Source organism: Oncorhynchus keta, chromosome 10 (genome assembly GCF_023373465.1).
Source record: "Oncorhynchus keta strain PuntledgeMale-10-30-2019 chromosome 10, Oket_V2, whole genome shotgun sequence".
Classification (NCBI taxonomy): domain Eukaryota; kingdom Metazoa; phylum Chordata; class Actinopteri; order Salmoniformes; family Salmonidae; genus Oncorhynchus; species Oncorhynchus keta.
This window is the reverse complement of record NC_068430.1, coordinates 42,523,165-42,811,522: the sequence shown is the minus strand read 5'-3', so window position 1 is coordinate 42,811,522 and position 288,358 is coordinate 42,523,165. Positions and strand designations below refer to the sequence as shown.

General features: G+C 42.9%; 5 protein-coding genes, 1 long non-coding RNA gene and 1 pseudogene across 6 annotated transcripts; 3 read left to right on the top strand and 4 right to left on the bottom strand.

Moving 5' to 3' along the window:
* Positions 1–7,665: 7,665 nt before the first annotated feature.
* Positions 7,666–14,483, top strand: LOC118389525 (isotocin receptor-like). Its single transcript, XM_035779426.2, has 2 exons — positions 7,666–8,674; positions 12,856–14,483. The coding sequence occupies exons 1-2, from the start codon at positions 7,747–7,749 to the stop codon at positions 13,113–13,115; spliced, it is 1,188 nt and encodes a 395-aa protein (XP_035635319.1). The 5' UTR covers positions 7,666–7,746; the 3' UTR covers positions 13,116–14,483.
* Positions 14,484–18,759: 4,276 nt separating this feature from the next.
* On the bottom strand, positions 18,760–21,789 carry LOC118388792 (caveolin-3-like). The gene is made up of 2 exons (XM_035778265.1): positions 21,510–21,789; positions 18,760–19,632 (listed from the first exon to the last, which is right to left on the bottom strand). Exons 1-2 carry the CDS (start codon positions 21,630–21,632, stop codon positions 19,291–19,293), a joined length of 465 nt encoding a protein of 154 aa, XP_035634158.1. The 5' UTR covers positions 21,633–21,789; the 3' UTR covers positions 18,760–19,290.
* Positions 21,790–33,443: 11,654 nt separating this feature from the next.
* On the bottom strand, positions 33,444–35,338 carry LOC118389524 (caveolin-2-like). The gene is made up of 3 exons (XM_035779425.2): positions 34,948–35,338; positions 34,339–34,526; positions 33,444–34,204 (listed from the first exon to the last, which is right to left on the bottom strand). Exons 1-3 carry the CDS (start codon positions 35,185–35,187, stop codon positions 34,054–34,056), a joined length of 579 nt encoding a protein of 192 aa, XP_035635318.1. The 5' UTR covers positions 35,188–35,338; the 3' UTR covers positions 33,444–34,053.
* Positions 35,339–71,415: 36,077 nt separating this feature from the next.
* Positions 71,416–93,479, top strand: LOC118389523 (synaptoporin-like). The gene is made up of 5 exons (XM_035779424.2): positions 71,416–71,605; positions 73,602–73,726; positions 85,017–85,215; positions 89,907–90,098; positions 92,365–93,479. Exons 1-5 carry the CDS (start codon positions 71,582–71,584, stop codon positions 92,743–92,745), a joined length of 921 nt encoding a protein of 306 aa, XP_035635317.1. The 5' UTR covers positions 71,416–71,581; the 3' UTR covers positions 92,746–93,479.
* A 24,328-nt stretch (positions 93,480–117,807) lies between these two features.
* LOC118388789 (sodium- and chloride-dependent GABA transporter 2-like) lies at positions 117,808–241,160 on the top strand (annotated as a pseudogene).
* Positions 148,019–210,331, bottom strand: LOC118388791 (uncharacterized). The gene is made up of 4 exons (XR_004826620.2): positions 210,273–210,331; positions 150,953–151,186; positions 150,247–150,355; positions 148,019–148,271 (listed from the first exon to the last, which is right to left on the bottom strand). It is a non-coding gene; the product is annotated as an uncharacterized LOC118388791 (long non-coding RNA).
* A 5,433-nt stretch (positions 241,161–246,593) lies between the features above and the next one.
* Positions 246,594–269,897, bottom strand: LOC118388787 (peptidyl-prolyl cis-trans isomerase FKBP5-like). Its single transcript, XM_052527064.1, has 11 exons — positions 269,686–269,897; positions 257,737–257,869; positions 256,560–256,704; positions 256,161–256,303; positions 255,762–255,876; positions 254,443–254,599; positions 250,332–250,422; positions 249,995–250,078; positions 249,341–249,526; positions 248,756–248,995; positions 246,594–248,024 (listed from the first exon to the last, which is right to left on the bottom strand). Exons 2-11 carry the CDS (start codon positions 257,839–257,841, stop codon positions 247,911–247,913), a joined length of 1,380 nt encoding a protein of 459 aa, XP_052383024.1. The 5' UTR covers positions 257,842–257,869; positions 269,686–269,897; the 3' UTR covers positions 246,594–247,910.
* Between the last annotated feature and the right edge of the window lie 18,461 nt (positions 269,898–288,358).

The window sequence follows — 288,358 nt, the reverse complement described above, 5'->3', positions numbered from 1 at the left end:
CACCGCATAGGGATGTCACCATGAGGCCAATGGTGATTTTAAAACAATTACAGAGTCTAATGGCAGTGATAGGAGAAAACTGAGAATGGTTCGACAACATTGTAGTTACGCCACAATGCTAACTTAATTGACAGATGAAAAGAAGGAAACCTGTAGAGAATTTTAAAAATCCAAAACCTGCATTCTGTTTGCAACAAGGCACTAAAGTAATACTGCGAAGAACGTGGAAAAGCAATTATTTTTTGGTCCTGAATACAAAGTGTTATGTTTGGGGCAATACAACACATCACTGAGTACCACTCTTCATATTTTCAAGCGTGGTGGTGGCTGCATCATGTTATGTATATACTTATGATTGTTAAGGACTGGGGAGTTTTCAGCATAAAACTGAATGGAGCTAAACACAGGCAAAATCCTAGAGGAAAACCTGTTTGAGTGTGCTTTCCACCAGAGATTGAAAGATGAATTCACCTTTCAGCAAGACGATAACCTAAAACACAAGGCCACATTTATGCCGGAGTTGCTTGCCAAGTAGACAGTGAATGTGGCCAAGTGGCCTAGTTACAGTCTTCACTTAAATCTACTTGAAAATATATGGCAAGACCTGAAAATGGTTGTCTAGCAATGATCAACAACCAATTTGACAGTGTTGGAAGAATTTTGAAAATAATATTGGGCAAATGTTGCACAATCCAGATGTGGAAAGCTCTCACACACACACACACACACACACACTCGCACGCACGCACGCACGCGCACACACACACACACACACACACACACACACACACACACACACACACACACACTCACACTCACACTCACACTCACACTCACACTCACACTCACACTCACTCACACTCACACTCACACTCACTCACACTCACACTCACTCACACTCACACTCACTCACACACACACACACACACACACACACACACACACACACACACACACACACACACACACACACACACACACACACTCACACTCACACACACACACACACACACACACACACACACACACACACACACACACACACACACACACACACACACACACACACACACACACACACACACACACACACACACACACACACTCACACTCACACTCACACACTCACACTCACACTCACACTCACACTCACACTCACTCACACTCACACTCACACTCACTCACACTCACACTCACACTCACACTCACTCACACTCACACTCACACTCACACTCACACTCACACTCACTCACACTCACACACACACACACACACACACACACACACACACACACACACACACACACACACACACACACACACACACACACACAATCCCCTATCATGGTACTACTGTACTGTCATCAGGAACTATAATTCCATATTTCTAGAGGTACTATTTAGCAATAGGATTTTGCCAATGACAACACTCTGTACCAAAATCATCACAGCAAAGACCAACAGATGTTTTTTCCGCAGCACGCTGTACCAAAATCATCAGAACAAAGACCAAATAACCTTTCTCTACATCACTCTGTACCAAAGTAATCACAGCAAAGACCATCAGATCATAAGAGAGGATGACTGACCACAGAAAAGTACATCAAAACATTGGCTCTAATGGATGTTCAGAGCATCGTTAGAGGAGACAGAACAAATAAACCAAAGAGAGGAAAAGAGAGATGAAAATAGAAGATACAAGATAAGAGCATAGATTAATTTGAAAGGTCATACTGATTATGAGGGTTGGTGCTTTGTGGTTGTATGTAAATATTGGTGCTTTGTGGTTGTATATGTATGATGGAACATTGAAGGTGGTGTAAACAAAGTAGGAGCTATAATTGACACAGAATGTTATCTAAAAGTTATCTATAATCTGTCTTGTTTTTTTTTTTTTTACCTCAGAGAGAAGCCTTGAATTTCAGCGAGATGTGAGGAGCAAGGAAAGGAGACACTGTGTGATATCTCCACACACTCCTAAGAGCAGACATGACAGGGCTTTTAGTACCAGACACACCATTTTGCAAAATTTCACACACTAAAACGATTATCATTGTTTCACTATCTAATCGTGGCATATTATATTTGTTTGAAATCTATCATTTGATGGTTTCATTGCAGAGAGACTATATGCTATATATCCACCTCCCTCTCAGATAAATAATTAGTACAGCTAGGTTTTACACAGGCAAATGCAACAAGTAACTACATTTTTTAATAAAGAACTGTACATATGATACAAGTGAAAATATTTTTTAATTAAGAGAATCAATACAGTAATATTAGATTGGAATGTAAAACATCTACATTTGACACTTCAGCCATTAAGCAGATGCTCTTATCCAGAGCGACTTACAGTTTGTGCATTCATCTTAAGATAGCCCAGGTGCGACAACCACAGTCAACGATACATTATACAAACATCCCATTCCAGCTTAACAATGGAGATATATCCATGAATAAAAATCTATTTTTCACACACATGAATGTACCCATAAGCAATCATTTCTGATGGAAAGACACAAATGTGGAAAAACTGGTTTATATAGCGTTTCGGAAATAAACTCTTCGTATATTGCTCATCGAAATGTTTATTCCTGGAATTTGTAACAGCCAAATATAATGTTTGATAGTGCTTTGATATACATATTCTCCAGGGTGGAGGTTTACTGTGATAATGTTTTACAGTTCTACAACCTTAAAACCTTGGCACACGTCCAGTGAGAATGTGATTGTGATCCAAGCCCAGATGTTAAACCTTGTCACGTCCTCACTCCCCCTTACTCTCCATCCACCTGTGGGACTAAATCTGAAAATCTCTTTCCTACCTTGACCCTCAAATAGACATCAAACTCTCTCTAAAATGCTCACATCCCTCTCTCCCTCTCTTTTACACACACACACACACACACACACACACACACACACACACACACACACACACACACACACACACACACACATGCACGCACGCACGCGCACGCACGCACACGCACGCGCACGCACGCACACACACACACACACACACACACACACACACACACACACACACACACACACACACACACACACACACACACACACACACACACACACACACACACACACACGCCTAAAATGGTTTCACACGCACCCTGCCGAAAGCACAGGCCTTTTCGTCGTGAGGACATCACAGTGCTTTTTTCAGTGCTTTTTTTTTCTCAGTTTCCTGCGTTCAAGAAATGTATTTTTGAGGTTTATTTTTGAGGGGAAAGATTGGCAGCATTTTCTATGACGTTCTCTGCATCCTTATTATGCTTAAGAGCCAAATGTGAGAGAGCGTGCGGGATAGGAAACAAAATGTTTAAATCAGACACAAAGCAGACTTGTTGTGGTCAATTGAAGGAGGAAAACTAGAGAGGACTGTGAGTCACCTGGAGTTCTTCTCACAACAGCACAAAGTAAATATCTATTTTCAGACACTGGCTGACTGACACATTCAGTAGTCCCAGTTATCCTGTATGGTAGCTGTGCTTTGTTTTAATGGAATAAACACATCCATTTCACACAATTTGCCATTAAATTGCACTATTTTCTTTTCCTGTAAGTATAAGGCTTTTAGGCATGTTGTACCTCCACCACTAAAATAAATTGCACTTTCTCAGCTCTGGGAGTGGAGTGCACTCTGTGTGTAGTGCAGTTCTACATTGTGTGCCAGTTTTCAAAGAGTACCTTACAAACTTTTCAACAGTAACACAGGACATTGACTCTTAGAGACTTGGAACATTGAGCCAATAATGATTTAGAATACATTGGTATGAAAATACACAAGTAATAATAGGGTAAAAGGTCATCATAGGGTGCTATGCAACCCTCTCAAATGAAAATTAAATGGTCGGAGTGTTTCCATGAAGTTGAAGTTGAGAAAGCATCCCAAATAGCACCATTTTCCCTATAGGGCACTCCTTTTCCCTTTATGGGGCCCATAGGGCACTGGTCAAAAGTAGTGCACTATGTAGGGAATTGGTTGCTATTTGGAACAAAATATTACTGTTTGGAATTGGCACAATATACAGTAATCACATTAAGTTAATCAGTTCATGGATAGCATATCACATCCTAGAACATCATAGGGGGTAGTTTTCTTAGGAAATGTTCTTATGTGTTTGACTAGGAAAAAAAACCTGCTGTTTTTATTTATTTAAGTGACATTGCCAGAGAAGCCGGTGTTTAGCGAATATATTGTCACGGGAGTTGTTCGTAAGGCTTATACAAATCTCCACTGTTGAAAACAAAATGTTAGTCTAAAAGAAATGTAAGATAATGTCTCGATGCTTTTTATGGTGGAGATGAAGTTCACATAGTGCCTGGCTGGGCTGATGAGACAGTGGATTGCGCAGTCAGATGGAACAGAATAAATTTTAACGTAATACAATTTAGCTGGTGGTAACTTGTGGAATAGACACAGGCTGGAATGAGGTTTTAACCAATCAGCATTCAGGATTAGACCCACCCATTGTATAAATAAAGTATATTGACGCAGGTATGGTGCTGGAGTTAATATTTGTTTGATAACCACAAAAGCCGATGGAGATGTGAGAGTACTTTTCCTGTTCTGAGGTTGTGAATTGAATTGTCCCTCATTAACAATTACCAGGGATAATTGAGTTTCACACCCTCTGGACTTTCATGGCAGTACATTAAAAACAGTTAGAATCAGACAAAGCAAGAGGTCAATGGGTGTGGCCTTTTATTTGTTAAAATAAGGACAATGGAGGCAGGGGAAGAGGAGTTATGTAAAATGATTGGATTATCATATTCATATTCTGTTAACCCCCAACATGGTTTGTCTTTTAAATCTGCTCAGTTTAGGTTTCAGGTTGAAGTTACATTTGAGGTTATTAGCCATGTGTTGGTATACTGTATGCATGCACTGGAATGATTGTATTAAGGGCTTTCATAAAGTACATAGGCCTAGTAATAGAGTACATAGGCATAGTAATAGAGTACATAGGCCTAGTAATAGAGTACAAAGCAAGCTTCCAGAAAATTGGAACGGAAATGGCGCCACACCAAAACTGGAAGTCTTCCGACTAGCTTGGAAAGACAGTACCGTGCAGTACCGAAGAGCCTTTACTGCTGCTCGATCATCCTATTTTTCTAGCTTAATTGAGGAAAATAAGAACAATCCGAAATTCCTTTTTGATACTGTCGCAAAGCTAACTAAAAAGCAGCATTCCCCAAGAGAGGATGACTTTCACTTTAGCAGTGATAAATTCATGAACTTTGAGGAAAAGATCATGATTATTAGAAAGCAAATTACAGACTCCTCTTTAAATCTGCCTATATCGAATCTTCCATTCCTCTCAAAACTGTTAGAAAAGGCTGTTGCTCAGCAACTCACTGCCTTCCTGAAGACAAACAATGTATACGAAATGCTTCAGTCTGGTTTTAGACCCCATCATAGCACTGAGACGGCACTTGTGAAGGTGGTAAATGACATTTTAATGGCATCGGACCGAGGCTCTGCATCTGTCATCGTGCTCCTAGACCTTAGTGCTGCTTTTGATACCATCGATCACCACATTCTTTTGGAGAGATTGGAAACCCAAATTGGTCTACATGGACAAGTTCTTGCCTGTTTTAGATCTTATCTGTCGGAAAGATATCAGTTTGTCTCTGTGAATGGTTTGTCATCTGACAAATCAACTGTAAATTTCTGTGTTACTCAAGATTACGTTTTAGGACCACTATTGTTTTCACTATATATTTTACCTCTTGGGGATGTTATTCGAAAACATAATGTTAACTTTCACTGCTATGCGGATGACACACAGCTGTACATTTCAATGAAACATGGTGAAGCCCCAAAATTGCCCTTGCTAGAAGCATGTGTTTCAGACATAAGGAAGTGGATGGCTGCAAACTTTCTACTTTTAAACTCGGACAAAACAGAGATGCTTGTTCTCGGTCCCAAGAAACAAAGAGATCTTCTGTTGAATCTGACAATTAATCTTAATGGTTGTACAGTCGTCTCAAATAAAACTGTGAAGGACCTCGGCGTAACTCTGGACCCTGATCTCTCTTTTGAAGAACATATCAAGACCATTTCAAGGACAGGTTTTTTCCATCTACGTAACATTGCAAAAATCAGAAACTTTCTGTCCAAAAATGATGCAGAAAAATTAATCCATGCTTTTTTTTTACTTCTAGGTTAGACTACTGCAATGCTCTACTTTCCGGCTACCCGGATAAAGCACTAAATAAACTTCAGTTAGTGCTAAATACGGCTGCTAGAATCCTGACTAGAACCAAAAAAAATGATCATATTACTCCAGTGCTAGCCTCCCTACACTGGCTTCCTGTCAAAGCAAGGGCTGATTTCAATGTTTTACTGCTAACCTACAAAGCATTTACATGGGCTTGCTCCTACCTATCTCTCTGATTTGGTCCTGCCGTACATACCTACACGTACGCTACGGTCACAAGACGCAGGCCTCCTAATTGTCCCTAGAATTTCTAAGCAAACAGCTAGAGGCAGGACTTTCTCCTATAGAGCTCTCTCATGCCGTCCCTGGAAGGGGTGCGTCACCTGAGTGGGTTGATTCACTGATGTGGTCATCCTGTCTGGGTTGGCGCCCCCCCTTGGGTTGTGCCATGGCGGAGATCTTTTGTGGGCTTTTGTGGGCTCAGCCCTGTCTCAGGATGGTAAGTTGGTGGTTGAAGATATCCCTCTAGTGGTGTGGGTGGCTCTGCTCTGGCAAAGTGGGTGGGGTTATATCCTTCCTGTTTGGCCCTGTCTGGGGGTGTACTCGGATGGGGCCACAGTGTCTCCTGACCCCTCCTGTCTCAGCCTCCAGTATTTATGCTGCAGTAGTTTATGTGTCGGGGGGCTAGGGTCAGTTTGTTATATATGGAGTACCACTCCTGTCCTATTCGGTGTCCTGTGTGAATCTAAGTGTGCGTTCTCTAATTCTCTCCTTCTCTCTTTCTTTCTCTCTCTCTGAGGACCTGAGCCCTAGGACCATGCCCCAGGACTACCTGACATGACGACTCCTTGCTGTCCCCAGCCCACCTGACCGTGCTGCTGCTCCAGTTTCAACTGTTCTGCCTTATTATTATTCGACCATGCTGGTCATTTATGAACATTTGAACATCTTGGCCATGTTCTGTTATAATCTCCACCCGGCACAGCCAGAAGAGGACTGGCTGATAAACTGGCTGGTTTCTCACTGATAAACCCCTAACGCACATCTAGCAAACACTGTTGAAAATAAAATTGTGGCGTCTGGAGATTGATTGTAGCATAGAGATGTCGAGGTAACCTTCTCTGTATGAATTGATACGAAATAGAACGAATATGTTTCATGCGTAAAACAGTGTGCCAGTTAAACATCTATTGGTGAATCCACTGATAACGCATTTTGTTTTTGTTTTAATTACTGTCAAAACAAAAAATGTATGTCCTGCGTTAATTACAGATTGGAAGATCATGCTTACGGTGGCTTGCATAGCCATCTAGCGATGGCAGTTATTATCTCAGCCGCTCCTCCGCTGAGACGATAGTGCTACCAATAAGGATGCGGGACACATTGCGCGCGGGCAGAGGGCGGGTCGAAGCATCTTCAATTTGGTATACTGTGCTTGAAGCATTTCATTAGACCTCATGCACGCTGCACAGACACATAGGGATGCGGTAAGCAAAAGCCTATCTTGAAAAAATCTCTGCACACGAGTTGTGAAAAGTTGGAAGGTCTGGAGGACCTGATGGAGGACCAGCGAGACCAAGAACTGTGGGCGATGATGAACGATTCATGGACCAACTCGAGTCGCGTTGGAAACGATACGGGTACCAGGAACCAGACCGGCGTGAACCCCCTGAAGCGGAACGAGGAGGTGGCCAAAGTGGAGGTGACCGTTCTTGTCCTCGTCCTGCTGCTCGCGTTGGCCGGTAACCTTTGCGTCCTCTTGGCTATACATACGAGCAAGCACAGCCACTCTCGAATGTACTACTTCATGAAACATCTCAGTATTGCGGACCTGGTGGTGGCAATCTTCCAGGTCCTCCCGCAGCTCATATGGGACATTACATTTCGCTTCTACGGGTCTGATTTACTGTGCAGGCTGGTGAAGTACCTACAGGTTGTCGGGATGTTCGCGTCCACCTACATGCTTGTTCTAATGTCCATAGACAGATGCTTGGCGATATGTCAGCCCCTCCGCTCTCTGCACAAGAGGAAGGACTGTTTTTATGTGATTGCTTCTTGGATGCTTAGTCTGGTTTTCAGTACCCCTCAAGTGTACATATTTTCCTTGAGGGAGGTGGGCAACGGAGTTTATGACTGTTGGGGAGACTTCGTAGAACCCTGGGGCGCCAAGGCGTACATTACATGGATTAGTCTTACAATCTACATCATTCCAGTGGCTATTTTAAGTATTTGCTATGGCCTGATAAGTTTTAAAATATGGCAAAACTTTAAAATGAAAACCAGACGGGATCAGTGTATGTCTCTGACACCGGGGACGTCCAAAGGTGCAGCGCTCTCTCGCGTGAGCAGCGTGAGGCTCATATCAAAAGCGAAGATCCGAACTGTCAAAATGACTTTTGTCATTGTCGTAGCTTATATTGTTTGTTGGACTCCTTTTTTCTTCGTACAAATGTGGTCGGCATGGGACCCTGCTGCACCCAGAGAAGGTAAACTATAAACGGCTTTATGCATGCATTACACACTGCTTTATATATGGATGGGGTTATAAGGAGGGAGGCACAGAGAGTGACATGTCATTAGTTGGAGAATGTCTTGTTCTCCTGTCTCTCTCCTGGTGCTATTTGTCACTATCTGAACAAGTCAAATGTTGTTTTAGTAAGAGAGTTATGGATTTTCTCATAAGAGGGAAGAGGGCATTTTCAATGGCTTTTTGATCTGGCTCAAATGACTCAATTCTGTCTTATGTAGCAAAATTTGATTTATTTTTTATTTTTTACATTGGATAAAAATAGAGACTCAGTGCTAGAAAATTGTATATTATACACTACAGTTGAGGAACAATGGAAAAGTAATTCTGCTTTGAAAGTTGATAAACTTGTAACCCCACTTTTGAGAAAATGGCAATTGAATGTTTTAGAGAGCTCTTCTTTCTCTGTCATGCCTTGGTCTTAGTATTTTGTGTTTTCTTTAATTATTTGTTCAGGCCAGGTTCCTGTCTCTTTGTGTAGTTTCACCAGATAGGCTGTAATTAGGTTTCACGTTCCGTTTTGTATTTGTATCAGTTATTTCATGTAGCTAGCGCGATTCATTCATTAAAGACATGAGTAACCACCACGCTGCATTTCAGGTCCGACTCTCTTTCTACAAACGAAGAACGCCGTTACATACACAGAACGTACACATAACGTTAGCTAGAGCCAGCCAGCGTGCAGCCAGTTCTTCACAAAACCGTCTCTGGTAGCTACACACACGTTATCTAGCTAGCTAACAGTATGCTTTAACTTGCAATGAAAATTACTTTCTGACAAATTTAGAAACGTATAGTATCTGAAAATCTAGCTAGCTAGACTATCTTATCCGAATAAATGGCCAGGGTGTGACAAAAAAACTTCTCCCTCTCTGTCACAGATGCCATGGTTGCCCTTAGTTTGAAGATGTAATCCGGAGACAGGTGTTCTTTACAACAGCCTTTTGTGCATTCTTTTTTTCTTACCATATTTTGCAATCAAACACTTTTGCAGTTCTTCGTGGTATCTTTCCAAAAGCGGACCGAGTGGCGTGTTATGAGGGATTACCTACACATACTGAGCAGCTCAAATTATAGACAGGAGCGTGCTTCATGTCAGACCTATCCAAACTCATTATCGGCATGTCCAGCCCATCCATTATCTAAGCCAATCATGGCAAGAGGGAAGAGTCCTGTCTTTTTCAGTGACTAGATACCAACTATGATCGTAATTTAACCATTTTATTTGTATATTAACAAATGGCATATAATTGTGTTATTAAGGCACATGAAAGTTCACATGTTCCAGGCATTTCTGCCAGAGCCACCTCCACAAAAACGCATTTGGATAAAACATTTACGTCTTTTGTTCAAATGCCTCTCCTGTAAAGTAGTCTGACGATCGACATATGCCTAGTTTTCTTAAATGAGTCACAAATGCCAACATGTATAATATAATCACAACTGGCTCACTATTGGCCCAGCGTGCCGTCCAGGTTTAGTCTGCGGTGTAGGCTGTCATTGTAAATAATAATCTGTTCCTGACTTGCCTAGTTAAATAAAGGTAATACATAAATAATAATAGTAAAGTATATGGACACCCCTTCAAATTAGAGGATTCAGCTATTTCAGCCACATCCGTTGCTGAGAGGTGTATAAAATCGAGCACACAGCCATGCAATCTCCATAAACAAACATTGGCAGTAGAATGGCGTTACTGAAGAACTCAGTGACTTTCAACGTGGCACAGTCATGGGATGCCACCTTTCCAAGTAGTCAGTTTGTGTAATTTCTGCCCTGCTAGAGCTGCCCCGATCAACTGTAAGTGCTGTTTTTGGGAAGCGGAAAGTCTAGCAGCAACAACGTCTGAGCCGCAAAGTGGTATGACACAAGCCCAAAGACCCGGACCACCAAGTGCTGAAGCCCGTAGCACGTAAAAATCATCTGTCCTTGATTGCATCACTCACTAATGAGTTCCAAACAGACTCTGGAAGCAAAGTCAGCAAAATAACTGTTTGTCGGGAGCTTGATGAAATGGGTTTCAATGGCCGAGCAGCCGCACAAATGCTTTAAATACAATCCATAAATACACCTCAAAATGGAAACAACCAAATTAGGGGATGAGGAGGACATGGCATGGCCTATCAGTGTAAAAATGTCTCCTTCAGCCCCGTCTTTTGTTTACCCATTCATCAGTAAAATGGGATTTTCCACCGGTCTGGGTTCAAATACTATTTGTAATACTTTCACATACTTCGACTGTGATATGTGATTGTATCACCTAGCTGTCTTAAGATGAATGCACTTACTGTAAGTTGATCTGGATAAGATCCTTTGATAAATGTAAAAGTATGCTTGATTTAATGTAGCTTGCATGTTGTAATGAACCAATAGCAAAATGCGAACCCCGCCCACCTGGTACTCCAGGCATGCTAAAGCAAAACATCTATGTACTAGAAAGATTTAAGATTTTGAACTTAGGTCTGATGTCTTGTGGTCATGGACATGCCTTAGGCCTTCCGTCCATAAGTGATATAGATGGTGTCTGTGGCAATGATTTGCACCGGTGTCTGCCTGAGTTGTCACCGTGAGCCTATTTGTCAGCTTAGCTCTGAACGCCTGTCAAGTCCATTAATGTTGAGGAAATAGAACAGTGGATATCGGACTATGTCGTTTGGCGTGTGATTCATTCTCTGGATGGTGAGAATCATGAGCTGGTCCATGCTTCATAATGACCATGGCCTCCTGCGCCAGGCTAATCTAAAATTCAAGTCCTTATTTGGGCAAAAGTCCATTCTCCGTGCTCTCTCCTCTGTCCTCTCTCCTTCATGACCCGGAAACCGAGTCCTTCCCAGAAGAGTTTTAAATCTGCCAAAACCCACGTTGAATCAGCTATTGTTTTCATGAAGGAGAAAAGCATGCAAACATTTAAAAACAATATACTACTTATCCCTTTATCTATACGATGTCTGCACAACAAACTGTATTTGTTTTTATCACTTTATACATTTATTTTGGGATTCCACCCTGTAAACGTAATTTTCCTGAGGGAGCACGACAAAGAGTCTCATTTCATACAAGCGCATTTTCGTCCACTTTCCCTCTCCTGGCCCGCCTCTCCGAGATTACCTTTGACCTTTTTCAAAATGAAGCCAGAGAGGACAGAGGAGGAGGATGCAGAGTTGAGATAATCTAATTGAGAAAAGGCCTGTGTCTTTGCACAAATTAAGATCCAAGACCAGAGAAGGATTTACAGTCTTAATGACAACATCCAGCGAGATGGCCTCTCTCTCTCTCTCTCTCTCTCTCTCTCTCTCTCTCTCTCTCTCTCTCTCTCTCTCTCTCTCTCTCTCTCTCTCTCTCTCTCTCTCTCTCTCTCTCTCTCTCTCTCTCTCTCTCTCTCTCTCTCTCTCTCTCAAGTCTAGTGGAGGTAGCACAACACAATATTAATTGGATGAATAATGAGTGCACCTGACAAGAGTCTCTCTCTGTGCATGATTAATACATGAGTAGGAGAAAACTGTTAATACATGGGTACGCCCATGGTGACTTATAATTGACACCTGTTCAGCTGTTCAGCTCTCAACTCTCCTAATTGATTTGTATTATTATTTTAGCACCTAGCAACTCAGACGCCCATTGGTGCGCACGAGCAGTGTGGGCGCAATGATTGAATAACATGTATGTGTAAATTGATTTTGCAGAGTTCACGCATGCGACGCGACTGGTGTGGTCAGCATGTAGGGTCATGTATAAAGATGCTGGGCAGGCCATTATTTTGGCTACCGTGGCTTCAGGGCACGAGTGGTCACTGAATGGTTTGCATGAAAACAATGTAAACCACATGCAATGGCCGTCTCAATCACAAAATCCCAATCCTATTGAACACTCATGGGAAATTCTGGAGCGAATAAAACACGACATGATGGAATTTCTTGTGGAAGAATGGTGTCGCATCCGTCGAGTAGAGCTCCAGACACTTGTACAATCTATACCAAAGTGCATTGAAGCTGTTCTGGTTTGTGGTGGCCCAACGCCCTATTAAGACACTTTATGTCGGTGTTTCCTTTATTTTGGCAGTGACCTGTGTATTGAAAGCTGTCGACAGGTGAAAATTACAGTATTTATAAAGCCTTCCTTCTCTCTCTCTCTTTATCCTAGACATGGCGTTCATCATTGCCATGCTGCTGGCCAGTCTGAACAGCTGCTGTAACCCGTGGATCTATATGTTCTTCGCTGGCCACCTGTTCCATGACCTGATGAGGTGCTTCATCTGCTGCTCCTCACAGTACCTGAAGGCCTCACAGTGCGGAGGGTGTGACCGCCAGCAGAGCCGCAGGAGCGTCTCCACCTCCACCTCCACCTTCGTCATCAAGAACCATAGTAGTCAGAGGAGCATCACGCAGACCACCAGCACATGAGGAGTGAGGACCATGGAGGAGATGAGTTGGAGTGGGACAGGAACTCACTACTACCGAAAGCCCTTCTTCATATCGGTCAAAGAGGGGGTTGCATGGTGAAGACTTAGATCTTCACCATGCAATGCTTATCGATGGGGTGGGCCAGATACCAGCAAGAGGTGCAGCACACAGATCTCCAGCACATAAGACCATGAAGAGAGGTTAAGTTGCGTACTCTAAACCTGAAAGACCTTCATCCGAGGCTTGGTGTGGGCCAGGTACCCCTGTAAGACCAGGGCCTCATTTCCCAGAGCCTTTGTAGCGTTAAGATCATCGTTAGAATGATCTTACGATGTATCTTTAGTAGCCAAGCTGTTTCCCAAAACCATCATTACTAAAATTGCACTTGAAAACCCTCATTCGTTTCCGAATGCCTCAGACCACTCGTAGAACAGCTAAGTGCATCGTTAGTGTGCGTTGCCCTTTTATTCACAGAATATCTTAGCCTAAACATCTTGATTCTATGTTCGGCTCTCTGTCTGACTGTGACCGCCGATAACTTACTTCTGAACGAAGTTCAATACAGATATAAAGTTGCCCAAGTATTTGCCAGTGTTATAAGTGGAGGATAAAACAATGCTTCAAATTAAAACTGAGATGACTTCATTGAAAGATACATGGGCCTATTCAGTGCCTTCAGAAAATGTTCGCACCCCTTGACTTTTTCCACATTTTGTTGTGCTCCAGCCAGATTTGAAATATCCCATAATATCAAAGTGGAATTGTGCTTTTGAAAATGCATAAAAAATGAAGAGCTAAAATGTTTTGAGTCAATAAGTATTCAACCACTTTGTTATGGCAAGTCTAAATAAGTTCAGGAGTAAAAATGTGCTTAATAAGTCACATAATAATTTGCATCGAGCCACTTTGTGTGCAATTATCTGTAAAGTCCCTGAGTCGAGCAGTGAATTTCAAACACAGATTCAACCACAGAGATCATGCGGTTTTCCAATTCCTCGCAAAGAAGGGCACCTATTGGTAGATGGGTAAAACAAAAAAGCAGACATTGAATATCCCTTTGAGTATGATGAAGTTATTAATTACACTTTGGATGGTGTATCAATACAACAAGTCACTACAAAGATACAGGCGTCCTTCATAACTCAGTTGCAGAAGAGGAAGGAAACCACATAGGAATTTCACCATGAGGCCAATGGTGATTTTAAAACAGTTACAGAGTTTAATGGCTGTGATACGAGAAAACTGAGGATGGAACAACCACATTGTAGTTACTCCACAATACTAACTTAAATGACAGTGAAAAGAAGGAAGCATGTACAGAATAAAAATATTCCAAAATGTGTCCTTATTGCTAAATGGCACTAAAAGTAAAACTGCTAAAATTTTGGCCAAGAAATTAACTCTATGTCCTGAATACGAAGTGTTATGTTTGGTGCAAATCCAACACCTCACTTAGTGCCACTTTTCACATTTCAAACATGGTGGTTCTGCATCATGTTATGGGTAGTGTATGCTTGTTATCGTCGGTTATAACATTTACTCTGTGTTTTAGTCTCACAAACCTCTCCAGCACGTTACTGAAATCCCTCTAAAATTAACATTTTCTGAGGAAGAAATGTATTTTGCCCATAAGTTGTTGCCCATAGGCCAAGTTATGGTATGTCTTTGTAGCACACATATTCATTCCTGTTTCATTTTAGTTTTCCATATACTGTACAGCTGATGATCAGACTGTCAGTCAATGTGTACCATAAATCAAATTATTTCATCTCCACCTGTATGGCTTTTTAAGGAAAATATTAAAAGAGACTGTGGTTCCGCGCAAACCTTTCCCCTCTTACTCTTCTTCAGCAAAAAGGTTATATTGAATTCTTATTATATTCACTTGACGTAAGATTTGTTTCTACACACAGCTCTATTACTCTCTGTATTTCTCAGGTCTAGGTAGAGAAACTCAGCAGAGCTTATTCACACACCAAGCTGACCTTTCAGTCACCACAATAACCAAATGGGAAATAGAATGAAGTTTCACAATGAAACCTGTTCTCTTGGTGACCTTACTGCTCAGCCAGGGATATTGCATTGTTATTGATCTCTACACAGAGAGATGTTAGATTAGATTGCCTATATCTTCAAACCATGGAGGGGATATTAAAGACACTTTATTGTTATTTATCTAAGGCTGTGTGTCCCAATTTGCACATTTTTCCCTATACACTGCACTACTTTTGACCTGGGCATATAGGGTTCTGGTAAAAATGTAGTGTAGAGGAATAGGGCTCAATTTCTGACGCAATGTAAGTTACACTGTAGCTTTGTAAAATAATAAACGTGCATATGCTTTGAAATGTGCTCCAACACATGTATATATTTTCTTTATTGTTGTGTGAGTGATTACAGTAGATCAACGCAGGTGTTATTTAGTGTATATATGTATCTGCTCATTCACCTTTCCAGTAGGTTTCGCCAACTTTTTCTAGCGTGAGAGCTACTTTATTAAATTTTTTAATGAAACGTTGCGAGCTACAATTGAATTTCATAGCTTTTAAATAGGCTATTCGTTTTACTCCTCGGTGTACAAGACGTGTTTTTTTTGTCAATATACCTTCGAAAATAATGGTTAATAAACAACTATAATGGGGCCCGATAAAATTTTGGAAAAGATGTGTAAGACTGCCTGAAATTTCAGACTATTTTGACCTTCCATGGTGACATAACCATGCAGGCAATTAGTTAATAGACCAATAAGAAAGATATTTCCAAACCTTTCTGTCAATAACAGCTAATTTTCAGTTTTCCCCTCCCCACTCAGACCACTCCTAGACAGTCCTAGTTAAATGATTGCTCGAGAAATTGGTCTTTGTTAAGAAGCTATTTTATTTGCTTCTTTTTGAATATTTAATTCGGAAACAATCACAGCAAGGTACTTAATTGTTGCTCAGAAATGATTTGATTTTGAGATAAAGGTCCAATGTATCTGTTTTTAAGTCGGAGAGGAATGTGTTGGTCTAGCGATCTTCTCCTGTTTTAAGTGTAGTGCTGCAGCACATGTCATGGCAGAGTTTTCAAAATGGCCACCCAATTGATGCAAATTGTCATAATATCTTTATATCAGGTAAGCCAGCCTGGTCTCATAGACTAGAGGTAACATAGTAAATGTAAATCCGGGACACTCAAATTAGTATGATACTGTATGTTACGTTTGGTATGGTTACGTAAGACAGATGGTTACTTAAGGCAACAACGAAAGTGGGTTAGGCGTATAAAGCGAACGTCTAGCAACCCAAAGGTTGTGAGTTTGAATCAACTACTTAATACTTTTTAGCTACTTTGCAATTACTTAGCATGCTAGCCAACCCTTCCCACGAGCCCTAACCCTAACCTTAACCCTTTTAGCCAACCCTTCCCCTAACCTTAACCCTTTAACCTAACTCATAACTCATAAACTTAACCCTAACCCCTAACCCATAGCCTAGCTAATGTTAGCAAGCTAGCTGACGATAGCCACCTCACCACCTAGCTAGAATTCATAACATATCATATGTTTTGCAAATTAGTAACATATAATACAAATTGTAATTTGTAACATACAATACGAAATTGGTGATATAGATCCACAAATTAATAAATACCATTCGAAACATAACATATCATACTAAATGGGGTGTCCCGGATTTAAGTACAGAATAAAACAAAATGCTCTGAGACCAGGTTGCAGCGGTAAGCCTACTTTGCAGTTAACTACCCACTAGATGGTTATCATTAGCATCGATAACTGGCTACATACAGGATGATAGCCAAATGCACGCACCAAATGGACAGACGGGAAATATTGCTGGAAATGAAGTGGTAGATATTGTGTTACCATTGGCTTTACAAGCAAAAGAGGCTAACCAGTAGTGGGATAATGTAAATTTGGCTTTGATTGGATAGTAGCTTTGTGTTGATGGAAGTTTGTGATGGAACACATTAAAAAATTGCATGTACTTTCAGAATTGCTTGGCGAGGTACTCTGGGCTGAGAGCTAATTGGTAGCTAGCGATCTACCTGTTGGAGACCTCTGCCGCACAGTGTTCACAATATATTCAGGAAGTAAAGATTCCCTTTATATCAATTATTTATTTCAATGTAAATAGAATAAATGTATCACTAATGTATGAGAAAAAAATAAAGGATTTGTGTGTGCTTAATCTTCTGTTCTTCTTAATGCATAGATAGAGGAGCGTGGTCCATCCACACTAAATAAGTTAATAAGTAGTCAGGTTGTTGTCAGTATGAATTAATTAATGAATAAGGTGTCATGTTTGTAAAGGTCTTGTTTTACTCAAGTCCTCTCAATGTCTATGATTCAGATCAAGTCACTCCCTGCCAGATAGCATTGAACAACATGCAGAGGCTGGAAAACGTACCATGTAGTTTTACCTAGTGGCCAAAAAGGTTTATGTCTTTAAAAAAGTGTGGATTTACTCTGAAGCTGGGTAGTGTTCTTTAGGGCACGCAATGCAAAATGTTTTGCAATGAAAAACTAAAATGACTGTTTCATATTGGACAAGTCCAGGTAGTCACTCCGTGTTTCAAATCCTTTTTCCCCATTTGATGCCTAATGAACATGACCCGGGGGTCGGTTATAACCTTTAATCTGTGCTTACAGGTCCATGTTTGGAGCGTACCATGGTGTGATGACACGTTGTCTCCACTTGGTGATTTTGTAAATATGTATATATTAGATTTTCTGTTTTTACTACATGTGCCCATCTCATTCATATAAAATTATTAGAGGTACACAAGTTGTTTTTGAAATAGGTCACTCTAATTATATCTACTGCCACCACTTGTCATGCGCATATATTGGTCATATGGGCGGGTATTCCAACAGTTTCCAATGTAATCTCATTTTTTTACTGTTGTGTAGGAACTTGAACAGATTTGTACGTATATAACCCGTTGTATATAACCCGTTGTATATAACCCGTTGTATATAACCCGTTGTATATAACCCGTTATGACCATATGCACCTCTGTGATTATGCGCAAATGTGAATTGAATTGTTTCCCCACCCACCATGTGTCATGTGCGTAATGGTCATGTGAGGTGAAATGTTTAGATTTTAGGATGTGAGCACTCAGTCATTGTCAATAAAGCAGTGAATTGGGAGCATAAATAGTGTGTGGGCCTTCCTGTTTTTTAAAAAATAAAATAAAAAAATCTTTAACTAAAATTGGATTTCATGGTGTATCTTTGGATCAGATAACATACTATTCCTCATCCTTTGTTGATGGTTACCTGGGTTGAATAAGACCAAACGTGGCATCTTTATACATTTCATCTCTGGGTCATAAGATTATTTTCTGTTATGGCTAAACATGCTGTCAGTTCCTATAGATTACATTTCCATAGCATTCAACAAATAGATACATTAGATATAATGTTCCCCATTGGCACTAAGACATGAGTGTGTAGATCCATCTGGCCTCACCCTTGCCTGAACATACTGGGAATTCTTTCACTAAATATTTTCTATATCAATTACGTACTGTAGGCAAGTCACAGCTAGCACTAAAGACTGACATAACAGCTAACTGTAACAATAAACAATTCATTTGTTGTAGAATCAATGTGTGACAAATGACTAAAAAGAAAACACAATATATATATATTTTTTTATTATAAAGTTTGTAAAATAAAGAATATGGAATACCATTAAATCAATCATGGATGAGTGTTTTTTGTAGTGTACCATGTTGTATAGACCATAATTGACCCCCCATCTACATGTACAAATGTACAGTAGGACCTTATTTTAAGGCAGTTTGCCACAGCAGGAAAATAATCCTGCAACAACAGGAACTTGAAACATTTTTAAAGTAAATTCTGACATTTTAAAGTGGAAATTAAAATTTTTAGAAGGCATTTTAAACCTTGAATACACTAAACATTTGCAATTCTCAGCAACAAAAGAGAGGTCAAATTAAGAGCACTATTATTTTTGTCTTCCGATTGAACACACTAATCTCTATCAATCACAAGCTCTTTTTGGAAAATGAGTCAGACTCAGATCCAGCATCAGCAACCAGACATGTGGCCAGGGAAGTGGCCTACTTTAGAGTGGAGAGTAGACGGTGCAGCACCATCACTACCCTATCCAATTATTAACCTGACCCATGCCTCTGAACCTTACACATCCTTCTGTAGCACCACCCGAACACTTGAGAATATCTTTCCCAGGGCTTCAAATAGCGGGTCGCAGAAGATGTGTATGGCCAGGGAGTAGATACGGCTGAAACACTGGGATTCTATCATGCAGCTCTTAATGCACGGCACCACAGCCCAGATGTGGCAGAAGGAGAGGCAGGCAAATAGGAAGCCCCACAGTAGAGCCATGGGGATCCCCAAAATGGCAGACAGGATACGGTAGCACCAGTATTTGGACACAGTGAAGGTGGTGTAACTGGCCTTCCACACCCCGTCCAGACTGTGAGTCCCGTCAGGCTCAGCGATCACGTCCTCAAAGTCTACCTGCAGTTGGAGACAGAGAGGCCATTGTAATTGATATCAGGATTCCACTTCTGACACAAATGCCAATTAGACAAGACACCATTATGCTAGCTTCAGGCACATCTGTACTAAAATAAAACCTAATGTCTTACGCAAAGCATTATGGGTATTGTAGTACATCATGCTACAGCCATAGACCTTTTAGATAAATCATTTTTTGCGCAAAACTGTTGCTTAACCATTATTATATTGTGTGAAACCTCTCACTGTCCAATGCAAATACTTATATCATGAGCAAATATCTTAAAGTAACTGTCCAGTGAAAATATCAAACAGAAATTGTTTTTACTCATCCTATACTCATATTTGTGGCCAAAGTATACATTTTAGAGGACAAAAAAACTTTAAAAGCCCCACCTGAAACTTGTATTTCTGTCTGGCCTGAGTCCGCACCTTGGGGGGGGGTACTGTCACACCCTGACCATAGTTTGCTTTGTATGCTTCTATGTTTTGGTTGGTCAGGGTGTGAGCTGAGTGGGCATTCTTTGTTTGGCCTGATATGGTTCTCAATCAGAGGCAGGTGTTCGTCATTGTCTCTGATTGGGAACCATATTTAGGTAGCCTGTTGGGTTTTGTGGGTGAGCGTCCTTGTTCTGTCTCTGTGTTACTTTGCACCAGTATTAGGCTGTTTCGGTTTTCGAGTTACGTTTATTGTTTTTGTATTTGATTCGTGTTTACTTTGTTTTTATTAAACATGGATCGCAATATCCACGCCGCATTTTGGTCTGACTCTCTTTCACCTAAAGAAAACCGTGACAATTTCAAACAGACCATTTCAAAATGTCTGCTATTTCCTCAGAGGATGATGTTATCCTCGTGAGGAGGATGAGCTGCTCAATCAGCGGTCTACTCGTATTAATATTTTAATGACCAGTATATGCCCACACCATTCTGTTGTTGAAGTACTCCCAGACTAATCCAACACAGGAGAAGCTTTTTAACATACATATTTGCCAATTTTTGTAAGGAAAATTATTTCACTTATATGGTAATTCATTCTAGGTCATATTTCATAGAAATCACGTAAGACAGGCCAATTGGATACATTCTCACCGCATGAACACATAGATGTTCTCTTTCTAACATCCTGCCTATTTTAAAGTCACAGATCGAATTAATGGAACAGTATCTGATATCACTAACGGTACTTATGAATACACTTATATCTATACAGAGGCCCATGTGTGCTTTAAAAACCACAAAGGCTGAATTTTTTATTTTATTTCACCTTTATTTAACCAGGTAGGCTAGTTGAGAACAAGTTCTCATTTGCAACTGCGACATGGCCAATGCTTAATGAGCAAATCAAAGAATACCACAGAAAACCATCAAAGACATTATGTTAAAATAACGAGATTAGGACAAATTCAATGATGGCAGTATTGGCAGATAAACATGTTTAACTGCATCTCACGCCCTTACATTGGCCTTCCCAGAAATAGAGCTACTATCTGTATTTGGCCTGGTAAAACGCTATAGGAATACAGGCTATTTCAGGGAACATTTTGATGAGGCACAATCATAACCCAAAGGAAACACTGCCAGCTCAAGATATCCTCCTGGCTACTCCATAGCACGAGCAATAAATAATAGCTGAATAAATCATTAACATAGACCAATGTGCGCATATAACAGAGTGATTCCAGTCCTTCTCCTTCCAACCTGACTCGGAACCCTCTATTCAATGAGACAACAAATTGCAAAACCAGAAGCTCTGTCACTGACACAAAAAAAGACATTTCCAAGTCCAGTCCGGGGCGACAATACTTCAATAGGCCCATACTTAGCTATCTGGTGCACACACGCACACACACGCGCACACACGTAATGTAGCCTACCTTCACTACATCCTCGTTGACTTGCTTGGGGTCTCTGTTGATCAGGTCAATCTCTTTATGATGTCTGTCCGTCTGGAACTTCTGTTCATAACCGTTGTTGATGTCAGCCATGGTCACGGTCATAAGATAGTCAGAGGAGGGGGGCAGAGAGGTACAAGGCAGGGCCCAGGTCCTGGAAGAGTACAGGGGTCTGAGAAGAGTGGTCTGAGCACGGCTGTTACCTATCCTGGAGCTGGGCAGTAGTAGATGTAGTGGTCAAAGGGGCAGAGTGGGGAGTGGGACAGGGAGTGGCTGTGCCCAGGCACCAATCACGTGATGTCACTCCTGGAATTCCAGCAGCACCCAGCAGGCAGCTGCAACCACTGACAGCCCCTAGATGTCCTGTTTGTAGCCACTGTAGCCATAGAATAGCATAAACACACAAACACACATAGACTACAGGGGCAGCAGGTAGCCTAGCAGTTAAGAGTGTTGGGCCAGTAACTGAAAGGTCGCTGGTTCGAAACCCTGAAATCTGCCATTCTGCCCTTGAGCAAGGCAGTTAATCCCCAACAATTGCTCCGTGAACATTGACTAAGTCAGCCCCACTTCTCTGATTCAGAGGGGTTGGGTTAAATGTGGAAGACACATTTTGGTGGAATGCATTCCCTGTCCCCTTTCCTACATATGCTGTGTGGACAATATATAGTAAACACACACACACACACACACACACACACACCGGTGTGACATTCAATGTATGATAGTCATGCTAAAATGTTTATTCAATTCTACTGTGCCATTTACTTCATGTTCATATTCTTGTCTTTTCATATTTCTTATTGTTGTTGCGTTGATGCGAAAGAACCTGCAAGTAATCATTTCAGTGGACGGTGTATCCCATACAACTATGAAAACTTGAAACTTGACACTTTCTATGAGGCATCTATTTATAGTGCCTTGTGATACATTACCAAGATATGTTCTGGTTATTCCCTCTATGGAGAGACTTGTAGTATATGTCTGAGCGGGTGGATCTGCTGCTGGGACAGAGAACTGTGCAACGATCTGAGACTGACATGTAGGCCTATGCAGTATGATACATTGACTCCTACACCTTCAGTTGGGAGCAGAGTGTGGTGATAAACAACATAACAATTAAAACACAACTTGGCAGGAGATGTAGCATGCTGCTGATGATGGAATATACCATGAATATCTGCCTGTTTTTTTTTTGTCACTCACACCTGTGTTTCCACAGCAACCATATCATTAATTAAGTGACACTCTTTTCATCGCCATTGCAGTATACAGTTATAAAATGGTAGGATGACTTTACAACAACAACAAACATATATCTGCTTTATTTCAATCACAGTTTCCCCTTTCGCTTGATTATAATATCCATGGGGTTGGGTAACATGATATTTTGCTTTGTTTTTCAAAAGTGGTACCGTATAAACAAAATGTTTGATTTATTCCTTCATACCCATGCTTATCTGATTATGTAAAATCAAGCCTTTTTATGCTAACATCAGTACAGTACAACCTCCTCTCCTCATAGAGGAGGTCTGGAGTATTGCAGCTAATTTGGGTATTTTTTTAATTGAACCTTTATTTAACTAGGCAAGCCAGTTAAGAACAAATGCTTATTTTACAATGACGGCCTACCAGGAACAGTATTGTCAAGCAAATCACATTCAAACCAACCACATTCAAACTTGTTTTTGCTTGTTATAGAACCCCTTCATCCCCAGCTGTGCCCTGGACACCATATGTGAATTGATTGCCCCCCATCTATCTTCAGAGTTTGTTAGGTGACCTAAAATGGCAGATGCTTAACACTCCGGCCGTCCTACAATCTAAGCTAGATGCCCTCAATCTCACACAAATGATCAAGGAACCTACCAGGTACCACCCTAAATCCATAACCATGGGCACCCTCTTAGATATCATACTGACCAACTTGCCCTCTAAATACACCTCTGCTGTCTTCAACCAGGATCTCAGCAATCACTGCCTCATTGCCTGTGTGCGTAATGGGTCCGCGGTCAAACGACCCCTAAAACACTTCAGCGAGCAGGCCTTTCTAATTGACCTGGCCCGGGTATCCTGGAAGGATATTGACCTCATTCCGTCAGTAGAGGATTCCTGGTTGCTCTTTAAAAGTGCTTTCCTCACCATCTTAAATAAGCATGTAGAACTAAGAACAGGTATAGCCCTGGGTTCACCCCAGACTTGACTGCCCTTGACATCCTGGGGCGTTCTGCATTAGCAATGAATAGCCCTCGTGATATGCAACTTTTCAGGTAAGTCAGGAACCAATATACTCAGTTAGTTAGGAAAGCTAAGAAAAGCTTTTTCAAACAGAAATTTGCATCCCGTAGCACTAATTCCAAAATGTTTTGAGACACTGTAAAGTCCATGGAGAAAAAGAGCACCCCCTCCCAGCTGCCCATTTTACTGAGGCTAGGAAACACTGTCACTACCGATAAATCTACGATAATCGATAACTTCAATAAGCATTTTCCTAAGGCTGGCCATGCTTTCCACTTGGCTATCCCTACCCCGGCCAACATCTCAGCACCCCCTGCTGCAACTTGCCCAGGGCCCCCCCCCCTCGCTTCTTCTTCAGCCAAATCCAGACAGCTGATATTCTGAAAGAGCTGCAAAATATGGATTATAATATAAGCCATTTAGCTGACGCTTTTATCCAAAGCGACTTACAGTCATGTGTGCATACATTCTACGTATGGGTGGTCCCGGGAATCGAACCCACTACCCTGGCGTTACAAGTGCCATGCTCTACCAACTGAGCCACAGAAGGACCTACAAATCAGCTGGGCTAGACAATCTTGACCCTATGTTTCTAAAATTATCTGCAGAAATTGTTGCAACCCCTATTACTAGTCTGTTCAACCTTCGAAATGGTCTGAGATCCCCAAAGATTGGAAAGCTGCCGCGGTCATCCCCCTCTTCAAATGGGGAGACATTCTAGACCCAAACTGTTATAGAACTATATCCATCCTGCCCTGCCTTTCTAAAATCTTCGAAAGCCAAGTTAACAAACAAATCACAGACAATTTCAAATCCCACCGTACCTTCTCCACTATGCAATCTGGTTTCCGAGCTGGTAATGAGTGCATCTCAGCCACGCTCGAGATCAGCCACGCTCGAGGTCCTAAACGATATGATAATCGCCATCGATAAAAGACAGTACTCTGCAGTCGTCTTCATCGACCTGGCCAAGGCTTTCTACTCTGTCAATCACTACATTCCTATCAGCAGACTCAACAGCCTTGGCTTCTCGAATGACTGCCTCGCCTGGTTCACCAACTACTTCACAGATAGAGTTCAGTGTGTCAAATCGGAGGGCTTTTTGTCCGGCCCTTGCTGCTGTTGATTCTCTGATCCACATCTACGTAGACGACACCATTCTGTATATATATACCTTCTTTGGACACTGTGCTAACAAACCTCCAAACGAATTTCAATGCCATCCTTCCGTTGCCTCCAACTGCTTTTAAATGCTAGTAAAACTAAGTGCATGCTCTCCAACCGATTGCTGCCCGCACCTTCCCGCAAACCTAGCATCACTACTCTGGATGGTTCTGACTTAGAATATGTGGACAACTACAAATACCTAGGTGTCTGATTAGACTGTAGACTCTCCTTCCAGACATCTCACAACAAAGCCTCCTCCACTCATGCTGCCAAACATACCCTCGTAAAACTGACTATCCTACCAATCCTTGACTTCGGCGATGTTGTTTACAAAATAGCCTCCAACACTCTACTCAGGAAACTGGATGTAGTCTAACACAGTGCCATCCGTTTTGTCACCAAAGCCCCATATACTACCCACCACTGCGACCTGTATGCTCTCATTGGCTGGCCCTCACTACATATTCGTTGCCAAACCCGCTGGCCCCAGGTCACCTATAAGTCTTTGCTAGGTAAAGCCACACCTTATCTCAGCTCACTGGTCACCATAGCAGCACCTCCCGTAGCACGTGCTCCAGCTGGTATATTTCACTGGTCATCCCCAAAGCCAACACTACCTTTTGCCGCCTTTCCTTCCAGTTCTCTGCTGCCAATGACTGGAGCGAATTGCAAAAATCACTGAAGCTGGAGTCTTATATCTCCCTCTCTAACTTTAAGCATCAGCTGTCAGAGCAGCTTACAGATTACTGTACCTGTACACAGCCCATCTGTAAATAGCATGCCCAACTACCTCATCCCCATATTGGTACTTACCCTCTTGATCTTTTGCACCCCAGTATCTCTACTTGCACATAATCATCTGCACATCTATCACTCCATTGTTAATGCTAAATTGTAATTATTTTGCCTTTATGGCCTATTTATTGCCTTACCTCCCTACTCTTCTACATTTGCACACAGTGTACATAGATTTTTCTATTGAGTTATTGACTCTACATTTGTTTATGTGTACCTCTGTATTTGTCATGTTCTGACCATAGTTCTTATGTGTTTTCCTTGCTTTAGGGTTGGTCAGGACGTGAGCTGGGTGGGCATTCTATGTTGTGTGTCTGGTTTGTCTATTTCTATGTTTGGCCTGGTATGGATCTCAATCAGAGGCAGGTGTTAGTCATTGTCTCTGATTGGGAACCATATTTAGGTAGCCTGTTTTGTGTTGAGTTTTGTGGGTGGTTGTTTCCTGTCTTTGTGTTTTCTGCACCAGTTAGAAGTGTTTAGGTTTTCACGGTTATTGTTTTGTAGTTAGTTCATGTCAAGTGTCTCCTATTAAAGAACCATGAACTATAACCACGCTGCATTTTGGTCGGCCTCTCCTTCCCAGGAAGAAAGCCGTTACAGTGTTGTTGTTTTTGTTGCATTGGTTTGCTTTATCTTGGCCAGGTCGCACTTGTAAATGAGAACTTGTTCTCACCTGGCCTACCTGGTTAAATAACGGTGAAATAAAAATAATAAAAAGGACTGCTATTGCTTGTCCGGGAATCCCGCTTAGTTAAGTTAAAGTCTGCTTGAAAGAGCCACTAACCTTGGCAAGCTGCTAACATTAGCCATCATGCTCACGAAGTTAGTCCCATATGAGTCATCCAATGGAAAAGTAAATGAACGGGTCCAGCGCTGTAGGAGCTGTATATACTATGCTTTGTTTTCGGGAACAAACTGGATCACTCAGAGTTCCAATGCGGCAATTGATTGCTTGCCGAGGATTATAGGCTTGAGGTAGCTTCCTTGATTACGCAGGTAGACAGCCTACGTAAGAAATAGTTGAAAAAGCAGAGTGGAATGTTTACATTTTCTACACCAGCCGGTCGATGCCTTTCACGCATGTTGGACTCATCGCTGTCTTGTCGTTTGTCGTTATCTGACTGGTCGGTGTTTCCTGGAGTTGGTTCGCCAGGGGAGCCATCTCCTTCCTCTCCTCCCCCATCTGATAGCGGAGTCGAAGGAGCACAGCAAGAGGAGCCTGGCGATCAACGATGGTCGCATGTCAAGAGCTGTGGAAGCCGAAGACAGCGGCCTCACGCAAAGCAGTCTAGACTCCAAACGAGAGTCCTGGAGCGGATACAAACAACGAATAGTTTTGCCGCCCTGGAGCTTGCACCTTCGTTGCTGTGGGGTACCTGTGTCTGTGGCAGTTGTGCCTACTCCTACTCCTTCTCCACCAATTTCGAATTCGAACCTTCCGTCCCTGCTCTGGATCGAGCGGGGTTTCTCCATCTGTCTGAGGCCTGCGCCATCCTGTGAAACATGGAAGTGGATTTCATTGTCCTTCTCTCCAGCTCTGATTTTGGGCAGATCTATAGGTGAATGCACCAATTTGTAAGTCGCTCTGGATAAGAGCGTCTGCTAAATGACTTAAATGTAAATGTAATGTAAATGTAAATGTGACTGTTCCTGGTGCAAAAACAATATCCTCTCCCAGAGCTCAAGTAAATGACATTACTATGCTGCTTCCAAATGTACTACACCAAGACATGGACATCGATTCTATCGTAGTGAGTTTTAATGACATTATGAAGGGCAACTTTCAACAGCTGAAACTAAATTTCAAAGAGCTGATTGACTCTCTGCTAGACACTAATAAAATACTAATAAACACTAATAAAATACCCATCATATCTGGCCCTGTGCCCTCTCTGAATCGTGGCTTTGTATGTTTTAGCAGGAATCTCTCTCTTCACTGCCTTACGTGATTATTGCAGCTCAATGGCTGTAACTTTTGTTGACAATTTCGATACCTTTTGGAAACAAAACAAATTTTATGAGGATGGGATCCACCCAAATCATTTGGGTCCCTGGATCCTTTTCACAGCCTTATAAGGCTGCGTTGAGACAATGACTTATCAATGACCCAAGCCCAGATCAGTTAATCACTACCATTATGCTGTAATCATATGTAGCTTAAGAAAAAGGTTGATGAAATGTAATAACTTGCTAGTAACAGATGAGATTCATATTCTAACTATCTGTGAGACCCCCTTAGACAATACCTTTGATGAAAGTAGTAGCAATACAACGTTATAACATTTACAGAAAATACAGAAATGCCAGTGGTGGAGGTGTTGCTGTTTATATTCAGAACCACATTCCTGTGAAAATTAAAGAGGATCACGTGTTCAGTACTGCTGAAGTAATATGGCTACAGGTGCATCTGCCTCAACTAAAGCCCATTCTTGTGGTAGGCTGCTATAGACCACCAAGTGCTATCTGGATAACATGTATGAAATGCTTGATAATGTATGTGATATCGACAGAGAGGTATATTTTCTGGGTGATTTATATATTAACTGGCTTTCATTAAGCTGCCCACTCAAGAAAATACTTCAAACTGTAACCAGTGCCATGTTATCAGTCAACCTACCAGGGTAGTTACAAACAGCACAGGAATGGAATCAACATGTATTGATCAGATCTTTACTAATGCTGCAGAAATGTTCTTGAAAGCAATGATCACAATATAGTAGTTATATTTAGGAAAACCAAAGTTTCAAAGGCTGTGCCTAATTTAGTGTATAAAAGGTCATACAATACATTTTGTAGTGATTCCTATGTTGTTGATGTAAAGAATATTTGTTGGTCCATGGTGTGTAATGAGGAGCAAACAGACATTGCACTTGACACATATGAAATTGCTTTTCCCCGGTTACTAATAAGCATGCACCTAATTAGAAAATGACTGTACAAACTGTTAAATCCCAGTGGATTGATGAAGAATTGAAAAATGGTATGGTTGAGAGGGATGTGCCGTGGAGGCGCACTGGAGGTCTGGAGCTTAAAACTGGCACAACGTGTCCTGGACAGATGACAACCTTCGCACGGCAAGAGCGGGGAGCTGGCACAGGACATACCGGGCTGTGGAGGCGCACTGGAGACATGCTGCTTAGAACCGGCGCAGGACGTACTGGACCGTGGAGGTGCCCTGGAGGTCTGGAGCGTAGAGCTGGCACAACGTGTCCTGGACAGATGACGACCATCGCACGGCAAGTGCAGGGAGATGGCACAGGATGTATCGGGCTATGGAGGCGCACTGGAGACACGGTGCGGAGAACCGGCACACATTATACCGTAACGATGACACTCTCCTCAAAGCGAGTGCGAAGAGTTGGCACAGGAGGCGTCGGACGGCTAACACGCTCCTCCTGTCTTGCCTCTCCAGCCAAACCAACAGCTCTTCCGCTTCACTCTCTTCACATTTCGCCAACCACTCCTCGAAGGTGTCCATCTCACCCCTCTGTTCACCCTCTCTCAATCTATCCAACGCTTCCTCCATGGTCTCTGACTCAGCGTCGCCGACCTCCTCTTGTGCCCCGACCACCCCGTGTGCCGCCCCCAAATTGTTTTGAGACTGCTTCTTGGCCGCGAACCCTGGTGTCATCGCTGTCCCTCCTTTGCTGCTTCCGCCTGCTTCCATGGCAGGCTTTTGTCTCCTGCCAATATTTCATCCCAAGTCCAGGATGTCCTCCTGGGCACGCTGCTTGGTCCGTGGGTGGTGGGATCTTCTGACACAATCGTTGTTGTAAGAATCGGACCAAAATGCAGTGTGGTTTGGGTTCATCATCTTTATTTAACCTCTCTAGGGTACGTGGTACGCTAACGTCCCACCTGACCAACATCCAGTGAAAGTGCAGAGCGCCAAATTCAAACAACAGAAATCTCATAACTAAAATTCCTCAAACATACATATATTATACACCATTGTAAAGATACACTTCTTGTTAACCACACCACAGTGTCCGAGGCTTTACGAAAAAAGCACACCATACGATTATGTTAGGTCAGTACCTAGTCGCAAAAACAAAGACATTTTTCCAGCCAAAGAGAGGAGTCACAAGAAGCAGAAATATAGATAAAATGAATCACTAACCTTTGAAGATCTTCATCAGATGGCACTCATAGGACTTCATGTTACACAGTACATGTATGTTTTGTTTGATAAGGTTCATATTTATATCCAACAATCTCTGTTTACATTGGCACGTTGTTATGTTTTGCCTCCAAAACATCCGGTGAAAGTGCAGAGAGCTACGTCAATTTACAGAAATATTCATCATAACTGTTGATGAAAATACAACTGTTATGCATGGGATTGAAGATATACTTCTTCTTAATGCAACCTTCTGTGTAAGATTTCAAAAAAGCTTTACGGAAAAAGCACACCATGAAGTAATCTGAGTACAGCGCTCAGAGACCAAAACAAGCAAAACAGATACCTGCCATGTTATGGAGTCAACAAAAGTCAAAAATAGCATTATAAATATTTACTTACCTTTGATGATCTTCATCAGAATGCACTCCCAGGAATCCCAGTTCTACAATAAATGTTAGTTTTGTTCGATAAAGTCCATTGTTTATGTCCAAAGACCTTCTTTTTGTTTGCGCATTTAGTACAGTAATCCAAATGCGCAGGCACTAGGTCCAGACAAAGTCAAAAAAGTTATATTACAGTTCATAGAAACATGTCAAACGATGTATATAATAAATCTTTAGGATGTTTTTATCATAAACTTCAATAATGTTTCAACTGGAGAATTCCTTTGTCTGTAGAAATGAAAATTAACGGAGCTAACTCTCACTGGCGCACGCCTGACTGAGCACATGGCCACATGGTTTTTGCATGTCATATGAGTTCTGTTATACTCTCATACATCATTCAAACAGTTGTAGAAACTTCAGAGTGTTTTCTATCCAAATCTACTAATAATATGCATATCCTAGAATCTGGGTAGCAGGCACTTTACTCTGGGCATGCTTTTCATCCGGACGTGAAAATACTGCCCCATCCCCCAAAGAAGTTAACGTGAACCGGCAAAAAATTGTATGAAGAAGAAAGAAACGAATGTGCAGTGCAGTGCTCAAGGCAACTATACACAAACAAGATCCCACAACAAACAGGTGGGAAAAAGCTGCCTAAATATGATCCCCAATCAGAGACAACGATAGACAGCTGCCTCTGCTGGGAACCATACCAAGCCGGTCCTAGAAATAAAGCAACTAGAATGCCCACACCTGAGTCACACCCGACCTAACCAAAATAGAGAATAAAGGATCTTTAAGGTCAGGGCGTGATACATTCATTGAATCAGATGGCTCATTAATCATAAAACTGACTGCTTTTGCCAACTACTTTAATCATTTTTCAACTGGCAAGATTAGCAAACGTAGGCATGACATGCCAGCAAAAAACACTGACACTACACATCCAAGTATATCTGACCAAATTATGAAAGACAAGTATTGTATTGTTGAATTCTGTAAAGTGAGTGTGGAAGAGTTGAAAAAACGATTGTTGTCTATCCATAATGACAAGCCACTGGGGTCTGACAACTTGGATGGAAAATTACTGAGGATAATAGCAGACAATATTGCCACTCCTATTTGAAATATCTTAAATTGAGGTCTGCTAGAAATGGTGTGCCCTAAGGCCTGGAGGGAAGCAAAAGTCATTCCACTACCTAAGAATAGCACGACAAATCAGCCTGTTACCAACCCTTAGTAAAGTATGGGGGAAAAAATTGTTTGACCAGTTACATATCTATTTTACAAGTAAACACATTGACAACAGACTTTCAGTACACTTATAGGGATGGATATTCAACATACACAGCATTTATACCAATGGCAGATGATTAGCTGAGAGAAATGTATTCTAAAAAGATTGTGGGGGCTGTTTTTTTTAGACTTCAGTGCAGCCTTTGACATTATTGATCATAGTCTGCTGCTGGAAAAATGTATGTGTTACGGCTTTACACCACCTGCTATATTGTGGATAAAGAGTTACCTGTCTAACAGAACACAGAGGGTGTTCTTTAATGAAAGGCTCTCCAACATAATAGAAACAGGAATTCCCCAGTGCAGCTGTCTTACTTTTTTCTAAGGTTACTAATGACATGCCACACGCTTTGAGTAAAGCCAGTGTGTCTATGTATGCGGATGACTCAACACTATACACGTCAGCTACTACAGCGACTGAAATGACTGCAACACTTAACAAAGAGCTGCAGTTAGTTTCAGATTGGGTGGCAAGGAATAAGTTGGTCCTAAATATTTAAAAAACTAAAAGCATTGTATTTGGGACAAATCATTCACTAAACCCTAAACCTCAACTAAATATTGTAATAAATAATGTGGAAATTGAGCAAGTTCAGGTTACTAAACTACTTGGAGTTACCTTGGATTGTAAACTGTGATGGTCAAAACATATTGATACAACAGTAGCTAAGTTGGGGAGAAGTCTGTCCATAATAAAGCGCTGCTCTACCTTCTTAACAGCACTACAACAAGGCAGGTCCTACAGGCTCTAGTTTTGTCGCACCTGGACTACTGTTCAGTCGTGTGGTCAGGTGCCACAAAGAGGGACTTAGGAAAATTGCAATTGGCTCAGAACAGGGCAGCACGGCTGGCCCTTGGATGTACACAGAGAGCAAACATTAATAATATGCATGTCAATCTCTCCTGGCTCAAAGTGCAGGAGAGATTGACTTCATCACTACTTGTATTTGTGAGAGGTATTTACATGTTGAAAGCACTGAGCTGTCTGTTTAAAAAAACTAGCACACAGCTCAGACACCCATGCATACCCCACAAGACATGCCACCAGAGGTCTCTTCCAAGTCCAGAACAGACCATGGTAGGCGCAGAGTACTACATAGAGTGATGACTACATGGAACTCTATTCCACATCAGGTAACTGATGCAGGCAGTAGAATCAGATTTGAAAAAAACTGATTAAAATACACCTTGTGGAACAGAGGGGATTGCGGAACCAAAACAAACATAGGCACAGACACATGCATTGACACACATGATAACATACCAACCCATACCCACATGGATTTTGTGTTGTAGATATGTAGTAGTGGAGCAGGGGCCTGAGGGTACACACTTAGTGTGTTGTGAAATCTGTTATGAATGTATTGTAATGTTTTTAAAATGGCATAACTGCCTTAATTTTGCCAGACGCCAGGAAGAGTAGCTACCTTGGTAGCAGCTAACGGAGATCCGTAATAAGTACAAATACAACAAAAGTATGAATTTGTGAAACACGGTTCACTTCAAATACAGTGAGTTTGCCTGTGCTATTGTTGAATTCATTGAACTGCCCATGTACTCTTTTGGTGAAGACAGATGTCTTTCCAGGATGTAGAGAGATGCGTCCAGACCCTGAGCTGTGAAGTGAAGATAAAGGGAGGGCCAAGGAGTTCATCCTACTGGATGTTAGCATGAGAAAGGCGAATCATACATAATGAGGTCACCTGATTGCAGATTGGGTGTGAATGAATAAATCCAAGATTTAGATTGAACCACCATTCATGAACAAGAGCCTCTTTTACTACCCATCTATTTGAATCTAGTTTCTGTACTCAGCACAACATTGATATTCAGAAAAGGGTGTGTCTCTTTGAAGAAGAGAGATATTTCAATGGATTGATTTTGTGTAAGAAAACAGGTCTGATATTGATATATTGATCATAATCTATAACACTTTATTTAAGATATATTTCGTTTTTATCAGAATGGATGAAGACAAACTTGACATTTTCTGCAATACAACAAAAATAGCGGAGGCACATTTTGAACTGCATGGTCAGATTTGATAAAGACAACACATTATTCCTGTGCCGTATCTGAATTATATTAAATGTGTTTATCAAACAAGTGAATCATCTAACGCTATCACATAATGCGGAAAAAGTACACTTCAAAGCACACTTCCAGTTCATACTAGATACAAATTTGACCCGAAATGATTGTGCATCCTTTACACATTCTCCTTTTCACCTTCACTTGTGACAACTTCTCAAATAGGTAACCAATCTTCTTGTTGGAGCTTGATAAACACTTTTCTTCAGTCTTGATCAATCACACTGATCTCAGTTCAGCTGTAAGGTCCCATGATCCACCAAAAGGCCTGTATTTGTGCCCCTGGTCGGATCCTAGAGCATCCTACAAAGCTTAGTCCAGCACTGACAGTCTCCCCAGAGGGCATTCCATAGTAGGGTAATGCTATAAACAATCCCATATTCCCAATCCTGTTTTTCTCATTATCCCTGTGTGAAGTTCTATCATTCCTTCATTCCTGTGTCAGGCGAAGTCTGATTCCACTGTGGCACCTTGCAGCACTAGTGAGGAATGGGCGGACACCAACGTCCAGTACGATGCTCCATAGGCTCTGCAGCCAGTATGTGATAATAAGGATGTAATGGACGCATGGGCTGAAGAACCTATCACGGTTAGATAGAGAATACATGGAGGAACAGAAGAAAAGAGAAGACAAGAGAGGAGAGAATTTCAACATGTTTCAACATTTATGGTTCATATACTATCAGTGGGCCTTGAACTGATATTATATACCTACCATATGTGTAGGAAGCTGAGGATGGCGAAGAGCAGTGCAGTGATGATGGATATAGGGACGGCCAGCAAGACAGTTACTATCCGGTAGATCCAGACCCTGGTGACCTCGAACAGGGCATTACTCCAGATCCACACTCTGTCTCCACTACGCACTGACACCGGCTCCGCTATCACATCCTCAAAGGTCACCTAAAGGCAGAGTCATAGTCTCAGGGTGGACGTTTCCACATTATCCTTTCAAACTACTGCACATTTCCGCCACTCAAAGAAATATGGATAAATGCAGTCAATAACATGCCCACAAGAGGGCAGTACAAGCATAGAAAACCAACTGTGAGAAACCACAGACTATTATTGTAGAACTATAAAATGTTTCAGATCTGTTTGCTAGTTTTAGTAATTAGGTTTGACTAATTGGGTTAAGACAGATTATATGCTTGACCCCACATCACCTAATATTACTATTGTGACAAGCATTACTCCTTTCAGATGACAATCCAGAAATCACAAAGAACTCATTCATGAAGTCATGCAAATTAACACAACAAATGCGGTCTTGTTAGCAGTTAGCGCCTGCGTTTATGCATTGATGCATGGTTGTGTGAAATACCTTCAGACAGTCGTTGACTCCTCTAGGGTCTCTTTCTTTCAGCAGGGGCTTGGTGTCACTAACGTCAACTAACGGGGACACAGCCTCCTCTTCATCCATTCCATCCCCCAGTTCAGCCTTCCATAGCAGCTGAGGCTCCTCACGGTCATCATCCAGGTCTTCGGCAAGGTCTTCATCATCAGAGTCTCCTAGGTCAATCTCTGTCCCCACTGGATCTGCTTCCCTCATCATGGTGCCCATTCAAAAGAACAAACAAAACGTTTTTCGAATTGATTTGAACTGAAGAAAAAAAGTATTCAAACACGAGAGAGCAACAGGACTCACAAGCCCAGGGCCAGAAATAGACTCGCTCCACCCACAAAAATACCTACACACTCACACACACTGTCAAACTGTGACACTCTAAGGCAGAGCCTGACCAACCAGGCTGTTTACACGGGCGTGGTCAGCAGCAAGTGGGTTATATTGGGAAAGTGAGACTGGCCTGGATGGAATTTTCAAAGGGGCTCTGGTGTGTGGATCACTTCCCCATACCCAGGCTCAGGCCCAGGGAGAGGGGAGAGACCCTCCCTGCTGCAGGATATAAATACCTAGAGAGGAAACTATGTTCTGCCTGCTTCTATGATTATAGACGGATATACTCATCTGATCCAATAGAGACTTTACATTACAGAGGACAATGACAACTCAATAGGGTCCTGGTTTTGACTTGCAAAAAATGTATGAACAGACGTAAAAAAAAGTCACTTTCCACTTGATATGGAAAGGAGAAAGAAGAAACCATTTGCACACAAAGCTTTGTAGAGTGAGCCAAAATTGTTATATGAATGTCATAGTGATATGGCAACAGGATCTCACAAACACACTTAGATAGCCAACGATATCACAAGAACGTGTAACCTAAGTGGTGATTAGCCCGCCCTGCACTCTGTGACTTATTAGAAGTATTGTAAACCAGTTCAGGGTCGTACTCAATATTGCACACGTAGCGTAACGCTTTGCAACGGAAAATGAAAACTAGCATTCTTAATTGACAAGTTCATGTAGTCTCTCCCTGTTTTCTCCCGTTTGCTCCCGGTTTTGGTCCAAATGAATATCGCCCATACTCCAAGAAGAAAAGGGTCAACTAAAGTGTGTAAAGGCTGCAGCCCAACAATGACTTTCTGGATTCTCAGGGTTGGGGTCACAATTTTCTTCCTCTTCCTGTTGGGGAATAAGAGATTTGAAAGTCTAGGTTGGAAATAAAATGTCCCCAAATATGTCCCCTGTACCAAGAGGAATCAGATCTTTTACCTGATGGTGGTGCTCTACACATCATAAAATTCCCATTGGAACACAGCCATTTTAAAGTGCAGGGCTTGTACAACGTGCCATGCCTTCATTTTATGTCTTTTTGGAATGATATAATGTACAAATGAAGAGAATGTTGAAGTCTCTACCTATCTATTGATGTAAATGTATACATGATTCTTATTTTTTCTCACCAAAATATTTCTTACTAGCTATGAGTCTGAAATGGGGAATTGAATTTGAATGCTTTGAATATTAACATTTGTTAAATCTATTTAAGAAAATTCAAACAGAAAAATGTCAATAGTTAGATTTTTCGGGGATGTGCTCAGCAATTGTTTTATTTACTACATCTGGAAAATGCTTTATAAATGGGAAAATATAAATGACATTAAATTGACTGCATAGAATTCAAACATAGACATTTAATGTGGTGTTATAGATCATTGTCAAACTACACAGTTAATTACCATAAAGTGTTTAGCTATAAATGTTTTATGAATTAATAGATTTGACTTTACTTTGACCGTGTGTTATAAGTTGGTATCGACCAACTTAATTGTGATGTGGAGGGAGGTTGTTAATGAGAGAGAAATAGTTATGATATGACCCTCAACTACACAATTTGATCTGTAAAAGTTACCCTGAAGATTCAACCATGTGGGGATTATCAAGCACCATTGACCTCAGTGAGAAGAAGAAGGTAAGTCATGGGCCTTTACTGGCCAGTGGGGGAAATGTGGATGGTTCAGGCTATATAGCAGCATCATTTTCAAAGGTGGTTTGGCCTTTTGGCATATTCACTAACAGAAGCACTTTTGAGAACAGCCATATTGATAACCCTGTGCTGTCATTGTAATAATGCATCTATTAAGAAACCTAAGTAGGATCTGTTGCATGACATGAAGGCTCTAGAGTTTTGGTATGGCTATATTTACTTAACCTTTAATAATGTGGTTGGGACCGGCTATAACACATTCATGAAATGCTTATAGATGTGTATTAAATGCGTTATGGATAGCCAAAAGTAAATTGTCACCCAACCGATAACCAAATGTGTGTTCATTGTGGAGACATATTCTCAAAGTTTCAAAGTATATTTGTCACGTGCACAGGATACAACAGGTTTAAAACAGTGCAGTGAAATTCTTACCATGAGAGCTCTTTCCTAACAATACCCTGATAATAATAATAATATAGATAATAATAGAAAATATGATTTAAAACCTCTTGGATCTACCCATCCCGGATCCGGGAGAATTGTCATCAACTGACACTAAGTAGCATGACACAACGGACAAAAAATTCTTACTAGAAATTATTCATATTCATGAAATCACAAGTGAAATATATTGAAACCAGCTTAGCCTTTTGTTAATCACACTGTCATCTCAGATTTTGAAAATATGCTTTACAGCCAAAGCAAAACAAGCATTTGTGTAAGTTTATCAAAAAATTATTTTTGTAGTTCTTCACGTTTGGCTGAGAAAACGACCGGGCCGAAAAAATATTCCAAATTAGCTCCATAATATCAACAAAAACATGGCAAACATTGTTTATAATCAATCCTCAAGGTGTTTTTCAAATATCTATTGATAATATATAAACCGGGACAAAGCTTTTTTCAGTAAGACTGGGTGGAAAAATGGCTACCTCTGTCTTTTGCGCGAGAAATACACAAAGAGCCATCAGGTGGACACTGACGCAATGTTGTTGTACACTGTAATTTTTCAAAATAAAAGCCTGAAACTATGTCTTGTGATACTAGACACATTAACGAAGCCATAGAAAAAGGAATCTCATTGATATCCCAAGGGACTCTTATTTAGAAACCACTAGGTTCCTGATTGGATTTTTCTCATTCTTTTGCCTGCAATATCAGTTCGGTTATAGTCACAGACAATATCTTTACAGTTTTGGAAACTTTAGAGTGTTTTCTATCATAAGCTGTCAATTATATGCATATTCTATTTTCTGGTCCTGAAAAATAGCCAGCGTTGACGTTAGGAACGTTATTTTTCCAAAAATAAAAAAATGACACCTAGATTCAACAAGTTAAAAAAATAAGTATGAATAGAAACCACACAAGAACTACGATGAGAGTCAAATAATAGGAGAATGCAAGTATATACAGGTCAGTGCCAGTACCTCATTCAATGTGCATGGATACTGGAGTGGTTGAGATGGGTTTATACATAAAAAGTGACTGGTAGTAGGACATACATGTAAACAGAGTTGAAAAGTGACTGGTAGCAGGAATAAATAACTACTTATGGTAATGGAAATAAATGCACGTAAACAGGCATAATAGTGACTATTAGTAGGATAAATAGGTAAATACTAATGATAATGGCACTCAATAACCAATGGACAGCAACGTAATGGAGTAATAAATGTCATCAATAATAATTTTAGCAGCAGCGTAGATTGTGTCTGAGTGGGCAGAGACCTGTGGATGGGCATAGAGTCAGTGTGCATAATCTGTGGGAGAAAGAGAGCAGTAGTTGTTAGCCAGGGTAAAGAAGCTATTTAGTATTCTGTTTGTCTAAGTCTTATGACGTATGGGAGCATGGAGAACAGCCCATGTCTCGGTTGGCTGGAGTCAGACACCATCTGGCTCACCCCCAGTGAATCGCTGGGCCGTCTGCACCACGCTGTGTAGGGCCTTCCGGACGTAGGCGGTGCAGTTGCCTTGCCAGATGGTGATACAACATGTTAGAATGCTCTCTATGGTACAGCTGTAAATGTTCCTGAGCATCTGAGGGACCATTCCACATGGAGGGGTGTTCAGTCCCAGGGTCTTGAACTTGGAGGGTACTAAGATGTTGAACGCTGAGCTGTAGTCGATGAACAGCATTCTCACAAAGGTATTCCTCTTGTCCAGGTGGGAGAGGACAGTGTGGAGTGCAATTGAGATTGCATTGTCTGTAGATCTGTTGGGACGGTATGCAAATTGGAGTGGGTCTAGGGTGTCTGGGATGATAAAGGTGATGTGTGCACTGACCAGCCTTTCAAAGTACTTCATAATTATAGATGTTAGTGCTACAGGGCGGTAGTAATTATGGCAGGTAGCCTTAGAGTTCTTGGGAACAAAAATGATGGTGGTCAGCTTGAGATATGTGGGGATTACAGACTGGGAGAGGTTGAAAGTTAGAGTGAAGACGCCTGTCAGCTGGTCTGCCCATGCTCTGTGAACGTTCCCTGCAATACTGTCTGGCCCATGGCCGTACAAGTGTTGACCTAATTAAACTTTCCTCACATCACCCTGTCCTCTGGGACAACAGGGGGGCCCATGCACAGATCTGTGTTGTTTTTGTCGAAGCATGAATAGAATTCATTGAGTTTGTCAGGTAGAGAGGCATTATTGGATAGATTGAAGCTATGTCTTCCTATGTAATCCATAATGGATTGTTGCCCGTGCGACATGTGACGAGCGTCGGAGCCAGTTTAATAGGATTCAACCTTGTTCCTATATTGTCCTTTTGCCTGTTTGATGAACGTAGTGTAACTTCTTGTATGTGTTTGTGTCCTCAGCCATAGCCTCCGGGTTGGGCATCACGTCTTAGTGACGCATAATTACATTCACCAGCAACAAGAAAAGCAGCCTCCAGGTGCATTGTTTCCTGATTATTTTTATAGCCTCATACAGAGTGCCAGCTTGGTGTTCTTGTTGTCCTCAGGTGGAATACACACCGAGTATTCAAAACATTAAGGACACCTGCTCTTTCCATGACATTGACAGACCAGGTGAATCCAGGTGAAAGCTATAATCCCTTATTGATGTCACTTATTAAATCCACTTCAAGCAATCTTATACTGTTTTAAAGGTAATCTTTAAAGGTAATCTAATCCCACCACAGTGTCTGATTTCAAATTGGCTTTAGGGCGAAAGCACCACAAATTATTATGTTAGGTCACCACCAAGCCACAGAAAAACACAGCCATTTTTCCAGCCAAAGCAAGGAGTCACAAAAAGCACAAATAGAGATAAAATGAATCACTAACCTTTGAAGATCTTCATCAGATGACATTCATAGGACTTCATGTTACACAATACATGTATGTTTTGTTTGATAAAGTTCATATAAAATAATCTGAGTTTACATTGACGCGTTACATTCACTAGTTCCAAAAACATCCAGTGATTTTGCATAGCCACATCATTCAACAGAAATACTCATCATAAATGTAGTTGATAATACAAGTTATGAACATGGAATTATAGATATACCTCTCCTTAATGCAACCACTGTGTCAGATTTTGTTTTTTTAACGGAAAAAGCAACCATGCAATAATCTGAGACGGCGCTCAGAAAGGTAATCAAATTAGCCGCCATGTTGGAGTCAACAGAAACCAGAAATTACATGATAAATATTCCCTTACCTTTGATGATCTTCATCAGAATGCACTCTCAGGAATCCAAGGCCCACAATAAATGCTTGATTTGTTCGATAATGTCCGTTATTTATGTCCAACTTTTGTTAGCGCGTTTGGTATACAGTGGGGCAAAAAAGTATTTAGTTCAGCCACCAATTGTGCAAGTTCTCCCACTTAAAAAGATGAGAGAGGCCTGTAATTTTCATCATAGGTACACTTCAACTATGACAGACAAAATGAGAAACAAAAATCCAGAAAATCACATTGTAGGATTTATAATGAAATTATTTGCAAATTATGGTGGAAAATAAGTATTTGGTCATCTACAAACAAGCAAGATTTCTGACTCTCACAGACCTGTAACTTCTTCTTTAAGAGGCTCCTCTGTCCTCCACTCGTTTCCTGTATTAATGACACCTGTTTGAACTTGTTATCAGTATAAAATACACCTGTCCACAACCTCAAACAGTCACATTCCAAACTCCAGTATGGCCAAGACCAAAGAGCTGTCAAAGGACACCAGAAACAAAATTGTAGACCTGCACCAGGCTGGGAAGACTGAATCTGCAATAGGTAAACAGCTTGGCTTGAAGAAATCAACTGTGGGAGCAATTATTAGGAAATGGAAGACATTCAAGACCACTGATAATCTCCCTCGATCTGGGGCTCCACGCAAGATCTCACCCTGTGGGGTCAAAATGATCACAAGAACGGTGAGCAAAAATCCCAGAACCACACGGGGGGGACCTAGTGAATGACCTGCAGAGAGCTGGGACCAAAGTAACAAAGCCTACCATCAGTAACACACTACGCCGCCAGGGACTCAAATCCTACAGTGCCAGACGTGTCCCCCTGCTTAAGCCAGTACATGCCCAGGCCCGTCTGAAGTTTGCTAGAGAGCATTTGGATGATCCAGAAGATTGGGAGAATGTCATATGGTCAGGTGAAACCAAAATATAACTTTTTGGTAAAAACTCAACTCGTCGTGTTTGGAGGACAAAGAATGCTGAGTTGCATCCAAAGAACACCATACCTACTGTGAAGCATGCGGGTGGAAACATCATGCTTTGGGGCTGTTTTTTTGCAAAGGGACCAGGATGACTGATCCGTGTAAAGGAAAGAATGAATGGGGCCATGTATCGTGAGATTCTGAGTGAAAAGCTCCTTCCATCAGCAAGGGCTGTAACGGCGTTCGTCTGTTGAAAGAGGAGCGGACCAAAATGTGGCGTGGTGGTTACTCATGTTCTTTAATGGAAATATACGATACATGAAATAACAATAATATATACAAAACAACAAACGAAACGCAAAAACCTATACAGCCTATCTTGTGACTACTAACACAGAGACAGGAACAATCACCCACAAAACACACAGTGAAACCTAGGCTACCTAAATATGGTTCCCAATCAGAGACAACGAGAATCACCTGACTCTGATTGAGAACCGCCTCAGGCAGCCAAGCCTATGCTAGACACCCCTACTCAGCCGCAATCCCAATGCCTACTAAAACCCCAATACGAAACACAACGAAATAAACCCATGTCACACCCTGGCCTGACCAAATAAATAACGAAAACACAAAATACTAAGACCAAGGCGTGACAAGGGCATTGAAGATGAAACGTGGCTGGGTCTTTCAGCATGACAATGATCCCAAACACACCGCCTGGGCAACGAAGGAGTGACTTCGTAAGAAGCATTTCAAGGTCCTGGAGTGGCCTAGCCAGTCTCCAGATCTCAACCCCATAGAACATCTTTGGAGGGAGTTGAAAGTCCATGTTGCCCAGCAACAGCCCCAAAACATCACTGCTCTAGAGGAGATCTGCATGGAGGAATGGGCCAAAATACCAGCAACAGTGTGTGAAAACCTTGTGAAGACTTACAGAAAACGTTTGACCTCTGTCATTGCCAACAAAGGGTATATAACAAAGTATTGAGATAAACTTTTGTTATTGACCAAATACTTATTTTCCGCCATAATTTGCAAATAAGTTCATAAAAAATTCTACAATGTGATTTTCTGGATTTCTTTTCTAATTTTGTCTTTCATAGTTGAAGTGTACCTATGATGAAAATTACAGGCCTCTCTCATATTTTTAAGTGGGAGAACTTGCACAATTGGTGGCTGACTAAATACTTTTTTGCTCCACTATACATATCCAAACGCTCGTGCATTACTTCAGACAAAAACATCAAAAAGTTACATTACAGGTCGAAGAAACATTTCAAACTAAGTATAGAATCAATCATTAGGATGTTTTTTTCATATATCTTCCAAAAGTTCCAACCGGAGAATTCCTTTGTGTCTATAGAAGCAAGTCGATATCATGTGGAATGGGCGTGACCAGAAAATGTCTCTCTGCCAGTAAGCTGACTCATTCAGCTCTTATTCAGTCCCACAACACAGCAGAAGCCTCATTCAAGTTTCTAAAGACGGTTGACATAATGGAAGCCCTAGGAAGTGCCACGTCATTCATATCCCAATATAAATTCAATAGGGCCTGGGTTGAAAATATACCAACCTCAGATTTCTCACTTCCTGTTTGGATTTCTTCTCAGGTTTTCGCCTGCCATATGAGTTATTTTATACTCACAGACATCATTAAAACAGTTTTAGAAACTTCAGAGTGTTTTCTATCCAATACTAATAATACTATGCATATATTAGCAACTGAAACTGAGGAGCAGGCCGTTTACTCTGGGCACCTTTATTCCAAGCTACTCAATACTGCCCCTGCAGCCATAAGAAGTTAAAGAAGGACTTTTAAGCCTTGAGACAACTGAGACATGGATTGTGTATATGTACCATTCAGAGGGTGAATTGTCAAGACAAAAAAATGTAAGTGCTTTTGAACAGGGTATTGTAGTAGGTGCCAGCCACACCGGTTTGCATCAATAACTGCAACTCTCCTGGGGTTTTCACACTCAACAGTTTCTCATGTGTATCAAGAATGGTCCACCACCGAAAGGACATCCAGCCAACTTGACACAACAGTGGGAAGCATTGGAGTCAACATGGGCCAGCATCCCTGTGGAACGCTTTTAACACCTTGTTGAGTCCATGTTCCGACGAATTGAGGCTGTTCTTTATGGTTATCAAAAAGCATTCATGATAACAGATGGAGGGTGGAAGGGTCAGCATTTGACCATCAAGTTTTGCAAGACAGGTGAACAATACGTCAAGACTTTCTCTGCACTAGAGTCTCCACACCATCTGTTGTTGATGAAGAGACATACCCCTCCCCATCTGGATTTCCATGAACCCAATGTCCTGTCCACACAGTGATAGGATAATCCTTTGAGTTGTATCTCACGTACACTTCACAATTATTATACTGAATCATACGGTAATGTGGCTAATGTAATACGTTATAGGTGACGCACCAATGTCCTCTCACCGATACTCAGCTAGTGTTGATTCTCTATCGCCCCCCTATGGAAGTAGGAGACCATGACATTTCACACAGGGGATTTTAAACTCAATAGTCTTTACTTGTGTCCTCATGTCCTCTTGTTTCTTCTTCTCCTCATGTTCTCTCATCCTGTCCTCTCTTCCCTTCCTCTCCCCAACTCTTTGAAAAAATATCACATCAGTAGGACATCTTTTCACCAAAATAAGTCAGTCATACATGAAGGTTTTATTTGGAAAACTGCACTGAAGCACTATAGAATTTCTGACTAAAATACCGTCTGGTTAATACAGTCATTAGTGGTGGAATGTAATTTACAGTGCCTTCAGAAAGTATACACAGACCTTGACTTTTTCCACTTTTGTTGTATTACAGCCTGAATTTAAAATCCCCCGCTGGCTTACATACAATACCCCATAATGTCAAAGTGGAATGACATTTTTCAATTTCATTCAATAACATTTTTAAATTTAAAGCAGAAATGGCTTGAGTCAAGACATATTCAACTTCTTTGTTATGGCAGGCTAAAAAAGTTCAGGAGTAAATATTTGTTAACAAGTCATATAATTAGTTGCGTCAACTCACTCTGTGTGCAATAATAGTGTTTAACAGTATTTTTGAATAACTACCTCATCTCTGTACCCCACACATACAATTATCTGTACGGTCTCTCAGTCGAGCAGTGATTTTCAAACACAGATTAAATCACAAAGACCAGGGAGGGTTTCTAAATGCAATTATCGCAAACAAGGTCACCTATTGGTAGATGGTTAAAAATGTCAAAAGCAGACATTGAATATCCCTTTGTATATTTGTATGTATTATGGATTTCCTTTGAAGGATGGTGAAGTTGTTAATTACACTTTGGATGGTGTATGAATACACACAGTCGCTAAAAAGATACAGGTGTCCTTCCTACTATAACTCAGTTACTGGAGAGGAAGGAAAATGCTCATGCTCAGAGGCCAACAGGGACTTTAAAAAGCAGTTACATAATTTAATGGCTGTGATAGGAGAAAACTGACATTTTAGTTACTCCAAAATTCGAACCTAATTGACAGAGTGTTTGCAAGAAGTTACTAAAAGAATACTGCAAACAAATGTGGCTAAGCAATTAACTTTCTGTCCTGAACATAAAGTGCTATGTTTGGGGCAAATCCAATAGAACGCATTACTGAGTACCACTCTTCATATCTGTAAGCATAATGGTGGCTGCATCATCTTATGGTTATGCCTGTAATCGTTAAGGACTGGGGAGCTTTTCAGGACAGAAAATAATCCGAATGGAGCTAAGCACGGGCAGAATCCTATAGGAAAACCTGGTCCAGTCTGCTTTCCGCCAGACAATAACCTAAAACACAAGAAGAGTTGCTAACCAAGAGTTGCCAACCAAGAAGTTGCTAACCAAGAAGACAGTGAATGATCCTGAGTCACCAAATTACAGTGTTGACTTACATTTCCTTGAATATCTATGGAAAGACCTGAAAATGGTTTGCAATAATCGACAACAAATTGACAGATTTTGAAGAATTTTGAAAATAATATTGGGCAATTGTTGTAGAATCCAGGTGTGGAAAGCTCTTAGAGATTTACACAGAAAGCTGAATCCCAAAAGAACATTTCCACTGCATTTCAGCCCTGCCACAAAAGGACCAGCTGACATCATGTCAGTGATTCTCTCGTTAACACAGGTGTGAGTGTTGACGAGGAGAAGGCTGGAGATCACTCTGTCATGCTGAGTGAGTTCGAATAACAGACCGGAAGCTTCAAAAGGAGGGTGGTGCTTGGAATCAATGTTCTTCCTCTGTCAAACATGGTTATCTGCAAGGAAACACGTGCCGTTATCATTGCTTTGCACAAAAGGGGCTTCACAGGCAAGGATATTGCTGCCAGTAAGATTGCACCTAAATCAACCATTCATCGGATCATCAAGAACTTCAAGGAGAGCGGTTCAATTGTTGTGAAAAAGGCTTCAGGGCGCCCAAGAAAGTCCAGCAAGCGCCAGGACCGTCTCCTAAAGTTGATTCAGCTGCGGGATCGGGACACCACTAGTACAGAGCTTGCTCAGGAATGGCAGCAGGCAGGTGTGAGTGCATCTGCACGCACAGTGAGGCGAAGACTTTTGGAGGATGGCCTTGTGTGAAGAAGGGCAGCAAAGAAGTCACTTCTTTCCAGGAAAAACATCAGGAACAGACTGATATTCTGTGAAAGGTACAGGGATTGGACTGCTGAGGACTGGGGTAAAGTCATTTTCTCTGATGAATCCCCTTTCCGATTGTTTGGGGCATCCGGAAAAAAGTTTGTCCGGAGAAGACAAGGTGAGCGCTACCATCAGTACTGTGTCATGCCAACAGTAAAGCATCCTGCGACCATTCATGTGTGGGGTTGCTTCTCAGCCAAGGGAGTGGGCTCACTCACAATTTTGCCTAAGATCACAACCATGAATAAAGAATGGTACCAACACATCCTCTGAGAGCAACTTGTCCCAACCATCCAGGAATAGTTTGGTGACAAACAATGCCTTTTCCAGCATGATGGAGCACCTTGCCATAAGGCAAAAGTTATAACTAAGGGGCACAAAACATCAATATTTTTGGTCCATGGCCAGGAAACTCCCCAGACCTTAATCCCATTGAGAACTTGTGGTCAATCCTCAAAAGGCGGGTGGACAAAAAAAAACATAAATTGTGACAAACTCTAAGCATTGATTATGCAAGACTGGGCTGCCGTCAATCAGGATGTGGCCCAGAAGTTAATTGACAGCATGCCAGGGCAGATTGCAGAGGTCTTGAAAAAGAAGGGTCAACACTGCAAATATCTTTGCATCAACTTCATGTAATTGTCAATAAAATCCTTTGACACTTATTAAATGCTTGTAATTATACATCAGTATTCCATAGTAACATCTGACAAAAATATCTAAAGACACTGAAGCAGCAAACTTTGTGGAAATTAATATTTGTGTCATTCTCAAAACTTTTGGCCACAACTGTACATACTGTATTAATGCTGAAATAAAAATACACCATTTACCATTAAACTACATATTTAGTTACGGATATAGAACACAAAATAAACCTGTATGAATTTTGTGGATTGTAGCATACAGTGACTGCACACACACAAACATTGTAACATCAGATCATATTTCATTACATACTGTAGTTGAACTCAGACTAAACTAATTGATTTTACAAATCTGATCACTGCAGTAATCATAAACCAGTTAGCCATAACTAGTGGTGACCAGGGCTGCAGGTTCACTGATGATGACAATAACTAGCACAAGCTGTGATGAACAAATAGTTCCCATGTTAAGAACTGTACTAGAAAATGTTTGCATCTAAGAGGCACTAGGTTGATTTAGAAACTGCATTACTCTGTCTGAAGGAATGTGATTTTGAGATTGATGTTTTATAACTGTAGCATATCAAATATGGTGATTGAAGTATGTAATACTGCCTGACCTGTGCTTCATGTGACGTCAAACTGTCATTCAAACTCAATTTACCAAAACAATATCAGATCTCGTTTCTACAATTGCATCACTGGAGAGGAGGATAGGGCTGTAGTTCCATTGAAAGTTATGATTCTTTAAAGCGTGTCTTTGAACGAACATTTTGGACTGCTCAAAATTCCTGGTTACTATGGCAACTTGAGAGATTTATTTTGAGGAACGGGATCGTCTCTGACTCTGTGCTCAAGTAGGCCTATGTCATTTTCTTCCCATATCAAATGAATATACCACCTGGTAAAAAGAGTGCCATATGTTAAGACAATTTGGGAAATGAGAGTTTTTATTCATTCTTTCATATGTAATCCTCTGAAATTTCAAATAAAATCTGTCATCTTGTGATTTATGCTTTATTTGCAAACCCCAAATAAAATAAAATAAAATTCAGCTTATTGATGTTTCATTTAGTGGGTAAGTTAGATCTTGACCAAAGTAATGGAATAATGCAACAATGGGCTTACTACCAAGTACCAACAATCTTTTCTCCCAGCATGATCGCTACCCAGCTGGTCTTTAGAGGAAGGGGAGACCAGTGCTCATTTGTTGTCTGCTAATTACTGTAATCATTATGTTGGACCGCCCATCTGCCCAACAGAAATACAGAACCGTTAATAAAAGTACTTTGTTTCACAGGGGTGACGGTAAAAAGGCTAGTGGGTGTTTAATATAGTCCACCACCAAGGTTATAAAGGAATACTAGAACTAGAGACGCAGTATAAAGAGATGCAGTATGTATGTACATTACCAGTCAAAAGTTTGGACAAACCTACTCATTCAAGGGTTTTTCTTTATTTTTACTATTTTCTACATTGCAGAATAATAGTGAAGACATCAAAACTATGAAATAAACACATACAGAATCAAATGTTAAACAAATCAAAATATATTCTATATTTGATATTTTTCTTTGCCTTGATGACAGCTTTGCACGCTCTTGGCATTCTCTCAACCAACTGCATGAGGTAGTTACCTGAAATGCATTTCAATTAACAGGTGTGCATTGTTGAAAGTTAATTTGTGGAAATTCTTTCCTTCTTAATGTGTTTGAGCCAATCAGTCGTGTTGTGACAAGGTAGGGGTGTTATACACAAGATAACCCTATTTGATAAAAGACCAAGTCCATATTATGGCAAGAACAGCTCAAATAAGAAAAGAGAAATGACAGTCCATTATTACTTTAAGACTTGAAGGTCAGTCAAACCGGGAAAATGTCAAGAACTTTGAAAGTTTCTTCAAGTGCAATTGCAAAAACCATCAAGCGCTATGATGAAACTGGCTCTCATGAGGACTGCCACATGAAAGGAAGTCCCAGAGTTATCTCTGCTGCAGAGGATAAGTTCATTAGAGTTACCAGCCTCAGAAATTGCAGCCCAAATAAATACTTCACAGAGTTTAATTAACAGACACATCTCAACATCAACTATTCAGAGGAGACTGCGTGAATAAGGCCTTCATGCTGCAGAGAAACCACTACTAACACCACGCCCAAACCGGACCTGCGCGTGCGTCTGTGTGGTTCATCGTGCACAAATTGATTTTGTCCCCCCACACCAAACGCGATCACGACATGTAGGTTGAAATACCCTAGACAGGTCAAAAAACACATATACCCACCCTTGTCACCCTGACCAAAATAATACAGCAAAAAGAGATAACTAGGGTCAGGTCTTGACAGTATAACCCCCCCAAAGGTGCGGACTAAACCGCAAACCTAAACATATATGGGAGGTTCTGGATGGGCATCTAACTTTGGTGGCGGTTCTGGCTCTGGACGCCGCCTCCCCTTCTTTACACCGAGTCCACTCTTGTAGCACCGACCCATGGATCATCATCAGCTCTGGACTGCAGATCCTCGCCGTAGGCCCCGGGCTGGGGCCCCTCGCTGCGTGGATCGTCGCCGGATGTTCTGGACTGGAGACGTCGCTGGAGACCCCGGACTGGGGACCATCGCTGGAGACCCCGGACTGGGGACCGTCGCTGGAGACCCCGGATTGGGCCTGTCGCTGGAGACCCCGGACTGGGGCCCGTCGTTGGGGGTTCCGGACTGTGGCCCGTCGTTGGCGGTTCCGGACTGGGTACTGTCGCCGGACGCTCTGGACTGGGTACTGTTGCCGGACGCTCTGGACTGGGTACTGTCGCCGGACGCTCTGGACTGCCGAGGCGCACTGTAGGCCTGGTGCGTGGTGCCGGCACTGGTGGTACCGGGCTGGTGACACGCACCTCAGGGCGAGTGCAAGGAGCAGGAACAGGGCATACTGGACCCTGGAGGCGCACAGGAAGCCTGGTGCGTGGTGTTGGCACTGGTGGTACTGGGCTGGTGACACAGGGTGAGTGCGGGAAGAGGCACAGGATACACTGGACCGTGGAGACGCATTGGAGATCCAGAACATAGAGGTGGCTCAATACGTCCTGGCTGGATGACCATTCTAGACTGGCAAATGCGAGGAGCTGGAATAGAGTGGACCGGGCTAGAATAGCGCACTGGAGACACCGTGCGTATCTATAAATAACAAGGTGCCTGACCAGTTACACGCTCCCCACGGTAAGCACGAGGAGTTGGCTCAGGTCTCCTAGCCAATCTCCTCGTGTGCCCCCCTCAAAAAAAATCTTGGGGCTGCATCTCGGGCTTCCGTGCTAGCCGTGTACCCTCATATCGTCGCCGTTCCTCCTGTGCTTTCTCCACCTGCTTCCATGGCAGGGTCTTGTCCCCTGCCATTATCTCCTCCCAGGTCCAGGATGTCCTCCGCTCCTCTTTCTCCCGGGTCCACTCCTTTTTAGCATGCTGCTTGGTCCTTTTTTGGTGGTTATTCTGTTACGTTCGTCGCAAGGAGGAGAACAAGGCGCAGCGTGATATGAATACATAATCTTTAATTAAATATGTGCTTCAATATGTTTTGAACATGACAGTTTACACTTTACTGTTACTCTAAGCAGTTTAGTCATCTCAACTTGCTCAATTTACACATAATTTATTACAATATTTAGTTAAGGTTTAGAGTTTAGTGAGTGTTTTGTTCCAAATACAATGCTTTTAGTTCTAGAAATATTTAGGGCTAACTTATTCCTTGTCAACCACTCTGAAACTAACTGCAGCTGTAGCAGTAATTTCAGTCGCTGTAGTAGCTGACGTGTATAGTCTTGAGTAATCCACCTACATAGAAACTCTTGGCTTTACTCAAAGTCAGTGGCATGTTGTTGGTAAAAATTGAAAAAAGCAAGTGGCCGGAACAGCTACCCTGGGGAATTCCTGATTCTAACTGGATTATTTTTTATATGCTTCCATTAAAGAACACCCTCTGTGTTCTGTTATACAAGTAAATCTTTATCCACATTATAGCAGGAGGTGTAAAGCCATAACACATACGTTTTTCCAGCAGCAGATTATGATCAATAATGTCAAAGCTGCACTGAAGTCAAACAAGAATGAGTGAATGAATGACAGTCATATAATATACTGTAATAGAAATAAGGCCCATAAAAAAAATATCCTCCCTCATCTTAAATGGCAACGACCGCCACTGGGGTCGTCCCTAACAAGATGTGTTAAAAATTCCAACACTGTGATTGTTTGAATAGTAACACAACATTTGCCGTCCCTAACTAGACACAGGGATGTGTCAAAATATGTTTAGTTTTTTTAAACACATTGTGTTGTTTTCCACTTAAATCCATTTTAAAACTGGAAGGATGTGTATAAAAATATATATTTATTCAACTGATTCATACAATTTATAGAGGGCAATGAAGTTATACAATTTGTAAATGGGATTTAGGTCAAGTTAGTCTCCATGAAAACATGACAGCATATCCAATGGTCTGAAATTATTTATCCTAAACATTTCATACTCTTTTCTACCAAATAAGCGGGTGTCGAAATACATCACAAAAAAACATCACAGTGGCAATTATAAGAAACACCTCTTCCTTTTAACATTCTGGAATGATGTGAACTATTTCTCCAAAAACACATTCACCTCTGTTGTCACAGTTCAGAGCGAGGAAACTTTGTTCTGTAAGTCTGACTTCAAGCAGATCACCATAGTCCCTGTGCCCAAGGAAGCGAAGGTAACCTGCCTAAATGATTACCGCCCTGTGGAACTCATGTCTGTAGCCATGAAGTGCTTTGAAAGGCTGGTCATGGCTCACATCAACACCATCCTCCCCGATACCCTAGACCCACTCCAATTCCCATTCCGCCCCAACAGATCCACAGATGATGCAATCTCAATCGCACTCCACACTGCCCTTTCACACCTGGGCAAAAGGAACACCTATGTGAGAATGCTGTTCATTGACTACAGCTCAGCGCTCAACACCATAGTGCCCACGAAGCTCATCAATAAGCTAAGGACCCTAAGACTAAACACCTCCCTCTGCAACTGGATTCTGGACTTCCTGACGGACCACCCCCAGGTGGTAAGGGTAGGCAACAACATGTCTGCCACGTTGATCCTCAACACTGGGGCCCATCAGGGCTCTGTACTTAGTCCCCACCTGTACTCCCTGTTCACCCACGACTATGTGGCCAAAACGACTTCAATACCATCATTACATATTCTGAAGACACAACAATGGTAGGCCTGATCACCAACAACGATGATCCAGCCTATTGGGAGGAGGTCAGAAAACTGTGTGGTGCCAGGACAACAACCTCTCCTTCAATGTGAGCAAGTCAAAGGTGCTGATCATGAACTACAAGAAAAGGCTGGCCGAACCGGCCCCCATTAAAATCGATTGGTTGCATCACTGCCTGGTATGGCAACTGCTCGGCATCTGACCATAAGGCGCTATAGAGGGTAGTGCGTATTGCCCAGTACATCACTGGGGCCAAGCTTCCTGCCATCCAGGACCTATATAATAGGCAGTGTCAGAGGAAAGCCCATCAAACTGTCAGCGACTCCAGTCACCCAAGTCATAGACTGTTTTCTCTGCTACCGCACGGCAAGCTGTACCGGAGCGCCAAGTCTAGGACCAAAAATCTCCTGAACAGCTTCTACCCCCAAGCCATAAGACTGCTGAACAATTAATCAAATGGCCACCGGACTATTTACATTTTCACCCCCCTCCTCCATTTGTTTTGTGCACTGCTGCTACTCGCTGTTTATTATCTAGGCATAGTTACTTCACCCCTAACTACATGTACAAATTACCTCAAATAACCTATTACCCCACACACTGACTCTCGGTACCAGTAACCTCTGTATATGGCCTCGTTATTGTTATTTTATTGTGTTACTTTTAGTATTTTTTACTTTAGTTTATTTGGTAAATATTTTGTTTTACTCTTCTTGAACTGCACTGTTGGTTAAGGGCTTGTAAGTAAGCATTTCACGGTACTTGTTGTATTCGGCGCATTTGACAAAATAAAGTTAGATTTGATATAAGTGGTCGTCAAAATACTTCACAGTGCCAATCCTAACAAACATCAACCAACACGTCTTGTTTTTCACATTCTGGAATGATGTGGACTGTTTCTCCAAAAAGACATTCACCTCTGGTGTCACAGTTCAGAGGGAGGAAACTCCCTCTTCTATAGGTCTGACCCAATACACTAACTGAGTGTGCAACATGGATAGTGCTACAAATTCCAAAATCATTGTCAATAGTTTGCTGGTTTTGAAAGAGCAGATTGCTTTTTTTTGCAAATATCCTACCACGAAAGGGGAGGCATTTGGGATACAAACCTTGTTCGTCAGCAGCTCGCTCAATTTACAGCTGAACATACTCTCCACTTGGTTCTTGTAAGCTAATGTTAATGCTAGCCGTTTCATTGGGCAGTTACCCTCTAATCTCATGCACCATAACTTTACAAGTGGTGCAAACATTGCAATCATACACCCATAATGAATCAAGAAATGACGCTTAGAGATGAGTGGCGTATCTGGATAGAGGGATTTAAATAGGTTGTGATGGTCTTTAATCAACTGCTTTGAAATCACAGCGAGTCCATTTGTGATTTCAGTGGAACATATTATGATGCATATTTCCCTCAGAAGAACAACTGCCAATTCGGACCTTGCAAACTGACGTGGTCCAGTAAGAAAGGCAAGAAAATGATGACACCGAGGTTCTCAAGTTCAGATCTACGCTTGGTTTATTCTTCTCATTCCCAAAATAAAAACTTGATATTCTGTCGTTGCTGTTACAAAGTGAAACGTTTTTCGTCATAGATAAAATACTGTAACATTAGTTTTACTTCCAAAGAGGCCAAATATTCTAATACATAATGCATTCTCAGTCAGTTACATTAAAGTATAGAAGTGTGTTGAAATTGGTGTCGCCTGTTGAGCTGGAATCATTAAGCCTCATTATTATTATTATTATTTTTACCTTTATTTGACAAGGCAAGTCAGTTTAAGAGCAAATTCTTATTTACAATGATTGCCTAACCCGTCCAAACCCGGACGACGCTGGGCCAATTGTGCGCCAACCAATGGGACTCCCAATCACGGCCGGATGTGATACAGCATACGGATGTGATTCAGCCTTTGCTGTTGATAACTATTTTTATTACGTTTCTCAAGCTTATCTTCATTAAACACATGTTGAACAGTTAGTTTGTCAGTCAAACAAAAATTGCTAAATGTGTTAGCAGTCTGCTGTTCCCACATGCTTCAAGAGGGCCACCATTGTTCCTGTTCCCAAGAAAGCTAAGGTAACTGAGCTAAACGACTACCACCCCGTAGCACTCACTTCCATCATCATGAAGTGCTTTGAGAGACTTGTCAAGGACCATATCACCTCCACCCTACCTGACACCCTAGACCCACTCCAACTTGCTTACCACCCCAATAGGTCCACAGACGACGCAATCGCAACCACACTGCACACTGCCCTAACCCATCTGAACAAGAGGAATTCCTACGTGAGAATGCTGTTCAACGACAACAGCTCAGCATTTAACATCATAGTACCCTCCAAACTCGTCATCAAGCTCGAAACCCTGGTTCTCGACCACGCCCTGTGCAACTGGGTACTGGACTTCCTGACGGGCCGCCCCCAGGTGGTGAGGGTAGGTAACAACTTCTCCACCCTGCTGATCCTCAACACTGGGGCCCCACAAGGGTGCGTTCTGAGTCCTCTCCTGTACTCCCTGTTCACCCACGACTACGTGGCCATGCACGCCTCCAACTCAATCATCAAGTTTGTAGACGACACTACAGTGGTAGGCTTGATTACCAACAACGACGAGATGGCCTACAGGGAGGAGGTGAGGGCCCTGAGTGTGGTGTCAGGAAAATAACCTCACACCCAAAGTCAACAAAACAAAGGAGATGATCGTGGACTTCAGGAAACAGTAGAGGCAGCACCCCCCTATCCACATCGACGGGACAGTAGTGGAGAGGGTAGTAAGTTTTAAGTTCCTCGGCATACACATCACGGACAAACTGAATTGGTCCACCCACACAGACAGCGTGGTAAAGAAGGCGTAGCAGCGCAACCTCAGGAGCCTGAAGAAATTCAGCTTGTCACCAAAAGCACTCACAAACTTTTATAGATGCACAATCGAGAGCATCCTGTCAGGCTGTATCAACGCCTGGTATGGCAACTGCTCCGCCCACAACCGTAAGGCTCTCCAGAGGGTAGTGAGGTCTGCACAACGCATCACTGGGGGCAAACTACCTGCCCTCCAGGACACCTACACCACCCGATGTCACAGGAGGGCCTTAAAGATCATCAAGGACAACAACCACCCGAGCCACTGCCTGTTCACCCCGCTATCATCCAGAAGGCGAGGTCAGCACAGGCGCATCAAAGCAGGGACCGAAAGACTGAAAAACAGCTTCTATCTCAAGGCCATCAGACTGTTAAACAGCCACCACTAACATTGAGTGGCTGCTGCCAACATACTGACTCAACTCCAGCCACTTTAATAATGGAAAAATTGATGTAAAAAATATATCACTAGCCACTTTAAACAATGCCACTTAATATAATGTTTACATACCCTACATTACTCATCTCATATGTATATACTGTACTCTATACCATCTACTGCATCTTGCCATCTTTATGTAATGCAGTACATGTATCACTAGCCACTTTAAACAATGCCACTTTTATATGTTTACATACCTTACATTACTCATCTCATATGTACTGTGTATACTGTACTTGAAACCATCTACTGCATATTGCCTATGTCGTTCTGTACCATCACTCATTCATATATTTTTATGTACATATTCTTCATCCCTTTACACTTGTGTGTATAAGGTAGTTGTTGTGAAATTGTTAGGTTAGATTACTCGTTGGTTATTACTGCATTGTCGGAACTAGAAGCAGAAGCATTTCGCTCCACTCGCATTAACATCTGTTAACCATGTGTATGTGACAAATAACATTTGATTTGATTTGAAAAACAGTGAATGACAAGCAAGTTTGTCAGCTGTCAAGAGGCAAATGGTTCCATAGAGCAAATGGCTCTGACCTCTGATTTCGATCTCAATACCATCACTTTCAAGACGTCTAATGTCTGATAGTGGCACCAATATTTTGCCAAACCCATAAACTTCTCTATCCTTAGAATTACAATTGAATGTTAATAAAGTTATAGTTCTACTCATGAAGCAAGTTCATCAAATAGAAATATACAGCCCACATTTTGTTTTTAGAACCCTAAGGATTGGTTGTTGACAAATCATCATAGTACAATTGTATCCGCAAGGCATCTGGACAGCTACTGTACAATGGATGTGTTTCAAACTGTGCACTTGTCACGGAAACTTCCTCTAGGTCATCAGGCTGCTGATTATCCCGCACACCTGTCACCATCATCAAGCGCACCAGCGCCTCATGATACTCACCTGGACTCCATCACCTCCTTTATTATTTTACCTATATCTGTCACTCCCCTTGGTTCTTTCCTCAGGTGTTATTGACTCTGTTTTCATGTTGCTGCATTGTTTGTGTTTTGTGTTTATTATTTTATTTATTTATTAAAACACTCACTCCCTGTACTTGCTTCCCGACTCTCAGCGCACATCGTTACAGCACCATCAATAGTCACCATTTTACCATCATCTACACTTATTATAGACTGCATATAGACCTCTGCATTCTCTCATAGCTGAAGAGGAACTTGATGATAGAAATATACTGATGTGTCAGATGCTAGTACTTATGTCACATTCTGGCTCTATCATCTCTGTGCCCAAGGAATATTTCTATGGGCTTCACAAGAGAGAGTTTTTCAGATAATTATTTACACATTCTGCATCAAAGCCTGAACAGCGACATGAACAGTGTCTTGGCCGGTAGTTTCCACAATGTTAGTGGATGTTGTTGCCCTGTCTTGGTCAAAAGGTTCCTCCAAGATACCTTGGACATTGTACTTTAATTCAAGTTCATTCAAATCTTAGAATGATCTCTATTGTGAATTGAAATTGTGATAAGTTCTTCGGCAACCATTTTGACAAAAAACAAGTGTAAAGTTCTGTCCATCGGACATAGCATGGATACCTCTGAGATATCTGATTAGTTTCCTGACATTTCCAGAGATTGCTTACATTTCGGACACTCGTACTGTACATGGTAAGTTTAAGTTAAATGAAGACATATTGTCCAGCCTGGAACTAGCATACCTTAGGACATTGCATGGAGCTTGGCAATGATCTCCATGACTCCATGACCAGATATATTTCCACCAGAGATGGGCATGAAATAAACATACTCGAACAAAGAGACAAAAGACTTGAGTTGTAAAGTGTATGCCAAGTTGCAAAACCAGTAAAGGCACACCAGCTAGGGTTGTTGGGTTATCTCTGATGTCTCACAATTCTCATAGAGTGAAGGGATGCTAGTTCCAGGCTGGAAAACATTGACAAAATGTATTTAAAAATATATATATTTCACCTTTATTTAACCAGTTAGACCAGTTGAGAACAAGTTCTCATTTACAACTGCGATCTGGCAAAGCAGTGTGAGCACCTTAAGTGCATTGAAGCAAAGCATTTCTAAACCGAGTGAACACAATAGGAATGAGAAATGTCACAAAATGTCATTTCACCCCCTTCGCCGGTGGTCCGGGGGCGTCACTTGGCTTACGCTTCTGCATGTATCGTCTTTGGTCATCCTGAAGAGTCCTCCGGAGGTTCCTAGGTTTGAGGTTTATTAATCCATTGTTGGATGATGGATTGTAGAAGTGTTCCTGGACAAGGGTTGAACAAAGTGGCATAAATAATGTGCTTTCGTTGAACATTAGCACTTCACTATTAAAGCTGCAAAACTGCTATCAATGCGAACGATATATCTATACTAGCATTTCTATCTGAAATCTGTCTGGTTGTTTCAAAACTTACATGGGGCATGTTTGAATAAATCAATAAAGATGAAAACATGTTCTTAAATCTATATCAGTGTAAATCAGTAATTAGGGCTTCACATACAAATCCTTCCTTCTGCCTCAGGGGGGATATGAACCCTCAGCAATAGGAAGACAGTGATCGTGTTCTTGGCCAGAGAGCTTGTCAGCACTAGATGCTGGGAAGAGTGAGAACACTGCAATGACCAAACCACTTCAGATGACCAATAATTAACATTTTACTGCAGTGGACTAAATCATGTTTACACAGCGTGTTTCTTGGGAGTCTTCAACCAATCTACTTTGAACCAAAAGTAGAGACCTCACACACAAGGTTATGGGCTTAAACAAAGAAGACACCTGTACCAATAATGTCCAATATAGAGTTGAAATGTATTCAATTTTGAGTTTGCATCCCAATATTACTCTTTGAAGACTGAAATATAACAAAACCGTTTGACATAGAAGAACAGGATTCTGGGCTTTTAAAAATGTGTATAATGTTGATTAATTATGAAATTATGAGAAGTATTAATAACATTTCATCTATGAGGCCACTACTGCAGGAAAGGGGTGTCACGCCCTGACCTTAGAGATCCTTTTTATGTCTCTATTTTGGTTTGGTCAGGGCGTGAGTTGGGGTGGGCATTCTATGTTTTGTGTTCTATGTTTTCTATTTCTTTGTTTGGCCGGGTATGGTTCTCAATCAGGGACAGCATTCTATCGTTGTCTCTGATTGGGAACCATACTTTGGCACCCTTTTTCCCACCTGTGGGTGTGGGAAGTTGTCTTTGTTTGTAGCACTGTAGCCCTTAGGCTTCACGGTCGGTTTTGTATAGTTATTGTTTTTGTCAGCGTTATTCCGAAATAAAGGAATATGTACGCCCACCACGCTGCGCTTTGGTCCTCCTGATTCAACGATCGTGACAGAAATTCTCACCACCAAAGGACCAAGCAGCGTGGAAGAGAGGACTGGACATGGGAGGACATCCTGGATGGCAAGGGATCCTACACATGGGAGGAAATCCTGGCTGGAAGGGATCGCCTCCCATGGGAACAGGTGGAGGCAGCCAGGAGTGTGGAGGCAGCAGGAGAAGGGAGCCAACGGTATGAGGGAACATGGCTGGCAAGGAAGCCCGAGAGGCAGCCCCAAAACATTTTTGGGGGGGGGGAAGCACACGGGGAGTGTGGTGGAGTCAGGTTGGAGACCTGAGCCCACTCCCCGTGCTTAACGTGGCGAGCATGTGATTGGTCAGGACCCGTGCTATGGGGTGATGCGCACGGTGTCGAGGCAGAGCATTCACAGGCCGGTGTGCTCGGTGCCAGTGTCCCGCATTTGACTGGTGGAAGCTGGCATCCAGCCAGTACGGGTGGGGCCAGCTCTGCACTCGAGACCGCCAGTGCGCCTCCACGGCCCAGTGTATCCGGTGTCTCGGCTAAGGAAGAGGCCTTCTATATGTCTTCCCAAACTGGTGAGTCCTGTGCCTGTTCCCAGAACCAGGTCACCTGTGTGTCTCCCCAGCCTGGTGAGTCCTGTGCCTGCCTCCAGCCCGGAGCTGCCAGAGTCGCCCTCCAGCCCGGAGCTGCCAGAGTCACCCTCCATCCCGGGGCCCCGCTGCGAGGGTCCCCTGTCTGGGGTCGGCGGTGAGGGTCCCTGCTCTAGAGGCGCCACCTAAGTGGGCCAAGCCTGAGGTGGAGCGGGGTCCACGTCCCGCACCCTCCCCTATAGGTTTAGGTTTTGCGTCCGGAGTCCGCACCTTTGGGGGGGGGGGGTACTGTCATGCCCTGACCTTAGTCATCCTTTTTATGTCTCTACTTTGGTTTGGTTGATGTGGGGTGGGCATTCTATGTTTTGTGTTCTATGTTTTCTATTTATTTGTGTTTGGCCGGGTACGGTTCTCAATCAGGGTCAGCTGTCATTTGCTGTCTCTGATTGGGAACCATATTTAGGCACCCTTTTTCTCACCTGTGGGTGTGGGAAGTTGTCTTTGTTTGTAGCATTATAGCCCTTAGGCTTCACGGACGTTTTTGTATGGTTATTGTTTTTGTCAGCGTCATCTGAAATAAAGGAATATGTACGCTCACCACACTGCACTTTGGTCCTCCTCATTCGACGATCATGACAAAGGGTCTATCCTCCAGACCAGGGGAATGCCCAAGCTTTTGGACTTGGTGGGAAGAAATGTAATCAGTTGAGGCCTACACTTTGGCCAGACCTTAAGTCTGAAAATCTGCCAATATCCTTGGGGCCTTCCTTTAAATCAGTGCTTTATGTACAGCATCATCCAGCCCTCCACCAACCTTGACAGGCAGAAGCGAAATGTAAAACTATGAATCATTCACACAATCTCGACATACAGCCAAATGTGCATGACCGTAGCTAGAATTCCAGCACCATTTACGTCAGACTGATGATCAACTGGAGAAACCACTTGAGTCTGTGTAGCTATGTGCTTGACTTAGTTCCAGGCTGAAAAATATAATCAAACAAAATATCAAAACTACTACATGAGAATAAAAATGGGAGAATTATTAGTACAATAACTACAACTACAAACAAAAATGATCAGAAGGATCCACAACCACAGAGACAGTCAGAGATGGAGACACACACAGAGAAAGAGACAAAGACATAAGAGAGGGGCATCAGACAACTGGACAAACCATTTGAGTCTGTGTGGTTGACATTAAGAAGATTATAAATGTATCAACATCTTTGTCTGTATTGGAGTCTGTGTCAATAAAGTGATTAAATGAAAGTCTACATTGCAGTTAAAAAAACTCTGTCCAACTATGTTGCAAGCCACTTGAGATTTGCTTGCATCTTTTATTTCCGCAGCATTGCAGAGTTGAAATATCTTCTTATAGATATCTCTGCCATCCTGGAAAATTTTCACAAGGGACTTGACTGCAGCCTTTTCCATTTGCTACAGAGGTAAAAAAATAAATAATAATTGTGTAACTTGTTTTGTTGTTATGGAATGAAAAATGACCAAATATTGCAAAATCCACTGAAAGGTGAATTTCTGGGACATTTTTATCAATATCCCAATTAGCCGATGCCAATGGCGACAGTGAGTCTTACTGGAGTCCCCCCAAAAAAGACATTACAGACAAAGTACTTTACAATTTACATATATTTAAGAACATGAACATGTAGTGTGTGCATCTATCCATTACACATACATGTCAGTACATACACACAACAAGTAGGTCACATGGGGAGAGGAAGTGTTGCTTTATTTGTTTTTTTGGAACAAGGTTTGCTGTTCACTTGCGCTACATTGTTACGGTTTTCTTCTGGTGAAAGAGAGGAGGACCAAAATGCAGCGTGGTTATCTTTATACATCTTTAATGAAAGATGAAAAATACGAACAATTTACAAAACAAGAAACGTGAAAAACCAGCCCTATTTTTTTTATTTTTATAAAAAATAATTTATTATCTTCAATACCATTCATTCTTTTACAACTCATAATTTACATACATACTCAAATAATGGTATTTTAATTAAACTAATTAAACTAAACATAAACCCCAAACAAAACCTCAGTGGAGCATCTTCCCTCCCAGTCACCCTACAAAATACCTTTCCCTATCTCCCCGTCCCTAATCTATCCTCTTACAAATCTAAATGACACCCAGCCCTAAACCCCCCTTCCACCTCTCCCGAGCAGCATGCTGCCCCCACTTCCTCTCCTCCCTCTTCATCCTCCCCCTCAAATCTCCTTCCACCCTCCTCACTATCCCTTCCACCCCCCAATCTCTCCCTGTCTTCACCATGTTCTGCCTTGCTTCCCACAGCCCCCGTTTAAAGAGACTCATGAGAAGCCAGAGCAGAAACCTGTCCCTATCCGTCCCTCTCGCTCTCCCTACACCCCTCTCTAACCTGGCCCACGTCAATACAAAATCCCCCTTACCAAACCTAACAACACCCGTGCCCTAGCCCATACTACTCCGGCAAAGGCACAGTCCCAAAAGACATGGCGCACAGTCTCCTCCCTGCCACAAGAGGATCTTGGACAGGTGGGGGATTGCACCAAACTATACCGGTACAAGATGGAACGTACCGGCAAACACTTATGAAGGCTCAACCAATTCAGGTCCTTGAGCCTGTTGTCCAGACCCCGCACCTGCACTCCCTCCCAGACCACTTCCGAGATGCCCACTACAGGCGCCGGACTCCCTGCCTTTCTGACCTCCTCGTACAGGTGCCTATGATCTAAACCTACTCGGGCAACTTCAACCTCAGGGTGCGGACGCAGCCACTTGGCTGCATGACCAAAGTGCCACGGCAGCTGTTCCGCCCGAGGACCCGTGTTAGACCACACCATTATGCTTCTCGCCTGATACGAGAAAAACACCCGCAGGAGGTAACCGGACGGGTGTATCACTGGCTGAGCAAGCTCCGTTAACAAGAAAGAAACAAAAATTGTGTCCAGCTTGAGGGAGAAATGTGGTACCCCCCTACCTCCCTCCCCGATGGGACAGATCATGCGTGCCCTGGCGACCCACTCGCACCTGCCACTCCACATAAACTGAAACACAAGCCTCACTAGAGGCCTCCTCAGACAAGCCGGCAATGGGTAGATGTATGCAAAATACAAAAGAGACGGCAACACATCCACCTTTAGGACCAGGACTTTGCCCATAAAAGACAAATACCTAGCTTTCCACATTGCTAGCTTCCTCTGTACCACTGCGATACGCATGTTCCAGTTTAGCGTCGCTGAGCCGGAGGTCTCAAAATGGACCCCGAGAATCCTCAGGGCCCCCTCACAGAGAGATAACCCCCCAGGCACATCCGTTCTACCGCGCCATCTTCCGAAAAACTTGACGGAAGACTTTGCATGGTTCAGAACTGCTCCCGACGCTCGGGTGAAATCCCCAAAGATGGCAAGGGACCTTGTAAGGCACGAGTCCTTGCACAACAGCAAGGAAGTGTCGTCGGCGTACTGCGTCATCTTAACACGCAGCCCACCACTTCCAGGGATCAGCAAACCTTCCACCCCTGTGTCTGCCCTAATGGCAGCCCCCAGAGGCTCCATGTACAGAACGAAGAGGAGAGCCGAGAGTGGGCACCCCTGCCTGACCCCAGACGAGAGGTCAAAAACGTCACCCAAGTGACTATTTACACTAACTCGGCACCCCGCTCCGACATATAATGTACGAATCCATCCTATAAACTTCTCCCCAAATCCTAATCGACCTAACACTCTGAATAAAAAGGATCTATTCACGCGATCGAAGGCTTTCGCCTGATCTAGCGCTGCTACCATTAAAGGCAGTCCTCTATCTTCAACCCAAGCGATGGAGTCCCTGATTAACTGTAGGTTCCATCTAATAGAGCGGCCCTCTACCCCGCACGTCTGATCCTCATGAACGGCGTAGGGAAGGGCTGTGCGCAACCGGTCTGCTAAAACCTTTGCAAGTAGCTTGTAATCTACACACAGCATGGTCAACGACCGCCAGTTGCCAAGGTCTCTTACTTCCCCCTTCTTATATAAAAGTGACAGCACACCAACAGCCATTGATCCCCCTGGGACCCCCGTCTCAAGGATGGCCTTCAAGACTTCGAGGACCACTGGTCCAAGTATACCCCAAAACTTGAGATAAAACTCAGCCGGCACTCCATCCATCCCAGGCACCTTCCCTTTTTCCATCCTCCTAAGAGCGCTCTCAACCTCTTCTAGTGAGATCTGGGCCTCCACCACTTCCCTAATGTCCTCCGGCAACTGCCTGGACAAGTGTTCTAAAAACACATTTCCCTGCTCTACATCTATTTCCCTTTCCTTAAATAAACCTTGGAAATGATCAGTTGTCACCCTGACCATATCCTCTGGTTCTCTAACTATACTATAATTTTCTTCCCTAACACCATGCATTACCTTCCTACTCTGTCTTGCCCTAACCAACTTAAAGAACATAGCAGAACAAGTCTCATTATGTTCTAGAAAGCCACTATGCGCACGCTCCAGGAAAGCTCGAGCCTTCCGCTCCTGCAACTCCCTGAGCTGCGCCTTTAGGGTTGCGGATCTCTCCCAGTCAAACGACCCGCCAAAGTTGCCTGCCTCATATTCGAGTTCAATTAACCTTTGGATACGATCCACCTCCCTCCTCTCCTCCCTTTTTTTCCTCTTGCAATACCCTATTATAAAAGCCCTAATCTTCACCTTAACTAATTCCCACCACTCTAACACCCCCTTGCACATGGACCGGAGGCCCTCAAGCCTCCAAAAGAAACCATAAAACCCGTCAACAAAAGCCTGCTCCTCCAGCACATCCCGATCTAGCTTCCAGTACCCCCTACCAAAGAGGCAGACTGGCGACCCCACCTGCAGGAGCACCCCGTCATGATCCGAAAAGAAAACAGGCAACAGCCGCCCAGACAACTTACCCAAAGACCTGGGTACAAAAATATAGTCGAGCCTCCGCTCAACCCCCCTGGAGTTGTGCCATGTAGGACCGTCCATTTTCGGAGTAGTGTGCAGACCACCATCTACCAGACCATGGCAAGCCATTAGCCTGGCAATGGCGCCCGCACTGCTATCCCCCCCTCTTCCTAAATCTGTATTAAAATCCCCCACTATCACTAATTTCCTATTTGTGACACACAGGGGCGTCAGACAGTCCACCATCTCCCTCCTGTCTGCCACCACCTGTGGCCCATACACCACCACTAATCTAAATTTACAATCCCTTGTCGTGACATCCACCCCTATAACCCTCCCCTGCATTACCACAAAAGAATCCTCCACTTTTACCTCCCTGTGCCCACACAAAATCCCTACCCCTGATGAGTGCACCCCCCCAACACCCCAAACCGACTCCCCCTTGTCCCACTCCCTCTTAAACCTACTAACATCCCCTCCATCCCTCAGGTGAACCTCCTGTAAAAAACAAAAATCAAACCCCACACCCTCCAAATAACTAAAAACCGCCCTCCTCTTAACAAAATCCCTTAAACCCCTTACATTTAAACTAACAAAACTAAAATTAGACTCCATGAAAAAATTAAAACATGTAATACACTCAAATTCTAAACCCAGAGAGAAAAAAAAAAAAAAAACAGGAGACTCACCCGATGCTCCCCTGCTCCATATCTACCGGTGAGAACACCATCCGTAATCCCGACATCCCCCCCTCTTCCTCCATCACACCATCCCAGGATGCAGGAATAGTGTTTGGCTCCGGGGTGCCCTGCACCCTGGGTCTACCCCCACAATCCTCCCCCTCCCCAGTGTTGCAGCTGGTTTGGAAAAAAATTGGGGAGGCTGAGTCCCCAAACAAAAAACTCCCCACCTCCTCTTGTACCCAGTCCTGAGTCTTGTTAGGTGTGTCCCCACCCAACAGAAGTTGAAGGCCTGGGGAAACCAGCAGCAACCCAGAGGTTTCTCCCACCCCCATCACTCTCTTGGCCATCCCCTCCCCCTCACTGTCGGCCAATCGCACCCTCCTCTTCATTCTCTTCTTTGGTGATGGCGGCAGTGGAGAGATACCACCCCCCTCCCCCCCCGCCAGCTCCTCCACCATACCCCTCATCTTCCACCAGGGCACTTTCCCCCCAGTCCACTTGCTCTTCCACCGTCTCCTTCTCCACCACTCCTCCCTCGCTTTCTTCTCTCTCATGCTCCTCCACTCGGTTGCCTTCTTCCGCCGCTTTTCCTTGTTCTCCTACTCCCGTGCCTTCCGTTTCCTTCTCTCTTCCATCCGCCGCTTCTTGCTCCTCCTCCTTCCTTGTGGCCTTCCCCTCTGGACCTGTACTCTGGTCATGAGGCGTGCTTCCTTCCCCTCCTCTTCTTCCCCCATCCCCCGCTCCTGCTCCCCCCCCAGCCGCAGACGCATATGACCTCTGACGGGCCGGGCACCCCCGCCACAGGTGTGCTGACGAGCCACACCCATGGCACGTCTTAGGCTTGTCACAATCCCTCACCTCGTGATCCTCAGATGCACAAAATCTGCATTTTCTTGTACTGCAACGAGGCGAATATGTGACCGTAGGCCATACAGCGCCTGCAAAATGGGGGCTGACGTGCATAAAACAACGTCCCCCTGTCAGCCCTTAGGGAGAACATAGCAAGAGGATGGAGGTAGCCATGTCCCTTTGGGTCCTCTCTGAGGAGGGCCTGGAAGCCTCTCCTCCCGTTCCAAAACCCAAGGGAGTCTTTGAGGTGCCTTGCTGAGGAGACGTTATCCATGTATCTCCCCAGAAAAGCCCTCACCTCTTCGTCCTTAACGTAAGTGTTGTAAATGTTGACAGTTACAACCCTAAAGTTATTCTTCGCCAGGCTTGTTATTTCGTAGTGGCACATCGGCCTCTCACCTCCCACTGCTCTTGCCCTTCTCAGGATATCATCGTGTTTTTCCTCTGTATATAGTGCCACGTCGTATGCTCCCTCCAACGAGTTGCCTTGGAAACAAAACACGTCCTTCACCGTCAGCTTTAGAATCCCCATCAATATTATCCTTCCAAAAGATTCCCGTCCTAAAGGCTCCAACTCTTTTTCCTTCCAAGCAAAACGAATCGTGTTGGCCAGCCCAATCCCAGGGACCGACCGTGTTGATGTATTTAGCACCATCTCCGCAAGGAGAATGGCGCTCGTTCTCTTCTCTTCCAAAACAAGTAAAAAGAAAAACCAAAGTGACTGAGCGTATCTGGTGGAAACAAACAGAGACAGGAACAATCACCCACGAAATACTCAAAGAATATGGCTGCCTAAATATGGTTCCCAATCAGAGACAACGATAAACACCTGCCTCTGATTGAGAACCACTCTAGGCAACCATAGACTTTCCTAGACTACTTAACTAAACACAATCCTATAAACTACAAAACCCCTAGACAAAACAAACCACATAAATCACCCCTGTCACACCCTGGCCTAACCACAATAATAAAGAAAACACAAAATACTAAGGCCAGGGCGTGACATACATAAGATGGAAGGGAGTTCCATGCACTCATGGCTCTGTATAATGCTGTACATTCCTTAGAATTCATTCTGGGCTTATGGACTGTGAAAAGACCCCTGGCGGCATGTCTGGTGGGGTAGGTGTGTGTGTCAGTGCTGTGTGTAAGTTGACTACAGTATGCAAACAATTTGGAATTTCCAAAACATTAATGTTTCTTATAAAAACAAGAAGTGACGCAGTCAGTCTCTCCTCAACTCTTAGCCAAGAGAGACTGGCCTGCATAGTATTATTATTAGCCCTTCGATTACAATGAAGAGTAAGACATCCCACTCTGTTCTGGGCCAGCCGCAGATTAACTAGGTCTTTCTTTTCAGCACTTGACCATATGACTGGACAATAATTAAGATAAGATCAAACTAGAGCCTGCAGGACTTGATTTGTGGAGTGTGGTGTCAAAAAAGCAGAGCACGTCTTTATTACGGACTGACCTCTCCCCATCTTTACAACCATTGAATCGATATGTTTTGACCATGACAGTTTAAAATCTAAGATAACACCAAGTCATTTAATTTCCTCAAATTGTTCAACAGCCACACCAATCATTACAATGACTTAAATGACTTAAATGATTACCAGATTCAGCTGAGGTCTAGAATTACGGAATGATTTGTACCAAATGCAATGCTCTTAGTTTTAGAAATGTTCAGGACCAGTTTATTACTGGAAACCCATTCCAAAAAAAGACTGCAACTCTTTGTTTATGGTCTCGGTGACTTCATTAGCTCTGGTTGCTGATGCGTATATGGTTGAATCATCAGCATACATGGACACACATGCTTTGTTTAAAACATCTACGGGATTGATGTCCCTATACCGGGACGGTTGAGCTAACGTGTGCTAATGTGATTAGCATGATGTTGCAAGAAACATCAAACTTTCCAGGACATAGACATGTTTTATATGGGCAGAAAGCTTACATTCTTGTTAATCTAACTGCACTGTCCAATTTACAGTTGCTAATACCATGTTATTGTTTGAGGAGAGTGCACAGCAACAACAAAAATAATTTATCACAGCAACTGGTTTGATACATCCACCTCTGAAGGTAAATATGTACTTGCATTCAGTAATCTTGCTCTGATTTGTCATCCTGAGGGTCCCAGAGATAAGATGTAGCATAGTTTCGTTTGATAAAATCAATTTTTATATTCAAATGTAGGAACTGGGTTCTACAGTTTGAACCCCTGATGTCTCTGGCTCCACACCCACCCCGCCCAGCCATCTAGATGTGTAAAAGTTGGTGTATAAGCCAATGATCCATCATGTATGACATTCCGGGGAGTGTGTAAACTTAAATTGTGTATTACCATATCATTTTTGGATGTTCTCTATAGTTATGTACTTGAAAATGTATCAAATGACCAATTTGGCACATTTGGGCAGACTTCACTGGATCAATCTGATGCTTTGCACACACACTGCTGCCATCTGTGGCCAAAATGTAAATTGTGCCTAAAACTGCAACATAATATTATGGCCTTTCTTTTGCATTGCAAAGATGATAGAACAAAAAAAATGTAAATCAAGTTTTTCTTTGTATTATCTTTTACCATATCTAATGTGTTATATTCTCCGACAGTAATTGCACATTTCCACAAACTTTTAAAATGGTATCAAGCATATGCATATCCTTGCTTCAGGTCCTGAGCTACAGGCAGAGTTTGGGTATGTCATCACAGAAACGATCCCCAAGAATGTAGACCTCTCTGTTTACATCACATACATTATCAAGCTTTTCACACATATTATTTAGTACTGACTGTTAGCACTTGGTGGCCTATAGCAACAACCCAATAGAAAAGGCTTCGGGGTGTGCCAGGTAAACCTGCAACCACAACACTTTAATAACACTTGACATAAGATCTTCTCTAAGTGTTACAGGGATATTGCTCTGAATATATACAGTACAGCAACACCTCCCCCATAAGCATTCCTGTCTCTTCTATAGATGTCATATCTTTGCATTGCTACTGCTGTATCATCAAATTAGTTATCTAAGTGATTCTCAGAAATGGGTAATATATGAATGTTATCTGATCCTTTTTTTCTCGCCTAAAATGACATCTAACTGCCTGTAGCTCAGCCATTGAAGCAAGGAATTGCATATTCGTGATACCATTTGAAAGGAAACACTTTGAAGTTTGTGGAAATGTGAAATGAATGGAGGATAATATAACACATTAGATGTGGTAAAAGAAAATACAAAGAAAAAACAAACACTTTTTTGGTATTTTTTATGTTCCATCATCTTGGAAATGCAAGAGAAATGCAAGAGAAAATTTGATTTTGGGTAGATGGTAAATCAAATCAAATCAAAGTGTATTTGTCACGTGCGCCGAATACAACAGGTGTCGGTAAGACCTTACAGTGAAATGCTTACTTACAGACTCTAACCAATAGTGCAGTGGCCGAGCAGGGAAGGGTGCAATGGGTTTATTCCACCCACACAACTTGCTGGCTCCAGGTGGTGGGGTTGGCGGAGACGAGGTCACGAAGAGCCGTCTCCAGGTCCTGATTGGCCCGCTCCGACTGGCCGTCAGATTGGAGACCATGTCGACCGGAAGCCCATGGATCCAGAAGACGTGCTGCACCATGAGCTGAGCCGTCTCCTTGACTGAAGGTATCTTGGGAATCAGGATCACCATCAGGATCGTGGTGTTGCCATCTGACGGAGGAAGACCAGTAACAAAGTCCAGAGAATGGGACCAGGGGCGGTGAGGAACAGGGAGTGGTTGAAGAAGGCCAGCCAGAGCTTGCTGCAGAGTCTTATTTAGTGCACACACAGTGCAGACATCAGGAACCATGGAAAGCCACCAAAAGCATTGTCAGATGAAAGCCAGGATCCGACGGGACCGGGGAATGGGCAGAGTCCAGAACAAACATTCGGTGAGGTGGACCCCCTCAACCCTGGGAACGCTGTGCCTTTTGAACCAGGTTCTCTATACTCTAGACGAGTGCAGCTGCTAGACAGGAGGTAGGGAGGATGGTCGCGGGGTCGGCCAGAGTAGCAGCGGGGCTATACAAACGTGAGTGTGCGTCAGGGTGCTGTAACCCTGAATGAAGCGGCGGTAGAAGTTAGCAAATACCAGTTAACGTTGCAGCTGCACTCTGGATGTGTGTTGAGGCTAGGGTTGCAAAGGGTCGGGAACTTTCCTGTAAATTTCCAGAATTATTCCTGAATTTTTCCATGGGAAGTTAAGCCTGGGAATTTTGCCTAAATTCATCAAAAATGCTTATAGCAGTGAACCTTTTTTTGTGGGATACACATAAGGCAATTCTAGGTATTTAGGTTAAACTATCCCCAATTCAATGGAATTGGGTGGTCAAATGTTCATGGGCAAGGAATAATTAACTACATAATTTCAACCCCTCAACCAATATTCCAGAGCACAGACACAAACGACAACAGACACACCAGTCTCTATATTGCAGATGAGCTGAAGGCAGTCATCAATGACCTTGGACCACAGAAGGTATTTGCACTGGTGACAGACAATGCTGCGAACATGAAGGCTGCTTGGTCTAAAGTGGAGGAGTCCTACCCTCACATCACACCCATTGGCTGTACTGCTCATGCATTGAATCTGCTCCTCAAGGACATCATGCCACTGAAAACAATAGATACACTCTACAAGAGAGCCAAGGAAATGGTTAGGTATGTGAAGGGTCATCACGTTATAGCAGCAATCTACCTCACCATGCAAAGTGAGAAGAATAAGAGCACCACTGAAGCTGCCCAGCAACAGCCATTGGGGTGGTCTTCATGTTTGACAGTCTCCTGGAGGGGAAGGAGTCTCTCCAAGAAATGGCCATATCACAGTCTGCCAATACGGACAGCCCCATCAAGAGGATCCTCCTGGATGATGTATTTTTGGAGACAGTGGTAAGCAGCCGGAAACTCCTGAAACCTATAGCAGTAGCCATTGCACAGATCGAGGGGGACAATGCCATCCTGTCTGATGTTCAGACTCTGCTTGCAGATGTAAGATAAGAAATTCGTACTGCCCTACCCACTTCACTGTTGCTCCAAGCTGAGGAAACATGTTAATCACTAGTATTGCACGCAGAGTGAGTCCATGCAACTTATGTGCTTTGTTAAGCATATTTCTACTCCTGAACTTATTTAGGCTTGCCATAACAAAGGGGTTGAATACTTATTGACTCAACATATTTCAGTTTTTCATTTTAAATTCATGTATATTTATTTTTTAAGATAATTCCACTTTGACATTATGGGGTATTGTGTGTAGTAGATCAGTGACAGAAAATCTCAATGTAATCCATTTTAAATCCAGGCTGTAACACAACAGGGGTTGGAAAAAGTAAAGGGGTGTGAATACTTCCTGAAGGCACTGTGTCCCTGTCTCTTCTGAATCTATGGGTGGAAATCTCCTCGGTGAATCCTCATACTTTTACAGATCTGTCTATCTGTTATCTACCAGTGTCTGGTAGGTAGGTCTGTCCTCGAAGAGAGGAGCAGAAACACCAAGTTACACTACAGACCCCCCACCCCCCACAACACCTACCCCAACCCCAGATAGCTCGCTTTGCTCTCTCTTCTCCTCACTTCAGATATCTGGTCTCTGCTCTCCCCACCCTCCGGGCAACCTCTGCACTCTGCTATCTCTCTCTGCTATCTCTCTCTCTCTCTCTTTCTCTGCTTTCTGTCTTTGTGCCATCTACATCAGTGACAGTACAACAGTATGAGGAGAAAGCTGCTAACACCATCTTGTGGAGTAGAACTTGTTCACCTTGCTTTTTAAATGTGTATGGTCATATTTGCTCCGGTAAGTTGTTGTTTCTTTCATATTTGGACTGTGGCTAAATGATTTTCATTAGTAAGTACATTCCTGGTTAAACAATAGATCCAGTTATGAAGTAATGGATGTGCTCTATGGTAGGCTAGTGATAAATCTGTTTTTTAAATCGTTTTTTTCATATCCTATTTAGTTTGTAAGGAATAATATTTATGTTTAGTGGGAATGTTATCAAATGTTGTTTCCAGTGGAGTCTTTTGGTGTGTGTGTGTGTGTGTGTGTGTGTGTGTGTGTGTGTGTGTGTGTGTGTGTGTGTGTGTGTGTGTGTGTGTGTGTGTGTGTGTGTGTGTGTGTGTGTGTGTGTGTGTGTGTGTGTGTGTGTGTGTGTGGCATGTACAGTATTCCAACAGGTTGAGTCACTCTGCCCACCCTCTAACCCACAGTAGGCGATCCTCTGTTTGCAGTCAGCCCATTTCTAAATTATTCAGTTGTTTTCATAATGCTGTTTTCAAGGAAATCAATCCCAAACCTTGATCATCAGTCTGCTTAATAGATATGGTGCCAAGATTAGGGGCTCGGATTAAATACGCAGTGCTGAAGTTCAGTGTTATGGCACAATTAAAATTGAAAGGTAATTTTCGATTGAGCCAACATATCCAGTGTTTTCCGTAAATGCAGTTTCTGCTAACATTGCCTTTAAATGTCTATCACTCTACAATGCATATCTTCATGGCTACGGATTAAATTGATGCTAGCTTTCATCTATCACCTCTCTCTCTAATGTCATTAATGATCAGAATCATTTAGAAAGCATCCTTATCCATTTGAATATTAATGAGTGAATGACCAAGGGGTTTGCAGACAACAGACAGATCAATCCTTCCATAGATCCATAGATCCATCCAAACACTGAATTATAGCCACACATACTTAATTAGATGGGGTCTCCTGGTTGTATGTTATCCCTTTAAGGAACTCTCTCTGTCTATGTCTATGTCTCTGTCTCTGTCCCGCTCGCTCGCTCTCTCTCTGTCTCTGTTTCTGTCTTGCTCTCTCTCTCTCTGTCTGTCTCTATCCCTGTCACCGTCAATCTCTCTATTTCTAAAAGATAAACAAACCCACACAAAGAAACACAACAAACAAACATAACATTTCATCAGAGAGATGAGTTGTGTCGTCTTTCTAAATGATGGTAAAGGCTAAAGATTATGGATAATTACTTGTTGTGTGTGTCCATGCACGGGCGTGGGAGTGCTAGGTCTTGATTAGAATTGACCAATGCTTCAGTCCTTTCACAGGAATCAAAGGTGGATAACTGAAAGAGATTAGTGCCAGTAGCCTACAGTATCTGACTGCCTGCCATGCCTTCAGACGGTTCCTGATGAAATATGTATAACATGCTGACATCAGTCTCCCGGCCACTGACAGAAATGATAGACACATGATCCCTTTGAAAGATGTGCATGCATCATAGACTCCCAATATATGTATGCGGAGATACAACATGCATTCACCTGTTGAAGCTCTGACAAACGCAGAGTGACTGTTGCTTAATTAATAAACCTAAGTGATACTGGAAAGAGCAGGTTTTCTTTTCTTTAAGGATCGATCAACAGCTCCTAGTTGGCAAAAGCTGAAGACAACCAACTGTATAAGTCCATCCACCATATACTGTATCCATACCATATACCATGTTACACATGAAAAATTCCCTAATTACTTTCACAGAGTCAGCCTTTGTCAGGATTTTGATGGTCCTCTGTGGCCCATTAATTCCAGCTGCTAGTCTAGCAGCTCTGTAGAGGGCCAGACAGGAGAGGTGTGACTAGGAGCAACTATGGTGTGCATTCCAAGTGGTACCCTATTCCCTATGTAGTGCACTACTTTTTTTTTTTTACCAGGCCCAGGGCTCTGGTCAAAAGCTGTTTACTATGTAGGGAATAGGGTGCCATTTTGGGACACAGCCTATGTCTAGAATGCTCAATGGGTAGGAGTCTAATGAAGTATTTCATTTTTGTTTTCCCAGATTTTTGCCATCTGTGCATTTGCAACATGTGGAGGGTACTCTGGTCACCTGCGGGTTAGAGTGGAATGTCTAGACAAGAGCCAGAGCAACCTCAGCATCACCGTAAACTTTGCCTATCCCTTCAGGTAACATATGCTGACATTTTTCCATAGTCTGACTACTATACATTTACCCATTTTATTGTGGTTCATGGTCAACTTTCTCCAAAACAGGAATTCAGCAGAATTGACATTGAAGTACTCTACAGTCATGTGCAACCTGGAACAGAAGGCTCATGCCATTATCACATGTACTTTCAGACTCATGGGTATGTCACATTGAGAGGCAAGTCACATTTACCTAGATTAACACGGTGGCCACACTGCTCGTGTCACGTGCGCGAGCATTGCAAAATAAGATACGTTATTCAATCCGTGCACCCACACTGCTCAAGCTCGTCAACGAGCATCTGCGTACCCAGAACTTGGTTCTATTTGCGACGCTTGTGTCATGCTGGTATAAAGGATTTTGGAGACAGGCGCAGGAATAGACAATAGGGGTTTTTAATACACCCAAAACAAACACGTATACAAAAACACTGGGCTGTACCCAAACAAAAGCGCGAGGGTAAACCTCATTGAATGACACGGGACGATACCCGTAATACACTATATACACTGCTCAAAAAAATAAAGGGAACACTTAAACAACACAATGTAACTCCAAGTCAATCACACTTCTGTGAAATCAAACTGCCAACTTAGGAAGCAACACTGATTGACAATACATTTCACATGCTGTTGTGCAAATGGAATAGACAACAGGTGGAAATTATAGGCAATTAGCAAGACACCCCCAATGAAGGAGTGGTTCTGCAGGTGGGGACCACAGACCACTTCTCAGTTCCTATGCTTCCCGGCTGATGTTTTGGTCACTTTTAAATACTGGCGGTGCTTTCACTCTAGTGGTAGCATGAGACGGAGTCTACAACCCACTCAAGTGGCTCAGGTAGTGCAGCTCATCCAGGATGGCACATCAATGTGATCTGTGGCGAGAAGGTTTGCTGTGTCTGTCAGCGTAGTGTCCAGAGCTTGGAGGCGCTACCAGGAGACAGGCCAGTACATCAGGAGATGTGGAGGAGGCCGTAGGAGGGCAACAACCCAGCAGCAGGACCGCTACCTCTGCCTTTGTGCAAGGAGGAGCAGGAGGAGCACTGCCAGAGCTCTGCAAAATGACCTCCAGCAGGCCACAAATGTGCATGTGTCTGCTCAAATGGTCAGAAACAGACTCCATGAGGGTGGTATGAGGGCCCGACGTCCACAGGTGGGGGTAGAGCTTACAGCCCAACACCGTGCAGGATGTTTTTCATTTGCCAGAGAACACCAAGATTGGCAAATTCGCCACTGGAGCCCTGTGTTCTTCACAGATGAAAGCAGGTTCACACTGAGCACATGTGACAGACGTGACAGTCTGGAGACGCCGTGGAGAACGTTCTGCTGCCTGCAACATCCTCCAGCATGACCGGTTTGGCGGTGGGTCAGTCATGGTGTGGGGTGGCATTTATTTGGGGGGCCGCACAACCCTCCATGTGCTCGCCAGCGGTAGCCTGACTGCCATTAGGTACCGAGATCAGATCCTCAGACCCCTTGTGAGACCATATGCTGGTGCGGTTGGCCCTGGGTTTCTCCTAATGCAAGACAATGCTAGACCTCATGTGGCTGGAGTGTGTCAGCAGTTCCTGCAAGAGGAAGGCATTGATGCTATGGACTGGCCCGCCTATTCCCCAGACCTGAATCCAATTGAGCACATCTGGGACATCATGTCTCACTCCATCCACCAACGCCACGTTGCACCACAGACTGTCCAGGAGTTGGCGGATGCTTTAGTCCAGGTCTGGGAGGAGATCCCTCAGGAGACCATCCGCCATCTCATCAGGAGCATGCCCAGGCTTTGTAGGGAGGTCATACAGGCACGTGGAGGCCACACACACTACTGAGCCTCATTTTGACTTGTTTTAAGGACATTACATCAAAGTTGGATCAGCCTGTAGTGTGGTTTTCCACTTTAATTGTCAGGATTTGGCCAGGGTTGTTCCGGTTTTTGGTCACTAGATGCCCCCATTGTGCCTTTTGACCTTTTGTTTTCCCTTGATCCCCATTATTATTTGCACCTGTGCCTCGTTTCCCCTGATTGTATTTAAACCCTTTGTTTTCCTCTGTTCTTTGCTCTGTGTTTGTATGTTAGCACCCAGCCCTAGTACTCTGAGAACTCTTGTTGATCCCGGTGGACTCTCTTGTGGAATTCTGTTTTTTGTTCTTGTTTGTTTTTTTTTAGTATCTTTTGAGGCTTTTTGTGCTTTACCTTCCACCTTGTGGAATGACCTTTTTTGTCTTGGAGGATTACCTTTGTTCTTGTAGGATTCCTTTTGAGGTTGTGGAGTTACATGTTTTCCTGAAGAACTTCACTTTTTACTTCATTAAATACACCGTCTCAAGTACTGCTGTGTCTGCCTCATCTTCTGGGTTCTGCCGACTATTCGTGGCTCAGTTGGATAAGTGACTGTTTCTCACTCCGGAGACCCGGGTTCGTAACCGGGTCCTGACATTAATTTTGAGTGTGACTCCAAATCCAGACCTCCATGGGTTGATAAATTTGATTTCCATTGATAGTTTTTGTGTGATTTTGTTGTCAGCACATTCAACTATGTAAAGAAAAAAGTATTTAATAAGAATATTTAATTCATTCAGATCTAGAATGTGTTATTTTAGTGTTGCCTTTATTTTTTTGAACAGTGTATATATATATATACAGTGCCTTGCGAAAGTATTCGGCCCCCTTGAACTTTGCGACCCTTTGCCACATTTCAGGCTTCAAACATAAAGATATAAAACTGTATTTTTTTTTGTGAAGAATCAACAACAAGTGGGACACAATCATGATATTTCAAACTTTTTTACAAATCAAAAACTGAAAAATTGGGCGTGCAAAATTATTCAGCCCCTTTACTTTCAGAACAGCAAAACTCTCTCCAGAAGTTCAGTTCATACTTCCGGCGCCGACTGAGATGGCCGCCTCGCTTCGCGTTCCTAGGAAACTATGCAGTTTTTTGTTTTTTTACGTGTTATTTCTTACATTAGTACCCCAGGTCATCTTAGGTTTCATTACATACAGTCGAGAAGAACTACTGAATATAAGATCAGCGTCAACTCACCATCAGTACGACCAAGAATATGTTTTCCGCGACGCGGATTCTGTGTTCTGCCTTACAAACAGGACAACGGAATGGATCGCTTGCAGTGACCCAAGGAAACGACTACGAAAAAGAGGGAAACGCGGCGGTGTTCTGGTCAGACTCCGAAAAAGGGCACATCGCGCACCACTTCCCAGTATTCTTCTTGCCAATGTCCAGTCTCTCGACAACAAGGTTGATGAAATCCGAGCAAGGGTGGCATTCCAGAGGGACATCAGAGACTGTAACGTTCTTTGCTTTACGGAAACATGGCTTACTGGGAAGACGCTATCCAGGGCGGTGCAGCCAACGGGTTTCTCCACGCATCGCGCGGACAGAAACAAACATCTCTCTGGTAAGAAGAGTGGCGGGGGCGTATGCCTCATGACTAACGGGACATGGTGTGATGAAGGAAACATACAGGAACTCAAATCCTTCTGTTCACCTGATTTAGAATTCCTCACAATCAAATGTAGACCGCATTATCTTCCAAGAGAATTCTCTTCGATTATAATCACAGCCGTATATATCCCCCCAAGCAGACACATCGATGGCTCTGAACGAACTTTATTTAACTCTTTGCAAACTGGAAAACATTTATCCGGAGGCTGCATTCATTGTAGCTGGGGATTTTAACAAAGCCAATCTGAAAACAAGACTCCCTAAATTTTATCAGCATATCGATTGCGCAACCAGGGGTGGTAAAACCTTGGATCATTGTTACTCTAACTTCCGCGACGCATATAAGGCCCTGCCCCGCCCCCTTTCGGAAAAGCTGACCACGACTCCATTTTGCTGATCCCTGCCTACAGGCAGAAATTAAAACAAGAGGCTCCCACGCTGAGGTCTGTCCAACGCTGGTCAGACCAAGCTGACTCTACACTCCAAGACTGCTTCCATCACGTGGACTGGGACATGTTTCGTATTGCGTCAGATGGGAATATTGACGAATACGCTGATTCGGTGTGCGAGTTCATTAGAACGTGCGTCGAAGATGTCGTTCCCATAGCAACGATAAAAACATTCCCTAACCAGAAACCATGGATTGATGGCAGCATTCGCGTGAAACTGAAAGCGCGAACCACTGCTTTTAATCAGGGCAAGGTGTCTGGCAACATGACTGAATACAAACAGTGCAGCTATTCCCTCCGCAAGGCTATTAAACAAGCTAAGCGTCAGTACAGAGACAAAGTGGAATCTCAATTCAACGGCTCAGACACAAGAGGCATGTGGCAGGGTCTACAGTCAATCACGGACTACAAGATGAAATCCAGCCCAGTCACGGACCAGGATGTCTTGCTCCCAGGCAGACTAAATAACTTTTTGCCCGCTTTGAGGACAATACAGTGCCACTGACACGGCCTGCAACGGAAACATGCGGTCTCTCCTTCACTGCAGCCGAGGTGAGTAAGACATTTAAACGTGTTAACCCTCGCAAGGCTGCAGGCCCAGATGGCATCCCCAGCCGCGCCCTCAGAGCATGCGCAGACCAGCTGGCCGGTGTGTTTACGGACATATTCAATCAATCCCTATACCAGTCTGCTGTTCCCACATGCTTCAAGAGGGCCACCATTGTTCCTGTTCCCAAGAAAGCTAAGGTAACTGAGCTAAACGACTACCGCCCCGTAGCACTCACTTCCGTCATCATGAAGTGCTTTGAGAGACTAGTCAAGGACCATATCACCTCCACCCTACCTGACACCCTAGACCCACTCCAATTTGCTTACCGCCCAAATAGGTCCACAGACGATGCAATCTCAACCACACTGCACACTGCCCTAACCCACCTGGACAAGAGGAATACCTATGTGAGAATGCTGTTCATCGACTACAGCTCGGCATTCAACACCATAGTACCCTCCAAGCTCGTCATCAAGCTCGAGACCCTGGGTCTCGACCCCGCCCTGTGCAACTGGGTACTGGACTTCCTGACGGGCCGCCCCCAGGTGGTGAGGGTAGGCAACAACATCTCCTCCCCGCTGATCCTCAACACGGGGGCCCCACAAGGGTGCGTTCTGAGCCCTCTCCTGTACTCCCTGTTCACCCACGACTGTTTGGCCACGCACGCCTCCAACTCAATCATCAAGTTTGCGGACGACACAACAGTGGTAGGCTTGATTACCAACAACGACGAGACGGCCTACAGGGAGGAGGTGAGGGCCCTCGGAGTGTGGTGTCAGGAAAATAACCTCACACTCAACGTCAACAAAACTAAGGAGATGATTGTGGACTTCAGGAAACAGCAGAGGGAACACCCCCCTATCCACATCGATGGAACAGTAGTGGAGAGGGTAGCTAGTTTTAAGTTCCTCGGCATACACATCACAGACAAACTGAATTGGTCCACTCACACTGACAGCGTCGTGAAGAAGGCGCAGCAGCGCCTATTCAACCTCAGGAGGCTGAAGAAATTTGGCTTGTCACCAAAAGCACTCACAAACTTCTACAGATGCACAATCGAGAGCATCCTGGCGGGCTGTATCACCGCCTGGTACGGCAACTGCTCCGCCCTCAACCGTAAGGCTCTCCAGAGGGTAGTGAGGACTGCACAACGCATCACCGGGGGCAAACTACCTGCCCTCCAGGACACCTACACCACCCGTTGTTACAGGAAGGCCATAAAGATCATCAAGGACATCAACCACCCGAACCACTGCCTGTTCACCCCGCTATCATCCAGAAGGCGAGGTCAGTACAGGTGCATCAAAGCTGGGACCGAGAGACTGAAAAACAGCTTCTATCTCAAGGCCATCAGACTGTTAAACAGCCACCACTAACAGTGAGTGGCTGCTGCCAACACACTGTCATTGACACTGACACCAACTCCAGCCATTTTAATAATGGGAATTGATGGGAATTATGTAAATATATCACTAGCCACTTTAAACAATGCTACCTTATATAATGTTACTTACCCTACATTATTCATCTCATATGCATATGTATATACTGTACTCTACATCATCGACTGCATCCTTATGTAACACATGTATCACTAGCCACTTTAACTATGCCACTTTGTTTACTTTGTCTACACACTCATCTCATATGTATATACTGTACTCGATACCATCTACTGTATGCTGCTCTGTACCATCACTCATTCATATATCCTTATGTACATATTCCTTATCCCCTTACACTGTGTATAAGACAGTAGTTTTGGAATTGTTAGTTAGATTACTTGTTGGTTATCACTGCATTGTCGGAACTAGAAGCACAAGCATTTCGCTACACTCGCATTTAACATCTGCTAACCATGTGTATGTGACAAATAAAATTTGATTTGATTTGATTTGATTTGAGGATCTCTGATTGATGCCAATGTTGACCTAAATGACTAATGATGATAAATACAATCCACCTGTGTGTAATCAAGTCTCCGTATAAATGCACCTGCACTGTGATAGTCTCAGAGGTCCGTTAAAAGCGCAGAGAGCATCATGAAGAACAAGGAACACACCAGACAGGTCCGAGATACTGTTGTGAAGAAGTTTAAAGCCGGATTTGGATACAAAAAGATTTCCCAAGCTTTAAACATCCCAAGGAGCACTGTGCAAGCGATAATATTGAAATGGAAGGAGTATCAGACCACTGCAAATCTACCAAGACCTGGCCGTCCCTCTAAACTTTCAGCTCATACAAGGAGAAGACTGATCAGAGATGCAGCCAAGAGGCCCATGATCACTCTGGATGAACTGCAGAGATCTACAGCTGAGGTGGGAGACTCTGTCCATAGGACAACAATCAGTCGTATATTGCACAAATCTGGCCTTTATGGAAGAGTGGCAAGAAGAAAGCCATTTCTTAAAGATATCCATAAAAAGTGTTGTTTAAAGTTTGCCACAAGCCACCTGGGAGACACACCAAACATGTGGAAGAAGGTGCTCTGGTCAGATGAAACCAAAATTGAACTTTTTGGCAACAATGCAAAACGTTATGTTTGGCGTAAAAGCAACACAGCTCATCACCCTGAACACACCATCCCCACTGTCAAACATGGTGGTGGCAGCATCATGGTTTGGGCCTGCTTTTCTTCAGCAGGGACAGGGAAGATGGTTAAAATTGATGGGAAGATGGATGGAGCCAAATACAGGACCATTCTGGAAGAAAACCTGATGGAGTCTGCAAAAGACCTGAGACTGGGACAGAGATTTGTCTTCCAACAAGACAATGATCCAAAACATAAAGCAAAATCTACAATGGAATGGTTCAAAAATAAACATATCCAGGTGTTAGAATGGCCAAGTCAAAGTCCAGACCTGAATCCAATTGAGAATCTGTGGAAAGAACTGAAAACTGCTCTTCACAAAAGCTCTCCATCCAACCTCACTGAGCTCGAGCTGTTTTGCAAGGAGGAATGGGAAAAATTTCAGGCTCTCGATGTGCAAAACTGATAGATACATACCCCAAGCGACTTACAGCTGTAATCACAACAAAAGGTGGCGCTACAAAGTATTAACTTAAGGGGGCTGAATAATTTTGCACGCCCAATTTTTCAGTTTTTGATTTGTTAAAAAAGTTTGAAATATCCAATAAATGTCGTTCCACTTCATGATTGTGTCCCACTTGTTGTTGATTCTTCACAAAAAAATACAGTTTTATATCTTTATGTTTGAAGCCTGAAATGTGGCAAAAGGTTGCAAAGTTCAAGGGGGCCGAATACTTTCGCAAGGCACTGTAGCATTCAGCATAACAGCTGCACCAACGCATAGGTACTCGCACCAACGCATAGGTACTCGCACCAACGCATAGGTACTCACATCACCAACGGACATGGGAACAATAACCGACAAAGACAGAGGGAATAAAGGACACATATATAATATACTAATCAGGGGAAATGGGAACCAGGTGTGTGTAATCGGACAAAACTGTCCGGGGTTGATGATAATGAATCCCGTTCAGTGAAGCCTAGAAAGCAGGTGATGTAGACCTCCGAAACTGGTGAACAGAATGAGCATCATAACCGGGGATCCGTGACAGCTTGACATGCTGCAAGTCCCGCCTCTCCCATCTCCTCATTGTTTTTTTTGGAGCATATACCTACGTGGGTGTTTGAAAGATGAACTGAGGTCAACACACCAGTCCAGTTGGTAGTGGTAATCCACCTTAAAATTGGTTGCCAACCAAGTCCCAAGAAGAAGAAGACGCCTGAAGGAGGAGAGATTACTAGATGCAAACTTTTACCCTTTTATGTGTGGATTAATTGTTCCAGGATATACTGTAGGCGTACTGTAGCCTACCCATACTGTGCATTCCAGGAAAAATAACGACCCAATGTTTATATCCCAAAGCAAATTAGCGTGCAACAGCAAGCTATCTAGCTAAATTGCCATTAATGTTTAATGTGTTTTGATCTGTCCCCAAATGAATATAGTTGGTTCAGAGTTTGCTTTGATATTTCAAAGCAAGGGCGCTTCCGGTCTAGGTATCATTGAATCTACGGTGCTTTGATGAGACAATGACAGTGTTGTCTGCCTGTGAATGTGTTTTGAAAAATAGTGCGGTGGCTGAGTTTTATTTTCCATCTTTAAAAGATGGAAGAAAGAGAACAGCATTGAGTTGATGAAATATGGAGCTGTCAGACAGACTGTGGTGTCAGAGTCTTTGTCTGATCCCCAGAAATGATTCATGTTTCCACATTCAGTATCTCATGTGCATCTATCTACAGTACCTGCTCCCTTGAAAACCCTTAAACTTTTTAACTCCTGGGGCCGTGCATACATTTCTTAATAAATGATGGCGTATGTGGAGATTCTAGGATTTCTGTAACAACATTATATGCATGTTTTCATTGATAAAATCAGAGCCATGGTATATTTGTGTGCTCATGAACAAGCGCTAAAACCCCACCTTTTATGGTAACAAAACTTCCTCATTTGCTGTATGATGTGGGAAATGTTAGAATTGGGCCATGTCAGATTTAGGTCGATATAATAAAAGTGTACATAGGCTATACATGCTGTTATGCAACCTCCTTACCAATGGCAAATGCATCGATTTTATCATTAGGCATACTCTTTAATGTTCATATTATCCAACTATTATCATAATTCCCGTGTGTCAAACACCTCCATTTTACCCAAAATAGCAATATAAGCATGTAATACAATTCTTCAACCACTTGAAGTTGTGCGTACGCATGGTACAGTACATGGAGATACGCACACTTCCCCGTAAAAACTGCCACATGCAAGGTTTAGTCTTGTTTGTGTGTGCAAGCACCTTTGATAAATTAGTCCCTTAGAGATCGGTGGAGAGATTTGTAATTGAGACTCCTGAGCATCATGCTGTGTTTCTGAAGAGTACATACAGCTGAAGTCGGAAGTTTACATACACCTTAGCCAAATACATTAAAACTCTTTTTTTTTTTTTTTTTTTTTTTACAATTCCTGACATTTAATCCTAGTAGGTATTCCCTGTCTTAGGTCAGTTAGGACAACCACTTAATTTGAATAATGTGAAATGTCAGAATAATAGTAGAGAGAATTATTTCTTTCAGCTTTTATTTCTTTCATCACATTCCCAGTGGGTCAGAAGTTTACATACACTCATCTGGTAGCATTGCCTTTAAATTGTGTAACTTGGGTCAAATGTTTCAGGTACCCTTCCACAAGCTTCCCAAAATAAGTTGGGTGAATTTTGGCCCATTCCTTCTGACAGAGCTTGTGTATCTGAGTCATGTTTGTAGTCCTCCTTGCCCGCACACACTTTTTCAGTTCTTCCCACATATTTTTTATAGGATTGAGGTCAGGGCTTTGTGAAGGCCACTCCAATACCTTTACTTTGTTGTCCTTAAGCCATTTTGCCACAACTTTGGAAGTATGCTTGGGGTCATTGTCCATTTGAAAGACCCATTTGCGACCAAGCTTTAACTTCCTGACTGATGTCTAGAGATGTCGCTTCAATATATCCACATAATAGATAGATGCCATCGGTTTTGTGAAGTGCACCAGTCCCTCGTGCAGCAAAGAACCCCCACAACATGATGCTGCCACCCCTGTGCTTTTCATTTGAGATGGTGTTCTTCAGCTTGCAAGCCTCCCACTTTTTCCTAAAAAACATAATGATGTGGCCAAACAGTTCTGTTTTTGTTTAATCAGACCAAGGGACATTTCTCCAAAAAGTACGATCTTTGTCCCCATGTGCAGTTGCAAACCGTAGTCTGGCTTTTTTATGGCGGTTTTGGAGCAGTGGCTTCTTCCTTGCTGAGCGGCCTTTCAGGTTATGTTGATATAGGACTCGTTTTACTGTGGCTATAGATACTTTTGTATCTGTTTCCTCCAGCATCTTCACGAGTTCCTTTGCTGTTGTTCTGGGATTGATTTGAACTTTTCGCACCAAAGTACGTTCATCTCTAGGGGACAAAACGCGTATCCTTCCTGAGCGGTATGACGGCTGCGTGGTCCCATGGTGTTCATACTTGTGTACTATTGTTTGTACAGATTAACGTGGTACCTTGAGGTGTTTGGAAATTCCGCCCAAGGATGAACCAGACTTGCGGAGGTCTACAATTTAAATTCTGAGGCCTTGGCTGATTTCTTTTAATTTTCCCATGATGTCAAGGAAAGAGGCACTGAGTTTGAAGGTAGGCCTTGAAATACATCCACAGATACACCTCCAATTGACTCAAATGATGTCAATTAGCCTATCAGAAGCTTCTAAAGCCATGACATCATTTTCTGGAATGTTCCAAGCTGTTTAAACGCACAATCAACTTAGTGTATGTAAACTTCTGACCAACTGGAATTGGGATACAGTGAATTCTAAGTGAAATAATATCTCTCTAAGCAATTGTTGGAAAAATTACTTGTGTCATGCACAAAGTAGATGTCCTAACCAACTTGTCCCAACCGACTTTGTTAACAAGAAATGTCTGGGGTGGTTGAAAAATGAGTCCAACCTAAGTGTATGTAACCTTCAGACTTCAACTGTATAACCCAAGTATTCTTTCTCCCCCTCTTCCCCTTTCTCTTCTCCCTCCCTCCCCCCTCCCAAAGCCTGTCAGATCAGGTCAGATGCCATTGCTAATGGAAGGATTTCCCCCAATGTAATAAAATCCATGTTGTTGTTGTAATATCACAAACGGATGTGGCAGTTTCACTGCTATGGATTCATGCTTGAAAGGTTTAACCTGTGATCAGAGCCTTGCGTTACTCAATAAAATTCTCTGTGACCATGTCCTTGTTCCTGTCATCTGATAGGTTACAGCAGGTCCATTTCAAGCCCACGTTGTGTGAGGGGAACAGACAGGAGACCATCTTCATGGTAGGCGACTACTCCTCCTCAGCTCAGTTCTTCGTGACCGTGGCAGTTATTGCCTTCCTCTACTCCCTGCTGGCCACCGTGGTGTACATCTACTACCAGAACAAGTACCGCGAGGGTAACAGAGGACCACTGGTGGTGAGTTGATTTACTTACCAAGAGCAGCCTTTGATTCATTCATGCCATGGGATTTGTATAATTTGCATGTGTATTAATTGAGATACAATAAATTGAATAATTTACAGGACTGTAGCTTAGCATATAAAGAAATGTGATTCAAGATTATTACCTATAAAAGGCGTGGTATATTATTGCATTCTTTAAATAGCAGTTACAGGACAGGAGAAAAAAGGCTGTGAGACATAGGTTTAACCACAGACACATAAAAAGTGGAATGTATACGGAGGGTATGGGGCAACAGAAGATGAACAGCAGAGGGGCTAATGATCTTGGAGATGGGGGAAAGGGCCGATAAAGCGGGGGGAAAGTTTGAGGGACTCCATGAGTGGACAGCCATACCCTCTGTCCGAGACTATACCGGGGAGCCGGGGTCCGGTATAGCCTGTCGTCAATACCTGGACATGGTCTTGAGAAGAGTCGACCGGGCTCTCTTCCAGATACTGCAGCAGTGGAGGACAAACATCTGGACCGAGGGTATGCCGACCTCTTCCTCTTGTTCCGGAAAGAGCAGGGGCTGATACCCCAGGGAACACTGGAAAGGCGAGAGCCCAGTGGGAGAGCAGGGAAGGATGCTGCGGGCGTATTCACCCCACACGAGGTGCTGGCTCCAGGAGACAAGGCAGCGAAGAGTCACCTCCAGGTCTTGATTGGTTCGCTTCGACTGAGCCCGAAGGATAGACTGGCTAATGACCTGAACCGGGACGAGAACTGAGGACCCCGGTCGGAGACCATGTGCACTGGGAGTCCATGGATCTGGAAGACATGTTGCACCATGAGCTAGGCCATCTTTTTGGCAGAGGGTAGCTTGGGAGAGGAATGAAGTGGGTGGCTTTGGACAACCGACCCACTACTGTCAGGATGGCGGTGTTGCCATCAAACGGGGGAAGACCTGCGACGAAGTCCAGTGATATGTGAGACCAGGGACTGTGAGGGACATGCAGTGGTTGAAGGAGACCAGCCAGAGCTTGCAGAGGAGTGCAGGCAGCGACGAATGCGGAGACATCCAGGACTATGGTAGGCCACCAAAGCGTTGTCGCACAAAGGCCAGGGTTCGACAGGAGCAGACAGCGTAAGGTACAAACATTCAGTTATCTGTGCCTCCCCCCCAGGATTCGGCTGGGAACGCTGTGCCTCACGGATCTGCTTCCCTATTATTTCCCAGCTAAGTGCCATCGTCAGACAGGAGGTAGGAAGGATGGTCTTGGGGTCCGAGAGTGTAGCCACAGGGCTATAGCATTTAACATTTGACATTTAAGTCATTTAGCAGACGCTCTTATCCAGAGCGACTTACAAATTGGTGCATTCACCTTATGACATCCAGTGGAACAGCCACTTTACAATAGTGCATCTAAATCTTTTAAGGGGGGGGGGGGTGAAAAGGATTACTTTATCCTATCCTAGGTATTCCTTAAAGAGGTGGGGTTTCAGGTGTCTCCGGAAGGTGGTGATTGACTCCGCTGTCCTGGCGTCGTGAGGGAGTTTGTTCCACCATTGGGGGGCCAGAGCAGCGAACAGTTTTGACTGGGCTGAGCGGGAACTGTACTTCCTCAGTGGTAGGGAGGCGAGCAGGCCAGAGGTGGATGAACGCAGTGCCCTTGTTTGAGTGTAGGGCCTGATCAGAGCCTGGAGGTACTGAGGTGCCGTTCTCCTCACAGCTCCGTAGGCAAGCACCATGGTCTTGTAGTGGATGCGAGCTTCAACTGGAAGCCAGTGGAGAGAGCGGAGGAGTGGGGTGACGTGAGAGAACTTGGGAAGGTTGAACACCAGACGGGCTGCGGCGTTCTGGATGAGTTGTAGGGGTTTAATGGCACAGGCAGGGAGCCCAGCCAACAGCGAGTTGCAGTAATCCAGACGGGAGATGACAAGTGCCTGGATTAGGACCTGCGCCGCTTCCTGTGTGAGGCAGGGTCGTACTCTGCGGATGTTGTAGAGCATGAACCTACAGGAACGGGCCACCGCCTTGATGTTATTTGAGAACGACAGGGTGTTGTCCAGGATCACGCCAAGGTTCTTAGCGCTCTGGGAGGAGGACACAATGGAGTTGTCAACCGTGATGGCGAGATCATGGAACGGGCAGTCCTTCCCCGGGAGGAAGAGCAGCTCCGTCTTGCCTCCGTATAGCGGTGTGACAGCACATCCGGCTTGATATTCTTGGATCCTGGTCGGTGTTAAACCGGGTGAAAAGCAGGGCCCAACTAGCTTGCCTGGAATTGAGACGCTTGGCGGTGCGGAGATATTCCGGGTTTTTGTGGTCCGTCCACACAATGAATGGATGTTCCACCCCATCCAACCAGCATCTCCACTTCTCCAATGCCATCTTCACCGCGAGAAGCTCATGATTCCACATATTGTAGTTCCTCTCCGTGGAATTGAGGTGATGGGAGAAGAAGGCGCAGGGATGAAACTTGAGGTCCAAGGCAGAACGCTGGGACAAGACAGCTCAAACTCCGACATCCGAAGCATGAGACTACACCACGAACTGATGGGACGGGTCAGGATGAAACAATATGGGAGCAGTGGTGAAGTGGTGCTTGAGGTCCCGGAAATCCCGGTCAGAAGCTGGGTACCATATACCCTGACCTTATACCCTGATGAAGGCAGCTTGTCTGTTAAAACGTTGGATATCAGGTTATTAAATTATTGCATCTGAGCTCGTAGAGTGTGAGCTCCTAGAGTGCTCTCCTTTTCTTTTTCAAGTGTTCTACTCTGCTAGCCAGCACCCCGCCTAAACAGGTGTGCATTTCTTTCGCCTCCAGATTACCATGTGAACTGAACCTTGGGAGAAGTAAGTGCAGACAGGGAGAAGCCAGGGTCTCCGGACCCGAAGGAGAGTACAGTCGTCCCCAGGGCGGTGTAGTGCCTGGAAGAAGGTCGATCCCGCAGTCATAGGGTCAGTGAGGAGGAAGTGAAGTGACCCAGAACTTACTGAAAACCTCCTGGAAGACCTGGTACTTCGCGAGAATGGCGGAGAGGTCTGGGGCAACTTCCAAGCCCACAGGAAGACGTCCTGGGGCAGGCTGTGCTGACTTCAGACAATGGCCGTGGCTCCAGTCCATAATGGCTCCAGCAGTCCAGTCTATGAGGGGATTGTGTCGCTGGAGCCAAGTTAGTCCCAATACCATGGGAACCTGAGGAGACTTAATCAGCATAAAGTGAATTGCCTCACTGTGTTTTCTTGACAATTTTAATTAAATATTTTTAATTTTACCTTTATTTAACCAGGCAAGTCAGTTAAGAACATATTCTTATTTTCAATGACGGCCTGGGAACAGTGGGTTAACTGCCTGTTCAGGGGCAGAACGACAGATTTGTACCTTGTCAGCTCAGGGGTTTGAACTCGCAACCTTCCGGTTACTAGTCCAACACTCTAACCACTAGGCTACGCTGCCGCCCCAAACAATGGTAGGTTGATGGGAGTGGTATTATGAGTGACCCGGCATATAGAGTGCCCGTCCAGGGCTGAGTGGGGATGCCCAGCTCGGATGCCAGGGTAGCATCCAAAAAACTCTCATCTGCCCCAGAGTCGATGAGTACACGGAGAGATTTGGACTGGTTCCCCAACAGCAGGATGGCATGTAAAGGGTTGCGAGTAAGGGGAGAGGAAAAGTTCTTCTTATGGCCCACCAGAGTACTCGTCCCTTCTTGATGAGCCTGGGTTTTTAATGGGCAGGTAGCTACGAAATGTCCCGTAGCTCCGCAATTTAGACAGCTCTGTGTGTGGAGTCAGAGTAAGCACTCAGCCGGAGTCAAGCTATTCCTGCCCAGGTGCATGGACTCCGAAGTAGACGAGTCGGCAGCCCTTGGTGATTCCCAAGAGAACTCGGATGACGTCGGGTTCACTCAGACACGTAGACTTTGGGGGTCTCCAGGATTCCTCAGAGGCGAGGTGGGAATCGAGGGTGAACGAGCGTGACAGGGCAGACTCCCTCTCCCTCCCACATTCTCAAAGCCGCCCATCAATCCGGATGGTCAATGCTATGAGGGAATCAAGGAACATGGGCAGCTCCAGGTCTGTGAGCACATCTTTGATCACCTCCGAATGTTTCCGGGTTCCAGGCACTCTCAGCCGCCAACGTGCAAAAATCCACTGCGTAGTCTGCCGCACTGTGGGAATCTTGACCTAGCTGGAGCAGTGTATGAGCAGCCTCTCTCCCGGACAATGGAGAATCAAACACCTTCCAAACTTCTGCCACGAACTCCTCCAGACTGAGGCAGATGGCGGACTGTTGCTACCACACCGCCATAGCCCAAGCAAGTGCCTTCCCGGACATCAGCGTTATGAGGTACACTATCCTCGAGCGGTCCGAGGGGAACGAAGAAGGCTGCAGCTCGAAAATGAGGGAGCACTGGGAGAGAAAAGTCTGGCAGTTTCCAGAATCTCCTGCATAGTGCTCCAAATGAGGTATGCAGGGTTCTCGGGACACTAGTGTAGGCTGGGAGATTACTGGTGTGACCCGATGCCCAGTAGGGAATCCACGGAATTGCTCCAGCAATTGAACACCAGGGTATGGAGTCGACATTGCAGTAACCCCTCGTTTCTTCCAATGTCCCCTTAAATCTAATTTATAACTTCACCCTATCCTCTTCCTCAACTCTCACAATCTCATTACATCTGATAATAACCTCCTCTATGTCTCCCTCCTAAACAGGACTTTGTAGTGACTGTGCTCTTCGCCTTCATGTGGTTAGTGAGCTCCTGTGCCTGGGCCAAAGCTCTGTCTGATGTGAAGTCAGCCACAGATCCCACCCAGGTTCTCTTGCTCATCTCCGCCTGCAGACGCCCAGCCAACCGGTGTTCAGCTTCCCACCACCCAGTCTGGTCTGAGCTCAACACGTCTGTGGTGAGTCATTGGATGCATCCCTAATGGCAACCTATTCTCTATGTAGTGCCCTACTTTAGACCAGAGCTCTATGGGCCCTCGTCATAAGTAGTGCACCTTATATGGTAGGGGTATTCAACTCTTACCATATGAGGTCCAGAGCCTCCTGGTTTAACTGTTCTATCTGTTAATTAATTGCACTCACCTGGTGTCCCAGATCTAAATCAGTCCCTGATTTGAAGGGAACTATGATACAATGCACTAGAACTGGCTTCGAGGTCTAGAGTTGAGTTTGAGGGATATATGTAGTAGGGTCCATTTGGGACAAAGCCCTTATACTCTATGTGAAACATGAATGCTGATCAACGTTAGCTCCATTGCCTTTTTTTAGAACTAGGTAGGCCAGTTGAGATCAAGTTCTCATTTACAACTGCGACCTGGCCAAGATAAAGCAAAGCAGTGCGACAAAAACAACAACATAGAGTTACACATTGGATTAACAAACGCACAGTCAATAACACAATAGAAAATCTGTATACAGTGTGTGCAAATTAAGTAAGGAGGTAAGGCAATAAATAGGCCATAGTGGCGAAGCAATTACAATTTAGCTATTAACACTGGAGTGATAGATGTGCAGATGAGCATGTGCATTTATAAATACTGATATAAATACTGGTGTGCAAAAGAGCAGAAAAAAAAACAAAAAACAAATTTGGGGATGAGGTAGGTAGTTGGTTGGATGGGCTATTTACAGATGGACTGTGTACAGCTGCAGCGATCTGTAAGCCGATGCTTGTAGTTAGTTAGGGAGATATAAGTCTCCAACTTCAGCGATTTTTTTCGATTCGTTCCACTCATTGGCAGCAGAGAACTGGAAGGAAAGGCGGCCGAAGTAGGTGTTGGCTTTGGGGATGAGCAGTGAAATATACTTGCTGCAGCGCATGCTACGGGTGGGTGTTGCTATGGTGACCAGTGAGCTGAGATAAGGTGGAGCTTTACCTAGCAAAGACTTATAGATGACCTGGAGCCAGTGGGTTTGGCAACAAATACGTAGCGAGTACCAGTCAACAAGAGCATACAGGTCGCAATGGTGGGTAGTATATGGGGCTTTGGTGACAAAAAGGATGGCACAGTGATAGACTGCATCCAATTTGCTGAGTAGAGTGTTGGGGGCTATTTTGTAAATGCCATCGCCGAAGTCAAGGATTGGCAGGATAGTCAGTTTTGCGAGGGTATGTTTGACAGCATGAGTGACGGAGGCCTTGTTGCGATATAGGAAGCCGATTCTAGATGGAGATGCTTAATGTGAGTCTGGAATGAGAGTTTACAGTCTAGTCAGACACCTAGGTATTTATAGTTGAACATGATGCTAGGCGGGCAGGCAGTTGCGGGCAGCGATCGGTTGCAGAGCATGCATTTAGTTTGACTAGCGTTTAAGAGCAGTAGGAGGCCACGGAAGGAGTGTTGTATGGCATTGAAGCTCGTTTGGAGGTTTGTTAACACAGTCTCCAAAGAAGGGCCAGTATATACAGAGAAAAGAGTCGGCCTGATAATTGAAACCTGTGGCACCCCATACGGACTGCCAGAGGTCCGGACAACAGGTCCTTCGATTTGACACACTGAACGCTATCTGAGAAGTAGTTAGTGAACAAGGTGGGCAGTCATTAGAGAAGGCTGTTGAGTCTGCCGATAAGAATGTGGTGATTGGGAATGTGGTGAGTTGAAAGCCTTGGCCAGGTCGTTGAAGATGGCTGCACAGTACTGTTTTTTATCGATAGTAGTTATTATATCGTTAAGGACCTTGAGGGTGGCTGAGGTGCACCCGTGACCAGCTCGGAAACCAAATTGCATAGCAGAGAAGGTACGGCGGGATTCGAGATGGTCGATGATCTGTGTGTTCACTTGGCTTTCGAAGACTTTAGAAAGGCAGGACAGGATATAGGTCTGTAACAGTTTGGGTCTAGAGTGTCTCCCCCCTTTGAAGAGGGGGATACCTCAGCCGCTTTCCAATGTTTACGAATCTCAGAAAGAGGTGGATCATTTTAGGAAGAGATGGTCCAGATTGTCTATCCCAGCTGATTTGTAGGGATCCAGTTCTGCAGCTCTTTCAGGACTTCAGGTCTTCAGTTCCGACAGGTGGTGTTTAACGGTTGTTGATTACGTTTAACATCATGTGTGCACACCAACCAAAATTCTTAGCAACCATTTGTTACATTTTCTGATTCTAAATCTGTCATTTTTACGTTTAGACTCAAACTAAACACCCTCTATCTATACCTCTATGCAGGCCTTTGGTTTTGTAAACTTTATCCTCTGGGCCGGCAACATCTGGTTTGTATTCAAAGAGACTGGCTGGTACAAGACTGGCCAGCGGTACCCGATGAGAAGCGCCTCTGAAAGACGGGCCAATGGGATGAGCCAACGACTCTGCAGCCAGAACAGTTTCGACCAATCAGGGGACAGCTTTTATCAACATCCATACAGGCAGGCTAGTTTTGACCTATCACAGGAGAGCTTTGGCCAACAGCACTACAGCCAAGGCAGCTTCAACCAATCAATGGGCAGCTTACGCTTGCCGCAGACTAGTCTAGGACAGCCAATCATCATCAGTCAGGGGGATGTCACCCCTAAAGGGCCTAATCCTATCATATTTGTCAATGATATTTAGATCACATTTCGTATACATTTTGCCCTCATCTACTTACCCTCACAAACTTGACTAGATCTGAAAATACTATTGTATTTTGATACCTGACCATAAGGTATAGGTAGGTATAAGTCATGTAGATTTTCCGATGTGAAGTTTGCGAGGGCCAGGAGGTTGTAATTGTCTAAGGGGGTGGAATATAAGAGGGAATAAGATGGTATAGTAAAAGGGAGGTAAGGGATATTTAGCAAGTGAGTTATTAAGAGGAGATCGGAGTGAATTGGGGAATATATCAGAAATCGAAATGGAGTGAGAGAAGATTGTCTGTGTGAGTAGTGACTTTGCATTATATGTGGTGGCTGTCTTATGGAAGTGGTTTTCTTGGTGTGTTTAGTCTAGAACTTGGTGTGTTTCACTTGAGGTTCAATGATTCATGTTTTTACTTACAAATTGTTTTATGCTTCAGTAGGTTTGTGTTATTGAATTTAAAATTGCGGTGGGTACATTTGTTTGTGAACTGTATATTATATATACTCTAATTATACAATCTGATACTTCAATTGATGCAGTGTGCTTGATTGGTGGTGGGTGGCTGTGCTGTGTGTTGATAGTGTTATGCGGTGATGCTCCACAGTCGTTCCACACATTTTGTATACTTGTTGTCATTTCTCAATGGTTTTAAAGTGATGTTGATATTTCACAGGGATCTTAATAATACTGACATTGAAGATGCACAAATAAAAATTACATTGGCATTATCCAAATGGTTTGTTTCTGTGTGAATACTGTACAAAACATTATGAAACTAAAGTCAAACCAGTCTGTCTGTCTCTATACAACAACCAACTATACAAGGGCAGTTTATGAACACACCTATGCAGAATGTCCTATTTTAGGTGGAAACTTAGATCTGACATTCTAATGATATGGACACTTACTGCTGAACTCTAACTCTGAGCCCTGACAAACATGTGGTTTCCATATGTTTGATACCATTCCATGTATTCCATTCCAGCTATTACAATGATCCTGTCCTCCTATAGCTCCTCCGACCAGCCTCCACTGCTCTGAGCCCTGACTTTCCAAATATATGAACACTTACAGCTCGACTGTTACTCTGTGCTCTGAATACACGGTCTATCGCACAGGTGAAAGGTGCTCTGATATTCTGCTGTCCTATCACAGTGATCAGATCAGATCTACCTGAGAGCTGTTACCATGGCAATGCAGGTATGGTACAATAGGTGAGAGCTGTCATCCTTTTCTGCCATAATGGGAGTCTGTAACAAGACACATAAGATTCAGCACTGCCTCGTTTCCATGGCAATGTGGGCTATTTGATACAGAACAGGGAAAAGAAAGAGAAAATGAGGATATTAAATACAGAAGTAACAGAAGAAGGAGAAGGAGAAAAGATCAGAAAGCACATTGATAAGAGAGAAAAATAAAGTGTGTGAGTAGGTGTGAATGTCTAGTTTGTGTTGAGGGGAGTGCTAACTGCACCTGCCCGGTCCCCTAGATATTGTCATGCTCACAGTACCTTGTTTAGCTCTGTGGCTAGACTAGACAAGTGTGTAGAAAGGCTGTCAGATTAAAGGCTCATACAGGCACAGACACAAGGGCCCATGGGGCCCCTCTCTCTGGCTCAGGGACTCTATTCTATTCCTTTGAACGCAGGTATTTTAATGAGATCCAAGCCTGCTCACATCACAAAACATGGATTCTCTTTCTCTTTCTTCAATTCTGTCTCTTACTGAGCGTCATGCCAAGAAATTATAGTACTGTATCTTGGCTGAGTATTCTAAATGCATGCCTTTCATATACCGCAACTAATGCATTGCATCCAGTGCTGCATAATTAGATCTCTGCAATATCAGCAATCAGATGTTCTTCGAAGAGCCCTAAAGATGTTGACATAATAAAAACACATGTTTCAATCCAGATAAAATCCTAATGGTGAAATCTAACACCTTATGCAACAGCCTTCCATCATTTCAGTCCCTGTAATTGAGACCAAGTGGGAAACAAGCTTTTATATACATTTTTTTATCTCTGCATAATTGCATTTACAGGCTCCCAATGAGCAGGCTAATGGAATGAGGAATCCAACTAAGACAAATACCACGACGAAATGCCAAACACTGAAATGGGCCTAACATCCCAGTATGACAGCTGGGATGTAAAATACATGAGAAGAGATGAGATAAGAAAAGAGCCCGAACAGAACAGAAGAGAACAGAGCAGGAGAGAGCGGATGGACAGACATTACCCAATGGTAAGCCTGTTTAATAACGTGGCACGAGGGTTGTAATTAAGTTTCTGTGGGGCTGCATGGACTCTTCTGTGTGTGAACACAGCCATTAAATACAGTGTGGAGAGAGCGAGGCAGTGTTTCTCTGGTCACATGCCAACTGGAACCATATTCCCTGTGTAGTGCCCTAGTAGTCCACTATTGTATATGAAATAGGGTGCCATTTGAGATGCATACTTTGTGTGTTAGGCCGACCCTCCACAGAGATGTTAGCTAAACGGCAACAGCAGGTGTCCAGGCCACAGAAAGACAAGGATGGAAATTGCAGAGTAGGTGTCCCACAGTATAACAATTAAGATCACCAGGAAATTAAGGGTTAGAATGCACATGCCACGGCTGTGTGTAGGGCGGGAGATGTGGAAGGGGTTTGGAGAGATGGAAGGGTTCGAGGGTTGATGGGTTCAAACACTGGTCGTGTCCGAATACCCATACTTGTGCCCTAAATAGTAGGCCGTTTTGAGTATGTGAAAAAATTAAGTTGATGTCATGTTAATCAGGCCTTTTGATTTGAACATATGGATTGTTGGTTTTGTAGGCTAGGCTTTCTGTCATTTATATTTATTTATGGATCAAGCCTAGTTCCCAATGATCAGTACTTTAGTTTATTATGATACTGTCCAGCGGTTCTGAATTTGCGATGTACACGACTGTATACGTTTCTCTGTGCAATAGCGTTTCGATTTGAACATTAGAAAATATTTGGTGTGTGTACTAGGCTGTTATATATGCTACATCACTTGGGTTTTACTAATAAATATGTTGAAATGGAACCAAATTAGGCAATATGTTTCTGTCTACGGCCCTTTTTAAATAGGATAGATGGACCATATGGGCTACGGTATAGGTTGAATTTTATAGTTTGCCATAACCAGCCTGAGTAAGCCTATAAGTCCATTCCTATTTGATTCAGAGTCTAAAGAAATTAATCAAATTGGAAATGAGCTATTATCAGGCTGGTTAATGCGATGCATGTCTGTTGAATTTTGACAAATCCACCTGCACTCAGCACCGCCCCACCTACTCAGCCAGCCAGGAGCCACTACTGCATTGAAGCCGTGGAATATTGCATACTTTCTACTAAAAGTACATGCTAAATACGATGATTACATAGTATGCAGTTTAAGTATGTATTATGCTAGTATGGGTATTCGGACACGGCCAGCGCTATTTTCAACAACAAAAAATATGGATCGTTTGAATACAGGATGCTGATTGGTTGATAGCAGGGTGTTGTTCATGACAATCCCAGTGTAATACCTATTAAGAGTTCCATTTTTAATTATCATTGTACATCCACTAGGGTTGTGATCAATAAATTCCAAATTATTTTAAATTCCAATTCAATTCTTTAATTACCTAATGGAGTGGAAAATGTATGTTTGAATTAAATTAGATTTGTAAAAAACTTCAAGTTATGGAATTGGAATTGAATTGGAATGAGACTTTTAAATTTGAATTGAATTTGAATTGTAAAAACATTTCATCTTCGGAATTTAATTGAAATTCAATATTTGTACATTTCCCAGTTAATGGAATTGATGCAAATATGATCAAACATTTCATGTAAGATTTGTTTTTAATCATTCCAACCTGTATTCCTATATTTCCTGTATAGCTCGGCTGTCTGAACAGTGATGAGCCTGAAAGCCTGAGAGAATTGAATATGAATTTGTGCAATTGTTGGGGAAAATATTGAATTGAGATTTGAATTCTTGGAATTTAACTAAAATTGGAATTCAGAGGAATTTAATTCTCTAAATTGAAAGACTGACCTGGAATTTGAATTGTATTAAATGGAATTTAAAATGCAATTTGTGGAATTGACCACAACCCGGGGATTAACTGTCCCACAGCCCAGCCAGGCAATTCATAAACATAATCTCCTCTGGAGCATTATTTCCCCATGATTCTAGCCTTTAGTCTGCAACTGTGGGGTTTTGTCTGAATCTTGCTGCCTGCCTCTCGAACCTGAGCAACAATGTGTTTTTCTGTTTATCTCCACAGTGCGGGGCCTCCCAGGTGGCGCAGTGGTCTCCGGCACTGCATCACAGCGCTAGCTATACCATCAGAGACCCTGGGTTCGCGCCCAGGCTCTGTCGTGACCGGGAGGTCCGTGGGGCTACGCACAATTGGCCTAGCTTCGTCCAGGTTAGGGAGGGCTTGGACGGTAGGGATATCCTTGTCTAATCGCGCACCAGCGACTCCTGTGGCGGGCACAGTGCGCGCTACCCAAGGTAGCCAGGTGCACGGTGTTTCCTCCGACACATTGGTGCAGCTGGCTTCCGGGTTGGAGGCGTGCTTGGTTGGGTTGTTGGGTTGGGTTGTGTTTTGCGAGCCCATACGGGATCTGGCAACCATTTCATAAAACAACTCAGGAACTCACGATAATCCCTGGGTACTCATGCCGCTTCAATCTCTCCTCCTCCAAAAGTGTGCACTTGTTCACTTCCCTTCACTGATTTGAAAGACAATGATAAATATGGTGGGAATCAACTAGCCCATGCCTCCACCAATCCTATGCTTTTAGATTGATGGGAAGTAGTGAATGAGTGTACACTTCAGGAGCAAGGACATATTATTAGGATGCACCCAGGATTTCTATCGCTACAGTGTATTTCAGTATGGACATGCTTGGAAAGCTATGTTTTTACGGCAATTTACTAATATACTCATCATCACAATGCATCATACAGCTCTCAGCACAGCATATATATACACAAAACACCGCCAAACACCATTATAAAAGCTTAGAACTTGTTTACATTATTATTTTTTTTTACATGTAGGGTGAGACAGCCCCAAATGCCTTATTTCAAATCCACAGTGTTACTCTGGAACCTGCAGGGGTAGCCAAACACCTTTAGAAGACTTTCAGAGACTGAACCTCTTCAGTGGCTTTTAAGATCCCCCAACCCTGACATCATTCCCACAACCTACATAGATGGTTCCTATCTTTTGCCAGTAGTGGGTGGAAGCCAACTTACAAAAACGTTGCTGCTTTCAAGATCCCTCATTCCTGACACCTTCCCAACACAACAGTATTTAGGCTGGGCTCACCTGTAGCCGCCTGTAGGGGTGTTAGCCACCTCTCATAGACCTATACAAGTTGTTCATCTCCCTCTGAAGAAGTTGGCTGGCTCCCCGGCCACCAGATCAGGCCTGTGATAAATGTAGTTTATGGAAAGTTTTCAAAAAATACAAATATTTGAATACAGATCCCTCCAAAAGACTACTTTTTAAAGCTATTTGCATACAGATCTCAGAAGTGGCTACTTTTTCTAAAATTCAGATCTGAGAAAATTATATTTCAATACAGATCTAGAAAAGTGACTACATTTCAGACACTATTGGGTTGGCTACCTTCAACTAATGGCAGGGCTGGATCTGGAACTGCATGTTGAAGATAGAAATATAATTAATAGAGAATTACATTTAGATTTTGTGTTACTGGCCTCCACACAATACCCCATAATATCCAAGTGTAATTGTGTTTTTAGAAATGTTTACAAATTAGTTACAAATGAAAAGCTGAAATATCATGAGACAATAAGTATTCAAACCCTTGTTACGGCAATCCTAAATACGTTCAGGAGTAAAAATGTGTGTAACAAGTCAAATAATAAGTTGCATGTGAAATAATAGTGTTAAACATGATTTTTGAACGACTACCCCATCTTTGTACCTCACACATATAAATATCTGGAAGGTCCCTCAGTTGAGCAGTGAATTTCAAACACATGCATCCTCTTTGCAATAAGGCACTAAAGTAAAACTGCAAAAAAAAATGGCAAATAAATAAACTATATGTCCTGAATACAAGGCATCAAGGCATTATGTTTGGGGCAAATTCAACGCAACACATCACTGAGTACCAATCTTCATATTTTCAAGCTTGGTGGTGGCCTCATCATGTTATGGGAATGCTTGTCATTAACAAAGATTCAGGAGTTTTTTAGGATGAAAATAAATGGAATAGAGCTAAGCACAGGCAAAGTCCTAGAGGAAAACCTGGTTCAGTCTGCTTTCCATCAGACACTGGGAGACAAATCCACCTTTCAGCAGGTCAATAACCTAAAACACAATCCAAATACAGTGCCTTCGGAAAGTATTCATACCCCTTGACTTATTACACATTTTGTTGTTGAATTCAAGATGGAGTAAAACACAATAATAATTTCACCCATCTACACACAATACCACATATTGAGAAAGTGATAAACATTTTTGGGGGAAATGTTTGAAAATATATTGAAAATTAAATACACAAATATCTCATTTATATGAGTATTCACACCCATGTTAGAGTCAATGAAAACCTCCCCAGTCCTTACAATTGATCACTTTTCTCAAATCCAATTTGTTTTCCACATAGATTCCACGTCACAATACGTTGACAAATTATGTTGAGACAATGTTGATTTAACCAGTTTGCGCCCGGTGGGTGCCTTGGCATACTTCCAATACTTCCAAAGTGTACAGCAAATGAGGGCGTTATGATGAAAATAAACGGTGAATGATGTTTTTATTTTCTGGCTGAGTTTTAATACTTGCTCACGCACACATAGTTCAGGAGGGGTCTGATTTATAACGCGAAGCATGCATATGTACACTGCATTAGGAAAGTATTCAGATCCTTTCCCATGTTCCACATTTTGTTACTTTACAGCTTTATTCTAAAATGGATTAAATGTTTAAAAAGTTCTGATCAATCTACACACAATACCACATAATGACAAAACAGGTATTTAGAAATCTTTGCAAATGTATTAAACATTAAAAACAGAAATACCTCATTTACATAAGTATTCAGACCCTTTGCTATGAGACTCAAAAACGACCCTAAGCACACAGCTAAGTCAACACAGAAGTGGCTTCGGGGCAAGTCTTTGAATGTCCTTGAGCGGGCCAGCCAGAGCCGCTCCCCATCCAACCTGACAGAGCTTGACTGATCTGCAGAGAAGAATGGGAGAAACTCCCAAATACAGGTGTGCCAAGCTTGTGTCGTCATACTCAAGAAAACTCGAGGCTGCAATCGCTGCCAAAGGTGCTTCAGCAAAATACTGAGTAAAGGGTCTGAATACTTATGTAAATGTGATTTTTCATTTTGGTATTTTTAAGAAATTTGCAAAAATGTATAAAAAACTGTTTGCTTTGTCAATATGGGGTATTGTGTGTAGATTGATGAGAATTTTTTAAATTTTTAATCCGTTTTAGAATAAGGCTGTAATGTATCAAAATGTAGAAATGTTAAGGGGTCTGAATACTTTCCGAATGCACTGTATTGCATGTGCCAAGTTTATAAATCTAAATATTTGTGTCAAATCGAATCAAATTGTATTTGTCACATGCAACAGGTGTACAACAGGTGTAGGTGTAGACCTTACAGTGAAATGCATACGTAGAAGTCCTTAACCAACAGTCTTCTTAGAAATAGTGCACACAGTGCACATATCTGTATGTGAAATGTATACAAAAGTTATAAATGAGATCCCAGGACTTCCGTTGAAAAGTTTGTCATGCCACACCTTTCAAAAGCAAATCAAATGAATTCTCCCCTAGAACAGATCTGCCCCAGGAACTTTCAATTACAGTTGCCAGGTAAACAAATCCAAAGCATGGATTGCTGTTATATCTTGTCCATAGACTGTTTACAGGGTAAGAAAAACAGGACATAACTATTCCTTAAACTACAATCAGGGCCGGACTACTGCCGAACTCCAGGGGGCCCCCAACCCTCCCTGAAAAAAAAATCTATGTTTTTGTGTTGTTGGGAGTCTTCGTGCCCTGGCTGCAATGAGCTAGAATGCTTGCTGATGTACTTTAAACACAACATTAACGGGATAGTTCATCCAATTAACTTAACGACATTTAAATGAATACAGAATCCTTACTTTGAAAGCATGGACAAGGGGAGACCGCAATCAATTTTTTTATTTGTATTTATTTACAGTAAACTACACACTGGGCACAAATTGGTTGAATCAACTTTGCGTCAATGTAATATGTCAATGTGCCCTTGATCTTACATGGAAAATACTTTGATTTGAAAAAAAAATGGTCAAACTGTTTTGAGGGTGACATTTCTAGCAATCAATCAAATGTATTTCTAGTATTATTGTAATGGTTTTCTTCTGGGGAAAGAGAGGCGGACCAAAATGCAGCGTGATTAGTTTTGTACATCTTTAATAGAGCTGAAAGTACAACAATCTACAAAACAAGAAACGTGAAAAAAACAAAACAGTCTCCTATCTGGTGCCACAAAAACAAAGACAGGAACAATCACCCACAAAACCCAACACAAAACTGGCTACGTAAATATGGTTCCCAATCAGAGACAATGACTAACACCTGCCTCTGATTGAGAACCATATCAGGCCAAACATAGAAATAGACAAACCAGACACACAACATAGAATGCCCACCCAGCTCACGTCCTGACCAACACTAAAACAAGGAAAACACACACGAACGATGGTCAGAACGTGACAATTATGTTGAATTTGTACCTTGAAAACAACGTCTATCAGGACTCAGGCTAAGACCCAGATGCGGATAGTACGAGCCTCAGAGTTTATTATAGTACAATGGGCAGGCAAAATGTAAGTCAAGACAGGACAGGGTCCTAATCCAAATCAGAGTCAGGCAGGTACAGGACGGCGGGCAGGATCAGGGTCAGGACTGGGAAAATTTCAAGAACAGCCAACCAACAGCCAGTGTAGCCAGCTGGGTCTGATAAAGTCTGTCCTCTGTCCAGTTAAAACGAGTCATTGTAGGCATTGTGTAGAACGGATTCCTACTGCTCTGGGGCTGCCTCCGAGGGGTCTGTTGGTCCTGCAGTCGTATCAGGTCTTGTTAGGGGTAAAGCTGCGCGGGGTGCTGTTGGACAACCAGTGCAGGTGCTGGTGCATTGGATACAGGGGTATAATAGAAAGGTGGAAAGTCATTATCATCATCCTTGTTTGTCCTTCGCTTCTTATCATCCTTCACCATTTTTCCTTACATTTTCTTGTCTGCCCTTCTCTCTAATTCTCTTTCCCACTTTCCTAAAATCCTCCCAGTCTATTCTACTTGCCTTGCCTTTTTTGGTTTCTTCAAAGTCCTGTAACTTATTTCTACATTCTGCTAATAAAGCTTCACTCAATGTGCCTTTTACGCCTAATACCTTGTGCCAGAGCGGTACCTGTTCCAGAATGTCCCTGACCAACTTATTCAACATTACCTTCACCAGTCCAGTCAGAGGGTCGAGCAGGCAAAATTCTGTACCCATACAACATTTTGTATAGTGGGAAATACTGTATGTGTTGTATGTACGTAAACAATTATTTCCCAAGTATATCCAATTCTCCTATGGCTCCATTGGTCAAATTGTGCAAACTTGCAGGAATATTTTCTTGCTTCTATCTCAGGACCCTTTCCTGGAATCAAATACTGTAGTTCATGCATTTACATCTGACGATTGCAAACCATGGCATATCAATTAATATTAATCTAGTACTTTGCCAAATAATGCACATTTACACAGGAATACCTCTGTTATAAAACAGGTTTTTCTCCACACACACTAGAGCCCTCCTTGTCACTATGACGAGGTATTTTTCACACACAGTGAATACTCCTTGTCACTAAGATAAGATCTACTTCACACAGTGAAACCAAGTCATGTCATCCCATAGCCTCTTCTTTACTTCAACAGAAACCCCTACCCTGGGTAACTCGTCCCAGAATATCTCCTTTAATTAAAGATATCTGTTTCAACAGAGTTCCTAAACAGAAATTCCATATGTGATTCCATATGTGTTATTTCATAGTGTTGATGGCTTCACTATTATTCAATAAGAACATTTTGAAAAAAGGGGCGGATCCTTAAGAGGATTCAACATTTAGAATAAAGGAGCATCTTTCTCAGTTTTGTCTTTTCAGAGCGCTCTGCCATACAGTAAGTCCACATAGGAAAATATAGTGCAACATTCAAGTCATAAAAATAGGTTGTGAATGAAGTTGAGAGGCATCCAGAGGAAATGCTTGAAGAATACTGCTCAGCTACAAAGCGTGGAGAATGGTGAGCACTACAGTTTCCATTATTTTCTTTGAGCTAGATGTTTAGGTAACACTTTATATTACAGTGCCTTTATTACAGTGGAATTATTCCTGTAAGTACAGTGCAACATTATTGTAATTACTCATTATTATACTGTACTTACACTGTAATGTAAAATGTAACAGATTTTCTTGACATGACCCTCACCTAAAGGTCACTGGATGTGTGTACACTACTTTAACATAATTGCCATGTTATTTCTTAGTAAATGTCTGGTCATTTATGTGCTGTAAAATATAGCTTGGACACACCTACTCATTCAATGGTTTTTCTTAATTTTTACTATCTTCTACATTGTAGAATAATAGTGAAGACATCAAAACTATGAAATAGCACATATGGAATCACACTATGGGCCTTAAAGAGGCCTTGACAGAATGCTTTTATTTAAATCATATTTCATTGACTGAAGTTTTAGATTCCATCCACAGTAATTAGGCACAGTCCAAACTAGAAATTGTTGATCATGCTGATATGTTGAAATACTACATAATATACAGCATATTTTAGACTGTTGAAATCAGTGGACTTTGGTATGAGGTAATAAAAAAATACATCTGTCAAACTAGATGTAACATTATCACTCTCCATTACATTTCAATAGTTTTGCAAGAACTGTACATTAGATGTATTATGCCCCTTTTCCTATTAATTTAAGTGTTCAAGTTCTGTCACTTCTCTATCCTCTATCCATGTAATGAATGTCCTCCTCTTCTTCCGAAGAGGAGAGGCGAAACGGATCAGAGGACCAATAAGCGGCGTGATAATTGTCCATGGTTCTTTTAATGCGTTAAGGTACACATGAACAACTGACTACAAAAAAACAAGAAATGTGAAAACTCAAAACAGTCCTATCTGGTGCAAAGACAGAGACAGGAACAATCACCCACAAACACACAGTGAAACCCAGGCTACCTAAGTATGATTCTCAATCAGAGACAACCAATGACACCTGCCTCTGATTGAGAACCATACTAGGCCGAAAACATAGAAATTCCCAAAACCTAGAAAAACAAACATAGACTGCCCACCCAACTCACGCCCTGACCATACTAACTAAATACAAAACACAGGAAATAAAGGTCAGAACGTGACAGTACCCCCAAGGGTGCGGACTCCGGCCGCAAAACCTTGACCTATAGGGGAGGGTCTGGGTGGGCGTCTGTCCGCGGTGGCGGTTCTGGCGCGGGACGCGGACCCCACTTTACCATTGTCTTAGTCCGCCTTATTGTCCGCCTCCGTGGCTTCTCACTCACCATGGCAACCCCTCTCAATGACCCCACTGGACAGAGGGGCTCGGGACAGAGGGACAGGGGCTCTGGCGCCTCTGGGCTGAGGGGCTCTGGCGCCTCTGGGCTGAGGGGCTCTGGCGCCTCTGGGCTGAGGGGCTCCGGCAGCGGCGCCGGACAGGTGGGAGGCTCCGGCAGCGGCGCCGGACAGGCGGGACGCTCCGGCAGCGGCGCCGGACAGGCGGGAGGCTCCGGCAGCGGCGCCGGACAGGCGGGACGCTCCGGCAGCGGCGCCGGACAGGCGGGACGCTCCGGCAGCGGCGCCGGACAGGCGGGAGGCTCCGGCAGCGGCGCCGGACAGGCGGGACGCTCCGGCAGCGGCGCCGGACAGGCGGGAGGCTCCGGCAGAGGCGCCGGACAGGCGGGTCGCTCCGGCAGCGGCGCCGGACAGGCGGGACGCTCCGGCAGCGGCGCCGGACAGGCGGGAGGCTCCGGCAGTGGCGCCGGACAGGCGGGACGCTCCGGCAGCGGCGCCGGACAGGCGGGACGCTCCGGCAGCGGCGCCAGACAGGCGGGAGCACCTGCAGGGAGGAGACTGAGAGACAGCCTGGTGCGTGGGGCTGCCACAGGAACCACCAGGCTGGGGAGACCTTCAGGAGGCTTGGTGTTAGGAGGAGCCTGAAAGACCGGGCTGTGGGGGAGCACTGGAGCTCTGGTGCGCAACCTTGGCACCACTTCCCCAGGCTGGACAACTACTCTAGCCCGGACCCTCCAGAGTGCAGGCACAGGTTGAACCGGGCTGTGGGTAAGCACGGGAGATCTAGTGCTTACTACACGCACCTCTACCCTAGGCTCCACTCCCACAGTTGCCCAGCACGAGCGGAGCGCAGGCAGAGGACGCACTGCACCCTCCCAGCGCCCCGGAGACACAGCACGCAGAGCCGGCGCAGGATAACCTGGACCAAGACTGCGTACCGGCGACCAGACCCGCTGAGCAGGCACCATATGCCCTGGCTCAATGCCCACACTCGCATGGCACTTTCGGGGGGCTGCCCTATAGCGCACCGGGCTATGGACACGCACTGGCGACACCGTGCGCTTAACCGCATAACACGGTGCCTGACCAGTAATGCGCTGCTTATCATAAGCACGAGGAGTGAGCTCAGGTCTGCTACCTGGCTTAGTACCACACCTCGTGTGCCCCAAAAAAAAAAATTTTGGGGCTGCCTCTCGTACCTGTCGCACTGCCGTGCTGGCTTCGCCAACCTCATTCTCCTGTAACCTTCCTTGCATTGCTCCATCGAATCCCAGGCGGGCTCCGGCACTCTCCCTGGGTCGACCGCCCACCTATCTATCTCCTCCCAAGTTGTGTAGTCCAGATTCTGCTCTGATGCTGGCCGCTGTTGTTGCTGCTGCTGCTGCTGTCGTCGCTGTCCTTTACCACGCCGCTTGGTCCGATTTGGGTGGGTGATTCTGTAATGAATTTCCAACATTATTGCAACATTATTGTAATTACTCATTATTATACTGTACTTACACTGTAATGTAAAATGTAACAGATTTTCTTGACATGACCCTCACCTAAAGGTCACTGGATGTGTGTACACTACTTTAACATAATTGCCATGTTATTTCTTAGTAAATGTCTGGTCATTTATGTGCTGTAAAATATAGCTTGGACACACCTACTCATTCAATGGTTTTTCTTAATTTTTACTATCTTCTACATTGTAGAATAATAGTGAAGACATCAAAACTATGAAATAGCACATATGGAATCACACTATGGGCCTTAAAGAGGCCTTGACAGAATGCTTTTATTTAAATCATATTTCATTGACTGAAGTTTTAGATTCCATCCACAGTAATTAGGCACAGTCCAAACTAGAAATTGTTGATCATGCTGATATGTTGAAATACTACATAATATACAGCATATTTTAGACTGTTGAAATCAGTGGACTTTGGTATGAGGTAATAAAAAAATACATCTGTCAAACTAGATGTAACATTATCACTCTCCATTACATTTCAATAGTTTTGCAAGAACTGTACATTAGATGTATTATGCCCCCTTTTCCTATTAATTTAAGTGTTCAAGTTCTGTCACTTCTCTATCCTCTATCCATGTAATGAATTTCCTCCTCTTCTTCCGAAGAGGAGAGGCGAAACGGATCAGAGGACCAATAAGCGGCGTGGTAATTGTCCATGGTTCTTTTTAATGCGTTAAGGTACACATGAACAACTGACTACAAAAAAACAAGAAATGTGAAAACTCAAAACAGTCCTATCTGGTGCAAAGACAGAGACAGGAACAATCACCCACAAACACACAGTGAAACCCAGGCTACCTAAGTATGATTCTCAATCAGAGACAACCAATGACACCTGCCTCTGATTGAGAACCATACTAGGCCGAAACATAGAAATTCCCAAAACCTAGAAAAACAAACATAGACTGCCCACCCAACTCACGCCCTGACCATACTAACTAAATACAAAACACAGGAAATAAAGGTCAGAACGTGACAGTACCCCCCCCCCCCCAAGGGTGCGGACTCCGGCCGCAAAACCTTGACCTATAGGGGAGGGTCTGGGTGGGCGTCTGTCCGCGGTGGCGGTTCTGGCGCGGGACGCGGACCCCACTTTACCATTGTCTTAGTCCGCCTTATTGTCCGCCTCCGTGGCTTTCTCACCATGGCAACCCCTCTCAATGACCCCACTGGACAGAGGGGCTCGGGACAGAGGGACAGGGGCTCTGGCGCCTCTGGGCTGAGGGGCTCTGGCGCCTCTGGGCTGAGGGGCTCTGGCGCCTCTGGGCTGAGGGGCTCCGGCAGCGGCGCCGGACAGGTGGGAGGCTCCGGCAGCGGCGCCGGACAGGCGGGACGCTCCGGCAGCGGCGCCGGACAGGCGGGAGGCTCCGGCAGCGGCGCCGGACAGGCGGGACGCTCCGGCAGCGGCGCCGGACAGGCGGGACGCTCCGGCAGCGGCGCCGGACAGGCGGGAGGCTCCGGCAGCGGCGCCGGACAGGCGGGACGCTCCGGCAGCGGCGCCGGACAGGCGGGACGCTCCGGCAGCGGCGCCGGACAGGCGGGAGGCTCCGGCAGAGGCGCCGGACAGGCGGGACGCTCCGGCAGCGGCGCCGGACAGGCGGGACGCTCCGGCAGCGGCGCCGGACAGGCGGGAGGCTCCGGCAGTGGCGCCGGACAGGCGGGACGCTCCGGCAGCGGCGCCGGACAGGCGGGACGCTCCGGCAGCGGCGCCAGACAGGCGGGAGCACCTGCAGGAGGAGACTGAGAGACAGCCTGGTGCGTGGGGCTGCCACAGGAACCACCAGGCTGGGGAGACCTTCAGGAGGCTTGGTGTTAGGAGGAGCCTGAAAGACCGGGCTGTGGGGAGCACTGGAGCTCTGGTGCGCAACCTTGGCACCACTTCCCCAGGCTGGACAACTACTCTAGCCCGGACCCTCCAGAGTGCAGGCACAGGTTGAACCGGGCTGTGGGTAAGCACGGGAGATCTAGTGCTTACTACCACGCACCTCTACCCTAGGCTCCACTCCCACAGTTGCCCAGCACGAGCGGAGCGCAGGCAGAGGACGCACTGCACCCTCCCAGCGCCCCGGAGACACAGCACGCAGAGCCGGCGCAGGATAACCTGGACCAAGACTGCGTACCGGCGACCAGACCCGCTGAGCAGGCACCATATGCCCTGGCTCAATGCCCACACTCGCATGGCACTTTCGGGGGGCTGCCCTATAGCGCACCGGGCTATGGACACGCACTGGCGACACCGTGCGCTTAACCGCATAACACGGTGCCTGACCAGTAATGCGCTGCTTATCATAAGCACGAGGAGTGAGCTCAGGTCTGCTACCTGGCTTAGTACCACACCTCGTGTGCCCCCCCAAAAAAAAAATTTTGGGGCTGCCTCTCGTACCTGTCGCACTGCCGTGCTGGCTTCGCCAACCTCATTCTCCTGTAACCTTCCTTGCATTGCTCCATCGAATCCCAGGCGGGCTCCGGCACTCTCCCTGGGTCGACCGCCCACCTATCTATCTCCTCCCAAGTTGTGTAGTCCAGATTCTGCTCTGATGCTGGCCGCTGTTGTTGCTGCTGCTGCTGCTGTCGTCGCTGTCCTTTACCACGCCGCTTGGTCCGATTTGGGTGGGTGATTCTGTAATGAATTTCCAACATTATTGCAACATTATTGTAATTACTCATTATTATACTGTACTTACACTGTAATGTAAAATGTAACAGATTTTCTTGACATGACCCTCACCTAAAGGTCACTGGATGTGTGTACACTACTTTAACATAATTGCCATGTTATTTCTTAGTAAATGTCTGGTCATTTATGTGCTGTAAAATATAGCTTGGACACACCTACTCATTCAATGGTTTTTCTTAATTTTTACTATCTTCTACATTGTAGAATAATAGTGAAGACATCAAAACTATGAAATAGCACATATGGAATCACACTATGGGCCTTAAAGAGGCCTTGACAGAATGCTTTTATTTAAATCATATTTCATTGACTGAAGTTTTAGATTCCATCCACAGTAATTAGGCACAGTCCAAACTAGAAATTGTTGATCATGCTGATATGTTGAAATACTACATAATATACAGCATATTTTAGACTGTTGAAATCAGTGGACTTTGGTATGAGGTAATAAAAAAATACATCTGTCAAACTAGATGTAACATTATCACTCTCCATTACATTTCAATAGTTTTGCAAGAACTGTACATTAGATGTATTATGCCCCCTTTTCCTATTAATTTAAGTGTTCAAGTTCTGTCACTTCTCTATCCTCTATCCATGTAATGAATTTCCTCCTCTTCTTCCGAAGAGGAGAGGCGAAACGGATCAGAGGACCAATAAGCGGCGTGGTAATTGTCCATGGTTCTTTTTAATGCGTTAAGGTACACATGAACAACTGACTACAAAAAAACAAGAAATGTGAAAACTCAAAACAGTCCTATCTGGTGCAAAGACAGAGACAGGAACAATCACCCACAAACACACAGTGAAACCCAGGCTACCTAAGTATGATTCTCAATCAGAGACAACCAATGACACCTGCCTCTGATTGAGAACCATACTAGGCCGAAACATAGAAATTCCCAAAACCTAGAAAAACAAACATAGACTTCCCACCCAACTCACGCCCTGACCATACTAACTAAATACAAAACACAGGAAATAAAGGTCAGAACGTGACAATCCATTGTAAAGTCATAATGCTGAGAGTTTATTTGTTCACATTACACAAATCCATGCCTCTTCAGGATTCACATTTGGTGCGATAGGTGTGGTGGATAGTGGTTAGAGTGTTGGGCTAGTAACTGAAATGTTTCTGGATCGAATCCTCAAGCTAAGGAGGTAAAAATCTGTAATTCTGAACAAGGCAGTTAAGCCACTGTTCCCTGGTAGGCCGTCATTGTAAATAAGAATTTGTTCTTAACTGACTTGCCTGGCAGCGTAATAGTCAAAACTAACTGCCGCCAACTCTTAGCTATGATGTGGGCTTGCCCCAACGGAAAGGGGGATACCTAGTGTTAGGGTTGCGTCAATTCGAATCTGGTATCAGAACAAGTTATGACACTGAGTCACCAATTGTATACTATGTACTTTTATTAGCTAAGCAATAAATGTTAAATGCAATTTTCATATATATGGGTTCGCTGTAATACCACGCAGGGCAGAACAGAGAACTAGCCAACACACTAATATTATCTTCTAAAATACTCTGACAGAAGTAGTTCCTCTTCTGAGCTGGCCTGTCAGAGTAGAGACTGGGCGTGGTTTAAACTCACGCAGCCTATCGTTGGCGCAGTGGCTGGTCCCAGCCCCCGAGCGCTCCAGTTGATAGATGTAACTGTTGCTGTGTAGAATATCTATGCGCTTATACCAGTCTCTATCAGTTTTGCACATCGAGAGACTGACATTTTTTCCCATTCCTCCTTGCAAAACAGCTCGAGCTCAGTGAGGTTGGATGGAGAGCATTTGTGAACAGCAGTTTTCAGTTCTTTCCACAGATTCTCGATTGGATTCAGTTCTGGACTTTGACTTGGCCATTCTAACACCTGGATATGTTTATTTTTGAACCATTCCATTGTAGATTTTGCTTTATGTTTTGGATCATTGTCTTGTTGGAAGACAAATCTCCGTCCCAGTCTCAGGTCTTTTGCAGACTCCATCAGGTTTTCTTCCAGAATGGTCCTGTAATTGGCTCCATCCATCTTCCCATCAATTTTAACCATCTTCCCTGTCACTGCTGAAGAAAAGCAGGCCCAAACCATGATGCTGCCACCACCATGTTTGACAGTGGGGATGGTGTGTTCAGGGTGAGGAGCTGTGTTGCTTTTACACCAAACATAACGTTTTGCATTGTTGCCAAAAAGTTCAATTTTGGTTTCATCTGACCAGAGCACCTTCTTCCACATGTTTGGTGTGTCTCCCAGGTGGCTTGTGGCAAACTTTAAATGGCACTTTTTATGGATATCTTTAAGAAATGGCTTTCTTCTTGCCACTCTTCCATAAAGGCCAGATTTGTGCAATATACGATTGATTGTTGTCCTATGGACAGAGTCTCCCACCTCAGCTGTAGATCTCTGCAGTTCATCCAGAGTGATCATGGGCCTCTTGGCTGCATCTCTGATTAGTCTTCTCCTTGTATGAGCTGAAAGTTTAGAGGGACTGCCAGGTCTTGGTAGATTTGCAGTGGTCTGATACTTCTTCCAGTTCAATATTATCGCTTGCACAGTGCTCCTTGGGATGTTTAAAGCTTGGGAAATCTTTTTGTATCCAAATCTGGCTTTAAACTTCTTCACAACAGTATCTCGGACCTGCCTGGTGTGTTTCTTGTTCTTCATGATGCTCTCTGCGCTTTTAACGGACCTCTGAGACTATCACAGTGCAGGTGCATTTATACGGAGACTTGATTACCTGAAATGTGGCAAAAGGTCGCAAAGTTCATGGGGGCCGAATACTTTCGCAAGGCACTGTACCTTGTTATTAGCTTGTACCTATAATTGTTGATCAGTTAGGTTGCATGTTAACTAACTACCAATACACTGCTTAAAAGTATAATTGTTCATAATGTGTAGGTTTACTAGTTGAAAAGAAAATATATCTAATGTAATTGTTCAATTGTTTGTAATGTGTAATTGTTCAATATTTCAATGTGTTCTGTTTAAAAATGTAAATATCTGATCATATAAAATGTGTTGTGTTTATATTACATTTAAAAATAAAATATGTGATAATAAACTAACAAATGTCAAATCAGATTTATCACCGAGATGGCCAGTCAATTTGAGTAACGCTATTGTGTATTCTACATAATGAAGCAGTTTTATGTTATTACGTAATGACCTCATTGTAACGGCGTTCATTTGTTGAAGGAGAGTCAGACCAAAATGCAGCGTGGTGGTTACTCATGATCTTTAATGAAAAAATAGCGATACATGAAATAACTAAATAAATACAAAACAACAAACGGAACGAGAAAACCTATACAGCCTGTCTGGTGAACACTAACACCAATCAGAGACAACGAGAATCACCTGACTCTGATTGAGAACCGCCTCAGGCAGCCAAACCTATGCTACACCCCTACTCAGCCGCAATCCCAATGCCTACAAAACCCCAATACAAAACACAACATTTAAAACCCATGTCACACCCTGGCCTGACCAAATATATAACGAAAACACAAAATACTATGACCAAGGCGTGACACTCATCACTTAATGACATCACAACATAATTTAGCAACAAATCAACCTGCCTCTAGCAACTTCCCCTGAAAATTAGTTGGCAACACTGCTCAAATGGCCCTTTGTATTTGGCTGCGTGACTAAGTTACTCAAAACAAGAGAGGAAAAACACTGGCTTCTTCTTACATAAAACAAACAGACAGTGGAAATGTACAGGTTCAAGGCTTATACAGAGCATGTGCATAACAGAGTTTGTAATTTTCCGCCATACTATTACCAATGTGCCCTCTTGAGAATGAATGTTGAGAGATCTCGACTTAAAAATAAAATAGATTCACTGTTGCAATCGAAGTCATTCCAAAGGGAAGGTTTAACCTGTTGCGACGAGCAATCCCGTATCCGGGACCGTAATTATAGCCTCAAGCTCATTACCATAACGCAACGTTAACTATTCATGAAAATCGCAAATGAAATTAAATAAATATATTGGCTCACAAGCTTAGCCTTTTTTTTTTAACAACACTGTCATCTCAGATTTAAAAAAAAATGATTTTCAACCATAGCTACACAAGCATTTGTGTAAGAGTATTGATAGCTAGCATAGCATTAAGCCTAGCATTCAGCAGGCAACATGTTCACAAAAACAAGAAAAGCATTCAAATAAAATAATTTACCTTTGAAGAACTTCGGATGTTTTCAATGAGGAGACTCTCAGTTAGATAGCAAATGTTCCGTTTTCCAAAAATATTATTTGTGTAGGAGAAATCGCTCCGTTTTGTTCATCACGTTTGGCTAAGAAATTCAGTCATTCCAACGCATACTTTTTTCCAAATTAACTCCATAATATCGACATAAACATGGCAAACGTTGTTTAGAATCAATCCTCAAGGTGTTTTTCACATATCTATTCGATGATAAATCACTCGTTGCAGTTTGCTTTCTTCTCTGTTCAAGATGGAAAAATGCACGCACCTGGAGATTACGCAATAGTTTCGACGGAGGACACCGAGCGGACACCTGGTAAATGTAGTCTCTTATGGTCAATTTTCTAATGATATGCCTACAAATACGTCACAATGCTGCAAACACCTTGGGGAAACAACCGAAAGTGTAGGCTCATTCCTTGTGCAATCACAGCCATATAAGGAGACATTGGAACACAGCGCCTCCAAAATCTGTCTCACTTCCTGTATGAAATTTCATCTTGGTTTCGCCTGTAGCATTAGTTCTGTGCACTCACAGACAATATCTTTGCAGTTTTGGAAACGTCAGAGAGTTTTCTTTCCTAAGCTGTCAATTATATGCATAGTCGAGCATCTTTTCGTGACAAAATATCTTGTTTAAAATGGGAACGTTTTTCATCCAAAAATGAAATACTGCCCCCAGAGGTTCAAAAGGTTAACAGAGCATATAAAGTGTGACCATATTTTATCACTCATCATCAATGAAGCCATTTAATCTCTCTGGGATAGGTGGGACGCAATCGTCTCACTTTGCCAATAGCCAGGGAAAATGCAGAGCACCATATTCAAATAAAATACTATAAAAATCAAACTTTCATTAAATCACACATGTATGATACCAAATTAAAGCTACACTCGTGAATCCAGCCAACATGTCAGATTTCAAAAAGGCTTTTCGGCGAAAGGATAAGATGCTATTATCTGATGATAGCACAACAGTAAACAATGAGAGAGTAGCATATTTCAACTCTGCAGGCGCGACACAAAACGCAGAAATAAAATATAAATCATGCCTTACCTTTGACAAGCTTCTTTTGTTGGCACTCCAATATGTCCCATAAACATCACAAATGGTCCTTTATTCGATTCATTCCATCCATATATATCCAAAATGTCAATTTATTTGGCGCGTTTGATCCAGAAAAACACTGGTTCCAACTTGACCAACGTCACTACAAAATATCTCAAAAGTTACCTGTAAACTTTGCCAAATATTTCAAACTACTTTTGTAATACAACTTTAGGTATTTTTAAATGTAAATGATCGATACAATTGAAGATGGGATGATCTGTGTTCAATACAGGAAGACAACAAACTCAAGCATGCTTTCTTGTCTTGTGCAACTATCAAACAGTACAGATAATGTCACACTTCTTCAAGATGGCCTATAGCATTTGCCAAGGACAGCTATTGCTTAAATTCAACCCAGAATTCAACTAAAAATAGACAAATCTATAGGCCTAGGGTTTCAAGCTGTGGTTAGAATGTAATGATAGTTAGTTATATTGAATTGTGTTTGATTGTCAACGCAACCAAAGATCAACATTTGAAGAGATTTTGCCTTTTGCCCCAGCACCGTAAAATCAAGTCACATTTTATTAGGCACATGCTCCGAATACAACAGGTGAAATGCTCACTTACGAGCCCCTAACCAACAATGCAATTAAAAAGATATGAATAACAATAAGAAATAAAAGTAACTAGTTGTCAGATCTCCCCACTGAGATGTGGGTGTGGAGTTAGGCGCAGGAGAAACAAGTTTAGAAGAAAAGGGCGTTTTTCTCAACCAGCTCAAAAAATAACAGGACACCGGACTACAGCAGTAGCCACAGAACCCCACTCAGACACAGTCCAGGGAAAAACCACCTGTCAAACATGAACTAATGAAAACAACCCCAAAGGAAATGTCGAGATAAACACCCCCCTAATAAACCCAAATGAAACCAGGTGAAACACAAAACAGACATAACTAAAAGAAAAGGAAAAAGGATCAGTGGCAGCTAGTAGACCGGCGACGATGACCGCCGAGCGCCATCCGAACAGGGAGAGGAGCCACCTTTGGTGGAAGTCGTGACACTAGTAATTAAAGAGCAGCAGTAAAATAACAATAGCGAGACTATATACAGGAGGGAGCAGGTACAGAGTCAATGTGTGGGGGCACCGGTTAGTCGAGGTAATTGAGGTAATATGTACATGTAGATAGAGTTATTAAAGTGACTATGCATAGATGATGACAACAGAGAGTAGCAACAGTGTAAAAAGGGACGGGGGCAATGTGAATAGTCTGGGTCGATCTTAGTCCTGTATTGATGCATTGCCTGTTTGATTGTTCGTCGGAGGGCATAGCGGGATTTCTTCTAAGCTTCTGGGTTAGAGTCCCGCTCCTTGAAAGCAACAGTCTAGTCTTTAGCTCAGTGCGGATGTTGCCTGTAATCCATGGCTTCTGGTTGACCTATGTACGTATGGTCACCGCGGGGACGTCATCGATGCAGTTATTGATGAAGCCAATGACTGATGGGGTGTACTTCTCAATGCCATCAAAAGAATCCCGGAACATATTCCAGTCTGTGCTTGCAAAACAGTCCAGTAGCTTAGCATCTGCTTCACCTGACCAATTTGTTATTGATCGAGTTACTGGTGCTTCCTGCTTTATTCATTTTTGCTTATAATCAGGAATCAGTAGGATAGAATTATGGTCAGATTTTCCAAATGGAGGGTGAGGGAGAACTTTGTATTTATCTCTGTCTGTGGAGTAAAGGTGGTCCAGAGTTGCACATTTAACATGCTGACAGAAATTCAGTAAGACAGATTTAAGTTTCCCTGCATTAAAGTCCCCGGCGACTAGGAGCGCCACCACTGGGTGAGCGTTTTCCTGTTTGCTTATGGCGGAATACAGCTCATTCAGTGCAGTCTTTGTGCCAGCATCGGTCTGTGCACAGCTATGAAAAATACAGATGAAAACTCTCTAGGTAGATAATGTGGTTTACAGCTTATCATTAGATACTCTATCCCAGGTGAGCAAAACCTCAAGACTTCCTTAGATATCGTGCACCAGCTGTTATTTACAAAGATACACAGTCCGCCACCTCTTGTCTTATGAGACGCCGCTGTCCTGTCCTGCCGATACAGTGTATAACCATATGTTGGTAATGTTGTCGTTCAGCCACGACTCTGTGAAGAATAAGATATTACAGTTTTGAATGTCCAATTGGTAGTTTAATCTTCTCTGTACGTCATCGATTTTATTTTCCAAAGATTGCACGTATGCTAGCAGAAAGCAAGGTAGTGGGGGTTTATTCGATCGCCTACGAATTCTCGGGAGACAGTCTGACCTCTGCCCCTTTTATCTTCGCCTCCTCTTCACACAAATGACGGGGATCTGAAACTGTTCCCGGGAAAGCAGCATGTCATTCACGACGGGCTCGTCAGACTCATTAAAGGAAAAAAAGTATTCTGCCAGTTCGTAATGAGTAATCGATGTTCTGATGACTAGAAGTTATTTTTGGTCAAAAGAGACGGTAGCAGGAACATTATGTACAAAATTAGAAAAAGAATGAAAAACGAAATGAACAAAAAAACACAATTGGTTATGAACATGTAAAACGTCAGCCTTCTCCGGCGCCATCTTACGATCACTAACTATTCACTAATCAGCTTTGGGTGTGTGGTAGATTCTGCCTATTATATACCATTTTTGGTTAGACAATGCTAATAATTAGAGGTAGAAACTGTTGCAAACATTTGCACCAACATTGGGCACTGGCACCTAAAATGACAAACTGAAGGCAAACAAGACGAAGCCAATTGATATGAAATGCATTCCATGAAGCATTCCTCTCATATCAAACAAAAGAAGGGACAATGTTTAGAACTTTTTCAAATGTAATTGTATAAAATATAATTCATTTCTTATAATTATAATTTTAATTCAAATGTGGCCTATAGTGTCCAGTAGCCAGGGGCGGACTGGCCATCAATAGCCCAGTGGGCCTGTCTAACTTGTTTTTTTTTGCTCAAAATAATCACTATCTGGCTAACAATGGGGGACTTGAGAACAAAAATGGGCCAGTGTGGGGGCCACAAGGGGAAAAAAAGTGTTGATGTGTTTAAAATGCCAGGGCCAATTTCTGGTCACAGTCCACCCATACCCATAGACCACTACAGTCTTACATTCTGACATCATTCAAATGGGACTAACTGCATGACAAGTGCTTGAAACTAGTGCACTATTGCCATCTACAGTACAACTACTTGTAGGTAAATGACTTACTTTCACTGGGACAAAAACAATCACCACTCACTCACCAAGGAACTCAGAACCACCTGTAGTAACATTGCATGAACAGATGGTGGTAGTAACGCACTGCAACTGTGACATGGATATGGTTGTGGTAAAGTCATGTTATTGGAACTTCATGCATTGATTATACTTTTGTAATAATAATAAGACGATTTTTATGGTATCAGAGGTGTCACGCACCTAATTACTGAAGGGCCATTGATGGCCAAATTCAATATAATTGAATTTAACAATATCTTAAATTTGTACATTTTGATAATTTTCATTTTCATTTGACAATATCAATACAATATTTATCAGACGCTCTTCTCCAGAGCCACTTACAGTCAGCTCATTCAACTAAAGGTTGCTAGATATGACAGTATTTGTCAAAACAAATCATTACAAAGTCAGTGCTAGTAGAAAAAGACACCTGTTAGTACAAGAAAACCAGTAAAACAGTAAGGTAATCATTTTTCTATTAGGGGTAGGGGTTTTAGGGGGATAACAGTGAAGGATCCTAAATGTTTATGTTTATAATTAACTAACATCACTTTTATATCAGTCTTACATAACGTTTTGTGTGTTGACACAATTGAGTGATCTCTAACCTTTGGCCAGAATCGTGAAATGTAGATCATTTATTAACACTTAGAATAAAAGAGCATCTTTCTCAGTTTTGCCTTTTCAGAGCGCTCTGCCATACAGTAAGTCCACATAGGCAAATATAGCATAACATTCAGGTAATAAAAATACGAGAAAAACATTGCGATGAACGAAGTTGAGAGGCGTTCAGAGGAAAGTCTTGAAGAATGCTGCTCAGCTACAAAGCGTGGAGAATGGTGAGCACTACAGATTTCATTGTTTTCTTTGAGCTAGATGTTTAGGTAACACTTTATATTACAGTGCCTTTATTACAGTGGAATTATTCCTGTAAGTACAGTACAACAGTATTGTAATTACTCATTATTATACTGTACTTACACTGTAATGTAAAATGTAACAGATTTTCTTGACGTGACCCTCACCTAAAGGTCACTGGATGTGTGTACACTACTTTAACATAATTACTGTGTCATTAACATGTTATTTCTTAGTAAATGTCTGGTCATTTATGTGCTGTAAAATATAGCTTGGACACAACTACTCATTCAATGTTTTTTCTTTATTTTACTATTTTCTACATTGTAGAATAATAGTGAAGACATCAAAACTATGAAATAGCACATATGGAATCACACTATGGGCCTTAAAGAGGCCTTGACAGAATGCTTTTATTTAAATCATATTTCATTGACTGAAGTTTTAGATTCCATCCACAGTCATTAGGCACAGTCCAAACTAGAAATTGTTGATCATGCTGATATGTTGAAATACTACATAATATACAGCATATTTTAGACTGTTGAAATCAGTGGACTTTGGTATGAGGTAATAAAAAAATACATCTGTCAAACTAGATGTAACATTATCACTCTCCATTACATTTCAATAGTTTTGCAAGAACTGTACATTAGATGTATTATGCCCCCTTTTCCTATTCATTTAAGTGCTCGTGTTCTGTCACTTCTCTATCCTCTATTCATTGTAAAGTCATAATGCAGAGAGTTTATTTGTTCACATTACACAAATCCATGCCCCTTCAGCATTCACATTTGGTGCGATAGGTGTGGTGGATAGTGGTTAGAGTGTTGGGCTAGTAACTGAAATGTTTCTGGATCGAATCCTCAAGCTAAGAAGGTAAAAATCTGTCATTCTGAACAAGGCAGTTAACCCACTGTTCCCTGGTAGGCCGTCATTGTAAATGAGAATTTGTTCTTAACTGACTTGCCTAGCAGCGTAATAGTCGAAACTAACTGTCGCCAACTCTTAGGTATGATGTGGGCTTGCCCCAAGGGAAAGGGGGATACCTAGCGTTAGGGTTGTGTCAATTCGAATCTGGTATCAGAACAAGTTATGACACTGAGTCACCAATTGTATACTATGTACTTTTATTAGCTAAGCAATAAATGGTAAATGCAATTTTCATATATATGGGTTCGCTGTAATACCACGCAGGGCAGAACAGAGAACTAGCCAACACACTAATATTATCTTCTAAAATACTCTGACAGAAGTAGTTCCTGCTTCTGAGCTGGCTTGTCAGAGTAGAGACTGGGCATGCTTTAAACTCACTCAGCCTATCGTTGGCACACAGGCTGGTCCCAGCCCCCGGGCGCTCCAGTTGATAGATGTAACTGTTGCTGTGTAGAATATATATGCGCTCATACCCTAGATACTGTTATCACACATCTGGTTCCTGTTATTGCTAAGTTTGAGTTCTAACAAAAGACAGTCTGTTTGCTACACTACGTTCTGTATGTGTCCCCCACAACTCATGATAACTGCCTATACCCAAGGTTAGCCATAGCCTTTCTGCTAATGTTACTTCTAACACACACAGACATCCTCATGATAGGCCAAGCATATTTTCAACCCTCACACTAGTCAGTTGTCCAACTGAATGTATTCAACTGAAATGTGTCTTCTGCATTTAACCTAGCCCCTCTGAAGCAGAGAGGTGCGGGGGGCTGCCTTAATCAACATCCACGTCTTCAGCGCCTGGGGAACAGGCGGTTAACTGCCTTGCTCATAGCAGAACGACAGATTTTTACCTCAGGAATTCAATCTAGCAACCTTCCAGTTACTGGCCCAACGCTCTAACCACTAGGCTACCTGCCACCATGCCGCCCAAGGGTCAATACTGTACATTCATGATTTGCCTTCTGTCTGTACTGGGTCTGAAATTCAAATGTATTCAGATGATACAGTGATATATGTCCATGCAAAGAGCAAAAAACAAGCTGCATAAGAACTCACTACTGTAATGGTCCAGGTTACAAAGTGGCTCAGGGACTCATGTTTGCATATCAAAAAACAGTCAGCATGTTCCTCACAAAGAGGGCAACTGATGCTACTGAGCCAGATGTCTATGTGTCAGGGGAGAAGCTCCAGGTGGTATCTGATTTTAAGTTCATTTTAAGTTCATTATAAGGCATCATACTTAAATAACCAAATTCAACCCAGCTAATTCCCGATATATACGAAATTGTTTGGCTACAGAGGTAGCAAAACTGTACTTCAAATCTATGATACTCCCCCACTTAACAAACTGCTTGTCTAGTTGGGCCCAAGCTTGCTGTACAACATTAAAACCCATTTAGTCGGTCAACAAAGAGTCTCTCAAAGTGCTTGATAGGAAGCCCACTTGTTACATCCATAGGAAGCATGAACTCCTGTGCAATACACCGATGAATGTCTTGTATTCAAGATCCGAAATGGCCTGGCTCTCCCTCCACTCAGTAATTTTGTTAAACAGAAAACCCAAACCTATGGCAGCAGATCCACAAGGTCTGTCATGAGAGGTGACTGTATAGTTATGGCTGGGGGGCAGTATTGAGTAGCTTGGATGAATAAGTTGCCCAAAATAAACGGCCTGCTCCTCAGTCTCAGTTGCGAATATATGCATATTATTAATATTATTGGATAGAAAACACTCTAAGGTTTCTAAAACTGTTTGAATGATGTCTGTGAGTATAACAGAACTCATATGGCAGGCAAAATCCTGAGGAGAAATCAAAACAGGAAGTGAGAAATCTGAGCTTCGTATGTATTCACCACAGTTCCCAATGAAATCCCCTTGAGATATTAATGATGTTGCACTACCTAGGGGTTCCACTAGATGTCAACCATCTATAGAAATTTGAATGAGACTTCTACTGTGTTGTGGGACTGAATGAGAGCTGAATCTATCAGGTGACTGGCAGTCAGCCATTTTCTGATCATTCCTCATGGTATCCACTTGCGTTCCATTGCTCATCAAGACAGAAACTAATACTCCGGTTGGAACTTTATTGAAGATATATGTTAAAAACATCCTAATGATTGATTCTGTACATAGTTTGAAATGTTTCTTTGACCTGTAATATAACTTTTTGAAGTTTTTGTCCGACGTAACGCTGACCAGAATGAGCGTTTGGATATGTTTACCAAATGCGCTAACAAACAGAGGTATTTGTACATAAATAACGGACATATCGAACAAAACAGTGAATGTAACGCGCCAATGTAAACTCATGTTTTGATAAATATGAACTTTATCAAACAAAACATACATGAATTGTGTAACATGAAGTCCTTTGAGTGTCATCCGATGAAGATCATCAAAGGTTAGTGATTAAATGTATCTCTATTTGTGCTTTTTGTGACTCCTCTTTGGCTGGGATAATGGCTGTTTTTATTGTGGTTTGGTGGTCACCTAACATAATCGTTTGTGGTGCTTTCGCCGTAAAGCCTATTTGAAATCGGACACTGTGGTGGGATTAACAACAAGACTACCTTTAAAACGATATAAGATACATGTATGTTTTAATTATGATATTTTTGATGTTTTGAATTTGGCGCCCTGCACTTTCACTTGCTGTTGTCATATCATCCCGTTAACGGGATTGCAGCCATAAGAATTTCTTAAGGAGAAGCACCTTTAGTCAATCTGCTTTCTCTGTGAGAGCTTCCCATGTCTGGAATAGCCTACCATCAGACACACACACACACACACACACACACACACACACACACACACACACACACACACACACACACACACACACACACACACACACACACACACACACACACACACACAACATACCACCTATAACAAAGAAACATGAAGACAAAAAGGAATCCCTAGCTGTGTATTGTTGCTTTCCATGCTGTCTGTAGCTGGTGAAGTGTGGATACACTTTGTTGCTTTTATGCATTTTGTTTTGTTGCTTTTTGCGTGCTGCTTGTTCTATGTTTACGTGTGCTCACTGCTCTTTAATTGTCTGTATTGTTATTGTAATTGTTTTTAATAACTTGCCCAGGAACTGCAGTTGAAAATTATCCAGCTGGCTAAAACTGACACTTTTCCTGAAATGTTGATTCATGTGCACTTGTCACGGTCGTCATATGGAGGAGACCAAGCCGCAGCATCGTAAGAGTACATACTTCTTTATTAAAGAAAGAACACTGAACAAAACTAACCAAAAAAACTAAACTAACCGTGAAGCAAATATGAGTAGTGCAGACAGGCAGCTAAACATAGAATAAGAACCCACAAATACCCTAGACAAAATGGCTCCCTAAATATGGTCCCCAATCAGAGACAACGATAAACAGCTGCCTCTGATTGGGAACCAATTCAGGCCACCATAGACATACAAATACCTAGACTCACAAAAAACCCTGGAAATACAAAAACATAGCCACCCTAGTCACACCCTGACATAACCAAAATAGTAAAGAAAACAAAGATAACTAAGGTCAGGGCGTGACAGTACCTTCCTGGCTGGATGCCCATTCTAGCCCGACCAATACGAGGAGCTGGAATAGAGCACACCGGGCTATAATAGTGTACTACGGTAAGCACGAGGAGTTGGCTCAGGTCTCCAACCTGACTCAGCCAATCTCCTCGTGTGCCCCCCAATTTTTTTTTATTGGGGCTGCCTCTCGGGCTTCCGTGCTAGCCGTGTCCCCTCGTATCGTAACTAAGGTCAGGCCGTGACAGCACTGTTCCTGTAAAAATAAAAATAATCTCAAAACTGCAATCCACTTTAATGACCGGACATTGTTCCACGTAATGGAAACAGATTATAATGTTAGAATACATGAACTTCCTGCTCAAATTCACTGGTGTTACCTAAACTATAAAACCCATCAAGAGTAATCAGAAATCACAGAAGGTTTCCGATTCAACTATTCAGACCTCTACTGCAAATGGCCCACTGCATCCCTTACAGCCCGATATAGCCGAGTGAGCACGACTAACTCTTCTATTCTTACCAGTAGGAAAAGAATATAACCCATTCTCAAACAACGTTCTGCGCTTACCTCTATCGTAAGGTTAAAAACAAACTTGACAATTATCTCTTCTCTTTTGACTTCCTTACTTATGAAAAGTCCATGACTTTAAGAGTAACATGTAAAATGCCAAATTTACAAAATACACCAGTCAGTCCATAATAAAAAATCGAGTTATTTAAATATGATTCCATTCTCAATATGTTATTCCAGCAGACCATTTAGGCAACAGACAACGTATTACATCGAAATCTCCTCGCTTTTTATGTTGAATAAATGAGCTTTTCAATTTGAACTAAGCAAGCTGTTAAAATGTTCAGTTTATATCTTAAACAAACACTGGTGGAAGTATATGTCCAGACAAAACATCCAATACTTGAATTACAATCAGAACCCCATTTTTTTGTCAATATCATAGACACAATGCTATTGAAATGACAAATAAATCCTGCAAATAACTCAATTGCAATGGTTTGTAGTCTTAAAATCTGGCACATAATAACAACACATTTCCCAGAAAATAGTCGTAATTAATGGTCCAAGCTTTCTCCGCAGAGATTCTCACATGCGCAAAAGGAATAGATTTGCAGTCAATGAGTTAAATCGACATTCATTGACTCGGAAACAGATCTTGTGCTTTCCAATAAATTCAGATTATGTGTAAGGGGTGCGTACTGGCGGCAGAGAAGTCAGACGCAGGAAAGCAAAAACTGTGTTTCCAACAGCTCAGTTTAATAATAAAAACCCACCGGAAACCAGAACAATCAATAAATGGGTACAACACCCGACGCACACCAGACATAACGTACATAAGCACTTACAATAAACAATACTGGACAAGGACATGGGGGGAACAGAGGGTTAAATACACAACATGTAATTGATGGAATTGAAACCAGGTGTGTGGGAAGACAAGACAAAACAAATAGAAAATGAAAGGTGAATTAGCTCTAACTTTATGGAAAAAGGTTTATTCAATAAATATAACAACTCCTCTCATACTGGGAAGGAAATAAAAAAACAATTTTCAGGCCTCAAGGGCAGTTTTATATCAAATGTAGTACCCGAAAGGAGAAAATCCAATAAGCGTTTTATAGTTACATCGTTAGGGTAAATTAATCAATAGTGGACACACTCCAATCGGTTTCCGAGACAATTGTCCAGACTCAAATTTAACTTTAAATTTTTTCCATTATTTTACCAGGTAAGTTGACTGAGAACACATTCTCATTTACAGCAACAACCTGGGGAATAGTTACAGGGGATGAATGAGCCAATTGTAAACTGGGGATTATTAGGTGACCGTGATGGTTTTTGAGGGCCAGATTGGGAATTTAGCCAGGACACCAAGGTTAACACCCCTACTCTTACGATAAGTGCCATGGGATCTTTAATGACCTCAGAGAGTCAGGACACCCGTTTAACTTCCCATCCGAAAGACGGCACCCTACACAGGGCAGTGTCCCCAATCACTGCCCTGGGGCATTAGGATGTTTTTTAGACCAAAGGAAAGAGTGCCTCCTACTAGCCCTCCAACACCACTTCCATCAGCATCTGGTCTCCCATCCAGGGACTGACCAGGACCAACCCTGCTTTGATTCAGAAGTAAGCCAGCAGTGGTATGCAGGGTGGTAATGCTGCTGGAACATAATAATAATGCTTAAAGCTAGCGTCCCTCCTGGCCAACATCCAGTAAAATTGCAGAGCGCCAAATTCTAAAACAGAAATATTAATTGTGTTGCCATCCTGTTAGAAGGTAACAGATTATTTTATTACAATGGTTAAACTGTTTTTTTTTTCATTGTGTTCAATGGTGTTATTTGCCCCCTGGGCTTTCTGGTACTTTCTGGTACTTAGACTGTACGCAAACAGGAAGTAGAGAATTGTTCCGCACGCATAGAAGCAGCTAAAAACAACGCTATGGTGCAGGTCTTTCAGTGTAGTTATTTCTTGTCACGCTTCAGCCTTGGAAAATATTTGTTTGTAAATTTGATTCAAGCATTTAGCTAGTGATGATAATCTTGTTATTGATAGAGTTGCTTACATATCAATGTTGGTTGCATTTACTCACACAAATTGCAATGCCTTTCATGTATGTCGTTAGCTGTATTACTTTGCTCGTGCGTCATGCAAACAAATTGTAAAATATAAAATACTGTAGTTTTATTACTGTTTCTAGTGTAATATGCTTTGTTATTCTACATAGATGGTTGTAGTGAAAGTAGTGAAAGGAGTGAGTAGTGAGTAGTGAAAGGAGTTAGCCAATTACCATATTGGTAACAATTAGCTATATGGTTTGGCATCATGCCAGATGCATGGTACCTTAGCACGTGCTTTGTATTTATGCAACTTCAAATGTATAATGTACAGCTACAGTATATCGGTATGAATTGAATACTAAAGTATATTCTTTTCTGTATTTTGCAGTTTCACAACATAAACGTTTTCAATATATTCATTAAAGAAAAGTCACGCCTTGGGAGTTTTATTGAAGACTTAGTTGTTAGCTATCTGTCTAGTTTTGCATGGGAACGCAACTCAAGGGCAGAATACTCATAATAAAAAATCCTAAAACATACAAGTGTTATACATGGGCTTAAAGATAAACTTCTTGTTAATCCGACCGCTGTGTCAGATTTTAAAAAGGCTTTACTGCGAAAGCATACCATGTGATTATCTGAGAACAGTGCCCAGCAGACAAATTATTACAAACAGTAACCAGCCAAGCAGAGTAACAAAAGTCATAAATAGCGATAAAATGTATCACTTACCTTTGCCCAATTTCAACTTCCTTGCTACTCATGCCAGGAATATATTATATGCATATGATTAGTAGGTGTGGATAGAAAACACTCTAAAACTGTTTCAATCATGTCTGTGACTATAACAGAACTTATGTAGCAGGCAAAACCCTGAGGACTAACTGTTCAGATTATTATTTTTTTGCCTCTAACCGTTCCCTCTGTTTTCTTTGCCAAGGGATATTTGATAGGGACCATTTTACAGTTCCTACGACTTCCACTGGATGTCACCAGTCTTTGGAATTTGGTTGAGGTTAAAGGGACCAACTCAAAACCTACGTACGTCTACGTATGGGTTGTTTCAGTTGCATTTCATTATATTCACAGTATTACTTTATCAAATCTCCAGTAATTGATTATACACACATACAATTCATCATATTTTCATATCATCACAGAATCCATATAAAGTGTAATAATTTCTTAGGTACTCACATCAACCATTCCATTTGCATTTTCAAGGACTCTCCACAGCTACAAAGCAGCTCTCCAAACATACTCCCAACTTTTGTTTCGCGGACAATGACCGGTCTGTCATGGAATTCTCAACGGTTATCTAACCCCCCAGAAACCACAGGAAAGTCTAGCCTCCCAGAAACAATAGACTTGCTGCTAACATCCCGCTTATTTACACACTCACACAACTCTCATATCACATTCACACAATGCTATTCCCAAACATGCCTAATCAATTAGAGTTTAACCTGCAGGAATATTTTCTAATTTCTATCTCATGGTTAGTTACTATGATTATGTAACTCATACATTTAAATCTGTCAATAGTTCTAAAATGGGGTAGTTCACACAGATTCTAGTTTTCATCCAGGTCACATAGATTCTGGATGTTTTAACAGGGTACCTGGTTAGCACATTTAAAATAATTGGAATTCACCACTTCTGAGGTTCACTTAGACTGTCACACAGACACTTTTCAGAATGAGGTCCTTCTTCCAGTATGGTTTCACAAGGTACCGTGCTTCACACAGAACCCACAGTCACCCTGGCCCATCACTCCTACAGACCGCACCAATCCCCTCTGTGATCAATTCAGTGTCAGGACGGCTCTAGATCGCCCGCAAATGACCAATGATAGGTGTCTTTGAGTCGACTAACTCTCAGATCATCCTCCACTGACTCAGCCCTGTTTACGCCTCCAAGGTGCCCCCCTCACACAGGAATACACAATCAGAGCCTACGTAACAGAGGCTTGTCTTAAAAACTCGACTTTGCATCTTTCGCTCACCTCTTTCTTTTTTTAAACTAAGTTCGGGACGTGGTATCCACTCGGCTCGTTGCCTCTCAGATCAAAGGTGGGTCAATCTGCTTCATTCCCGAAGTGCGGTCTCCCTGTGATCCCAAGTTTGAGGGATCCCTGGTGCACCATTTACCCAGGTCGTCAGGAGCGGTCAACAAGTGACGATTCACATCCCATCCTTGTCGCCAAATGTGGTGGTTCATTTATTTACTATCAAATGAGAAGAAACAAACTTATCACACAAGTCAGAGTTATACTTAAACCAAATCTTTATTGACTTATTAATAAGGGAGCAAGTCAATACAACACACAAAGTTAATCAATTGAGTGATCTACAATAATGATAGCTGGTCGATGAATCAACCTCAGATGATTCGTTGAGAGCCCTGAGACAAAGTTACAAAGGGTTTATAGCCAAGATACACCCTCTTCAGTCTATATGACAAACAGCAGATGTATGGAATGGGTCACAGGGTAAACATTTGTATAAAAGATACTTGTAATTCACAGCAGACAGTACTGTAGCTGGTCGTATGTAGCTGTTCATATGTAGCTGGTCATATGTATCTGGTCATATGTAGCAGGTCATATGTAACTGTTCATATGTAGCTGGTCATATGTAGTTGGTGATATGTAACTGTTCATATCTAACTGTTCATATGTAGCAGGTCATATGTAACTGTTCATATGTAGCTGGTCATATGTAGTTGGTCATATGTAACTGTTCATATGTAGCAGGTCATATGTAACTGTTCATATGTAGCAGGTCATATGTAGCTGGTCATATGTAGTTGTTGATATGTAACTGTTCATATGTAGCTGGTCATATGTACTTGGTCATATGTAACTGTTCATATGTAACTGTTCATATGTAGCTGGTCATATGTAGCAGGTCATATGTAGCTGGTCATATGTAACTGTTTATATGTATGTACTCTAGCTGTTCATATGTAGCTGGTCAAATGTAGCTGGTCATATTTAGCTGGACATATGTAACTGTTTATATGTAGCAGGTCATATGTAGCTGGTTATATGAGGCTGGTCATATGTAGCAGGTCATATGTAGCTGGTCATATGTAACTGTTTAAATGTACCTGGTCATATGTAGTCTTGCTGTTCATATGTAGCTGGTCAAATGTAGCTGGTCATATGTAACTGGTCATATGTAGCTGGTCATGTGTAGCAGGTCATATGTAGCTTGTCATATGTAACTGTTTATATGTAGCTGGTCATATGTAACTGTTTATATGTAGCTGGTCATATGTACTGTAGCTGGTCATATGTAGCTGTTCATATGTAACAGGTCAAATGTAGCTGGTCATATGTAGCTGGTCATATGTAGCTGGTCATATGTAACTGATCAAATGTAGCTGGTCATGTGGAGCTGGTCATATGTAGCTGGTCATATGTAGCTGGCCATATGTAGCTGTTCTCATGTAGCAGGTCATACAGTATGTAGCTGTTAGCTGTGTGTCCTTATACTGTCTTCATAACACACAGACTATGTTAGTTAAACGTGTGTCCACCACAATATACCAACTTTGTCTTTGCCTTCCTCAGTGTTATGGAAACGCATAATGATCCCAATTTGAGGATCAATATGCTTTCCCAGCAGGAGATGGGTCTGGTCCATCCTGTCCCTGTGCCAAGCACCCAGACCAGGGGACAGTGGTCAAGCAAGCTGGAGTTCCTCCTGGCTGTGGCCGGACAGATCATAGGCTTGGGGAATGTATGGAGGTTCCCATATCTGTGCTACAAAAATGGAGGAGGTGAGTCTCACATAGCATCTTTACATGGTCATACATTTAAACACATATTACATGTATGGCAAGGTGAGCCTTTGTCTTTTATATTATCAATGCATCATTTACATTACATTTAAGTCATTTAGCAGACGCTCTTATCCAGAGCGACTTACAAATTGGTGCATCCACCTTATGACATCCAGTGGAACAGTCACTTTACAATAGTGCATCTAAAACTTAAAAGGGGGGGGGGCGTGAGAAGGATTACTTATCCTATCCTAGGTATTCCTTAAAGAGGTGGGGTTTCAGGTGTCTCCGGAAGGTGGTGATTGACTCCGCTGTCCTGGCGTCGTGAGGGAGTTTGTTCCACCATTGGGGGGCCAGAGCAGCGAACAGTTTTGACTGGGCTGAGCGGGAACTGTACTTCCTCAGTGGTAGGGAGGCGAGCAGGCCAGAGGTGGATGAACGCAGTGCCCTTGTTTGGGTGTAGGGCCTGATCAGAGCCTGGAGGTACTGAGGTGCCGTTCCCCTCACAGCTCCGTAGGCAAGCACCATGGTCTTGTAGCGGATGCGAGCTTCAACTGGAAGCCAGTGGAGAGAGCGGAGGAGCGGGGTGACGTGGGAGAACTTGGGAAGGTTGAACACCAGACGGGCTGCGGCGTTCTGGATGAGTTGTAGGGGTTTAATGGCACAGGCAGGGAGCCCAGCCAACAGCGAGTTGCAGTAATCCAGACGGGAGATGACAAGTGCCTGGATTAGGACCTGCGCCGCTTCCTGTGTGAGGCAGGGTCGTACTCTGCGGATGTTGTAGAGCATGAACCTACAGGAACGGGCCACCGCCTTGATGTTAGTTGAGAACGACAGGGTGTTGTCCAGGATCACGCCAAGGTTCTTAGCGCTCTGGGAGGAGGACACAATGGAGTTGTCAACCGTGATGGCGAGATCATGGAACGGGCAGTCCTTCCCGGGAGGAAGAGCAGCTCCGTCTTGCCGAGGTTCAGCTTGAGGTGGTGATCCGTCATCCACACTGATATGTCTGCCAGACATGCAGAGATGCGATTCGCCACCTGGTCATCAGAAGGGGGAAAGGAGAAGATTAATTGTGTGTCGTCTGCATAGCAATGATAGGAGAGACCATGTGAGGTTATGACAGAGCCAAGTGACTTGGTGTATAGCGAGAATAGGAGAGGGCCTAGAACAGAGCCCTGGGGGACACCAGTGGTGAGAGCGCATGGTGAGGAGACAGATTCTCGCCACGCCACCTGGTAGGAGCGACCTGTCAGGTAGGACGCAATCCAAGCGTGGGCCACGCCGGAGATGCCCAACTCGGAGAGGGTGGAGAGGAGGATCTGATGGTTCACAGTATCGAAGGCAGCCGATAGGTCTAGAAGGATGAGAGCAGAGGAGAGAGAGTTAGCTTTAGCGGTGCGGAGCGCCTCCGTGATACAGAGAAGAGCAGTCTCAGTTGAATGACTAGTCTTGAAACCTGACTGATTTGGATCAAGAAGGTCATTCTGAGAGAGATAGCGGGAGAGCTGGCCAAGGACGGCACGTTCAAGAGTTTTGGACAGAAAAGAAAGAAGGGATACTGGTCTGTAGTTGTTGACATCGGAGGGATCGAGTGTAGGTTTTTTCAGAAGGGGTGCAACTCTCGCTCTCTTGAAGACGGAAGGGACGTAGCCAGCGGTCAGGGATGAGTTGATGAGCGAGGTGAGGTAAGGGAGAAGGTCTCCGGAAATGGTCTGGAGAAGAGAGGAGGGGATAGGGTCAAGCGGGCAGGTTGTTGGGCGGCCGGCCGTCACAAGACGCGAGATTTCATCTGGAGAGAGAGGGGAGAAAGAGGTCAGAGCACAGGGTAGGGCAGTGTGAGCAGAACCAGCGGTGTCGTTTGACTTAGCAAACGAGGATCGGATGTCGTCGACCTTCTTTTCAAAATGGTTGACGAAGTCATCTGCAGAGAGGGAGGAGGGGGAGGAGGATTCAGGAGGGAGGAGAAAGTGGCAAAGAGCTTCCTAGGGTTAGAGGCAGAAGCTTGGAATTTAGAGTGGTAGAAAGTGGCTTTAGCAGCAGAGACAGAAGAGGAAAATGTAGAGAGGAGGGAGCGAAAGGATGCCAGGTCCGCAGGGAGGCGAGTTTTCCTCCATTTCCGCTCGGCTGCCCGGAGCCCTGTTCTGTGAGCTCGCAATGAGTCATCGAGCCACGGAGCGGGAGGGGAGGACCGAGCCGGCCTGGAGGATTGGGGGCATAGAGAGTCAAAGGATGCAGAAAGGGAGGAGAGGACGGTTGAGGAGGCAGAATCAGGAGATAGGTTGGAGAAGGTTTGAGCAGAGGGAAGAGATGATAGGATGGAAGAGGAGAGAGTAGCGGGGGAGAGAGAGCGAAGGTTGGGACGGCGCGATACCATCCGAGTAGGGGCAGTGTGGGAAGTGTTGGATGCGAGAGGGAAAAGGATACAAGGTAGTGGTCGGAGACTTGGAGGGGAGTTGCAATGAGGTTAGTGGAAGAACAGCATCTAGTAAAGATGAGGTCGAGCGTATTGCCTGCCTTGTGAGTAGGGGGGGGGGAGGTGAGAGGGTGAGGTCAAAAGAGGAGAGGAGTGGAAAGAAGGAGGCAGAGAGGAATGAGTCAAAGGTAGACGTGGGGAAGTTAAAGTCGCCCAGAACTGTGAGAGGTGAGCCGTCCTCAGGAAAGGAGCTTATCAAGGCATCAAGCTCATTGATGAACTCTCCGAGGGAACCTGGAGGGCGATAAATGATAAGGATGTTAAGCTTGAAAGGGCTGGTAACTGTGACAGCATGGAATTCAAAGGAGGCGATAGACAGATGGCTAAGGGGAGAAAGAGAGAATGACCACTTGGGAGAGATGAGGATCCCGGTGCCACCACCCCGCTGACCAGAAGCTCTCGGGGTGTGCGAGAACACGTGGGCGGACGAAGAGAGAGCAGTAGGAGTGACAGTGTTATCTGTGGTGATCCATGTTTCCGTCAGTGCCAAGAAGTCGAGGGACTGGAGGGAGGCATAGGCTGAGATGAACTCTGCCTTGTTGGCCGCAGATCGGCAGTTCCAGAGGCTACCGGAGACCTGGAACTCCACGTGGGTCGTGCGCGCTGGGACCACCAGATTAGGGTGGCCGCGGCCACGCGGTGTGGAGCGTTTGTATGGTCTGTGCAGAGAGGAGAGAACAGGGATAGACAGACACATAGTTGACAGGCTACAGAAGAGGCTACGCTAATGCAAAGGAGATTGGAATGACAAGTGGACTACACGTCTCGAATGTTCAGAAAGTTAAGCGTACGTAGCAAGAATCGTATTGACTAAAATGATTAAAATGATACAGTACTGCTGAAGTAGGCTAGCTGGCAGTGGCTGCGTTGTTGACTTTGTAGGCTAGCTGGCAGTGGCTGCGTTGTTGACACTACACTAATCAAGTCGTTCCGTTGAGTGTAATAGTTTCTACAGTGCTGCTATTCGGGGGCTAGCTGGCTAGCTTGCAGTGTTGATTACGTTACGTTGCGTTAAAAGAATGACAATAGCTGGCTAGCTAACCTAGAAAATCGCTCTAGACTACACAATTATCTTTGATACAAAGACGGCTATGTAGCTAGCTACGATCAAGCAAATCAAACCGTTGTGCTGTAATGAAATTAAATGAAAATGTGATACTACCTGTGGAGCGAAGCGGAATGCGACCGGGTTGTTGAGTTCTATTCGGAAGACGTTGGCTAGCTGTTGGCTAGCTAGCAGTGTCTCCTACGTTAAGGACGACAAATAGCTGGCTAGCTAACCTCGGTAAATTAAGATAATCACTCCAAGACTACACAATTATCTTGGATACGAAGACAGCAAAGACAGCTATGTAGCTAGCTAACACTACACTAATCAAGTCGTTCAGTTGAGTGTAATAGTTTCTACAGTGCTGCTAATCGGTGGACGTTTGCTAGCTGGCTAGCTGCTGGGCAGAGCAGTGAAGACTACGTTAGGACGACGAAATACGATAATTACGCAATTATCTTTGATACAAAGACGGCTATGTAGCTAGCTAAGAAGAAATTGCTAAGATTAGACAAATCAAACCGTTGTACTATAATGAAATGTAATGAAATGTAATGAAAAAGTTATGCAAAAGAGCTAGTCACTTCATTTAACTTCAGTGTGGTGGAGACAATACAGAGTTGTTCTTTTCATATCTTAGGCTAATATTGAAATCACACAATTACAAGACGGTAATGGAATAATCATTAAGAGATGTGTAATCATGGCCTGATATAAACATATCAGTGGTTTCTATTATATTATAGGGATATTTACACACTAGGGCTAGATGCTATCAGGCGGGCACAATCATAAAAACAACAGCGCCTGCCTGTGTGCACGAAAAGATCCAAAACCTTCTAGGTGCTTCCAGAATCTCTATACTGATATGCACATCACTACTGTCCAACGTTTTGTTACGCTCTGATAGAAATATGCTATGAAGTACAAACATGCCTCTCTGACATGTAGAATTAGGAATCACAATGACTCTTCATGGCCTTCCTATCTGCAATGTTCGATGATGTTAGGTGACTGAGCATGTCCCAGAAACCCCATGATAATATCCCTAACATTTACATTACAAATGGATGCACAACACTTCAGGTGGTAGCTAAGTCCGTCAGCTACACAAACACATACTTGCATTCCTGTGGTTAAATTAAAATGTACTAATAGATTTTTTTTCAATATAAAAAAAAAAAGTATAATCTTTATGAATTATATCATAAATAGGACTGGTGGAGTTATGTCACACATGCAGCTAACACAGACATGTGGAAATGTCTGCTCTACCTAAAATTATAACCAAGTAATTGCAGCATTTCCTCAAAAATGGAAAAGGAAAGTGGAAGGGGCATAAAGTAAGGAACTTGTCTGTCGGCCCTGCCTTAAAGACCAAAATTGGTTAAAGAAAATTAAATTGTGATAACTAAAAATATATACCAGTTTTATTTAAGGACCAAAACATTGACAGCTGTGCCATATAAATTGCAAAGTAGTTGGGAAGAGATTTTCGATGCACAGATTCCATGGCACATGGTTTATGAATTGACACAAAAAATGACACCTGATTCAAAACTTTGAATTGTTCAATTCAAATTAATTTGCTAAATTCTTGCAACCAAACAATTTTCCCGGCTCTGCAGATTTTACTGAGTGAAGGCAGAGTCATTAGATAATTTATTTTGGTACCGTCCATATGTACCTGAAGAATTGCAACAATTACCTTGAGCTAATGCAGCAGATAGCAATACTAGGTGATTTAAAAAGTCATAGTCAATTGATCAATAAAATTATTATTATTTTAGCAAAAATGTTTATCTTTAATTTATCATCTGTAGAAACTATGAGAATAGAAAGGTTCAGCACTGTTGTGAAGCATCTGTCAAGCCCTGACCTTAGAGAGCCGTTTTATTTCTCTTTTTGGTTAGGTCAGGGTGTGATGTGGAGTGGACATTCTATGTTTTGGCCGGGTATAGTTCTCAATCAGGGACAGCTGTCTATCGTTGTCTCTGATTGGGAATCATACTTAGGTAGCCCATTTTCCTTCCTTTCAGTGTGTGTAGTTGACTTTTGTTAGTGGCACAATAGCCCTGTAAACGTCACGGTTGTGTATTTGTTTGTTGTTTTGTTGGCGACATTTTAAATAAAAGGGAAAATGTACGCTCACCACGCTGCACTTTGGTCCACGTCTTTCGACGGCCATGACAGCATCACAGTACAGAAAAATATATGGCAAATAGAAATCCAATGTGGATGGTGTTAAGAGATAGATGGGAGGGGTTGAATGGAGCTGAAGGGTGGGAATAATAGCAACAAGATAACAAATGTAAAACATATGGGGTCTGTAAAATGTATATAGGTTCAGAACTGTTGTGAAATAGCACAGTTATAAATACAGTGGGGAGAACAAGTATTTGATACACTGCCGATTTTGCAGGTTTTCCTACTTACTTACAGCAGTAGAGGTCTGTAATTTTTATCATAGGTACACTTCAACTGTGAGAGACGGAATCTAAAACACAAATCCATAAAATCACATTGTATGATTTTTAAGTAATTCATTTGCATTTTATTGCATGACATAAGTATTTGATCACCTACCAATCAGTAAGAATTCCGGCTCTCACACACCTGTTAGTTTTTCTTTAAGAACCCCTCCTGTTCTCCACTCATGACCTGTATTAACTGCACCTGTTTGAACTCGTTACCTGTATAAAAGACACCTGTCCACACACTCAATCAAACAGACTCCAACCTCTCCACAATGGCCAAGACCAGAGAGCTGTGTAAGGACATCAGGGATAAAATTGTAGACCTGCACAAGGCTGGGTGGGCTACAGGACAATAGGCAAGCAGCTTGCTGAGAAGGAAACAACTGTTGGCGCAATTATTAGAAAATGGAAGAAGTTCAAGATGACGGTCAATCACCCTCGGTCTGGGGTTCCATGCAAGATCTCACCTCGTGGGGCATCATGGCGTCATGGATTAAAATCCTGCAGCGCACGCAAGGTCCCCCTACTCAAGCCAGCGCATGTCCAGGCCTGTCTGAAGTTTGCCAATTACCATCTGGATGATCCAGAGGAGGAATGGGAGACGGTCATGTGGTCTGATGAGACAAAATGTTGAGCTTTTTGGTCTAAACTCCACTCGCTGTGTTTGGAGGAAGAAGAAGGATGAGTACAACCCGAAGAACACCATCCCAACCGTGAAGCATGGAGGTGGAAACATAATTCTTTGTGGATGTTTTCTGAAAATGGGACAGGACGACTGCACCGTATTGAGGGGAGGATGGATAGGGCCATGTATCGCGAGATCTTGGCAAACAACCTCCTTCCCTCAGTAAGAGCATTGAAGATGGGTCGTGGCTGGGTCTTCCAGCATGACAACGACTCGAAACACACAGCCAGGGCTAAGGAGTGGCTCCGTAAGAAGCATCTCAAGGTCCTGGATTGGCCTAGCCAGTCTCCAGACCTGAACCCAATAGAAAATCTTTGGAGGGAGCTGAAAGTCAGTATTGCCCAGCGACAGCCCCGAAACATGAAGGATCTGGAAAAGGTCTGTATGGAGGGGTGGGCCAAAATCCCTGCTGCAGTGTGTGCAAACCTGGTCAAGAACAACAGGAAACGTATGATCTCTGTAATTGCAAACAAAGGTTTCTGTACCAAATATTAAGTTCTGCTTTTCTAATGTATCAAATACTTATGTTATGCAATAAAATGCAAATTAATTACTTAAAAATCATACAATGTGATTTTCTGTATTTTTGTTTTAGATTCCGTCTCTCTCACAGTTGAAGTGTACCTATGATAAATGACAGACCTCTATATGCTTTGTAAGTAGGAAACACTGCCGATTTTGCAGGTTATCAAATACTTGTTCTCCCCACTGTATATGGCAAATATAAACATCAGAAATAGAGGAAGGCCAGGACAACAACAAAAAAGTATAACTACTGTAAATGACATTGTGTCTGTAAAATGTATATAGTTTGTATAAGCTGGAAGTAGAAGCCTACGTTTTATTGTTTATTAGTTTACTGAAATTGGGGGAGGGGTGGTAGGGTTTGCTGGGAATAATATATAGTGGGGCAAAAACGTATTTAGTCAGCCACCAATTGTGCAAGTTCTCCCACTTAAAAAGATGAGAGGCCTGTAATTGAGAGGCATGTCTGGCAGACATATCAGTGTGGATGACGGTTCACCACCTCAAGCTGAACCTCGGCAAGACGGAGCTGCTCTTCCTCCCGGGGAAGGACTGCCCGTTCCATGATCTCGCCATCACGGTTGACAACTCCATTGTGTCCTCCTCCCAGAGCGCTAAGAACCTTGGCGTGATCCTGGACAACACCCTGTCGTTCTCAACTAACATCAAGGCGGTGGCCCGTTCCAGTAGGTTCATGCTCTACAACATCCGCAGAGTACGACCCTGCCTCACACAGGAAGCGGCGCAGGTCCTAATCCAGGCACTTGTCATCTCCCGTCTGGATTACTGCAACTCGCTGTTGGCTGGGCTCCCTGCCTGTGCCATTAAACCCCTACAACTCATCCAGAACGCCGCAGCCCGTCTGGTGTTCAACCTTCCCAAGTTTTCTCACGTCACCCCGCTCCTCCGCCTCTCTCCACTGGCTTCCAGTTGAAGCTCGCATCCGCTACAAGACCATGGTGCTTGCCTACGGAGCTGTGAGGGGAACGGCACCTCAGTACCTCCAGGCTCTGATCAGGCCCTACACCCAAACAAGGGCACTGCGTTCATCCACCTCTGGCCTGCTCACCTCCCTACCACTGAGGAAGTACAGTTCCCGCTCAGCCCAGTCAAAACTGTTCGCTGCTCTGGCCCCCAATGGTGGAACAAACTCCCTCACGACGCCAGGACAGCGGAGTCAATCACCACCTTCCGGAGACACCTGAAACCCCACCTCTTTAAGGAATACCTAGGATAGGATAAAGTAATCCTTCTCCCCCCACCCCCTTAAAAGATTTAGATGCACTATTGTAAAGTGGCTGTTCCACTGGATGTCATAAGGTGAATGCACCAATTTGTAAGTCGCTCTGGATAAGAGCGTCTGCTAAATGACTTAAATGTAATGTAATTTTCATCATAGGTACACTTAAACTATGATAGACAAAATGAGAAAAAAAATCCAGAAAATCACATTGTAGGATTTTTTATGAATTTATTTGCAAATTATGGTGGAAAATAAGTATTTGGTCACCGACAATCAAGCAAGATTTCTGGGTCTCACAGACCTGTAACTTCTTCTTTAAGAGGCTCCTCTGTCCTCCACTCGTTACCTGTATTAATGGCACCTGTTTGAACTTGTTATCAGTATAAAAGACACCTGTCCACAACCTCAAACCGTCACACTCCAAACTCCACTATGGCCAAGACCAAAGAGCTGTCAAAGGACACCAGAAGCAAAATTGTAGTCCTGCACCAGACTGGGAAGACTGAATCTGCAATAGGTAAGCAGCTTGGTTTGAAGAAATCAACTGTGGGAGCAATTATTAGGAAATAGAAGACATACAAGACCACTGATAATCTCCCTCGATCTGGGGCTCCCACGCAAGATCTCACCCGTGGGGTCAAAATGATCACAAGAACGGTGAGCAAAAATCCCAGAACCACACGGGGAGACCTAGTGAATGGGACCAAAGTAACAAAGCCTACCATCAGCAAGGGCATTGAAGATGAAACGTGGCTGGGTCTTTCAGCATGACAATGATCCCAAACACACCGCCCGGGCAACGAAGGAGTGGCTTCGCAAGAAGCATTTCAAGGTCCTGGAGTGGCCTAGCCAGTCTCCAGATCTCAACCCCATAGAAAATCTTTGGAGGGAGGTCCGTGAATATCCGTGTTGCCCAGCAACAGCCCCAAAACATCACTGCTCTAGAGGAGATCTGCATGGAGGAATGGGCCAAAATACCAGCAACAGTGTGTTAAACCCTTGTTAAGACTTACAGAAAACTTTTGACCTCTGTCGTTGACAACAAAGGGTATATAACAAAGTAGTGAGATAAACTTTTGTTATTGGCCAAATACTTATTTTCCACCATAATTTGCAAATAAATTCATTAAAAATCCTACAATGTGATTTTCTGGATTTTTTCCCCCTCATTTTGTCTGTCATAGTTGAAGTGTACGTATGATGAAAATTACAGACCTCTCATCTTTTTAAGTGGGAGAATTTGCACAATTGGTGGCTGACTAAATACTTTTTTGCCCCACTGTATATACATACACATAAAAAAAATCACCTTTATTTATCCAGGTAGGCCAATTGAGAACAAGTTCTAATTTATATCTGTGACCTGGCCAAGAGAAAGTAAAGTGGTGCGACACAAACAACAACACAGAATTACACATGGAATAAACAAGCGTACAGTCAATAACACTGTCAATATACAGTGTGTGCAAATGGCGTGAGGAGGTAAGGCAATAAATTGGCCATAGTAGCAAACGAATTACAATTTAGCAAATTAACACTGGAGTGATGTGCAGATGATGATGAGCAAGTAGAAACACTGGTGTGTAAAAGAGCAGAAAAGTACATTTAAAAAATAATATGGGGATGAGGTAGGCATATTGGATGGGCTATTTACAGACGGGCTATGTACAGCTGCAGCGATCGGGTAGCTGCTCAGATAGATGATGTTTAAAGTTAGTGAGGGAAATATAAGTCTCCAACATCAGCGATTTTTGCAATTCGATCCAGTCCTTGGCAGCAGAGAACTGGAAGGAAAGACGGCCAAATGGGGTGTTGGCTTAGGGGATGACCAGTGAGATATATGAAAATATATTCTAAAAAGATATGCATATGAATATATGTATGTGTATGTATGTATAATATGTATGTGGATATGTATGCATGTTTATGTGTATATATATATATATATATATATATATTAAAAATCACAAAAAAATATATGTGAGCGATTGGAAATGATGCAGACAATTACATTGATGGAAGTGACAATCTATCCACAATATTTAAGCTGGTCCACCCCCTAAAAATATATATATAAATAAGAAATACTTGTGTTCTCTTCTCTGGATGGTACGAATGCGATCAAACCTGAAGTGTGGGGGGGAGCTGGTCCACCCCCTAAAAATATGTATATAAATAAGAAATACTTGTGTTCCCTTCTCTGGATGGTACGAATGCGATCAAACCTGAAGGGGGGATTTGAGATGATTCAGATGGCTTCGGGAAAAATATTTGTCTTGTTAAACCATAATCACGTGAAGTCAAACATTAAGTTATGGTCTTGGGCCATATGTTTAATTGTGTATTTTTATTTTTATTTTATTTTATTTCACCTTTATTTAACCAGGTAAGCTAGTTGAGAACAAGTTCTCATTTTCAACTGCAAACTGGCCAAGATAAAGCATAGCAATTCGACACATACAACAACACAGAGTTGCACATGGAATAAATGAAACATACAGTCAATAATACAGCAGAACAAAAGAAAACAAAAAAGTCTATATACAGTGAGTGCAAATGAGGTAAAATAAGGGAGTTAAGGCAATACATCGGCCATGGTGGCGAAGTAATTAAATACTGGAATGGTAGATGTGCAGAAGATGAATGTGCAAGTAGAGATACTGGGGTGCAAAGGAGCAAGATAAATAAATAAATACAGTATGGGGATGAGGTAGATCGATTGGCTGTTTACAGATGGGCTATGTACAGGCGCAGTGATCTGTGAGCTGCTCTGACAGCTGGTGCTTAAAGCTAGTGAGGGAGATATGAGTCTCCAGTTTCAGTGATTTTTGCAGTTCGTTCCAGTCATTGGCAGCAGAGAACTGGAAGGAAATGCGAGCAAAGGAAGAATTACATTTGATGGTGACCAGTGAGATATACCTGCTGGAGCGCTTGCTACGAGTGGGTGCTGCTATGGTGATCAGTAAACTGAGATAAGGTGGGGCTTTACCTCGCAGAGACTTGTAGATAACCTGTAGCCAGTGGGTTTTGCGACGAGTATGAAGCGAGGGCCTACCAACGAGAGCATGGGGCGTTGGTGACAAAACGGATGGCACTGTGATAGACTGCATCCAAATTGTTGAGTAGAGTGTTGGAGGCGATTTTATAGATGACATCGCCGAAGTCGAGGATCGGTAGGATGTTCAGTTGTACGAGAGTATGTTTGGCAGCATGAGTGAAGAATGCTTTGTTGCAATATAGGAAGCCAATTCTAGATTTCATTTTGGATTGGAGATGCTTAATGTGAGTCTGGAAGGAGAGTTTACAGTCTATCCAGACACCTAGGTATTTGTATTTGTCCACATATTCTAAGTCAGAGCAGTCCAGAGTAGTGATGCTGGGTGGGCGGGCAGGTGCGGGCAGTGATCGATTGAATAGCATGCATTTAGTTTAACTTGCATTTAAGAGCAGTTGGAGGCCACGGAAGGAGAGTTGTAGGGCATTGAAGCTTGTCTGGAGGTTAGTTAAAACACAGTGTCCAAAGAGGGGCCAGAAGTATACAGAATGGTGTCGTCTGAGTAGAGGTGGATCCGAGAATCACCAGCAGCAAGGGCAACATCATTGATGCATACAGAGAAGAGAGTCGGCCCGAGAATTGAACCCTGTGGCACCCACATAGAGACTGCCCGAGGTCCGGACAATAGGCCATTCCTATATGACACACTGAAATCTATCAGATAAGTAGTTGGTTAACCAGGCGAGGCAATCATTTGAAAAACCAAGGCTGTCGAGTCTGCCAATAAGAATGTGGTGATTGACAGAGTCGAAAGCCTTGGCCAGGTCGATGAATACGGCTGCACAGTAATGTCTCTTAGCGATGGTGGTTATGATGTCGTTTACTACCTTCAGCGTGGCTGAGGTGCACCCATGACCAGCTCTGAAACCAGTTGCATAGTGGAGAAGGTACGGTGGGATTCGAAATGGTCGGTAATCTGTTGGTTAACTTGGCTTTCGAAGACGTTAGAAAGACAGGGTAGGACAGATATAGGTCTGTAGCTGTTTGGATCTAGAGTGTCACCCCCTTTGAAGAGGGGGATGACCGCGTCAGCTTTCCAATCTTTGGGAATCTCAGACAATACGAAAGAGAGGTTGAACAGGCTAGTAATATGGGTTGCAACAATTTCGGCAGTGGTTTAACTTGTGTTGTTCGTAAGGGGTGTTCTTCATCCCTTATGTGCTCTTTCTGTTCACCTGTGGCATTCCACTCTTTCTCCTGGAGACCTCCTTGGGCCAGTACACCACGCAGGGCAGCATCACCTGCTGGAGGAAGATCTGCCCCCTGTTTGAAGGTAAATATCAGGTCTCATATTTATAAAGGGTCATTGAATAAGACTGCCGATCTAGAATCAGGTAGCCTCTGTCCGTATAAGCTTAGTCATTATGATCTAAAAGGCTAATCTGATCCTAGATCAGCCATCCTACTGGTATGCTTTATGAATGCGGCCATGGGGCCTTGTTGTACGTATTGCATCCATATTAGGGATTCAGTTGTCAGTGTTTGTCTGACCATTGATAGCATTTACTTCCTACGGTGGATGCCATCTTGGGGAAATAGACATGAAAGCCTGATAGCTAGAAGGAAGAATGGCTAAAGCCTTCAGTAAAAAATAGATAACATTCAGAGGCACTGCAGGACAAACTTTGTCTGTTTGTTGTATTTGTACTCAGGAAAACTGAGAAAGTAGTATTGCAATCCAAAGCAATGTCAATATGATTTAAATTGATATTCAGCACGTAAACTCAAGGTTTCTGTCTGGAGCCTTTGTCAAGAATGTGCTGGTTGAGGGGGACATATAGGGCCAGACAATTAACCATAATAGGTACAGTATATGCACAGTACATGCAGGCTTTTCCTTCTGTAAATGATATTGCACTATTGTATTTGTAAAAGTCAATTCACCATGATTTTAATCACATTGCTTTAACAGTTTGAAACAATATAATGATACATTTTAGATTGCTTGGGGGGGATGACTGGTCTGTTTCTAACCTGATTCAACTTGAAAAAGGGGTTAAAGTAACAAGACATTTCACTCAAGTTATTGGATGAAGCTTGGATTAATCATCAACAGTATACCACAGGCTCACACTAATTCATGAGCGATTACATGATAGAGTAAGTGACAGTCCTTAATGTGACATGACACGTGCATTCAGGACACTTGTCTTGTGTTCAAACATTCACAAATGTCTGTCTTGTTGGAATGCCACCATAACTTATTAATCAGAGCTGGTGACTTTGAAAGGAGTCTAATCCACATCAAAAAGTAACACAGTTAAATGTTTTTATGGTTTTAGGTTGAGAATGTGATTGGATATAACATATGTCACATCTATTTCTTAGAAGAAGCCTTTTTTTACATTTAAATCTTCATGTTTGTCTATAAAATCTCCTCCTCCTCATCTTCCTCCTCAGGACTGGGTTATGGTAGTCAGGTGGTGGTTCTATATTCCAGCATCTATTACATCGTCATTCTAGCCTGGGCCTTCTTCTACCTCTTCTCCTCATTCAGCTCTGAGCTCCCTGGGCCAGTTGTAGAAACAGCTGGAACACAGGTATGTATATCAGTGTAGCCTGAGTGCCAGTCTGCTTGTGCTGTCATACCAACTGCCTGTCATTCATTGTCATAGCAAACCTGTTTGGATTGACAAGGACAGCAATGGAGTTTGCATTGCGTAGAATACAAACAGATCTGGGACCAGGTTAACTTCAGTGTGTAGACATGTTGACATTGACATACCTTTGTCATGCCCAAATGATAGATAGTATCTTAAATTGTTGGACACCACTGGGATATCCACTGAGATATTACGTTTTTGACAAGTGAGTTGATTAATGTTTTATTTTTGTAAATATCTCCTTATCCAGGAAAGATTCAGAGAGTTCTGAGACATGCTTGTCATTGTGTCATTTCCTCCTAACCAGCAACCTGCATGGAGTTTGACAGAAGAGTAGTGGGACATCTAAATTGGACAGTAGCAGGGAACGCAACATCGCCAGTGAGAGAGTTCTGGGAGTGAGTACACAAAATCATTCCAATTTATCAACTCCTTATTAAGTCCTTACAGATGGAAATCATGGCTATGTTCCTTTTTGAAGGCGTTGAGAGAATGGTGAAAAGCACGTGGTGGGATTGTAACTGAAAATATGATTTCAGAAGGAGAGTTTTGAGTCTCACAGACAGTCCAAACAAGCTAGGCAGTGTTCGCTGGGAGCTGGCTCTGTGTCTTCTACTGTCATGGATTCTCTGTTACTTCTGTGTCTGGAAAGGAGTGAAGTCTACTGGGAAGGTAAGGTGGGATCTCTGCCATTCAACCTGATGACACCATGAATACTGTAGAGTTGTTAAGATGAGCTATAGACTGAGGGAATGTAATGCTGGTCTGGTCCCCCTCCCCTCAGGTGGTCTACTTCACTGCCACCTTCCCCTATCTGATGCTGGTGGTGTTGCTGGTCCGTGGACTCACACTGCCGGGGGCAATAGATGGTATCAAGTTCTACCTCTACCCAGATCCAGCCCGCCTCACTGACCCACAGGTAGGAACACACTTCACTGTATAATTTGTGTCCAGGTGTAACAAAAACTATCAGGACATACTGTAGTGATTTGTGGGGGATAAATGGTAACGTCTCTGTTGGTGTTTGAACCACTGGCACAAGAAACGTAACTCCCTTGGTGCAACAGTTTGTGGTTTTAAGAGCATCAGATTTGTTACAATATCAATACCTAATGAAGAAATCCTCAGATTTTCAAAGCAAATGCATTTCCTGTTGACTTATATCTACAAGGTACCATTTGAATTCTCCTCTAATACCCTGGGATGTGACTAGTATGTCGGAATTGGGAAACTGTGAAGACTATTGTGTCTCTCTCTGGTGTGTCTCACAGGTGTGGATGGATGCTGGAACACAAATCTTCTTTTCCTATGCTATCTGCCTCGGCTGTCTGACTGCTCTTGGCAGCTACAACAAATATGACAACAACTGTTACAAGTGAGTGGAGGAATGAAATGTATGATGGGCCTATGGAGAACCTACCTCAGAACAGTAACATACAATAAATGGACTTTGGGACAATATGTTTCGTCAGTCAAAATGGGGGAAATGACGATAGATGGAATATGAAAACGAGTGTCGTTTTTGTTATGTTATTAAAAGTTAACATTAAAAGAAACATTGTAACTTGAAGAGTTTTGTACCTGATGTTTACATACTGTACGTTATGTGGAAAATGTCCAGATGAAATAGAATGTTTTTGTAAAGGTGAAATGGGAAGTTAGTTGTTTAAATTGGATCTGAGTAACATCCAGACCTTGCCTCGTAATTAGCGACACCCAGAGAACTTGCCATAAGGCGGAAACGCCCCTTTCTGACCCGAGTATATTAAACATGCGAGTTAAAAATTTACATAGCAGACTAGGTGACCAGGGTCATGGTCTTAGTTACAGTAGTCGCAAACGCAAAATGCAACACGAGGTCGAAGAAGACAAAGGGAGCTCTTAATCTATGCTACAGATGAGTAGCTGTGTCTAAGAGGGTGAATTCAAGCAGGACCAACTGGTTATTCTCTCCAAGGAATCGTGCGTCTACACTGCTTTCATTCCCACACTGGAACCACCTATACGCTAATTAGTCGTCCTCAGAAGACCCCTTTTCAGAACAAGAGCGAGGAAACAGACCACTAAGACAGAGGACACTTACATCGTGTGGACAATCAGAGACTTACACCCGGTCCACGAGGAGCTACCCCACCAGAGACCTTCGACACATAATTACATCATTATATTCTAAACATATAACCATAAGAGCGGCAGTTCGGGGCAAGGTTAGGGCTAAATTTAGCATAGTTTACAAATGTTCACAAATGTGCCTTTTACTTGTGCATTCTCTCTTTTTAAATCCCCATTTAGTGTAACACATGCCATACTGTGTTGACCCGCTAGGGACCTGTTTCCGTGTACTAAGTTCTAATCAATAGCCTAGACTGTGTGCTTGTGTATCTTATATTATCATTTAGCTTGTTAGTAAAGAAATAATCAACTCAATTGGTGTGGTACAGACTTATTTAGTGGGACTCCGGTTTGTGCATATTCACAGATTATGCTATATTCAGGACGAGACTGTAGAGGAAATTAATGAATTAGTGACTTTTGTCAAATCAATATACTGACATTCTTTGAGTTAATTTGGGAAATGGAACCTCATTAAAACCAAACTTTCCCATTGTGCCCAGGTTGCTGTGTTAATAATTACCTGATTCACGTAATTATAAACAGTTAATTATTCGCTGAACAGCAGTCATCACATTAATCAATAGAACATCACGACACTAGATAAAATGTGCTGGCAGAACATTTTCTCTTGCCTGCAAAAACATCCCTTGTGCACATAATTCTTTGGAGGTTGGGTTGAAGAAATGGTAGAGTACCTGGAAAGTTTGGAGACCTCCATATTGTAGGTCATTTGGATGCCTTTGTGTTGTGACTAACAGGGAAGTGAATCTCTTTTTAGGGACTGTGTGTACCTGTGCCTTTTGAACAGTGGAACCAGCTTTGTGGCCGGTTTTGCGATCTTCTCTGTTCTGGGCTTCATGGCTTATGAACAAGGGACAGACATCTCAACAGTGGCCGAATCAGGTAAGTGTTGCAGCAGTGAGATTTGAATGAATGAATTCATGAATAAACAACTTAATTCACAACCAAACTAATTAAAATACTCTTGTAAATTCTGGTTTGTTACAAGGCAGGTGTCTAAGCATTTCAGGGATCTAACTATTCCCTCTGCCCCTGAGAGTTCAGTAATGAGTTTAACTGTATTGCTGCATACAGGTCCTGGCCTGGCATTCATCGCCTACCCTCGTGCCGTGGCTATGATGCCATTACCACAGCTTTGGGCCATCTTCTTCTTCATCATGATAATCCTACTGGGTTTAGACAGTGAGGTGTGTTCGGGCCTACGTAATATTTTCTTTTATGAAGGATATTTACATAACCTACAATAGATGCTATAATCATCACTAAACTAATGGATGTGAAACTGTGAATGAGTAGCTAGTATTTCAAAGAAGAGAGTTTCCACTGAACCCCATCATCTCTCCTTCAGTTTGTAGGTCTGGAGGCATTGATGACAGCCATCTCAGACATGCATCCCTCTTTCTTCCTGGTTGGCCATCGGCGTAAAGTGCTCCTCCTCATCATCAGTGTGGGTAGCTTCTTCATCGGCCTGGTCATGGTCACAGAGGTGAGAGGTCATTTGAAGTCATCATTCTATAAGGATATAGGATACAAAATATAGAATTTAAATGCCATCATTATTAGATCAATCATGACAGTAACGAGATATGATCAATAATGCACCTCCCAAGTGATCTGTTACAACATATCCCTGTATTTCAACAAACCTCGTTCCGCAGAATTGTTGGTTGATTTATTCCGTAAGCGATTGGGCTGCTGGACACACCTACGATCATTGTCTGAGTGTTTTGTAGACTCTGGAGGTAGATTAGTCTTATTGTTGTGCTCAGTAAGACTGTACCTTATACTTTCTTTCTACCCCTCTATTTGCAGGGAGGCCTGTATATCTTCCAGCTGTTTGATTCCTATGCCTGCAGTGGGATGACTCTGCTTCTCTTCGCTATACTACAGTCAGTGTGTATCAGCTGGGTTTATGGTGAGATAGACCGGCCTACTCCCAGTGCCGTTTCTAAGTATAAATTCCCATTTATGGCCCTCAACCACTTTCGTTCAATGTCAGTCGGGGTCTCAACTTACTGTTAGTTAAGATTGTGTATTCTACTATGTGACATTTTGAAATGTGGTGGTGCATCCGCAGTCTTCCTCTTGTTATGTCGGTCACTGACAGTCACCCAATTAGCCCATGTCAGCTAACATGTTATAGTTGGCTAGGTAAGTTAGTCTAGCCAGCTATCTAAACCTTGTATTATATTACAAACGTTCATGAAGGCATTGTCATGTAAGTTATTATTAAGTGTTACCACTATCATTGTAGGTGTTATGAAAAGATAAGAGTAAAATATGGTCAGTGCTATCAGGGATCCTTGTGACGTCCCTACCTTACACCCTAACCCCTACCTTACCCTTCCCGTAACCATTTTAAATGTCAACTACAATGGAGTAAGAACATCCCAAGGATCCCTGATAACAAGGAATAAAAGATCCTACATGGCCCCAATCCATCAATCCCAGATAATCAATCACAGAAACCCTAATTGCAGGTCAGCTTCCCTCAGGATGTTTCTGTTCAAGGTGTTTATGGCGTTTTCCAAGTTGTTCCTCTAGCAGACATTGCCATTTTGGACATTGACGTGAAACGACACCTCGTTACCTTGGGATTATAAGGTTATATGACATGTTGGTCAAAAATGAGTTATTCCCATAGCGTTGCTCTTTAAAAAGTTAATTTACAATGAAAAAAAATGAAAAATCGGAAGTTCTACACAAACACCTTTTAACTTGGTGCTATAAGGTTCTATATGCAATCCAATCACAATGCTATGTTGTCAATATAATTGTACATAAGGTGATATACATGTAAACAGGAGGACATCACAAAACAGTTCTGAGATCTGTGACTTGAAACATTTTCATTATCTCAAAACTATTAATTTTGCACGTAGAACCTTATAGTCCCAAGTCCTTGAGGATTCACATCACAGGTTCTGGTTGTAACATGTACGCTGGGAGTCGGGAAGCAAGTTCAGGGAGTGTATTTAATAACTCGATTAACATCGAACATGACAAAAAAAAAGATAGGTAGCGTACAGACATGAACACCGGAACAGAAACAATAACACCTGGGGAAGGAACCAAAGGGAGTGACAGATATAGGGATGGTTTATCAGGAAGGTGATGAAATGGATGTGAGTCTGATGAGGTGCTGGTGCGCGTAACGGAAGTGACAGGTGTGCATAATGATGAGCGGCCTTGGTGACCTAGAGAGCAGGAGAGAGAGTACACTTGACACTGATCCTCTTTTTATATTAGATTTCTTTTTCACCAGTTTTTCAGAAGAATGGCCATAACGTAAGCTCTTATTTTCTAAACAAAGAAATACAGGTACCTTAGACCAGTGTTTCCTAATCTCGGTCCTGAGGCCCACCCCTGGGTGCATATTTAGTTCTTTGCCATAGCACTACACAACTGAATCAAATAATAAAAGCTTGATGATGAGTTAGTTATTTGAATCAGCTGTGGGGGGCACAGGACCGGGTTTGGGAAACCCTGGTTAGAGCTGTTGTCCAGGTTTCCTAATCTGTAATTGTTTAAACCTGTCTGTTACTTGGTGGTTTGAGAATGTTTACCTGGGTATTTGACAGACCAACTGTGTATTTGACAGACCAACTTTTAAACCCTTTTATTGGCTGCTGTTTGAGTCCCTGTTGATATGTTTACTCCACAGGTGCAGACCGTCTGTACGATAATATAGAAGACATGATCGGTTATCGACCATCAGCCATCATTAAGTACTGTTTGAAGTATGTCACTCCAGTCATCTGCACTGTAAGTTTTATTTATTTACACCACACTGTCAACAGCAAATTAATTTGTTATTTGTCCAATAAAAGTTATAGTAAACATGACGTTTACATTGAATATATTAGGGTATTGTTATCACTAGCACTAGCATAGGATTAACATTAGCATACATTACTGTTTAATTTAATTTCACATCTACAGTGAAACATTTTGACACATCTACTCATTCAAGGGTTTTTCTTTTTTTTTTACTATTTTCTTGACTTGAAGGAGAGGCAGACCAAAATGAAGCGTGGTTTCTATTCATGGTTCTTTAATAAAGACTCTACACATGAACAAACTAACAAAACAATAAATGTGAGACAGGAACAATCACCCACAAACACACAGTGAAACCCAGGCTACCTAAGTATGATTCTCAATCAGAGACAACTAATGACACCTGCCTCTGATTGAGAACCATACTAGGCCGAAACATAGAAATACCCAAATCATAGAAAAACAAACATAGACTGCCCACCCCAACTCACGCCCTGACCATACTAAATAATGACAAAACAAAGGAAATAAAGGTCAGAACGTGACAAGAATAAGAGTGAAGACCTCACGACAATAAAAAAAAACACAAGGAATCACGAGGTGTGATGGTGTGGGGGGTGGGGGCTTGGAAAAGCATTCCTCATGAAGCTGGTTGAGAGAATGCCTAGAGTGTGCAAAGCTGTCATCAAGGCAACGGGTGGTTACTTTGAACAATCTAAGATCAAAAATATATTTTGATTTGTTTTACACATTTTTGGTTACTACGTGATTCCTTGTGTTTTTTTTATTGTCGTGAGGTCTTCACTATTATTAATGACTACTTTGAAGAATCTAAAATCAAATATATTTTGATTTGTTTAACACATTTTTGGTTACTACTTGAATCCATGTGTTATTTCATCGTTTTTTTATGTTTTCACTGTTATTCTACAATGTAAACATTGGTAAAAAACAATAAAGAAAAAACCTTGAATGATTAGGTGTGTCCAAACTTATTACTAGTAATGTATATTTAATTGTTCCAATTTCATAAAATGTTTGTTACATGTAATCTTTTGTTTCCACTATAATGCCTGATATGCATCATGAACAGGGGGAACATATTGGGTGTGCGCCAGCTCATGCTTTTTATTAGACCATTATAAATGCTCCACCAGAAGCCTGACCAAAATGTACTGGAGAAACTATAACCTTGTTCTAAACCTTATCTTGTTCATCTCTGTCCTCACTCAACCCTCACTGTTACCCTAATATGTTATAATTAGTACAATGCTATCAGAAAATACATTGTGTTCTTTAATGTTTATTATACAACCTCCATCCATATCTTTTGTTCTAGGCTACATTTCTTTTCTCCTTGATAAAGTTTACTCCGCTGACGTTCAACAACACCTTTCAGTATCCTTGGTGGGGTTCCGCCGTTGGCTTGTGGTTCACTCTCTCCTCCACCCTTATGGTTCCTCTATGGATGGTTTACATCGTGAGCGTCACTCCTGGTACACTGCGACAGGTAAATAGGGACATCATTTATTATGTTTCTGTAGAGTTTCACATTGCTTGACTTGGGCAGGAGCTCTCCGGAGCTGAGTACCAGCACCTAAAATGTTTAACAGCTTGAGCTCCTGTTCCTTTTTTACAATATTATCTCAAAAGTATTGTGGAGCTCCTGCACCTAAATGTAAACAGTAAACATGAGTACCGGCAACTGTCTCAGCCCAAGTCAAGCACTAGAGTTTCAAAACAGAAAAGCATCTCAAAGTGGTCCAAAAGCAACAAAAATCAAGCAATATAGGTAGCCTAGCTATAGCTAGTTACGTAGGTTGACGATAGAGGCTAAGTCTTTGAGTACATTCTCCAAAGATGGAGCAATGGTCATGAGAGGCCATGGTTAATTTCTCACTATCAATTCCAAACTTCAGATCTTTTAAAAGTTGGCAGGTACCACTTGTGTTGTTATTGCTAGTTATGTCTCTATTTATTTCTACAATGATCAGATCCACTACCCAAAGCCCATTTACTCCCCAATACACACAGATGATGTTGTTTCTTCTACCAACTAAGAAAAGAAGTTAAACAATCAATGCTCTGCAAACATCACCAGTTATTTTATGTCTCAGTCCTTTGGTGGTCTGTCTTTGAAATGCTCCTCTGTCCTCTTTATTGATTCCTCAGAGACTGTCCATCCTCACCACACCGTCAAAGGATCTCCCCATGACCAAGGCCCAGCAGAATTCCCTCCTGGCCAAGCAGTCAGAGCAGGACAGACCCCTGGGGGACACGGAGATACCAGCCTGGGGCCACAACCTCCTAGACAGAGACACTGGCCCCCTCTCTCAGCTACCATCCCTATAGGACTAGAGATAAGCAGGTCCAACCAGTCACTCAAGGTCCTGACATTAACAATACAAATACTTCCCATTGTGTAACAGAAACGTATGTGACCCTTCGCTTGGTCTGAGAGGCTTAGAAAAGTATAGTATAGAACATATTCCACCCCCATGCCTTTTTCTTGGGAGGGAGATGTGGGCAAGTGTTTCCAAAACACACACTGTTTCCTGTATGTAGAGCTGATGAGATGTAGAAGCACTGGTTATGGGAAGTCTTGGTGTGAAAAAAGAGATGCGGTCATTCTGTTTGGCCCAGAAAACCCTGAATTAATAGAATTACAGGTCAATCTTGCTGACTCATGTCAGAATGAGGAGAAAACATATTGAGTAAGGTCTGGCACAAAATATGGACCTTTGCAGTTGTCCTTTAATTAACCAGGACTGTGGTCATGGCAGAGTAATGGATGAATGGATCAAACACCTGTCACACAACATGGTGGAAACAAAAACATGACATTTATGCTATTAGTCCCTGTTGGTTAACTGAGTCTGTATATACATCTCTTTACTCTTTTTTTGAAGATACATTTTATCTTTGGGTGGGTTTAATAATCATATACCTTTATAGTTTTTTCTACTGCTAAGTAATTTCTTAAGACTTTGTGAAGAATGACATTTGTGAAAATATATCGATGGTTAACGAGAAGGGATTGTGGAAATACATATATAGTAGAAACACTGTAAAATACTGTGATAGGATTTGATGCCAATATCAATAAACTTATCAAACCTTGTGCCATGAGTTATATCTTATTTTTTCCACCCTTATTCTTTGGAGTATGTTAAATTAAAAGTGTAATTCGCTGCAGAAATATATTCAGGTGTAACATTAATCTGAGACCTGCGGCCCATATTCCTAAAGCTTCCTAGAATAGAAGTGATGATCTAGGATCATAGAAAAGGCTAAACTGAACCTAGATAAGCGCTCCTACTCTGAGGTAATTGAACAGACATCGTTATTGCACTGACTATAAATAAGTTTCCCCCACAGGGTACAGACAGTTTTCTATAGCCGAGCTGAAGACTAATACAGGAGCAATGACCTTCTATGAGTTACAGATAAGACCAGTAAGACCAGTTAACAGCAGTTATCATTAGTTCAGGCTAAACCAACACAGAGCACACCCCACCTGCAATTGTGTCTGAGGTGAATTTAGCCTGATATGAAAAATGAATACTTGTAGCTTTAGACAGTTGTTTGTAGAATATCTATATTCATCCTTTATTGAGGTACTGTGGTCTGTATTACAGTGTACAAATGGCTCTGATGATTGCTGACCAAAGGAGCAGCACCAGCTCTACTATCCCTGATGACAGTCTGTGTTTTATCATTCATAGATACCATTATGACCCTCAATGTAGCAGGTTAGGGTGATAATAGTGTTTCAAGATTTTGATATATTTTTGTTGTTCTCGTGATCATTTTACACAATTCCCCAGCTGCACATGACGTATTACAGTAGTATTTGACATTGAGGTCCAGTGATTGGTTGTGTCACTATCACCCTTAGTGCTTCAGCAAGTTGTAATACTAGTTCTAACAGAGATGTTAGACTCTGGTTCTAAACTCCACTGAGTTTAAACTCTTGCGCCGAGCCATCCCGGATCCGGTATCGTGACTACAGCCTCAAGCTCATTACCATAACGCAACGTTAACGTTTTCTAAAAATCGCAAATGAAATGAAATAAATATGCCTGCTCTCAAGCTTAGCCTTTTCTTAACAACACTGTCATCTCAGATTTTCAAAATATGCTTTTGAACCATAGAAAATCAATCATTTGTGTAAGAGTGTTGATGGCTAGCTTAGCATTTAGCGTAGCATTTAGCACGCAACATATTCACAAAAACCAGCAAAGGAATCAAATAAAATAATTTACCTTTGAAGAACTTCAGATGTTTCAATGAGGAGACTCTCAGTTACATAGCAGATGTCCAGTTTTTCCTGAAAGATTCTTTGTGTAGGACAAATCGCTCCGTTTTGTTACTACGCATTTGGCTACCGAAACTAACCGAAAATTCAGTCACCTAAACGTCAAACCTTTTTCCGAATTAACTCCATAATATCGACCGAAACATGGCAAACGTTGTTTGAATCAATCCTCAAGGTGTTTTGTCAAATATCTCTTCATTGATATGCCGTTCGTGGAAGCATGGTTTTTCTCAGAATCCCATGGAAAAATACCAGCAGCTGAGTTTTGCGCACCAATTTCCACGCAGGACACCGTGCGGACACTTGGCAAATGTAGTCTATTATGGTCAATCTTCCAATGATATGCCTGCAAATACGTCACAATGCTCCAGACCCCTTGGGGAAACGATAGAAAGGGTAGGCTCATTCCTGTGGCATTCACAGCCATATAAGGAGATAATGAAAAACGTAGCCTCTGAAATCCTGTTCATTTCCTGGTTGCAGAAACATCTTGGTTTTGCTTGAAGCTTTTGTTCTAGGGCACTCACAGTGAACATCTTTGCAGTTCTGGAAACGTCAGAGTGTTTTCTTTCCAAAGCTATCAATTCCATGCATAGTCGAGCATCTTTTCGTGACAAAATATTGCGCTTAAAACAGGCACGTCTCTTTTTATCCAAAAATGAAATACTGCCCCTAGAGTCTGAAGAGGTTAAAGACTAGGGGCTCTATTCAATCTGTAAATCTGAAGCGTTACAGATTCTGCGATAGAAATGTGAAGGTAATTTCCGATTATACAATTTTTATGGTGAATGCAGTCTCCACTAAAGCAGGAACATTGCCTTTAAATCTCAATCACTCTGCAAAGCTGGGGCGGCAGGGTAGCCTAGTGGTTAGAGCGTTGGAAGGTTGTGAGTTCAAACCCCCGAGCTGACAAGGTTGTTCTGCCCCTGAACAGGCAGTTAACCCACTGTCATCATTGAAAATAAGAATGTGTTCTTAACTGACTTGCCTGGTTAAATAAAGGTAAAATTAAAATTAAAAGATGAATTTATGCAACACAGATTGAATAGAGCCCTAGGTCATTCAGGTTTTCTGGACAAAGAATTAGAATGAATGAATTCACACAACATATCTCTCAGAATCTCCATTGAGAATGCCTTTTAGTCCTGGGTTAGGCTTAATCTGTGTCTGGGAAACTGGCCCATTATTTCCTACCTTTTTAATACTGATTTGAAATGTCAAAGAGTAGCCAATCCAGGGAGAGACTGACAAAGTATAATGCCAAAGTCATCTTAACATAAACAAGCATTTGAAAGGGTCCCTTGTTGCCCTGTTATGTTATTGCATTACAGTAAATAAAGAAGAACAGAACAAAACTGATATCCATCAGATAATTCCTGGGCTTCAATACCTCTTTTGCCAATTGGCCTGGACCCTTTGCTGCCGACACAGTGCCCCTCCGATCCATCACTACTGATCTGCCGATGTAACCGTCCGAGGGGGTTTAAAATAGGCTCTCCCATTGCGACGTCCCCTTGAGGCACATCTGCTAGCTTGCAGCTAGCCCCGGCCTGCTTGCTGTCTGAATCGCCGTGCCACCAGCTCGCCTATCTACTCATTGGACCCTATGATCACTTGACTACACATGCCTCTTCATAACGTCAATATGCCTTGTCAATTGCTGTTTTGGTGATTATTTTTTGTCTTATTTCACTGTAGAGCCTCCAGCCCTGCTCAATATGCCTTAGCTAATCTTTATGTTCCACCCCCCACACATGCAGTGACCTCACCTGGCTTTAATGGTGCCTCTAGAGACAAAACCTCACTCATCGTCCCTCAATGCCTAGGTTTAACTCCAACGTATTCACATCCTACCATAACTTTGTCTGTACATTATGCCTTGAATCTACTCTTGCACACCCAGAAACCTGCTCCTTTTACTCTCTGTTCCGAAAGCACTAGACAACCAGTTCATTCAGCCTTTAGCTGCACTCTTATCCTACTCCTCCTTTGTTCCTCTGGTGATGTAGAGGTTAACCCAGGCCCTGCAGCCCCCAGCATCACTCCAATTCCCCAGGTGCTCTCATTTGTTGACTTCTGTACCCGTAAAAGCATTGGTTTCATGCATGTTAACATTAGAAGCCTCCTCCCTAAGATTGTTTTATTCACTGCTTTAGCACACTCCGCCAACCCGGATGTCCTAGCCGTTTCTGAATCCTGGCCACCAAAAATCCTGAAATTTCCATCTCTAACTATAAAGATTTCTGACAAGATTGAACTGCCAAAGGGGGCGGAGTTGAAATCTACTGCAGAGATAGCTTGCAGTGTTCTGTCATACTATCCAGACAATTCGAGCTTCTAATTTAAACATCCACCTCTCACCGTTGCCACTTGCTATAGACCACCTTCAGCCCCCAGCTATGCCCAGGAGATCATATGTGAATTGATCGCCCCACATCTATCTTCAGAGTTCATACTGTTAGGTGACCTAAACTGGGACATGCTTAATGCAACCGCTGTGTCTGATTTCAAAAAAACTTTACGGAATAAGCAAACCATGCAATAATCTGAGACGGCGCTCAGAAGAAATAGTCACAATAGCTGCCATGTTGGCGTCAACATAAACAAGAAATTACACAATAAATATTCCCTTAACTTTGATGATCTTCATTAGAAAGCACTTCAGGAATCCCAGGTCCACAATAAATGTTTGTTTTCGATAATGTCCGTTATTTATGTCCAAATATTTATGTCCAAATACCTCCGTTTGTTAGCGTGTTTGGTATACATATCCAAAATGCTCATTCTGGTCAGCGTTACGTCAGACAAAAACTTCAAAAAGTTACATTACAGGTCGAAGAAACATTTCAAACTATGTACAGAATCAATCATTGGGATGTTTTTTAAATATAGCTTCAATAAAGTTCCAACCGGAGTATTCCTTTGTGTCTTGAAGAGCAATGGAACGCAAGTGGATACCATGAGGAATGCGCGTGATCAGAAAATGGCTGACTGCCAGTCACCTGATAGATTCTGCTCTCATTCAGTCCCACAACACAGTAGAAGTGTTATTCAAATTTCTATAGATGGTTGACATCTTGTGGAATCCCTAGGAAGTGCAACATCATTAATATCTCAAAGGGATTTCATTGGGAACTGTGGTAAATACATACCAAGCTCAGATTTCTCACTTCCTGTTTTGATTTCTCCTCAGGAATTTGCCTGCCATATGAGTTATGTTATACTCACAGACATCATTCAAACAGTTTTAGAAACTTTGGAGTGTTTTCTATGCATATATTAGCAACTGAGACTGAGGAGTAGGCCGTTTACTTTGGGCAACTTATTCATCCAAGCTACTCAATACTGCCCCCCAGACAGTTTTGGTCTAGAGTGTCTCACCCTTTGAAGAGGGGGATGACCGAGGCAGCTTTCCAATCTTTGGGGATCTCAGACGATACGAAAGAGAGGTTGAATAGACTAGTAATAGGGGTTGCAACCATTTCGGCAGATTATTTTAGAGATGGTTGTGGACAGGTGTCTTTTATACTGATAACAAGTTCAAATAGGTGCCATTAATACAGGTAACGAGTGGAGGACAGAGGAGCCTCTTAAAGAAGAAGTTACAGGTCTGTGAGAGCCAGAAATCTTGCTTGTTTGTAGGTGACCAAATACTTATTTCCCACCACAATTTGCAAATAAATTCATTAAAAATCCTACAATGTGATTTTCTGGATTTTTTTTCTCATTTTGTCTGTCATAGTTGAAGTGTACCTATGATGAAAATTACAGGCCTCTCTCATCTTTTTAAGTGGGAGAACTTGCACAATTGGTGGCTGACTAAATACTTTTTTGCCCCACTGTATCTTATACCGTTTTAATGGTAGTCTTGTTGTTAATCCCACCACAGTGTCAGATTTCAAATAGGCTTTACAGCGAAAGCACCAAAAACAATTATATTAGGTGACCACCAAACCACAATAAAAACAGTCCTTTTCCCAGCCAAAGAGGGAGTCACAAAAAGTACAAATAGAGATAAAATGAATCACTAACCTTTGATGATCTTCATCAGATGACACTCATAGGACTTCATGTTACACAATGTATGTTTCGTTTGATAAAGTTTATATTTATCAAAATATGAGTTTACATTGGCGCGTTACATTCACTAGTTCCAAAAACATTCAGTGATTTTGCATAGCCACATCATTCAACAGAAATACTCATCATAAATGTAGATGATAATACAAGTTATAATCATGGAATTATAGATATACCTCTCCTTACTCTGTTGAAGAGCATGCACTTAGTTTTACTAGCATTTAAAAGTGGTTGGAGGCCACAGAAAGAGTGTTGTATGGCGTTGAAGCTCGTTTGGAGGTTTGATGTATACAGAATGGTGTCGTCTGCGTAGAGGTGGATCAGAGAATCACCAGCAGCAAGAGCGACATCATTGATATATATAGAGAAACGAGTCGGCCCTAGAATTGAACCCTGTGGCACTACAATAGACTGCCAGAGGTCCGGACAACAGGCTCCCCCGATTTGACACACTGAACTCTATCTGTGAAGTAGTTGGTGAACCAGGCGAGGCAGTCATTTGAGAAGCCAAGGCTATTGAGTCTGCCGAAAAGTATGTGGTGATTAACAAAGTCGAAAGCCTTGGCCAGGTTGATGCACAGTACTGTCTTTTATCGATGGGGGTAATGATATCGTTTAGGACCTTGAGCATGACTGAGGTGCACCCATGACCAGCTCGGAAACCATATTGCATAGTGGAGAAGGTACGGTGAGATTTGAAATGGTGATATGTTTATTACTGCCCACACCCTCCCACACGACTAGCATCACTACTCTGGACAGTTCTGACTTAGAATATGTGGACAACAACAAATACCTAGGTGTCTGGTTAGACTGTAGACTCTCCTTCCAGACTCACATTAAGCATCTCCAATCCAAAGTTAAATCTAGAATCGGCTTCCTATTTCACAACAAAGCCTCCTTCACTCATGCCGCAAAAAACATACCCTCGTAAAAGGGACTATCCTACCGATCCTTGACTTCGGCAATATCATTTACAAAATAGCCTCCAACACTCTTCTCAGGAAACTGTAGTCTATCACAGTGCCATCCGTTTTATCACTGAAGACCCTCTCGTTGGCTGTCCCTCAGTAGATATCAGTCGCCAAACCCACTGGCTCCAGATCATCTATATGTATTTGCTAGGTAAAGCCCCACATTATCTCAGCTCACTGGTCACCATAGCCTAAACCCACCCGTAGCCAGCGCTCCAGAAGGTAAATTGCACTGGTCAACCCCAAAGCCACAACTTCCTTTGGCTGCCTTTCCTTCCAGTTCTCTGCTGCCACTGACTGGAACGAATTGCAAAAATCTCTGAAGCTAGAGTCTTATATCTCCCTCTCTAACTTTAAGCATCAGCTGTCAGCTGCCCTTGATGAGCTCGGCTTTCGATTCTTTACAGGGTGCTACGGTTTTTACGAAACTTGATTTACGTAATGCTTATCATTTGGTTCGGATCAAAGAGGGGGACGAGTGGTTGACTGGGTTCAATACTCAGATGGGACATTTCGAGTACCAGGTGATGCCGTTTGGCCTGATGCCAGGTGCGGTGGCCTGCTGTGGGTCTCCAGAAGGAATGATGAATCTCGCTCCTGAGAAGGAAACAAGGGATTTTTGGTAACCGTACAGGCACTGGAATGATATCCCAGTCAGATGAAGGGAGTATTATGAGCATACTCACCCAGGGTCAATTGAGAGGACCAAGAGGTGGGATCAGAGGAAACAAGACAGCGCAGCGTGGACTCCATCTTCTGGTTGGCACGCCCACCTGACCATTAGATTCGGGTACATCATCTCCAGATGTGAGAGACTCAAGATGGATCAAAGAGAAGGATTTCAGACAGCAGAGGTAAACTGATTGGACCACGGTCCAATGTCACAGGGCAACCCGTGGACCCTGAACAGCTCCCCAGAGGATTCCTGAGGTTTAGTCCGTGATTACAGAACAAAGTGGGCAAACTTTGAACTGTACTGACGACTCTTGCACGAACAGAAAGTTCTGGTGGACTGTTACCTGAGGCAGACCGGGCATTTCTAGATTTGAAGAGCCGCCATCACCTCCTCCTCAATCCTCCATGACACTCCCCGACACGTTCTGGGAAGTGGATGCGTCTGAGTCTTGGCGCCATCCTCTCCCTCCGTCCATTGAAGAACATCCGGGACAGGGCGTCCACCTTCCCGTTCTTTCTCCAGCTGAAAGGGAAAAATTGGCGCCCAAAAAACAAAGCCCAGCTTGCCTGACGGGAGTGGCGTTCACTGGTTGGACGTAAGCAGAGATTCTTGTGGTCTGGTCCAGACCACAAGAATCTGGCTCTGCTCCCTCCAACCAGTGATGCCACTCTCCAAGGCAGGCCCGGTGGGCTTTGTTTTTACCCACATCGTAGTTTTTTCAGCTGGAGAAAGACAACAAGAGTAGAAGGGAGGGATGGAGCCCTGTCAGTGGATGTTCTTACGCTGGGACAGGATGGGCCCACCCCCACATCAGACGCATCTTCCACAGAACTGACGGGAAGTGTCAGGTTGGAGAGAATTGGGCGTTGAGGTGAATCGGCTCTTCAAATCTAGAAATGCCCGGTCTGCCTCAGGAGACCAACAGAACTTTCTGGTGCAAGACGTCAGTACAGTTAAAGGGGCGGCCACCCGGCTGTAATCACGGATAAACCTCAGATAAAAATTTGCAAACCCCAGGAATCTCTGGAGCTGCAATCCCGTGCTCCAAGCGCCCGAACCTTCTCTTGATCCATCTTGATCTCTCCCTGGAGATGATCACGAGGAAGGACGTGTGTGGGCGTGAAAATCACACTTTCAGCCTTCACGAACAGATTGTTTCTGACCGTGGTCCTGTTGACATGCTGCTGTCTTGAAATCCTTCTGTTTGAAGATGAGGATATCATCAGGTCTCACATCAAATTTACCCCCAATCATATCTCAGGCGGAGAACGCCATTCATCAGAAGATGGAACACAGCGCTGTCTTGTTTCAGTCCTGAATCCCACCTCTTGGTTTCTTACCCTGGTATCAGATGCCATAATACTCTCCCTTCATCTGCCTTATACCGTCGGAGATGGGTTTGGTGGCTACACGGGATCTTCCTCTACGGACTGAGTCGAGGAAACTGTCACTCGAAGTTCATTGGTTCCTTCTGTCCAGAAGACATTAATCCTGTTGTGGTCCGACTCAAGTTGCCTGCATCAGGCCAGAGTACATCCCACCTTTCATGTCTCCTGCCGGTATCAGATCCGGTTCTCCTCAGTCCTCTGTTGCCCCGTCCTCCTCCCCTCGGATGATCAGAGGTGGTCCTGTCTACACGGTGCGGATCTTCCTCAGACGGACTGAGTCGAGGAAACTGTCATTTAGTGGATTCATATGGTCCAGAGGAGAGAAGTTGGATTCCTGGAGAAGATCATTAATGACCTGCTTGTGGTCCACCCTGGCGCTCCAAGTTGCCTGCTCGTCGGGGGTACTGTCACGAATCCCGTTTCCTGAGTCTGTTTTTTGCCTGTGTTCTGTCCTGGAGTGTTTTTTCCGGCGTCCTGGAACGCACCCTGTCTGGTTGCCGGGCAATGTAGCCAGTTGGGAGTTCTGATTACCTGCACCTGTATCCCATCAGCTATCTGCACACCTGGTCCTGATCATCATCTCTCCTCTTCATAAGCCCGGACCTGACCTCCATTCCCTGCCGGATTGTTAGCCATGAACAGTATGTTGTGCCATAGTATCAGCCTCAAGTTGGATAGAATTTGTTTTGTTGTTTTTTACGTATTGCTGCCTTCTGCCTTCAGTTACTCACCCGGATCATTTACCCCATTCCCGCCTGGTCGTCGGAGGATTCCGCTACCCCATTGGATCCACCTATTTACTCCCATCAACTCACCACCGCTGCCCGCTACGTCACCTGGATATATCTACCCATTCACATTCACTTGTAAATAAATACTCACCTTCTTCCTACTCTCCTTGTCCTGGTCTGCTTCTGGGTTCGATTTTGAAAAAACGTGACAGTCAGAGCAGCTTACCGATAACTGTACCTGTACACAGCCATTCTGTAAATAGCACACCCGACTACCTCATCCTCATATTATTACTTACCCTCTTGCTCTTTTGCACCCCAGTATCTCTACTTGCAAATTATCATCTGCACATCTATTACTCCAGTATTAATGCTAAATTGTAATTATTTTCGCCTCTGTGGCCTATTTATTGCCTACCTTCCTACTCTTCTACATTTGCAAACACTGTACATAGATTTTTCTATTGTGTTATTGACTGTACATTTGTTTGTGTAACTGTGTTGTTTTTGTCGTACGGCTTTGCTTTATCTTGGCCAGGTTGCAGTTGTAAATGAGAACTTGTTCTCAACTGGCCTACCTGGTTAAACAAAGGTGAATTAAAATAAATGAATAAAAAAGATATGTGCTCCTTGCAATTCAAATATGAGGAAGCTTGACAAGTTTGTCGTTGTGTGTAAGGCGAGACAGATTGCCTATTAAATGTGTGCCAGTTATCGGGTCATACAACATGCCTACAGTATTTGGTACTATGAGATCTCTCAGTGTGACTGTGATGAGTGACAAGTTGTACTTTGTAATACTGCCTTCTGCATTCATATGTTAAATGACAATGACATTTGGACCCTATTTAAATTTGACATTTCAGGCCAGAAGGGAAGAGAATTGAGAGCTTAGTGCCTGAGTATAACAACAATTTTTTCTGCTTGAAGATATACATATATATTACCTCCACCAGAGTACTTATGAGTTGTGCAGTAAAAAATAGTAAGTTACAACAGGAGAAATATGACTTGTAGTGAATATGTAAGACAACGAAGCCTACAACAGCAACACACTATCTATCTCATCAACTGAAATGGTGTCTGACTTCGCTTTTATTTCCATAGATAGGCTGTGATAGGAGAAAACTGAGGAAGATCAACAATATTGCCTAGATAAATTGTCAGGACCCGGTTAGGAACCCGGGTCTCCGGAGTGAGAAACAGTCACTTATCCAACTGAGCCACGAATAGTCGGCAGAACCCAGAAGATGAGGCAGACACAGCAGTACTTGAGACGGTGTATTTAATGAAGTAAAAAGTGAAGTTCTTCAGGAAAACATGTAACTCCACAACCTCAAAAGGAATCCTACAAGAACAAAGGTAATCCTCCAAGACAAAAAAGGTAAATCACAAAAAGCCTGAAAAGATACTCAAAAAAACAAACAAACAAGAACAAAAAAACAATTCCACAAGAGAGTCCACCGGGATCAACAAGAGTTCTCAGAGTACTAGGGCTGGGTGCTAACATACAAACACAGAGCAAAGAACAGAGGAAAACAAAGGGATTAAATACAATCAGGGGAAACGAGGCACAGGTGCAAATAATAATGGGGATCAAGGGAAAACAAAAGGTCAAAAGGCACAATGGGGGCATCTAGTGACCAAAAACCGGAACAACCCTGGCCAAATCCTGACATAAATAAAGGTTCAACAAAATACAATCAACAACATTGTAGTTACTCCACAAACCTAACCAAATTACAGAGTGAAAATAACGCAGTCTGTACTGAACAAACATATTCCAAAACAATAAGGCACTAAAATAAAACTGCAAAAAAATCTGGCAAAGAAATGAACTATATGTCATGAATACAAAGCGATACGTTTGGGGCAAATCCAACGCAACACATCACTGAGTACCACTCTTTATATTTTCAAGCTTAGTGGTGGCTGCATCGTGTTATGTGTATGCTTGTCATCAACAAGGATTAAGTTTTTTAGGATAAAAAAAATGGAAAGAGCTAAGCACAGAAAAAGTCCTAGAAGAAAACCGGGTTCAGTCTGATTTCCATCAGACACTGGGAGACAAATCCACCTTTCAGCAGGACAATAACCTAAAATACAAGGCCAAATACAGTGCCTTCAGAAAGAAATCATACCCCTTAACTTATTCCACATTTTGTTGTATTACAGCCTGAATTGAAGATGTAGTAAGAAAAAAAAATCAGCTCACCCATCTACACACAAAACCACATAACGAGAAAGTGATAAAAAAATATTGGGAAGTGTTTGAAAATATATTGAAAATGAAATACACAAATATCTCATTTACATGAGTGGTCAATACATGTTAGAGTCAATACATGTTAGAATCACCTTTGGCAGCGATTACATCTGTGAGTCTTTCTGGGTAACTCTAAGAGCTTTGCACACCTGGATTGTACAATATTTTACCATTATTTATTTTTTAATTATTCAAGCTGATTTAATAAGCTGTTTGTGCCCAGTGGGTGCCTTGGCATACTTCCAATACTTCCATTGTGTACAGCAAATGAGGGCGTTATATTATGAAAATAAACGGTGAATGATGTTTTTCTTTTCTGGCTGAGTTTTAATACGCGCTCATGCACACATAGTTTCAGGAGGGGTCTGATTTATAACGCGAAGCATGCGTATGTACACTGCATTTGGAAAGTATTCAGATCCTTTCCCATGTTCCACATTTTGTTACGTTACAGCTTAATTCTAAAATTGATTAAATGTTAAAAAATCTTCATCAATCTACACACAATACCCCATAATGACGAAGCAAACACAGGTATTTAGACATTTTTGCTTCCAAGATGGCGTAGCAGTCAGACGTCTTGTCATGTCGTGTCCCTTGTATATATCGTTTTTTTTTACATATTTTTCTTCGCATATCTTTTAAAACATTTTGCTAAACCTCAACATCTAAATACTCTCCTGCAACCCGCCTCACCCAATGTAGCGTGGATCTGCTTTTTTTTCCTAAAGTATTTATATTTACTTTGGATCCGGAACCCCTCAACTGAAGCTAGCCAGCTAACTACCAGCAATCAGTCAGCAAACCATTGCTAGCGGTCATCAGCTAACCGGTCATCAGCTAACCTTTAGCTCGGAAAGCTCTCGCCAGTTCGAACAATGCGACTCTATCCAGAGCATAACGGACCTATTATTTTTATCCCCGGAATCCCACCGCAAACGGAAGATTTTCAGCTGGATATTCACAACTAGCTAACTAGCTAACCGCAACCCCGGATGATTACTCCTGGCTAACGTTTCCATCCACTTAGCTTGAAGCTAGCCCGGCCAGAGCTCCTGTGCTACCACCGAAGCATACTCCTGGGCTACAATATCCTGACCCACAACCAGTCTATCGATGTCACCGCATGAAGAGACATAAACAGACTCACCCCATCGCGACGTCCCCCAAAGGCTAACTTTCTAGCCCTTGCTATCTGCTTGCTTGCTAATTCGGCCTGCTAACTGCTAGCTTGTTTAGCCCCGGTCCGATAACTGCTAGCTTCTTTAGCCCAGGCCTGCTAACTGTCTGAATCGCCGCATCCCCAGCCAGCCAGCCACTGGACCCATATTTACTTTCAATCTCTTTTCGATTTTTAATTCGATTATACCTTCCGGTAACCTGGCTCACCCAATGTGATACGGAATCGCTATTATTTTTTATTTTTAGAACACATTCAAGAACCTCCAGAAGCTAACCAGCTACAAGCTATTTAGTCATTGTTAGCCACTGCTAGCGGCTTTTACCTTCTGCACAGCCAGCCAGTTTTTTTAACCTGGATAATACTCGCCAGTCTAGCTTCCCTGCCCCATCCACCGCTGCCCCCTGGACACTGATCACTTGGCTACATAGCTGATGCATGCTGGACTGTCCATTAATCACGGTACTCCATTCTGCTTGTTTATGTTTTATCTGTCGGCCCCAGCCGCACTCAGGCTCTGTGTGTTGTTAATCCGACCCTCCCTGCATAGTCAACGCCATTTTACCTGCTGTTGTTGTGCTAGCTGATTAGCTGTTGTTGTCTCATCTACTGTTTTAGCTAGCTCTCCCAAATCAACACCTGTGATTACTGTATGCCTCGCTGTATGTCTCTCTCAAATGTCAATATGCCTTGTATACTGTTGTTCAGGTTAGTTATCATTGTTTTAGTTTACAATGGAGCCCCTAGTTCCACTCTTCCTACCCCTGATACCTCCTTTGTCCCACCTCCCACACATGCGGTGACCTCACCCATTACAACCAGCATGTCCAGAGATACAACCTCTCTCATCATCACCCAGTGCCTGGGCTTACCTCCGCTGTACCCGCACCCCACCATAACCCTGTCTGCACATTATGCCCTGAATATATTCTACCATGCCCAGAAATCTGCTCCTTTTATTCTCTGTCCCCAACGCTCTAGGCGACCAGTTGTGATAGCCTTTAGCCGCACCCTCATACTACTCCTCCTCTGTTCCGCGGGTGATGTGGAGGTAAACCCAGGCCCTGCATGTCCCCAGGCACCCTCATTTGTTGACTTCTGTGATCGAAAAAACCTTGGTTTCATGCATGTCAACATCAGAAGCCTCCTCCCTAAGTTTGTTTTACTCACTGCTTTAGCACACTCTGCTAACCCTGATGTCCTTGCCGTGTCTGAATCCTGGCTCAGGAAGGCCACCAAAAATTCAGAGATTTCCATACCCAACTATAACATTTTCCGTCAAAATAGAACTGCCAAAGGGGGAGGAGTTGCAGTCTACTGCAGAGATAGCCTGCAAAGTAATGTCATACTTTCCAGGTCCATACCCAAACAGTTTGAACTACCAATTTTAAAAATTACTCTCTCCAGAAATAAGTCTCTCACTGTTGCCGCCTGCTACCGACCCCCCTCAGCTCCCAGCTGTGCCCTGGACACCATTTGTGAATTGATCGCCCCCCATCTAGCTTCAGAGTTTGTTCTGTTAGGTGACCTAAACTGGGATATGCTTAACTCCCCGGCAGTCCTACAATCTAAGCTAGATGCCCTCAGTCTCACACAAATCATCAAGGAACCCACCAGGTACAACCCTAAATCTGTAAACAAGGGCACCCTCATAGACGTCATCCTGACCAACTGGCCCTCCAAATACACCTCCGCTGTCTTCAACCAGGATCTCAGCGATCACTGCCTCATTGCCTGTATCCGCTACGGAGCCGGAGTCAAACGACCGCCCCTCATCACTGTCAAACGCTCCCTAAAACACTTCTGTGAGCAGGCCTTTCTAATCGACCTGGCCCGGGTATCCTGGAAGGACAATGACCTCATCCCGTCAGTTGAGGATGCCTGGTCATTCTTTAAAAGTAACTTCCTCACCATTTTAGATAAGCATGCTCCGTTCAAAAAATGCATAACTAAGAACAGATTCCCTTGTAGATTAACTAGATGGAAATGAATTGAAGGATCCATTTTATTTTATTTTAGCCCTTGGTTCACTCCAGACCTGACTGCCCTCGACCAGCAAAAAAACATCCTGTGGCGGACTGCAATAGCATCGAATAGTCCCCGCGATATGCAACTGTTCAGGGAAGTCAGGAACCAATATACGCAGTCAGTCAGGAAAGCTTCTTCAGGCAGAAATTTGGATCCTGTAGCTCCAACTCCAAAAAGTTCTGGGACACTGTGAAGTCCATGGAGAACAAGAGCACCTCCTCCCAGCTGCCCACTACACTGAGGCTAGGTAACACGGTCACCACCGATAAATCCATGATTATCGAAAACTTCAACAAGCATTTCTCAATGGCTGGCCATGCCTTCCGCCTGGCTACTCCAACCTCGGCCAACAGCTCCACACACCCCCCCGCAGCCACTCGCCCAGGCCTCTCCATGTTCTCCTTTACCCAAATCCAGATAGCAGATGTTCTGAAAGAGCTGCAAAACCTGGACCCGTACAAATCAGCTGGGCTTGACAATCTGGACCGTCTATTTCTGAAACTATCCGCCGCCATTGTCACAACCCCTATTACCAGCCTGTTCAACCTCTCTTTCATATCGTCTCAGATCCCCAAGGATTGGAAAGCTGCCGCAGTCATCCCCCTCTTCAAAGGGGGAGACACCCTGGACCCAAACTGTTACAGACCTATATCCATCTTGCCCTGCCTAAGGTCTTCGAAAGCCAAGTCAACAAACAGGTCACTGACCATCTCGAATCCCACCGTACCTTCTCCGCTGTGCAATCTGGTTTCCGAGCCGGTCCCGGGTGCATCTCAGCCACGCTCAAGGTACTAAACGATATTATAACCGCCATCGATAAAAGACAGTACTGTGCAGCCGTCTTCATCGACCTTGCCAAGGCTTTCGACTCTGTCAATCACCATATTCTTATCGGCAGACTCAGTAGCCTCGGTTTTTCTGATGACTGCCGTGCCTGGTTCACCAACTACTTTGAAGACAGAGTTCAGTGTGTCAAATCAAAGGGCATGCTGTCCGGTCCTCTGGCAGTCTCTATGGGGGTGCCACAGGGTTCAATTCTCGGGCCGACTCTTTTCTCTGTATATATCAATGATGTTGCTCTTGCTGCGGGCGATTCCCTGATCCACCTCTTACGCAGACGACACCATTCTATATACTTCCGGCCCGTCCTTGGACACTGTGCTATCTAACCTCCAAACGAGCTTCAATGCCATACAACACTCCTTCCGTGGCCTCCAACTGCTCTTAAATGCTAGTAAAACCAAATGCATGCTTTTCAACCGTTCGCTGCCTGCACCCGCACGTCTGACTAGCATCACCACCCTGGATGGTTCCGACCTTGAATATGTGGACATCTATAAGTACCTAGGTGTCTGGCTAGACTGTAAACTCTCCTTCCAGACTCATATCAAACATCTCCAATCGAAAATCAAATCTAGAGTCGGCTTTCTATTCCGCAACAAAGCCTCCTTCACTCACGCCTCCAAACTTACTCTAGTAAAACTGACTATCCTACCGATCCTCGACTTCGGCGATGTCATCTACAAAATAGCTTCCAACACTCTACTCAGTAAACTGGATGCAGTTTATCACAGTGGCATCCGTTTTGTCACTAAAGCACCTTATACCACCCACCACTACGACCTGTATGCTCTAGTCGGCTGGCCCTCGCTACATATTCGTCGCCAGACCCACTGGCTCCAGGTCATCTACAAGTCCATGCTAGGTAAAGCTCCGCCTTATCTCAGTTCACTGGTCACGATGGCAACACCCACCCGTAGCACGCGCTCCAGCAGGTGTATCTCACTTATCATCCCTAAAGCCAACACCTCATTTGGCCGCCTTTCGTTCCAGTTCTTGGATACTTTTATCTCCCTCACCAACTTCAAACATCTGCTATCTGAGCAGCTAACCGATTGCTGCAGCTGTCTATAGGTAAATAGCCCACCCATTTTTACCTACCTCATCCCCTTACTGTTTTTATTTATTTACTTTTCTGCTCTTTTGCACACCAATATCTCTACCTGTACATGACCATCTGTTAGTGGAATTCTAAATTCCTATATGTTTTGTAGCCAAAACCAAATTCGCAATCTTTCTATTTCATTAATGAGTTGTAAATTCATTAATTATGCATGAAGTAGATCGAGACCAGTCTTAAAAGTCAGGTAACAGCGATCATTTCAAGAGAGTACTGCCACACATATTTCCACAGGTTATAAACTGAAAATGACGTCAGCGTTTTCTAAACGTTCTATCTCTTTCACCAGTAGAGAGGCCCTATAGCTCTCGAGCCTTCGCTCCACGCCTGAAGTCAAGGTCAGTCAGTATAAATCAGCATTCTAGACAGTCTGGAGATTGTACAAATGAATGAACTAAGGAACAGACCTTCATTGTTACTAAACTCCTGACTACATTATATACTATTGGGAATGGGAGCAAGAGAGAAAATTCATATATGTACAGTACATTATAGCATTTGGACTAGTCAGTTCTGATTGGAATGTATACATAATTACTCATTTCAACCATAATTTCCTCTAACACCATCTGATCATTTATCACTCGTGTTAATCTGCAAAATTTTAATTATTCACCTACCTCCTCATACCTTTTGCACACAATGTATATAGACTCTCTTTTTTTCTTACGTGTTATTGACTTGTTAATTGTTTACTCCATGTGTAACTCTGTGTTGTCTGTTCACACTGCTATGCTTTATCTCGGCCAGGTCGCAGCTGCAAATGAGAACTTGTTCTCAACTAGCCTACCTGGTTAAATAAAGGTGAAATAAAAAAATAAAAAATAAAAAATCAAATTAAAGGGGCGACTGTACACCAAACGTTGTCTGTTCGTTGTATGTACTTAGGAAAACTCATAGCTGCAATATCCAAACATGAGAAAGTAACATTGTAATCCAAAGAAATTTTATGATTTAAATTGGTATTACAGACATAAACTCAAAGTTTCTGTCTGGAGCTTTTGTCAAGAATGTGCTGGTTGAGGGTGACATATAGGGCCAGACAATTAGCCATAATTGTCACACCCTGACCTTAGAGTGCCTTTTTATTTCTCTATTTGGTTAGGTCAGGGTGTGATTTGGGCGGGCATTCTAGTTTTCTATTTCTATGTTTCCCAATCGGAGCCAGCTGTCTATGGTTGTCTCTGATTAGGACTCATACTTAGGCCACCTGTTTTCCAGCCTAGTTTGTGGAATCTTTCTTTTGCACAGTTACTAGGTTGCCTGCAGAATAATACATTTGTTTATTCTTTTGTTGGTGATCATCTTAATAAAGAAAGATGTACGCTTACCACGCTGCGCCTTGGTCTCCTTCTAACAACGAGCTTAACAGAAGTTCCCACCACAAACGGACCAAGCAGCGTGGCCAGGAGGAGAGGACATGACGGAAACTCGAGAGACAACCCCCAATTTCTTATGGGGGGGGGGGGCAGATGACGTGGGCGTTGTTGCTGAGGGGTGAGTCCGAGACAGAGGAGGAGATCTTGGACCGTTTGAGCAAGGAGTGGTTGGCAGTGGAAAGGGATGAAAGAGTTTGGAGGGGTTGGAGTCTGGAGCAAGGCAGTCGCTTTGAGGAGCGTGTGACCCTTCTGACACCATGCTTTGTGGTTACACGTACTGTGTCTCCGGTACGCATCCACAGCCCAGTGCGTCCTGTGCTACTGCCCCACAGTTGCCAGGCTAGGGTGAGCATCCAGTCAGGACGCATTGTGCCAGCTCTACGCTTCAGACCTCCAGTGCGCCTCCTCTGCCCAGGATATCCTGCACCGGCTCTGCACACTGTGACCCTGATGCGCCTTCACAGCCCAGTACATCCTGTGCCAGCGCCCCACAGTTGCCAGGCTAGAGTGAGCATCCAGCCAGGACGGGTTGTGCCAGCTCTGTGCTCCAGACCTCCGGTGCGTCTCCACGGCTCCGGACCGGGGACCGTTGCTTCATGCCATGGATCATCACTGGAGGCTTCGGGCCATGGATCATCACTAGAGGCTTCGGGCCATGGATCATCACTAGAGGCTTCGGGCCATGGATCATCACTGGAGGCTTCATGTCATGGATCATCACTGGAGGCTTTGGGCCATGGATCATCACTGGAGGCTTCGTGCCATGGATCATCACTGTAGGCTTCGGGCCATGGATCATCACTAGAGGCTTCGGGCCATGGATCACCACTGGAGGCCGGGCGCGTAGAGCTGGCACAACGCGTCCTGGCTGGATGCTCATCCTAGCCCGGCAACTGCGGGGCGCTGGCACAGGACGCACTGGGCTGTGAAGGCGCACCAGAGACACAGAGCCGGCGCAGGATATCCTGCAGAGCCAGCGCAGGATATCCTGGGTCAAAGCGATGCACCGGAGACCAGGAGCGCTGAGCCAGCACAATCGGTCCTGGCTGAATGCCCACTCTAGCACCTCGCAGCCACTTTACAATAGTGCATCTAAATCTTTTAAGGGGGGTGAGAAGGATTACTTTATCCTATCCTAGGTATTCCTTAAAGAGGTGGGGTTTCAGGTGTCTCCGGAAGGTGGTGATTGACTCCGCTGTCCTGGCGTCGTGAGGGAGTTTGTTCCACCATTGGGGGCCAGAGCAGCGAACAGTTTTGACTGGGCTGAGCAGGAACTGTACTTCCTCAGTGGTAGGGAGGCGAGCAGGCCAGAGGTGGATGAACGCAGTGCCCTTGTTTGGGTGTAGGGCCTGATCAGAGCCTGGAGGTACTGAGGTGCCGTTCCCTCACAGCTCCGTAGGCAAGCACCATGGTCTTGTAGTGGATGCGAGCTTCAACTGGAAGCCAGTGGAGAGAGCGGAGGAGCGGGGTGACGTGAGAGAACTTGGGCAGGTTGAACACCAGACGGGCTGCGGCGTTCTGGATGAGTTGTAGGGGTTTAATGGCACAGGCAGGGAGCCCAGCCAACAGCGAGTTGCAGTAATCAAGACGGGAGATGACAAGTGCCTGGATTAGGACCTGCGCCGCTTCCTGTGTGAGGCAGGGTCGTACTCTGCGGATGTTGTAGAGCATGAACCTACAGGAACGGGACACCGCCTTGATGTTAGTTGAGAACGACAGGGTGTTGTCCAGGATCACGCCAAGGTTCTTAGCGCTCTGGGAGGAGGACACAATGGAGTTGTCAACCGTGATGGCGAGATCATGGAACGGGCAGTCCTTCCCCGGGAGGAAGAGCAGCTCCGTCTTGCCCAGGTTCAGCTTGAGGTGGTGATCCGTCATCCACACTGATATGTCTGCCAGACATGCAGAGATGCGATTCGCCACCTGGTCATCAGAAGGGGGAAAGGAGAAGATTAATTGTGTGTCGTCTGCATAGCAATGATAGGAGAGACCATGTGAGGTTATGACAGAGCCAAGTGACTTGGTGTATAGCGAGAATAGGAGAGGGCCTAGAACAGAGCCCTGGGGACACCAGTGGTGAGAGCGCGTGGTGAGGAGACAGATTCTCGCCACTCCACCTGGTAGGAGCGACCTGTCAGGTAGGACGCAACCAAGCGTGGGCCGCGCCGGAGATGCCCAACTCGGAGAGGGTGGAGAGGAGGATCTGATGGTTCACAGTATCGAAGGCAGCCGATAGGTCTAGAAGGATGAGAGCAGAGGAGAGAGAGTTAGCTTTAGCAGTGCGGAGCGCCTCCGTGATACAGAGAAGAGCAGTCTCAGTTGAATGACTAGTCTTGAAACCTGACTGATTTGGATCAAGAAGGTCATTCTGAGAGAGATAGCGGTAGAGCTGGCCAAGGACGGCACGCTCAAGAGTTTTGGAGAGAAAAGAAAGAAGGGATACTGGTCTGTAGTTGTTGACATCGGAGGGATCGAGTGTAGGTTTTTTCAGAAGGGGTGCAACTCTCGCTCTCTTGAAGACGGAAGGGACGTAGCCAGCGGTCAGGGATGAGTTGATGAGCGAGGTGAGGTAAGGGAGAAGGTCTCCGGAAATGGTCTGGAGAAGAGAGGGGATAGGGTCAAGCGGGCAGGTTGTTGGGCGGCCGGCCGTCACAAGACGCGAGATTTCATCTGGAGAGAGAGGGGAGAAAGAGGTCAGAGCATAGGGTAGAGCAGTGTGAGCAGAACCAGCGGTGTCGTTTGACTTAGCAAACGAGGATCGCATGTCGTCGACCTCCTTTTCAAAATGGTTGACGAAGTCATTTGCAGAGAGGGAGGAGGGGGGATTCAGGAGGGAGGAGAAGGTGGCAAAGAGCTTCCTAGGGTTAGAGGCAGATGCTTGGAATTTAGAATGGTAGAAAGTGGCTTTAGCAGCAGAGACAGAGGAGGAAAATGTAGAGAGCAGGGAGTGAAAGGATGCCAGGTCCGCAGGGAGGCGAGTTTTCCTCCATTTCCGCTCGGCTGCCCGGAGCCCTGTTCTGTGAGCTCGCAATGAGTCGTCGAGCCACGGAGCGGGAGGGGAGGACCGAGCCGGCCTGGAGGATAGGGGACATAGAGTCAAAGGATGCAGAAAGGGAGGAGAGGAGGGTTGAGGAGGCAGAATCAGGAGATAGGTTGGAGAAAGTTTGAGCAGAGGGAAGAGATGATAGGATGGAAGAGGAGAGAGTAGCGGGGGAGAGAGAGCGAAGGTTGGGACGGCGCGATACAATCCGAGTAGGGGCAGTGTGGGAAGTGTTGGATGAGAGCGAGAGGGAAAAGGATACAAGGTAGTGGTCGGAGACTTGGAGGGGAGTTGCAATGAGGTTAGTGGAAGAACAGCATCTAGTAAAGATGAGGTCAAGCGTATTGCCTGCCTTTTGAGTAGGGGGGGAAGGTGAGAGGGTGAGGTCAAAAGAGGAGAGGAGTGGAAAGAAGGAGGCAGAGAGGAATGAGTCAAAGGCAGACGTGGGGAGGTTAAAGTCGCCCAGAACTGTGAGAGGTGAGCCGTCCTCAGGAAAGGAGCTTATCAAGGCATCAAGCTCATTGATGAACTCTCCAAGGGAACCTGGAGGGCGATAAATGATAAGGATGTTAAGCTTGAAAGGGCTGGTAACTGTGACAGCATGGAATTCAAAGGAGGCGATAGACAGATGGGTAAGGGGAGAAAGAGAGAAAGACCACTTGGGAGAGATGAGGATCCCGGTGCCACCACCCCGCTGACCAGAAGCTCTCGGGGTGTGCGAGAACACGTGGGCGGACGAGGAGAGGGCAGTAGGAGTAGCAGTGTTATCTGTGGTGATCCATGTTTCCGTCAGTGCCAAGAAGTCGAGGGACTGGAGGGAGGCATAGGCTGAGATGAACTCTGCCTTGTTGGCCGCAGATCGGCAGTTCCAGAGGCTACCGGAGACCTGGAACTCCACGTGGGTCGTACGCGCTGGGACCACCAGATTAGGGTGGCCGCGGCCACGCGGTGTGGAGCGTTTGTATGGTCTGTGCAGAGAGGAGAGAACAGGGATAGACAGACACATAGTTGACAGGCTACAGAAGAGGCTACGCTAATGCAAGGGGATTGGAATGACAAGTGGACTACACGTCTCGAATGTTCAGAAAGTTAAGCTTACGTAGCAAGAATCTTATTGACTAAAAATGATTAAAATGATACAGTACTGCTGAAGTACGCTAGCTGGCAGTAGCTGCGTTGACACTACACTAATCAAGTCGTTCCGTTGAGTGTAATAGTTTCTACAGTGCTACTATTCGGGGGCTAGCTGGCTAGCTAGCAGTGTTGTTTACGTTACGTTGCGTTAAAAGAACGACAATAGATGGCTAGCTAACCTAGGAAATCGCTCTAGACTACACAATTATCTTTGAAACAAAGACGGCTATGTAGCTAGCTATGTAGCTAGCTACGATCAACAAATCAAACCGTTGTACTGTAATGAAATGAAATGAAAATGTGATACTACCTGACCGGGTTGTTGAATTCGATTCAGTAGATGTGTGTGTGGTGACGTTGGCTAGCTGTTAGCTGTTAGCTGTTGGCTAGCTAGCAGAGTCTCCTACGTTAAGGACGACAAATAGCTGGCTAGCGAACCTCAGTGAATTAAGATAATCATTCCAAGACTACACACTCTAAACTCCACAATTATCTTGGAAACAAAGACAGCTATGTAGCTAGCTAACACTAAACTAATCAAGTCGTTCAGTTGAGTGAATAGCACTATATACTACAGTGATGCTAATCTGTAGGCGTTAACTAGCGTTTGCTAGCTCCTGGGCGAATAGCAGTAAGGCTACGTTAGGGCGACGAAATACGATAATTATGCAATTATCTCTGATACAAGGACGGCTATGTAGCTAGCTAAGAAGAAATTGCTAAGATTAGACAAATCAACCGTTGTACTATAATGAAATGTAATGAAAAAGTTATACAACCTGCGGACCGAAGTGCGATGCGACCGCTCGCTCCAACCCGGAAGTAGACCGGGCTGTAAAATTCTTCTGTTAACTAGATATTTTTTTGTTGTTATTCTTTGTAAGCTAGCTAGCTTCTTCCAGGAGAGTCCCTAGCAACTGCTTAGCAACAAGTAAACAATTCTGCTAGCAATTCAGCTAGCTAAGATAACTGTACAATTTTATGAAAAATAGTTAATTTTTCAAAAGCCTGTCTTTTTTGGTTTGTTCCTTGTTTTGTCTTCTATTGAGTCTTGCAGTTCTCTTGATTTTTTTCGATGTACTTCACTCTAAAAAACCATTTAAATCTCAATATATACAGGAGCTCATTTTTCAGCAGCTGCTCAATTTAGAACTCCGGAACACAAGTTCCCTTCTGGCCAGGATCTCCTCCCACCTCCAGGTCCTTTGCCGTCCAGGATGTCCTCCCATGTCCACTCCTCCTGGCCACGCTGCTTGGTCCGTTGGTGGTGGGGTCTTCTGGTACGTCCGTCGTTGGAATGAGACCAAGGTGCAGCGTGGTAAACAACAAAATACAAAACGAATGTAAAGTTCTGCAGGCTCCACAGCAACTATGCAAAACCATGCAACAAACAAAGACAAGATCCCACGACCTAATGGTGGGAAAAAAGGCTACCTAAGTATGATCTCCAATCAGAGACAACGATAGACAGCTGCCTCTGATTGGGAACCACACTCTGCCAAAAACAAAGAAACAGAAAACCTAGACTTTCTCACCCGAGTCACACCCTGACCTAACCAAACATAGAGAATAACAAGGATATCTAAGGTCAGGGCGTGACACCATGTTTGTATGTAAAATCTCCTCCTCCAATACTTTTTCCAAACTACACTGTGTGAATGTTAAATTATGTTTTCAATATAGACAAGAAAAATACAATAATTTGTGTGTTATTAGTTTAAGCACACTATGTTTGTCTATTGTTGTGACTTAGATGAAGATCAGATCAAATTTAATGACCAATTTATGCAGAAATCCAGGTAATTCCAAAGGGTTGACTTACTTTTTCTTGCCACTGTACAAGGTCAAAATAGGAATAGAATTTGCCTCTAACACCCTGTGATGAGACTAGTGTATAAGAATTGTGAAACTATGAAGACTATTGTGTCTCTCTCTGGTGTCTCACAGGTGTGACAAAAACTGTTACAAGTGTGTGGAAGAATTATGTACACAAACAGTAAATGTGCCTTGCTGGATAAAATGTGCTGGCAGAATGTTTTCTCTTGCCTGCAAAAACGTCCCCTGTGCACATAATTCTTTGGAGGTTGGGTTGCAGAAATGGTAGAGTATCTGGAAAGTGTGATGATCTACATATTGTAGGTCATTTGGATGCCTTTGTGTTGTGACTAACAGGGAAGTGAATCTCTTTTTAGGGACTGTGTCTACCTGTGCATTTTGAACAGTGGAACCAGCTTTGTAGCCGGTTTTGCAATCTTCTCTGTACTGGGCTTCATGGCTTATGAACAAGGGACAGACATCTCAACAGTGGCCGAATCAGGTGTCAGGTGTTGCAGCAGTGAGATATGAAATTAACAAATGCACAAACAAACAAATTAACAAACCCTTGTAAGTTCTGCTTTGTTACAAGACAGTTGACTTAGCATTTCAGGGATCTAACTATTCCCTCTGCCCCTGAGAGTTCAGTAATTAGTTTACCTGTATTGCTGCATACAGGTCCTGGCCTGGCATTCATCGCCTACCCTCGTGCCGTGGCTATGATGCCATTACCACAGCTTTGGGCCATCTTCTTCTTCATCATGATAATACTACTGGGTTTAGACAGTGAGGTGTGTTAGAGTGGCCCTGAAGGTCTACGGGATATTTTCTTTGCGAAGGAATATTACATAACCTACAAGAGATGCTGCAATCATCACTAAACTTTTGGATGTGAAACTGTGAATGAGTAGCTAGTATTTCAAAGAACAGAGTTTCCACTGAACTTCCCCATCATCTCTCCTTCAGTTTGTAGCTGGAGACTTTGGTGACAGCTATCTCAGACATGTATCCCTCCATCTTCCTAGTTGGCCATCGGCGTAAAATCCTTCTCCTCATCATCAGTGTGGGTAGCTTCTTCATTGGCCTGGTCATGGTCACAGAGGTGGGAGGTCATTTGAAGTCATCATTCTATTAGGATATAGGATATAAAATATAGAATTTCAAGGCCATCGTTATTAGATAAATCATGACAGTAACGAGATATGATCAATAATGCACCTCCCAAGTGATCTGTTTCAACATATCCCTGTGTTTCAACATACCTCCTCATCCCGCAGAAATGTTGGTAGCTGTTTGATAACTAAATCATGCAGAGGACTCTGCTTCTCTTCGTTATAATACAGTCAGTGTGTATCAGCTGGGTTTATGGTGAGTTAGCCCGGCTTACTCCAAGTGTCGCTTAGGGCCCGCAACTACTTTTGTTCAATGTCAGTCGTGGTCTCAACTTACTGTTAGTTAATATAGTATATATATATATATATATATATATATATGTATATATATACATTTTTTTTTGTAGAATACACAATGTGAAATTTTGAAATGTGGAAGTGCACCCACAGTTTTCTTCTTGTTATGTCAGTCACTGACAGTCACCCAATTAGCCCATGTCAGCTACCATGTTATAGTTGGTTAGGTAAGTTAGTCTAGCCAGCTATCTAATCCTTGTATTATTATATTACAAACGTTCATGAAGGCATTTTCATGTAAGTTATTATTAAGTGTTACCACTATCATTGTAGCTTTTATGAAAACATAATAGTAAAATTAATAGTAAAATTAGTGCTAACCTTAACCTTAACACCTACCCTTACCCTAACCCTTACCTTAACCATTTTAAATGTCAACTACAATGGAGTAGGAACATCCCAACGATCCCTGATAACAAGGAATAAAAGATCCTGCATGGCCCCATTCCATCAATCCCAGATAATCAATCACAGAAACCCTAATTGCAGGTCAGCTTCCCTCAGGATGATTCTGTTCAAGGTGTCTATGGCGTTTTCCAAGTTGTTCCTCTAGCAGACATTGCCACTTTGGACATTGATGTGAAACGACACCTCGTTACTTTGGGATTATCAGGTTCTGACATGTTGGTCAAAAATCAGTTATTCCCATCGCGTTGCTCTTTAGGTGGTCCTTTACGTGTGAGATGAGTCAAATTTACAAACACCTTTTTTCTTGGTGCTTTAAGGTTCTATATGCAATCCAATCACACAATGTTGGGTTGTCAATAACAAATAATTGTACATAAGGTGATATACTTGAAAACAGGAGGACATCACAAATCAGTTCTGAGATCTGGTACTTAAAAGTACTCATTCTCTCAAAACTATACATTTTGCAGATAGAACGTTATAGTCCTGAGTCCTTGATGATTGTTCACACCACAGGTTCTGGTTGTAACATGTATGCTGGGAGTCAGGAAGCAGGTTCAGGGAGTGAATTTAATAACTAAATGAACATAGAAGAAAACAAGAAAGACAGGTAGCGTACAGACATGAACACTGGAACAGAACACCTGGGGAAGGAACCAAAGGGAGTGACAGATGTAGGGAAGGTAATCAAATCACATGTTATTTGTCACATGCGCCGAATCCAACAGTTGTAGTAGACCTTTCAGTGAAATGCTTACTTACAAGCCCTTCACCAACAATGCTTTAAGAAGTTATGGGGAAAAAAAATACAAATAAGTGTCAAGTAAAAAATAGAAAATTAAAGTAACAACTAATTTAACAGCAGCAGCTAAAGAGCAAGCGAGGCTATATATAAGGGGCACCAGTACAGAGTCAATGTGCGGGGACATCATTTAGTCGAGGTAATTGAGGTAATATGTAAATGTAGGTAGAGTTAAAGTGACTATGCATAGATTATAAACAGAGCAATAGCAGCGTTTGCTAGGTCTAGGTAGCCCTTTGATTAGCTGTTTAGGAGTCACGAAGGTGATGAATTCCAGGTGACAGGTGTGTGTAATAAGGAGCGGCCTGATGACCTAGAGAGCCGGACAGGGAGTATATGTGACAGTACCCCCTCCCTGACGCATGACTTTAGCCGCAGGACGCCAACCAGAGGGACGATCCCAGGGACCAGGAGCGGACCGGTCCCCTCTGCTGAGTCTTGGGAACCTGGGTGAGAGACTGGGTGATGCGCGGGAACTAGGAGAGCCAGCTAAAGCATGGAATCCTAACAAGCCGGCCAATGACCCGGACCCGACATAAAAATTAAAAAAAGACACTGATGCTCCCCTTTGGTAAGGCATTATTCTGTAGCGTGTAGGCTGAGACTCGGGAAGCATGTTCCCGAAATTAACAAAACAAGAAACACAGGTAGCATACAGACATAAACTGGAACAGAAACACTAATGCCTGGGGAAGAAACCAAAAGAAGTGATAGATATAGGGAAGGTAATCAGGAAGGTGATGAAGTCCAGGTGAGTCTGATGAGGCGCTGGTGCGTGTAATGATGGTGATGGGTGTGTGTAATAATGAGCGTCGGAGAGAGAGTACATGTGACACTGGTCCTCTTTTTATATTACTTAGATTTATTTCCCACCACTTTTTCAGAAGAATATCTGTAAAATAAGCTCTTATTTTCTAAACAAAGAAATACAGGTACTTTAGACCAATGTTTCCTAAACTCGGTCCTGAGGCCCACCCCTGGGTGCATATTTAGTTCTTTGCCATAGCACTACACAACTGAATCAAATAATAAAAGCTTGATGTTGGTGATTTGAATCAGCTGTGGGGGGCACAGGACCGGGTTTGGGGAACCCTGGTTAGAGCTGTTGTCCAGGTTTCCTAATCTGGTGGTTTGAGAATGTTTACCTGGGTTTTTGACAGACCAACTGTGTATTTGACAGACCAACTTTTAAACCTTTTTATTGACTGCTGTTTGAGTCCCTGTTGATATGTTTACTCCACAGGTGCAGACCGTCTGTACGATAATATAGAAGACATGATCGGTTATCGACCATCACCCATCATTAAGTACTGTTTGAAGTATGTCACTCCAGTCATCTGCACTAAGTTCATTCTTTACACCCCACCCTCAACAGCTAATTTTATTTGATTATTTTTCCAATTGTAGTTATAGTAAACATGACGTTGATGTCACAGTAGTACAAATAATTGACAGAAAACCTGAATGTTAAGTTGGCAATACAGAGAGATAGGCTTCAATTTGATGTGTATGTGTAACCTATGTAAAGTAGATAATCCTAACTTTATGTTCATTATAAATGCTTCTATAAAAACAAAGAGAGTCGCAACACTCTATGTATAATCTCACTGTAATTTATTGAGTAAACCAAATCTTCAGGGTGATGTCATGAATGCTTGATCCAGGTTATGCAGACAAAACAGTGCAATTTGTGCAAACTAATGACTAGAGAGGGGTGTGTCATAGTTATGATTTTTAATTAGAATGAATTGCGTGACTTTTTAAATACAATGAGAGAATATAGTAGATGTCATCGAGTGATTGTTTATGCAACATGATAGTGCAGCTGTTCCTTTGAAGGAAAGCAAATGTTTGCAATATAAATGTCCTGGTGATTGATGTGATGTGATTGATTATGAACTGTTGAATGTGTTAGAACATTTGAAACAGTTAGGAATGTACGTGGTGAATGGGGGCTGAGGTTGAAAAGTTTTAATGTGTCAAAAAGTGATTGATGAGCTACTTTTAGTGTCTGTGTTTATGCATTATTGTGGTCATTCTGTTCGGATGTTCTCACGCTATAGAGTGATTGCTTATATTACATGATATTGCAGCTGTTCCTTTGAAGTAAAGCGAGTGTTTGCAATAAAAATGTCCTGGTGATTGATGTGTTGTGACCTTGTTGAAATGCTGAATGTGTTTGAACATTTGAAACAGTTGGGAACTTATGTCATTAATAACCAGGGTGGCTATAGAGTGGGCAAAAGTTCAACACTCAGGAGTCAATGTCAAGTCTTTTGTATTTTTCGTAGCCTGAGAGAGGGAGAGAGAGGATCTATAACATAAAGTTTTCACAGACGCACACTATGTAACACATTATATTAATCATTCCCTAATAATTGGATGTCATTGTCTTTCATAACTGTTGCAATACAAAACATTGAAACACTGTTAAATATTTGTTACTTTGGTATACATTGATGGAAATGTTATACACTGCTCAAAAAAATAAAGGGAACACTTAAACAACACAATGTAACTCCAAGTCAATCACACTTCTGTGAAATCAAACTGTCCACTTAGAAAGCAACACTGATTGACAAAATGTCACATGCTGTGCAAATGGAATAGACAACAGGTGGAAATTATAGGCAATTAGTAAGACACACCCAATAAAGGAGTGGTTCTGCAGGTGGTGACCACAGACCACTTCTCAGTTACTATGCTTCCTGGCTGATGTTTTGGTCACTTTTGAATGCTGGCGGTGCTTTCACTCTAGTGGTAGCATGAGACGGAGTCTACAACCCACACAAGTGCAACTCCCCTCCAAGTCTCCGACCACTACCTTGTATCCTTTTCCCACTCGCTCTCATCCAACACTTCCCACACTGCCCCTACTCGGATGGTATCGCGCCGTCCCAACCTTCGCTCTCTCTCCCCCGCTACTCTCTCCTCTTCCATCCTATCATCTCTTCCCTCTGCTCAAACCTTCTCCAACCTATCTCCTGATTCTGCCTCCTCAACCCTCCTCTCCTCCCTTTCTGCATCCTTTGACTCTCTATGTCCCCTATCTTCCAGGCCGGCTCGGTCCTCCCCTCCCGCTCCGTGGCTCGACGACTCATTGCGAGCTCACAGAACAGGGCTCCGGGCAGCCGAGCGGAAATGGAGGAAAACTCGCCTCCCTGCGGACCTGGCATCCTTTCACTCCCTCCTCTCTACATTTTCCTCCTCTGTCTCTGCTGCTAAAGCCACTTTCTACCACTCTAAATTCCAAGCATCTGCCTCTAACCCTAGGAAGCTCTTTGCCACCTTCTCCTCCCTCCTGAATCCTCCTCCCCCTCCCCCCCCTCCTCCCTCTCTGCAGATGGTCGACGACATCCGATCCTCGTTTGCTAAGTCAAACGACACCGCTGGTTCTGCTCACACTGCCCTACCCTGTGCTCTGACCTCTTTCTCCCCTCTCTCTCCAGATGAAATCTCGCATCTTGTGACGGCCGGCCGCCCAACAACCTGCCCGCTCGACCCTATCCCCTCCTCTCTTCTCCAGACCATTTCCGGAGACCTTCTCCCTTACCTCACCTCGCTCATCAACTCATCCCTGACCGCTGGCTACGTCCCTTCCGTCTTCAAGAGAGCGAGAGTTGCACCCTTCTGAAAAACCTACACTCGATCCCTCCGATGTCAACAACTACAGACCAGTATCCCTTCTTTCTTTTCTCTCCAAAACTCTTGAACGTGCCGTCCTTGGCCAGCTCTCCCGCTATCTCTCTCAGAATGACCTTCTTGATCCAAATCAGTCAGGTTTCAAGACTAGTCATTCAACTGAGACTGCTCTTCTCTGTATCACGGAGGCGCTCCGCACTGCTAAAGCTAACTCTCTCTCCTCTGCTCTCATCCTTCTAGACCTATCGGCTGCCTTCGATACTGTGAACCATCAGATCCTCCTCTCCACTCTCTCCGAGTTGGGCATCTCCGGCGCGGCCCACGCTTGATTGCGTCCTACCTGACAGGTCGCTCCTACCAGGTGGCGTGGCGAGAATCTGTCTCCTCACCACGCGCTCTCACCACTGGTGTCCCCCAGGGCTCTGTTCTAGGCCCTCTCCTATTCTCGCTATACACCAAGTCACTTGGCTCTGTCATAACCTCACATGGTCTCTCCTATCATTGCTATGCAGACGACACACAATTAATCTTCTCCTTTCCCCTTCTGATGACCAGGTGGCGAATCGCATCTCTGCATGTCTGGCAGACATATCAGTGTGGATGACGGATCACCACCTCAAGCTGAACCTCGGCAAGACGGAGCTGCTCTTCCTCCCGGGGAAGGACTGCCCGTTCCATGATCTCGCCATCACGGTTGACAACTCCATTGTGTCCTCCTCCCAGAGCGCTAAGAACCTTGGCGTGATCCTGACAACACCCTGTCGTTCTCAACTAACATCAAGGCGGTGGCCCGTTCCTGTAGGTTCATGCTCTACAACATCCGCAGAGTACGACCCTGCCTCACACAGGAAGCGGCGCAGGTCCTAATCCAGGCACTTGTCATCTCCCGTCTGGATTACTGCAACTCGCTGTTGGCTGGGCTCCCTGCCTGTGCCATTAAACCCCTACAACTCATCCAGAACGCCGCAGCCCGTCTGGTGTTCAACCTTCCCAAGTTCTCTCACGTCACCCCGCTCCTCCGCTCTCTCCACTGGCTTCCAGTTGAAGCTCGCATCCGCTACAAGACCATGGTGCTTGCCTACGGAGCTGTGAGGGGAACGGCACCTCAGTACCTCCAGGCTCTGATCAGGCCCTACACCCAAACAAGGGCACTGCGTTCATCCACCTCTGGCCTGCTCGCCTCCCTACCACTGAGGAAGTACAGTTCCCGCTCAGCCCAGTCAAAACTGTTCGCTGCTCTGGCCCCCCAATGGTGGAACAAACTCCCTCACGACGCCAGGACAGCGGAGTCAATCACCACCTTCCGGAGACACCTGAAACCCCACCTCTTTAAGGAATACCTAGGATAGGATAAAGTAATCCTTCTCACCCCCCCCCTTAAAAGATTTAGATGCACTATTGTAGAGTGGCTGTTCCACTGGATGTCATAAGGTGAATGCACCAATTTGTAAGTCGCTCTGGATAAGAGCGTCTGCTAAATGACTTAAATGTAATGTAATTTTCATCATAGGTACACTTAAACTATGATAGACAAAATGAGAAAAAAATCCAGAAAATCACATTGTAGGATTTTTTATGAATTTATTTGCAAATTATGGTGGAAAATAAGTATTTGGTCACCGACAATCAAGCAAGATTTCTGGGTCTCACAGACCTGTAACTTCTTCTTTAAGAGGCTCCTCTGTCCTCCACTCGTTACCTGTATTAATGGCACCTGTTTGAACTTGTTATCAGTATAAAAGACACCTGTCCACAACCTCAAACCGTCACACTCCAAACTCCACTATGGCCAAGACCAAAGAGCTGTCAAAGGACACCAGAAGCAAAATTGTAGACCTGCACCAGACTGGGAAGACTGAATCTGCAATGGGTAAGCAGCTTGGTTTGAAGAAATCAACTGTGGGAGCAATTATTAGGAAATAGAAGACATACAAGACCACTGATAATCTCCCTCGATCTGGGGCTCCCACGCAAGATCTCACCCGTGGGGTCAAAATGATCACAAGAACGGTGAGCAAAAATCCCAGAACCACACGGGGAGACCTAGTGAATGGGACCAAAGTAACAAAGCCTACCATCAGCAAGGGCATTGAAGATGAAACGTGGCTGGGTCTTTCAGCATGACACTGATCCCAAACACACCGCCCGGGCAACGAAGGAGTGGCTTCGCAAGAAGCATTTCAAGGTCCTGGAGTGGCCTAGCCAGTCTCCAGATCTCAACCCCATAGAAAATCTTTGGAGGGAGGTCCGTGAATATCCGTGTTGCCCAGCAACAGCCCCAAAACATCACTGCTCTAGAGGAGATCTGCATGGAGGAATGGGCCAAAATACCAGCAACAGTGTGTTAAACCCTTGTTAAGACTTACAGAAAACTTTTGACCTCTGTCGTTGACAACAAAGGGTATATAACAAAGTAGTGAGATAAACTTTTGTTATTGGCCAAATACTTATTTTCCACCATAATTTGCAAATAAATTCATTAAAAATCCTACAATGTGATTTTCTGGATTTTTTCCCCCTCATTTTGTCTGTCATAGTTGAAGTGTACGTATGATGAAAATTACAGACCTCTCATCTTTTTAAGTGGGAGAATTTGCACAATTGGTGGCTGACTAAATACTTTTTTGCCCCACTGTATATACATACACATAAAAAAAAATCACCTTTATTTATCCAGGTAGGCCAATTGAGAACAAGTTCTAATTTATATCTGTGACCTGGCCAAGAGAAAGTAAAGTGGTGCGACACAAACAACAACACAGAATTACACATGGAATAAACAAGCGTACAGTCAATAACACTGTCAATATACAGTGTGTGCAAATGGCGTGAGGAGGTAAGGCAATAAATTGGCCATAGTAGCAAACGAATTACAATTTAGCAAATTAACACTGGAGTGATGTGCAGATGATGATGAGCAAGTAGAAACACTGGTGTGTAAAAGAGCAGAAAAGTACATTTAAAAAATAATATGGGGATGAGGTAGGCATATTGGATGGGCTATTTACAGACGGGCTATGTACAGCTGCAGCGATCGGGTAGCTGCTCAGATAGATGATGTTTAAAGTTAGTGAGGGAAATATAAGTCTCCAACATCAGCGATTTTTGCAATTCGATCCAGTCCTTGGCAGCAGAGAACTGGAAGGAAAGACGGCCAAATGGGGTGTTGGCTTAGGGGATGACCAGTGAGATATATGAAAATATATTCTAAAAAGATATGCATATGAATATATGTATGTGTATGTATGTATAATATGTATGTGGATATGTTTATGTGTATATATATATATATATATATATATATGTATATATATGTATATATATATATATTAAAAATCACAAAAAAAATATATGTGAGCGATTGGAAATGATGCAGACAATTACATTGATGGAAGTGACAATCTATCCACAATATTTAAGCTGGTCCACCCCCTAAAAATATATATATAAATAAGAAATACTTGTGTTCTCTTCTCTGGATGGTACGAATGCGATCAAACCTGAAGTGTGGGGGGGAGCTGGTCCACCCCCTAAAAATATGTATATAAATAAGAAATACTTGTGTTCCCTTCTCTGGATGGTACGAATGCGATCAAACCTGAAGGGGGGGGGGATTTGAGATGATTCAGATGGCTTCGGGAAAAATATTTGTCTTGTTAAACCATAATCACGTGAAGTCAAACATTAAGTTATGGTCTTGGGCCATATGTTTAATTGTGTATTTTTATTTTTATTTTATTTTATTTCACCTTTATTTAACCAGGTAAGCTAGTTGAGAACAAGTTCTCATTTTCAACTGCAAACTGGCCAAGATAAAGCATAGCAATTCGACACATACAACAACACAGAGTTGCACATGGAATAAATGAAACATACAGTCAATAATACAGCAGAACAAAAGAAAACAAAAAAGTCTATATACAGTGAGTGCAAATGAGGTAAAATAGAACAGGGCTCCGGGCAGCCGAGCGGAAATGGAGGAAAACTCGCCTCCCTGCGGACCTGGCATCCTTTCACTCCCTCCTCTCTACATTTTCCTCCTCTGTCTCTGCTGCTAAAGCCACTTTCTACCATTCTAAATTCCAAGCATCTGCCTCTAACCCTAGGAAGCTCTTTGCCACCTTCTCCTCCCTCCTGAATCCTCCCCCTCCCTCCTCCCTCTCTGCAGATGACTTCGTCAACCATTTTGAAAAGAAGGTCGATGACATCCGATCCTCGTTTGCTAAGTCAAACGACACCGCTGGTTCTGCTCACACTGCCCTACCCTATGCTCTGACCTCTTTCTCCCTCTCTCTCCAGATGAAATCTCGCGTCTTGTGACGGCCGGCCGCCCAACAACCTGCCCGCTTGACCCTATCCCCTCCTCTCTTCTCCAGACCATTTCCGGAGACCTTCTCCCTTACCTCACCTCGCTCATCAACTCATCCCTGACCGCTGGCTACGTCCCTCCCGTCTTCAAGAGAGCGAGAGTTGCACCCCTTCTGAAAAACCTACACTCGATCCCTCCGATGTCAACAACTACAGACCAGTATCCCTTCTCTCTTTTCTCTCCAAAACTCTTGAGCGTGCCGTCCTTGGCCAGCTCTACCGCTATCTCTCTCAGAATGACCTTCTTGATCCAAATCAGTCAGGTTTCAAGACTAGTCATTCAACTGAGACTGCTCTTCTCTGTATCACGGAGGCGCTCCGCACTGCTAAAGCTAACTCTCTCTCCTCTGCTCTCATCCTTCTAGACCTATCGGCTGCCTTCGATACTGTGAACCATCAGATCCTCCTCTCCACCCTCTCCGAGTTGGGCATCTCCGGCGCGGCCCACGCTTGATTGCGTCCTACCTGACAGGTCGCTCCTACCAGGTGGCGTGGCGAGAATCTGTCTCCTCACCACGCGCTCTCACCACTGGTGTCCCCCAGGGCTCTGTTCTAGGCCCTCTCTTATTCTCGCTATACACCAAGTCACTTGGCTCTGTCATAACCTCACATGGTCTCTCCTATCATTGCTATGCAGACGACACACAATTAATCTTCTCCTTTCCCCCTTCTGATGACCAGGTGGCGAATCGCATCTCTGCATGTCTGGCAGACATATCAGTGTGGATGACGGATCACCACCTCAAGCTGAACCTCAGCAAGACGGAGCTCCTCTTCCTCCCGGGGAAGGACTGCCCGTTCCATGATCTCGCCATCACGGTTGACAACTCCATTGTGTCCTCCTCCCAGAGCGCTAAGAACCTTGGCGTGATCCTGGACAACACCCTGACGTTCTCAACTAACATCAAGGCGGTGTCCCGTTCCTGTAGGTTCATGCTCTACAACATCCGCAGAGTACGACCCTGCCTCACACAGGAAGCGGCGCAGGTCCTAATCCAGGCACTTGTCATCTCCCGTCTTGATTACTGCAACTCGCTGTTGGCTGGGCTCCCTGCCTGTGCCATTAAACCCCTACAACTCATCCAGAACGCCGCAGCCCGTCTGGTGTTCAACCTTCCCAAGTTCTCTCACGTCACCCCGCTCCTCCGCTCTCTCCACTGGCTTCCAGTTGAAGCTCGCATCCGCTACAAGACCATGGTGCTCGCCACGGAGCTGTGAGGGGAACGGCACCTCAGTACCTCCAGGCTCTGATCAGGCCCTACACCCAAACAAGGGCACTGCGTTCATCCACCTCTGGCCTGCTCGCCTCCCTACCACTGAGGAAGTACAGTTCCCGCTCAGCCCAGTCAAAACTGTTCGCTGCTCTGGCCCCCAATGGTGGAACAAACTCCTCACGACGCCAGGACAGCGGAGTCAATCACCACCTTCCGGAGACACCTGAAACCCAACCTCTTCAAGGAATACCTAGGATAGGGTAAGTAAGGGTAAGTAATCCTTCTCACCCCCAACAAGATTTAGATGCAAGTGGCTGTTCCACTGGTTGTCATAAGGTGTATGCACCAATTTGTAAGTCGCTCTGGATAAGAGCGTCTGCTAAATGACTTAAATGTAAATGTAATAAGGGAGTTAAGGCAATACATCGGCCATGGTGGCGAAGTAATTAAATACTGGAATGGTAGATGTGCAGAAGATGAATGTGCAAGTAGAGATACTGGGGTGCAAAGGAGCAAGATAAATAAATAAATACAGTATGGGGATGAGGTAGATCGATTGGCTGTTTACAGATGGGCTATGTACAGGCGCAGTGATCTGTGAGCTGCTCTGACAGCTGGTGCTTAAAGCTAGTGAGGGAGATATGAGTCTCCAGTTTCAGTGATTTTTGCAGTTCGTTCCAGTCATTGGCAGCAGAGAACTGGAAGGAAATGCGAGCAAAGGAAGAATTACATTTGATGGTGACCAGTGAGATATACCTGCTGGAGCGCTTGCTACGAGTGGGTGCTGCTATGGTGATCAGTAAACTGAGATAAGGTGGGGCTTTACCTCGCAGAGACTTGTAGATAACCTGTAGCCAGTGGGTTTTGCGACGAGTATGAAGCGAGGGCCTACCAACGAGAGCATGGGGCGTTGGTGACAAAACGGATGGCACTGTGATAGACTGCATCCAAATTGTTGAGTAGAGTGTTGGAGGCGATTTTATAGATGACATCGCCGAAGTCGAGGATCGGTAGGATGTTCAGTTGTACGAGAGTATGTTTGGCAGCATGAGTGAAGAATGCTTTGTTGCAATATAGGAAGCCAATTCTAGATTTCATTTTGGATTGAGATGCTTAATGTGAGTCTGGAAGGAGAGTTTACAGTCTATCCAGACACCTAGGTATTTGTATTTGTCCACATATTCTAAGTCAGAGCAGTCCAGAGTAGTGATGCTGGGTGGGCGGGCAGGTGCGGGCAGTGATCGATTGAATAGCATGCATTTAGTTTAACTTGCATTTAAGAGCAGTTGGAGGCCACGGAAGGAGAGTTGTAGGGCATTGAAGCTCGTCTGGAGGTTAGTTAAAACACAGTGTCCAAAGAGGGGCCAGAAGTATACAGAATGGTGTCGTCTGAGTAGAGGTGGATCCGAGAATCACCAGCAGCAAGGGCAACATCATTGATGCATACAGAGAAGAGAGTCGGCCCGAGAATTGAACCCTGTGGCACCCACATAGAGACTGCCCGAGGTCCGGACAATAGGCCATTCCTATATACAAGATAATTGTGTAGTTTAGAGCGTGTAGTCTTAGAGTGATTATCTTAATTTACAGAGGTTAGCTAGCCAGCTATTTGTCGTCCTTAACGTAGCAGACACTGCTAGCTAGCCAACAGCTAGCCAACGTCTACTGAATAGAACTTCCGCACTCAACAACCCGGTCGCATTCCGCTTCGCTCCACAGGTAGTATCACATTTTCATTTCATTTCATTACAGCACAACGGTTTGATTTGTTTGATCGTAGCTAGCTACATAGCTAGCTACATAGCCGTCTGTGTATCAAAGATAATTGTGTAGTCTAGAGCGATTTTCTAGGTTAGCTAGCCAGCTATTGTCGTTCTTTTAACGCAACGTAACGTAATCAACACTGCTAGCTAGCCAGCTAGCCCCGAATAGCAGCACTGTAGAAACTATTACACTCAACGGAACGACTTGATTAGTGTAGTGTCAACAACGCAGCCACTGCCAGCTAGCCTACAAAGTCAACAACGCAGCCACTGCCAGCTAGCCTACTTCAGCAATACTGTATCATTTTAATCATTTTAGTCAATAAGATTCTTGCTACGTAAGCTTAACTTTCTGAACATTCGAGACGTGTAGTCCACTTGTCATTCCAATCTCCTTGCATTAGCGTAGCCTCTTCTGTAGCCTGTCAACTATGTGTCTGTCTATCCCTGTTATCTCCCTCTGCACAGACCATACAAACACTCCACACCGCGTGGCCGCGGCCACCCTAATCTGGTGGTCCCAGCGCGCACGACCCACGTGGAGTTCCAGGTCTCCGGTAGCCTCTGGAACTGCCGATCTGCGGCCAGCAAGGCAGAGTTCATCTCAGCCTATGCCTCCCTCCAGTCCTCGACTTCTTGGCACTGACGGAAACATGGATCACCACAGATAACACTGCTACTCCTACTGCTCTCTCTTCGTCCGCCCACGTGTTCTCGCACACCCCGAGAGCTTCTGGTCAGCGGGGTGGTGGCACCGGGATCCTCATCTCTCCCAAGTGGTCATTCTCTCTTTCTCCCCTTACCCATCTGTCTATCGCCTCCTTTGAATTTCATGCTGTCACAGTTACCAGCCCTTTCAAGCTTAACATCCTTATCATTTATCGCCCTCCAGGTCCCCTCGGAGAGTTCATCAATGAGCTTGATGTCTTGATAAGCTCCTTTCCTGAGGACGGCTCACCTCTCACAGTTCTGGGCGACTTTAACCTCCCCACGTCTACCTTTGACTCATTCCTCTCTGCCTCCTTCTTTCCACTCCTTTCCTCTTTTGACCTCACCCTCTCAACTTCCCCCCCTACTCACAAGGCAGGCAATACGCTCGACCTCATCTTTACTAGATGCTGTTCTTCCACTAACCTCATTGCAACTCCCCTCCAAGTCTCCGACCACTACCTTGTATCCTTTTCCCTCTCGCTCTCATCCAACACTTCCCACACTGCCCCTACTCGGATGGTATCGCGCCGTCCCAACCTTCACTCTCTCTCCCCCGCTACTCTCTCCTCTTCTATCCTATCATCTCTTCCCTCTGCTCAAACCTTCTCCAAACTATCTCCTGATTCTGCCTCCTCAACTCTCCTCTCCTCCCTTTCTGCATCCTTTGACTCTCTATGTCCCCTATCATCCAGGCCGGCTCGGTCCTCCCCTCCCGCTCCGTGGCTCGACGACTCATTGCGAGCTCACAGAACAGGGCTCCGGGCAGCCGAGCGGAAATGGAGGAAAACTCGCCTCCCTGCGGACCTGGCATCCTTTCGCTCCCTCCTCTCTACATTTTCCTCCTCTGTCTCTGGAGCTAAAGCCACTTTCTACCACTCTAAATTCCAAGCATCTGCCTCTAACCCTAGGAAGCTCTTTGCCACCTTCTCCTCCCTCCTGAATCCTCCCCCCCCCCCCCCCCTCCTCCCTCTCTGCAGATGACTTCGTCAACCATTTTGAAAAGAAGGTCGACGACATCCGATCCTCGTTTGCTAAGTCAAACGACACCGCTGGTTCTGCTCACACTGCCCTACCCTGTGCTCTGACCTCTTTCTCCCTCTCTCTCCAGATGAAATCTCGCGTCTTGTGATGGCCGGCCACCCAACAACCTGCCCGCTCGACCCTATCCCCTCCTCTCTTCTCCAGACCATTTCCGGAGACCTTCTCCCTTACTTCACCTCGCTCATCAACTCATCCCTGACCGCTGGCTACGTCCCTTCCGTCTTCAAGAGAGCGAGAGTTGCACCCCTTCTGAAAAAACCTACACTCGATCCCTCCGATGTCAACAACTACAGACCAGTATCCCTTCTTTCTTTTCTCTCCAAAACTCTTGAACGTGCCGTCCTTGGCCAGCTCTCCCGCTATCTCTCTCAGAATGACCTTCTTGATCCAAATCAGTCAGGTTTCAAGACTAGTCATTCAACTGAGACTGCTCTTCTCTGTATCACGGAGGCGCTCCGCACCGCTAAAGCTAACTCTCTCTCCTCTGCTCTCATCCTTCTAGACCTATCGGCTGCCTTCGATACTGTGAACCATCAGATCCTCCTCTCCACCCTCTCCGAGTTGGGCATCTCCGGCGCGGCCCACGCTTGATTGCGTCCTACCTGACAGGTCGCTCCTACCAGGTGGCGTGGCGAGAATCTATCTCCTCACCACGCGCTCTCACCACTGGTGTCCCCCAGGGCTCTGTTCTAGGCCCTCTCCTATTCTCGCTATACACCAAGTCACTTGGCTCTGTCATAACCTCACATGGTCTCTCCTATCATTGCTATGCAGATGACACACAATTAATCTTCTCCTTTCCCCTTCTGATGACCAGGTGGCGAATCACATCTCTGCATGTCTGGCAGACATATCAGTGTGGATGACGGATCACCACCTCAAGTTGAACCTCGGCAAGACGGAGCTGCTCTTCCTCCCGGGAAGGACTGCCCGTTCCATGATCTCGCCATCACGGTTGACAACTCCATTGTGTCCTCCTCCCAGAGCGCTAAGAACCTTGGCGTGATCCTGGACAACACCCTGTCGTTCTCAACTAACATCAAGGCGGTGGCCCGTTCCTGTAGGTTCATGCTCTACAACATCCGCAGAGTACGACCCTGCCTCACACAGGAAGCGGCGCAGGTCCTAATCCAGGCACTTGTCATCTCCCGTCTGGATTACTGCAACTCGCTGTTGGCTGGGCTCCCTGCCTGTGCCATTAAACCCCTACAACTCATCCAGAACGCCGCAGCCCGTCTGGTGTTCAACCTTCCCAAGTTCTCTCACGTCACCCCGCTCCTCCGCTCTCTCCACTGGCTTCCAGTTGAAGCTCGCATCCGCTACAAGACCATGGTGCTTGCCTACGGAGCTGTGAGGGGAACGGCACCTCAGTACCTCCAGGCTCTGATCAGGCCCTACACCCAAATAAGGGCACTGCGTTCATCCACCTCTGGCCTGCTCGCCTCCCTACCACTGAGGAAGTACAGTTCCCGCTCAGCCCAGTCATAACTGTTCGCTGCTCTGGCTCCCCAATGGTGGAACACACTCCCTCACGACGCCAGGACAGCAGAGTCAATCACCACCTTCCGGAGACACCTGAAACCCCACCTCTTGAAGGAATACCTAGGATAGGATAAAGTAATCCTTCTCACCCACCCCCTTAAAAGATTTATATGCACTATTGTAAAGTGGCTGTTCCACTGGATGTCATAAGGTGAATGCACCAATTTGTAAGTCGCTCTGGATAAGAGCGTCTGCTAAATGACTTAAATGTAAATGTAAATATATGACACACTGAAATCTATCAGATAAGTAGTTGGTTAACCAGGCGAGGCAATCATTTGAAAAACCAAGGCTGTCGAGTCTGCCAATAAGAATGTGGTGATTGACAGAGTCGAAAGCATTGGCCAGGTCGATGAATACGGCTGCACAGTAATGTCTCTTAGCGATGGTGGTTATGATGTCGTTTACTACCTTCAGCGTGGCTGAGGTGCACCCATGACCAGCTCTGAAACCAGTTGCATAGTGGAGAAGGTACGGTGGGATTCGAAATGGTCGGTAATCTGTTGGTTAACTTGGCTTTCGAAGACGTTAGAAAGACAGGGTAGGACAGATATAGGTCTGTAGCTGTTTGGATCTAGAGTGTCACCCCTTTGAAGAGGGGGATGACCGCGTCAGCTTTCCAATCTTTGGGAATCTCAGACAATACGAAAGAGAGGTTGAACAGGCTAGTAATATGGGTTGCAACAATTTCGGCAGTGGTTTAACTTGTGTTGTTCGTAAGGGGTGTTCTTCATCCCTTATGTGCTCTTTCTGTTCACCTGTGGCATTCCACTCTTTCTCCTGGAGACCTCCTTGGGCCAGTACACCACGCAGGGCAGCATCACCTGCTGGAGGAAGATCTTCCCCTGTTTGAAGGTAAATATCAGGTCTCATATTTATAAAGGGTCATTGAATAAGACTGCCGATCTAGAATCAGGTAGCCTCTGTCCGTATAAGCTTAGTCATTATGATCTAAAAGGCTAATCTGATCCTAGATCAGCCATCCTACTGGTATGCTTTATGAATGCGGCCATGGGGCCTTGTTGTACGTATTGCATCCATATTAGGGATTCAGTTGTCAGTGTTTGTCTGACCATTGATAGCATTTACTTCCTACGGTGGATGCCATCTTGTGGAAATAGACATGAAAGCCTGATAGCTGGAAGGAAGAATGGCTAAAGCCTTCAGTAAAAAATAGATAACATTCAGAGGCACTGCAGGACAAACTTTGTCTGTTTGTTGTATTTGTACTCAGGAAAACTGAGAAAGTAGTATTGCAATCCAAAGCAATGTCAATATGATTTAAATTGATATTCAGCACGTAAACTCAAGGTTTCTGTCTGGAGCCTTTGTCAAGAATGTGCTGGTTGAGGGGGACATATAGGGCCAGACAATTAAGAAATAATAGGTACAGTATATGCACAGTACATGCAGGCTTTTCCTTCTGTAAATGATATTGCACTATTGTATTTGTAAAAGTCAATTCACCATGATTTTAATCACATTGCTTTAACAGTTTGAAACAATATAATGATACATTTTAGATTGCTTGGGGGGGATGACTGGTCTGTTTCTAACCTGATTCAACTTGAAAAAGGGGTTAAAGTAACAAGACATTTCACTCAAGTTATTGGATGAAGCTTGGATTAATCATCAACAGTGTACCACAGGCTCACACTAATTCATGAGCGATTACATGATAGAGTAAGTGACAGTCCTTAATGTTACATGACACGTGCATTCAGGACACTTGTCTTGTGTTCAAACATTCACAAATGTCTGTCTTGTTGGAATGCCACCATAACTTATTAATCAGAGCTGGTGACTTTGAAAGGAGTCTAATCCACATCAAAAAGTAACACAGTTAAATGTTTTTATGGTTTTACATTTACATTTACATTTAAGTCATTTAGCAGACGCTCTTATCCAGAGCGACTTACAATTCTAAATTCCATGCATGACTTATTCAATTGGAATTCATCAGATACTGTATGTAATATAAATCCATCAATGTTTTTCTTCTTCTTTTATTAGGTATGCACAGACCCCCAAAACTCAAATGGATTGATTGCCTTTCAATCTCAACACAGCTGGTGTTTCATCTCTCTTGCCATCTGACATAGAGCACAGGGCCCACAGAACATGTACACTGCCCAGTCATCAATTAAGCTGCCCGGGATGTTGTATCTCTCTCTTATTGATGTGCGCATCATCATCATAGTTGTTGGCAGCAGGGGGAGACAGAAGCATTCACCATACCTCTCAGCCATCTGACAGGCTAGGCACATTGAACAGAAGGTACCACACAAACAGACTCTCCTATCAATGCAACAGTCCAGAATCCTTGAGTTCCACTTTGCCGGAGTATTGGGTTGACTCATTACTGCTCTATCACATACTCCATATCCAGATTTGCAGGCTTTTTTTTTCTCCATTTGAAATCACTCCATTTGACAACCTCATCCAGCGGAGTTGATAGGCAACGCCAGTTTTAGGTTGAGAATGTGATTGGATATAACATATGTCACATCTATTTCTTAGAAGAAGCCTTTTTTTACATTTAAATCTTCATGTTTGTCTATAAAATCTCCTCCTCCTCATCTTCCTCCTCAGGACTGGGTTATGGTAGTCAGGTGGTGGTTCTATATTCCAGCATCTATTACATCATCATTCTAGCCTGGGCCTTCTTCTACCTCTTCTCCTCATTCAGCTCTGAGCTCCCCTGGGCCAGTTGTAGAAACAGCTGGAACACAGGTATGTATATCAGTGTAGCCTGAGTGCCAGTCTGCTTGTGCTGTCATACCAACTGCCTGTCATTCATTGTCATAGCAAACCTGTTTGGATTGACAAGGACAGCAATGGAGTTTGCATTGCGTAGAATACAAACAGATCTGGGACCAGGTTAACTTCAGTGTGTAGACATGTTGACATTGACATACCTTTGTCATGCCCAAATGATAGATAGTATCTTAAATTGTTGGACACCACTGGGATATCCACTGAGATATTACGTTTTTGACAAGTGAGTTGATTAATGTTTTATTTTTGTAAATATCTCCTTATCCAGGAAAGATTCAGAGAGTTCTGAGACATGCTTGTTATTGTGTCATTTCCTCCTAACCAGCAACCTGCATGGAGTTTGACAGAAGAGTAGTGGGACATCTAAATTGGACAGTAGCAGGGAACGCAACATCGCCAGTGAGAGAGTTCTGGGAGTGAGTACACAAAATCATTCCAATTTATCAACTCCTTATTAAGTCCTTACAGATGGAAATCATGGCTATGTTCCTTTTTGAAGGCGTTGAGAGAATGGTGAAAAGCACGTGGTGGGATTGTAACTGAAAATATGATTTCAGAAGGAGAGTTTTGAGTCTCACAGACAGTCCAAACAAGCTAGGCAGTGTTCGCTGGGAGCTGGCTCTGTGTCTTCTACTGTCATGGATTCTCTGTTACTTCTGTGTCTGGAAAGGAGTGAAGTCTACTGGGAAGGTAAGGTGGGATCTCTGCCATTCAACCTGATGACACCATGAATACTGTAGAGTTGTTAAGATGAGCTATAGACTGAGGGAATGTAATGCTGGTCTGGTCCCCCTCCCCTCAGGTGGTCTACTTCACTGCCACCTTCCCCTATCTGATGCTGGTGGTGTTGCTGGTCCGTGGACTCACACTGCCGGGGGCAATAGATGGTATCAAGTTCTACCTCTACCCAGATCCAGCCCGCCTCACTGACCCACAGGTAGGAACACACTTCACTGTATAATTTGTGTCCAGGTGTAACAAAAACGATCAGGACATACTGTAGTGATTTGTGGGGGATAAATGGTAACGTCTCTGTTGGTGTTTGAACCACTGGCACAAGAAACGTAACTCCCTTGGTGCAACAGTTTGTGGTTTTAAGAGCATCAGATTTGTTACAATATCAATACCTAATGAAGAAATCCTCAGATTTTCAAAGCAAATGCATTTCCTGTTGACTTATATCTATCTACAAGGTACCATTTGAATTCTCCTCTAATACCCTGGGATGTGACTAGTATGTCGGAATTGTGAAACTGTGAAGACTATTGTGTCTCTCTCTGGTGTGTCTCACAGGTGTGGATGGATGCTGGAACACAAATCTTCTTTTCCTATGCTATCTGCCTCGGCTGTCTGACTGCTCTTGGCAGCTACAACAAATATGACAACAACTGTTACAAGTGAGTGGAGGAATGAAATGTATGATGGGCCTATGGAGAACCTACCTCAGAACAGTAACATACAATAAATGGACTTTGGGACAATATGTTTCGTCAGTCAAAATGGGGGAAATGACGATAGATGGAATATGAAAACGAGTGTCGTTTTTGTTATGTTATTAAAAGTTAACATTAAAAGAAACATTGTAACTTGAAGAGTTTTGTACCTGATGTTTACATACTGTACGTTATGTGGAAAATGTCCAGATGAAATAGAATGTTTTTGTAAAGGTGAAATGGGAAGTTAGTTGTTTAAATTGGATCTGAGTAACATCCAGACCTTGCCTCGTAATTAGCGACACCCAGAGAACTTGCCATAAGGCGGAAACGCCCCTTTCTGACCCGAGTATATTAAACATGCGAGTTAAGAATTTACATAGCAGACTAGGTGACCAGGGTCATGGTCTTAGTTACAGTAGTCGCAAACGCAAAATGCAACACGAGGTCGAAGAAGACAAAGGGAGCTCTTAATCTATGCTACAGATGAGTAGCTGTGTCTAAGAGGGTGAATTCAAGCAGGACCAACTGGTTATTCTCTCCAAGGAATCGTGCGTCTACACTGCTTTCATTCCCACACTGGAACCACCTATACGCTAATTAGTCGTCCTCAGAAGACCCCTTTTCAGAACAAGAGCGAGGAAACAGACCACTAAGACAGAGGACACTTACATCGTGTGGACAATCAGAGACTTACACCCGGTAACATCAGAGGAGAAGGAGGAACTCGGTCCACGAGGAGCTACCCCACCAGAGACCTTCGACACATAATTACATCATTATATTCTAAACATATAACCATAAGAGCGGCAGTTCGGGGCAAGGTTAGGGCTAAATTTAGCATAGTTTACAAATGTTCACAAATGTGCCTTTTACTTGTGCATTCTCTCTTTTTAAATCCCCATTTAGTGTAACACGTGCCATACTGTGTTGACCCGCTAGGGACCTGTTTCCGTGTACTAAGTTCTAATCAATAGCCTAGACTGTGTGCTTGTGTATCTTATATTATCATTTAGCTTGTTAGTAAAGAAATAATCAACTGAATTGGTGTGGTACAGACTTATTTAGTGGGACTCCGGTTTGTGCATATTCACAGATTATGCTATATTCAGGACGAGACTGTAGAGGAAATTAATGAATTAGTGACTTTTGTCAAATCAATATACTGACATTCTTTGAGTTAATTTGGGAAATGGAACCTCATTAAAACCAAACTTTCCCATTGTGCCCAGGTTGCTGTGTTAATAATTACCTGATTCACATAATTATAAACAGTTAATTATTCGCTGAACAGCAGTCATCACATTAATCAATAGAACATCACGACACTAGATAAAATGTGCTGGCAGAACATTTTCTCTTGCCTGCAAAAACATCCCTTGTGCACATAATTCTTTGGAAGTTGGGTTGAAGAAATGGTAGAGTACCTGGAAAGTTTGGTGACCTCCATATTGTAGGTCATTTGGATGCCTTTGTGTTGTGACTAACAGGGAAGTGAATCTCTTTTTAGGGACTGTGTGTACCTGTGCCTTTTGAACAGTGGAACCAGCTTTGTGGCCGGTTTTGCGATCTTCTCTGTTCTGGGCTTCATGGCTTATGAACAAGGGACAGACATCTCAACAGTGGCCGAATCAGGTAAGTGTTGCAGCAGTGAGATTTGAATGAATGAATTCATGAATAAACAACTTAATTCACAAACAAACTAATTAAAATACTCTTGTAAATTCTGGTTTGTTACAAGGCAGGTGTCTAAGCATTTCAGGGATCTAACTATTCCCTCTGCCCCTGAGAGTTCAGTAATGAGTTTAACTGTATTGCTGCATACAGGTCCTGGCCTGGCATTCATCGCCTACCCTCGTGCCGTGGCTATGATGCCATTACCACAGCTTTGGGCCATCTTCTTCTTCATCATGATAATCCTACTGGGTTTAGACAGTGAGGTGTGTTCGGGCCTACGAAATATTTTCTTTGCGAAGGATATTTACATAACCTACAATAGATGCTATAATCATCACTAAACTAATGGATGTGAAACTGTGAATGAGTAGCTAGTATTTCAAAGAAGAGAGTTTCCACTGAACCCCATCATCTCTCCTTCAGTTTGTAGGTCTGGAGGCATTGATGACAGCCATCTCAGACATGCATCCCTCTTTCTTCCTGGTTGGCCATCGGCGTAAAGTGCTCCTCCTCATCATCAGTGTGGGTAGCTTCTTCATCGGCCTGGTCATGGTCACAGAGGTGAGAGGTCATTTGAAGTCATCATTCTATAAGGATATAGGATACAAAATATAGAATTTAAATGCCATCATTATTAGATCAATCATGACAGTAACGAGATATGATCAATAATGTTCATGAGTGAATGTTCCGGAGTTCTAAATTGAGCAGCTGCTGAAAAATGAGTTCCTGTATATATTGAGATTTAAATGTTTTTTTAGAGTGAAGTACATCGAAAAAATCAAGAGAAAACTGCAAGACTCAATAGAAGACAAAACAAGGAACAAACCAAAAAAGACAGGCTTTTGAAAAATTAACTATTTTTCATAAAATTGTACAGTTATCTTAGCTAACTGAATTGCTAGCAGAATTGTTTACTTGTTGCTAAGCAGTTGCTAGGGACTCTCCTGGAAGAAGCTAGCTAGCTTACAAAGAATAACAACAAAAAATATCTAGTTAACAGAAGAAAGGAAGACAAAATAAGGACAAAAGAAGGACAGAAGAAAAAGGAAAAGAAAGAGGACAACAAAGTGAAACAGTCAGCACTTCTATTGCAACTTCGTATTTCGTCGTCCTAACGTAGTCTACACTGCTATCTGCCCAGCAGCTAGCCAGCTAGCAAACGTCCACCGTCTACCGAATAGCAGCACTGTAGAAACTATTACACTCAACTGAACGACTTGATTAGTGTAGTGTTAGCTAGCTACATAGTTGTCTTTGCTGTCTTCGTATCCAAGATAATTGTGTAGTTTAGAGCGTGTAGTCTTAGAGTGATTATCTTAATTTACCGAGGTTAGCTAGCCAGCTATTTGTCGTCCTTAACGTAGGAGACACTGCTAGCTAGCCAACAGCTAGCCAACGTCTACTGAATAGAACTTCCGCACTCAACAACCCGGTCGCATTCTGCTTCGCTCCACAGGTAGTATCACATTTTCATTTCATTTCATTACAGCACAACGGTTTGATTTGTTTGATCGTAGCTAGCTACATAGCTAGCTACATAGCTGTCTGTGTATCAAAGATAATTGTGTAGTCTAGAGCGATTTTCTAGGTTAGCTAGCCAGCTATTGTCGTTCTTTTAACGCAACGTAACGTAATCAACACTGCTAGCTAGCCAGCTAGCCCCCGAATAGCAGCACTGTAGAAACTATTACACTCAACGGAACGACTTGATTAGTGTAGTGTCAACAACGCAGCCACTGCCAGCTAGCCTACAAAGTCAACAACGCAGCCACTGCCAGCTAGCCTACTTCAGCAGTACTGTATCATTTTAATCATTTTAGTCAATAAGATTCTTGCTACGTAAGCTTAACTTTCTGAACATTCGAGACGTGTAGTCCACTTGTCATTCCAATCTCCTTGCATTAGCGTAGCCTCTTCTGTAGCCTGTCAACTATGTGTCTGTCTATCCCTGTTATCTCCTCTCTGCACAGACCATAGAAACGCTCCACACCGCGTGGCCGCGGCCACCCTAATCTGGTGGTCCCAGCGCGCACGACCCACGTGGAGTTCCAGGTCTCCGGTAGCCTCTGGAACTGCCGATCTGCAGCCAACAAGGCAGAGTTCATCTCAGCCTATGCCTCCCTCCAGTCCCTCGACTTCTTGGCACTGACGGAAACATGGATCACCACAGATAACACTGCTACTCCTACTGCTCTCTCTTCGTCCGCCCACGTGTTCTCGCACACCCCGAGAGCTTCTGGTCAGCGGGGTGGTGGCACCGGGATCCTCATCTCTCCCAAGTGGTCATTCTCTCTTTCTCCCTTACCCATCTGTCTATCGCCTCCTTTGAATTTCATGCTGTCACAGTTACCAGCCCTTTCAAGCTTAACATCCTTATCATTTATCGCCCTCCAGGTCCCCTCGGAGAGTTCATCAATGAGCTTGATGTCTTGATAAGCTCCTTTCCTGAGGACGGCTCACCTCTCACAGTTCTGGGCGACTTTAACCTCCCCACGTCTACCTTTGACTCATTCCTCTCTGCCTCCTTCTTTCCACTCCTTTCCTCTTTTGACCTCACCCTCTCACCTTCCCCCTACTCACAAGGCAGGCAATACGCTCGACCTCATCTTTACTAGATGCTGTTCTTCCACTAACCTCATTGCAACTCCCCTCCAAGTCTCCGACCACTACCTTGTATCCTTTTCCCTCTCGCTCTCATCCAACACTTCCCACACTGCCCCTACTCGGATGGTATCGCGCCGTCCCAACCTTCGCTCTCTCTCCCCCGCTACTCTCTCCTCTTCCATCCTATCATCTCTTCCCTCTGCTCAAACCTTCTCCAACCTATCTCCTGATTCTGCCTCCTCAACCCTCCCTCTCCTCCCTTTCTGCATCCTTTGACTCTCTATGTCCCCTATCTTCCAGGCCGGCTCGGTCCTCCCCTCCCGCTCCGTGGCTCGACGACTCATTGCGAGCTCACAGAACAGGGCTCCGGGCAGCCGAGCGGAAATGGAGGAAAACTCGCCTCCCTGCGGACCTGGCATCCTTTCACTCCCTCCTCTCTACATTTTCCTCCTCTGTCTCTGCTTCTAAAGCCACTTTCTACCACTCTAAATTCCAAGCATCTGCCTCTAACCCTAGGAAGCTCTTTGCCACCTTCTCCTCCCTCCTGAATCCTCCTCCCCCTCCCCCCTCCTCCCTCTCTGCAGATGACTTCGTCAACCATTTTGAAAAGAAGGTCGACGACATCCGATCCTCGTTTGCTAAGTCAAACGACACCGCTGGTTCTGCTCACACTGCCCTACCCTGTGCTCTGACCTCTTTCTCCCCTCTCTCTCCAGATGAAATCTCGCGTCTTGTGACGGCCGGCCGCCCAACAACCTGCCCGCTCGACCCTATCCCCTCCTCTCTTCTCCAGACCATTTCCGGAGACCTTCTCCCTTACCTCACCTCGCTCATCAACTCATCCCTGACCGCTGGCTACGTCCCTTCCGTCTTCAAGAGAGCGAGAGTTGCACCCCTTCTGAAAAAACCTACACTCGATCCCTCCGATGTCAACAACTACAGACCAGTATCCCTTCTTTCTTTTCTCTCCAAAACTCTTGAACGTGCCGTCCTTGGCCAGCTCTCCCGCTATCTCTCTCAGAATGACCTTCTTGATCCATTCAACTGAGACTGCTCTTCTCTGTATCACGGAGGCGCTCCGCACTGCTAAAGCTAACTCTCTCTCCTCTGCTCTCATCCTTCTAGACCTATCGGCTGCCTTCGATACTGTGAACCATCAGATCCTCCTCTGCACCCTCTCCGAGTTGGGCATCTCCGGCGCGGCCCACGCTTGGATTGCGTCCTACCTGACAGGTCGCTCCTACCAGGTGGCGTGGCGAGAATCTGTCTCCTCACCACGCGCTCTCACCACTGGTGTCCCCCAGGGCTCTGTTCTAGGCCCTCTCCTATTCTCGCTATACACCAAGTCACTTGGCTCTGTCATAACCTCACATGGTCTCTCCTATCATTGCTATGCAGACGACACACAATTAATCTTCTCCTTTCCCCCTTCTGATGACCAGGTGGCGAATCGCATCTCTGCATGTCTGGCAGACATATCAGTGTGGATGACGGATCACCACCTCAAGCTGGACCTCAGCAAGACGGAGCTGCTCTTCCTCCCGGGGAAGGACTGCCCGTTCCATGATCTCGCCATCACGGTTGACAACTCCATTGTGTCCTCCTCCCAGAGCGCTAAGAACCTTGGCGTGATCCTGGACAACACCCTGTCGTTCTCAACTAACATCAAGGCGGTGGCCCGTTCCTGTAGGTTCATGCTCTACAACATCCGCAGAGTACGACCCTGCCTCACACAGGAAGCGGCGCAGGTCCTAATCCAGGCACTTGTCATCTCCCGTCTGGATTTCTGCAACTCGCTGTTGGCTGGGCTCCCTGCCTGTGCCATTAAACCCCTACAACTCATCCAGAATGCCGCAGCCCGTCTGGTGTTCAACCTTCCCAAGTTCTCTCACGTCACCCCGCTCCTCCGCTCTCTCCACTGGCTTCCAGTTGAAGATCGCATCCGCTACAAGACCATGGTGCTTGCCTACGGAGCTGTGAGGGGAACGGCACCTCAGTACCTCCAGGCTCTGATCAGGCCCTACACCCAAACAAGGGCACTGCGTTCATCCACCTCTGGCCTGCTCGCCTCCCTACCACTGAGGAAGTACAGTTGCCGCTCAGCCCAGTCAAAACTGTTCGCTGCTCTGGCTCCCCAATGGTGGAACAAACTCCCTCACGACGCCAGGACAGCGGAGTCAATCACCACCTTCCGGAGACACCTGAAACCCCACCTCTTTAAGGAATACCTAGGATAGGATAAAGTAATCCTTCTCACCCCCCTTAAAAGATTTAGATGCACTATTGTAAAGTGGCTGTTCCACTGGATGTCATAAAGTGAATGCACCAATTTGTAAGTCGCTCTGGATAAGAGCGTCTGCTAAATGACTTAAATGTAATGTAAATGTAATGCACCTCCCAAGTGATCTGTTACAACATATCCCTGTATTTCAACAAACCTCGTTCCGCAGAATTGTTGGTTGATTTATTCCGTAAGCGATTGGGCTGCTGGACACACCTACGATCATTGTCTGAGTGTTTTGTAGACTCTGGAGGTAGATTAGTCTTATTGTTGTGCTCAGTAAGACTGTACCTTATACTTTCTTTCTACCCCTCCTCTATTTGCAGGGAGGCCTGTATATCTTCCAGCTGTTTGATTCCTATGCCTGCAGTGGGATGACTCTGCTTCTCTTCGCTATACTACTGTCAGTGTGTATCAGCTGGGTTTATGGTGAGATAGCCCGGCCTACTCCCAGTGCCGTTTCTAAGTATAAATTCCCATTTATGGCCCTCAACCACTTTTGTTCAATGTCAGTCGGGGTCTCAACTTACTGTTAGTTAAGATTGTGTATTCTACTATGTGACATTTTGAAATGTGGTGGTGCATCCGCAGTCTTCCTCTTGTTATGTCGGTCACTGACAGTCACCCAATTAGCCCATGTCAGCTACCATGTTATAGTTGGTTAGGTAAGTTAGTCTAGCCAGCTATCTAAACCTTGTATTATATTACAAACGTTCATGAAGGCATTTTCATGTAAGTTATTATTAAGTGTTACCACTATCACTGTAGGTGTTATGAAAAGATAAGAGTAAAATATGGTCAGTGCTATCAGGGATCCTTGTGACGTCCCTACCTTACACCCTAACCCCTCCCTTACCCTTACCTTAACCATTTTAAATGTCAACTTCAATTGAGTCGGAACATCCCAAGGATCCCTGATAACAAGGAATAAAAGATCCTGCATGGCCCCAATCCATCAATCCCAGATAATCAATCACAGAAACCCTAATTGCAGGTCAGCTTCCCTCAGGATGTTTCTGTTCAAGGTGTTTATGGCGTTTTCCAAATTGTTCCTCTAGCAGACATTGCCATGTTGGACATTGACGTGAAACGACACCTCGTTACCTTGGGATTATAAGGTTATGACATGTTGGTCAAAAATGAGTTATTCCCATAGTGTTGCTCTTTAAAAAGTTAATTTACAATGAAAAAAATGAAAAATCGGAAGTTCTACACAAACACCTTTTAACTTGGGGCTATACGGTTCTATATGCAATCCAATCACAATGATATGTTGTCAATATAATTGTATATAAGGTGATATACATGAAAACAGGAGGACATCACAAAACAGTTCTGAGATCTGTGACTTGAAACATTTTCATTATCTCAAAACGATTAATTTTGCACGTAGAACCTTATAGTCCCAAGTCCTTGAGGATTCACATCACAGGTTCTGGTTGTAACATGTACGCTGGGAGTCGGGAAGCAAGTTCAGGGAGTGTATTTAATAACTCGATTAACATAGAACATAACAAAAAAAAGATAGGTAGCGTACAGACATGAACACCGGAACAGAAACAATAACACCTGGGGAAGGAACCAAAGGGAGTGACAGATATAGGGATGGTTTATCAGGAAGGTGATGAAATGGATGTGAGTCTGATGAGGTGCTGGTGTGCGTAACGGAAGTGACAGGTGTGCATAATTGTAACGATCTGAGTGTAATGGGTGAGGAGTCAAGCGCAGGAAGCAGAGAGTTCAGGTGAGTGCTATTTTAATGCACCGACAAACGGCGAACATAAGCCAACCCTCACGAACACACAGGGCGTAATGAACACACAAATGCCCCCAAACAGGGGGACTTAAACGGTCTAGGGAAAACCCACAAAATGGGAAAAACACAAAACCCATAGACGTGCACACAAGTACACTAAAACAGATGGTCACAATAATTAATCCCGCACAAGGAACTCTGCGGGCCGGCTGACTAATAAAGCCTACTACCTAATTCAAAACAGGTGCACTCAATCAACACATAAGGAGGGGGAGGAAATAATCAGTAGCAGCTAGTAGGCCGGCGACGACGACCGCCGAGCGCCACCCGAACGGGAAGGGGAGTGTCCTTCGGTCGGAGTCGTGACAATAATGATGAGCGGCCTTGGTGACCTAGAGAGCCGGAGAGAGAGTACACTTCACACTGGTCATCTTTTTATATTAATTAGATTTATTTTTCACCAGTTTTTCAGAAGAATGGCCATAACGTAAGCTCTTATTTTCTAAACAAAGAAATACAGGTACCTTAGACCAGTATTTCCTAAACTCGGTCCTGAGGCCCACCCCTGGGTGCATATTTAGTTCTTTGCCACAGCACTACACAACTGAATCAAATAATAAAAGCTTGATGATGAGTTGGTGATTTGAATCAGCTGTGGGGGGCACAGGACCGGGTTTGGGAAACCCTGGTTAGAGCTGTTGTCCAGGTTTCCTAATCTGAACCTGTCTGTCACTTGGTGGTTTGAGAATGTTTACCTGGGTATTTGACAGACCAACTGGGTATTTGACAGACCAACTTTTAAACCCTTTTATTGACTGCTGTTATTTTGAGTCCCTGTTGATATGTTTACTCCACAGGTGCAGACCGTCTGTACGATAATATAGAAGACATGATCGGTTATCGACCATTACCCATCATTAAGTACTGTTTGAAGTATGTCACTCCAGTCATCTGCACTGTAAGTTTTATTTATTTACACCACACTGTCAACAGCTAATTTGTTATTTTTCCAATTATAGTTTTAGTAAACATGACGTTGATGTCACAGTAATACAAGTGATTTACAGAAAGCCAAAAGTTAAGATGACAATACAGATAAATATAAATGGATTCCTATGTGTAACCTATGTAAAGTAGAAAATCCTAACTTTATGTTCATTATAAATGCTTCTATAAAAACAAAGAGAGTCGCACACTCTATGTATAATCTCACTGTAATTTATTGAGTAAACCACCAACGTTTCAACATCATTGTTCCTTCTTCAGGGTAATGTCATGATAGTAGTTAATAGTTTACTACATATTTAATATATTAGGCTTGTGTTACCATTAGCACAAGCATAGGATTAACATTAACATACATTACTGTTTAATTTAATTTCACATATTCAGTTGCACTCAAAAGTTGGAACACATCTACTCATTCAAGGGTTTTTCTTTCTTTTTACTATTTTCTACATTGTAGAATAATAGTGAATATATCACAACTATGAAATAACACATATGGAATCATGTAGTGACCAAAAAAGTGTTAACTAATCAAATATATTTTTCACATTAGATTCTTCAAAGTAGCCACCCTTTGCCTTGATGACAGCGTTGCAAACTCTAGGCTTTCTCTCAACCAGCTTCATGAGGAATTCTCATCCAAGTCCCCTCCACATCCCACATCACACCTCCTCCTCCATGCTTCACGATGGGAACCACACATGCTGAGATCATCCATTCCCCTACTCTGCATCTCACAAAGACATGGAAGTTGGAACCAAAAATCTCAAATTTGAACTCATCAGACCAAAAGATAGATTTCCACTGGTCTAATGTCAATTGCTCATGTTTCTTGGCCCAATAAAGACTCTTCTTCTTATTGATGTCCTTTAGTAGTGGTTCCTTTGCAGCAATTTGACCGTGAAGGCCTGATTCACACAGTCTCCTCTGAACAATTGATGTTGAGATGTATCAGTTAACTTCTTATGGTATAGGGGACGGTTGCGTCCCACTTTGGCAAAAAACAGGGAAATGCAGTGCAGCAAATTTTTTTAAATGGTATAAAAATCTAACAGTCATTAAATCACACATGTAAGATACTCAATTAAAGCTACACTCATTGTGAATCCAGCCAACATGTCAGATTTTTAAAAGGATTTTTGGCGAAAGCATAAGAGTAAACAGTAACAGTAAACAAAGAGTAGCATATTTCACCCCTGCAGGTGCTACACAAAACGCAGAATTAAATATAAAACATGCCTTACCTTTGACGAGCTTCTTTTGTTGGCACTCCAATATGTCCCATAAACATAACAATTGGTCCTTTTGTTCGATTAATTCCGTCCATATATATCCAAATGTCCATTTATTTGATGCGTTTGATCCAGAAAACAACAGCTTCCAAAAAACGCAATATCACAACAAAATATTTCAAAATTTGCCTATAAACTTTGCCAAAATATAACTACTTTTGTAGTACAACTTTAGGTATTTTTAAACGTTAATAATTGATCAAATTGTAGACGGGTCTGTGTTCAATAGAGGAAGACAACAAACCAACGCTACTTTTCACCTCTTGCGCACTCTCAACGGTGTTCCCCAGTTCCTAGATGGCCTACTTCTTCATTTCACAAATGAATAACCTCAACCAAATTCCAAAGACTGGTGACATCCAGTGGAAGCGGTAGGAACTGAAAACAGGTTCCTAAGAAATATAATTTGCCAATAAGAACACAGTGAACAGACAGAGACCAAAAAAACACATTCTGAACGGTTATTCCTCGGGGTTTTGCATGCTACATAAGTTCTGTTATACTCACAGACATGATTCAAACAGTTTTAGAAACTTCAGAGTGTTTTCTATCAAAATCTACTAATAATATGCATATCTTATATTCCTGGCATGAGTAGCAGGAAGTTGAAATTGGGCACACTATTTATCCAAAAGTGAAAATGCTGCCCCCTATACCTTAAGTTAATTGAACTCTAATTGAATTGAATTTGCATTTTTTTGGGATGCAATCTGAGGTGCAGTTAACTCTAATGAACTTGTCATCTAACACAGAGGTAACTCTGGGTCTTCCTTTCCTGTGGCGGTCCTCATGAGAGACAGTTTCATCATTGCCCTTGATGTTTTTTGCAACTACACTCAAAAAAACTTTCAAAGATCTTGAAATGTTCCTCATTGTCTTACCTTCATGACTTGAAGTAATGATGGACGGTCATTTCTCTTTGCTTATTTGAGCTGTTCTTGCAATCTTATGGACTTGGTCTTTTACCAAATAGGGCTATTTTTCTGTATACCACCCCTACCTTGTCACAACACAACTGATTGGCTCAAATGCATTAATTCCACATATAAACTTTTAACAAGGCGCACCTGTTAATTGAAATGCATTCCAGGTGACTACCTTATGATGCTGGTTTAGAGAATGCCAAGAGTGTGCAAAGCTGTCATCAAGGCAAAGGGTGAATAATTTAAAGAACCTCAAATATAAAATATATTTGGATTTGTTTAACACTTTTTTGGTTACTACATTATTCCATATGTTATTTCATGGTTTTGATGTTTTCACTATTATTCTACAATGTAGACAATAGTAAAAATAAATTAAAAACCTTGAATGATTAAGTGTGTCCAAACTTTTGACTAGTAATGTGTATTTAATTGTTTCCAATTTCATAAAATGTTTGTTACATGTAATCTTTTGTTTCAACTATAATGCCTGATATGCATCATGAACAGGGGAAACATGTTGGGTGTGCTCCAGCTCCAGCTTTTTATTAGACCATTATAAATGCTCCACCAGAAGCCTGACCTAAACGTACTGGAGAAACTATAACCTCGTTCTAAACCTTATCTTGTTCATCTCTGTCCTCACTCAACCCTCACTGTTACCCTAATATGTTATAATTAGTCAAATGTTATCAGAAAATACATTGTGTTCTTTCATGTTTATTTTACAACCTCCATCCATATCTTTTGTTCTAGGCTACATTTATTTTCTCCTTGATAAAGTTTACTCCGCTGAAGTTCAACAACACCTTTCAGTATCCTTGGTGGGGTTCCGCCGTTGGCTTGTGGTTCACTCTCTCCTCCACCCTCATGGTTCCTCTATGGATGGTTTACATCGTGAGCGTCACTCCTGGTACACTGCGACAGGTAAATAGGGCCATAATTTATTAGGTTTCTGTAGAGTTTCACATTGCTTGACTTGGGCAGGAGCTCTCCGGAGCTGAGTACCAGCACCTAAAATGTTTAACAGTTTGAGCTCCTGTTCCTCTTATAGAATATTATTTCAAAAGTTTTGTGGAGCTCCTGCACCTAAATGTAAACAGTACCAGCACCAAACATGAGTACCGGCAACTGTCTCAGCCCAAGTCAAGCACTGGAGTTTCAAAACAGAAAAGCATCTCAAAGTGGTCCAAAAGCAACCAAACAACAAGCAATATATGATAGGTAGCATAGCTATAGCTACTTACGTAGGTTGACGATAGAGGATAAGTTTTTGAGTACATTCTCCAAAGATGGAGCAATGGTCATGAGAGGCCATGGTTAATTTCTCATTATCAATTCCAAACTTCAGATCTTTTAAAAGTTGCAGGTACCATTTGTGTTGTTATCACTAGTTATGTCTCTATTTCTACAATGATCAGATCCATTACCCAAACCCCATTTACTCCCCAATACACACTGATGATGATGTTTCTTCTACCAACTAAGAAAATAGGAAAAACAATCAACGTTCTGCAAACATCACCAGTTATTTTATGTCTCATTCCTTTGGTGGTCTGTCTTTGAAATGCTACTCTGTCTCTTATTCCTCAGAGACTGTCCATCCTCACCACGCCGTCAGAGGATCTCCTCATAACCAAGGCCCAGAAGAATTCCCTCCTGGCCAAGCAGTCAGAGCAGGACAGACCCCTGGGGGACACGGAGATACCAGTCTGGGGCCACAAACTCCTAGACAGAGACACTGGCCCCCTCTCTCAGCTACCATCCCTATAGGACTAGAGATAAGCAGGTCCAGCCAGTCACTCAAGGTCCTGACATAAACAATACAAATACTTCCTGTTGTGTAAAAGAGGCTTAAGTGAACCTATAGGACAGAACATAATCCACCCCATGCTTTTTTCTTTGGAGAGAGATGTGGGTGTTTCCAAAACACACTCTATTTCCTGTATGTAGCGCTGATGAGATGTTGAAGCACTGGTTCTGGAAAGTCTTGGTGTGAAAAAAGAGGTGTGGTCATTCTGTTTGGCCCAGAAAACCCTACGTAGAATTACAGGTCAATCTTGCTGTCTCATGTCATAATGCAGAGAAAGCATCTGAAGTGAGATATTGCGTAAAATACTGTGATAGGATTTGATGCCAATATCAATAAACTCATCAAACCTTGTGCCATGATTTATAAGTCATGTTTCCACCCTTATTCTTTGGAGTACTTTAAATAAAAAGTGTAATTCGCTGCAGAAATCTCTTCTGATATTGAGACCTAACATTCATCTGAGACCTGCTCCCGTATTCATAAAGCGTCCTAGAGTAGAATTGCTGATCTAGGATCATAGAAAAGGCTAAACTGAACCTAGATAAGCGCTCCTACTCTGAGGTAATTGAACAGAGACATTGTCATTCCACTGACTGTAAATACGTTTTCCCCACAGGGTACAGACTGTGTTCCATAGCCGAGCTGAAGACAACAATGCCCTTCTATGAGTTACTGATAAGACCAGTAGGTAACAGCAGTTATCATTGACTGCCAGTTCAGGCTAAACCAACACAGAGCACACCCCACCTGCAATTGTATCTGAGGCAAATTTAGCCTGATTTGAAAAATTAATACTCGTAGCTTTAGACAGTTGTTTGTACAATATCTATGTTCATCCTTTAATGACTTATTATGGGCTGTATTACAGTGTACAAATGTCTCTGATTGCTGACTAAAGGTGGCAGCTCCAGCTCTACTATCCCTGATGACAGCCTGTGTTTTATCATTCATAGATACCATTACAACCCTCAGTGTAGCAGGTTAGGGTGATAATAGAGTTTCAATGTTTTGATATTTTATTGTTGTTCTCGTTATCATTTTACACAATTCCCCAGCTGCACATGACGTATTCCACTAGTATTTGGTTGTGTCATTCCACATGTCAGGCTATCATCTGGAGTGCTTCAGCAAGTTGTAATAGCTGTAATACTAGACAAGTGTATTGTTGTATGTAAGGTAAGACAGAATGCCTATTAAAAGTGTGCCAGTTATCAGGTCGTACAACATGCCTACAGCATGTAGTACGATGAGATCTCTCATTGTGACTGTGATGAGTGACAAGTTGTATTTTGTCCTATTGCCTTCTGCATTCATATGTCAAATGATAAAATATGACACTTGGACCTTTTCTGTATTTGACATTTCGGGCCAGAAGAGAAGAGGGCTGAGAGCTTAGTCCCTGGGTATAACAAGCCTTATTTCTGGTTGAAGATATTTCACATTACGTCCACCTGAGAACTTATGGGTTCTGCAGTAAAAAATAACACACAAGTTACATCAGGTAAAATATGACTTGTAGTGAATATATAATACATCTAAGCCTACAACAGCGACACACTATCTCGTCAACTGAATTGGTGTCTGACTTCACTTTTATTTCCATAGATAGGAGACAACTGAGGATGGATCAACAACATTGCCTAGCTAAATAAAGGTTACACTAAGAGCATAACATTTCTGCACCCTAATTTTCTAATTCTTGTCTAACCATACCCAAACGGAGATTAAGTGAAAATAAAAATCTCATTGATTTATCAAGACCGGTCCCGATGCCTGCCTCAGAGCAACACGAAACGGTGTTAAAATAGCTGTAGGCTTTTGCTTCTAACTTCAATATGCTCTTTAAATAAATAAGACCTACACCATTTTCAATAGCACATTACTCAACACTAGTGAGACTCATTTCGTCTATGGTAGGCCTAGTGTATATCGAAAAAAATATTGTTTTCAATGACGAGACTCTCCCCCACTAATTACATTTAGAGGATTGGAGGACTCTAAATGAATATCTAAGGGTCATTTTCCATTAGGATCTGTGACAATATCTGAGAATATCTAAGGGGCTTTTACATTATATAATTCTAAATTAATTAATAATAATCCATTTGTTTAAAAGTAACAATATTTTGGAGATTTCGTTTTCATTTAATCTAGAGTGAGCGAGAAAAAGGCAGTCCTTGAACATAGGATGAGACATTCTCACTCATTTGGAAATAAAGCCAGTTTGATATTTAGAAAAATTTATTTCTGGAGAAACATAACTTAATTATTTAGCAGACATCACTTGCTTATATTCAGTCAACACATATCTTAAGAATATAATGGAAAATGTTTGTTTCTCCATGCTTATATATTTTTGGGTCCCTCTAAGTCCCGCGGTGTAAGCTCACAACTTTTAGAGGAGGAACCACTGTAGATGCGCTCAGGAGGACAATTCCCTCTGGACAGGAACCTCTGCCGAATCGTAGAGGCATCGGCCTTGATGTTCTTAGAACCTGGGCGATGGGTTAGTGAGTCGAACCTGGTGAAGAAAAGTGCCCACCTGGATTGGCGTGGATTCAGTCTCCTTGCTGTCCATATGTACTCTTGGTTCCGATGGTTGGTGAGTATGACGAATGGTTCCTTGGCGCCCTCCAGCCAGTGTCTAAATTTCTCTAATGCCAACTTCACCACCAGGAGCTTCCGATCGCCGACATCGTCATTCCTCTCTGTGGAGGACAGTTTCTTGGAGAAAAAAAGCACAAGGATACAATCTCAATGGGTTACCCTGCCTTTTTGACAAAACTTCCCCCATGCCCACCTCAGATGCGTCTACCTCAACCGCAAAAGGTAGAGTTAGATCTGGGTGTTTTAGCAAGGGGACGGAGGTGAAACACCCCTTTAGGAGACGAAAGGCCTCGTCAGCTACTGGAGACCAAACCAACCTATGAGGCCAACCCTTGAGCTGAGAGGGGCGGCGACGGCACGGAAGTTCCTAATGAAGCGGCGGTAGAAGTTGGCAAACCCCAAAAACAGTTGTATCCCCTTGATTTGTGGTTGGGACTGGCCATGACCTTACCGCATCTACCTTCTTGTCCTTCATCTTCGATCCCTGCGGGCTGATTTGATAACCCAAGAAGGAGACCGCCTTGGCGAACAGGTGATTGGCGAAGAGGCATTCCAGGACTGCTCGAATGTGGGTGATGTGATCTTCCAGGTTGGTCGAAAAGAACAGGATGTCATCGATGTATACAATCATGTCCCTGAACACCTCGTTGATGAATTCCTGGAACACTGACGGCGCATTGACATCGTGCTGAACACTGTCTTCCACTCATCCCCACCCGGATGCGGATGAGATTGTTGGCACTCCGCAGGACCAGTTTGTTGAAGAACTGGGCCCAACAGAGCTGCTCGATGGCTGACGGCACCAACAGGAGTACCGATACTTTGTGGTGATGTCATTGAGTCCCCGTAATCAATAGATGGGCATAATCCTCCCTCCTTCTTGGCCACGAAGAAGAAACCAGCCGATTTAGGAGACATGGATGTGAGGATGAAGCCCTATTGGAGGGCCTCTTGAATGTAATCCTCCATGGCCTGGATCTCAGCTAGATGCGTATGCGCGGAGGTGTAGCATGGGAAAACACGTCAATGGCACAGTCCCAGGAGCAATGAGGAGGGAGACAGGTAGCGCAGGTTTTGGAGAATATCTCCCTTATGTCCTGGTATTCCTACGGGATTTTGGGCTGAAGGGCAACCACAGGACTCTCAACCAAAGTGGTGCCATAGGGGACAGGGAAGCAGGTCTTCCGGCATTCAGGTGACCAGTCTGTGATAATCATATTTAACCATGAGATGGTAGGGTCATGGCGTTGGAGGCCAAGGATGATGTAGTGAACTGGTGCACTGGTGATGAAGAATGGGATGTTCTCCTGGTGATTGGCCTCCACAGTGAGGGTGAGTGGTTGAGTGATGTATGTGATGGTTCCAGATCCTAATGGCCGACAGTCGAGGCCCTGAACTGGAAAAGGAGAGGAGAGCAGGTAGATGGTAATGTTGAGGGAGGAGGCAAGGGTCTGATCCATAAAAGAGGGAGAGAAGTAATGAGAATTCCGACGCTCCCGGAGAAGGTTATCCAGATGGATGGCTATCACAATGAGTGCGTCCAGGGTGAGGTTGCCGTCACGACAGGCCAGTTCCTTCTGGACCCCCTCACGCAGACCTCTTCTAAATAGTGTGCGAAGCACCGGCTCACTCCATCCACTGGAAGCTGCTACTCTCCGGAAGGTGAGCACATACTCAGCAGCCGTCTGATCCCCTTGCTGAAGCATATGCTCACCTCCCTCTCTAACCCTCCACGGGATGATCAAAAATACATTGAGACAGAGCCATGAACCCCTCATAAGAATCTAGCTCCTCCTCTTTCCCAGATGGCCGTAGCCCATTCCAATGCCCGCCCGGTCAGCAGAGAAATAACCGTGGCAACCTTAGACCTCTCGGGGGTGGGGGCTCCCATCTGGTGTGAAAAAATAGGCTTCTCACTGAAGGAGGAAGCCACTGTCTTTGGATGGTGTACCGTCGTATTTCTCCGGGAGGGATAGATGGGCATCGCTGACCTGAGCGGATTGCTGAATGGGCCGTTGCGCTGGCTCGCAACATCTCTCAGGGGTGTTCGAGATGCTGCAGACTGTGGAGAACCTCTTCCATGGCCTTCCCCAGTTGAGCCACCTGGTCATTGTGTTGACGTAGAAGGTACCCTTGCTCGTCGACCATCTGAGAGATATCTGATTTTTCTGCTGCTTCCATAGTTTGAGTTGGTACTCTGTAATAATGGAGCTGTGAGTCGGGAAGCTGGTGCAGGTGAAACGTTTAATAAAACATCAAAACAAGGAACGAAACAATGCCATAAGGCTACACGCCGGTACATACGAATGATACCAACTGGTGAGTGACCATAAAAGACTGACATATAAAGGGTAGGAAATGATGAAGGTTGTCACGACTCCCGCCAAAGTTGGTCCCTCTCCTTGTTCGGGCGGCGTTCGGCGGTCGACCTCACCGGTTTTCTTGCCGCCACCGATCAACTTTTCATTTTCCATTTGTTTTGTCTTCATTGTATACACTTGGTTTCCAATCCCAAAATTATATGTTCCTTATTTAACCCTCTGGTTCTCCCATGGTTTTTTGTGTGTGTTTGTTCGTTGGTCTGTAGTTGTGAGCTAGATTATTTTCCTTCTTGGAATATTTGTTGTTGTGAGTAAAGTTACGTGAATTACTCATCTCTGTTTCCTGTGCCTGACTCCGCCTTACCTGCTATACTTAGACGCCTTACAAAGGTAATGAATACCAGGTGTGAATCATAATGATTAACAGGTGCGCGCAATGAGTGCCAGGTGTTCGTAATGATGACTCTCAGGACCGGTGGTTAGTATTCCGGCAACGTCAGTACACCAGAGGGGAGGAGCAGGAGAAGATGTGACAACATCATTGTAGTTACTCCACAATATTAACCAAATTACACAGTGAAAAGTATGAAGTCTGTAAAAATATTCCAAAACATGCATCCGGTTTGCAATAAGGCACTAAAGTAAAATTGCAAAGAATGTGCCAAAGAAATCAAATCAAATCTAATTTTATTAGTCACATGCGCCGAATACAACAGGTGAAATGCTTACTTTACGAGCCCCTAACCAACAATGCAGTAAATAAATAAGAATACATATAAGAATAAGAAATAAAAGTAACAAGTAATTGAAGAGCAGCAGTAAAATAACCATTTCTGGTCACAGTCCACCCATACCCGTAGACCACTACAGTCTTACATTCTGACATCATTCAAATGGGACTGGCTGCATGACACGTGCTTGAAACTAGTGCGCTATTGCCATCTACAGTACAACTACTTGTAGGTAAATGACTTACTTTCAAGGGGACAAAAACAATCACCACTCACTCACCAAGGAACTCAGAACCACCTGTAGTAACATTGCATGAACAGATGGTGGTAGTAACGCACTGCAACTGTGACATGGATATGGTTGTGGTAAAGTCATGTTATTGGAACTTCATGCATTGATTATACTTTTGTAATAATAATAATAATAAGATTATTATCATGGTACCAGAGGTGTCACGCACCAAATTATTGAAGGACCATTGATGGCCAAATTCAATATAATTGAATTTAACAATATCTTAAATTTGTACATTTTGATAATTTAGCAGACGCTCTTCTCCAGAGCCACTTACAGTCAGCTCATTCAACTAAAGGTTGCTAGATATGACAGTATTTGTCATTACAAAGTCAGTGCTAGTAGAAAAAGACACCTGTTAGTACAAGGAAACAAGTATAACAGTAAGGTGATTGTTTGTCTATTAGGGGATAGGGGTTGTAGGGGGATAACAGTGAAGGAGCCTAAATGGGTATGTTTCTAAGTAACTAACATCACCTTTATATGACAATTATAGATCACTTTTTGTGTGTTGACAGTTTTGTGATCTCTAACCTTTGGCCAAAATCGTGAAATGGAGATCATTTATTAACATTTATAAACACCTTTCTCAGTTTTGTGTTTTCAGAGCGCTGTGCCATAGAGTAGGTCCAATCATCGTAGTCTTATCGGCAGACTCAACCGCCTTGGTTTCTCTAATGACTGCTTCGCCTGGTTCACAAACCTCCAAACGAGCTTCAATGCCATACAACACTTCTTCCTCCAACTGCTCTTAAATGCTAGTAAAACTAAATGCATGCTCTTCAACCGATTGCTGCCTGCACCCGCCCGCCTGACTAGCATCACTACTCTGGACAGCTCTGACTTAGAATATGTGGACAACTATAAATATCTAGATGTCTGGCTGGACTGTAAACTCCTTCTAGACTCATATTAAGTATCTCCAATCCAATATTAAATCCAGAATCGGCATCCTATTTCGCAACAAAGCCTCCTTCACTCATGCTGCCAAACATACCCTCGTAAAACTGACTGTCCTACCGATCCTTGACTTCGGCGATGTAATTTACAAAATAGCCTCCAACACTACTCAGCAAACTGGATGCAGTCTATCACAGTGCCATCCGTTTTGTGACCAAAGCCCCATATACTACCCACCACTGCGACCTGTATGCTCTCGTTGGCTGGTCCTCGCTACATATTCGTCGCCAAACCCACTGGCTCCAGGTCATCTAAGTCTTTGCTAGGTAAAGCTCCGCCTTATCTCAGCTAACTGGTAACCATAGCAACACCCACCCGTAGCACGCTCTCCAGCAGGTATATTTCACTGGTCATCCCCAAAGCCAACACCCCCTGGCCGCCTTTCCTTCCAGTTCTCTGATGCCAATGACTGGAACGAATTGCAAAAATCACTGAAGTTGGAGACGTATATCTCCCTCATTAAGCATCAGCTGTCAGAGCAGCTTACCGATTGCTGCAGCTGTACACAGCCCATCTGTAAATAGCCCATCCAACCGACTACCTACCTCATCCCTATATATTTTTTTTGTTTTCTACTCTTTTGCACACCAGTATTTCTACTTGCCCATCCTCATCTGCACATCTATAACTCCAGTGAAAATGGCTAAATTGTAATTACTTCGCCATTATGTCCTATTTATTGCCTTACCTCCTTACTTCATTTGCACACACTATATACAGATTTATATATTGTGTTATCGACTGTACGTTTGTTTATCCCATGTGTAACTCTGTGTTGTTGCTTTTGTCGCACTGCTTTGCTTTATCTTGGCCAGGTCGCAGTTGTAAATGAGAACTTGTTCTCAACTACCTGGTTAAATAAAGGTGAAACGCACAAAAATATGTTTTTAAAAAAAAGGCAATTATTACACAACATTCAAATAATGAAAATACAAGAAAAACATTGCGATGAACGAAGTTGAGAGGCGTTCAGAGGAAATTCTTGAAGAATGCTGCTCAGCTACAAAGTGTGGAGAATGGTGAGCACTACAGATTTCATTATTTTCTTTGAGCTAGATGTTTAGGTAACACTTATATTACAGTGCCTTTATTACAGTGGAATTATTCCTGTAAGTACAGTGCAACAGTATTGTAATTACTCATTATTATACTGAACTTACACTGTAATGTAAAATGTAACAGATTTTCTTGACGTGACCCTCACCTGAAAGTCACTGGATTGTGTGTACACTACTTTAACATAATTACTGTGTCATTAACATGTTATTTCTTAGTAAATGGATGGTCATTTATGTGCTGTACAATATAGTGTTCCCACTATGGCCCGAGGCCTTGACAGAATGCTCTTGTTAATATCATATTTCATTGGCTGAAGTTTTAGATTCCATCCACAGTCATTAGGCACAGTCCATCAAACTAGCAATTGATGATCATGCTGATATGTTGAAATACTACATAATGTACAGCATATTTTAGACTGATGAAATCAGTGGACTTTGGTATGAGGTAATACAAAATATATATCTGTCAAACTAGATGTAACATTATCACTCTCCATTACATTTCAATGTAATGCCCCCTTTTCCTATTCATTTAAGTGTTCAAGTTCTGTCCCTCCTCTCCTCTATCCATTGTAAAGTTGTAATGCCGAGTTCATTTGTTCACATTCCACACATCCATGCCCCTGCAGCATTCAAAAGAAGCCTGCATGCTACTGCCGCTTTCACAGAGCAAATCCCCTCCTCTTCCTTGCAATGAAGGAGCCAGTGTTACCTCGACCCAATAGCTCCGCCTCACACACACAGGCACATGAACACACACACACAGACACCAAACTATCCACATGGGTTCACTCATGGTTAGTTCTGGGAAGGGCATTTGACAGGGAGAAACACAGGGTCTAGGTTTGCTTCCAATGAAAGGGACCAGAACAAGTATTCCTTAATGGAGAAGTAGACTACTACAACAGACTTCAGAACTACAACTTCATCCTTAAGGTACTCTCTCTCTCTCTCTCTCTCGCGTGTTCTAGTCTCTTCCGTGTCTATCAGGAAACCTTTTCTTTAGACTGTTTATCACTGTTTGTATTTTAAATCTAGCAGACTTGGCAGGCGGGGGCTGTGATAACACCTAGACATCTCCCTAGATGTACAGAGAGACAGAGACAGACATGAGGCTTCAGTCAGTGGTATGGTAGCTCTCTCTCTCTTTCTCTTTCTCTTTCTCTCTCACTGTCTCTCTCTCTCTCTCTATCTGCAGTCAGTAGCACTTGTTGCAGGCTGAATGTAGGCTAAAGGTTACAGACTGGAGGCTCAGCAGTGCTAATGAGAGCAGCAGTGTCTTCCTGTTTTGTGTAACTATACAGGCATGTCTAATAAATGTAGAAGTCCTCTTTTCACATTCTTTCGATTTGAAAGCAGAATTACTGGATGTTGAGCTAGATATTATTTTCACAATTCAAGCTACAAACCTTAAGAGAAAAAGATAAACACTACAGTATGCTAAAATATTAAACAGAGACGACTCAGACATGAACAATGAACCTAGAAAATATCATTTATTTTTAAAGCCCTTTTTACATCAGCAGATGTACAAAAACCCTGCCTAAAACCCCAAACAGCAAGCAATGCAGATGTAGAAGCACGGTGGCTAGGAAAAACTCCCTAGAAAGCCATGAATCTAGGAAGAAACCTAGAGAGGAACCAGGCTCTGAGGGGAGGCTAGTCCTTTTCTGGCTGTGCCGGGTGGAGATTACAAGAGTACATGGCCATTAAGGCCAGAGGGTTCTTCAAGATGTTCAACCATTCATTGATGACCAGCAGGGTCAAATAATAATCACAGTGGTTGTAGGGGATGCAACAGGTCATCATCACCTATTAACTAATTGTCAGTTGGTTTTTCATAGCCAAGCATTCAGAGTTCGAGACAGCAGTTGCGGTAGAGAGAGGGAGCGGAGGGGAGAAGGAGAGAGAGGGTCGAAAACAGCAGGTCCAGGACACAGTATCACATCCGGTTAACAGGTCAGGGTTCAATAGCCACAGACATAACAGCAGAAACTGGATCAACAGCACAACCAGGTGGACTGGGGACGAGGACAGCAAGGAGTCATCAGGTCAAGCGAAGACTGGGGGTTAGCCTGATGTCCCAAACTACCCAATAATCCCCTCCATGTAGCCTAACTCTCACACTCACACACACAAACCTGCACACTCACACATACACACACATATAATCAAACATGTTTTTTACATGTATACTGAGTATATCATGTACAATTATAATTAATATGCTTTGTTTAACTGATTGAACAAACTTTTTTTGTGTACTTATATTAGTGGTGGGGTTTTCATATACAGTGCCTTAGGAAAGTATTCAGACCCCATGACTTTTTCCACATTTGGTTAGTTTACAGCCTCATTCTAAAAGCAATTAAATCGTTTTTTCCCCTCATCGATCTACACACAATACCCCATAATGAGAAAGCAAAAACAGGTTTTTAGACATGTTTGTTAATTTATTTTTAAAAAATTAAAAAATGAAATATCACACTTACAAAAGAATTCAGGCCCTTTGCTCAGTACTTTCCTGAAGCAACTCTGGCAGCCATTACAGCCTTGAGTATTCCTGGGTATGATGCTGCAGGCTTGGCACACCTGTTTGGCTACCATCTTCTCTGCTGCACAGATGTTCGATAGGTTCAAGTCCGGGTTCTGGCTGGGCCGCTCAAGGACATTCAGAGACATGTCCCGAAGCCACTCCTGCGTTGTTTTGGTTGTGTGTTTTGGGTCACTGTCCGAAGGTGAACTTTCACCCCAGTTTGTGGTCCTGAGCACCCTGTAACAGTTTTTCATAAAGGATCCCTCTATACTTTTCTCCGTTCATTTTTTTCTCAATCCTGACTAGTCTCCCCGTCCCTGCCACTGTAAACACCCCCACTGCATGATTCTGCCCCCACCATGCTTCGCCGTAGGTATGGTGCCAGGTTCCCTCTAGATGTGACACTTGGCATTCAAGCCAAAGAGGTAAATCTTCAAATCAAATCACATTTTATTGGTCACATACACATGGTTAGTGGATGTTAATGCGAGTGTAGCGAAATGCTTGTACTTCTAGTTCCAACCATGCAGTAATATCTAAGTAATCTAACAATTTCACAACAACTACCTTATACACACAAGTGTAAAGGAATTAATAAGAATATTTACAGTACCTATAAATATATGGGTGAGCGATGGCCGAACTGCATAGACAAGATGCAGTAGATGGTATAGAGTACAGTATATACATATGAGATGAGTAATGTAGGGTATGTAAACATTATATAAAGTGGCATTGTTAAAAGTGACTAGTGATACATTTATTCCATCCAATTTGTTATTGTTAAAGTGGCTAGAGATTTGAGTCAGTATGTTGGCAGCAGCCACTCAATGTTAGTGATGGCTGTTTAACAGTCTGATGGCCTTGAGATAGAAGCTGTTTTTCAGTCTCTCAGTCCCAGCTTTGATGTCCCTGTACTGACCTCGCCTTCTTGGATTATAGCAAGGTGAACAGGCAGTGGCTGGGGTGGTTGTTGTCCTTGATGATCTTTTTAGCCTTCCTGTGACATTGGGTGGTGTAGGTGTCCTGGTGGGCAGGTAGTTTTCCCCGGGTGATGCGTTGTGCAGACCTCACTACCCTCTGGAGAGCCTTACGGTTGTGGGCGGAGCAGTTGTCGTACCAGGTGGTGATACAGCTCTCTGGATGCTTTCGATTGTGCATCTGTAAAAGTGTGTGAGCGTTTTCAGTGACAAGCCAAATTTCTTCAGCCTCCTGATGCTGAAGAGGCGCTGTTGCGGCTTCTTCACCATGCTGTCTGTGTGGGTGGATGTGATGGTGGATGCCGTGATGTGTAGGAACTTAGAACATTCCACCTTCTCCACTACTGTCCCATCGATGTGGATAGTGGGGTGCGCCCTCTGCTGTTTCCTGAAGTCCACGATCATCTCCTTTGTTTTGTGGACGTTGAGTGTGAGGATATTTTCCTGACACCACACTCCGAGGGCCCTCACCTCCTCCCTGTAGGCCGTCTCGTCGTTGTTGGTAATCAAGCTTACCACTGTAGTGTCGTCTGGAAACTTGATGATTGAGTTGGATTAATATGCTTTGAAGACCACTGATTATCTCCCTCGATCTGGGGCTCCACACAAGATCTCACCCCGTGGGGTCAAAATGATCACAAGAACGGTGAGCAAAAATCCCAGAAACACACGGGGGGACCTAGAGAATGACCTGCAGAGAGCTGGGACCAAATTAACAAAGCCTACCATCAGTAACACACTACGCCGCCAGGGACTCAAATCCTGCAGTGCCAGACGTGTCCCCCTGCTTAAGCCAGTACATGTCCAGGCCCGTCTGAAGTTTGCTAGAGAGCATTTGGATGACCCAGAAGAAGATTGGGAGAATGTCATATGGTCAGATGAAACCAAAATATAACTTTGTGGTAAAAACTCAACTCGTCGTGTTTGGAGGACAAAGAATGCTGAGTTGCATCCAAAGATCACCATACCTACTGTGAAGCATGGGGGTGGAAACATCATGCTTTGGGGCTGTTTTTCTCCAAAGGGACCAGGATGACTGATCCGTGTAAAGGAAAGAATGAATGGGGCCATGTATCGTGAGATTTTGAGTGAAAACCTCCTTCCATCAGCAAGGGCATTGAAGATGAAACGTGGCTGGGTCTTTCAGCATGACATTATCCCAAACACACCGCACGGGCAACGAAGGAGTGGCTTCGTAAGAAGCATTTCAAGGTCCTGGAGTGCCCTAGCCAGTCTCTAAATCTCAACCCCATAGAAAATCTTTGGAGGGAGTTGAAAGTCTGTGTTGCCCAGCAACAGCCCCAAAACATCACTGCTCTAGAAGAGATCTGCATGGAGGAATGGGCCAAAATACCAGCAACTGTGTGTGAAAACGTTTTACCTCTGTCATTGCCAACAAAGGGTATATAACAAAGTATTGAGATAAACTTTTGTTATTGACCAAATACTTATTTTCCACCATAATTTGCAAATAAATTCATCAAAAATCCTACAATGTGATTTTCTGGATTTTTTTTTTCTCATTTTGTCTGTCATAGTTGAAGTGTACCTTTGATGAAAATCACAGGCCTCTGTCATCTTTTTAAGTGGGAGAACTTGCACAATTGGTGGCTGACTAAATACTTTTTTGCCCCACTGTATGTAGGTGTGTGCCTTTCTATATAAGGCACTTCATGTCCAAATCATGTCCAATCAATTGAATTTACCACAGGTGGACTCCAATCAAGTTGTAGAAACATCTCAAGGATGATCAATGGAAACAGGATGCACCGGAGCTCAATTTCGAGTCTCATAGCAAAGGGTCCAAATTCTTATGTAAATAAGGCATTTCTGTTTTAATAATTTAGCAAAACTGTTTAAAAACCTGTTTTCACTTTGTCATTATGGGGTATTGGCTTCCAACCTCACCTGCACACTGTTTTTAATCATGTTTTATGTGTACTGTTTTGTCTTTCACTTCTTTTTTTGGTGTGAATAATTCAAACCTAAAACCTAAAGGCCAGGTAGTCCTAAGTCATGCTCCTAGGGCTCAGATCCTCAGAGAGAAAGAGAGAAAAATAGAGAGAGACGGAGAGAAAGAGAAAGAGATGGGAGAATTAGAGGGAGCGTACTTGTGTTCACACAGGATACTAGATAAGACAGGAAAATTTCACCAGATAGGACAGACTGACCCTAAAATTTAAATTTTATTTAACTAGGCAAGTCAGTTAAGAACAAAAATCGTATTTACAATGACAGCAGGTTAACTGCAGAACTACAAACTTTTAACCTTGTCAGCTCAGGGATTTGATCTAGCAACCTTTTTGTTACTGGCCCAACACCCTTACCACTAGGATACCTGCTGCCAGGCTATTCCATCAAACCCCCGGTGAAGGCTAACCAGGTAGGATACAACCCCACCTACTTTGCCAAAGCACAGCCTACCCTTAGACAAAGCTGAGTATAGCCCAAAAAACTGACTAATTAACTTTGATATTTAGCTGTAGTAACACTCCATATTTATCTTATTGTTCCCATAAATCGTTACATGTCTTCTCTATCGACTCTGTCATCCATTTAAAAAAGGGTGTACTGTATTGAACCAAGCAATATTATACTATTGAATATATACTGTCAGTACCTACTCTAAGTATCACAAACTGTGCCCTGGCTCTGGCAGGTTGACTACTGGGTGTCTAGTAGTGTCACAGTAGTGTCCTCCTCTGATGCATGCCCAGGAAGTTCCTCATACTTTAAATAGTGAAGGTAAAGGTAACTATATAGAACACATTGCCCTAGCAACAGACCTTGCACTTGTGCTTCTTATAACTGTATAAGTACAGGGTGTTCATTTTCAGAAATCACCATAATGGTAGCAGCAGCTGCAGCACATATTTTCCATTGTATGTGTCCTACTCCCACAGGGATACTAGGCAAGGGCACAAAGGCAACATTGATGACAGGATTACACTAGTCCCACCAAGCTGTGCTGATCCCCTCCTACTCTAATGCAACAAGGCTGGTACAACAGTGTGGAATTTGAACATTCATACACATTGCCAAGCAGTGAGATGCTGCCCTGGCTCCTCACAATACCAGATTCAATTGGAATCTCACCTCTTTGTGTGGCCAATGCCAAAACGTCTGCTGGTATTGGCTATTCCCAGATAATCAGGCTTCTCGCGATACTCAGGCTACTTCTAGAATAGACCCTAGTATGGATCAGTGTATGGGAACCGTGCCTTTTCTCAGGATCATTAAAGAATAAAAATCGATGTGTCTTCATACTGTCACGTGAAGCTCAGTTGGTAGAGCATGGTGCTTGCAATGCCAGGGTTAAGGGGTCAACTAACCAGTCCAAAAATGTATTCACTTACTACTAAGTAAGTTGCTTTGGACAAGAGTGTCTGCTAAATTACAGAAACTGTAAAAAATAATACATGGAGCACAATACAGTAGTTAATTCCACTGTTATATGTCAATGTTGCTTATTTTACCTTCAGAACAGTACATTTTAACAGTGCCCCGCTAATTACCTTTGGAGGGGGGTTATGCACATCCAAAGTAATAACAGGAGCTGGACAAAAGAAAGATCAAATTTATTGAATAATAGGGGCTCAGCTCCCCTCCTTGTTTGGGCGGCGTTCGGTGGTCGACGTCACCGGCCTTCTAGCCATCGCCGCTCCATTTTTCATTGTTCCATTTGTTTTGTCTTGTTCCCCGCACACCTGGTTTACATTCCCTAATCAACATATGTATGTATATACATATGCATATGTATATCCCTCTGTTTCCCCCCCATGTCTTTGTGTGGGATTGTTTTGTTACATGTTTTGTATTGACACGCCTAGCTGGTTTTTCCCCGGGTACTATGTTTCAACCCGGAGTATGTTTATTGTCAAACATTTTTGCTTGTTTGTGACTTTGTCGCGCTTTGCACTTTTGCCTTTGGCTGGAGGTTTGTTGGACACTGTCGCGTCCGTCTGTTGTTTGCTTCTGCACCTGACTTCCACACCAGTAGCACGTACGCTGACACATGTTTTGCTGCACTGGACCTTCCCTTTTCCCCCCTTTTTTTCTTAACATTGTCATATGAAGCTGTTCATATGGACATTCATATTTTAGTAAACGCTCTTATCCATTGCAACTTACAGGAGCAATTAGGGATAAGTGCCTTGCTCAAGGGCACATTGACACATTTTTTCACCTGGTCATTTGGGGGATTCAACCCAGAGACATTCGGTTACTGGCCCAACACTCTTAACCACTGGGCTATCCAATCAATCAATCAATCAATGAAATGTAATTACATCAGCAGATGTCACAAAGTGCTCTAGAGAAACCCTGCATAAAACCCCAAACAGCAAGCAGTGCAGATCTATCCAAAACATGGAAGAAAGGGGCTCATGTTTTGATGTACTGGAACTTTTATTTTTCTTGACAGGTCATATAGATGTAGATGTTCATATGTAGCTAGTCATATGTACCGTAGCTGTTCATATGTAGCTAGTCATATGTAACTAGTCATATGTAGCTGTTCATATGTAGCTAGTCATATGTAGCTGTTCATATGTAGCTAGTCATATGTAGCTGTTCATATGTAGCTAGTCATATGTAGCTGTTCATATGTAGCTAGTCATATGTAGCTGTTCATATGTAGCTAGTCATATGTACCGTAGCTGTTCATATGTAGCTAGTCATATGTAGCTGTTCATATGTAGCTAGTCATTTGTAGCTAGTCATATGTAGCTGTTCATATGTAGCTAGTCATATGTAGCTGTTCATATGTAGCTAGTCATATGTAGCTGTTCATATGTAGCTCGTCATATGTAGCTGTTCATATGTAGCTAGTCATATGTACCGTAGCTGTTCATATGTAGCTAGTCATATGTAGCTGTTCATATGTAGCTAGTCATATGTAGCTAGTCATATGTAGCTGGTCATATGTAGCTAGTCATATGTAGCTGGTCATATGTAGCTGGTCATATGTAGCTAGTCATATGTAGCTAGTCATATGTACCGTAGCTGTTCATATGTAGCTGTTCATATGTAGCTGTTCATATGTACCATAGCTGTTCATGTGTAGCTGTTCATATGTAGCTGGTCATATGTACCGTAGCTGTTCATATGTAGCTGTTCAAATGTAGCTGTTCATATGTACCGTAGCTGTTCATATGTACCGTAGCTGTTCATGTGTAGCTGTTCATATGTAGCTGGTCATATGTAGCTGGTCATATGTAGCTGGTCATATGTAGCATTCACATCTAGCTGGTCAAATATAGCTGTTCTCATGTAGCAGGTCATACAGTATGTAGCTGTTAGCTGTGTGTCCTTATACTGTCTTCATAACACACAGACTGTTAGATTAACGTGTGTTCACCGCATAAAACCAACTTTGTCTTTGTCTTCCTCAGTGTTATGGAAAAGCATAATGATCCCAATTTGAGGATCAATACGCTTTCCCAGCAGGAGATGGGTCTCGTCCATCCTGTCCCTGTGCCAAGCACCCAGACCAGGGGTCAGTGGTCAAGCAAGCTGGAGTTCCTCCTGGCTGTGGCCGGACAGATCATAGGCTTGGGGAATGTATGGAGGTTCCCATATCTGTGCTACAAAAATGGAGGAGGTGAGTCTCACATCACATCTTTACATGGTCATACAATTAAGCTCACATTAAATATATGGCAAGGTGAGCCTTCGTCTTTTACATTATCAATGCAAAAGAGCTAGTCACCTCATTTAAAGTCATTGTGGTGGAGACAATACAGAGTTGTTCTTTTCATATCTTAGGCTAATATTGAAATCACACAATTACAAGACGGTAATGGAATAATCATTAAGAGATGTGTAATCATGGCCTGATATAAACATATCAGTGGTTTCTATAATATTATAGGGATATTTACACACTAGGGCTAGATGCTATCTGGCTGGCACAATCATAAAAACAACAGTGCATGCCTTGGTGCACAAAAGGCACCAAAACCTTCTAGGTGCTTCCAGAATCTCTATACTGATATGCACATCACTACTGTACAACATTTTGTCACGCTCTGATAGAAATATGCTATGGAGAAAACATGTCTCTCTGACATGTAGAATTAGGAATCTGGTTGACTCTATTCATGGCCTTTCTATCTGCAATGTTCAATGATGTTAGGCTACTGAACGTGTCCCAGATACCCCACGAGAATATCCCTAACACTTACATGCCAAATGGACGCATAACACCTCGGGTGGTAGCTAAGTCTGTTAGCCACACAAACAAATACTTAAGTTCTTGTGGTTAAACTCAAATATACTAGTTGATGAAAAACATTATTTTCGATAACGTAAAAAAAGTATCATCTTTGTAAATTATATCATTAATATGGCTGGTGGAGTTATGTCACACATGCAGCTAACACAGACATACTGTATGCAAATGTCTGCTCTACCCAAAATTACAGCCATGTGATTGCAGCATTGCCTAAAAAATGGAAGTGGCAAGTGGAAGGGGAACAAGTAAGGAACTTGTCTGTCTGCCCTGCATTAAAGACCAAAATTGGTTAAATAAAATTGTGATAAATATAAATATATACCAGTTTCATTTAAGGAGCACAAAATTGACAACTGTGCCTTATAAATTGCAAAATATTTGAAGAGATTTTCGATATACCGATTCCATGGCACATGGTTTAGGAAATGACACGCAAATGACACCGGATTCAAAACTTCTAATTTCTCAATTTAAATTATTATTCAAAATTATTGCAACGAATAGAATGTTATATATATATATATATTTATGGGGGATGCAATCTTCCCAGCTCTGCAGATTTTGCTGCGAGGAGGCAGTCATTAGATAATTTATTTTGGGACTGTCCATATGTAGCTCTTTTTTAGTCACAGGTCCAAGAATGGCAGAAGAATTGCAACATTTACCTAGATCTAACGCTGCAGATAACAATACCTGGTGATTTGAAAAGTCATAGTCAATTGATCAATCAATTTAGCAAAAAATGTTATCTTTAATTTACGATCTGTAGAAACTATGAGAATAGAAAGGTTCAGTACTTTGTGAAGCATCACAGGACAGTTGAAAAATATATGGCTGGCTTCCGGGTTGGATGCGCCCTGTGTTAAGAAGCAGTGCGGCTTGGTTGGGTTTTGTATCGGAGGACTCGTGACTTTCAACCTTCGTCTCTCCTGAGCCGGTACGAGAGTTGTAGCGATGTGACAAGATAGTAACTACTAAAACAATTGAGGAGAAAAAGGGGTAAAATCAAAAAGAAAAAAGAAAAAAAAGAAATAGAGGAAGGCCAGGACTAAAAACAAACAAAATATAACTATTGTAAATTAGAATGTGTCTATAAAATGTAAAAATGTATATAGCATGTAGAAGCCTAAGTGTTATTATTGATTGAATTTGTCCAATTAGGGGAGGGTTTGCTGGGAATAATAAAGGAAAATATATTCTAAAAAGATATGTATATGAATGGATATTTATATGTATGGATATATTTTTATTTTATTTAACTAGGCAGGTCAGTTAAGACAGATGACAGATTTGTACCTTGTCAGCTCGGGGATTCAAACTTGCAACCTTTCGATTACTATTCCAACACTAACCACTAGGCTACCCTGCCGCCCCAAAATCATTTATATAAATACCCCAAAAATATATGGGGGATTAGAAATTATACAGACAATTACATCGTAGGAAGCTGCTCCTGCCTCTAAAATATACATATAAATACTTGCGTTCTCTTCTCTGGACGGTATAAATGCACTGAAGTGAGGGGGGTTGAGGTGGTAGAGATGGTTTCTGTGAAAAAGGTTAGTCTTGTGAAACCATAATCACGTGAGGTGAAACATTAAGTTATGGTCTTGGGCCATATGTTTAATTGTGGTTTAACTTGTGTTGTTCGTAAGGGGTGTTCTTCATCCCTTATGTGCTCTTTCTGTTCACCTGTGGCATTCCACTCTTTCTCCTGGAGACCTCCTTGGGCCAGTACACCACGCAGGGCAGCATCACCTGCTGGAGGAAGATCTGCCCCCTGTTTGAAGGTAAATATCAGGTCTCATATTTATAAAGGGTCATTGAATAAGACTGCCGATCTAGAATCAGGTAGCCTCTGTCCGTATAAGCTTAGTCATCATGATCTAAAAAGCTAATCTGATCCTAGATCAGCCATCCTACTGGTATGCTTTATGAATGCGGCCATGGGGCCTTGTTGTACGTATTGCATCCATATTAGGGATTCAGTTGTCAGTGTTTGTCTGACCATTGATAGCATTTACTTCCTACGGTGGATGCCATCTTGGGGAAATAGACATGAAAGCCTGATAGCTAGAAGGAAGAAAGGCTAAAGCCTTCAGAAAAGTAAAGATATGATAGTACTGTAAACTGTGCCAAAAGAAAATATAACATTTAGTGTGACTGCAGACCAAACTTTGTCTGTTTATTGTATTTGTACTCAGGAAAACTCCTAGCTGCAATATCCAAACTTGAGAAAGTAGCACTGTAATCCAAAGCAATGTCAATATGATTTAAATTGATATTCAGCACGTAAACTCAAGGTTTCTGTCTGGAGCCTTTGACAAGAATGTGCTGGTTGAGGGGGACATATAGGGCCAGACAATTAACCATAATAGGTACAGTATATGCACAGTACATGCAGGCTTTTCCTTCTGTAAATGATATTGCACTATTGTATTTGTAAAAGTCAATCCACCATGATTTTAATCACATTGCTTTACCAGTTTGAAACAATATCAGGATACATTTTAGATTGCTTGGAAAATGATTGGTCTGTTTCTGGCCTGATTTTTTTTTTTAATAAAATGAAAAAGGGATTACAGTAACAAAACATTTAATTCAAGTTATTGGATGAAGCTTGGATTAATCAATAGTATTACACAAGTATCTCAATGTGATTCATGAGCTATTACATGATAGAGTAAGTGGCAGTACTTAATGTGACACGACACGTGCATTCAGGACACTTGTCTTGTGTTCAAACATTCACAAATGTCTGTCTTGTTGGAATGCCACCATAACTTATTAATCAGAGCTGGTGACTTTGAAAGGAGTCTAATCCACATCAAAAAGTAACACAGTTAAATGTTTTTATGGTTTTAGGTTGAGAATGTGATTGGATATAACATATGTCACATCTATTTCTTAGCAGAAGCATTTTTTTTTTTACATTTACACCTCCATGTTTGTCTGTAAAATCTTCTCCTCCTTCTCCTCCTCCTCGTCTTCCTCCTCAGGACTGGGTTATGGTAGTCAGGTGGTAGTTCTATATTCCAGCATCTATTACATCATCATTCTAGCCTGGGCCTTCTTCTACCTCTTCTCCTCATTCAGCTCTGAGCTCCCCTGGGCCAGTTGTAGAAACAGCTGGAACACAGGTATGTATATCAGTGTAAGAGCGTCTGCTAAATGACTTAAATGTAAATGTAAATGTAGCCTGAGTGCCAGTCTGCTTGTGCTGTCATACCAACTGCCTGTCATTCATTGTCATAGCAAACCTGTTTGGATTGACAAGGACAGCAATGGAGTTTGCATTGCATAGAACACAAACAGATCTGGGACCAGGTTAACTTCAGTGTGTAGACATGTTGACATACCTTTGTCATGCCTAAATGATAGATAGTATCTTACATTTATGGACACTACTTCAAACTGAGATATTCCGATTTTGACAAGTGGGTTGATTAATGTTTTATTTTTGTAAATGTCTCCTTATCCTGGAAAGATTCAGAGAGTTCTGAGACATGCTTGTTATTGTGTCATTTCCTCCTAACCAGCAACCTGCATGGAGTTTGACAGAATAGTAGTGGGACATCTAAATTGGACAGTAGCAGGGAACGCAACATCGCCAGTGAGAGAGTTCTGGGAGTGAGTACACAAAATCATTCCAATTTATCAACTCCTTATTAAGTCCTTACAGATGGAAATCATGGCTATGTGCCTTAGGAGGCGCTAAGAGAATGGTGAAAAGCAAGTGGTGAGATTGTAACTCAAAATATTATTTTCAGGAGAAGAGTTTTGAATCTCACAGACAGTCCAAACAAGCTAGGCAGTGTTCGCTGGGAGCTGGCTCTGTGTCTTCTACTGTCATGGATTCTCTGTTACTTCTGTGTCTGGAAAGGAGTGAAGTCTACTGGGAAGGTAAGGTGGGATCTCTGCCATTCAACCTGATGACACCATGAATACTGTAGAGTTGTTAAGATGAGCTATAGACTGAGGGAATGTAATGCTGGTCTGGTCCCCCTCCCCTCAGGTGGTCTACTTCACTGCCACCTTCCCCTATCTGATGCTGGTGGTGTTGCTGGTCCGTGGACTCACACTGCCGGGGGCAATAGATGGTATCAAGTTCTACCTCTACCCAGACCCAGCCCGCCTCACTGACCCGCAGGTGTAACAGAAATGATCAGTACATACTGTAATGATTGTTGGGGATAGATGGTAACGTCTCTGTCGGTGTTTGAGCCCTGGTCAACATGACCGAGGGCAGAAACCATTACCACTGACCCAAGAAACGTAACTCCCTTGGTGCAACAGTTTGTGGTTTTAAGAGCATCAGATTTGTTACAACATCAATACCTCATAAAAAAAATAACTCTGAATTTCAAAGCAAATATATTTTCTGTTGACTTATTACAGCTACAAGGTCAAAATAAGTACCATTTTAATTCACCTCTAATACCCTGGGATGAGACTAGTATATCAGAATTGTGAAACTATGAAGACTATTGTGTCTCTCTGTTGTGTCTCACAGGTGTGGATGGATGCTGGAACGCAAATCTTCTATTCCTATGCTATCTGCATCGGCTGTCTGACTGCTCTTGGCAGCTACAACAAGTATGACAACAACTGTTACAAGTGAGTGGAAGAATTAAGTACATAAACAGTAAATGTGCCTTGCTAGATCAAATGTGCAGGCAGAACGTTTTCTGGAAAGTTTGTTGATCTCCACATTGTAGGTCATTTGGATGCCTTTGTGTTGTGACTAACAGGGAAGTGAATCTCTTTTTAGGGACTGTGTGTACCTGTGCCTTTTGAACAGTGGAACCAGCTTTGTGGCCGGTTTTGCGATCTTCTCTGTTCTGGGCTTCATGGCTTATGAACAAGGGACAGACATCTCAACAGTGGCCGAATCAGGTAAGTGTTGCAGCAGTGAGATTTGAATGAATGAATTCATGAATAAACAACTTAATTCACAAAGAAACTAATTAAAATACTCTTGTAAATTCTGGTTTGTTACAAGGCAGGTGTCTAAGCATTTCAAGGATCTAACTATTCCCTCTGCCCCTGAGAGTTCAGTAATGAGTTTAACTGTATTGCTGCATACAGGTCCTGGCCTGGCATTCATCGCCTACCCTCGTGCCGTGGCTATGATGCCATTACCACAGCTTTGGGCCATCTTCTTCTTCATCATGATAATCCTACTGGGTTTAGACAGTGAGGTGTGTTAGTGTGGTCCTGAAGGCCTACAAATGTTTTCCTTAGTGAAGCATAATTACATAACCTACAATAGATTCTGCAATCATTACTAAACTTTTGGATGTGAAACTGTGAATGAGTAGCTAGTATTTCAAAGAAGAGAGTTTCCACTGAACTTCCCCATCATCTCTCCCTCAGTTTGTAGGTCTGGAGGCTTTGATGACAGCTATCTCAGACATGTATCCCTCCTTCTTCCTGGTTGGCCATCGGCGTAAAATCCTCCTCATCATCATCAGTGTGGGTAGCTTCTTCATCGGCCTGGTCATGGTCACAGAGGTGAGAGGTCATTTGAAGTCATCATTATATAGGATATAAATTATATATTTTGAAGGCCATCGTTATTAGATCAATCATGACAGTAACCAGATACATGATGGATAATGCACCTCCCAAATGATCTGTTTCAACATGTCGCTGTGTTTCAACATACCTCCTCATTCTGCAGAATTGTTGGTAGATTCCACTTCGTCTGTAAGCAATTGGGCTGCTGGACACCCACGATCATTGTCTGAGTGTTTTGTAGACTCTGGAGGTAGATTATAGTCTTATTGTTGTGCTCAGTAAGACTGTACCTTATACTTTCTTTCTACCCCTCCTCTATTTGCAGGGGGGCCTGTATATCTTCCAGCTGTTTGATTACTATGCCTGCAGTGGGATGACTCTGCTTCTCTTCGCTATACTACAGTCAGTGTGTATCAGCTGGGTTTATGGTGAGATAGACCGGCCTACTCCCTGTGCCGTTTCTAAATATAAGTTCCCATTTATGGCCCTCAACCACTTTTGTTCAATGTCAGTCAGGGTCTCAATTTACTGTTAGTTAAGATTGTGTATTCTACTATGTGACATTTTGAAATGTGGTAGTGCATCCGCAGTCTTCCTCTTGTTATGTCAGTCACTGACAGTCACCCAATTAGCCCATGTCAGCTACCCTGTTATAGTTGGCAAGGTAAGTTAGTCTAGCCAGCTATCTAAACCTTGTGTTATATTACAAACGTTTATTGAGGCATTTTCATGTAAGTTATTATTAGGTGTTACCACTACTTACCACTGTCGTTGTAGGTCATAATAGTAAAATATGATCCTTGGGACATCCCTACCTTGAACCCTAACTTTAACCCCTACCCTTACCTTAACCATTTTAAATGTCAACTTCAATGGAGTAGGATCATCCCAACAATCCCTGATAACAAGGAATAAAAGATCCTGCATGGCCCCATTCCATCAATCCCAGATAATCAATCACAGAAACCCTAATTGCAGGTCAGCTTCCCTCAGGATGATTCTGTTCAAGGTGTCTATGGCGTTTTCCAAGTTGTTCCTCTAGCAGACATTGCTACTTTGGACATTGACGTGAAACGACATCTCGTTACCTTGGGATTATAACATGTCAGATTGTTCAAAAATGAGTTATTCACATAGAATTGCTCTTTAGGTGGTCCTTTACGTGTGAGATTAGTCAGGTTTTTGAAAAAGTACATTTACAATGAAAGAAATGAAAAATCGGAAAGTTCTATCTATGCAAACACCTTTTAACTTGGTGCTTTAAGGTTCTATATGCAATCCAATCACACAATGCTGGGTTGTCAATAACAAATAATTGTACATAAGTAAGGGGATATACTTGAAAACAGGAGGACATCACAAAACGGTTCTGAGATCTGGTACTTAAAAATACTCATTATCTCATAACTATACATTTTGCAGATACAACCTTATAGTCCCAAGTCCTTGGTTGTTCACATCACAGGTTCTGGTTGTAACATGTACGCTGGGAGTCAGGAAGCAAGTTCAGGGAGTGTATTCAATAACTAAATAAACATAGAACAAAACAAAAAAAACCTGTAGCGTACAGACATGAACACTGGAACAGAAACAATAACACCTGGGGAAGGAACCAAAGGGAGTGACAGATAGTAATCAAATCAAATTTGATACATGCGCTGAATACAGCAGGTAGACCTTACAATCAGGGCACAAGGCAATACCCAGATGCAGATGATTGGAGTATTTGATGTTTATTGATCCAAAAAGGGGTAGGCAAGAGAATGGTCGTGTACAGGCAAAAAGGTCAAAACCAGTTCAAAGTCCAGGAGGTACAGAGTGGCAGGCAGGCTCGAGGTCAAGGCAGGCCGAATGGTCAGGCAGGCAGGTACAGAGTCCAGAAACAGGCAAGGGTCAAATCTGGGAGGACTAGCAAAAATAGAATAGAAAACCCATGGAAAAAAACACGCGGGTTGACTTAGACATACAGGACGAACTGTCACAGAGAGACAGGAAACACAGAGATAAACACACTGGGGAAAATAAGCAACACCTGGAGCGGGTGGAGACAATCACAAGGACAGGTGAAAGATCCGAGTGTGACACATTGAAATGCTTACTTACAAGCCCTTAACCAACAATGATTTAAGAAGTTAAGAAAACAAATTCAAATAAGTGTTAATTAAAAAATTGATAAGTAAAAATAGAAAATAGAAGTAACCAATAACTAAACAGCAGCAGTAAAATATCAAGCAAGGCTATATACAGGGGCAACCGGTTCTGAGTCCATGTGCGGAGGCACCGGTTAGTCGAGGTAATTGAGGTAATATGTACATGTAGGTAGAGTTAAAGTGGCTATGCATAGATTATAAACAGAGAGTCACAGCAGCGTAAAAGAGGGGTCTGGGTAGCCCTTCGATTAGCTTAGGAGTCAGGAAGGTGATGAAGTCCAGGTGACAAGTGTGTGTAATAATGAGTAGCCTGGTGACCTAGAGCGCCGAGTATATGTGACAGTACCCTCTCCCTGACACACGGCTTCAGCTGCAGGACACTGACCAAAAGGACAATCTCGGTGACCAAGAGCGGACCGGAACCTGTCGAGAGCACCAGAGAGGGAGTATACTTGACACCGTCCTCTTTTTATATTAATTCAATTGAATCAAATAATAAAAGCTTGATGATGAGTTGGTGATTTGAATCAGCTTTGAGGGGCACATGACCGGGTTTGGGAAACCCTGGTTAGAGCTGTTGTCCAGGTTTCCTAATCTGCAAATTGTTTGAACCTGTCTGTCACTTGGTGGTTTGAGAATGTTTACCTGGGTATTTGACAGACCAACTGGGTATTTGACAGACCAACTTTTAAACCCTTTTATTGACTAATGTTATTTTGAGTCCCTGTTGATATGTTTACTCCACAGGTGCAGACCGTCTGTACGATAATATAGAAGACATGATCGGTTATCGACCATTACCCATCATTAAGTACTGTTTGAAGTATGTCACTCCAGTCATCTGCACTGTAAGTTTTATTTATTTACACCACACTGTCAACAGCTAATGAATGTTATTTTTCCAATTATAGTTATGGTAAACATTACGTTGATGTCACAGTAATAAAGGTGATTTACAGAAAGCCAAAAGTTTAGTTGGCAATACAGAGAGATGGGCTTCAATTTGATGTGTATGTGTAACCTATGTAAAGTAGAAAATCCTAACTTTATGTTCATTATAAATGCTTCTAGAGAGTCGCACACTCTATGTATATGTAACGGATGTGAAACGGCTAGCTTAGTTAGCGGTGTGCGCTAAATAGCGTTTCAATCGGTTACGTCACTTGCTCTGAGACCTTGAAGTAGTAATTCCCCTTGCTCTGCAAGGGCCGCGGCTTTTGTGGAGCGATGGGTAACGATGCTTCGAGGGTGACTGTTGTCGTTGTGCGCAGAAGGTCCCTGGTTCGCGCCCGGGTATGGGCGAGGGGACGGTTTAAAATTATACTGTTACATTGATGCTGTTGACCCGGATTACTGGTTGCTGCGGAAAAAGGAGGAAGGTCAAAAGGGGGGTGAGTGAAACGGCTAGCTTAGTTAGCGGTGTGCGCTAAATAGCGTTTCAATCGGTTACGTCACTTGCTCTGAGACCTTGAAGTAGTAATTCCCCTTGCTCTGCAAGGGCCGCGGCTTTTGTGGAGCGATGGGTAACGATGCTTCGAGGGTGACTGTTGTCGTTGTGTGCAGAAGGTCCCTGGTTCGCGCCCGGGTATGGGCGAGGGGACGGTTTAAAATTATACTGTTACATATAATCTCACTGTAATTTATTGAGTAAACCACCAACGTTTCGACATCATTGTTCCTTCTTCAGGGTAATGTCATGAATGCCTGAACCAGGTTATGTAGACAAAACAGTGCAATTAGTGCAACTAATGACAATAGTGAGGGGTGTGTCATAATTACTAGGTTGATTAGAATGTATTGAGTGAAACTGTTTGAAGACAATAGTTTACAGCATATTTAATATATTAGGCTATTGTTATAATTAGCACAAGCATAGGATTAACATTAACATACATTACTGTTTAATTTAATTTCACATATACAGTAGCACTCAAAAGTTGGAACACATCTCATCATTCAAGGGTTTTTCTTTCTTTTTACTATTTTCTACATTGTAGAATAGTAGTGAAGACATCACAACTATGAAATAACACATGCGGAATCATGTAGTAACCCCCCCCCCCCACCACCATCTCACCTCCTCCATGCTTCACGGTGGGAACCACACATGCGGAGATCATCAATTCACCTATTCTGCATCTCACAAAGACACAGCGGTTAGAACCAAAAATCTCAAATTTGGACTCGTCAGACCAAAGAACAGATTTCTGCTGGTCTAATGTCTATTGCTCGTGTTTCTTGGCCCAATCAAGTCTCTTCTTCATATTGGTGTCCTTTAGTAGGTTTTTTAAAAGCAATTTGACCATGAAGGCCTGATTGAAGCAGTCTCCTCTGAACAGTTGATGTTTAGCTGTGTCTGTTAATTGAACTCTGTGAAGCATTTATTTGGGCTGCAATTTGAGGTGCAGTTAAATCTAATGAACTTGTCCTCTGCAGCAGAGGTAACTCTAGGTATTCCTTTCCTGTGGCGGTCCTCATGAGAGCCAGTTTCATCATAGCGCTTGATGTTTTTTGCAACTGCACTCAAACAAACGTTCAAAGTTCTTGAAATGTTCCCGCATTGTCTGACCTTCATGACTTGAAGTAATGATGGACTGTCATTTCTCTTTGCTTATTTGAGCTGTTATTGCAATCTTATGGACTTGGTGTTTTGCTAAATAGGGCTATCTTCTGTTATACCACACCTACCTCGACACAACACAACTGATTGGTTCAAATGCATTAATTCCACACGTTAACTTTTAACAAGGCACACATGCTCGTTCAAATGCATTCCCAGTGACTACCTCATAAAGCTGGTTGAGAGAATGCCAACAGCTTGCAAAGCTGTCATCAAGGCAAAGCATGAATAATTTAAAGAACCTCAAATATAAAATATATTTTGATGTGTTTGACACTTGTTTTTGTTACGACATTATTCCGTATATATGTGTTATTTCACTGTTTTGATGTTTTCACTATTAATTCTTCAATGTAGACAAATAGTTTAAAAAAATAAAGAAAAAACCTTGAATGATTAAGTGTGTCCAAACGTATTACTAGTAATGTATATTTCATTGTTTCCAATTTCATAAAATGTTTGTTAGATGCAATCTTTTGTTTAAACTATAATGCATGATAAGCATCATCAACAGGGGGAACACATTGGATGTGCACCAGCTCATGCTTTTTATTAGATCATTATAAATGCTTCACCAGGAGCCTGACCTGGAGAAACGATAACATTGTTCTTAACCTTATCTTGTTCATCTCTGTCCTCACTCAACCCTCACTGTTACACTAATATGTTATAATTGGTACAATGCTATCAGAAAATACATTGTGTTCTTTAATGTTTATTATACAACATCCATCCATATCTTTTGTTCTAGGCTACATTTCTTTTCTCCTTGATAAAGTTTACTCCGCTGAAGTTCAACAACACCTTTCAGTATCCTTGGTGGGGTTCCGCCGTTGGCTGGTGGTTCACTCTCTCCTCCACCCTCATGGTTCCTCTATGGATGGTTTACATCGTGAGCGTCACTCCTGGTACACTGCGACAGGTAAATTTATTAGGTTTCTGTAGAGTTTCACATTGCTTGACTTGGGCAGGAGCTCTCCGGAGCTGAGAACCGGCACCTAAAATGTTTAACAGTGAGCTCCTGTTCCTCTTATAGAATATTAACTCAAAAGTATTGTGGAGCTCATGCACCTAAATGTAAACAGTACCGGCACCAAACATGAGTACCGGCAACTGTCTCAGCCCAAGTCAAGCACTGGAGTTTCAAAACAGAAAAGCATCTCAAAGTGGTCCAAAAGCAACAAAAATCAAGCAATATATCATAGATAACATAGCTATAGCTAGTTACGTAGGTTGGCGATAGAGGCTAAGTCTTTGAGTACATTCTCCAAAGATGGAGCAATGGTCATGAGATTCCAAGAACACAGGATGAGATGTTACTATCCTTTGTGCAAGCACTTCCAAGAGTTAATGAACAGTGAGTGTGGTGAAATTTGGGGAGCGCATCGTCAGTAGTGTACCTTTGGTTCCTAGGGTGTTTCGGCCTTTCACACTATACACCCTCCCCAAAGGCGGCCAGCGACAGGTTGATCAATCCTACGCTTGCGTCCCATTCCCAATTAGTCATAGGAGTTGCCTTGTTGTTGATAGCCAACATCCCAGAAGCCATGGTTAATTTCTCACTATCAATTCCAAACTTCAGATCTTTTAAAAGTTGGCAGGTACCATTTGTGTTGTTATCACTAGTTACGTCTCTATTTCTACAATGATCAGATCCACTACCCAAACCCCATTTACTCCCCAATACACACTGATGATGATGTTTCTTCTACCAACTAAGAAAAGAGGAAAAACAATCAACGTTCTGCAAACATCACCAGTTATTTTATGTCTCATTCCTTTGGTGGTCTGTCTTTGAAATGCTCCTCTGTCCTCTTTATTGATTCCTCAGAGACTGTCCATCCTCACCACACCGTCAGAGGATCTCCCCATGACCAAGGCCCAGAAGAATTCCCTCCTGGCCAAGCAGTCAGAGCACGACAGACCCCTGGGGGACACGGAGATACCAGCCTGGGGCCACAACCTCCTAGACAGAGACACTGGCCCCCTGTAGAGACACTGGCCCCCTCTCTCAGCTGCCATCCCTATAGGACTAGAGATAAGCAGGTCCAACCAGTCACTCAAGGTCCTGACATAAACAATACAAATACTTCCTGTTGTGTAACAGAGACAAATGTGACCCTTTGCTTGGTCTGAGTGGCTTAGAAAAGTATAGTACAGAACGTAATCCACCCCCATGCCTTTTTCTTGGGAGGGAGATGTGGGCAAGTGTTTCCAAAATACACACTGTTTCCTGTATGTAGAGCTGATGAGACATAGAAGCACTGGTTCTGGAAAGTGAAAAGAGAGATGCGGTCATTCTGTTTGGTCCAGAAAACCCTACCTAGAATGATTAGAATTACAGGTCAATCTTGCTGTCTCGTGACAGAATGCAGAGAAAGCATCTGAAGTGAGATATTGAGTAAGGCCCAGCACAAAATATGGACCTTTGAAGTTGTCCTTTAACCAGGACTGTGGTCATGGCAGAGTAATGGATGAATGGATCAAACACGTGTCTCACATCATAGTGGAAACAGAACATGACGGTCATGCTATTGGTCCTGGCGTCTGTATATACAAGTGAACAAACACATTTTTTTAAAGATACATTTTATCTTTGATTTAGGTGGGTTTAATAATCTGACATCGTTTTTTTCTACTACTATGTAATTTCTTAAGACTTTGAAGTATGACATTTGTGAAAATATATCGATGGTAAATTATAAGGGATTGTGTAGATGCATATATAGTAGAAACACTGTAAAATACTGTGATAGGATTTGATGCCAATATCAATAAACTCATCAAACCTTGTGCCATGATTTATATCTTATTTTTCCACCCTTATTCTTTGGAGTATGTTAAATGAAATGTGTAATTCGCTGCAGAAATCTCTTCCGATATTCAGACCTAACATTCATCTGAGACCTGGGGTCCATATTCATAAAGCGTCCTAGAGTAGAAGTGATGATCTAGGATCATAGAAAAGGCTAAACTGAACCTAGATAAGCGCTCCTACTCTGAGGTAATTGAACAGAGACATCGTCATTCACGGACTGTAAATACGTTTTCCCCACAGGGTACAGACTGTGTTCCATAGCCGAGCTGAAGACGAATACAGGAACAATGCCCTTCTATGAGTTACAGATAAGACCAATAGTTAACAGCAGTTATCATTAACTGCCAGTTCAGGCTAAACCAACACAGAACACACCCCACCTGCATTTGTGGTGAATTTACCCTGATATGAAAAATGAATACTAGTAGCTTTAGACAGTTGTTTGTACAATATCTATATTCATCCTTTAATGACTTATTATGGTCTGTATTACAGTGTACAAATGGCTCTGATGATTGCTGACCAAAGGAGCAGCACCATCTCTACTATCCCTGATGACAGTTTATGTTTTATCATTCATGGATACCATTATGACCCTCAATGTAGCGGGTTAGGGTGATAATAGTGTTTCAAGATTTTGATATATTTTTGTTGTTCTCGTGATCATTTTACACAATTACCCAGCTGCACATGATGTATTCCACTAGTATTTCACAATGTGGTCCAGTAATTGGTTGTGTCATTCCACATGTCAGGCAATCATCTGGTGTGCTTCAGCAACTTGTAATAGTAGTTCTAACAGAGATGTTAGACTCTGGTTCTAAACTCCACTCAGTTTAAAGACTAGGGGCTCTATTCAATCTGTAAAGCTGAAGTGTTACAGATTTTGCGATAGAAATGTAAAGGTAATTTCCGATTGGACCGACATATACAGTCGTGGCCAAAAGTTTTGAGAATGACAAAAATATCAATTCCGCTGCCTCAGTTTGTATGATGGCAATTTGCATATACTCCAGAATGTTATGAAGAGTGATCAGATTAATTGCAATTAATTGCAAAGTCCCTCTTTGCCATGCAAATGAACTGAATCCCACAAAAACTTTTCTGCTGCATTTCAGCTTTGCCACAAAAGGACCAGCTGACATCATGTCAGTGATTATCTTGTTAACACAGGTGTTAGCGTTGACGAGGACAAGGCTGGAGATCACTCTGTCATGCTGAATGAGTTCGAATAACAGACTGGAAGCTTCAAAAGGAGGGTGGTGCTTGGAATCATTGATCTGACATGTGCCGTCATCATTTCTTTGCACAAAAAGGGCTTCAGGGTAGCCTAGTGGTTAGAGTGTTGGACTAGTAACCGAAAGGTTGCAAGTTCAAATACCTGAGCTGACAAGGTACAAATCTGTCGTTCTGCCCCTGAACAGGCAGTTAACCCACTGCTCCTAGGCTGTCATTGAATATAAGAATTTGTTCTAGTAAAATAAAGTTAAAATTAAAACAGGCAAGGATATTGCTGACAGTAAGATTGCACCTAAATCAACCATTTATCGGATCATCAAGAACTTCAAGAAGAGAGGTTCAATTGTTGTGAAGAAGGCTTCAGGGTGCCCAAGAAAGTCAAGCAAGCGCCAGGACAAGTTGATTCAGCTGTGGGATCGGGGCACCACCAGTACAGACCTTGCTCAGGAATGGCAGCAGGCAGGTGTGAGTGCATATCAAATCAAATCAAATCACATTTTATTTGTCACATACACATGGTTAGCAGATGATAGTGCGAGTGTAGCGAAATGCTTGTGCTTCTAGTTCCGACAATGCAGTAATAACCAACAAGTAATCTAGCTAACAATTCCAAAACTACTACCTTATAGACACAAGTGTAAGGGGATAAAGAATATGTACATAAGATATATGAATGAGTGATGGTACAGAGCGGCATAGGCAAGATACAGTAGATGGTATTGAGTGCAGTATATACATATGAGATGAGTATGTAAACAAAGTGGCATAGTTAAAGTGGCTAGTGATACATGTATTACATAAGGATGCAGTAGATGATATAGAGTACAGTATATACGTATACATATTAGATGAATAATGTAGGGTATGTAAACATTATATTAGGTAGCATTGTTTAAAGTGGCTAGTGATATATTTTACATCATTTCCCATCAATTCCCATTATTAATATGTACGCACAGTGAGGTGAAGACATTTGGAGGATGGCCTGGTGTCAAGAAGGGCAGCAAAGAAGCCACTTCTCTCCAGGAAAAACATCAAGGACAGACTGATATTCTGCAAATGGTACAGGGTTTTGGACTGCTGAGGACTGGGGTAAAGTCATTTTCTCTGATGAATCCCCTTTCTGATTGTTTGGGGCATCTGGAAAAAAGCTTGTCCGGAGAAGACAAGGTGAGCGCTACCATCAGTCCTGTGCCATGCCAACAGTAAAACATCCTGAGACCATTCATGTGTGGGGTTGCTTCTCAGCCAAGGGAGTGGGCTCACTTGTAATTTTGCCTAAGAACACAGCCATGAATAAAGAATGGTACCAACACATCCTCCGAGAGCAACTTCTCCCAACCATCCAGGAACAGTTTGGTGATGAGCAATGCCTTTTCCAGCATGATGGAGCACCTTACCATAAGGCAAAATTGATAACTAAGTGGCTCGGGGAACAAAACATCGATATTTTGGGTCCCTGCCCAGGAAACTCCCCAGACCTTAATCCCATTGTGAACTTGTGGTCAATCCTCAAGATGAGGGTGGACAAACAAAACCCACAAATTCTGACAAACTCCAAGCATTGATTATGCAAGAATGGGCTGCCATCAGTCAGGATGTGGCCCAGAAGTTCATTGACAGCATGCCAGGACAGATTGCAGAGGTCTTGAAAAAGAAGGGTCAACACTGCAAATATTGACTCTTTGCATCAACTTCATGTAATTGTCAATAAAAGCCTTTGACACTTATGAAATGCTTGTAATTATACTTCAGTATTCCATCTGACAAAAACATCTAAAGACACTGAAGCAGAAAACTTTGTAGAAATTTATATTTGTGTCATTCTCAAAACTTTTGGCCACGACTGTACGGCGTTTACAGTGTATATCTCCACTAAAGCGAGAACATTGCCTTTAAATCTCAATCACACTGTAAAGATGAATTTCTGCGATGCAGATTGAAAAGAGCCCGAGGTCGTTCAGGGTTTCAGGGGAAGAAGTTGAATGGTAATTTATGAATTCTCACAACATATCTCTCAGAATCTCCATTGAGAATGCCTTTTAGTCCTGGGTTAGGCTTAATATGTGTCTGGGAAACTGGCCCATTGTTTCCTACCTTGAAAGGGTCCCTTGTTGCCCTGTTATGGTATTGCATTACAGTAAATAAAGAAGAACAGAACAACACTGACATTGTGTGCTCCTTGCAAACTCCTTGCTCCCCGAAAATTGTCAAAGACTCCAGCCACCCTTGTCAAAGACTGTTCTCTCTGGTACCACACGGCAAGCGGTACTGGAGCGCCAAGCCTAGGTCCAAGAGGCTTCTAAACAGCTTCTACCCCCAAGCCAAATAGACTCCTGAACATCTAGTCAAATGGCTACCCAGACTACTCACATTCACATCACATTAACTCTACCTACATGCACATACTACCTCAACTTACCGGTGCCCCCGCACATTGACTCCCTGTATATATTGTTATTATTTTACTGCTCCTCTTTAATTACTTGTTACTTTTATCTCTTATTCTTATCCATAATTTTTGAAACTGCACTGTCGGTTAGGGGCTCGTAAGTAAGGTCTACCTACACCTGTTGTATTCAGCGCATGTGACTAATAAAATTTGATTTGAGTTCAAATATGAGGAAGCTTGACAAGTTTGTCGTTGTGTGTAAGGTAAGAAAGAATGCCTATTAAAAGTGTGACAGTTATCAGGTCGTACAACATGCCGACAGTATGTGGCAATATGAGAGCTCTCAGTGTGACAAGTTGTATTTTGTCCTATTTCCTTCAGCATTCATATGTTAAATGATAAAATATAACACTTGGACCCTTTTTGTATTTGTCATTTCAAGCCAGAAGGGAAGAGAGCTGAGAGCTTAGTGCCTGAGTATAACAAGCCTTATTTCTGGTTGAAGATATTTTACATTACCTCCACCTGAGAACTTATGGGTTCTGCAGTAACAAAAAAATATACACGAGTTACAACAGGTAAAATATGACTTGTAATGAATATATAATATACATCTAAGCCTACAACAGCGACACACTATCTCATCAACTGAAATGGCGTCTTCTGACTTCGCTTTCATTTCCACAGATACACTTTGTGTCCTACCTACAGTAAGTCCCCCTTGTTTGACACCTCAAGTAATATAGGTTTTTGTTCCACAAAAAACGTATTGCTAAAGAGCAACACTGGACTCATGATATTACAGATACAACATTTGGTTTAAAACTGAGTAAAAAAAAAAATACAATTTCAAGTTCTCTTGGCAGGCAATTGATATAAGGGGCTTTTTGACTGGGGTTTTCTTTGTTCCTTTTTTTAAGTTGTGTTATCTTCAAATATTTACACACAGAAGGACATCATCTTGATCCTCTGACTGAACACCATGGAGATCCGGTCACTCGTTTCACTTAATGTCCCGTGGTAGACAAAGAACACTTATCACTAACAGTACAGTTGGGCTCGGGGGCAGGTCAATGCAAACTGTAAGTGTAATCTCTAATGCCTGAATTTGCAAATTTACCAGAGATAGAGTGAATACTTAATCATTGGATGATACACAGTTTCCATAGCATCTGTGTCATGTTAACAACACTTACAGCAGGCTTCTGTACAGTGCGTGATATATAGTATTATTACACTCTTAAGACTCTGTTACGCTCAGTGTAGTCCAATAACATTCATAGTTGGCTCCCCTAGAAAACAGTACAAATTGAAGGAAAGCCATTTGTATCCAAAGCATTGGTGAACAAATATTATGGATATCATTAGCATAGAAACTCCTGATAAGGTTTTTATGCTCTGATATCTAATCCTGGCAACACTTAACTCCTTACCCTGTGGCATTAATGTAGGTATAGGTAACTACCCTCCAATTACAAAAAAAAACATATATTTTTAACTAGGCAAGTCAGTTAAGAACAAATTCTTATTTTACAATAACAGCCTAACGCGGCAAAACCCTCCTCTAAACCGGACGACGCTGGGCCAATTGTGGGCCGCCCTATGGGACTCCCGATCATGGCCGGTTGTGATACCGCCCAGGATCGAACCAGGGTGTGTAGTGATGCCTCTGTCACTGAAATGCAGTGCCTCAGACCACTGCACCACTTGTGAGCCTTCAAAAACAGTGTTGGGTATAGACATTTTTAATAAAAATAAAAAAGCATACGCACAAGGATTCAATGGTTTCTTTTTATAGTGAGAGTTTAAGCCTGCCTTTTTTTGTTTCACAATGATAATATCAGTAAGACACCCAAGGGCCTGATGTCCCACGAATGCAAAAGCAAATGTCCAAAAATATAAAGCCCAGATTTTATCCAAATCATTGAGTGTTACTTTTCCTAAAAAGACAACATCGGTGGTTTTACAATCTTTGCTGAAGATTGAAGAGAATCATTGTCCATCATTTAACACTCTTTTAGCAGAGGGAAACAAGTGTCCTAAAAGGTAAGACAGTACAGTCACCCATTCCAGAACTGGGGAGGAAGAGAACTACACAACTAGAATCTATATGCCCTAATTAATCATCAGTCACATAACTCAAATTCTAACAGCGTAGATGGAAAAAAGCATTTGTCCAGGAGAGAATGAAATGTTGAAGTCAGAGAGGACTGGACAGCAGCTTGGAAAGCTGAGACTTAAAGCTTCATTAATGGACTTTCTTTGATTTTGGACTTCCCGGACAGTCAAAGAGAGTGGCAAACACATAACAAACAGTATGTAGCATCTGCAGCATGCAATGGTCCATGAGTCTGTACTTGTTAATTCTCTATGTTCAAGAGCAAAGAGTGGGAGGTTCTTCAGCCAAAATGTCTGTGCAAATATACTGCATGACTCATTGTCTAAACATAACTAGTCTTTTGGGACTGCGGGTGTCATGACAACTAGGTGAACGATGATGCCAGCTGTTTTGTCTGTTGCAGTGGCTCAGTGTCGCACCACTGTTCCACATGGTGAAGTTACATATATTTAGGATTCCAATTGTGAGTTTAAGCACAAGGTGTAAGGCAACCCCAGACATCCCAACCAATAGATCAAAACAACCAAAATACAATGACACCTGTTGTTCATCTGTATGTGCAAAATGGGAAAATGCAATGCCAAGCAAAATTATATTATATTGTATTATCTTATGTGATTCATTTTGATTTGATTATCAACATAATGCAGTCTGTGGATCTGAGTTAAATTGAGGTGTGCATTTGGAGGAATTGCACAACACATGAGGTTGAGGACAAGACCTGGACAGGATTCCATGTTATAGACTGAAGGAAGGATTGCTGTTTGGCTTGGAGCCTTCCCCACTCACGCCCTCTGTCTGTCATGCTGGGTACAGCACACATAGTGGAGGGGTAGGTAGGGGATGATGAGATCAGAGTGGACGGGTGTGGTCCAGCCCCGTCCAGTCCCTGCCTCAGACCCCTGGTCTCTGTGTGGATAGCGAGGGGAGACCTGCCCCCCTGGCTTTGCCCTCCTCCAGACCTCCTCTGGAGCATCAGGGACAGTCCTGGCCATGGTCCTGACTCCTGCGTCGTCTCTTAATGGCCACTTGATGGTTCTCGTTCATCACTCCACTGTCCTCCCCCCTCCTCCTCTTTCCCTTCCCTGCCTGTTTTCGAGCACACAGATACAAAGGAGAGAGACTTGAGTAAAGAATGTTTGTGGAAGTCATTTGTAGATTTCTTCCATTGTGCTAAAATAAATAACTTGTCCTACATTTGGTTTTGGAATATGAATTAGTATAATATAAATGTTTTTGTTAATGAAGACACAACTTGATAATAGATTATGGAGTAAAAAGGAAGCATCAATGAGTGGTCCTTTGTAGCTCATTTGCTAGAGCATGGTTCTTGCCATGCCAGGTTAGTGGGTTTGATTCCCAGGACCACTCATAGATAAAAATTAAAAATATGCATGAGTCACTTGGATAAAAGTGTCTGCTAAATGGCATATATTATAATGAGAGAATTTGATAACAAAAATTCAAATAAATGTGCTACTCAATACTACCACTAGGTGTCAGCCTAGTACCAGTAAGCATGAATCTCTAAACCATGAACAATGGACGACAATAGGTCAGCAGCACAGCAGAGATGATTAAAATAGATAAACGTGTGATATCACATGTATCCACTTACTCAAACAGAACAGTGAACCAGGTCAGATTGTACAACTGATTACACATCCAGGCTGCATCCCAAATGGCACCCTATTCCCTATATAGTGAACAACTTTTGACCAGGGCCTATAGGGCTCTGTTTAAAAGTAGTACACTATATTGGGAATAGGTTGCCATTTGGGATGGAACCCATCCAGACTGTGAAAGACGTTGATCCAGACCTTGACGTCATGCTCAGCAAACTTCTGGAACATGTTGGCATAGATCTTCTTGTCCTTTTCGTGGTGTTCCCGGATATTGCGTTGACAGATGGATACTTGATCGCGTGCCGCCCGGTTGGAGGGGTTGACCTGCAGCACCAGTTTAAAGTCAGACATGGCCAGGCTGAACTCGTTACGGAAGAGACGAGCCTTCCCCCGCCGGTACAGAGCCTTCTCATTCTTCTCATCCAGCTCTATCACCTGGGACATACACACATAGATACGATATTTGTAACTATATTTGTAACATTAAGGTGTACCTACAGGGATTTATAAAGGGCGTTTATAAGTTTAAGTTAGTTTATATAAAGCTGTTTAGAAAAAGTTACAGAATGGTTGAAAAGGTGTTATTTTAATGCTTGTCAAACAGATTAATACTTGTATACAACCCCAGTGACCCAGAGCGAAAAGTCATAGACAAACACAACTGTATGCTATTCCATGAACAGGTGTTAGCTGCATGCTCTGTGTGGCTTCAGTATGATATACGTGTATATGTTTGTGGGGTTTCTCATGCGTGGTGCCAGGTATGCAGTGAGAGTGTACCTTGTTGCAGTTCTCCACAACCAGTGCGTACTCTCTCAGCTTCAGGTAGCACATAGCCAGGTTGAGCTGGGCAGCCAGTAGGAAGTCCTGGAGCTTCTGCTGCTCCTCCTTGCCCACACCAAACTCCATCTCCAGCCACAACACAACGCGCTGGTACTGGACCACTGCCTGAAGGTAACGCCCCGCCTACATCCAGGGACAACACATGGGCTACGTTTAGCAGGTCTCTCATACCAACGAGATTTTAGACAACATTTTCATAGTTCAAAAGCAATGTACAAAGTACAAAAAAACTGCGAACCTAAATTATAATCTCGCAGTTGTGATTTTGAAGCTTTTCTTCAACAATGTGCGGTATGAGGTGTCGATTACTTAACGAGACTTTAGTAATCTGAGCAATGTATAAAAAGTCACCTCTTCATATAATGCACGTTGTTGAAGAACATTTTCAAATTAAATCACTCTTCCAGGTTATAATGTCGCTATTTGACTAAATAAATCGTTAAATAATTGAAAAATGTCCTTGTGAACTTGTTTGCAGGGGTTCAAGTTCTGCAAGTTCACAGGGTTTGGTTCAAATATTCACACACAGATGCATCCAAATGCCATGAGATCTGTGTCTATTTTCTGAACGACAGAGATGGCCCACTATACCTTGAAATATTGGGTCCCTTTCTGTTTGGCTGTGGCGGACAATTTCAGTTTCTCCTTCTGATCCAACTCCCAGGATTCTTTGGCCTTGGAAAGGAAACATATTGTTATGATTCAGAGGAGGAGATTTGAGGATGACTTTCATTGAGATGATGATGCCTGTTTCTTCCCATTATTTTCTCCAGGGTCACTCTGCCATCATGCAATATCTAACTGAGACACTCATTGTCTAAACTCCACCAGCTCAAATCAAATCAATCTGTTGGTATCTTCCAGGGACACTAACAGGATACTTGAACACATTGTTGCTACCTTATCTAATCCAGCAAGTAGAACTCACCTTCTGAAAGTTGTTTAGAGTCACTTCATACACCAGGTCTGAGTTTGGTCCAATCTTATACTGTGCTCTACCCTCTTTCCCAAAACCATACCTACAAAAAAACAAGACAGAGAGTATTGTATGGCTGACTAGTCCTGACATACACCCGTTCCATGAAAGGCAAACATAAAGTCAAGATTTTTTGTATAGTGATGCTTGTTTAAAGCATCAATCAGCAGATTGAAACAATAACAAAGCATCCTCCCTGACCCTGTTTTGGTAAAAAGCTGAGTGATGGAAGAAATGTAACCACTCTCAAATTCATAGATATGGATGGAAGGTCTTACAATCCATGATATCAACATTATAGTTTTAACCATGTTTTGAGGCAATGTTTGTTTACAAACGTTGGAGTTCTCTTGGGGTACAACAGTTGAACTAAGCTCATGCGGTATTTATGAGGTATATTCTTCAAGAACCAATGGGTATATATCAATATCAATCATTTATAAGTCCAGAAATGTATGTAGAAACTGCAGATTGACCCTTTAAAGTAACTTCTCCAGATTTATATTAAATATTACCCATAACTAATTACAATATGAGTGGAATAGTTTCCCTTACAAAAAATATTTTCTATGTTGCAATGGTGTGGGCATATACTGGTCATTCAAAATAATTCATGTGAGTAGACCACTGATTGGCTAGCTCTTCCTCCTCAGGATGATGACATCATCCTCTATGAGGAACTAGCAGACGTTTTTCTGTTTGATATATAAGTTCGAGGTGGGGTTTTGGATGTCTTTTTTTAAATATATTTTTTATCTTGCCGAAAAATACGAGTATAGGATGAGTCAACAACATTATTTGGGTATGAGCGTATCTACCTTGTGTTGCAACAGGGACACTTAAGCAATAGGTTTGATACCCGTAGTTTCGAGGTATGCGTTGAAATCGCCGACGCCTCGATCACACCGACAGTGTCATTTCGCAAAATGGTACTCAGCATCATCTGGATATGTGTGCAACAAAAGTTCAACATTCACCTTCTGATACCATTTCTGTCAAGCCGTTAACGAATACAGTTTGACACATACGTTGGATAAATCCAACATATGCACCACACAGAACGTACTGCAACTGCCTCTGCAACGCGATGCTGCAAGGCAAATGCAGTGTTCCGTTGGAAATGAATGTACTTCTTGTGTACCAAAATGCAAAAACACTATTGGTGTGAGTGAGGCGAAAGCAGCAAAAATTTGAAGCAGTGTGCCAATGCGTGTATCAATGACATCCGAAGCTTTGTCTGCTCATGTGATTGGCGAGATCCCACTTGATTTCACAATGATTCCGAATGCTTTCTTCGATTCCAAGCTGCCTTCAAACACCGACCTCTACTGGACACAGTACTTACAAATTTGGGATTTTGTATAAAAAAGTTTCACCTGACCGGTAGCTTACGCCTCGATCACACCGACAGCGTCATTGCATTTTGGTACACCAGAAGTACATTCATTTCCAACGGAACGCTGCGTTTGCCTTGCAGCTTCGCGTTGCAGAGGCAGTCGCAGTACGTTCTGTGTGGTGCATATGTTGGATTTATCCAACGTATGTGTCAAACTGTATTCGTTAACGGCTTGACAGAAATGGTATCAGAAGGTGAATGTTGAACTTTTGTTGCACACATATCCAGATGATACTGCGTACTATTCTGCCCCACAACACTGTTGGTGTGATCGAGGTGTTGGCAGGTAGAGTAGGGAACATTCAGGGATGTGAGGGTGAGGTCGAATCCTGATGAAGGCAAAATTGAAACCACACTTTCTGCACTGTTGTTCAAATAATTGTATTTAGTTTTAATTGTAATTATATTTAGTATAGTATACGCTTCTGTCTTAAGCATCCTAATTAAAGCCATAAATTCTGTTTTTTTTTCATATACACTGCTCAAAAAAATAAACATCCTAAATCTGAATGAATGAAATATTCTTATTAAATACTTTTTTCTTGACATAGTTGAATGTGCTGACAACAAAATCACACAAAAAGTATCAATGGAAATCAAATTTATCAACCCATGGAGGTCTGGATTTGGAGTCACACTCAAAATTAAAGTGGAGAACCACACTACAGGCTGATCCAACTTCGATGTAATGTCCTTAAAACAAGTCAAAATGAGGCTCAGTAGTGTGTGTGCCTGTATGACCTCCCTACAACACCTGGGCATGCTCCTGATGAGGTGGCGGATGGTCTCCTGGGGGATCTTCTCCCAGACCTAGACTAAAGCATCCGCAGGCATTGGTGGATGGAGCGAGACATGATGTCCCAGATGTGCTCAATTGGTTTCAGGTCTGGGGAACGGGCGGGCCAGTCCATAGCATCAACTCCTTCCTCTTGCAGGAACTGCTGACACACTCCAGCCACATGAGGTCTAGCATGGTCTTGCATAAGGAGGAACCCAGGGCCAACCGCACCAGCATATGGTCTCACAAGGGGTATGAGGATCTCATCTCGGGACCTAATGGCAATCAGGCTACCTCTGGCGAGCACATGGATGGCTGTGCGGCCCCCCAAAGAAATGCCACCCCACACCATGACTGACCCACCACCAAACTGGTCATGCTGGAGGATGTTGCAGGCAGCAGAACGTTCGCCACGGCGTCTCCAGACTGTCACGTCTCTCACATGTGCTCAGTGTGAACCTGCTTTCATCTGTGAAGAGCACAGGGCGCCAGTGGCGACTTTGCCAATCTTGGTGTTCTCTGGCAAATGAAAAATGTCCTGCACAGTGTTGGGCTGTAAGCACAACCCCCACCTGTGGACGTCGGGCCCTCATACCACCCTCATGGTGTCTGTTTGTGACCGTTTGAGCAGACACATGCACATTTGTGGCCTGCTGGAGGTAATTTTGCAGGGCTCTGGCAGTACTCCTCCTGCCTGCTCCTCCTTGCACAAAGGCGGAGGTAGCGGTCCTGCTGCTGGGTTGTTGCCCTCCTACGGCCTCCTCCACGTCTCCTGATGTACTGGCCTTTCTCCTGGTAGCGCCCCCATGCTCTGGACACGACACTGACAGACACAGCAAACCTTCTTGCCACAGCTCACATTGATGTGCCATCCTGGATGAGCTGCACTACCTGAGCCACTTGTGTGGATTGTAGACTCCGTCTCATGCTACCACTAGAGTGAAAGCACCACCAGCATTCAAAAGTGACCAAAACATCAGCCAGGAAGCATAGGAACTGTGGTCTGTGGTCACCATCTGCAGAACCACTCCTTTATTGGGGGTGTCTTGCTAATTGCTAATTGCTAATTGTCTTGCTAATTGCCTATATTTCCACCTGTTGTCTATTCCATTTGCACAACAGCATGTGAAATTTATTGTCAATCAGTGCTGCTTCATAAGTGGACAGTTTGATTTCACAGAAGTGTGATTGACTTGGAGTTACATTGTGTTGTTTAAGTGTTCCCTTTATTTATTTTTAGCAGTGTATATATATATTAAACTTGAAGGCAAAAAAGGGAAGCAGGAATTCCAAATTTAGGCTACTGATGCCAAAAATGTACTACTGCGCCACAGAGTTTTGATAAAACCAGTGGAGAACGAAAAGTCTATCTGATAATCACACGCTGCTATTTATTGTTGACCAGCAGATGTCACTAATGTGCATTGTGAACAAATATTGAAGCTACGAGAAATTAACCACTTTTTGGAACAATTTGGTAAAAGTACCAAAGCCTTAAGAAATCCTTCCCATCACTAGCGATAAGGAGTAGATTAGAGTCATCACTAGTAGAGTAGAGTAGAGTAGAGTAGAGTAGAGTAGAGTAGAGTAGAGTCACCACTAGCGATAGGGAGTAGAGTAGAGTAGAGTAGAGTAGAGTAGAGTAGAGTAGAGTAGAGTAGAGTAGAGTAGAGTAGATTCACCACTAGCGATAGAGAGTAGAGTAGAGTAGAGTAGAGTAGAGTAGAGTAGAGTAGAGTAGAGTAGAGTCACCACTAGCGATAGGGAGTAGAGTAGAGTAGAGTAGAGTAGAGTAGTAGATTCACCGCTAGCGATAGAGAGTAGAGTAGAGTAGAGTAGAGTAGAGTAGAGTAGAGTAGAGTAGAGTAGAGTAGAGTAGAAGCTCTTACTTGGGTTTTAAGTAGAGCATGCAGCATTCTCCTTTCTGCATCTTCTCCATGGCCCTGTCTACACCCAGAGGAACGCCCATATCCTCTGACTCGCCCACCACGAAGTGCACATCCCTGGAGTCAAACAGACGCTCTTCACAGCGACCCTCCAGGTGTACTGTGGGATACAGGAGGAAATTGGAAAATAAGATAATTTTTTGAATGGTAAATATTAATATTATTATATTTTACTTAATGGGAATGGACTGTTCAGATAGCATAATATAGTTTAGATTGTTCAACATGTTTAGTTTGAGTGTTCAAAATGTTGTTTTTTTGTCTTGTTTGAGACTGTACAAAAATCTGTAATCATTTTGATCACAATAAATCTGTTCACAGTCACTAGCTAGGTTTCCATTCAATTGGCGACAGATTTTCATGTGACTATCCCCAAAATCTGAATAAATACAATATGCGCATTTTCCCATCAGATATGCGTTTCCTTCTAATTGACTTGTTGCGGATAAACGGTTGTCGGTGATGACCTAGTGCACATAAAAATAACTTTGGTGATTAAATTCCCATGTACTGAATAAAAAATACAAGTTAAATGGGTTTCCATCACATTGTCAACTCTGGTTTTGTCACCAAATAAATTGCGGTTATGTAGCGAATATGCCCACTCTGGTCTTGGCACGTGTGCTCTACCCAAAAAGCCTGCAGATATACAGTGTGGGTAGGCTATCTAACATGGTGACGTTATTATGGACAAAATAGCGAGATTCTTTTTATTTGTCAAACAGCAGCCAAGCCTCGATCATCATGTCACCAGAATAAGACCCTCGATATTTATTGTATAGGAGCCTCTATTGGAAAGGAGCGTCAAAGCTTATCACCGTGCACTTTCACCACCCTGTGACGTTCATCACAACTTATTTCATCTGTAGCCTGATAAATTCAACTGTATGCTCTCCCGAGTTGTAGTGAGAGGACCACATAGCGTATCATTGCTTGACTCCAAGTTTACTTTGTGATATGATTGTTATAATAATACCACCATTTCTCGCATAATGTATTTTACCGACACAAAAAGAGCTCACTGTGTCTAGGGTAATTTGCTTTGTTGACATTTGGAAAGTCTTTTGCTGTTTCAATCAGGCCTGTCGTAAAAATTAAAAAAAATATCCAACATGCACTTTACTCAAATAAAAAGGTTGGATGGAAACCTGGTTAATGTGAGACAAAGCCTTTGTACCAGAATCAATTAACATATTGATCACCAAGATCACAGTCAATTAGATCACAGTGAATGTGATAGAGAGAGAGCATGTCCACCTTACCGTGGACTGTTGATCCGTCGTTGGGGTTATTATAGCCCTCCCCTTTGACCTTTATCCTCCTTGTGATGCCGCCGTCGTCCGTCAGCACCTCGCCTTGGAAGCTCAGCAGCTCCACCTACAGGAAGGGAAGAAATGCGTAAGGACAGAATAAAAATGTCACGTGACATCCATGCGTTGCCATAGCAACACTAGCAGCAGTGGCACACTTTTAAACAACGGTAACCGAAAGATTCCATGGGGATGAAAATGATGACAGAGACAGTGTTATGTGTTCTGTTCACAATGCCGAGAGAGAATCTAGAACAATGCACAGTCAGAATACAAAGGGGAATCCTGTTACGTGCAGAGGAAGGCCTTATATACCATCATCCCCTTGGTAACCACTAAGCTTTTACCTACCTCAAACTGTAACATGGCGTTGGGAGGTATTTTGGGCGGGCATCCAGCTGACCCATAGGCATATGCTGGTTTACAGAGGAGCATGCACACCTCTCCTCTCTGCATAGAGGACACACCGATATCCAAGCCCTTAATCACCTGACCTGTGGAGTGATACAAAATTAGAGACATGACAAACAGATGTAGGCTACATATGCAGTGAGATATGGGCGATACATACGGCGGATGAGTTAGATTAGTTCTTTCTTCCATACATACAGATGTCAAAAATGTAAGTATAATATAGAAGCTATATGTACATCTGTATGTCCTGATGACAGTTCTTCTTCAGCTGAAAAGGTATCGGAGATGTTTAGAAACGAGTACCTCAGCAAGAGGCCGTCTCAGACTCGGACATACCCTTTCCCAGACTGAAGGTGAAGGGTTTTTTGCGTTCCATACTGGAGTCAAACTTCTTCCCATTTATTAGTTTGCCAGTGTAGTGTACTGCTACCTTGTCCCCAATCATGGGTCTGTCCCCATCCTCTCCCTGGTTTTTCACCACCTGTATAAAGAACAAATGTCAGCCCTGAGATAATCTCAACTCAGCATGCTAGTACTTGTTTCTCTAGCTAGACAGTGATGATGGTTTCTTCGTGTCACATACTTCTTTTTCGTGTACCCCTATTATAATTTTTCATCCTAACAGCTAGGCATTTCTTGCAGTGCTCTGTTTTAGAGGTAACACCAAGGTTGTGCTCAATACAAAGGAACACTCTTGATTCTGGTGGCAGAATTATGAAGGATGCCTTTCTCTGAAGTCTCTCTGGTTACTGTGACAGGGAAGACTTTGTGTGTGCGCTTGTAACAAGTTGAGCTACACACTCCTGTATGCAGCTTGGTCTCATAGACTAGATGTAACATAGTAAAAGTAAATCTGAAACACTCAAATTAGTAGGATATGTTACGTTTGGTATGGTTACAGGCAAAAACGAAAGGGGGTGGTTGGTTGGGGTGGATGAGAAGGTGGATGAGAAGGTGTATAACGGTGAACGTTTAGCAACCCAAAGGTTGCGTGTTGGAATCTCATCACGGACAACTTTAGCATTTTATCTAATTATTTATCTAACTTTTCAAATACTTGCTACTTTTAAGCTATTTTGCAACTACTTAGCATGATAACTAACCCTTCCCCTAACCTTAATCTTTTAACCTAACTCTTAACCCGAACCTTAATCCTAACCCTTAACCCTAACCCCTAACCTAGCCATCTTAGCCAGCTAGATAACGTTAGCGTTAGCCACCTAACCACCTACAACAAATTGGAATTCGCAACATATATTTGAAAATTCATAACATATTGTATGTTTTGCAAATTCATATCATATAGTATGTTTCGCAAATTCGTAACATATCATAAGAAATGGATAATGCACATCCACGAATTAATACATACCATACGAAATGTAATATGTACTAAAGGGAGGGTCTCGGGTTTACATACAGAATAATACAAAATGCTCTGAGACCAGGTTGCTGTATGTCAAGACAGAGTTTGTCCCTTACAGAGGAGGTTGGGAATGAGGTTGAAGCCTACCTTGAGAACTCCCTCGTCTCTGCTAGGAGTGACGTCGATGCCCTTGGCAGCAAAGACCACAGCAGGAGACTGGTCATCCATGGACTGGTCCTTATCTGTGGTCATATCTGCATCTGGGCATGCCACTCTAACCCTGCACAAAAGAGTCACACACACATTGTTTATACCTGGGATGCGCACCAACGTAATAACAGACTCACAAAACCCCACCAACACACAAATACCCCTTAAAAAAGGCCTTCCAGAACCACCTGAATGTCAATTAAACTGTAATCAATTATACGCATATGCTTTAAGTAGGTAAATGTGTTAGCTATGCTATATCTCTGACATCCTGTGAGTCAGGGAATTACGTTTCTAACCTCTCAACTCTGTTTCTTCTTCATTCTGATAACATGCATGAGCTGACGCGGTGTATGTAGAGGTGCTGACTAACGGAGAGTAAACTCTGTGCCGTTACTTATTTTGAGACTTGCAACACAGTACATTATTGGGAGACGGTTGAAGAGCCAAACAAGCTTTCTAATGATGAGCTACAGAAATAATATCCTCATATGCCTCAACGGCCAACCTTCTCCCAGCCCACAGTACATTATGCTAACTCTGGGAATTTGCTACCATCATACTAATGTCAAGACTCCAGTAAACATGCTGGTTCATAGCAGTATACTAAGCCCACATTCACTTTTGACAATGTCGAAGGTTTCATTTCAACCAAAACTGCAATGTGGTAACCTATTTAAGCAGTAGCTTGTTTTTTCCCATGGTCAAATAAAAAAAAGTATTTCTTCTTCAATCTGAAAAAAACTGGGCCGTGAAATATGAGATCTGATGGTGCAACAGTGCCGCCACTCTTTGTGAGACACGCTGCACCATCGTTGTTGGGTACTGTTGAATAGCTTTCTGGTGATGAGCACATTATAATATTATCCTGATGTCTTTCTTTAGCAGCCTTTATCTCGCAAACCACAGTACATCATTTAAACACATTTGAATTCATGCCATAATACTAGTGTCATGTGTGCAGTGGATGTAGGTCTGACCTAACTAACTGTAATACAAAATTCTCACATTTAGTGACTGAAAATGCCACACACGATGTGTCACAAACACAATGGCTTTTTTCTCTAGGACGCACGCCCACAGGTCTCACAAGACTCTTCTGAAGGTCCAAGGTACCAGTTAAAAAAATGTATGAAAGTATACAGTACCAGTCAAAAGTTTGGACACGCCTACTCATTCAAGGGTTTTTCTTTATTGTTACTATGTTCTACATTGTAAAACTATGAAATAACATTTACATTTACATTTAAGTCATGTAGCAGACGCTCTTATCCAGAGCGACTTACAAATTGGTGCATTCACCTTATGACATCCAGTGGAACAGCCACTTTACAATAGTGCATCTAAATCTTTTAAGGGGGGGGGGGGGGGGTGAGAAGGATTACTTTATCCTATCCTAGGTATTCCTTAAAGAGGTGGGGTTTCAGGTGTCTCCGGAAGGTGGTGATTGACTCCGCTGTCCTGGCGTCGAAAATAACAAATAACACATATGGAATCACGTAATAACCAAAAAAGTGTTTAAACAAATTAAGATATATCTTATATTTACGATTCTTCAAAGTAGCCACCCTTTGCCTTGATGACAGCTTTGCACACTCTTGGCATTCTTCTTGGCATTCTCTCAACCCCCATCCTCCCCGTTCCAGAACAAGACGTGTATGTGCACAAATGGCAGTAGTTTGTAAATAAAGTCACCTGGATCTGTTCAAGTTATGTACCTCCTCTGAAAGCAATGTCTAAGATACAAATTCCAACAAATATTTAATGAATGAGTGACAATTTGCAGGACAACCAACTAAGAATTAGTTGAAAAGCCAATAGCAATCTTAATGAATATTCTGTTACCACCACCTGTTGCATCTTTTCACAAGTTAAGATAAGATAAAAATGTACTTTATCCCGCCCGGGCAATTAGTTTAGGGCCTGGTACCATGCCTTAGGACATGAGAAAATTGTCGTAGTCACAATCAGCCATGACGCTATGTGTCTGCTATCTAAAGAACGCTGAGGTATTAAAAGTGTGTTATAGAAATCGCAGGTCCTCCATATGGTGTCTTGCTATCATATTTGCCATTTTAACCTTTACTGTGTCAATGTTGATTTTGGAACGTCTTTATCTGTTTTATCTTTGGCCTGGCTGTGAACTATGGACTAACTTTTAAGATATAACGTTGACGCTAATTAAGCTTCAGTGTTTTCTGTGACGCTGGGTATTATGCCCTATTGACCCATTTAAAATAAATTATAAATACATTGTTTATTTAATACAATTATCGAGTCATTGAATATTGAATCATCTGTGCTGACATATTATGATATTTTATAGGGGATAGACAATCTTATGTTGAATAAAATTGTCAAAATGTGAAAACTATGAAGGAATCTAATATCAGATGGTGTCGGCTATTTAAAATCAAGACAGAAACATTTTCTGAAAAATGTCTTCAATTGAAGCGGACTGAGGAACACGATGAAACATGCACAGTAAAATCACTGTAACACTTAATTCTGCACAGTTTGTAATGTCATCATTTCACCATACCTCAGAAAACAGAACAAAACATTTAAAAACATGATGCTAGCCCAACACTTATCTAAAATATCTAACAGCTAATTGAACAACTTGCACCATACTGTTAAACAAACGTGAAACAGATTTAAACCATATACATAACCTTGATGCTTAGCTAATTCATTCATTCAACTTTTGCTGTTGACTTATCTTGCTCAATGAATACAAATAGCCCATTGTAAGCTAACAAATCAAACATCCCAAGTGGACTTTGAGTCTTTCAAATGTCATTACAGCATGCCATGACGCCCACCGTCTCAGACTGTTCTGAAATTGTTTCTGTGGTTAGAAACAGGTACGCTTGGCATTCCTAAAACACTATTTTGTTGAAATTACATTGTATATCTGAGAAATTACGCTAATTGATTGCACCCAAATGTCCCATTTTAATTTATAGGATTCCGATAATATTCAATAAATATAGTACCTATCATCCGATTTGGACCAAACCTCTTCCTACCAATAAGTAAAGGTGTCCACATTCATCCCAGCCGAAACATTTCGGAAGAGTTTGTGCATATATTATGATGACATTTTGCAACGTTTTTGTTCGTTTTGGACTTTGGTGGGGGGGTTTTGGGCAGTTCGGGCACATTCTTTTCAGGAGGCAAGCCAAAGTTCGGAGCCAAAGTCACGCCTCGTTGTTGGTGATTGGTGAACAGTAGGGATTCTTCAATAATGTATTTGTTGTGAAATTGTTTCATTGAGAAACACTGCACCAAACATCTTAGGATATATGTAAAATTGCACGACTAAGATCTCCCTGGCAAAAAAATCCAAATGAATGACAGATTTCTTGAGTTATCATAGATTCATTCTGACTGTTTTGAGGAAGTGTATACTGGCTATACCCTCAAAATGGACAAACAGTACTATTGCCGCTTTTCTCATTTTTCAAGCGAAGGTATGCAAGCACACTCGTTCAGTTCGGCTAGAAGAGTTTGGCTAGGCGCCAGCCGTACTGAAGCATGCTGACGCCTTAAGACATAAGGAATCCCCAAAAATGGTCAAAAACCTGCGACTGACTCGCTGGTTACTTTTGTTTGGCTCATGATGAAAACACATTTTGTGTGTCATCCTCACAAATCAAGCCAGTCCTCCATGAAAGCAAATCAGTCTGTCCTTCTTTTACACTTAATATTTATCCAGGAAGCGGGCCCTTTGTCAGTGGTTTATTCCCTTCATAAAAGGTCTATATTAATTACTGTTAGACCATACCCGGTGAACAAGCAAACCATTAGGCTACAGCAGTTATACTAGTTTCATTGTTATGGTCTCTAATGGGCTTCAATGGTAAAAGTCCCAAACACACAATGTATACTGTTTTGCAATTGTAATGGTATTGCATTGAGTTTAATGGTAAATGTCACTTTCACAATACATATAAATCTGTTTCCTGATAATTTTATTGAAAACATGACAGTCATGCAATTAATTATTTGGTTAGGGTTGTCACCTTATTTTAGTCCCTAGACCATTTCTACATCAAAGGTTTTATGCTTGTAGGTAAAGTGTTCAAATAAGAATTGCATAGGGATAGCCCTCTCAGAGAGCGACCACTTGTTGGACTATTCAAGGAGAGTTGGGTTGAAGCTACTATAAGGACACACTGAATTGCTTTCATGGAGGACTGGCTTGAATTGTGAAGATGACGCACACAATTCATTTTCATAATGAGCTAAATCTATTGGTTTTCTACCCAAAGGAAATTGTGAAATTGTGTGTAAACACAAGAGACCAGCAAAATGAATAGAGTGTGGCTGTAGAGCCAGAATAGTAGCACCTAGTGGTCAAAAGCTGGTACTTTCACACTATCTTTATTGAATTTTATCTTAATATTATCTGTCCAATTTGGGTGCAATCAATTAGCTTAATTTCTCAGTTCAAATTATATTTCAACAAAATAATGTTTAAGGAATGCCATTGTATCTGTTAATAACTATATAAACGATTTCAGAACAATCTGAAATGGTGTGTGTCAAAGTCCTCTTTCTTGTGCTTTTTGAGGTGGAACAACCCCTTTGTCATATAGGAAATAACAGCACATAATTGGCTGACTATGAGTGGCCCTCCACAGACATCCACAGTGAAGTCACACACACAGCTGATACCAATTCTCTCCCTACACTTTCCCCTTGGCCCGAACCAATTATGTTAGACCCTAGATTGCCGATGTAATATATTGGCAACAGAGAGTCTTTGAAGCCACTGGTCGGCCATTTTGGCACTCTCCAGAAGAAGTAGTCCTCCATAGGAATGAATGGAATTCTACAGTATTTAAATTCAATGTTTTAGTGACAAAATGACATGTATTTAAGTGTAGTGGCGACAGTAACATTATTACTTTCAAAAAATGATACTTTAAAGTGGCAATCAGCAGTAAAAACAATAACAAAACACCCTCCCCACCCCTGTTTTGGTGACAAGCTGAGGGACAGAGCTGGAGAAATGTAACCACTCTCAAATTCATAGACAGAGCTATGGATGCAAGGTCTGACTATCCATGAAATTAAAATAATAGTTTTAACCATATTTTGAGGCTATATAGTGTTTGTTTACATTTACAGCTCATGGGAAAAAAAAGCTATATTTTTCAAGAATCAATTAATTGCTAAGTTTTAAAAAATGGATATGGTATAATGCCTTCCTTTACTTTTTCCACATTGTGTTGTGTTACAGCCTGAATTAAACATGTATTTAATTTAGATTTTGTGTGACACAACACCCCATAATGTCAACGTGGAATTTTGTTTGTAGAACATTTTTGAAATTAATAAAAAATGAAATGCTGAAATGTCTTGAGTTGTGTGTCTATTGGTGAGAGAAAAAAATCAATTTTGAAATAAGGCTGTAAATGAACAAATTTGGAAGGTGTATGTATACTTTCTGAAGGCACTGTAACTTCCTCTTTAAGGCCAAATGTTTTATATATATATAGGTGTGCTCCGCACATTGGCTAACCGGGCTATCTGCATTGTGTCCCACCCAACACCCGCCAACCCCTCTTTTACGCTACTGCTATACTCTCTGTTCATCATATATGCATAGTCACTTTAACCATATCTACATTTCCATACTACCTCAATCAGCCTGACTAACCGGTGTCTGTAGGTAGCCTCGCTACTTTTATAGCATCGCTACTGTATATAGCCTGTCTTTTTTACTGTTGTTTTATTTCTTTACCTACCTATTGTTCACCTAATAACTATTTTGAACTATTGGTTAGAGCCTGTAAGTAAGTATTTCACTGTAAGGTGTAAGCTGTTGTATTCGGCGCACATGACAAATAAACTTTGATTTGATTTGATTTGATATATATTCATGCTTAATTTATATAATCTAATTAAAAGAATGCATGAAGGTGTATGCAATATAATAAACGTGGCAAGTGTAGACGATAATAAATGCTTTTCTATAGCTTCCAAAATCATTTTTACAATGGTGGGTGAGTGCCAAGATGTAGGCACGGTGGCTTCAAAACAGCGCCCCCTGTCAGTCATAGTGGGGGTTTTTTCATTATTATTTCACCTTTATTTAACCAGGTAAACTAGTTGAGAACAAGTTCTCATTTGCAACTGCAACCTGTCCAAATAAAGCATAGCAGTTCGACACATACAATATTTGTAGATGTAACAGCTGACACAGTTGATCTGCTGGCCCCCTAGATACCAAGTGAGCTGATTCACTGCTGGTCTAGACAATCCATGCCAAACATGATAAACTAAATTAATTGGCTTACTATTAATCATTGTGCTCAGTCTTCCCTCCATACATCTCTTCCACCACTCTACCCCTTCATCGCCTCCCTTGACACATCTCTGCTTCTTTCTTTAGCCCTCGCTCTCACATTTCACGTTTCGTTCAACTTCATCTCTTCCTCTTTCCGATGGAGAGTACCTAACTGGGTACTGGTGCTATTGTTCATAATGTACAGAAGTGCCTGTGGGCGAGCAAACACAAACACTCTATCTCTCTCATACACACACATACTCTCTCACTCCATCTCTCTCATACAACCCCATATACTCTCTCACTCCATCTCTCTCATACACACACATACTCTCTCACTCCATCTCTCTCATACAACCCCATATACTCTCTCACTCCATCTCTCTCATACACCCACACATACTCTCTCACTCTATCTCTCTCATACACACACACACATACTCTCTCACTCTCTCTCATACACACACATATTCACCCTCTCTCGCTCACACACACACACACGCACACGCACACACGCACACACGCAAGCACGCATGCACACACACACACACACATCACACAAACAGATTTGATGCTTCATTTAGGTCTACAGTACATTCAGAAAGTATTCAGACCTCTTCCCTTTTCCCACATTTTGTTACATTACAGCCTTATTCTAAAATGGATTCAATCAAATAAAAATCCTCATCAATCTACACACAATACCCCACAATGACAAAGTAAAAACAGGTTTTTAGAAATGTTTGCAAAAGTATTACAAATAAAAAACAGAAATGGCTTATTTACATAAGAATTTAGACCCTTTGCTATGAGATTCGAAATTGAGAAATTGTTTCATCCTTGAGATGTTTATACAACTTGATTGGAGTCCACCTGTGGTAGATTCAATTTGTTGGCTATGATTTGGAAAGGCACACACATGTCTATATAAGGTCTCACAGTTGACAGGGCATGTTAGAGCATAAACCAAGCCATGAGGTCGAAGGAATTGTCTGTAGAGCTACAAGACAGGATTGTGTCGAGGCACAGATCTGGGGAAGGGTATCAAAACATCTCTACAAAATTGAAGGTCCCCAAGAACATAGTGGCCTCCATCATTCTTAAATGGAAGAAGTTTGGAACCACCAAGACTCTTCCTAGAACTGGCCATCAGGCCAAACTGAGAAATCTGGGGAGCAGGGCCTTGGTCAGGGAAGTAACCAAGAACTCGATGGTCACTCTGACAGAGCTCCAGAGTTCCTCTGTGGAGATGGGAGAACCTTCCAGAAGGACAACAATCTCTGCAGCACTCCACCAATTAGGCTTTTATGGTAGAGTGGCCAGATGGAAGCCACTCCTCAGTAAAAGGCACATGACAGCCCTCTTGGTTGCCAAAAAGGCACCTAAAGGACTCTCAGACCATGAGAAGCAAGATTATCTGGTCTGATGAAACCAAGATTGAAGTATTTAGCCTGAATGCCAAGTGTCTGGAGGAAACCTGGCACCATCCCTACAGTGAAGCATGGTGGTGGCAGCATCATCATGTTATTGAGATGTTTTTCAGCGGCATGGACTGAGAGACTAGTCGGGATTGAGAAAGATGAACAGAGAAAAGTACAGAGAGATCCTGCTCCGCAGTGCTCAGGACCTCAGACTGGGTCGAAGGTTCACCTTCCAACAGGACAACAACCCTAAGCACACAGCCAAGACAACGCAGGAGTTGCTTCCTGACAAGTCTCTGAATCTCCTTGAGTGGCCCAGCCAGAGCCCGGACTTGAACCCGATCAAACATCTCTGGAGAGACCTGAAAATAGCTGTGCAGCGGCACTCCCCATCCAACCTGACAGAGCTTGAAAGGATCTGCAGAGAAGAATGGGAGAAACTCCCCGAATAAAGGTGTGCCAAGCTTGTAGTGCCATACACAAGAAGAAAAGAGGATGTTTTCGCTGCCAAAGGTGCTTCAGCAAAGTACTGAGTAAAGGGTCTAAATAGTTATGTAAATGTAATATTTCAATTTGCAAATATCATTATAGGCTATTGTGTGTAGATTGATTAGGGGGGAAAACAATTGAATCCATTTTAGAATAAGGATATGAAGTAAGAAAATGTGGAAAAAGTCAAGGGATTGGAACACTTTCCGAATGGACTGTATGTAAGAATTGTTCTCACATACGTCGAAATTATATAAGTAGCGTGTAATCACTTGCCATTGTTAACGGAAACATCAATAACCATAGTAATAAAGCTTAAAATTATAATTCTTTTCTGGGACTGTGGCATTTCTTAATATGGAACGGACATCACTTCTAAGAAAAGTTGGAACGGAACATCATGTTCTAGGAGCTGTAACGTTATAGCTTTCACATTGACAGGGCCAAATGTATTAACACACACACACACACACATACACACCAATAACATGTAATAATAATGAGTTGATTTAATGATCTAGTAAAATAATTATGAATTCAACCTAAAATGTGAGTGGCTCTGTGTGGGGGAAGGAATGTATCCCAGTGTGTCGGTCTGTCTGACTCTGTCTCTGTCCACCTCTGTGTCTGTGTCTGCCTCTGTCCATCTCTGTCTGTGTTCATCTGCGCAGTAGTGTGTGTGCGTGTGTATGTGTGTGTCCATCTGGGGTGTGTATGTGTCTGTCTATGTGTGTGTGTCTGCGCAGTGTGTTTGTAAGACTGTGTGTGTGTGTGTGTGTGTGTCTGCGCAGAGTGTATGTGTGTGTGTGTGTATGTGTGTAGAGTGTGTGGGGGGGAACACGATGTTCCTTCTGTTCTGAGTTCCTGGCACAATCTGATGGTGTTCACCAATCTTAAACCTACTCAGTCAGAACACAGCATCTGCTTCGGATGGCAATACCCAAGTAGGCTCCCCTCAACACAAATAGAGACTAACGCACATTACATCATTTTTTAATTGCGGAAATGCTAGGACTGACGCAGAAAAAAATATATAATTGATTTAAATTATTGCTGAAATGTCCAATCTGACCTTGGAGGGGGGAAAGTCAGAATTCTAAATATTAGAAGTACTCTGTCAAAAAACATTTGAACACAGGCTATGGTACTCTAATAACTGAATGTGTAATGTAACTGTTAGTAATTATGTACCACCGTATTAAATCCAATCACCAGTCATTCAGAATGCTTGTGCATGTGTCTTTAACTTCATCTTTATGATGAGGAAATGCAAACCATCTGGGTATAGAATTATCCATATAAGTTACAGCTGTGGTAGAGCCAGCAGCGCGTCTCTTAGTCAGAGGGAGCGTGGAACTCAGAGACCCTGTGGAGAAATACAGGGACGGAACACAACAAAGCCGAGAACATTTAGTCCTGAGAGCTCCAGCAGCACAGTCACTTCACAGATACACATTGTGCCTCAAAGCACTTTATCACAAGTCAATGCTTCACGCTAATCCACATATAAAGAGCAGCGCCAGATAAACTGGACACACTGTCTGGCTGTCCTGGGTGACAAAGACTGACGTGGTAACGGAGTGGGATACTGTCTGAAAGAACAGGACATTGTCTACAAGAACAGGACATTTTCTGTCATAGTGGATATTGGCTGACATAGGCTAAGTAGACATTGTCGGTCCTGGGGAGAGGGACACTCTGCCATGGTTCAAAGAAGGAGTTATGTGAAAAATATTCATGAAATATTGTAGGACAAAGGAAGTTGACAAGAAAAAAAACATTTACTATTAAAACAAAATGAATTGGAAATATAGCCTTCGTCGGAAGTGCTTGGCCCTTTAGAAAGCGTTTCCTAATGGTTTTAGTTTAATTTCTCTGATTTAATAGGACACAATAAGAAGAGTGTTGGTTTTAATTATACACACTTATTTTACAAGTCAACTTCCATTGTCCTCCAAGACTTCATTTAAATTTACACATTTCCAATTTGATCTTTTATTAAACACCTTGGTTGGAAAGAAGGTAGCAGCAGAGTACCCTTTCATCTAGAAGCAGGGAATGGGGTCTAATATGTAATGGCATGGGCATTATATGACCCGAGGTAAGAGGTATCTGTGCTGCTAAGTCAATACTGTCTGGACTCGTTTCATTCAGGGTGATCCCTGGATGCAATTTCTTGGAAATGCTCTATTTTTCTCTCTCAGAATCTCTCTCTCCAACTCTCTCTCTCTCTGATTTATTTCCACAGGGTCACGTCGTCACATCTATCCGTACCATACCACTCTTGGCCCCATAATCATAGAGCGTCTAAGAGTAGAAGTGCTGATAAAGGATTAGTTTACCCTTAATAATGAATACAATTAAATGGACAGGTTGGTGGGACCTAATCCTAGATCAGTACTCACACTCTGAGATTTTATGAATGTGGGCCAAATCCTCCATCTGACTGCCAGGTTTACCACCATAAAATACTAAAGACATGTACCCAATGCCATGTACTCTACCACAGAACCAACCTACCTGCCCCCACAACATTGGCAGATAGATAGGAAGGCTGAAATGCAGTAAACCATTATGTGGCCAAGCAGACCTTGGGAGGAAACCTTGGTCTGATAAGTACTGAGGGTACTGTATGTCCACGTAAACCCCCACACATAACAAGCCTTGAACATGTGCTGCAATAAATGCCTTGGTTGCCTTCCAACATGCAACCTGTAATTGTATATACCTGTATTGTGGCGCAAATAAAATGGCAGACACATGTATTTCTAACAATGTTCTAGTTCATATCTCTTCTGCTCAGTCGTCCAGTTAATAGCTAGACTGAAACAAGCAATGTATAAAATCATGTTTGTTTTTTCCCCAAAGGAGAGTCACACCTATATGCTATGATTCATTCACTGCATCGCCAATGGTTCTGGAGATACATGTTGAATAAATGTAACAGAAACGTTAATTGCAATTTCTTAATTGCCTGTAATAAGAGGACATGGGGCTACATTTTCATTTTAGGTCAATTTGATTTACCTTTAATGAAATTGAAAATATTAATTGAGTTAGACATTAGATACATTATTCACAGTGTGTGTGTGTGTGTGTGTGTGTGTGTGTGTGTGTGTGTGTGTGTGTGTGTGTGTGTGTGTGTGTGTGTGTGTGTGTGTGTGTGTGTGTGTGTGTGTGTGTGTGTGTGTGTGTGTGTGTGTGTGCGCGCGTGCGTGCACCTCTTTGTGTTTCTGACTGTGTGTGCATGTGTGTAAGAGAGAAAGAACCGAAAATTATAAAGAGTTATCCTTTATAATAGCATTTGATTAAAACCTTCATTGGATGTAAATTCAATCCACTCTCATTAAAAATATTGACAAGCGATAAGTAGAGGAATAGAAGTGAGCATGATATCCATATGTATCTGGAAAATAAGCCTAGAACCCAACTTAATAGAGTTGAACACTGATTCTAAATAAGACAAATATGCTGAATCATAAGTATATAAAATGAAAACTTTTATGTATTATATTATCTATTTATTCTGAGGCACCTGAATGTTTAACCGGGTACAATTGGATACAATCTAACTCGATTCCTACTCGGTCATGCTGGTTAAAATATGCCCAATAAATCAAACCAATTACACTTTTTCGATAAAATAATAAGAAATAGGCTAAAGCTGTAACTTACCTATTTATAATTTTTATTTTCTCTTCTTCTGTTGCTCGTGTGCTATAACTTCAGCCGGTGTATCACTACACTGGCTCTGCAACGCACGTAAGCACGGCGATTTCAAACCCGCCCTCTCATAACCAACCAGGGTACTTAATGTTCTGTTTTTTACAGTCGAAACCCCCCGGCACTAGTGACGACCAACACGCGAGTTTGAGCCACATGGAGAAGAGAATTGAAATGACACTGTGAAGAAGGTGGAGGGAACTGGGGGTTGGGGGGGGGGCATTTAGTGTACAAATTAAGGGCAGGTCTTGGAAAGTGGCCACAAAGTAACACAATGTTCCGGCTGTACTGTAGCTGCGCTCTGGTGAGGACACAGTGTTCTAGTAGACACCCTGACCCTTTAACCAGTTCTGTGCCGAGCGCCGCCGCAGCTCGCGCAGCTCAGCACTGCTACCCGGAACAGTCTGTACAGCAGCAGTGTACTCATGGACTGTCCTCGATTACGAACGGAACATTTCACAGATTTCAGAATGGTTCCATGCTTTATTGGAGGACAGATAGGATAGGTGCGCCATCTGGATTGGAATAATTTTTCAAGCGCGCGACATACTGGCAGCCGAGGTTATTCATGGGATGTGGAAAGAAATGTCATTCAATTTGTTATGTAGGCTAAATTAAAACTCAGTGAGTTAGATTTTTCCTTTCGAATAATATTTACATGATCATTTACACATCTCGATCACCATAACAACTAACAGGCTATTAGGAGTGTTGATTGCCAGCAACAATGAATTAGGTTAATCAAGCACATGAGACATTTTATATATGATTCAACAGATTGAAGAGTGATTTGGGAGGTTTCTTGCCTACAGTTGTTGTTTAACAAAGCAGAATCCAGTCACTGATTTAGACCGAATAGAAGTGGCCTCTATACCAACATATAAATCATATGAACAATATTTAACGTTTTTAGTTTACCTTAGTGCTCTAATCATATAGTTCTATTTTTTTTTTCATTAACCTAGATAGGCAATTTTACCAAGTGTGGTGAAGCCTAATGCAGTAGTTCTCAAACCTCTTCTCGGTGAACCCATAGCGTTCCAAGTTTTGACATATTCAAAGCTAGCACACCTTATTCAACTACTCATCAAGCTCTTTAGGTACATCAGATGAGATAGTTCAGGGCTACAACAATGTTGTGAAATGTCTGGGGGTACCTGAGGAGAGTTTTGAGAACCACTGACCAAATGCATAATGCACAACATGACCAAAAGTATGTGGAGACCTGCTTGTCAAACATCTCATTCCAAAATCATGGGAATTAAAATGGAGTTAGTCCCCCGTTTGCTGCTATAAAAGCTTCCACTCTTCTGGGAAGGCTTTCCACTAGATATTGAAACATTGCTGCGGGGACTTGCTTCCATTCAGCCACAAGAGCATTAGTGAGGTCGGGCACTGATGTTGGGTGATTAGGCCTGGCTCACATTCCAATTAATTCCAAAGCTGTTTGATTGGGTTGATGCCAGTGCTCTGTGCAGGTTCTTCCACACCAATCTCGTCAAACTATTTCTGTATGGACCTTGCTTTGGACATGGGGGCATTGACATGCTGAAACAGGAAAGGGCCTTCTGCAAAACTGTTGCCACAAAGTTGGAAGCTCAGAACCGTATAGAAATCAATGTATAATGTAGCATTAAGATTTCCATTCACTGGAACTAAGGAGAGCCTAGCCCGAACCATGAAAAACAGCCCTGACCATTATTCCTCCTCCACCAAACTTTACAGTCAGCACTATGCATTCGGGCAGGTAGCGTTCTCCTGGCATCCGCCAAAACCAGATTCTTCTATCAAACTGCCAGATGGTGAAGCGTGATTCATCACTCAAGCAAACGCATTACCACTGTTCAAGAGTCTAATGGCGGCAAGCTTTACATCCCTCCAGCCGACGCTTGGCATTGTGTATGGTGATCTTAGGCATGTGTGCGGTTGCTCGGCCATGGGAACCTCTTTCATGAAGCTCCCAACGAACAGTTCTTGTGCTGATGTTGCTTCCAAAGGCAGTCTGGAGTGTTGCAACTGAAGATAGACGATTTTTACGCACTACGCGCTTGTGTGGCCTACCACTTCGCGACTGAGCCGTTGTTGCTCCTAGATGTTTCCACTTCCCAATAACAGCACTTACAGTTGACCGGGGCAGCTCTAGCAGGGCAGAAATTTGATGAACTGACTTGTTCGAAAGGTGGCATCCTATGACGATGCCCGCGGAAAGTCACTCAGCATTGGCCATTCTACAGCCAATTTTCTATGGAGATTGCATGGCTGTGTGCTCAATTTTATACACCTGTCAGTAACGGGTGTAGCTGAAATAGCCAAATCCACTCATTTGAAAGTGCGTCCACATACTTTTGGCGATGCAGTTATAGGCCAGGGATCATCAACTAGATTCAGCAGCGGGCCAATTTTTTCAGGGGGCCGGAACAAAATTACAAATCATTTGACTGCAAACGGACTGCAAGAATCCCAACCAGATATAATACGTATTTTACTAAAACATAATAATTTCAAACCTTACTTACACTTACTTGTATACAATCACGTGTCTCTCTATTATGCGTGGAAATACTTGGGAACAGATGTCTCAAATAAAAATCCTTTGGAGTTGATCTCCAGGTGTTTTTACAGTATTTTATGTCCAACAATAAAAAGTACAAATAAAAAATATTTTGTTATTTTTTTTGCTCAGAAAAAATATGGGGCCAAATAAAACCACCTGCAGGCTCCACTACAGCCCTATTGATGTTAATGGGGGCCTGTTCGGCCCGCCTTTTCCTATAGTCCACGATCAGCTCGTTTGTCTTACTCACATTGAGGGAGAGGTTGTTGTCCTGGCACAACACTGCCAGTTCTCTGACTTCCTCCCTATAGGCTGTCTCTTCGTTGTCGGTGATCAGGTCTGCCACTGTTGTGTCGTCAGCAAACTTAATGATGGTGTTGGAGTCGTGTTCGGCCACGCAGTCATGGGTGAAGAGGGAGTACAGGAGGGGACTAAGTACACACCCGTGAAGGGCCACAGTGTTGAGGATCATCTTGGTAGGAGTGTTGTTGCCTACCCTTACCACCCGGGGGCGGCCCGTCAGGAAGTCCAGGATCCAGTTGTAGAGGGAGGTGTTTAGTCCCAGGGTCCTTAGCTTAGTTATGAGCTTCGTGGGCACTATGGTGTTGATCACTGAGCTGTTGTCAATGAACAGCATTCTCACATAGGTGTTCCTTTTGTCCAGGTGGGAAAGGGCAGTGTGGAGTGAGATTGAGATTGCGTCATCTGTGGATCTGGGCAGCTCGCGTCTGGGTTTCCCTTTGTGTCCATAATAGTTTTCAAGCCCTGCCACATCCGACGAGCATCAGAGCCACTGTAGTAGGATTCAATCTTACTCCTGTATTGACGCTTTGCTTGTTTGATGGTCCATCTGGGGGCAGAGCAGGATTTATTATAGGTGTCTGGATTAGTGTCCCACTCCTTGATAGCGGCAGCTCTAGCCTTTAGCTCAATGCGGATGTTACCTTGTTGGCTTCTGGTTGGGATATGTACGTACGGTCACTGTGGGGACGACGTCGTCAATGCACTTATTGATGAAGCTGGTGACTGAGGTGGTATACTCCTCAATGCCATTGGATGAATTCCGGAACATATTCCAGTCTGTGCTTGCAAAATAGTCCTGTAGCGTAGTATCCGCATCATCTGACCACTTCCGTATTGAGCAAGTCACTGGTACATCCTGCTTTAGTTTTTGCTTGTAAGCAGGAATCAGGAGGATAGCATTATGGTCAGATTTGCAAAATGGAGGGCATGGGAGAGCTTTGTATGCATTTCTGTGTATGGAGTGAAGGTGGTCTAGAGTTTTTTTCACCTCTGGTTGCACATGTGACATGCTGGTAAAAATTTGGTAAAACAGATTTAAGTTTGCCTGCATTAAAGTCCCTGGCCATTAGGAGCACCGCTTCTGAGTGAGCATTTTCTTGTTTGGTTATGGCATTATAGAGTTGGTTGAGTGTGGTCTTAGTGCCAGCATCAGTTGGTGGTGGTAAATGGATGACTACGAATAATATAGATGAGAAGTCTCTTGGTAGATAGTGTGTTCTACAGCTTAGCATAAGGTACTCTACCTCAGGTGAGAAATACCTCAAGACTTCGTTAATATTAGATTTGATATCGCGCACCAGCTGTTATTGACAAAAAGACACACCCCCACCCCTCGTCTTACCAGACGTAGCTTCCCTGTTCTGCCGGTGCCTTGAAAATCACTCCAGCCCTATATTATCCATGTTGTCGTTCTGCCACGACTCCATGAAATGTAAGATATTACAGTTCTTAATGTCCCGTTAGTAGGATAATCGTAATAAAAGGTCATCAATTTTATTTTCCAATGATTGCATGTTAGCAAGTAGAATTGACGGCAGTGGGAGCTTACTCGCTCGCCTACGGATTCTCAAATGGCAGCCTGATCTGCGTCCTCTTTTCCTCTGTCTTTTCTTCACACAAATGACAGGGATCTGGGCCTGTTCCCGGGAGAGCAGTATAACTTTATCATCGGACTCGTTAAAGGAAAAAAGATGAGCGACCCAGGGATGTGTGTACTTTGGGGACCTTCAACAGAATGTGACTGACAGAAAGGGTGTTGTATGTGGAGAATGAGGGCTGCAGTAGATAGCTCAGATAGGGGGGAGTGAGGCCTAAGAGGGTTTTATAAATTAACATCAACCAGTTTGTCTTGCGACGGGAATACAGAGATGACCAGTTTACAGAGGTGTATAGAGTGCAGTGATGTGCCCTATATAGATTTGGTGGCAAATGTGATGGCCGAATGGTAAAGAACGTCTAGCCGCTCGAGAGCACCCTTACCTGCTGATCTATAAATTATGTCTCCGTAATCTAGCATGGGTAGGATGGTCATCTGAATCAGGGTTAGTTTGGCATCTGGGGTGAAAGAGGAGTGATTACGATAAAGGAAACCAAGTCTAGATTTTATATGTGCTGAGAGAAGGACAGTGCAACCGTCTAGCCATACTCCCAAGTACTTGTATGAGGTAGTTCTAAAGCTCTAAACCCTCAGAGGTAGTTATCACACCTGTGGGGAGAGGGGCATTCTTCTTACCAAACCACATGACCTTTGTTTTGGAGGTGTTCAGAACAAGGTTAAGGGTAGAGAAAGCTTGTTGGCCACTAAGAAAGCTTTGTTGTAGAGCGTTTAACACAAAGTCCAGGGAGGGGCCAGCTGAGTATAAGACTGTATCATCTGCATATAAATTAATGAGAGAGCTTCCTACTGCTTGAGCTATATTGTTGATGTAAATTGAGAAGAGCATGAGGCCTAGGATCGAGCCTTGGGGTACTCCCTTGGTGACAGGCAGTGGCTGAGACAGCAGATATTCTGACTTTATACACTGCACTCTTTGAGAGAGGTAGTTAGCAAACCAGGACAAAGACGACACCAATACTCCTTAGCCGGCCCACAAGAATAGAATGGTCTACCGTATCAAAAGCTTTGACCAAGTCAATAAAAATAGCAGCACAACATTGCTTAGAATGAAGTGCAATGGTGACGTCATTGAGAACCTTTAAGGTTGCAGTGACACATTCATACCCTGAGCGGAAACCAAATTGCATACCAGAGAGAATAATATAGACGTCAAGAAAGCCAGTCAGTTGATTATTGACACGTTTTTCCATCACTTTTGATAAACAAGGCAAAATAGAAATAGGCCTATAACAGTTAGGATCAACTTAATCTCCCCCTTTAAATAAAGGACAAACCGTGGCTGCCTTCCAAGCAATGGGAACCGCCCCAGAAAGGAGAGACAGGTTTAAAAGGTTGGAGATGGGCTTGGCCATGATAGGGGCAGCAACCTTGGTTTCTCAAATGATTACCTCGCCTGGTTCACCAACTACTTCTCTGATAGAGTTCAGTGTGTCAAATCGGAGGGTCTGCTGTCCGGACCTCTGGCAGTCTCTATGGGGGTGCCACAGGGTTCAATCCTTGGACTGACTCTCTTCTCTGTATACATCAATGAGGTCGCTCTTGCTGCTGGTGAGTCCCTGATCCACCTCTACGCAGACGACACCATTCTGTATACTTCCGGCCCTTCTTTGGACACTGTGTTAACAACCCTCCAGGCAAGCTTCAATGCCATACAACTCTCCTTCCGTGGCCTCCAATTGCTCTTACATACAAGTAAAACTAAATGCATGCTCTTCAACCGATCGCTACCTGCACCTACCCGCCTGTCCAACATCACTACTCTGGACGGCTCTGACTTAGAATACGTGGACAACTACAAATACTTAGGTGTCTGGTTAGACTGTAAACTCTCCTTCCAGACCCATATCAAACATCTCCAATCCAAAGTTAAATCTAGAATTGGCTTCCTATTTCGCAACAAAGCATCCTTCACTCATGCTGCCAAACATACCCTTGTAAAACTGACCATCCTACCAATCCTCGACTTTGGCGATGTCATTTACAAAATAGCCTCCAATACCCTACTCAACAAATTGGATGCAGTCTATCACAGTGCAATCCGTTTTGTCACCAAAGCCCCATATACTACCCACCATTGCGACCTGTACGCTCTCGTTGGCTGGCCCTCGCTTCATACTCGTCGCCAAACCCACTGGCTCCATGTCATCTACAAGACCCTGCTAGGTAAAGTCCCCCCTTATCTCAGCTCGCTGGTCACCATAGCATCTCCCACCTGTAGCACACGCTCCAGCAAGTATATCTCTCTAGTCACCCCCAAAACCAATTCTTTCTTTGGCCGCCTCTCCTTCCAGTTCTCTGCTGCCAATGACTGGAACGAACTACAAAAATCTCTGAAACTTATCTCCCTCACTAGCTTTAAGCACCAACTGTCAGAGCATCTTACAGATTACTGCACCTGTACATAGCCCACCTATAATTTAGCCCAAACAACTACCTCTTTCCCAACTGTATTTAATTTATTTATTTATTTTGCTCCTTTGCACCCCATTATTTTTATTTCTACTTTGCACATTCTTCCATTGCAAAACTACCATTCTAGTGTTTTACTTGCTATATTGTATTTACTTTGCCACCATGGCCTTTTTTGCCTTTACCTCCCTTCTCACCTAATTTGCTCACATTGTATATAGACTTGTTTATACTGTATTATTGACTGTATGTTTGTTTTACTCCATGTGTAACTCTGTGTCGTTGTATCTGTCGAACTGCTTTGCTTTATCTTGGCCAGGTCGCAATTGTAAATGAGAACTTGTTCTCAACTTGCCTACCTGGTTAAATAAAAATGAAATAAAATTTAAAAAAAATTAAAAACCTTAAAGAAAAAAGGGTCTAAACCATCTGACCCAGATGTTTTTTGGGGGGGGGTCAAGTTTCAGAAGATCCTTTAGCACCTCAGACCCGGTGACTGCCTGCAGGGAGAAACTTTGTACCAGGGCAGGGGAAAAAGAGGGAGACGCGTCGGTGCTAGTCGCATTAGAAGGGGTGTTTGATGAGGAAATGTTGGACGGGCAAGGAGGCATAGCTGAGTCAAATAGGAATCCTGACTTATTGAAGTGGTGATTAAAGAGCTCAGCCATGTGCTTCTTGTCAGTAACAACCACATCATCAACATTAAGGAACATGGGCAGCTGTGAGGAGGAGGGTTTATTCTCCAGGTCATTAACCATTTTCCAGGAATTCTTCAGGTTAGACCCACAGAGACAGAACTACTCCTGTTATTAACATGCTGTATATTTAGCCTTTATATTTAACATACATTTATTTAGGCCTAGGTTTACATGTATTAGGCCTAGGCCATAGCCTAAACGTATGTGATGGGCTTATCTTGAGTAGCATTAAAACATTTATCAAATGTTGCCCAAATGACCTCTTCAGGATCAGACCCCTTTTTCAATTTTCGCCTAAAATGACATTCTTAAATCTAACTGCCTGTAGCTCAGGACCAGGGGCAAGGATATGCATATTGTTGATAGCATTTGAAAGGAAACACTTTGAAGTTTGTAGAAATGTGAAACTAACGTTTTGACGTCTTCACTATTATTCTACAATGTATAAAATAGTAAAAAAATAAAGAAAAACCCTTCAATGGGTAGGTGTGTCCAAACGTTTGACTGGTACTATATACACAGTGCCTTCAGAATGTATTCACACCCCTTTACTTTTTCCACATTTAGTTGTGTTACAGCCTGAATTTAAAATTGATTAAATGTAGATGTTTTGTCACTGGCCCACACACAATGCCCCCATAATGTCAAAGATGTTTACAGATTCATAAAAAAGGAAAAACTGAAATGTCTTGCATCAATAAATATTCAACCACTTTGTTATGGCAAGCCTAAATAAGTTCAGGAGTAAACATTTGCTTAACAACTCACATAATAAGTTGCATGGACTCACTCTGTGTGCAATAATAGGATGTAACATATATGTTATTTAGCAGACGCTTTTATCCAAAGCAATTTCCAATCATGCATGCATATTGGTGGTCCCGGAATTCAAACTTACATTCCTGGCATTGCAAGCGCCATGCTCTACCAACTGAGCCATACATGACCACATGATGGTCATGTACCTCCTCTCTCTATCACACACATACAATTATTTGTAAGGTCCCTCAGTCGAGCAGTGAATTTCAAACACAGATTTAACCACAAAGACCAAAGAGGGTTTCCAGTGCCTCGCAAAAAATGGCACCTATTGGTATATGGGTAAAAAATGAAAAATGGAATATTCCGTTGAGCCTGGTGAAGTTATTAATTACACTTTGGATGGATTATCAACACACCCCGTCAATAGAAAGACACTCAGTTGCCGAATTGGAAGGAAACCGCTCAGGGATTTCACCATAAGGCCAACGTTGACTTTAAAATAGTTACAGAGTTTAATGGCTGTGATAGGAGAAAACTGAAGATGGATCAACAACATTACAGTTACTCCACAATACTAACCTAATTGACAGAGTGAAAATAAGGAAGCTTGTACAGAAGACAAATATTCCAAAACAGGAACTAAAGTAAAACTGCAAAAAATGTGGCAAAGTACTGAATACAAAGTGGTATGTTTGGGGTAAATCCAATACAACACATTACTGAGTACCACTTTCCATATTTTCAAGAATATGGGTGGCTGCATCATGTTATGGGTTTGCTTGAAGACAGTGAATGTTCCTGAGTGGCAGAGTTACAGTTTTGACCTCTTAAATCTACTTGAAAATCTATGACAAAACTTGAAAATGGTTGTCAAGCAATGATCAACAACCAATTTGACAAAGCTTGAAGAATTTTAAAAGAATAATGTGCAAATGTTGCACAATCCGGGTGTGGAAAGATGTTAGAGACTTACACAGAAAGACTCACTGCTGTCATCACAGCCAAAGGTGCTTCTACAAATGATTGACTCAGGGGTGTGAATACTTATGTAAATACGATATTTATGTATTTCATTTTAAATTCATTTGCTACATGCTACATTTGCTAAAAACGTGTTTTCACTTTGTCATTATGGGGTATTGTGTGTAGATGATTGAGAGAAAAAAAAAACGACAAAAAGTGGAATGAGTTAAGGGGTATACTGTATATATGTTGTATAGGTGAATCACAGCCCTTTTGAATGTTTACCAATTATTTGTGTCCTGTTAAATCTATTTATTTCTGATCCTGATAGGTCTTTGTTTTAATTTGCCTAAATAATGGTAAGCAGGACTCGAGGGATTAACAAAGTATCAGCCTAAATGTACAAAAAAGAGAATCAATCACTGTGTCTCTCAAGCATTAGAACAACATGTTAAGGCCAATGTTTTATAAACTAATGTCTAAAAGATATATCCCATCACACCATATTTTAGGAGAACCCACAAAATAAAGTAGCCCATTACCAGAGAAACCACCAAGGTATTTTTAGTGAAGTAAAATCTGCAGGCTATTTTAAGAACTACAGATGACCTGTTACTCAACTGTACCTGACATAATATATTTGTAGCTAGTTTATACTGTTTGTAATTCATGTGAGTAAGTTGCAGTATATATATATATATCATGTCATGTTTCCCCTAATTTAACATTAGGATCCTCATTTCAGGTGGTATTGAAATGTATATTTCACCTACATTTCATAATTTGTGAGTCTTTGGGAGTAATGATGATCTATAGGCCATGGTGGACTATAACAATATGGGTCCGTCAGTTCTGCCCGTCTAGCAATATTTAGTGTGCCAAAATCAGCTTGGTTTCTCAGCGACATAGGAAGTTGAGGATGTGTATTCCAGTTGCTACAAACCACAGACACAGTTCTTTGTTTGCCTCTGGGCAGTCTGTGAACAGGAATGTTACCAATGTTGCCAATTGACATCAGCAGTTATTGAAAAAGAAAATGGCACCTCACTATACTATACATTGACATGGCTATAGTTAAAATAACATGCCTCCATGCTTTCAAGAAACATTTGCACAACTTCCTCTGGGATTGGTTTGATGTCACTTGAGAGGGAAATTCTTGAATGAGATCATGCTAGAAGGCCTCCCCCTTCTGTCATAACCTAAGGTCAATGATCTGCTACTCTGCTGCTCAAAGTCTAGCCCGCATTCACATCACTTCCCATATCAGATGCAATCAATGTCCTGGGAATTGTAGAACATACTTAACACACAGCAATTGACAAGAGCTATGTTTTGTTTCACTTTGTAACCATTGTCCAGTTAATTACATTATATTGTCATTTAAATGTAGTTAGTTACTCTGTTACTAATGTTAATAGGGTTATGTTTCCTTAATACGCAATTCAGTGGAGGGGGTTTGTTTTAATTCTAGACTGAGAAGTAGCGGGGATGGTGATCAAAGATGTCTGTCAGACTAAACGCCTGGTCTGGCAGAGAGCCACGAGTTATTGGATGGAACATTATGTTCTTGTTAATTATAACAGTGACATAGCACAGGTGGAAATGACTAGGCTGACCAAACCCACAGGGATGTAACCAACACCGTGTACTCTGTGGGGAAGGAGTTCTCTTACAAGAATATATAATGCAATAACCTATTGCGTTAGGTTCAGATTAACTTGCTTATTTGATACTTCATGTGTGGCATTATTACATTCTCAGTCATGACTCATTGCTTAACCCATTTGAAGTTGTCATCACTTTTGTGATTACTAAAAGCAGCTAGGACAGAGTGCTACTCAATATAATTTGGTTTACATTGTATCACTAAGCTACATGTTATTCTGTAATTAGGGCATTGAGGTTTCTGGAAATGACAAGTATGGTATCGTGCATTAGCTATGACTATGAATCATAATCCTCTGGCACTATTCCTATTACCCCATCCATCACAGTCAATGTCACTTAATATGTTGGAAAGTAAGTTAATCAGCATGGTCATATTCTGTTGCTCTACTAGAAAAATTCATAAGGACTTACATTTTGAACAAGTCATTTGTGTCTATTTCACAATAAGCTGTGATCATGTGTTGACTGGTCTAGGTAAGATGCATAGACAATCAGGAAAGCCTACTTCTGTACTTCGTTTGCTTTATATCCCCCAGCTAAACGCAGTCAAGCCAATGGATAGTCAGTCCAATGAAGTAAGTTCTTTATTGGTCCTGTCCGGGTTCTGTTTTAGCTATGCAATGCCTACTGCTGGTTTGGTTACCCAGTTGGAATGAAACTACGCCTATACACAAATGTTGACATTGCACATTGCTCACCAGAATTCATTCCAAAAAAAGAACTGTGATGCTCAGATAGTTTTGGGGGGGGTTTGGTTGAAAAAAGTTTTTCCCAACACAGCAGAAATTTATTTTTGAGTATGTGAAATTGTGAATCTACATGTATTTATACAACAGTTATTACAGTGAGCTCATTTAACTTTAGTCCATTCAATGTACACTACATTACCAAATGTATGTGGACACCTGCTCATCGAACATCTCCTTACAAAATAATGCGCATTAAGGTGGAGTTGATCCCCCCTTTGCTGCTATAACAGCCTCCACTCTTCTGGGAAGGCTTTCCACTAGATGTTGAAACATTGCTGAAGTGACTTGCTTCCATTCAGCCACAAGAGCATTAGTGAGGTCGGGCACTGATGTTGGGTGATTAGGCCTGGCTCACATTCCAATTAATTCCAAAGCTGTTTGATTGGGTTGATGCCAAGGCTCTGTGCAGGCCAGTCAAGTTCTTCCACACCAAACTCAACAAACCATTTCTGTATGGACCTTTCTTTGTGCACAGGGGCATTGTCATGCTGAAACAGGAAAGGGCCTTCTCAAAACTGTTGCCACAAAGTTGGAAGCACGTTATTATCTAAAATGTCATTGTATGCTGTAGAGTTAAGATTTCCCTTCACTTAACTAAGGGGACTAGCCCGAACCATGAAAACAGCCCCAGATCACTATTTTTCAACCACCAAACTTTACAGTTTGCACTATGCATTGGTGCAGGTAGTGTTCTCCTGGCATCCGCCAAACCCAGATCATTCCATCAGACTGCCAGATGGCAGATGAAGAGTGATTCATCACTCCAGAGAGCACATTTCCACTGCTCCAGAATCCAATGGCGATGAGCTTTACACCACTCCAGCCGACGCTTGGCATTTCGCATGGTGATCTTAGGCTTGTGTGTGGCTGCTCGGCCATCGAAACCCATGTCTTGTGCTGACATTGCTTCCAAAGGCAATTGGGAACTCAGTAGTGAGTTTTGCAACTGAGGACAGACGATTTGTACCCGCTACGCGCTTCTGCACTCGGTGGTCCCATTCTGTGAGCTTGTTTGACCTACCACTTGGCAGCTGAGCCGTTGTTGCTCCTAGACATTTCCACTTCACAACAACAGCAGTTGAACAGGGCAGCTCTAGCAGGGCAGAAATTTGACAAACTGACTTGTTGGAAAGGTGGCATCCTATGACGGTGCCACGTTGAAAGCCACTTCAGTAAGGCCATTCTACTGCCAATGTTTGTCTATGAAGATTGTATGGCTGTGTTCCTCGATTTTATACACCTGTTAGCAATGGGTGCATCTGAAATAGCCAAATCCACTAATTTGAAAGGTTGTCCACATACATTTGTATATATAGTGTATGTTTGTGTTGACATTTGAAGGAATTCTTGTTATTATGGTATTCTTGCTGAACTATTCCTTTGTTATCGTCAGCAACAACAGATGTTTAGAAAATAATATAGCCTATGTATTCTTCTCCAGAATTCAATGCCAATATTATAAGAAAGAGTGTGTGTGTGTGTGTGTGTGTGTGTGTGTGTGTGTGTGTGTGTGTGTGTGTGTGTGTGTGTGTGTGTGTGTGTGTGTGTGTGTGTGTGTGTGTGTGTGTGTGTGTGTGTGTGTGTGTGAGAGAGAGAGAGAGTGTGTGAGAGTACAGTAACTGTAAGCGCGAGGACGGGTTCATGCAAGGATACCAAGTCATCAGGAAGTGAAACAGAACAGAATGTGCTGTACTAATCTGATTGAAAAACACTGTGCCCTGAGTGGTCGGAAGAAAAAAAAATGTTTTATTTCAGCAGGCTAAAAGAGAATACTGTGTCACAGGGGAAGGAGAGGAACAACAATAACAAAACAAAAAAGTTTAACCACAGACACAGTGTGTTGGCCCATAGGTGAGAGAAAAGCTGCCTAGTACACTCAAACATGATCACAGAAGGAAAGTAAAGCTGAGCAACATCATGCTCTTTGTTTGTTGAAGAGCCATCTGTGATACAGAACCTCATCAGTTTAATTTCCTGTCCTAATCCTTTTTAGCTGTGGACTTTTGGCCTACAAAAGGTCAGAGGGGGTGATAGCTGAGGAACATGGAAGTTGTCTGGCTGAACCGTACTGCACTCTAATTCATACATTCTGTTAGATATTGTGTCAGAGCTTAGAACTGTAGGCCAGAGTCAATGTCTAAGCCCTGTTTTTTGAATGAACAGGTCAAGGCCAAGCACAGTGTGGTATAAATAGGGTAGATGGAAGGAGCTGGCTGTAGGAGGAGGATGAGTGAAAATAAGAAAATATGGAGATTTAATTTGTACCTTTATTTAACTAGGAAAGTCAGTTAAGAACAAATTCTTATTTTCAACGACGGCCTAGGAACAGTGGGTTAACTGTCTGTTCAGGGGTAGAATGACATATTTGTACCTTGTCAGCTCAGGGGTTTGAACTTACAACCTTCCGGTTACTAGTCAAAAGCTGTAACCACAAGGCTACCCTGCCGCCCTGCCATAATAAGAAGTTAATTGCATTTGGAAAGTATTCAGACCCCTTGACTTTTTCCACATTTTGTTATGTTACAGAATTACTCTAAAATAGAGTTTAAAAAAAAAAGATGTATCATCAATCTACACACAATACCCCATGACAAAGAAAAAACATTTTACCTTATTTAGTACATAAGAATTCAGACCCTTTGCTATGAGTCTCGAAATTCAGCTCAGGTGGATCCTGTTTCCATAGATCATCCTTGAGATGTTTCTACAACTTTATTGGAGTCCACCTGTGGAAAATGTAATTGATTGGACAGGATTTGGAAAGGCACACACGTGCCTATATAAGGTCCCACAGTTGACAGTGCACGTCAGAGCAAAAACCAAGCCATGAGGTCGAAGGAATTGTCCGTAGAGCTCCGAGACAGGATTGTGTCGAGGCACAGATCTGGGGAAGGGTACCAAAACATTTCTGCAGCATTGAAGGTCCCCAAGAACACAGTGGCCTCCATCATTCTTAAATGGAAGAGGTTTGGAACCACCAAGACTCTCCCTACAGCTGGCCGCCAGGCCAAACTGAGCAATCGGGGAAGCAGGGCCTTGGTCTAGGAGATGCTGTGGGGATGTTTTTCAGTGGCAGGGACTGGGAGATTCATTGGGATGGAGCCAAATTAATTTTTTTATTTTTTTATTTAACCTTTTTTTAAGGAACGTACAGAGAGATCATTGATGAAAAGCTGCTCCAGAGCTCTCAGGACCTCAGACTGGGGGCAAAGGTTAACCTTCCAACAGGACAATGACTCTAAGCATACAGCCAAGACAACGCAGGAGTGGCTTCCGGACAAGTCTCTGAATGTCCTTGAGTGGCCCAGCCAGAGCCCGAACTTGAAACCGATCCAACATCTCTGGAGAGACCTGAAAATAGCTATGCAGCAACGTTCCCCATCCAACCTGACAGAGCTTGAGAGGATCTGCAGAGAAGAATGTGAGAAAGTCCCCAAATACATGTGTGCCAGGCTTGTAGTGTCATACGCAAGAAGACTCGAGGATGTAATCACTGGCAAAGGTGCTTCAACAAAGTACTGGGTAAAAGATCTGAATACTTGTGTCAACGTGATATTTCCATTTTTTTTTTTTTTGCAAAACATTTGCAAAAATGTTTTTGCTTTGTCATTATGGGGTATTGAGTGTAAATTGATGAGGATTTTTTTTAACATCCATTTTAGAATTAGGCTGTAACGTAACAAAATGTGGAAAAAGTCAAGGGGTCTGAATACTTTCCAAAAGCACTGTAGATATTGATTTTAGAACCTACCTATCCACCACTGGTTAGCACTTCATACTACACTGTAAAAATGAAGTGTTTTCTCACGCTAAAACTAGTGGCAACTGAGCTGCATACCTTAAAGGAGACGAAACCTTACCTTTGCTGGAGTATTGAAACACATGGTTGTGAGGGTATTGTGACAGATTTGAGGTGTACTGAAACATTCATCCTGAGGTGTTCTGAAACATGTCATGGTGTGTTGTAACATCACATAAGAGTTGTGCAACACCTTGCCAGAAGCTGGGAACCCTGACCCAGAAAAGGTTGAAAACACTGGTGTTTGGATTCCTGTGTAGTGCAGAATTAGATCCCTTCTCGTTTGGTGTTGTTTCCTCGCTCTAATGCTTGAAAACACTGATGGTGTTTCGAATTCCGTCGAGTGTATAATTAAATCCCTTCTGCTGAAGTTTTCAAATACTGTAAATGAGAGTATCTCATCATCAGTAATTCCAAAAGGTCATATGGACAGCATTATGTTCAAAACAAAGGATCCAATAATTTTGCTGTTGTGAAAATACAAATTACTACGTTTGTCCAAGATAACAAAATTCATTTTTCAAATGCTTTATCTTTTATTATCAAATGATCAAATGACAAAACATTAAAAGGTCTTAAACATTTTTAGATTGATAAAGACAGTTCAAAGATCCGTAAGGCATTTATCATATTCTTTAAGATCAACAGAAATGTGGCATTATATTTCACGTTCATGGGAAAAAATGCAGGCAATGACTAATGTTAGAAGTAGCACTCATACAAAACTTCAGCCCAGGGCTCAATACGACCCACCAGTCATCCATTGTGCTAATGACCTGACCTGAGTCTTTATATTCTGATAGTACACAGCATGGAAGATTGCTTAGATCTATTGAATAACAGACAGAACAGTTGCGCCCTGATTGGGAGACCCATGGGGCGGCGCACAATTTGGCCCAGCATCGTCCGGGTTAGGGCAGGGTTTGGCCTGCAGGGATGTCCTTGTCCCATCGCGCACTAGCGACTCCTGTGGCGGGCCAGGCACGGTCGCCAGGTGTACAGTGTTTCCTCCGACACATTGGTGCGGCTGGCTTCCGGGTTAAGTGGGCATTGTGTCAAGAAGCAGTGCGGCTTGGTTGGGTTGTGTTTCGGAGGACGCACGGCTCTCGACCCTCGCCTCTCCTGAGTCCGTACAGGAGTTGCAGCGATGAGACAAGACTGTAACTACCAATTGGACACCACAAAATTGGGGAGAAGAAGGGGTTTCAAAAATAAACAATAAAGCCTACTCATCTCAAGAGTGAATCGGGCCCAATGTGATCCGTGTAACAAGGGTGGTTCTGCACAATGGTTTACTCCTGAAGACTGGCAGTGTTTTGACAAGCAACAGACCTGGGATCACATCCACCTTCTCACATGAATACCAGTTACCTTATACATGTTGCCTGTGCTATAATTTACATAGCCCTAAACATTTTGATTGTACATTATTTATAATCTCACAAAGTTGCCTGGCAACAACAGGTCTATAATTAGTGCCAAAGTCTACAATAGTAAGTCGCTCTGGATAAGAGCGTCTGCTAAATGACTTAAATGTAAATGTAAATGTACAATAGGAAAATGATTAATTTCCCAGTGTCTTCTTTAATGTTACCAGAAAATTGAATTTATATTTATAATCAATATTTATGCTGTAAACCTTTCGCAATTTAGAAACATTTGATTATATGAGAGACACAGTCTGCCAAAACATTTTGTGTTTGGATGCTACCTTTTACATGCACTGAAACACAAAAAAAGGTGTTTTCACAACACTATTCAGATTGAAGAACCACTTTGGGTGGCTCAGAAAACTTCCATTCTGTTTCGAAATACATTCAGTGTATTATTAACACAACACCAGATCTCAGCTTAGGTGCACTACTTTTCATGGTTTTACTACACAGTGATGGTGTTTTGAGTCTTTCTATTTGAACAGTGTAGGTCTACCAGGGTGTTTGAAGTTTCAAGTTTTTATTGTCACGTGCACAAGTACAATGCCTTTCTTGCTTGCTCTTTCCCAACAATGCAGCAATCAATATCAGTGGTACTATAAAAAATACATCCAAAGTCAAGTAGAACAAAAACACACGAGAAAAAAAAAGTGCCAATACCATATTTATAATGTGCAGGGATACTGGAGTGGTAGGTCTAGATATGTATAGGGGTAAGCTGACTAAGCATTAGGATACTGTATATGATACACAGAGTAGCAGCAGAGTATATGATGATTGTATGTGAGTGTGTGTGCATGTGTGTAGAGTCAGTATGAATGTGTGTGCGTGTTATGTGTGTGTGAGCAAATTAAGTGTGTGAGTGTGTTGGAGTGTCAGTACGAGTGAGTCTAATTGAGTGTGTAGCGTGTGCATAGAGACAGTGCAAAAACATTTTTTTTCTTATAGAAGGATAAGTGCAGATTGTCTGTGTAGCCATTTTGATGGCTATTTAACAGTCTTATGGCTTGGGTATACAAGCTGTTCAAGAACATGTTGGTGTCAGACTTCGCGCTCCGGTTCCGCTTGCCATGCAGAAACAGAGAGAACAGTCAATGGCTTGGGTGGCTAGTCTTCAACAATTTTCTGGGCCTGATATAGAGGCCCTGGATGGCAGGGAGCTCGGCCCAAGTGATGTACTGGGCTGTCTGCACCACCCCATGTAGTGCCATGCAATTGAGGGCAATGCAGTTGCCATACCAAGCAGTGATGCAGCCAGTCAAAATGCTCTCAATGGTGCAGCTGTAGAACTCTTTTCAACCTCTTGAGGGGAAGATGTTGCGCCTTCTTCACTAATGTTTGCATGTGTGTGGACCATTTTTTATGTCCTTATAGTGATTTGGACACCGAGGAACATGAAGCGCTTGATCCACTCCTCTGCAGCCCTGTCGATGGACAGTGGTCCACAATCAGCTCCTTGGTCTGAGGGAGAGGTTGTTGTCCACAGTTCACCACAGCGCCAGGTCACTGACATCCTCCCTGTAGGCGGTGCCATCATCACCGGTGATCAGGCCTACCACAGTTGCGTCGTCAGTAAACTTGAAGATGGTGTTGGAGTCGTGCGTGGCCACGGGTGAACAGAGAGTGCAGGAGGGGACTAAGCACATACCCCTGTGGGGCCCCCGTG

Excerpts from the sequence above, each read along its gene's own strand:
- LOC118389525 (XM_035779426.2), top strand. The coding sequence starts at position 7,747 with ATGGAGGACCAGCGAGACCAAGAACTGTGGGCGATGATGAACGATTCA. Across the intron at positions 8,675-12,855 it reads CCCTGCTGCACCCAGAGAAG|ACATGGCGTTCATCATTGCC; the intron begins GTAAACTATAAA and ends TCTTTATCCTAG.
- LOC118388792 (XM_035778265.1), bottom strand. The coding sequence starts at position 21,632 with ATGACCGTGACCATGGCTGACATCAACAACGGTTATGAACAGAAGTTC. Across the intron at positions 19,633-21,509 it reads TCAACGAGGATGTAGTGAAG|GTAGACTTTGAGGACGTGAT; the intron begins GTAGGCTACATT and ends CTCCAACTGCAG.
- LOC118389524 (XM_035779425.2), bottom strand. The coding sequence starts at position 35,187 with ATGGGCACCATGATGAGGGAAGCAGATCCAGTGGGGACAGAGATTGAC. Across the intron at positions 34,527-34,947 it reads GAGTCAACGACTGTCTGAAG|GTGACCTTTGAGGATGTGAT; the intron begins GTATTTCACACA and ends CTCTGCCTTTAG. Across the intron at positions 34,205-34,338 it reads CTCAGCTTCCTACACATATG|GTTCTTCAGCCCATGCGTCC; the intron begins GTAGGTATATAA and ends TAACCGTGATAG.
- LOC118389523 (XM_035779424.2), top strand. The coding sequence starts at position 71,582 with ATGTGTATGGTCATATTTGCTCCG. Across the intron at positions 71,606-73,601 it reads GTATGGTCATATTTGCTCCG|ATTTTTGCCATCTGTGCATT; the intron begins GTAAGTTGTTGT and ends TTGTTTTCCCAG. Across the intron at positions 90,099-92,364 it reads CTGAGCTCAACACGTCTGTG|GCCTTTGGTTTTGTAAACTT; the intron begins GTGAGTCATTGG and ends ACCTCTATGCAG.
- LOC118388787 (XM_052527064.1), bottom strand. The coding sequence starts at position 257,841 with ATGACCACAGATAAGGACCAGTCCATGGATGACCAGTCTCCTGCTGTG. Across the intron at positions 249,527-249,994 it reads AAGGGACCCAATATTTCAAG|GCGGGGCGTTACCTTCAGGC; the intron begins GTATAGTGGGCC and ends CCCTGGATGTAG. Across the intron at positions 248,025-248,755 it reads TTGCTGAGCATGACGTCAAG|GCAGGGAAGGGAAAGAGGAG; the intron begins GTCTGGATCAAC and ends GCTCGAAAACAG.